Consider the following 288,358-nt stretch of genomic DNA (forward strand, 5'->3'; position numbering starts at 1 on the left):
GAACACTTTATTTCCTGCTAGGACATCCTTTTGCTATTGTGAAGATATAAACAATGTCTACTATTAAAAAGAAATATATATGCAGGCAAAATATGTATTTGAATTGAAGATATTATTTCTTATTAACAGACTTCATGAGACATTAATATTGATTATTAATGCTAGTAGAGAAATGTAAAGAGTATAATTTATCAAAAAATAGAAAATGCATTTGGAATAGTTTATTTTATTATATTAGTACATGAAATGATGAAGCCACATGGAAAACCTGATTCTGGAGAAACTGAAATTCTCATTTCTTTTCTGTGACTCACCGTATATCATGTTTCAAAACACTCAATACTTTTTACTGGGTTCAAACTTTATGTGGAGCAAAGAAAGGTAGTTGAAAACTTAAAGCTATTTGTTAAGGTGCTATTAAAAGTAAATAAAAACAAAGGACTTAAGTGAGCAAGAGAGGGATCACTTCAGGTAATGTGGAAGCTATATCTAGGGATAATTGAAGATTGACTTTCTGATAAAAGGCACAAAGAAGGGTTATTTGACTTATTCCTAACTGAGTCCACTTCTTTAGGAAGTATGCTTGAGAATATATTTGGCAATAAATTTAACAGCTAGCAAGGTTTCTTTACAGGTTGACTTTATCAGAGATTCTGGAAGGAGAAAACCATATTTGCCTTTATCTCGGAGTTCAAAGGCAAATGTGTGTTTGATGCCCACGTTGTAAGCCCAGTCTAAAGAAGAACCTGATGTCGGGTCTGTAAAACATAAGCAATAAATATTTAATTAGAAACAAATGCTAATGTTTTTCTTGAAATAGAAATTCACTGGTGTAAAATTAGCAGTAAAAAATAATTATGTGTACAGTTAATTGCAGTAATGAATGGCAATAGTGGTCTACATAGTATAGAGTGTAGAGTAAAACATAATCATGGTTTTGGGATCCACCACAGATTTTAAATATGTGCTGCATTTTCTTTTTTAAGATTTTATTTATTTATTAATGAAACACCCACACCCACACCCACCCACACACACACACACACAGAGGCAGAGACACAGGCAGAGGGAGAAGCACGCTCCATGTAGGGAGCCTGGCGTGGGACTCGATCCTGGGTCTCCAGGATCAGGCCCTGGGCTGAATGCAGCACTAAACTGCTAAGCCACCCAGGCTGCCCTGTGCTGCATTTTCAAAATAATATTTTGCTTGGGTCAGTACTCTAAATTGAGTTTATAGTATTGCATATAGTATTGGGCATATAGTATTGCAGATGGAGGTGGTCTAGGCAAGTGCAAGTAGCTGTAGAAACCAACTGAGGAGGGTCTCTGGGCACTGAAAACTCAACAAAGAATCATTCACACAAGCTAGGCAAAAGTAGATTTTTTAAAATAGTTCAGGTCTCTTTCTATTCATGTTGCTTGGATTAACTATTTTTATAGTTAAAAGACCAAGAAAGCTTAAATCAATTATTTTTAAGGATGTATTTAATCTCTTTATCCAACTTTTCAATGTCAGGTTTTTTTTTTAAGATTTTATTTCTTTATTCATAAGTCACACACACACATACACACACACAAAGAGGGAGAGACACAGGCAGAGGGATAAGCAGGCTCCATGTAGGGAGCCCGATGTGGGACTCGATCCTGGATCCCCAGGATCAGTCCCCGGGCTGAAGGCAGCGCTAAACCGCGGAGCCACCTGGGCTGCCCTCAATGTCAGTTTTTATGAGATTTTACTAAGAATATTATTATTTGAAAATCTAAAGAGATATCTATAATCTGTGTACATGTGAGGTTTGTACAAGTGCATATATATATATATACTACAAATGCATTTATGTATATTTTGTTTTGCATAATAAGAAAACTGCTTTCTTGTGCATAAAATTATTTATGTTCTAGGACAAGTAATGAGTTTAACTAATATTAATATTTTAGGTTTGGATGATGAAAATTCAAAGCTAAAGGCGATGAAAGAGAGAAGAAATATTTCGGTAGAAAGAGGATTAGATCTTAAACTATTCAAATATTGATTAAAGTTTTAATATTCACAGTGCACTTTACTTGGCACTATGGAGGACATCTGTGCAGGGTGCAAAGACAAAGATGATATTGGTGTCTTTGCAAACTTACTGTTTAGGGGAGAGAAGTCAAAGATGCAAATCAGTAGAGACAGGGAATAATATGTAAGTACCATAAGGAAGGTACAATGTCCAATGCCTACTAAATACCACCTTCTTGATGGAGAGCCTTGAAAGGTATTTTTCCAGATGGAAATGGAAGAAGGGCATTCTGGTCAGTGAGCTGCAAAGATGGAAAAGCATGGAGGCCGTTTTAGGGACCAATGAGATCCAGCTGGACTGGAACCAATGGAGTAGTGAGAGTTTGTGGGCAAAGCTCAGAAAACCTGATACATTAGGACATGGTGTTTTTTTTTTTTTTTTTGGGAGGCAATAGTAGTTATTTTAGTGTTGCACTGAGGATGGTTAACCTGGGCTGGAAAGAGTAGAGACCAGTCAGGAGGTATTGTGAAATGAAAACCTGAACTTATGTAGTCACCACATTAGGGATAGCATTGAGGGCTTTACGTCAGAAACACTGGAAACGAAGAGTCACAGAATCTGACAAAAATGATCGAGATTTCAGTCTGCATGGCTGAAAACAATCTACAAATTATTAACAGAAATAGGAACTCAGATAGTGATGGGGAAAAGAAAGGATAAAGGAGAGAAGACAAAATAATGTTTAGCATCAGCCACATTTAGGAAGGAGCTTGTGAAAATGAATTTTAAAGGTATTGGCAGAAACATGATAGGTGAAATCAGCTTGCACACATTCAGGATCATTATTTTTTTTTAGTGGATCGATCCTTTTGTCTTCATTAATGTCCCTCTTTGTTTCTAGCAAATTTCTTTGGTCTGAATTTACTTTATCTGATATTTAATATGGCCACTTCTCCTTTGATTAACATTTGCATGATATATATATATATATCTTTCTAGCCTCTCAGTTTCTGTTATATTTAAAGTGAGTTTATTGTAGATAGCATATTGTTCAATTGTAGTTTTTAAATCCACCCTGTCAATTTGTTTTTATTTAATATCTTTAGGTAAATTATTGATATGACTTAAATCTGCCATCTTATTGTTTGATTTTTATTTGTTCCCTTGTTTTTCATTCCTCTGTTTTTCTTTACTTTTTCTTAAATGAACATTTTAAGGATTCTATTTTTATTCTATTTCTATTCTATTTACTTATAATAACATTTTTGGATATATCACTTTGTATAGTTTTTTTCTTAGTCATTACTCTAGGTCTTAGAACATACACATATAATTTACCATCATCTGCTAATATCAGTGTTTTGCCATATCAAGTGACATGTAGAAATCTTACTTGCATTTAGGTTCTTTTCATCTTCCTTTTTTTAAATATAACCATCTTGAGTACTTTTGTACATGCATAGAGCACCACGTCAAATGGAGTTATATTTTGTGATTCCACTATCATGAAGAGAAAGATAGTCTTTCATTCACTGACTCATTCTTTATCTAATCTTTTGTTCTTGCTTCCTTTCTCTAGTTTTAAGGCTTCTCCTCTTATATTTCGTTCTTATTTGGACAGCCTCCTTTAGCCATTTTTAAAGGGTGGGTCTTTGGGTGATGAATTCTCTTAGTTTTCCTTTCTTTGAGAATGTCTTTATTTCCTTTTTACTTCTGAAGGATATTTTTTATTGAATATAGAATTTAGGGTTGGTAGTTCTTTACTTATAACACTTGAAAAATATTGTCATCTTGTTTTAGCTTTCCATGGTTTCAACGAGAAATCTTCTGTCATTTGAATTGCTTTCCCCTCTATATTGTTTCTGTCTAGTTGCTTTCAAGAGTTTTTTCTTTGTCTTTAGTTTTCAGAATTTTAATTATGATGTACTCAATGTGAGTTTCTTTGAGTTTATTTGTTTGGCATTCACTCAGCTTTTTGGTATGTTGGTTTATGTTTTTAGGAAATTTAATAAATTTCAGTCTTTATTTTTTCATAATTTTTTCCATTCTCACTTTACTTCTGTTCTTCTGAGACTTTGATAATATGAATATTGTCTTTTGTTACTGCATCTCAGCTCCCTAAAGCTTTGCTCATCTTTTTTTCAATTTGTTATATCTATTCAGACTGGCTGAATTCTTATTCTGTCTCCAAGTTCATTGATTCTTCTCTCTGTCATATTCATTATGCTATTGAACCCTTTCAGTTAGTTTGTAAGAATTTAAGTTATTTTCCAGTGCGGTGATTTCCATTTGGTTCCTTTTCATATCTTGCATTTTGGGGGTGAGATTTTCTGTATTTTCATTTGTTTCAAGGCTATCTAATTGCTTGTTGAAGCATTTTTATGATGGTGACTTTGAAATTCTTCTTAGATGATTCCAACATGTAAGTCATCTCAGTGTTGACATCTGTTGATTGTTTTATCTCATTCATGATGTGATTTTTCCTCATTTTTGCTGTGACAAGTGATTTTTTTCCTTGTATCCTGGACATTCTGACTATTATGTTAAATCTTAAATCTTATCTGAAATCTATTTTAGCGATCATTTACCCTCTTTAGACTTAGCATGCAGGCCCTGGTCTTCTTTTGTAACTTGTGGTTACAGTGACAATATGGTTTTTAGAATCTTTGCATTGCTATTTTGGTCTGGTTGGTTCCCCTGGTGCTGCTGCTGGTTTCCCATTGATGGCAGCAGATAACTACTACATGGGTGAAAGGTGATCCCCTTAGCTTGGCCACCTGGTGCCTCTAGGTGGTAAATGAGGATTCTAGCCTGTAGGATAGAGAGCACTTCCCTCATGAGGAAGAAGCAGAAAGAGGAGGAGAGAATTGAAGAGAGAACCCAGTGTAGTACGTGCATAGTGTACCTGTTTTCTTGAAAATGTCTACTTTTAGAGGCAGTCAGCGGAGACAGAGTAGAAAGAAGGAGGAGGAGGCAATCCATTGTAAAGAAGGCAAAGGAATGGCAAGAAGAAGGGATATCAACAGGGTCCAGTGTTGTAGGGAGTTTGTGAACTGAAATAACTATTGGCTTTAGTGATCAAGAAGTCTCTCATTTTTAGCTAGAGTTAGATTTAAGTTCATTAGAAAATGGCACGTTAAATTTGATAGCAATAGAGGTAGGTTGAGTAGGAATTGTATCTTGTATGGTGATTTAGAGTGTGCTAGGCATTTTAATAAAGTAGGCCAATTTCTAGCTGTACTAGTTCCCTGTTTGCAGTTAAATGGGGAACTGCAAATAGGGAATAGTGATTTAAGTGTTAAAGAGTATGGCTATTTCACTTTGACAGATTTATTTTATGTGAAATTTCTCATTAAGATTAATAGTGGTTATTGAGAATGTATATAATTTGTGATTCTTCATAATTGTGTGATGTTATTGAGTGTAACACATTTTCTTTTATGATACTACTTTTTGTATCTTCAAAACGTTAAATTTGCAAACAAAAACCACATAAGGCATAAAATAAATGCAACAATGAAAGCTTTCTACTTGTAAGAATACATTTTTATAGAACTTAATCTATTGAACACGATATTTAGCCTTTTATTTATCTACCTCTATATTTACCAAAATATGTATATATATTTATAAAATATAATAACCACTTGCTAAATATCAGGTACCCTTTATTGCTTTATATATGTAACTCATTTCATAAATTTCTATCACAACTTTAGGATTTAAGCGCCAACTGCTTTACAGAAGAGGAAATTTAGAAGAGACTGAACAATTTGCTCAAAGGTTGTGTCAGGAATCAAACCCAAGCTGCATGTCCTCAGAGTTTGTGCTATTAACCATTATATTGTCCTATCTACTATATGTCAATCTATAGTCCTCCCAATGAAAGCTCTTCTTTGAGTTCTACAAGATAATTTTTTTGTTAAGATTTTTTTAACGTCATTAAAAAAATTCTATGCCTTTCAAGGCATATTAGATGTACAGAACTTACTGTAATACCATCAAAGCAAGTCAGAATAGGGGATCCCTGGGTGGCTCAGTGGTTTAGTGCCTGCCTTCAGCCCACAGTGTGATCCTGGAGTCCTGGGATCGAGTCCTGCATCAGGCTCCCTGCATGGAGCCTGCTTCTCCCTCTGCCTGTGTCTCTGCCTCTCTCTCTCTCTCTCTCTCTGTCTCTCTCATGAATGAATAAATAAAATCTTTAAAAAAAACCAACCAAGTCAGAATAAAACTGAACCAAGCTAGGAATCTGGTTTCAGCCCACAGGAATCTACATAACAATGCTGGTGGCTTAACGTGTTTTTGAAGAAAGTATTATTGACCTGCATTAAACATAATAACCGGCACTTTTGTGTCAATACTAAGTGAAAGTTCTAATTGAAGCAAGAGCTAAGCTAGAGGAATGTGGGCATAAACTTTGCATTCTTGTTGCCCCTTAATATAACCTTAGCTTGAATATCTTAGTAGATAGAGATTGGGTGTTGTGAGCTACAAATTTGAGAACTTGATTTTCTCTTTTTCACACTGTAGAGTGGTACAGAGTGTGGAAAACAGTACTGGGTTGAGAGACTGGGTTGGAGCAGATCTAACAATTTGGTGTGTGAGGAAGGCAACAAGAAAGACACTTTGAAATTAACTTTTTAATTTATGATGTGATTCACAGATGATATTAATGATGCAAGCTATATGTTTCTATCAATTCAGTGAACTAGTCTTACTAACTAGGTACAATGTTCAGTTGTTCAGTTCAGTTATTTCTAAGATGATAAAGGATTGGATAGGTCACCAATATACAAATGTAAACATTTCACAATCTTTTACATCAGTTGTTGTTGTTGTTTTTTTTGTTTTGTTTTGTTTTTTTTTGTTTTTTTTTTTTTTTACATCAGTTTTTGTGCCATCTAAACATTGTTGCTTTGTGGCAAAGTAGGTAGTATATATACCATTTGACTCTGGTCTGGAATGCTAATCTTTGTTCCTATATTTCTCCAAATTGATAAAATTGTTCTGTATCTTATTTTTTTCTTAAAAAATTTTATTTATTTGTTCATTAGAGACACAGAGAGAGAGGCAGAGACACAGGCAGAGGGAGAAGCAGGCTCCATTCAGGGAGCCCGATGTGGGCCTGGATCCCGGGACTCCAGTATCCTGCCCTGGGCCGAAGGGAGGCATTCAACCACTGAGCCACCCAGGCATCCCTCTTTCTGTCTTATTTTTATAGTCTATAAATGAGGGTTTATGCTTAGACCAGTGGTTCTCAAACCTAGTTTCACTTTGGGTAGTTTAAAAAAATGCAAGTGACTGGCCCCCACCACAAACTAATGAAATCAGAATTTCTGGGGGAGGGGGTGGGGCCTATTCAGCCACATGTTTTAAATGCTCAGATGATTCCGATGGGAAGTCAGGCTTGAAAACCTTGAATTAGATAATCTCCTAGATTTCCTCCTGATTTCAGATTTTATTATTTTAATTTATTTGCTATATTTGTTTCTTAGGTTCAAATTGCAAACTTATTTTTTCTGGAGGTCAGAGGTCTCTCCATAATTTGGGGTTTAAAAATGTTCCCTCGGTCCTTTTTCTTTGGTCTCCATCAAATCAAAGAGGGAAAACCACCAGCAAATGCTATATAGATGCTTTTCCCACGTCCTGGGACTTGTTAAGTGACAACCAGGGTACTGGAATAACTAAACTTTAATTGTGGAGTGCTTTTCTTTCCTGTTCTTACCAAGTCAACAACATGTTGCTACCCCCTGCTTCTCATGAATGTTTGATTAACATTCAGTCAGATGTTTTATTAAAGCAGTCACTCCTAAAAAATTTTAAACATCTATCAAGCTGCTGCAGCCCTGTATGGAAGAGGCAATTCTTTTAAAATCTGCATTTAAAAAAAATCTTTTAATATAATTAAAAAAACTTAAATTTAAAATACTGCTATACAGTTGTACAGAATAGTAATTCCTCTTCCCCCTATCTTCTCATTTTGAAAGTGATACATGATGGCTTGGAGCCATGGTATTTTTGGCTATCTGTTTCTCCCAATTAGAATCTACCTCTTGAGAGCGGTTATTATGTCTTAATTCTTCTAACCTATCTCTCAAAACTCCAAAATTCTGGACTATGAGGGAGGCATTCCATAAATTCTTACCCTTAAATGACTGTGATACAATGCCATGCATAGCTTTAGTATGCTCATAATTTGCATATATATGTAAATCTACATAGCATATATATATACGTGGAAAGTGTGATAGTAGAAATCCTTTGGTGTTCTAGTTGCCTTTTGCAAAGTGTGCTCCTATTTGGACCACTTCGTTCTTTGCTGCCAAGAATATCTAGTTTGTCTGGTCCTGCAATTTCTCAGTATCCATTAAGAAGCCTGCCATTTTAAACTGGTGTTCTAGTCTGTCCTCTTGTTCTTAACTTTGCTCACTTTTGGTCCACTTACATAACTGAGTATATCATCTTTGAAATCTTATTCCCATCCACTTGTATGTGTAATGAATGTCTAGCATGGTTGTGTTGCAGCGAGAGATCTATTTGGATGTTAGTGATTGTGTCACTTTTTCTTCAGCCTTTTAGCAACTATTGGTTGATAGGTAATTGCTGATTAATGTTCTTTAGGAATGGGACTTATTTGTTTTTTTGGCCATTTTTCTAATTCCACCAAAGGAGCTTCCAGTAAGTTGACTCTAGAAGTTGTATGTGATGATTCTGGCATTTTAAATTTCTATAACAATTAGCAATTACCTAGGGTATAGATGTTAGTTCCAGGTTTATACTTGTATCTTGGGTTAGGGAAGTAGTTTATAAGGTGTGGCCAGCTAGAATTATTGCAAGGAATCCATGGATTCACATATGTATGTGTGTATATATATTTCTTTTTTTCAGTCCACAAATTTAAAAAGCATAATGGAAATAAGTATAGGTATTTGGTGGTGGGTTGTTCATGAAATGTTTAAAGGTTAAATAGCAGTCTTCATGCTAAAAATATTGGATGTCATGGCTCTAGAGAGTGATGCGGCTAAATTGAGTCTAGTCTTGTGGTTTCAACCCACGTTCACTCTTTTTGGATTAGTCAGGGTGTTTTTTTAATTGAGCAAGTTTATGGGTATTAATTTTGCTGTTGTTCCATGCCCTGCATTGTGCTAGATATTATGTGGTCTGATAAGAGACCTGAAGTGTAATCCTTCCTTTTAAGGAATTAAGTTTTGCTAAGAAGTTAATGTTTCATAAGCAGTTCATTGGGAATTTTCCATTCTTCAGTTCTGAGGATTGAAGCTGAGAAATTATTTGGAGACAAGGCATTTTTCTACTGAATATTTCCAAACTAAGATCAGTGGGATCTTGCCATAGGGGAAAAAACAATTTTACTTCCCATGATCTGAATTAATGGTCTTTGGTGAAAATGAATGGATTTCTTTTCATTGCTTAAAAATAGAAATACCTGGTTATGTTAGCTACAGAAACCAAATGAGAAACCATCATGCACCGTGGTCAAGATCATGGGTTTTGGTTTTGTTGAAACTTGGGACTAAATCCCAGTTTAGCCAGTTACAAGGATAGCCTACCTCATAGGATGTTGTGACAATTAATTGAGATTGTTAAATCAAGGGCCAGCCACAGTGACTGACTTGTCAGAGATCTGTCATTAATTAAAAAAACACACAAAGTCTGAAAATAGCGAAGAGTAAGAGGTGCTTAGACACTAAAACAAAAGCAACAGAACTAGAACCTTTCTTTATACCTCTTTCTTAATCTGCTACATAAATCTCAGTTTAACACACTAGGAAGGGGCTGGTGAGAAGGACAAGAATCTAGTTTCACCTGATCAAAGTGACTGAAATTTTGCCCTGCTTATTTTCCTACAGGAGCTAGGGAAGACTGTGCTTGCATAGGGTCAAGGCCGAAAAAGGAGAGTCCAATTAAACAGCAACAATAACAACAAAACTGTTGAGTTTGCCCCAACTAATTCTCTTCAGTTCCTGTGAGGATAAATGTTGTTGTTGGGGAACAGGAAGGTGGATAAATTAAACCATAACTTCATATTGATTTAACAATTTCTATTGACCTTGTAACCTCGTAAAAGTTCAATGTAATTTGCTTTTCAGAAAAATCTTATCCCCCACAAAGGGCAAAATGTATCCCCTGGATTCACATGTAATTCAGAATCACCTGTTAAAATTGAAGTATAATGAGCAATTCTAGATGTTCTAATCCTAACTTACAAATTCTAAAATTTCCTTTAATATTTATAAAAAGAATTAGGGAAAATAACAATAAGTAATAGGAAAAACTTACAGTAAGTTGATGCTATTGGGCCATAGATGTAGCGGGTTTCATATCGAGTTGCTAGAACATCTGTGCCGATCTTTGCAACTTTGTCCTGGAGAAAAAGGAAAGTTAGAATTGGATTGATAAGAAACCATGTAAGTGCTATTAATTTGTTGGGGATTTTAAAAAAGTAAATTTTACTGGTTATTTGGCAATTGAAGATCAAAATAAAATCCGTGGTTAAATGAGAAATTTATTTTTGGTAAGATATATTATCATTGTGAAGACTTCTAAATGTGAAATCAGTTACAAACAGTAATGCCATATCTCATTTTGGATTTCTACTCTTTCTTCTCTCTCTCTTGTTTCACCCTCTCTCATTCCTTCTTCTCCTCCCTTTCCCTACTTTCTTCCTTTTGTCGTTTCTTGTAAAAAACACATTCTTTGTACTCCCTTTCAGATACTTTTTGGTTGTAGATATTTGTCTCTTCCAAAGTCAGTTTCTCCCATGTTCCTACTTCCTTTGTTTTTATGGGTGCCACACTGCCAAAAGGACTTTTTCCACATTGGATTTTAGCATGTCGAAGGAAGAAATGTGGTTGACTCTTCTTTAAAATAGTTGTTAAATTAAAGTTTCTCTTCTAGGGTGAATGCATTTCATGACCTTTAATACACATTAGTTTTTCATGCTAGGAGAATGATTATTGGAATGAATTTTAATAGAATATAGTAACTAACATATTTGTACCCTCAATGAAGATTTATTTTTAGTTTGTATGTGTAATGTGTATGACCAAAAGATAAGTTTTTTCTTAATTTAGTTGCTGTGTAAAAACTCTTTACTCAAAATGGTTTGTTGCATATATTTGTATTTTTAATCCATAATACCATTTTCCTAAGGGCAGACCGAAATTACACTGCTATAGCTTTTCATGAACTAATCAAACTCATGGGTTCAGATTCTCAACTATATTGGCTAAATAAATGAGTATGGGCCACATATTGCTTGTATATTTTCTTTGTTGTATATATAAAGATGGTTTTAATGACTGGTAAATCTCTGCTGCAACTGAAATTGAATGCTGTTGTGTGGAATACAATGGATGGAAGTCAAAATGACAATTGTGACTTCTTTTTAAGAAAATTATTTTTAAAAATATGAGGCAGTATTGGAACCATAGCTTTTACTGAATGCATTATATTTATCAGCCCCACATGGGATCTACGACACTGAACTTTATCTGCTTTATTTCTTTTGTTTTACAGCAATTAAAAATATCCCTTTTATGGATATTCACATTGCTGGTGCTTGTGATGTACTGGAACCCATATGCAGAAGTTTTGTTTGTTTGTTTGTTTTAAACCATATATGATCAAATTAGTTTTCATACAAATGAAAAGGATGCATAGTGGACCTTTGTTCTTGAAAGACAGTGTATTCTCAGTGAGGAAGCTTCACAAACATTCATAACGTTCTTTCTTTAGATATAAAAGAATATTATTTCCAAGTTGATTAGGAGGATAAAAATACAATGAATTTTCATGAATATGGTGTTTTAGGGACAGAAGTAGATATCTTTGCTGTTCTGTTAGACTTTTGCTGCATGTGGTTTTACAGTATGGCTATGGTAAATGCTTAATTTAACAATCTGTATAGTAATGGAATTCTACTCTGGATGGCTTAGATAATTTTCCCTATTGACTTTATCGTAGAATCACATTGAAAGATTTATTTATATTTTTTTATCACATGAAAAAATAATCTAGGAATTAATGATTTTAACTCTAAGGTAAATTTTATTCTTTCCCTTGGTATTAAAATGTGAAACTCTTTCAACATAATGCAGTTGTTCATAAAAGTCAACGGTGGTGTCTGTCAGTGTATAACCATAGTTTTTTTTCTACATACCAGGTCCTCATGGTTAGATGGCAGTTTTGATGTATATCCATAGGGAAACAATAGCATCTGGGAATAAGAGTGGAAGGTGATATAGGCCTTGATTGATTTCAGATGGCTTCGTATGAAGTCAGTGACAGCTTTGGTCTCTTTCTCAGACTCTGGTTTTGGGCCCCGATATATATTTGCACATGGATTCTTGGTGTTCTGAAAAGCTGCAGTGGACATGGGTGGATGAGATCACAGTCTGTTCCCCATCAGAAAAACACCTGTCTCTTCTGATGTGGGCTCACAAAATGTTTTACATATTTTCATCTCCCAGGCTTACAGGGCTGCCTCAATGTCTCTGGTGTCCTAGTCATTGCAGACCAACTTTGTACACACAACTCAGTGTGTGACAGACCCAGCCCACTGGAATATTCTTAACCTTATTTGTTTTGCCTCTGTTTCCCAGGGTTATAGGAATAATATACCAGAAGAATCCCAGAGCCTGGAGCCGGATAGACCCCAGTTTCATTTCAACCTCAGTCTAACTTGCTGGGGACTGGTATGAATTACCTATTTTGAGTCTGAGTTTCTTCAACCCATTTCAGCAGGCAGCTTTTCCTTAGCGATAGCTGTTATTATCATATTTACTGGTAGAATAAAATTAAAAATTGAGGGTATTTTCAACCAATTTAGGTAAAGAAAAAAATGTATGAATTGACTCCTTGAATATATGCAATGATGAAGTCACATTTGTGTAGCAACTAGAGTGTCATCTGATGTAGCCGGCCTCTGCTTATCATTGTATTTCCATTAAACCTTTTCACTTTCTTTGCCCCAGCTGTTTCTTTTCACTAAACATCTGAAGAACTATCTGTATGCTGGTTTTAACCACTGATATTTCTCAGCTTTTATCAGACTAGGAAGAGGAGGGACCTGAGACCTCTCTTCAGATTATCTGAATTTTTGTACATCTGGATTATGCCTGATTTTTAGCAAGCTAGATGTATTAAGTAAGAGATGGTTTGATAAATAATCCCACCCTCCCACTTCCTCCCATATAACAAAACATTCATAGTATTTCTAAGGTAGGGATGATTATCTTTTATTATTTAGATTAGAAAATTTAATACTCAGGAGATATTTTTACTGAAATAAGTAGTGGTTTAACTGAATTTGGTATCTGAATGCTCTTTTATAGCTGTTTTCTTTGAGATCAAGTCTACTACTCACAGTTCCACGAAGCATTAAAGTTCCTGTTGAGGTCAGTGCCAATGCATTTGGAGTTTTGGTTCTTGGAACGATTTTTTCTCCACATGCGGTTCTGCGGGATTTTGAATGATAGAAGTGTTTACATCAGATCAGTTTGCATTTTTCAGTTTGATCATTTCAGATCCTCTCTGCGGGTGTCTATAGCTTTATTTGAAATCTACCTAGTTAACTTGAGGTTCCTTTCAATAAAGAAAAAAATATACTGTTTTCCTATAACTTGCAATATTTTCAGAAATGTTGTTTTTTTACATTAATATTCTAAGACCTTGATAAAATAATTTAGGTAGCTTTAAAAACTGTTGATTAGTTCTTGGTACTAGAAAATGATCAGCAATGTTCTGAAATTACCTGTAATTTAAATTATAACTTTATTGTATCTTTCACCATTTATAGATTTTATTTTATTTTTTAAATTTTTATTTATTTATGATAGTCACACACACAGAGAGAGATTTTTAAAATTTTTATTTATTTATGATAGTCACACACACACACACAGAAGCAGAGACACAGGCAGAGGGAGAAGCAGGCTCCATGCACTGGGAGCCCGACGTGGGATTCGATCCAGGGTCTCCCGGATCACGCCCTGGGCCAAAGGCAGGCGCCAAACTGCTGCGCCACCCAGGGATCCCCCATTTATAGATTTTAGATATAAAATAGGCTTGTGACTATTAGAACATAATTGTCACTATTAGAACATAATTTTCAGAAAAGAACTGAATGTGGTAGTATCTGTCTGAAAGTTCAGTATTAATCTTATTTTGCAACAGTGGGTAAATAAAGGATCCTGTTAAAGGACAGATATACATCTTTTATTTAATAAATAAATAAATTTATTTATTATTTAATAAATAAATAAAAGATTTATTTATTTTTGATACATTTATTTCACATCAAATTCTGTTTCAGATAGATTGGAATACAGTGCCTTTTGCCTTGAGAACTGTGTTCATAATGTCTGTAACTGACATATTTTTAGGTAGAATGTGCTTTTGCCATATCATATAACATACATTTCTTTTATAATTATTGCTTTATTTCATTTTTTTTCATTACTAGCTTCAGTAGCGAAAATTTTATATTTTTTCAAAGACACCTATGCAACCAGGAAATCATGCTTGCCTTAGCCTGAAATTGAAATTCTTAAAAATATGTTTGAGGTAGAATTAACTGGTTACTCAAACCTTAAACTTAATGCATAGCAGTCAATGTACATTAAAGTCAGTAAATACTATAATCATTCAAATGCAGACGAGACCATAGACCATTACCTGTGTCCATGACCAAATATATCCATCAACATTGAATACAGGAAGAACATAAAAATTCATTCGGTCCAGGAGTTTGGTCATAATTTTATTTTTTCCATAGGTTTTGGTTGCCTGTAGGAGTAGGAAAAAATTTAGCTATTGGTGTAAAGTTTATCACTATGTGGAGAGCTGTGGGTATAATAGTAATAACTACCACTCCTTTTGTCATTTGCCCAACATCACATGATTTTAAACATATTTCCCCTAAGTAGCATAAAAATAAGTGACCCATGTAAAAATCACTTATTCAGACTGGTGAAATTAATTGAACTGAATATTCTTTAAAGGGTCACTTAATTGTCAAGGCTGTAGCATACCGCCTTATAGCATGCAAGGTATGTTTTACAGGAAGAACAGAGACCAAGTGAAAAATTAGCAGCATACCTTGTTTTAAATGGATTCTTTCCCTCACATCCTTTAGGTAAATATAGAATGAGTTTGTAAGCATAGAAATATGTGAATTTTGGAGAGGATTCATAAATTAATTATAAATAGGATTAAAGAAAAAATATTCCATTAATAAAAAACTCAAGCATTTCATTTAATAAAAAACCTCAAGCATTTAGATTGTCCAGTCAACTCCTTTTTTTCCCACCAGATTTCCCATCCCAAGTTTCTATAATTATCTATACTTCCTATGGCTACCTAAAATCTTTCTCATTCCTGAAAAATCTCTTCCAGGTACATCTGTTCCAGAGCCAGGGGATTTCTTGTAGCCCTGTCACCTGTATATTCCTTTAAAGGTCAAGTAAGGGGAGCTCTTGGCTATCTGCTGGAAGAGATGAAACAACTGCAGGGATAAATCAGTTCTGGCAGATTCATTCCTAGTGGAAGTATCCATGCCCAGAAAGCCATTGTCATGTTGTATGCAAAAGCTGGTGTAAAAGAGAAAGTTAAAAGATGGGGCCAGAATAGACTAGAATGAGAGGAATAACAACTCATAAGCTGGATTTATCTTTAAAAAAATGTGAGTTATTTTTCACTTGGAAAGGAAATTAAGTATGAAAATTCCAAGTGCATGATTGGCCAATTAAATATCTAGAGGTCTGTGCTTTGAGCTCACTGAAGAAAGGCCAAGACCATAGGTTGTGATATGATTATCCATATTTCACTGTAGGATAAACCATATCAACCCCCCCCCATTCATTTAGTTTTAAAAACTGTCAGCTGGAATTCAATCCGTTTGAAGGAAGGTGTCAATTTTATAAAAACCCCAAAGATGAGTAAAATCCAGAGCATTTATTTCTTGACAGCACCAAATGTGGGCCCTTCTAGTTAAGTGGAACTGCATTCGTTTGGAAAGGGGTGTTGCCACTCAGTGAAGTGCTGGAGATTTGACAATCAAAGGAGAATTGTATGCGCGTTCCGATTCACTTACCTGATAGACAAACCACTGGCAAAATGCTGGGGAGATCCATTCTCGTGCATGAATGCCACAATCCATAAAAATAGCCTTTCTTCTTTCATCCCCTTTCCCAACCTATTTAAAAATGAACTTGAGATATTATTTTGCATGAGCTCACACATTGATCCTTTGTTGTCCAATAACTCATTCCTATGCTCAAAGCAATTCTTTCCCCTGTCTTCTGTTGAATAACTAAGTATGTATATACCGTTTTCAGGGAGGACCATGGCACATATCCTTAAATGTCCATACATAATTCATAACCTGTTACATAGTCTATTTTTCAAAAAATTTTCCTGGTGTCAGAGTTGCTTTTAGGATTTTTAAAAAAATCAAAGTATTTTGTTTTTATTATTTTATTGTTAACACCTTTTGGTCTGAGAAATAGATTATATGTTGTTTCTGTTTCTGCCATTTCGTTTTGTTTTTCTGGGTTCATAAATGGGATGTTTGGCTTCAATTGGAAAATATTTTGTAGTTGTGTTTGCAGTGGGGAGGAGGAACAGTGGCTGGATATTTGAAGGGCTGTCATTTTGAAGAGAATTTAGATTTGTTTTGGGTAGTTGGAGAGAATGACTGGATGGGAATTCAGGGTAAGGAAGGACTTCCCAGTTATTAAGGGCATGCTTCAGGGAACATTGGCTTGGGATGTAGAAAAATCCAGCAGCAGCTCAACGGTAATTGTCAGCTCCATTGTAGAAGGAAATTCCCTGTCAACATGGGGTTGAAATGCCTCATGTACTGTTCCAGGATCCTATGATTCTGTGATACTTAAATTTCTCTTTTCTTCATGACATTTAGTCATCAGCTTTACTGAATTTTAATGGATGGAAAACTGTGTTATGTACCAGAGATATCATAAACTCTTATAATGAAGATTTGGGATAAGATATTTGTCTGAGTTTGCCCTTTGTGTCCCACCTAAAACTACCTGTCACTTCTATTTTTGAATGGGTATTTAGAGGTTATATGTTCTTCAAAAAATTTTTTTTCATCTCAGAATTCATTAGTTGTGTGACAAATTAGCTTTTAAATTCATATTTTTCAACAATAATAAGAGTCAGTAGTTCTTGAGTTAGTTTTACCTTGAGAACATATAGTGGATTATCTTCAACAGTGGTTCCAATTTTAATACGAGAGACCATATCAGGATGCTTATGAACCATTTTTTCAGTCCAAGCAACAATCTTAAGAACAAAACCAATTTTGAGGAATTAGAATTAAAAAAAAAACTAAATGAGAACAAATGTTAAGGGTTATAGTTTTTTTGAAGTACAGGTACTTTATACTGTACCTTGTCCCAGTTATTATATTTTGCATAGCTGTGCCTGCCTGGGATATCTTCTTTAACATCAAACTGTTTCTCAATCTCTTCTTGTAGATCATGAATCAAGATTCTGTTTGACAGGGGAATGATAAAATGCACATTGAATGTAGAAAAAACCCCCACAGTTATCTTTCATTTACAGATATTTTCTCTTCCTTATTCTCTATCTTAGATCAAGTTTGCTCTGTTTCTTCATTATTCTTTAACCATCTCTTTTAGAAATGTCATGTGTCTGGCTTCAAATCTTCCCATTTACGTAGAGCTATGCTTTTCACTATGGTAGTCTAGCCACACAAAGCTATAGAGCATTTAAAATAGGGATTCTCCAAAAAAGAGGTTGCTGTTATGTCAAATATATACTACCTTAAGAAGACTTTGTATATAAAATTCTGTAAAACATTGCACTAATGAGTTTTAGATTCATTACATGTTAAAATAATAATATTTTGAAGTAATTATATTAGGTTAAATAAAGTATTTTGCTAAAATTAATTTTACCTATTGGTTTTTAACTTTTTTAATGTGGCTACTAGAATCTTTAAAATTGCACACATAGCTTGCATTATATTACTGTTAATTAGCATTGATCTATAGTAACTCTCTTTCTTCAAACACACACACATTCACATACACAGCAGACAGGCAACAGTGCATGTTCTTATGCACAAATTTGTTGACCATCCCTTATCACTTCATATTTGAGAGGTGGGAGAAACTTTCTTTTTAAAGGTTTTATTTATTTGGAAGAGAGAGAGAGAGAGCTGTGCGGGAGAGTGCACACACAAGCAGGGGGAGCGGCAGAGGAGAGGGGAAAGCAGACTCCTTGCTGAGCAAGGAGCCTACCATGGGGCTTGATTCTAGGACCCCGGGATCATGACTTGAGATGAAGGCGATGCTTGCTTAACCAGCTGAGCTACCCAGGCACCCCAGAGGTGGGAGAAACTTAAATAACAGTAATCGTAAGCATTTAGCACTTACAATGTGCCATTCATTGCTTTAACTACCTTATGTACGTTAACTCATTTAATCTTCACATGAAATTATTATCCTCATTTTACAGATGAGAAAACTGAGACACAAAGTGTTACTTGTCCATAGTCATAGAGCTAGAAAATTGTTAGGGTGATTTTGAGAGGGCGAAATTAGAGGCAGGAGGAATTGTTAGGAGCCTAATGATGGGGACCCAGAGAGAGGCTTTATACCTCAACCCTCTTTTCTATTTTCATCTCTATTCCTGAGTTTTCTCATCTTATCATCTCATTAAATTCCATGGCTGTAATGGTTGCCCATATTCGTACTTCCAGTTCTGGACTCTCCCCTGAAGCTACCACTACCCTGGCTCTTCTCCTACTTCTCCTGTGGCTTGTGCATCCAGCTGCCTACCTGATATTTTCACTTGAACATCCATTTGTTTAATATGGGACAGGTCCTGCTTTACATACATTATTTTGTTTTTATCATGTTAATATTATCATCATTTTAGACATGAGGACATTGTTGCTTAGAAAGCTTAAATACCCATAATTTGTGTGTGTTGGGTTTGGGAGTTTGAATACAACCTTGCTTGACTTTAAGATTTATGTTTCAAAAATACTGTTGTCATCTCATATGTACTCAAATATTTTTGTATATTTTGTCTATTTGAGGATTTTCTATTGTGCTCCACTGAAGTTATCCTCCTCTTGTGAAGGAAACAAACCATATTTAATTATAGTTGTAATATTGAATTTTATTATTTAATGGAGGGTATCCTTATTCTTGTTTCCAAGTTTTTGACTAATTTTACCTGTTCTTAGTAAATGTTTGGTCTAAATCATTTTAGAAGTTATTAGAATTATTAGAAAAATATAAGTTTTCATTAGAATTGTACTGTTAGAAATAAATTTGAGAAGAATCTTACTCATAATGGACCATAATAAAGCTATCTTTTTGATTCTTCAGTAAAATTTTGTATATTTTGTTTATTCATATATCTTTATTGGTCTTGTGAGTGGCTTTTTTCTCATTAACATTTGAACTGGTCATTCATACATTAAAAAACATCACTTTGGTTATACTTACCGATTAGCCACCTTATTAGTTAAAAAACGATCTTTTTACTTCTGATAATTTTTTATTTATACCGTTACGGCTTTAGGGTAGTTATTTCTTTTGTAAAAAATTTATACTTTCTGCTTTTTTCCCAATAACTATTTTTCCCTCTGCTTTATTTCACTGATTAAACTCTTTGAACAATGGAAAATAATAGTGGTAAAAGAGGGCATTCTATTTTTTTTTCTGCTTTTAACAAAAAACCCCTTTCACCACTACATATAATGTTGATTGCCACTTGAGATTAATATGGTGGTATCTATCTATATGATCAAATTATTATAGTCCATTGGTGTCTAGTTGCATTGAATTTTATTATTAAATTCATTAATATGTTAAATATAAGTTGCAGCCATCAGAGATTAACAAATGCCCTCACAAAAAGCTTCATTCATCTCATTTTAGATATTATTATAAAAGTCTTATTTAATCTAGAAGGAATCCATTGGACATAGGTAAAATGATTAATAGAAAGCAAGCATACTATCAGTAGGTGATGGTTAACAGCCAAAAAAAAAAAGGAAAATAAACTGCATAAACAGAAGGATTTAGCAAACACAGGGGTCAGTACTTTGGTGTAAATCCAAATGACCCAGCATATTTTAATAATGTAAATGGCCTTTATGGATATAATTCTTTTATTTTTTTATTTTTTGATATAATTCTTTTATAGCACAGTGTGGAAATTTGTGTTGGTAATGGTAATTCCTTAACCAAATTAAACTATAGTATTCACTATATTTTGCAGGGTAGAGATTGATGGCTTATAATAGAGATATTTCAATGAAATATTTAAAATCAAGAATTATTTGAAGTTGTACTTGAGCAGTTTCCTTATTTGGATTATATTTTCAATTGACTTCTATTAAAAAAAGGCATTATTATTATTATTGATGAAATGCCTATATATTTTCCTTCTGTTAGCAGTAAATCCTATGTAGGAAGATGCTATTTTTTAACATGTGTTCTAATTATTTAGGACAGTATCATATACTCTTTCACCTCCATGAACCTAATCATAAAAGGAAGTAGTGACCTGGTGGGAAGAGGCTCTGTGGTCATTCTTGAGTCCCAGCGCCATATTGGCTTAATACTTTATGTGATCTTGGATGGGTTAATTATTTCTCTGAGCCTCAGTTTACTCACTTTTACAATGGAAACAAACGTGTCAGCCAGGATTGTGGTGAGGATGAAAGGAATTGAAATGTGGGAAGTGATTGGCAAATCATAGGTGCCCCATGAAGCTCAATATGATACTGAAGTTTAGTCTCAAAATTGACAACCACTTCCCAGACTTAATATGTCTTTAAACCAGGCTTCGGTGATGTGTAGTTGTTTGACTCTGATATCTTCAATTTCTTATGATAATGAACTATGACACTGTAGCACCCACTCTACTTGTCGGTTTTTTCTTGCTGATTGACTGACTGATCTGAGTTTGGAGACAGAAGATAAATGAGGAATACTTCTAATTAGAGTTTATTTAGCACATGACACCAAGTACTACTCATGAATATTGATTCCCATTAACATTACTGACAAACACATTATTATGCACATTATATCTAATTCACTGTATGCTTGGCTTTTGACTTCTGGTGAATCTGGGATTTCTCAGAAGAAAAATTATGACTACAGATTAGGAATCAGGTGTGGTATGTTGCACTAAAACTCATAAAGCCGGAGAGAGTTAGAAATTATATTTTGGGTGGTCACTATAGATATAATGAATTTCTTTTAAGTTTTTGTTTTGATTGTTTTAAGTTCTAAAGAGGGTGTGAAGCTTTTGCTTTACCTGCATTTATAGACGTAGTGGAACCAAGCAAAAGAGAAATATTATGGTCCCAGAGGTTGATTTGTAACATAAGGTAGTATTAATTAGTCACAGGAAGCTCGTATCTAAGAATATTTTTAGACTTACACATATCAATTTAGCTCTTGTGATAACAGCAGCAAAAGAAAGTCGTGTGAGCTAAAATACGACCTTTCCATAAAGCAGCTGCATGAGGACATCAGAATGGTGCCAGATTGTTGCTGATAGGGACTAGAAATTAAGCCTAAGGCTGGAAATTAAGAACTAGGGCCAGATGTTATTTTCATGAGCCCTTCTACTAACCAGCAGCCAGGCTTAAACAGATGAAACCAAATTACTTTCTCCCAAATATTATTTTAACACTCCAAGATTTGCTTAATTTGTTAAAGAAATTTGTAAATGTAGATGAAAGGATAAATAATTATTATTGAGGATTTAATGATGTAAATGGCTAATGTTTATTGAACCTTTCTTATGTGCCAGGCATTCAGCTCAGCATGGTATTTACATTTTATCATTTCATCTTTATATCGTCACTATTAATTGGGTACCATTATCATCCCCAAAGGTTAGATAGGGGTTTCCAAAGTTGACACAACTCTTACAATGCAGAAGTGGGGATTTGAACATAGAGGTGTCTGACTTCAGTAATCCAGCTGTGAGCCATTATACAACAGTGCTTCCAGTCACAAGGAGTGAATAAAATCCCTGGGTATTGACCTTAGACCTGTAGTCTTCTTAGTCTACTGAGTATTGTGCAAAGTTCTCCCAGTTGACCAGCCCTCTTGGAAGGCTGTGTCCCAAGGTTAGGAAGTAGATAATTTCAGAGAAGAGGCAAAATAAATCCTATTTTGACAATTTCAATGTTCCCTCCATCTGTTGCTTTTAGAAAGTAACTAAGAAATGGAGAATGGTAAGCCAATGTATGTGACTGCCATAGGACCTAGGGTGTGTGTGTGTATGTGTGTGTGTGTGTGTGTGTGTGAGATGGCGAAGCATATTCCAGGAATGCAGAGTCATTGTTAAGATGTTTTATGAACTGGAGGTCTGGATTGCCTCTTTTCCTCCATGCCCACATTCCAGCATAAAGGCTACTCAAAAAGCATGACTTCAGATTTCTACAAGATCCCATTTGTCCCCAGTAACTCCCTAATTGGGTTAGCATGTATCCAACTTGGCATTTACTGACATGGATTTCCCAACATTTGAGGCACACCTCTGTGTTGGACAATAAACTTTAAGGCACTAATTTATTCACTAGGAGGGGAAGGGAACATCTAGTGATAGCCTCTAGTTATCCCCTGTTGTAGAGAGTGTTTATGTGTGCATTCAAGTAAACACATGTGAAGTGGTCTTCTCCTTACCTGTATTAGTGAAGTAAATAAAGGAAATAGGCAAAGGGCAATTTTTATGGTCCCGGTCAATCTTCATGAAACCTCTATGAAATACCACTTTAGAGATGAAGAAAATGAGGTAAAGAGAAGTTAAATTGTCAATGTTTAATTGTCGATGTTTAAATACCTAATGTGTAGTTTAAATGGGACTGGACCCAGACAGCCTCACTGAGAATCCACATTCTAAATTACCACACTTTATGCTTTCCATCATGACCAATCTCTCTTTGCCTTTTGTAGCAGGTATCAACCTAACCTGTTTTACTCTTGGACAATTACTGTATAAAAATGTAGAACAAAAGAAAAAATGAATGGGACAAGACATTAGAATGATTTATTTGATTGGAATACTTATCTGATAGTGGCATATATATACACTTGACATATGAATTTGTGTCTGACTGAACATTATTAGATAATTAGACATTAATATGAAGTGTCAAAGGTGAGTTTGATATAGATTGGTCAGTTTGATGCAGATTTCTTTTGCATTTCTCATATAATCTTATGTATATCTTACTAAGGTTTCACTTAATTGTATCATTTGTTTTACTATATTTGTGCTATACCATATATATTAGTAGTTTATTTCTGCTTTCCTTCATTAACATTTCTTTATTTTCTAATTTTGCCTTTTGATCAAAGAAAAGATAATCTAAAATGTATCAAATACAAATATCTAAAATGCAAAAAACTAGTAAAAACACTAGGGTTTTTAACTGCTGAATCTAAATATGGTTTCTTCTCCTGTAGACTCAGTCCAATAAATGTGCTGTTCTTTTTTTTTTTAAGATTTTATTTATTCATAAGAGACACATAGAGAGAGAAGCAGAAACATAGGCAGAAGAAGCAGGCTCTCTGTGGAGAGCCCGATGTGGGACTTGATCCCCGGGCCCAGGATTGCTACCTGAGCCGAAGGTAGACGCTCAACCACTGAGCCTTCCAAGTGCCCCTCTTAAGACATTTATTCACTAGGCTGTTCAGGTTTGTTGGTATGTAGGTATTATTTGTTTTTCAGACTTAGTCTTTTATGATTTTGTAAAAGTGTAAATAAAAACGGAGCAAATATGCTACTTTAAAATCAAATCTTAGTAATTTAATTTTCTAAAAATTGAAAAAAGTCACACACAGATACTTTAAACTAAACAGTGGTTTATATGCACTGTCTAATGAAGGGTGTCTAAGTAAATCATTGTGTCAAACCAGCCTCTAAATGTGGTTTTATTCAGACTGGTGCCTGGGTCCACCAGATGTTTCTGTTCTTAGAATACTGTTCTGTTATTGACTGACACCAAGTAACACATATAATTAATATGCAAATAAAATTATCTATATAATTAGTACTTGGAGACAAGATTTAAATAGTCCTTGTCTGCACAGATCACTTTACATATTTATATTTCTGAGGAAGGTAACTATCTAATTATGTGGCTTTCCCACAACTGTGGCTAATTTGGACCAATTTCTAGAAATCATGTCTTAATTAGATAAAACTAATTTTTATTGGTAGTTTTAACACTTTGGTTCTTGGGTGCCTGGGTGGCTTAGTTGGTTAAGTTTCTGCCTTCGGTTCAGGTCATGATCCCAGGGTCCTGGGATTGAGTCCTGCTTCCTGCACTGGGCTCCTTGCTCAGTGGAGAGTCTCTTCTCCCTGTACCCTTCCTCCTTGCTCATACTCTCTCTCTCTCTTTCACCCCCCCCCTAAAATAAATAAATTTTAAAAATCTAAAAAAAAACCCTTTGATTTTTTATGTAGATAGCAAGGAAGTATTTTGGCATAAAGACAAAGTGAAAAACACACTATATTTGTGAGGATCTGGATTTACACCTCTGTTTGAGTCAGAATTGTTTCAGCCTAAGAGAGACCTAGAGGTCTAAAGAGGAGGTAGAGGTGCATATAAACCACTATTTAGTTTAAAGTATCTGTGTGTGACTTTTTTAAAATTTAGAAAGTTAAATTACTAAAAAATTAAATTAATAAATTAATACTCAGCTACTAAATAAATCAGTGATTTATTCCATTGTCCACACTCATGTCAAGCAACTAGCTTTTTGTCTACATTACCAGGATATTAAGGAAAACCTAATACTTTATTCTTCTATTGCTGTTCAAATCAAATTAAACAAAATTGACCAGTTAAAATTTATTTTAGCTTAGACTGGATACTTTGTAAGAATTAGTTGATCACAGGAAATTGGGTCAGGTCTATACTAATGAAGTAAAATAAAGAGTATGATAATCAAGGCACATATTTAAGAAGACTAACTGTGAAGTGAATCAAGAGGCACAGGCACGCACCAGGGAGTATATGGAGTGGTGTTGGTGGTGGTGTTGGTGGTGATTTTTTTTAGATGAAAAATCAAGACCATCTGAACCTTAGTGTAAGTAGAGAGTCTCTAATGCATTACTAATTTCTGAGACCTTGGAGGTCCATTTATAAAGTGTCTTTCTAATTTTAATGGTGCAACTTATAAGAATACAGAAAAGCACATATTGATATATTAATTAGAAAGGATTAAATGCTGATATAAATCAATTTTGAATATGTGCTCCTCAATTATTAATTTCTACATTTGCTTTATAACCCTCTTGAAACAACAGCAAAAACAAAGACAGTCATCAGCAACAATCACAAATAACAGTGATTAAGCCATGAATAAGAATTTTTTTACTTGCCTTATATTTATTTCTCTTTCCTTGATTTCAATAGAGTTTATATTTATTAAGAGTATTGTAGCAGTAAAAACATAATCAAGTCAGGATAAGCAGGAGTAAATCCTGTCCTGCAATATTGACCTGATATGTTTCAGCCAGAGTAGAAGGATTCATATAGCTCTATGTTGGGTAGCAGAGGCATGAAACAGCAAGTCAAAAAGAAAGATCTAGCGCTTAGCAGTGTTTTATTTTTTTATTTTTTATTTTTTATTTTTATTTATTTATTTATTATTTTTTTTTTAGCAGTGTTTTAAATGGTGAGTGTCTCAGTAAAGGGAATTACTGGGATGACAAGGGCTGGTGGAGTTAAAACAGGACCCCTCAGTACATCAAACACATTTTGTTTTCTATGTTATGTGTAGATTTGTAATATTTATCACTGGGCTCCCTTATTCACTGCCTGCGGTCCAGACTGTGCATGGCTCATGTTTGGTTTTCAGTGAGTTCTAATTTTCCCTTATTTCTCTATGGGACCACAATGACTCATTTCTGCATCTTTGGCCATTTGAGAATTCTCTCCTGTTAGATTTAAGTTTTACTCTTATTGCATTGCTTTTGTTTTCTCTGGAGAAGAATTTCTTTCATAAAGAATTATTTATTATATGTCTTATTTCCCACATCTATGACTCAAAGATGAGCACAGTTTTTTGGGTCTCCTTTAATGTAGCAAGAGAATTCAAATTCTCAAGAAGGCGGTGCTGGTAGTCACTAGTAGTGCCTGAGCTCAGTGTTGATTACCTGTCAGAGGCGAGGAGTATGGCTAAACCATCCATGCCTGCGCAAGTGCACAATGTCCTTACTAATTTTTTATTTTTGGAGCTGATTTTTGAGAGGAGAGGGCAGACATAGGTAATTGTCCTTGAATATCAGAACAAAAAAAGATGGAAGTTGAATAGCTGAGTGATCTCATCACCTCTGTAAGCAGGCCTTAATAGTCTGTTTGGAAGTAATTGTAAATTTTTATCTCATAGAACTTTTTTTTTTTTAGCCCAATTAAAAAATAGTACTTCCTTCTTAATTTTAAGATACCCCAAACATTGAATTTGAATTTTGGAATATTTCATAGGACTTACTCATAGTGCATATTATTTTGGTCCAAGGCAGACTGGATGGACTGGGATTCCTTTTCACTAACTTGGAAATCTATCGTCATATTAGCGGTTACGTGGTGGGTGGCATCTGGATACCAGAAGTCAAGCTGTGAAGATGAATTCAATGTTAGTCACAGTTATTTGTTCATGCAACACATATTTCCTAAGAAACATATGTGTCATACACTACAAAAGGAATTTGGGGTTCAATGTGGCCAAGGCATGGATCCTGTTCTTAATAGGCTTATGAGAGTGTCCAAATATACTGTCGAATATTAGGGAGTGGGAGAGATCATTTGTACTGATCACTTTTTTAGGACATAGGTAATATCTATAAGTGCAAAAAAAGGGTAGTTTTAATTCATCTGTTTCCTTCTACCATCTTGATTTGGGTTGTTTCACAATTCATTTACATAGAATCTGTCTCTAATTGGGAATATAGATTAAAAATATGGCTCCCCCCACCCTGCCCCTGCATCAGGCCTCAAAACCAGTTGTCCCTGTGAAGTATGGAATTCCTGGAAAGTTTGTGTCCAACAGAAGGCATAATAATCTCCAGCCTTGTCATTTTTCTGGCAGTATGTCCTTGGGCAATACTAAAACTCCTTGAGTTTCAGTCCTTTTCTCTAAAATCTAGGATTAGGAGGACTCCATTGGGAATGTTGTAAATACTGTGAAATAAATATGAGCTCTGGGACCTGCAGGCATTTAATGGCTGCTGATTCCCTTCTCTTTTTCTTTCTCTAGCTGAGAATTTCAGAAATTTGGTGAATGTGTCCAAAAGGATAGCATTCAGGTTAAAATAACTTTTAGAAGATTCCAATTCTTGTTGTTCTTCGAAATCATACTCAATTGTGAAACCAAATGAAGTACAATTCCCCAACCTGGGAAATGTGAAGGAAATGCTCAATTCCCACCCAGAATTCCAGGCTTGTAGACATGTCTAAGTCCACCTGGGTATTTTGTAGTTGAATCTCACTCTACCTCTAGGGCAGTCTGTTATATGCTAATATGAGGTGCTGTGAATCAACCAATATGTATTGATTTATTTTGATCAGAAAGCCACAGCATAAACTGGACATATGAGAGATGTAGTGTGTTTTAAAGGCATTTTTGGTGTTCATGGAGCTTTAACAGTGAGAAAGAGGGTGGAGGAGCAGGAGACTGTAAAGATTGGCAGTTTGGCAGATCATGAAGGACTTCAAATATCACACCAATACCAACAGAAAATGCTTCTGCCATGCTTAATTATGAGCAGGCGCCCTTCTGAGCATCACCCAATTATTAGCTTACTTAGTCTTTATAACAACCTTAGGAAGTAGTTATGATTATTATCCTCACTTTACAGAGGAGGAAACTGAGATCCAGAGAGGCCAAGTAACTTGCCTAAGGCCACAGAACAAGTGTAGAGCTAATATACAAAACTTTGAAGATCATGCTCTTTCCATACTAGGCTGCCTCTCACTAGAAACCTTCAAATGGAAGAGTATAATCATTCAGTTTTAGAGCAGTCAGGCTGTAGTGCTGATGAGGCAGGACTATAACCTGAACCCTGGATAAGGGGCATTGAAATAGTCCTGGTGAAAGGTAGGACAGACATAAATTTGGCAGTGGCACGGGAATGAAGAGGAAAGTATGGATTTGAAAAACATTTGAGAAATTTGAACAGCTGAACTTTTTATTAGTTTGATGTGGTCGTGGTGGTGGTGGTACTAAATCTCAGATTTAGTACTGGATTTAAGTCTGCTGTGTGTCATCTTGGTCACTTAATTTACTGTCTTTGAACTTCGGTTCTTTTGTGTTAAGTAGGTTCAATTATACCACTGATACTGAAAATCTGTTTGAGAGTTTGAAATGATAGGTATAAGGTAGCTGGCACAGTGTGCCTTGTGTATGGGAACAGCTGAATAAATGATAAAATGATTGTTAGTTCATTGAATTTTAAAAGAATGATCAAACTTGAAGAGTTTCCTTTTAAAATGGACCTACTCTTGGGAATGGTCGCATCATGACATTATAAAACATTACTTTGATGTTACCATTTAACGAGTACCTTGATGCTATCATAATTTTAAGAGAAACTATGCCACTGGTGGAGATCAGGGTGGGAGAGAGGAGAGTGAAGCAGGCAAGGCGCTAGCAGGGAGGGGGAGAGGCTCCCAGAAAGATACCAAGAACACCCCCTCCTTCTTTCACAATTTCACCTAGAAAAAGCTGTTGTTTTGCAAAGCTTTTGGGAAGGAAAACAGGAGTGGCAATTTGGGGACAAAAGTAAAAACGAGGAAAGCACGATAGTGGTCACTGGCTGAATTCTCCAAGTAGCTCCAGCCGCTTCCCCCATGTTTGTCTTTGGGAGCTCTGTGTGCATTACAAATAAAATACAAAAGAGGCAGCTTTTAGAGAATGGAAAGAAAAGATAAAATAACCCTCTAAATGCTTTACCTGGTTGGTTTTGGCCAAGTCCTTTATGATATTTGCTTGTTTTTCATCCTGGGGCTTCACGCGGAATACCTTCTCCCTTTAAGAATGTAGAAAGATGAAACATGTGAACTGTAAAGCATTCCTTCATTCTCTTCTTATATAGAGACTGGAACGCAGGACAGTGAGATTTACCTGTCAAAGCGGACAGGAGCAATTGCAAGGGTGGTAGCGATCAGACCCACAGGCAGGATGAACCACATGGTTCTTCTTTGCCTGCCCAAGACCCTCTGCCAGTTTTATGCCTCAGCTCTTATCTGGAAGAGCAGCTGATTTCCTCTTAGGGTTCTGGTGGATGAAATGTTTTTCTCTTTGTGTTTTCTAGTTGGGGAGGGAGGGGTAAGATGGCAATACTAACACTAAAGTCCCTTTTGTGGCAGATGCAATGTCATGCTACCCTTATGCAGTTGGGAATACCCATTTTACAGAGGGCAGGCAAATTCATTTTTTAGGAAATAACTTGTCCAAAGTAGCAGAGCTAGGATGTTCACAGAATTGAGATTTAAACCCAGTTCTTTGTTCTAAAATACAGCTTTTCCATGTGCTGAATTGAATGATGGAAGAAATCACTTTAAATTTGTACTCACCTACAGAATCTTGGTGGGTGGTCTTTAATGACATAAAATATGTTTTTGAAGCTACATTGGTAACTTGTTAAATCACAAAATATTTTGAATATACTAAAAATACTATAATCTCAAAAATACTGATTTGTTCACTGTCTAGCTTTTATACTTTTGCCATATTTTCTCTGTACCTCTCTGTAAAGAAGTAAATGTTATAGGAAGACCTAAAGTAATCACATCCCCACTCCTTTCCCCTTCTCTTCCTCCGTCTCAGAGATAACCCTGATTCCTAAAGCAACTTGAGGACTCCTAGAAGGCACAATAATATGGTTGCTCAAGTGTTTGTTCATTGGCTGCTTTCTTCAGGGTTTGGATACAGGGTTCAATAAATGCTTTCAGAAAGTCAAGTTGATGAAAGCCATTTATAGACCATTTTAAGTAGAATTTCCTTTTTAAAATTTTTAAAGAGATTTTATTTATTTATTTGAGAGACAGTGAATAAGAGAGCACAAGCAGGGGGAGGGGCAGAGGAGAGGGAGAAGCAGACTCCCCCCTGAGGAGGAAGCCCAAGGAAGGGTTCAATCCCAGGACCCTGGGATCACGACCTGAGCCAAAGGCAGACACTTAACACACTGAGCCACCCAGGCACCCCTAGAATTTCCTCTTAAAAATGACTACTTCACGTTGAAAAATGTATATAGATCATTCTATAGGAAACTTCTCAGAGTCATGGTTATATATTTTTATTAGCAAAATAATACGATTTGGGAGATGCCCGTGTTACCCATAGAGCAGCTTCATTCTTCTCCCTTTGTTAGATGTGCACTAGGACATACCCTCCAGGGGGCTCCCCTTGCTCCAACCCTGTAGGTAAGGGAGAGGAGGGTTTTACAAATGCCTTCATGTTCCTGACACTGGACAAGCTTATCAGCACTAGAAACTTCCAAAATAAATGTTTGCTCCATTGCTTCTAAGGATATATTTGGTGGGGGTACAGAGTAAAAGAGCTTGACATTGCAATTAGACACATGTAAGCTTGGAGTGGCTCCTTCACCCTGCTTAGTCATTCTGGGCCTTGGTTTCCTCATCTGTACAATGGAGATGCAAATTGGACTCTGGCAAGTGCTGTGAGGGCTAAACCAGATAGCATATGTGAAAGACTTGGTGGATAGTAGGTGCTAAAAAATATGCTCGTGTCTTCTAAGCACTTGATAAAACTGCCAGGTTCTATAAACAGACTTAAAGTTGGCCATTGTCAACTGGAATATCAACATATATCATGCGGTAGATTAAAGTGGTGGCTGTGTCCCTTAAGGGGTGAAATATCTTTCTGTATTTGGTTTAATGTGGACTATTTCAGGAAACATTTTCTATGTTACAGCTTTTCTTTTTGGAGTTTTATTTTCGGATTCTTCAAGTAATATCTACTAAAAATAATTTAGCAAAATACAGAAAATTTGAAAGAAAAAATAGACATCACCCTTAATTCTAGCATTCTTCTATGTTTTCCTAAAGTCTCTTTCTGTGTGACTAGTTAAAATTGTGGAGAAGACTTGTATGTCTGTTTTTCGGGTCAAATAGGAAGGACATTTCTGTTTTATTTGGGGATCTAGGTAAATGTATGAAGGATCCTGGTATCTCTCAGGATAAGACTCTGATTATAAGTAATCTTAGACCTCTTGATATCTGTTATGTATTTCATTTCTCTGTCTCTGGAATAGGACATTGACATGTGATACTTTTAAGACTTTTCACTCCTCCCCAATTTATTTAGCATCTGAAGAACAGATACAGTAGATGGATTTCAAGAGTATTCTGGAGCTTTTTCTCAGAACAGGTGGGATTTCTTGGCAGGCATAGTTCTGGACAATCTTATATTATTGCATCAAAAATTATAAAAGATCTTGGCATATGTACAGAATAGATGAATAGTTGTTGGACAACATATCTTTTTAGGATTGACTTTGTAAGGTGGTGTGATGTTTCATAGGACAAATTAATCTCTTTAAAAAGATATTTAAAGTTGAATACCTCACACAACAATATTTTCCGTCTTTCTGTATCTTTGAATTCCTAGGAGTTTTATAGTAGTATATGTGTAGCCACAGTTTAAAATATTGCTTTATTTTTTAACCTATACTTTTATGCATATTTAAAAAAATTATCACTGTAAAAGAGATATCCTAGAAAATGAAAGTGAAGATTCTCTTGTGATTTTACTAGAATCTTTCAAATAATTCTCCATCTTCAAATCAAATCCAATAAACTGGAATACCTTTAGACATCTCATAAAGGATATGTTGAAAGAAAACTTTGTTGCCTTTAATTGTGGATATTGGCTTAACATTGAAATGAAGCTGCCCAGCAAAATGCTGCAGGAAACTTGTCTTCATTAGTTGAAGGAAATATGGCATTTCTGGACAAAGATGTGGGTGTGTGGCTCAGGCAATGTCAGACCTGGCTAGAGGGGGAGTGACTGTCTGCTCAAATGAGATGACCTAAGAGGATCATCAAGACCCCAGTTGGCCCCCAAATAACCTCATTTGCTGTCATGTTTCCTTCTGTTTTTTTTTTTTTTTCCCCTGTGCCTGAAAATTTTGTGAGCAATTCATATAGGTTAGCTGGCAAAAGCAAGTGAATCCATGGGATATTATTCTGGATATGGAGACCTCCCATATTCCACACTGGAAAAACCAGTCTTGCTATGTTGTAGCAATACCGTTTGAGATAGAAAAGATTCAGGGAGCCATTTCTGTGCTGTTGGTTAATTACTGCTTTGGAGCAATCAGAGCTTGGGACTGAGGAAGGGCACAGAGCATGTCCTGGAATCTCAGGGTGGGAATAATTTGAAGGAGGGGGGAAGAGAGATTCCCTTACAGTCAGAGGCCCCTGGGTGGGCAAGGCTGAGCAGGAACCCTTGGCAATCCCTGGTCTGCCTGGCAAGAGGTCAAATGTTACTATTGCACTGGGAAGGACTAAGGCAGATGTCTCTCTCTCTTTTTCTTCCCCTCAGTTTAGCTCAGGCAAGACACTCCTAGCCAGCTAGCTGTTGACTTTTAGTCAGCCAAAGATATAGCAAAAATGTTTCTGATGCAAGAAATCTTGGATATATGGGATTTTAAATGAGAATATTTGCATATTTACTTTCCTAGTCACTATTTTTCTTAAAAATTCCTTGGAATTTTTGAATATTCCTGATTTCTAATTTAAAGCACTCAATTTAGAGATTTTAAAGGGTTCTTTATGGTTTACACACATAACCCCTGAACTTTGGGTCACACATAGCATTTCTTAATTAGAGGTCAGTGATGGGGTGGGGTATGGGAGTGTCGTGTGGAACTGTCTATGGATTGAATAATATATGTCCAACAAGATGACTTCACTTAGGTAACTCTGGTTGAGTTAGCTTTCCAATTCCCAATATGGATATAATTTAAATAAAATGGGAAAAGATAATCTAGCTAAATTACATCTGTTTTTTTTATTACCATCAGTACTGCTTGAGAATTCATGGAAATTTCTTTTTTTTCACCTACGTGTCTATTTAAATGATGTATTACTAAATTATTTTGAAGATGATTGCTTGACAAATTGTAGCAGCTGCACTGCTACCATCTAGTGGACAATTAGTGCAATTAATCATTCTTTGGCTTGACAACTTCCAAACCATTGTGACTTCAGAGTATTCTTCTTTTGAATAGGACACTATCATAGATATTTTAACATGTTTTGCTAGATATGGAATCTTATTTTCCTTGGATCCACATAGAAAACAATGAACTTGTATTTTGAAGTAAATAGAGTAGTAGATTTTAAATTAAGAGATGCCCCCAAATTGTAACTAAATACCTATTATTATATTTTAAATTTCAAACTGCATAATACTCTCTGACATTAGCATGTTTGGTTTTAATTCTGGGAAACTTCAAGTCATGGAGTAATATTTGCCTTTTTTGTTTAAGGCCTAACACCCTTCTCTTTTATCTCCAATCTGCTTTGTAACACCCTCCTGTAACAATCTCCTTGTAACACCCTCCTGACACTCTCTTGTCCAGTCTGCTTTCCATACCTTTCTGGTATGGTATGGTATGGTATGGTATGGTATGGTATGGTATGCTTTCCATACCTTGAAACAGAGTTTAAAAACTCTGATCACCTCTTTTGCAACTGAAGCCATTTCCATGGCTCCCCATTGTTCTTAGACCAATTTTCCAAATCCTTAAGCCCTAAGCTCTGCCTGGTAGTCCCTCCCTCCCTCCTCAGCCCCTGTACAAGCCCGTTTGCCCTCAACTCTCTAGGTTCCTTGCTCTCTGGCTTTCTTCCTACTGGTCTGCATAATTACAAGGCTTGGAAGGGACACTCCTGAGCTAATTGTGACTTATTCTTCAGGTTCCAGCACTCCCTGGAAGAGAGCCATCTCTCCATCAGGGAGGTGGACCTCGTATGTGGCCTTTTTATGTCATTTGTCTAGAACTTACTTGCTTAATATAAATTAAGTGACGAATGATTAAATAATTAGTGGAAAAGCTAATTACTTTTTTCATGTTTGTCTTCCCAAATGTCCATTGAAGGCAGAACTTTCTTTTTCATTGCTCTGTCCCTAATTACTTAGCAAAGTGTTTGATACGTAGTACCTATTTCATAAAATAAATGAGCTCAGATGAAAGCTAAAGCAAGATGGGGTGTTTTTACCTATGCTATATTTTCCTGAATTTCCCCTTACTTGTCTTCTTCCTCATGAGCCCCCATTACAACCTGTACATCTCTGCACTCTGCTAGTATTGGCAAACACCCCGAAGACTTTATCTCCAGTAGAGCTGATCCACATCATTAACTGTATATGGATTGCCTAGTCATTGGTTTGCAACTTTTTTTTTCTTTCCCAAAGAAGTAGACAATTTATCAGGTCTCTAATTATAATGATTCATTTTTATTATGATCAGTATTAAAAGATCCAAGTAGTTTAACAGAGTAGAAGCTTATAAAAAGATTGGGATCTGGAAAATATCCAGGCAGACAAAAATAAGATTTCAGGATAGGAAAGAGAGTGAACACTTTGAAATAAGGTTGTCAGCATTCTCTACTAGTACAGATGTTGCAGGACGTATCTGGCAAGGTGCTTGATGGCCAACAGTGTCTCCTCACAGGTTGGCCGAATCTGGGATTCGGGGAGGGCAAAGCCGTATCTGCCTTTGTCCCGGAGTTCAAAGGTAAAGGAATATTTGATTCCTTGATCATAAGCCCAGTCATCAGAGCCCCCAGCAGCAGGATCTGAAAGGTGCAAACCGCAAGAAAACAAACAAACCAAAAAACTTTAAATCCAGGAAGGAAATTAAAAACAAACAAACAAAAACTAGCGATCTTTTATAATTACAACTGTTTTACTGGGCAAAATATTTTTAGTAGGCCAATATTGTAGAAAACTGGATTATAAAAGATATGGGAGCTGTTTTAAAAAAATAAGTCCAAGGACACCTGGGTGGCTCAGTGGTTGAGCATCTGCCTTCGGCTCAGGGCGTGATCCCCAGGGTCTGGGATCGAGTCCCGCATTGGGCTCCCCGCAAGGAGCCTGCTTCTCCCTCTGCCTGTCTCTGCCTCTCTCTTGCTGTGTCTCATGGATAAATAAATGAAGTCTTAAAAAAAATCAGTCCAATCTTACCTCTAAGCCTAATTCGTGGGAATGTTGTATTTAATACCCCAGGAAGTATGTAATTTATAATATAAGCTTCTCACTGTGCTTGTATGCTGTGGTAGGCAATATCATATATAATTGGTTTACAAAAGATGTATAATTTCTGGGAAGAGAATGTTTGTTTTCTAGGAAAATAGAGAAAGCTACATGATGACTGGTGATAGGAGAGAACTCCAAACCCCAATGAAACAGTGCTGAGTGATGAAATTGGAACCCCTCGAGGTCAGGGCTATGTCTTTGTTTGGTTTCCTCTGGGCCTAGCAGATGGTCTGGCATAGGTTAGGCATTTGTTTAGTTCTCCATTCAGTAACAGTTACGATGTCACTGCCTTGTGGATTTTGTATCTATTCAGTCACTAGTTCATTCGTTCGTTCATTCATTCATTCTTTCACCTGTGATTCAGTCAACAGTTGTACAGCCCTCACTGAGCAGCAGGCCATTGGCTCTACTCTGTAGATGCCAGAATAGAGGAAAGACGTGACTTCTGCCCTCCAACGGCTCACAGTGTAATAAAAAAAGAATCTTCACTGAACTAGTCTGAATAAAACATATAATGAGTTCCCAGTATATGAATAGGTGGGCTACTTCTGCTAGAACCCCCTTAGGAAAACAGTATACTCCCATATGATTAAGAACAGGTTGAAAAAAGGACCGGGATATAGAAAAACTGTATTCTATATAAAACTTAAAAAACAAAAATAAAAAACAAAACCCAGGATTTGAGCCTCTCCAACTGCATGGGAGGCTCTGTAATGACAGGATTGGGCCTTTTCCCTTGTATTTCTAGTCCTTTGAGATCTGGGGCAAAAAGAAATCATGCAAAGGCGAAGGAAAATGTAAGTAGAAATTTAAAAGAGGGCCTTCAGGATGTGTCTTCCCAGTAAATTTACACTCTGTAGCATCTAAGTGAAATCTGAACTTTGAGGTCTAGTCCCTACCTAACTCTCTTGCTATGTGTCTCTTGCCACTTGCTTGAACACACCGAGTCACTGGTCAAAGGGGTTGACATCTACCCCTGGAAAGTGACCTAAGCCTGAATTAGCCCTCGCACCTGCAGTCTGTTTAGTCAGGAAGACATGCCTTCTTATGCCTTTCCTCGGCAGTTGTCCTTCAGGTAAAGCTTCTGTGTCATTATCCTGGGGAGTCCTCCCTGATACTGTGGGATGGGCTGGTTGGTGCTGGAGTGTGTTCTTTCCTTGTGTATCCTGTTATAGCATCTAACACTTCCTATAGTTAGTTTTCCTGCTGCCCTAGTGTGTATTCTTTGAAGACTGTGCTGGTTCCCCTCCTTCCCTTTCTCCTTTTCCCCTCCTTCCCTTTCTCCTTTCCTCTTGCCTTCTCTCCATTCTTCCTCCCTTTCTTCCCTAGCACCTAGTGAGGACCTGGCACATAGTAGTGGATGCTCAATGGACGTTTACCGAGAGCACGTGTTTCTTGGGTTGAAAGGGATATTTTTTCTGAACAGAAAACTGATACATGCCGTATAAAAAATTCACTGTCAGGCAAAAGCCACATGCTTTAAATGATCTGAAAGGAAAGGCTCTGGGAACCATTTGTCGCCTTTTTAGGCATGTGGTCTCTTTGCACCATTCTGAAGCCAACACTCACAGATTGTTGTAGCTCCCGGGCCATATGTGTACTTGGTGCCATGCAGGGTGGCAAGTTCTTTTACAGTAGCTTTAGCCAGGGCATTCTGCAAAAGAAGCAGTAGTTCGTGAGTTAAATAAATAAAAGCACATGCTGACAACAAACAAACATCTGTACGTTATTTTTAAGACATCAAAGAGGTGTAAGACCCACTTTGGGTCAGTTTTATACCTGCTCAGTGCCCATTCTAATTTTTCTAGCTAACCTAGTCATGTGATCCAAGTGAGTGTTGTGAAAACATGTCTTCCCTAATGCCCTCTCCAGGCAGTCGCTCTGAGCTTCCCTCTGTAGCACACAGAATGTGTCAGATTGTGGCAACACCATGGGCTGGCCTCTGAGTTATCAGGGACTTTTTCTGTCTTTTATCTCATTCTTCAGGGTCTACACCAAGGCTTACCACTTAATGGTCGTCCAGGAACTATTTGTTGGAACTCTGAGGATAATTACCACTCTTCTTACCCTCTTATTTGAGAATTAGGTCTTTACATTCATTTTAAATAATCGTTGGAGTAAAGTATGGGTCACAGCAATAACTTCTATTTTAGTCAGAAGACAATCTTTTACTTTCTTTTCTTTTTTATTTGCATAGAACCTAGTATGTCTTTTTTCCTCCCAAATATTCTTACTTAGGCTTGTTAAACTTCTTTTTTTTTTTTTTAAACCTTAGTTCAGGCTCAAGAAATGAGGCTATTAGCAGTCTATAACTGTCCCAGATATCACATTCATTGATATAGTAAAATGTCACAGTGTATTAAGAATTAGGTTATGTCTAAGAATTAGTTTGGCAAATCCATATTGTCTCTGGAGCTTGTAAGAGAAAAGCAGGAGAAAAGGAGGTCTCTGTGGTTGTACAAAGAGGTTGTCAACCTAATACAGGTAAAGAAAAATCAAATACATGCAAAATACCCCCCCCCCCCAACAAAACAAAACAAAAACTACCTGGAAATGTGGCAGGTTATAAAGCCAGGATAAGATAGGATTATATGAAATGGGGGAGGAGTATTAAAAGCTACACATATGAATGATTGGATACTCAATACTGTGGTTACTGCCGGCAGGGGGATATTTGGGAATTGGCAGTTCCAGGGATGAGGGTGGTTTTAGCTTGGAAGATTTTACACTGAAGAATTAGACAACATCTATGCTATTTCAAAATGAAGAACACTCGATTTACAGAATTAAAAAAAAAACGGCAAATATTATGTGTATTTTTTTCTTTGAGAAGCAGCTTCATTTTCTCAAAAGATCCATTGCTTTTCTGTGCCCCTGCCCCCCAACTCTTCAGGGACAATGGCTCTGTACCTCCATCCCCCATGTGCTGCAGACTTCCTAACATCCACTGACATATACTGCATATTTAAATGAATCACTTGAAAAGTAAGGCCTGACTTGACTATCTTGGGAATACAGATTTGAAAATCTGATTGTTTACTACAGGAGAATCAGCCATAATTCATTCTGGTTATGAAACTAGCTATATTTCATACTTTGGCATCATGATTATGTCTTGTACATATGCTTGGAAAGCTATGAGGTTGGTGATGAAATCAAAATACTCCTCGTTTTACAAAGTAGCAGCTTCCTTTAGTCCTTGTTTTAATATCAAAATCAGTTTAGTAGTATCTTATGTCAAATTGACAAGGGCATATCTATAAAACTTCAGAGTTTCAGCTCCCAAATTGTTAATGCTTCCCCAGCCAAGTGGTAAATTAGAAAATTTAAAAAGAATTTTAAAATATAAGTCATGATGTTCTGGTCTGGTCCACTGAAATGGTGTAATCAGTTTCTTGGAACTAATTTATTATTCTCAGAGTTTTGGAACAGTAACTTGAAAATGTTAGGGTTTTACTTCCCCTTTTTCCCCATCTGGTAAATTAATATCTGCTTCCTCTTACTGCACTAAATCTTTACTGTTGTGATCTAAATGTATAGTTCCTATTATTTAATCTTATTCTAACCAATGCACTAGAGCTAGGTCTTCTCTCCACCTTTTAGTATAGGGTCTGTTGCAGATTGAAATGAAGATAATAAGTTAATAATTGCATAATGTCTAGAATATATTCAAAACCATCCTGTGGGGATGTGAAATATGGTGAGGTACTAATTTTTTTTAGTAAGTAAATAGTACATTTTTTTACTATTCCATAATTTCTTTGACTTGCCATTCATCTCGGGACATCCGTAGTTATTTTTCTGTAAGGCAGAAACTCTGATTATAAAGAACTTTTATTCCTTTCCTACTTTACCATTCTGAGGCTTTTCATCTGTTCTGGTTTCTCCCCTTCCCCTTGAAACTTTGAATTATTGCTTCTAGTTAGAAATACAATTCTACTAAGTTCTGGGGATCTAAGGTACAGCATTATGACTATGGTCAGCAGTACCGTACTGTGTACCTGAAGGTTGCTATGAGAGTAGAGCTTTAATGTTATCACCATAACAAAACAACATAACAGCAGCAACAACAAAATGGTAGTTGTGTGAGGTCAAGATTGTGTTAACTAATGTAGTGAACATTTCCCTGTGTATATGTGTATCAGATCATTACATTATACCCTTTAAACTTACACAATGTTATATGACAACTATATCTTAATAAAGCTGTAAAAAAAGAAGTATGATTCTTCAGGATTAGTTCCAAACAGTTATGAAGACTAGAGAAGATTTAAGACAAGAAGATCATCATCATCATCTATTAAACTCCTGTGTGTCTGTTGACCTTCACGTCTCAGTATGTTTCGTGGTGTAACGTAATATAGGAGTTATCTGACAAAACTGAAAGGGGCCTACTTGTGATCTGTTATCTCTTTTGACATATCAACTTATCATTTTAGTCATAACTACCATTAGGGCCACACAAAAATGTTCAGTTTGCCTTTCCTCAGACTGATAACCAAGTGCTTTCTGATACTGCACAGGCATCTTCTGGAAGCAATTGTTAATGCCTTTGGTGCTGACCATAATATATAAGATTGATGTTAGTTTACAAAGGATGTTAATATGTTCCTGTCACTGGTGCACATTGCAGGAACATTTAGTTTGTGTCAGCCTTTGCTCTCCTTGTCCTCAGTTGCTCTGTCGTCTTGCTGCCTACCTCATCACTCATCTTCTGAGTGTCATCTCATCACCACATCTTTCAGTGGCTTTCTCACCTTCAGTTGAAGTGCAGCTTCCTTTCAGGGCATAAAGAGCATGATCTAGCCCCTTCCTTCTCTTTCAGTCTGCATTATTGGCTGTGTATTCTGTGTTCCGTTTGAGCTAGGTTTCCCCAAACTTCTTCCTTATACACCTGTTCCTGCCTCTTACCTCCCTCACTTTGAATGTCCTTCTCCGTTTGTTGGAATCTTCTTCTCATCTTTGTTCATTTGGAGATTTACTGTTGTTCTTCTAGATTCAGTTTTAGTGTCACTTTCTTTTTGAAGCTGCCCCTAACTCTCTTATGGAGCATTGATTCTCCCTCCTCTAACATCACCGTGAAGCTAACATCACCGTCAGAGTTCCTGTCATCCTGTTCTATAATGAGTTGTTTTTGCATCTATTTGCCTCCCAGGCGAGTTCACTGTGGGAAGGGACTCTTGGCTATTTATTTTGTATTCTCAACAGATTTTGTATAGCATCTAGCACATGGTTGGTTGATAGAGTCTTATCCTAGGACTGAGGCATTATAGATGGCCTGATTTGGGTGGGTGTTCTTGATACTGAGTGCTGCAAAGGCTGTGATGAATATGAGTGGAGACTGGGGATGTTTTAGGGAGGGTGGTGATACCATGTAGTGATGGTTGTTGGGTTGCCACATTTACACAATGACTTCTGCTGTGCATTTTACTTATTTCCATTAAGTTTTTTTTTTTTTTTTTTTAATGAAGTCTGTGGACCCTTTCTCTCTGCCCCTCTGAGGTCAAGAGACAAAAAAAAAAAAAAAAAAAATCAGAACAGACATTAATTGACCAAAATATCATATTTTAAATTCCAATGATCTTAACAAAAATCCCTGGAATCAGTGTGGGTCTTTTCTTTTGAAGAGTTCAAATAGTTTCACAAATGTTACTCATTTATCTTTCCAACACTATCTGTCCACATTTCATCGGCATAGAATTTTCTCGCAGAATGGAATGCCACGTGGGGCAGCACGCTCAGTGGGAATGTTCCAACCAAGCTGGGTGACTGACCCCAGGCAGGAATGGTAAAAGAGAGATAATTCCTGCATTTGCTAAAATGTTAGAGTGGTAACTCCTTCCCCTTGTACATTTCTGTGAAAAGGGACTAAGACAGCTGACGAAAGACCCGCAGAAGCAATAGCACATCAGAAAGCGTTATCCACATCTTGAAACTCCAATTAAAGACACTTTCTATACAACCTGTCATTTGAGGGACATCTTACATCCTTGCTCAATGGGTTCAAAATAAGAACTAACATTTACATAAAACCTTAGACTTTACAAAGAGCTCTTGATAAGGGCTAGATATTTTTATCCCCATTTTACGGATAAAAGAACTGAAACTCAGAGAGGATAAAAGAACTTTCCCAAGGGCATGCAGCCCCATAAGTGGCTGACTTGAGCTAGGTTCTTCTTGCTTTAAATCCTGTGCTCTTTTTCACTTCTCCTTGTGGCCTTCGAATACTTCAAAAGAAGTGTTGCTGGAGCTGGTTTTACCAATTGTAAAGAACAGAAGGAAGCTAAATATAAATCAGCCTCAGAGAAAACTTTGCTTTCAGTCAAGGCCAAACATGGCCAGCCTTTATTAATCCTTAGATATGAGTTTCCTACCATGTCTTATGCATGTTCTCTTTTGTCACCTGTTTTCTTAAAAAGAGGCCTTGGTCATAGAGCAAAAGACAGAGAGAGTCTAAAATGTCACATCTAACTCAAAGCCCAAGAGACAAAAGACCAACTAGTGTAATGTTTCCCAGGCTCTGAGCTCCAGGGGGCTGGTAAGATGAATACGGTGAGGGTGTTCTTTTCCGCTGACCTGCCTTCCCAGGTAACATGTGATCAGGAAACCCCTGCCTCATGGCTGTGCTCATGGTCCTCGTTGCAAGCCAGTGTCATGGGAGGTGGGGGGCCGCCTCTTCTAATCTTCCACTGGTCCATTATTACAGTACAAGAAAACAAAAATTCCAAACTGACTATGGGTTATAAGCCAATTCGAAGGAAATTTTCTCCAGAACTTTGTTTCTAACTTGAAGTTCTGAGTTTAATTATTCCTCTGGGTGAATACATGTGATAATGGAAGCATCAAAATGATCTTTAACTGCGGTTTCCTTCCTTCTGTTCTGTGATAATGGGTAACTTACACCAAGGGACCAATGAGGAATTTAACTTTTATAATTTTGATGCAAGAGGAGAAGCCCGCAAGGCCTACAAGCAGGCACTGAGGAGAAAGCCTTTGGGATTTGAAAAAAACAAATACGTTTCTGAGAAAAACAGGAGGATAAACAAGCACAAGCTCTGGTTGCAAAGCCTGAGATTAGAGAAAGGCAAGGAGTTAGGGGAAAGGCTTGGCTTGGGAGAGCAGAGCCTGCCCATCTTGGCAGAGCCTCTGGGGAGTGTGGGAATGCTTTCACTGATGTAAAGCAATTTTTTTCTTTGGCTGGTCTGCATGCATATTCTTAAGCTCTTTAAAATTCAGGGAAAATGTGAAACGTGAGTCAGCTGAAGTTGCAAAGTCTAGAGAATTTTTGTGTGTGCATGTGTGTGGAGGTGATACTTCTTCCAAATAAATTATTAAAAAATAAATGCTGTATGATGGGAATGTACTAGATCTCTTGCACTTTCAGATTCATAGAACACTGTAAAGTATTTATGAGGAGGGTGAAAGCCAAGGGCCTTTAGCCAGGAATGTGACTCTGTTCTTATCTAAGCTTAAAGCAGGGTTTCTCAACCTTGGCACTCTTGACATGTGGGCTGGATAATTCTTTGTTGTGGGGGCTCTCCTGTGCATTGTAGAATGTTTTCGGCATCTTCTGGCCTCTACCCACTAGATGCCTGTGGTACTCCCATGGTTACGACAACCAAAAATGTCTCTCCAACATTGCCAAATGTTGGAGGTAGGGAAGGGGCTGGGAGGGGGGCAAAATTGGTTTAAAAGAAATCAGATAAAAGACATAATTATGGTAAACATGAGTGTATTTTAGAAAAAGAATTAAAAAGGAAGACAGCTGGTTTTGAAGGTGCTCTGAATGCCTATCTTCTTCGCTGATGATAGTACAAGTGCCTCTTAACCACTGCTATTAGGTCAACTCTGCTAAAATACACTTTACTAGCAGGATTGCCAGACTTAGCAAAAAATATCGCATACTCAGTTAAATTTAAATTTCAGATAAACAGTGCATACTTTTTCAGTATAAGTCTTCAATATTTAGAAGATATTTATACTAAAAATTACTTGTTCTTTATCTGAAATTGAAATCTAACTGGGAGTCTGGTATTTGACCTGGCAATCCTATTTACCAGGTTACTGGCTCCAGGGCCTGCTACAACACAGGACTCAGTGTGACATTTTAAGTCTCTCCATAATCTCATTACTTCACTTCCACTCTTTCACAAGAACACTAGAAAACAGGCTGATCCTTCTCTTTCCATACCCATTTTTCAACCCTCTTGTTGCACATTTGTTGGCTCTTTTCTCTGCCTAAAGTGTACTCTTCTGTTCTCTATCGCCCAAATCCTGCCCATCCTTCAGGGCGCAGAAGAAATGGTTTCTCCTTTCTATAACCTTCACCAAATAGCTTCATTACATATTAGCATTTATTTTCCTGCCCTAAATTCCTACTACTGTGCTTAGTTTGAAACTCCCAATTTTGTACTTCTCTTGTATGGTTTCCGGTATCTGAGTTTTACCATTTCAATAGGGCCCTGCATTCTTAATAGCAAAGACCGTGGTTTATGCTACTCAGTGAAATTTTTGGTAATTGTCTGATGAGCCGTGTACTGACCAGGCCCCTGTAGGAGAATTTTAACAGGCAAAGAAGTCACTTAAAAAGTATAGTGATAAAGCAACAACTGGTTTCTCTAACTAAATAAATTCTGCATTTTATTTTAGAATATTATAAGTGAAATTGAAAAATTCTGAAAAAAGTACCTGAAATGGATATTTTGTGCTGCAGGTCCTGTCTCCTAAGCTGCTGGTAGCCTGCTTGACAGTGTGACTATGGCCTTGTTATTATTGTTATTAGGCAGGGACATGGGGACAGCGGTGATTGGGTGTGCACATGGCCCTGCAATTATCCACCTTCTAATCACAACATTTCTTCCCTCTGATTTTTATGTTTGTCTCTAATCATGTCTTGCTTTATGCTCACATGCTTGGGTGGAGCAGTGGATTTCTATCTTGGTGGCTCATTAACTCAAATTTTAATTAAGAGATAGTGAGGTACCAGTTGTCTGGAAGGTGTTAGACTTTGGAAGCAGTTTCCTATCTTTTGGTTAAGTTTAAGAATTTTTCAGGACTGTCATCTTTCTCCTGGTTAATGAATATTTGCTCATGAAAGTATACGGCCAGAATCATAAAGACGGAGTCCTGAGAAGTTAGGCATTTCAGCTGACCACTGGAAATCCTTAGCAATGTCCAGGGACAGAGATAATAAGGTATTTGTGTGATGAAAGACTATTTGATGAATGTTCTGCAAAATGGCTACCAATATAGAACATGGTCACACAAGTGTGTATGGGTATCTGGACATTGGGGCAGTCTAGGAAATTCTTCAGGACCCAATAGCTCTGGGCCCAACAGTGCCTGTACTACTGGTGTTGGCTTAGCCAAACCTTCACTGTTTCACCTGGAAAGTGAGAAAGCGGAACCAAAGAAATTCCAGGATTTCTAGCTGTAAAATTTTGTGCTGCTTATGTAGAAATGTGGTGTGAGATGTATGCCCTGAGTCAGCACTGTGGTGTAGTGTGTAGTGCATATCAGCTTCTAATTTGGTCATTCTGAGGAATGGTTCAAAATATTAGGTTGGCCAGTTATTATTCTGCATTTCCTGCTTTTGGACTTAGAAATGGCATTATGGTAATAATTATAATTATTAAAAGTGCTACATACACCTCTTTTGGGGGAATGTAGACCAAGGATTTGGAGCTTCTTCCATGCTCAATAAATAAATGCAAAGATATGGATAGGTTGAGGAGCCTTTTCAATTAAGTCTCCTAGTTTTTATTTACTCTGGCAATAATGAGGTCATACAATTCAATATTTCATTATCCTTCAGAATTTTGAAAATGTAAGTATATTCTTTATGTGGGCCTTGCAGCTTCCTTTGAAGATAGTGATACCTCCATATTGAAGAAGTCAACACTGAGGAACTGGAAGGTGTATGAAGCCATTGGAAACTCACAGTAACTTTGTATTCTTTCTTTAAATAATATAGTATAAATAATATAAAAGCAGATAGCAAACTGAAAAGCATTATATATGTAAGGTATTTTTACGATTCTTCATACTTTTTACTGATCTGCTGCAGATATATTTTTTGGTAGCTTTCTTTGTAATCTTTATTACTTCTGTTCTTTTGCTTCATTGGTCTTTTGCATTTTTCTCTCTGCCTTTCTTCCCTCTGAAGATTGTCTTATGATATGAATAATTTTCGATGATGTACATGTAAGATTTTTCATAAATGAAGCCACATACATTTTTATCATGACTCAGATATCAAATATTGCTATATATGTCCTAACTTTGGGCTGACAATGTTAATATAAGTACAGAATAATTTCCTTCAATTTAGAGTCATGTTCTCCTTGAAGCATTTTTTTGAAGCATTTTTTTTTTTGCTACAAATATAAGCTGAAAATTTTTATAAGTGTAAAGATAAGTAAGAATCACATCTGTATCTATGCACAGAATTCTGGATAAGATAAAGCCCACTTTGCATTACTTTAAGAAATTCTGAGTTACCCATAATGTGATATACTAAGAATGTATCTTATTAGTCTTTTCCTACTGTTAGTTTTCTATAGTCGGGTCACATATTTCTAGCTGAAAATTCATACAGAAGCACTAGATTTGGATGGAACGTTTATTGTGCCTAGATAAAGGCTTTTACTTTGTTTTTCTTGATATCTTCATTAAAAATAAAAACCATGAAAAAGATAATATTTTTCTTTATGAGAGACTTATTCTCTTTTGGCTATATATATATATGTATATATATGTATGTATATATGTATATATACAAATATGTATATACATATATACACACACACACGCTCCTTAAACACTATGGTTATGAGTTGTTCTTGCAAAATGTGCTTAGGAAGGAAGTGAATTGGAATTATGCAAAATAAGAAAAATATGGAAAGCATCTCTAGTTATTCAAAAGTTTTAAGTTGCTTTGGGGTGCTGAACTAAATTCAGATTCCCAGTGAATCAACTAATCAGATTAACATTCACCTTAGATATTACTAGTGGGATTTAAATATTTCTTTTAAGATGCTAGGCAAAATCTTAATCATAGAAAAAAATTGTTGGAAATTAAAGTAACTTTTATTGTATTTTATTTATTTTTTATTTTTGGAAATTGAAGTAACTTTTAAATCAATTAGTGTGATATACATGCAATTAAATTTTGCAGTCTAGCCACCTATCTTATTTTGCTTGGAAACGATAAAGAGTAGCATGTACTTCTTGAATTTATTAATTTTGTGAATACAAAATTAAACATCCAAGATAGATTATTTTATATGGTTTGTGCTTTTGTTGAGAATAGATTATGAATATTTTATTGTGATATAATTGTTTATTCTACTCCTTTGCTAATTAGAATTAACTTATTCCTCAAATAAGAAAAGGTATTGAAATTTTGTAAAGCAGCTCATTTTCAGAGAACACTCTAAGTTTTTCTGTTAGCACTTGTTGTAGAATTTATGTTTGATACTAGTTATATTAAGCAATTTGGATATATTATTGTTACACTTAATGTGGTTTATAATTTTAGTTTTAATATTTTACTTCTTAACTCATTGGTGCTTAGTTATTATGGCTTTGTCTTTTTCTTTTCTGATGTGGTACAATTTAAACATATTCACATGAATAAAGCAAACAACATAGCTCCACCTTCCCTCCTCTGGGACTTAAATCTGGGATTGAAATGAGGAGCTGACCACACCCATCTCTGGGATAACAGGACTTTGAGCACCCACTGGGAACACTTAACAGATGGAGCATAATTGGAAAACTGAAATAGTTAAAGGTTCCAACTAATGATGTTTTCCTTTGTTTTTTTGGCTCTGGAGAGAGAAAATGTGAAGCTTTTTGAAAAATAGCATTTTTTTTTTTTAAATGAAAAGGACGTGGCCAACTATTAGCTATCAATTTTCTAAGAAGCTGAGTTATTTTTCCATTTTGCTCTTAACAAAATATTTATAGCATTACATGTTTTATTTGGTCTCTGAAAGACTGAAAGTACAAAACAACCATTTCCAGTTATTAAAGTTACCGGGTCTTCAAATTTATGCATTTAGGTAAGCCAAATATCTATGTCATTGTTTAAGTGCAACACTTTTTTTTGGCATAACTCAAATGCTTTAAATCTTACACTTGTTCTTTTAGATCACTAATCCCAACTTCTGGTAGCCAGATGTTTCATAAATTAGAAAAAAAATCGTTTGAAGGGTTCAAACCTGCTGATTAAAAAAAAATTATGCATTGATATGTGATATTTGTTAATGTGATTGCTATAAAACTCTTGTATTACTTAACTTTTCTTGTGGTTATATCATGATTCTCTAACAAGATTGGTAGTTTTTTGAATCATGGATACTTAAATTTTTTTTTGCATTATTTTCCATGTTTAGTAAGGACTCATTCATATCATTTGTTCATTGATTGTTTACTTCTTTGTCTCTCCTGATCAGCAGCAAACTAAGCAATTTTAGGATCTCATCGCTTAACACAGTATCAACCAAATGTGCCAAATTCCTAATGACATCTGCCATGCTCCGCCTATGTCAAATCCAGTTCAAGACAACTTGACAAAATTGACTTTCTGATTGCGTGTGATGAAGCAACTTTGTTGATTATCTCAGATGCATCTGAAATCATCATGTGAGTTAGTATTGTGGTAAAAGCAGGAATAAGTGTACCTATTGACATTTTGAAGATTAGTGCCTAAACTGGCTTAACATGTTGGGAACTGTTTCCTGTATCAAAAGCCTATCTCTTGTAGCTAATTTATCTAGCCAATTCTGGATTCCCTGTAAATCTGTAGTACGATTTTTGCTTCTGCTATTAAATGAATCATGGAACCTTCAGAAATTGTTCTTAAATTTTTTTCTCAGGAATAGGATTTTAAAAATCTTAACAGTGAAATACCATATTTACTACCACAACTACTTACCAACTCAACATTGTTCTCTGTGAGTTTATAATCATAGGAATAAGGGTAGAGCATCATTTGAGAGTATGAGTGGATTGTCAGATATGCTTTAATGGAAGAGAGGTTGCTGCGGATGAAATTAGCCAGGGCCTTGGTCTCTTTTTCAGACTCTGCAGCAGGTCCACAGTAAGTTTCATCACAGGGGTTCCGAGAAGCTCCAATTTCTAGAGAAACATGTTGTTAATAGAATGGTCACCTACTAAAGTTATCACAAGGCATGTTTCAAACTTTCAAATTGGAAAATTAAAAATAAGCTGTTTTTACAGGAGTCCTTATGATAATGTGGCATATATTATAAAGCATGCATGCACTTAGTCACAAGATTAGGTTGGTATGTTAGTTAAAAGCTAATAGGGGGATCCCTGGTGGCGCAGCGGTTTGGCGCCTGCCTTTGGCCCAGGGCGCGATCCTGGAGACCCGGGATCGAATCCCACATCAGACTCCCAGTGCATGGAGCCTGCTTCTCCCTCTGCCTCTCTCTCTCTCTGACTATCATAAAAAAATTTAAAAAGAAAAAAAAAAGCTAATAGGATAAAAGTTGCATGTAAAATCATCAGTGTGTTCTTGTGTAGTAATATACAATGAGATCAATAATATAGAAGAAAATTATAAGTAGGAGACAAGCTAATATCCATGAGAAATTTCCTTATTACTGTAATCATTTTCTGAGAGTTGAATCACAAAATTGGAATTATATCACAATTTCATTTAAATAATTTTTAAACGACTGTCTCCTCTAGATTATACATTTTGAAGTAGTAGGATTATGTCTGGATTGTTCAGTCTTGTGTTTCCAGCATCTAACACAGCTGGGAACACAATAGAGCACGTGACATTTTTTTTTTTTTTGAGTGAATAAATAAACTGTTTATTTTCTGTGCTTTTAGAAAGGTAGAATGCTAAAATATGAAACTTGATATTTTTTCTTGTTTTAGACACTGTTGTGTTTTCCTGTGTTATTTTTCCTCCTATGCTTTTCAACAGATTCTTGCAGAAAGGTCAATCAGATACTTACTGCACCAACCAGCATCAAAATTTCTGTTGGGGTCTGTGCCAACGCAGGTAGTTCCAGCCTGAGTGGAGCGGGTCTTTCTCCACATTCGGTTCTGAAAGTGGATGATGTGGTTAGGCCAAGTATAATTGAAAGTGGATTGGTTTTAATTTCATCAGCCCCTCTGAGTATTGGTTCATATACCTTGGTCCAGGTGTAGACGTAGCCATCAATATTGACCACAGGCAAGACATAAAAGTCTAACTTGTCGAGAAGTTCTGTCATGTGGATCTCTTGTCCATAGGTGCGAATAGCCTGTGTGTGAATTAGGAAGAGAATTTCATGGTAAAATGGAATGTGTGAGGCTACTAAAATTTACATAGACTGGATGAATGTTCACTTTGGTAATGGAAGCTATATCCCCTATTGAAGTGGACATTATTGATATTTAAGAGGCAGTTAGCAAAATATTACCCATAATTTTGGTTAAAATAGTTTCTTTTTAAGATTTTATTTATTTATTTGACAGAAAGGGAGAGAGAGAGAGTGAGAGAGCACACAAGCAGGGAGAATAGCAGGGAGAGAGGGAGAAGCAGGCTCTCCGCTGAGCAGAGAGCCTGACATGGGGCTGGATTCCAGGACCCTGGGATCATGACCTGAGCTGAAGACAGATGTTTAACCAACTGAGCCACCAAGGCCCCCCGAAATAGTTGTTTTTAATCCTTCTCTGTTTCCTGGATATTCTATCTATATATAACTCACATAATTATTTATTTAACTTTTTACTATAAAGATGGCCAAAGATTTAATAAAATTAAATACTTTTAAGAAACATATATTCACTTTGTAGTAGTAACTGCAATATTTTTTTTTTCAAAGTCAGTAGGATATGAGGGCAAGACTTATTTTTAGTAAGTAAAAAATGTCTATGGATGGCTGTGCATGTTTCTGATATCATCTAGAAATTATTTAACTTTTATGAAACCTCCTGTAGATAGTCTCACTAGAGAGAGTATCCAGAAAGGAAGAAGAATGAGAAAGCCTCCCATTATGAAGTGAGCTCACACTGATGGATTTTGGGTGGCTCTCACCAAGGCTCTAGGCTGCATAATCATGAGTCTCCTTCTTACTCTTCTATACTGAGTAAGGAACCCTGTTAAGAGACTAGTACTCTTTGCTAAGCAAGTGGACATTTCTCTATGAATGAAGGAACTCATGCTCATTCCATTTATTATGTTCTTTCACTCATAGTTCCTCAGCTCCAGGATCATATTAAACCTAAATTCAACTCTTTCCTGAATAGACTTAAAAATATTTAAGGCTTCCATATATTAATAGTTTTTATCTACTTTTCATGACTCTTTAAAATGCATGATCTTTAGGCTGGAAAAGCTATAGAACCATGTTCTTTTAGTGGTCTAATCTTGGTGATAACCAAAATAATGATAAAAGTTTTTTCCTTCTGTACAGCAGATGGTGAGATATCCATTGAAGTTAAATGGTTAGAATTGGATACAAAACATGTCTAGAAACCAAGATCATGACAAATAGATACAGAAGTGTTTCACACAAAAGACAGTATATTGTATATAATAATATTCTTATATTTTAGAAGTACTTCAGTATTTTAAACTTTTATTTTATTTTATTATTTTACTTATTTATGATAGTCACAGAGAGAGAGAGAGAGAGAGAGAGAGAGAGAGGCAGAGACATAGACAGAGGGAGAAGCAGGCTCCATGCAGGGAGCCCGACATGGGATTCGATCCTGGGTCTCCAGGATCACGCCCCCGGCCAAAGGCAGGCGCTAAACCGCTGCACCACCCAGGGATCCCAGTATTTTAAACTTTTAATTTTGAAGTGATTTTAGGCTTAGAGAAGAGTTGCAAATACAAGGAATTCCCATATACCCTTCACTCAGCCTCCCCTAATGTTATCATCTTACTTAACCATGGTACAATGATAAAAGGGAAGGAATTAACATTGGTACAATAATATAAATTAAACTATGGGTTTTATTTAAAGTTCACAGCTTTTCCACTGTTACCCTTTTTCTGTGCTAGGATACAATATACAGTCCCACATTGCACTGGTTGTCACGTCTCTGTAGTCTCCTCTTTTCTGTGAGAGTTCTTCAGTCTTTCCTTGTCTTTTATGATTTTGACCGTGTTCCGGAGTACTGGTCTGTTTGCTTTGCAGAAAGTCCCTTAATTTGAATTTGTCTCATTTTTTTTATGATTAGAAGAAGGCTTTATGAATTTTGAGGAATGATACCATACAGATGATGTGTCTTTTCAGTACATAATATCAGGGGGTTCGTGATACTGATTGTCTTTATGCTGGTGATGTTATTGGTGATGTTAATCTTGATCCCTTGGTTAAGTTTCTGCTAAGTTTCTCCACTGTAAAGTTTGCCTTTGTAATTTTGTACATATTTTTGGGGAGATACTTTGAGACTGCAAATATACCATTTGTCCTTGAACTTTCACTCATTAATTTTTGCAAACATACGTAGGTTTTCATGAAATGGTTATTGCCCTTGTGTTCTAATGATAATTTTCTGGCTTGTTCATTGTTTGTACATCCTTAGTTGTAATTGTTCTTTAAGAGAAAGTTGTTCCTTCTCTCCCTTTTATTTATTTATCGAATAATTTATCTGTATCAATATGGGCTCATGGATATTTTAAAAATTCAGCTAAAGGGCTTTTACATATATTTTATTATTAGAATTATAAGGAATGAAAAACAGTATCATTTGCAGTAGGGACTGCCATGTATCGTTTTCTTCTTTTTTTTCTGAAGTATACAATGATTATTATTCAGAAGATAATGATCAAGCTAGTGGTTTATCCACAATCATTAACTTTTAAATGATCTATGTAGTATACTGCTGGTTTCAGACGAGTCAAATCTAAATAAATACAATTTGATAACTGTCTTAAAATCTTACCTTACAACGGTCTCTTGTGAAAGTTGAAACTAATACCCAGAAATGGAAACTTGGAATTATGAGTTTTTTCTGTGTTATTATTCTCTCTTATTATAGCTATATTATAAGAAATTGACTTAAATAAAAAATATTTTCTACTTCCCTCGGCCAAAAATTGTTCTACATAGACTGACCTCTCTCACAAACCATTGGCAAAATGCAGGGGAAATCCATTCTCTGGCATGGAAACCACAGTCCATGAAAATGGCAGGCTTATTTTGTCCAGCTTTGCCAACCTATTGCAAACAAAAGGAAAAGGGAAATGGTGATTTATCACATTCAGAGGTTAACATTCACAGCCCTTCTGGGCTTTGGATTCAACAGGTGAAACTTGACAGCAGCAAGAGATATATCCCGTGATTAAATTAAAACATAATACTAGCACAGTATGTTCTTGCCTCTAGATACAATGTTTGAGCTGAAGGCTTACATGGCTGTTTATTATTTTTATTAAGCTTGACAAGCTCATATTTTCAGAAGATGCTGATTACCCTGCTTAATTGTACTCACGTGGAGGTTATTTTCAGCTGCTATTATTAGGTGACATGACCAAGACAACTGGATGAGTAATTAGAAGTAATCATGATTGTTGCTAATCTTGTAAGAATTTTTCCTTCTTTCCCACTTACTCCTTGTCTTTTTATTTTCTTCATTAGAATTACATGACAAAAATGGCATTAGAGGATGACAGAAACAAATCGTTGATACGCTTTGTAATGTTGTCTGATAGACGTGAAGTTTATGAACCTCTTTAGCAAATGGATTTGCAAACAACATCTGGGAGAGAAGAATTTCATCAAGGTAGGTGATCATTTACATTGCTTACAGGAATGTGGTTAAATTTATAGGACTTCTCTTATTTTATTGCATTTTCCTTTTGAATAAATCAAAATAATGATTTAAAAATCCACATATGATAAAAGAAGCTGGGGAATCTGTTTGATTCCCTGGGGCATATAGGCAGGGAAAGAGTTATAACAATGTTTGGGATGAGCATGTCTGGGAAACAGATGTTAATGTGTTAGAATTCATTGATTTAAAGCCTTGAGACATGGCAAGGTCATGGTTAAAATAATTACCTTGAGGAGGTATATAGTGCGTCCTTCAAATGTGGTTCCGATGGATCTGCGAGAGATAAGGTCTGGATTCTCACTGGTGACTTGTTGGGTCCAAGCCTCTATCTACCAATGCAACCATTTGTGGATTAATGTGCCATTCTTAGTTCAATTCCCAAAGAAATGTCTGTCTAAATAATATGCACGTCATACCGTTTCCCATCTGTTGTACTTCTCATAACTGTGTCCAGTTGCACGGACCTGGCTGTCAAACTGACCTTCCAGCACCAATCTCAGGTTGTTTATCAATACCCTGTAATAAACCAAAGGAGATGCTCCTTTGAACGTAAGAGTGTTTCACAGTGAACATATGCAACAAACCAGAGTCACTGCTTTAGTAAATGGTGCAAAAAACTCTCCACTGAGTCACACGTGTCCTCTTATTGTTCCTGATGCCCTTTAACCTGAGCTGCTCATCACAAAGAGTGAATATATCATTGGATAGTGCGAGCAAGGCAGGCCCTTTCTCAGCCTAAACTGGACATATTTAGGTGTCCTTAGATCCTAAATTCATAAAATGGTTTTCTCTGGTACATGGGGTATTTTGGATGGGGACCTTAGGTTGTCACACTAAAATATGCACCTGAGCCCTATCTGTGGTCTTTCTTCCTCAGGAATTTCCTGTTTTTAGCACTAAAAGTCCCATGTCCTTGGAACCAGTCAGTCCCAGGTAAACTGGGATAGTTGGTCACTTGAGGGCCTTTCTCCAGGTTTTGAGAAAAATATCTTGATGGATGGAAATACAGAAATATTAATAAACTAAACATTTATTAGGCAAAAAATGCTGGATTTAAAGAACTAGTTTCTGCTTGCTTGTCTTTTGGCTAGTTTAAAGTAACCAAAGAGTGATTCTGGAGCAACGTAATATGAAAATTGGTGACAGATCTTTGAGGCCTGCTTATTTCTTAGATTGTTCAGGTGAAAATTTCTGTTAAAAAAGACAGGCTGGAAGGTGTGGATATATGTGACTTCATTTGTCTTTGCTACTGTTGAGTGGAAAGTATGTTCTGAAGGAACAAAATTTTATGAACATTAATGTCCTTGATCACAGCATTGTGAATATTACGTACAGAAGCTAGTTTGCAGAAACTTCTATTATCCACAGTCAAGCCTTGAAATATTTTTATCTGACACACAGAAAATTGTAGCCACACATCAAAAGTCTACTTCTCCTGTGGCTGCCCCAAGGGCATTCTGATGAAGTATGTCAGGGACATCCTCTGAACCTCCCTCCTAGTCTCTCCTTCATTTGGTTAACTTGGGAATGAACTTGTCTGTTTATGGAAAAATACAATAAATTAATGCTAAATGATATTTGCTTCCTAGCAAAAGGCAAAATACTATTTTAAAGTCTTAACTGTATTAAGGTGGTATTAAAAAGAAAAGGGAAAGGAGGAGATTTAAAAATTTAGCTTGTAGAAAGAAAATTTCTCCTTGAGCAGCCATCAGCATTTTGTTAGTGTATTAATATCTATGGCTGCTGTAAATTACCACAGATGTGGTGTAAAACAACACGAATTGATTATTTTACAGTTCTGTAGGCTAGAAGTCCACCTGTCTCAATGGGCTAAAATCAGAATGGCAGTAGGGATGTACTTTCTAGAAGTTCTAGGGGAGATTCTGATTCCTTGTCCTTTCCAGCTGCAAGAGGCTGCCCATGTTCCTTGGCTTTTTGCCCTTTTCTTTTAACTTTGAAGTCAGCAACAGCAGCTCCAGTCCTTTGTCACATCACTCTGACCTCCTCTTTGCCGCCCTCTGCTCCTTGTGAAGACCCTGTTATCATGTTGGACCTATCTGGACAATCTGGGATAATCTATTTTAACTTTAACTGCTTAGCAAACTTAATTCCATCTACAACCCTAACTCCTCTTTACCATGTAATGTGACATATTCAGGTATTCTGGGGATTAGGATATAGACATTTGGGGGGTCCCATAATTCTGCCTGCTATAGTTAGGCATTGTCATAATACCAAAGATTGTAGTAAGTGCTATAATTATATTCAGCACCCAGATTGGATCGCTAGGGGATAGGACAGAAGTAGAAGGAATCCAGAATTGGGAATCAAAAGGTCAGGGGTAGTAGTTTTGCCTAACTTGTAAGTTGATTTCAGATAAATCATTTAATCTCTGGTCTTACTTTTATAATTTTTAGAATGGGGCATTTGATTAGCTGGTATTAAGTCTCCTTTACAGTTCTAAAATGCAGTGGCTTGACTCAAATCTATAGGCCTTGGTCATGGATGTCTTTTGAGGCTTATTAAAAATTTTTTTTAACTAAAATGCCGGTTACCATAAACTTCATAAAGTCCAGGAAAACACCTAGAATAGATAGTTCAGGAAAATGATTTTCAAATATGACATTTATAAAAATAAAAACAAACTAAAACCAAAGCAAAACAAGAAGAAGAGAAACCTTAAAAAAAAACAAAAAATGTCAACTGGCCAAAATCTTTTTTTTTTTTTTAAGATTTTGTTTATTTATTCATGAGAGACACACAGAGAGAGGTAGAGACATAGGCAGGGGGAGAAGCAGGTCCTCGGGGGAAGCCTGATGCAGGACTAGATCTCAGGACCCTGGGATCATGACCTGAGCTAAAGGCAGATGCACAACCACTGAGCCACCCAGGTGCCCCTCAACTGGCCAAAATCTTAATGAAAACTGATATATTCCCAAATCATCAGTTTGAAAGAACAAATCCTGCATAACAAAGATGAACTTCTCGGGCTGAATGACAGAATTTAAACTCCAAGAAGAAATGGTAAGTGTGGGATGCCTGGGTGGCTCAGTGGTTGAGCATCTGCCTTTGGCCCAGGGTGTGATCCTGGGAACTGGGATTGAGTCCCCCTTTCGGCCTGTGTCTCTGCCTTTCTCTCTGTGTCTCTCATGAAAAAATGAATAAAATCTTTAAAAAAAATAGAAATGGTAAGCGACATCTACTTTCACTTTAACAGGATTTTTCATTGTCAGTGAGCGAGTACAATATCATCTAGGTCACATGGCTTGTTAGTGGGTGCCCAGAGTAAAGAAATCATCACTTAATTGCTCCCAGGCATTTCACAGCCTCAAGACATTCAATAGACAACTGTATCCAAGACCATAACCATGGCCAGCTCTGATCTATCAGGAACCAGCTGAGTAGAGGGGGCAATTGACCTTCCACAGCATATTGCTATCCTTTCTCTGCACCTAATATTTAAATTCACATTCTTTAGGAGAATCAGTGACTATATAGGGATTAATCTTTTGTTTGGTAGTTAGATGAGACATTCTGTTAGAGTTATTACTGTTTAACTATTAGACCTTTACATAAATAATCAGGACGAAGAAGCATAAAACAAAACAAAACAAAACAAAACAAAACAAAACAACCTGTTAATTTAAGCTGACACCCAGGAGTAAAAGTACTCTCTAGAAAGTTGCAAAATAACATCAGATTGAGGCTAAAATGTGGTGCTAACTTTCGCCTGAAGCCAGGGGATTGACCTCAAATGATCCTTTCCAGCCTTGTGATTATTTGATTTTATTAGATTTAGGACAAAGCACTACTTTAGCTATATTACAAATATTATTACTAAATAATGAGCTTCTATTCTAGGAGATTAAAGCAATGCCTCTTAATGTAATAGGACTGTATTACAGCTCCAAAATACAGAGGCATGTATACTATTTTATACTTTTATATGTTCTTTTTATAGTGCTATTCAACCTCTTTTTTATAAACATGCAGGCAAATTAGATAACAGGAACTCCCAGCAAAACAAGGAACAGAATATCTGAGAAGGAGAGAAATGATTCACTTTTCTCCCCTTATAGATTCTTGAAAAAGGAGTATTTGGTTAGTTCCTCTACTACATTTCCATCGCTATTGAAGAACACTGTTATGTACCCATTGCTGTTCAAGGACATGTTCCTTAGTGTGAAATACACAGGAAAATAATGTTATAGAAAGTTACTAACAGTCTCTCCCTAGATTGGATAGGGCAAAGACAACCTTCCTGCAGTTTGTAGGAAGGCATTCTGTGAAAGCCTGTCCACCAAAAGGTCTGTCAGTGTGGCTTCAGAACAGTAAATTGGAGATTTGCACCATCCTGTTCCTAGTCTTTCTGTGCTTAAGGGTGAGACATAAGCATAAGAAGGCAGTTATTTTTCTTGGTGCAACACATTTTGAAATTTTTTTCCCATGGTAACTCAAACTGGTTAAAGCTGCCAAAGTGATACAAGTCTTGGTGAAGAGGGATGGAACCATGGAAAAATTTGCAAAGCTATTTTGGTGGAACTAGTGCAGTAGATGGTTCCTGTTGGAAATAAACACAACTACAAAAACTTGCCAGCAGGAAACTGTCTAAATACAAATTAGTTACCATATGAGGTAATAATGGAATACACAGGGACTACTTGCAGCCCCAGCAAGGATATTGCTGGTGTGTTTCTCTGGGGTTTCTAGGGACTTACTATTATTTAATATTTAGAAAATTGTGTGCTACAAGAGTGCTAAGCAGTGAACAGAGAAGCAAAAATTAACAAAAGCTTAGCTCTTGGGTAATAGCCTATGTTCTAGGTGAGACAACATTCACACCCAATTCCCAAAAAGTTTATCTACTAAAAGAGGATGTGAATTTTCCACCTGATAAAGGGAGATTGATATATGATTAGAAGCCATTTTTCTACTTTGTGATATAGGTAGAATTAGGACATCATTCAGGTAGCTAGGGTTAGCTTGTGGTCTCTGATATCCCTTTTGTTTTTCCTCAAAGAATTATAAGGAAACTGTCATTTAAAAACTATTACTGAAGGCTCCTACAGGCTAGGATTTTAGACGTTCTTCCTAGTGTTGTAAGAAGAGCAAAAAGTCACAGACATGAATCTTAATCAAATTTTGAAACTTAACTGTATTATATCTTTGTTTTAAAAAGACAGTCAATTCTTAAGGTCATATTTTGACACTTCCCTCAGGCAGAAGCAGATAGCTAAGCTATATGAAGCATGATAATGGGGTTAAACAAGGCAATTTCCTTTGACCTTTAAAAAATGTATTATCTCTCTCTGTACAGTAGGAAACCATAGCAGCATTCAGTAATGGTAATATCAGTTGCAATTTACTTATATATTGTTTTAGTTCATCTTCACGGTCCTTTGAGAGAAGCATTATATCTTTAAGGAAACTGAAGTTCAGAAAAATTAAGCAATTATCTAAGGTCACACATCCAGGAAGTTGCAGAGCTAGGATTTGAATCTGGTCTATTTTTCTCCAGGGCATTTACTTGTTGTGTGATGTTGCACAGACATTATAGATAATGATTCTGATGTATTCACTAGCATAAATACTATTCTATATTTTTAAGATATGAAAAACAAGACAAAATTTCTGTTAAAAAATTTTAAGTTACGTTTACTCAAAATAAAATGAAGACTTGAGGTTGTCTTGAGGTGTTGGGTAAACATTTGAATGTTCAGAACTGGAGCTTGACATTGCCTCTTTGCTTCTTACTGATCTACTTCCTGGAGGAAGAACTCTGTTTTAGATGAGAGATCTCATCTTTCTTCCCTCTAGTGCAAATGCTTCCAGGTTAGCATGGTCTCTCCCAGTTTTAAGCTTACCATAGTCTGTTTGCTGCCTAGAGTATGATTTTTTCTTTTCTTTGGCTAACTGGCTTATCTTTAGGTTCTCAGCTGAAGCCTCATTTCCTCTGGTGGCCTTCCCTGATTCTTTAGAGTTGGTCATTTCCCCTTATCTCCAGCTCTTTACTCTTCTTGACATGTATTACATTATTTTGCTACTTTTTGTATAAAGTTTGTTTTCTTCTGAAGGAAGTGGGGCCATATCTGTCCTTTTTGGTACTTGGTATATGTAGGCACTTCCTACCTATTTGTTGAATCAACAATGGACAACTGCTTGTACTTAGGAAGGCATTCTTATCTGAAAAGGCTTAGATGGACCAGTGTGGTATTTGGGGAGAGGAGACATGGGCTGGTCAGCTTAGCCAACTTTAGTCTAGGCCTTTAGGGAATCACTTTCCTTTATTTCAGTCCTTCTTTCCATAACTTCTACCATTAGAGATAGTGGGAGAGCTGTAGGGGGTTGAAGGACAGAAGAACCATCGAGTCTGACCCTATTATTGTCCTTAATCTCAAAGGAGTGTGAGGAAGAAAAACAAAGCTGGAGGTATCACAATTCCAGTTTTCAAGTTATATTACAAAGCAGTAGTAATTAAAACAGTATGGTAATTGCATAAAAATAGACACATAGATTATAACAGAAAACCTAGAAATAAACCCACAATTATATATGGTCAATTAATCTTTGACAAAAGAGGTATGGATATACAGTGGGAAAAAGACAGTCTCTTCAACAAATGGTATTGAGAAAACTGGACAGCTACATGCAAAAGAATGAAATTGGACCACTTTCTTTCACCATACACAAAAATCAACTCAAAATGGATTAAAAATCTAGTATGAGACCCAAAACCATAAAAATCCTTGAAGAGGGCATAGCCATTAATCTCTCTGACATTGGGTCTAGCAACATTTCTCTAACTATGTCTCCTGAGTCAAGGGAAATAAAAACAAAAATAAACTATAGGGGATGTATCAAAATAAAAAGTTTCTGCACACCGAAGGAAATAATTAACAAAACTAAAAGGTAACCTGGAGAATGGGATATTTGCAAATGACATATCCGATAAAAGGTTAGTATCCAATTTATATAAAGAACTGATACAACTGAATACTGAAAAAGCAAATAATCCAATTAAAAGTTGGGGAGAAGACATGGACAGACATTTCCCCAAAGAAGATATCTAGATAGACAACAGCCACATGAAAAGATGCTCAACCTCATTCATCATCAGAGAAATGCAATAAAAACTACAGTGAGAGACCATGTCACATTTATCAAAATGGCTAAAATAAAAAACGTAAGAAACCACAATTGTTGGCGAGAATATGAAGAAGAAGGAACCTACTTGCACTGTTGATGGAGATACAAATTAGTGCAACCATTGTGGAAAAACAGTATAGAGTTTCCTCAAAAAATTAAAAATAGAACTATTCTATGATCTAAAAATCACACTACTAGGTATTTACCCCCAAAATACAAAAATACTAGTTCAAAGGGATGCAAGAACTCTACATTTATTGTGATATTACTTAAAATAGCCAAATTATGGAAGCATCCCAAGTGTCCATTGATAGATGATGGATGAAGAAGATGTGGCATATATATCTATATATCTATATATAACATACACACATAAATACAAATATATATATATATATATGAATATTACTCAGCTATAAAAAAGAATGAAATCTTGCCACTTGCAACAACATGGATAGAGCTAGTGTATAATGCTAAGTGAAATAAGTCAGTCAGAGAAAGACAAATACCATGTGTGGAATTTAAGAAACAAAACAAACTAACAAAGGAAAAACAAGAGAGAGAGAGAGAAACAAACCAAAAAACAGACTCTTAACTATAAAGAACAAACTGATGGTTACCAGAGGGAAGGTAGGTGGGGGAATGGAGGAAATAGGGGATGGGATTAAAGAGTACACTTACCATGATGAAAAAAATCAAATGATAAAAAAATATGAATAATTGGTCAAGTTGAAATAAATATTTATTGAATCCACACACACAAAATTAGGAGCATGGGGAGTCCTTAGAGCTCATAATAGGTTTGGCTGCTCACTTGGAAAGAAGACTTGATATGATTTGGGACTGAAACTGTGTCTAGCTGATAATAGAGTGTTCACTGAGTTGCCCTATGGTCTATATATCATTTGTAAACCAGTAGTGGGTCAGATATCATGCTGAATTGGGGTTCAAGAGTCAAATCCATTTTTTTTTTATTAGAGCAAGAACTAAATACAAGATCTATCAGGCTTAAAGTCTTAAAATTGGAATCCCGGGCCAGTTTTGCCACAATCTATTTGTGGGCTCCAGGGGAGCCATGGTCTTGGTCTTCCTTTCACTTTCCCAGGATTATTCAGAGGCTCAGATGAGAGCATACATGGGAGAGAATTTTAATAGCTATAAAACACAAACTTACTCATAGTGTAGTTCATTCTGCTTCAGAAAATCCTCCACCGTCAAAATGTCTTCTGCTTTAACCCGGAAGTCAGCTGTACTGTGAGGTTTGATTTGTGTGACAGAATCTGGTTTCCAGAAGTCAATCTGAATAAGGAGTAAGATACATTGTATTTGACACCTCTAATTCAATGGGTGAATTATCATCAGCAAGCGCACTATTACTCTACTCCATTGAGTTCTTTTCAAACTCAAATTATCCATGAAATCTCTTAAAAATGTCTCCTTTGAGTGAACAAGAATTGGGACCAAGCAGTTAGATATCAATAAAAATGTTTATACATACATACATGGCCTTAATTGATTATCATCAAGCATGAAAAACATATAATTATTTCCCATAATGCTAGTTAATTTCAGTATTCTATAAATGATTCTTTTCTATTTATTGATTTTCTAGAGCAGTTACTTATTGTGATAGCAGTGTTTGTGGTAATGGATAAATGTGCTGAATGAATGATGATGAATTAACTGGAGCCACAAAATTTAATAGAAAGGAACTGATTTTTCCTTTTTTTTACTTTATTTGATTTATTTAATTAATTTGTACTTGGAACTCAGCACTGTGAGTGTCATAGTAATGTGCAGAACCAGGATCTGCATCTCTGACCTGTGGAGGAGATATTTTGGAAAGGAAAATGTATTCTCCCCAGTGGTCATCTTGGCATCATGACCAGAAACAAAATGCTCTCAAAGATCCAGACATTTTTATTTGTTCAATTATTCATCAGCTGTTGTTAAGGACCTACAATATGCTAGGCTCTGTGCCTGAGACTAGGAATACACTAGTGAGCAAATCAAATATAGCTTCTGTCCTTTTGGAGGAGATTTTAGAGAAAATTATGCACAAAAATAACCAAATAACATATTTGATAATTCTAGTGTTTTTCTTTGTTGGTGTGGGGTTTCATATATCCTTTTTCCATGGAAAAAAATTAACCAAGGATGTGTTGCCTCTCTCAGGTTTCTGTTTTCTTGTTTCTTCCTTGAGCAGGAGAAAGTCCTGCAAGCTTGGGGTGAGCTTAATGGTGGGTCTTTCTCTGCCCCTGTGTCTCACCCGATCCCTGTTTAGGTGTTTATAAGCTAGTCTCAGGTTGGAGATGTGACAGGTGATATTTAAGACCATTGTTTGGAGACTTAGAAGGGAGTTGGGAAAGACTTAGAGGTCATTTAGTAGAGACTAATCAGATACGATATTAAGATGACTCAATTTCAGATGCACTTGCCTGTGAAGAATCCAATAACCTATATCCTGTTCTGGTAATCTTTAGACCACTGTAGATGTCTAGTGGGTGCTGTATCATGAGTCGGGGCCATAGGGAATATCAGGGCAGTAGGAGGCAGAGACATTAGGACAATATCAGAAGGGATTCCAGAAGAAAAATGTGAGTGTGGTTGTCACTAATGTGTTGAAAGGAGACAGTATTGATGATTTGATATGGATTGGCTACACAATGTGATTTAGTGAGTCAAAGATGAGAGGATAAGGATGAAAAGTTAAAAAATAGTGGGGAAAGTATAAAGACATGCCATGATAATAACAGAGAAAGCAAGGGGCTGGTGATAAATTCTAGTTAGCCAACATTGTAAAGAGGAGAGCAATAAAGACAAGCATGTAATAGGAGAAAGCATGTTTTTAAAAGTTAACTCTGTGCTTCTAATAAATGCTTGTCATTCCAAGGTAGGATGGAACAAGGATGTGTATCTTTATTATAGACACAGAGGTTTAGAATTGGTAAAGTGCGTAATGTCCTCCAAACATTTGTAGGCAACTTGACAGTGCTCCACCCATACATAATGCTGGGACCTTTCCGTGTACTCAGGGGACTCCCCACTGCTAATATCTGCATCTCTGTGTTTTAAAACTCTTTCCCTTAGAACTGGAAAAAGCCAAGCTTAACAGCTTGCAGCAGGCAGGAGGTGGCAAATAACTCTTTCTAGGGAAGTGCTCAACCAGAGAGCCCGGAAAGTGGATGTCTAAATACTCCAATTCTTTCATTTCTCAGGTGTAATAATTCTAAGATGTATGATTTACACCCTTTCCTAGAGTTTCTCTGTAGGATTAAGCTCTAGTTGTACTCCGTGGTAGGTGTCTTAATAGTGTCAGCGTTGTTGGGTTGCCTTCTCTTCTCTACATTACTCCTCACTTTTCTACCAGTGTTCCATGTACTTCCCAAATAAAATCTTTGCCATCAAATCTTTGTCTAAGATTCTGCTTTGAAGAATCTATATTAAGATGCTAGCTTTTCACTTAGAGCAGCATATACCTGCACAGGATATTGGTGATGGTTGTAATACAATCTTGAGTACATCTCGTACACTTCAGAATAGCTTAATTGCTTTAAATGGGTTTTCTTTGCAATATTAAGTTGAAACTTGCCTTTCCTAATCTCTTACTTCTTGCTTATTGGTCTCGACTCTCCTAAATATTGGGAGGTCAATCTCTTTCTATATATTTATCTGCATTTCTACATACATATCTACACACAAAACATATATATGTATGTGTATATATATATATATATATATATATCTGTAGAGGGAGAGTGAGAGAGAAAGAGAGAGAAAGAGAGAGAGAGAGACTGAGAGAGAGACTTTTAAGATTATGCAGTGATTCTTTAAATAGGGTAGAGAAATCTCATGAAAATGTTTGACAGAAAACTTGCAGACCTAATCTGAGGTACCTTCAGGTTTCAGTTTGACACGGAGAAAATTGGTCAGGAAATATACCAACACCCAACACTATGAAGTTCTCCAGGTGTGATCACTATGATCTCCATTTAGTAACTAACTATACTGGAGTTAATTCCCAGTGCTTCTTAGGATAAATGGAGCCAAAAATCAGGAGCAACTCTAAAGGCTCATAGATGTTTACCAATGCATCAATTATGGAGACAAATAATAAACTCAAAGTATTATCATAAGGAGATAAATATATATTTCAGTAATTACCAAGACCTCTGATTGAGATCTATATCTGAAATGTGGAAATAGAGCAAAACATATATGAGATATGGGGAATTGAATTGTATGTTAATAAATTATAAAACTAAGGTTATAAAATTATAAATCCAGGAATCTGAGTTTAAAAAATCATAACATTTTTTGGAAGATAAAGGAATATCTTACGTGATAGCACTGTGGGAATGTCAACTTAATCAGCCATCTGGCTAATAACTGAAGAATCTTTCTTAAAATATATTAAAAACCAGCCCAAAAGCAAGACAAAGTAGTATATATACTATAAATTCTTTTGGGCTTAGAAGAGAGTAAATATTTGTATTGGGGATCTTTGGTTCTTTACAAATTTGTTTCTTCACATTTCTTGCACTTGACTATAAGTTGAACATCTGATAGACTCTTCATTTATCTTATGGAATTTTCTTTTCCTCTTGGAAAAAGTGAGTTCTAATTGAGGCTTAGTTCCAGACAGCAGAGAGGAACTCAGGAGTAAAGTTCAATGGGAGCGATGGGAACACTGGAAGACTATAGCCATGTTACTCTGGGCATAGATTAACATGCAATTTACCATAGAAAAATAGAGTTCAAGAAAGTACAGAGAAAAGAGAATAGGTTTTATGGTTAATGTATCTAATAAAGGAACAAGTGCAATTCTGACTGCAAGGAGATGACATAAAACTCTTACTATATAATTACAGATGAAAAGAGGAGGCTGCTAGAGTCCCATGTGGTCACAGCTCTCCATTACATTCAGCTTGTAAAAGGATATGTTCAAAAGCTGGGAGGAAGGACACATGGCCAAGGATGAATACAAAGACTAGATGCCCTTGTAATGATCTTATCAGGAAGGCTACAGTCCAGAATATGCTGCACTTGCAAGATTGCTAAGGAGAATAAAAATATTCTTTTCATTCATGTTGGAAATAAAATGAATGAAGAAGAAACATGCAGTCCCATTGTTGGAGCTAAAGCATGATGTTTGCAGCTGGAAGAGAGAAAGTCACCCTATTTAACAATTGTTTGGCTTTTGTCTTTTCCAAAGGGATATACTATTTCTTGTTTCTTCTACTCAGGAGAGATGAAATTACCATAAGTAAAGAATTTGTCACATGTTATGATTTTTAGCAGGAATACCATCTTTGGAAAGAGAACATTGAGGCCTAAGATAAATGAAGAGAGAGGAGATTATACTGGCCATGGAAATTGCATTCAAAATTCCAGTTCTAAAGATGGTAATAATAAATACTTACCTAGGTCTCACTATTTTTAAGCTCTTTCTAAGTGCTTTACTTATATTAGGTCTTTTAAATCTCACAATACTATAAGGTAAATATTATTCTTCCTCTCACTTGACAAATGATAAAGTTGAGACTCAGAGGGGTGTTCAAGGTCCAGCTTGCAAGTAGTAGAACCAGGAATTGAACCCAGGAATCTGAGTCCAGATTCTCTGCTCTAGCCTATTGTAAAACGCTGAACTTTAGGTAACTAAAAAAATAACTGCACGTCTGATTGCAGAACTTTTCTCAGCACTCTTGGAGGAATCAGAGCTTGAAGAAATCACTAAGGAGTAGAGGGGGTGAATCTTGGATTTCATAAATAGGAAGACAGGTGAATTCCAGAAGCAGGAGCTCCTGGGGCCTGGCATGGATTCTGGCAAAGCTGCAGAGGAAACTGGAAGCAGATGGATTGTGAATACTGAGAAAAGGAAGCTGTGATCCCTGGGAGCCAGCATGGTTTAAAGCAAGAGTAAGTCAGGCCTAATTAACTTCATCTTATTATTGAAAGAGACCACTAGCCTGATAGAATGCTGAATCTGGATCTTAGCAAAACATTTGACCAAGTCTCTGCATTTATAATCTTCTTTATGAGCTGGAAAGCACAGTTTTAGCTACAGCTAACAATAATGTGGGTAGTTGAGCAAACTTATTTGTGGATAGTTGGTTAATGCATGAGTTTCAATACTTAACACATTGAAACTCATGATAAATATGTACTGAATGAATGAACCATAAAGGAGGCTTCTACTTCTGTGCTAACCCCTGATTGACTTAATATTTTTCTTTCTCAGAGACAAAGATAAAAGTTGGGAAGACATGCTTGTCAAACTTGCTGGTGATGCAAAGTTAGGGGGAAGAATTATTTCCTTGGATGACTGAATTTGTTTTTGAAATGATCCCAACATGCTGAAAACAGGCTATAAAGATAAATTTTAACAGGATAAATCTAAAATCCTGCATTTAGGTTAAAAATAAATTAGGCAAGAAAAAATAATACCTTGTTTGAGGGTGATTTGTGTGAAAGAAGAATGACCTAATGGTTTCGATGGGACAATAGGTTTGTTATAAACTAAAATTATTCTATAATTTTCAAGATGTTGAAAAGAATCTCAAGCCCCTCTAATAAATGTGTGCTTTATAGATGAAGATAGGGAATGGTCCTGTAATATGTATTAATCAGGGCATACCTAGAAGTCTTTTGTCAATTCAGAAAGCCACATTTTAAAAAAGAGATATAGACAGAAAGATTGAACTATATCCAGAGGTGACCAGAATGATCAGGTGTATATATACCAGTGTTAAGAGAGATTATAGAAGGCCTGGAAAAAATAAATCTTAGAGGTGAGAACATACTTGGCTTAGCTAGGTCCAATGGACCAAAGTTAGAGAAGGTAGCTTTCAGCTTCATGTAACAATTAGAATGACTAATAAGGCAGATGTTCTACCCTGAAAAGCAGTATTCCTGCCATCCCTGGAGATACTCAAACAGGTTATATTAGGGCTAGCCACCAGAGATGGTATTTCTATGGAGTAAATTCCAGATTTGAGTGGAAAGCTAGAATAAATGACTTTATTTTCTTTCATTTCTAAACTTTCGGATGTTTCAGATTATGATACTGTACCTTCTTTTTTCTCCCATATCTTTTTTTAAATAAAGATTTTATTAATTTATTCATGAGAGACACAGAGAGAGGCAGAGACATAGGCAGAGGGAGAAGCAGGCTCCCGTGGGGAGCCTGATGCGGGAGTTGATCCCAGGATGCTGGGATCATGACCTGAACCAAAGGTAGATGTTCAACCACTGAGCCATACAGGTGCCCCATTTTCTCCCATATCTTAAAAGCAAAAAGAAAAAAATTCTATAAAAAGATAGAAAGGTAGATAGATAGATATAAATAGCTGGATATTTAGGGACTAGCAAATTATTTTGGTTTATATTTTATGAAGATACATGTTTGGCCCAAGTGAACTATTTGTGGTCAGCAATAGCTTCCAGCTAACTAGATATATAATTAAAAATATCATTTCTCATGCCATATACAGTGGGGTTTTTTTTAAGTAGCATAGAGATTTTGGTTTCTTGAAAGTAAAAGAAAAATATGGAAATCACTCATGGCTTTTTACCTCTTTTGCCCCCACCCTTCATGTCATATCATTAAGAGGGCCGAATCAAGGTCATGAAAATTCAAGCTGTTTGATTTGGAATGAAAGAAAATCAAAGGGAACAGATGATACATGGGATGTGGAAATGAATTTCAAGTTGGACAGAAGCCCAGTTTTTCATTAATATCCAAGTTGATCATTTTTCACTTTTGCCTTAGAAGGGAAATGACTGTACATTAGATGTTGTGTGACCTTTGCGACAGTTCCAACTCATCTAGTTGTCATGTCCTGTCAGCTCCTTAAAAAGTTGCCATGGATTTATAATCCTATAGGGCTATGGCAATCTAATTTAGGCAGAAAAAGAAGGTATTGTGGCATTGAATGTTTCTCAAGTTATTTCTTGCTATGGTTAGTATTTTAGTCATTCTTCCTTTGATGGAGTCACAGTGCACGCTAAGATTTTAAAGTAAGTGTGAAGCAAACCTATATTACAGGATTGTTATTTACCTGGGTGGTGCTGGCCAATGTATGGAGTAAGTTGATATGATTTTCATCTTCAACATTGACGCGGAACACCTTCTCACTGAATGGTGAGATAGTAGAAGAAGAGACAATTTATAGTTGGGTAATGCATTCAAATTTGGGGGACAGCAAGGAAGAGGACTTGCTCATTTAAAGAGTTTCTTACTTACCCTTCAAAGTGCTCACCAGAATAGTGAGCAGATGCTAGGGCCAAAGTCACAAGAATCAAGAACGCCAACATTGTGACTGACTGACTAGGTCCTTTGGATGTTTTTTACCTGCTTTTATAATCCAAAGTGTTCTTTGTTTTCTTCTTCTGATTGCAGATAGGCACTATCAAATCTTGATTAATGGTTTTCCTGGCATTGTTGCCTTGGTAGCTCTGTAAAGTCTGGGAGGATATCTCTCTCAACACCTGTGAATACAGAGCAAATAATCTCAACTTCAGCCTATCTAATGTGGGTGTCAGACCTTGAATAGTTTGGTGATAAATGAGTTTTAAATAAAATACATTTTGTAGTCTTTTTTTAGTAGTATTTTTTTTTCATTTTGAATTGAGAATTACATACTATAAATTATATAGATTTAAGTGTAACAATTGATGAGTTTCGACAAATGCATACACTCATGTAACAAAGATCCCAGTCAAGGTATAGAACATTTCTATCACTCTAAGAAGTTCTTTTGAGCACCTTTCCAGTCTCTTCCTGGATTCCCCTCAGGCAATCACCATTTGGATCTCTAGCTTCATACATTAATCTTGCTTATACCAAAACTTGTGTAAATAAGGTCATATCATAAATACTCCTGTCTGGCTTCTTTCATTCAAGATACTATTTTTGAGATATATTAATATTTTTATTTGCATTATTATAATATTCTTCATTAATAATAAGTAACATTTCATTTTATGAATATACCACAATCTGTTTATCCATATTCCTGTGGATGGCTATTTGTGTTGTATCCAATTTTGTGTTCTTATGAATAAAGCTGCAGTAAACATTTTTGTACAGAACTTTTTTTGACATATGTTTTCACTTTGCAGGAGGTAAAGATCTGAGTGGAATTGCTAAATATTATTGTAGGTGAGGGTTTAACATTACAAGATTCTGCCAAATATTTTGTACAGTAGTTGTCCCATATTAAGCTCTTACCAGTACACAGTGGCTCTCCGTTTTCTCCCAACATTTTGGTATTAATTAGTCTTTAATTTTGACAATTCTAGTGGATGTGCAGTGGTTTATAATTGTGATTTTATTTTGTATTCCCTGATATTAATATCTTTTATATATTTATAGACCATTTGTAAATCCTTTTTTGTGAAGCATCTATTGAAGTCACCTGCCTTTTTAAAGAAATTGGTTATTTGGCTTTATATTATTGCATTGTAGCAGTTCTTTATATACTCTGGATACAAGTGCTTTATTAGAAATATATATCACAAACATTTCTTCTCAGTATGTGGCTTTCATTTTCTCAATTCTATTGATGAGCAGAAGTTTTAAATTTTGATGAAGCTTCAGTTTGTCTATGTTCATGCCTTTTATATTCTTTCCAAGAAATCTTTCCTTATCCCAAGGTCTCAAACATATTTACCTACATTTTCTTATAAGAGCTTTGTCATTTAGGTCTTACGTATGGTGTAAGGCAGGGATCAACAAAATCTTCAACAATGGATATCTGGTAGATCCAGTACTATATCTAGAGAAGTCTTCTTTACCCATTTAATTACTTTGGTTTCTGTGCCAAAATTCATTTGGCCATATATGTGTGGTGTAACTTTGGACTTTATATTATGTTCCGTTGATGTATTTGTCTAGTTTTATACAACTATTATGATGTCTTGATTATTATCCTTTATAGTAAGTCTTAAGGCCAAATAGTATGTAAATCCCCCAACTTTGTTCTTTTCCCAGTTTGATTCCAAATACTTTACATTTACATTTATATTTTAGTATCAACCTATCAATTTCTATGAAATATCTTGCTGGAATTTTGATCAGGATTGCACTGAATCTATAGATCAATTTGTGAAGAACTGGTATAATTACAATATTTAGTCTTTCAACTCATACACATGCTGTCTCTGTACATTAATTTTGGTCTCTGTCAAAAAACGGAAGAGTCTGAAATTTTATCCTACCTACAAGATATAAAGTTATTCTGCCACAAAGTTATTCATAGATACTGGCAGAAGACATGAAACTTCTGGGCCAGAATCAAAAGGCTTTATTATGCATGACATAGGAGGTAGTGTAGACTTTTTTTTTCTTTTAAAAAGATTTTATGTATTTATTCATTAGAGACACAGAGAGAAGCAGAGACATAGGCAGAGGGAGAAGCAGGCTCCTCGTGGGGAGCCTGATGTGAGACTTGATCTTGGGACCCCAGGATCACACCCTGAGAGGAAGGCAGATGCTCAACCACTGAGCCACCCAAGTGTCCCAATAGTGAAGACTTTGTTTGTGTCACTCCTCTAATTTCCCAGTCCCATGGAGGATGATGTGACCGTATCTCAGCTGGATACTGGGTACAGAGGTTTGTGTCACAGTTGAGGGATATTGAGTTTAGGAAACTCTCAATCTCATGAGGGGGCTGCTAGCAAATCTGCTCAACCTTTACCCCTTAGAGGAGATATTAGCTTTATTGCCCTAGAGGGCTAACAGAACTTCCCTTTGCCCCAAAGGGAGATGTCATTTCTATCTTCCAAGCTGTTTGCTATATAAACATTTTTGAAAAGATAGTCCAGAATAAAAGCTGTCACAGGATGTGCAGAAACAGAGGGATCCATGGAGAATTCTCTCAACAATACCTACCCTTTTACACTCTTGACTTCTGGTGAATTTTCTCATGAGCATACTACTGTGTTGGTCGGTCTGATTAGTCTGACTGACAGTGGCTAGGACCAAATTCATTTTATCTAATGTGACGTTTAATTAAGGTTAGTATCAACAGGACTCTAAGCAGCATGATGAAACCATTCTGTAACATTGGCCTCAGCTATTCCTCTCCAGGGTATCAGACCCAACCAGCTGAACAGGTTCCATAAACCATCAGTGTTTGCTTTAGAAAGCCAGGTAGCTTTCTTCTTCAGTTTCAGTATTGACTATTTCACTTCCCCTGAGGCAATACTACAGTTACAACAGGATCTGTTAGCTACTGCACAAATTCTACCATGGCCTGCAAAGAGAGAGTCTAAGGCATTTCTACCACGCATAACAGTCCTGGTCTAAATGAAAGAAAAAACTCATTATTCATACAACTGAAGTGCTCAGCAGTACTGCAGGCTTCACAAGTTCAGTTGATGATATATATTATACCCAGATCTCTCTTTTTGGTGAATTCCACCATGTGATAACAAGATGGTCATTAATAGGTTCAGTTTTATATACTACTTAATTGACAGTTCTATTGGAAAGATAGTTTCTTATCAAAAATTCTAACCCAGATCTTCAGATTAAATCTTAGTGGACTGACTTGGCACATTCACTTCTGTATCCTTGAGGCAATTCTGTAGTCAGGATGATGGGATGGGCTGATTGGCCAGACCTAAGTCATTTGACTACCCTTAGAACCTTAACATACACCCCATGCAAAAAATCGCATATAGCTATTACTTCTGCTTTTGCCACGCTTCCCAGGATGAATCTTGAGCAGTCCTCACTTGTATTTGTCACCAGCTCCTAAGTCAAAGTCAAGATCTTATGTTAGTGCCCTAGCTTCAAGAGAGGCTGGGAAAGTAAGATTTCAAACTTTAACTTTCATAGTGGGAGCCTTGTATAGCTCTTTACCTAGAGCATTCTCCACACTTAGAGAAGGGGCTGAGATCTGGATGGTTAAAAGGAATGACAGATATACACTAAAAGGGGACATAATCATTTGTGGGTGATGTGTGGTCTTGTACTTGGAACTTTAAGCACACTAGACAGTTTATTTTAGTTGATGCTTTGTGAATGCAAGTGGAGGGCAATTAGGGTTTTCAGTTAATAATTAAAATTTGTTTTTGTTAATTGTAATAATTTTTTCATAGATACTGAAATTTCTGCTTCCAATCTCATGTTTATATATTTAAATTCTTTTTAATCCACAGCTTGGTGATTAATAAGCCCAGAGGCACCTTTGTGTCTCTTTGTGTTTCATGTAACAGCATGAGATTTTGGAGAGTCTGTAAACTGCCCCATAGTGTTATAATTCATCCTATATGATGTCTTACAGTTTCTGGAAAAGCATTTCTCCAAACACATTCCATGGTGTTAAATAGGAAAGGGTTCTGAGGTCAAATGTGTTTGCTTTATACTAAAACAAGCAAGCTCCTTTAGTGTAGGGCTTTTTAGAGTCTTTAATATGTATGGTAAATCATCAAAAAGGGACTCTGACAGCATTTCCCAAATGTATCTCACAATAGAGTGCCAGGTTTGTTAAGTCTAAGTAGAATTGGAAGACTTAGGACCATTGCTGCATTCAAGTATGTGGCTGTGAAACATCTTTCTTCAAACGCATCAGTTAGGACCAGTGATTTTGGGAACACATTTTGGGAAACTCTAGACTGAGTTCACAAATGGAATCACATTAACTTAAAAGTTTGGTTCTATGGATTCTTGGTGTGTTTTGTACAAGGCCAAAGAATTTATTGTGATTTCAACGTTAAGGTCACTAGGTTAAGTGCTATGGAGTATTTAGAGATGAAAAGGGCTTGATTTCTGCTCTTCAAACCCTGCTGTGCCAGACATGCAAGTGGTTAGGCACAAATATTAAAGGAATAGTTTTCTTAACATCTTCCTTCTTTGTTTTAGAGCATGGGTTTAACAATTGGGTCAGTTGATGATTCTGAGTAAATCATTCTCTCAGCTTGCATGCTGTATAGAACCAGTGGGTGAGAACTCTTCTTCACTGTTAACAGACTGAAAGATACATGGGAGAGAGATAAATTAGGGAATGTGTAATTTCTGTTAAGTGAGAGAAAACAATTTTAAAGACTTGGGGGAGTCCAAGTACTTTGTACATGTATTTGTGTCTGTTGATATTAAAGAGAAATTTTATATAAAACTTTTTTTTTTCAGAAATCTTCTATAATCATCATCAACATTATCGTATTCTATCATCATTGTTAGACAATTTACAATGAAAGGAGAACTTTGGTGTTTCCATTCTGATGTTACAATGGGATTTTAGGTGATAGAGGGGAAGCTCCTGAAAGCTCCAGAAAGAGTTAGCTTTTGCTTTTGTTTGCATCTAATTAAGACAACTGATTAGTTCAGTCAAGTTAGGGAAAATTCTGCTAAATCCTTATCTTAACTGAACTGCCTGGTTGGTTGTGAAGCAACTAGAATTTCCCTGTAACTTGATGGGTATAACTGATTGATGACCTGATATTTTGGTATTGCCCCAAGGAGGGCAAAAACAACCGGAAAATGCTATCCAGGTGCACCAATGGCCTGTTAGCTTTGTGTAATTATATTTAATATTCGAATAAACTGCTATTTTATGGATATGAAGAGGGAAGCTAGTAAACATTTTCTTGGCAGGTTTTCTCTCTGGCATCTACTGATGTTGATATATGTTTATATATATGTTTTTAAACATGATTATCATCATTAATGGGTATTGTCTACATATCTCTGGGGGAAATAGTGTTTGTTACTGAATTGCAGACCAGTATTTTTGAAAGCTGGAAGATAAACAGGACTATTTCATCCCATAAATCTTACCACCTGACTCATCAATTTGAGATTCCTTATTGAAACAAGGAAAACATCTTTAATCAAGCAAATATTTGGAAACTGCAAACATATTTCTATTTGGAATTTGGGAGATAATTAAAATGGACAGGTTATGATTGATTAACTCTTGAAGAATGGGTTAGTTCAAAGGTAGTTTGTTCTCTTTCTATCCTTATGTCAACACTCCATCAACAAGAATTAAGGAAACAGCATAACTAGGCTCCAGCTCCTTGCTGAGGGCAATTAATCAGGACAGAAGAGTGGGGAGGTAAATTGGAATGGTTCCAAATAAATCAACCTGTTTTTGTACCTACATTTATCTTTGTTAATTCTTATAGACCATCTTAATATTTTGATATTTGTGTATTAGATTATGGATTTTTAGGAAGAAATTCCAAGGTCTTTTAATTATTAAATGAATAAATTAAATATTGTATTTCTATATTAACATCTTTATGGAAACAAACTTGTAAGAAGATGTACATTTCTACCTTTAATTCAAATACAAGAAATGTTTGTTTTATGCTAGTTTGTAAGGTAGTGGGGAATTACCTTTTTCTTAAAATGCTGTGACACTTTAAAGTTCTTCAAAACTTTTTGAGGAAATGGCAAGATTTTAATAAATAAATGTTAATATAAAATACTGTATGGGTAGAGAAATAAAAGCATAAAATCATTTCAAAAAAGAAATATCGATATTTTCTGACAAGCTGTTTAATATTTACCTGATATGAATCTTCAAAAATGTCTGTGTTCTACTTTGCATGGCTCCAGTTCAATTTCAATTTATTCTTAAAATTAGTTTGGAAGGGCAGCCTCCAGAGACACAGATAATGCAGCTGATGCTGTCATTTGGCAGTCTGGTTCTAACTACCAGATTGTTTTTTTCTGTTCCCAGATTCTAACTCATTGAGAATCTTGTGTTTCTATTATATTACTATGAAGTCATTTGATAGGCTAACCGTATGACGACCAGTCTGGTTGACATTTGAGGGTAGGTTGACAGTAGATTCTCCTGGAGTCATTTGAAAAAGTTGGCATTTAAGTGCTTAGAAAGATAATCAGTACTTGGATTAGCACTTGGATTTTCACCCTTTAAGAGGGATATATATATATTTTAAGAGGGATACATTTTAATGTTGGAATGTTCTATAGTCCCTTTGAAGAACTAGATATCTTATCACCATACTTTAAAATAATAAAATCCTTCCAAATAATTTTGAGAATTAAATACCTAAATTGACACCTTGATTGAAATTTTAAAAAAGATTCAGAATCTTTGATTATTCAGTTTTCTTTTACCTTCGAAGTTTTGGTCTCCAAATGCAAGGAGGGTTGAGGTTGCTTCACAATTAATGACCTAATTTTGCAGCACTGCATGCTGTTCCCCAACATTGATCTGACTTGGAGGCAAGTCGGTTAAACATGATGTCAGCAGGAATTATTTTGACAGCTGCCAGAAGCAGTAACATAAGGCTCAAGAAGTTTTCATTTTAGAATGTGGTAGCCTAGAATATTGATCTGTATACATATTAATGGGCAATCAAGGATGGTAGTACAGTGTTCGAGAGAAGAAACTACAAAGAAAAGTCATCACATTAATCAAACAAAACACCAGTTTTCTCAGGAAAATATTGGAAGGTAAGACTGAAACACATGAAATGTCCCTGCTAACTTCAAATTAGACCAGCAGAATCAAAAGCACATTCTTCCTTTTGATGGTGTCTGGTATTGCTTTACTGCCCTGAGTAGTGATTCCAAACTATATGAAATGCCATTCCTGATACGTGGAGTATTGGCTGTTGACAGGTCCTCCTTAATTTGAGGAGAGTGCCTTTGTGGTTGGGCTATAGTTTTCATTTTCAGGATTGATGATCCAGCATCAGATTATATGATAAACTTGCTCAAAGTATGGTCTTGTGTTTTCGAACACTGTTAGAAACATTCAGTGTCTGCATTTCAGAATGGTAACACAAGGATAAATCAAATAGCAAATTAAATTTAGGTGTGCCATCTGCTGCCTTTGTTTTATGAATTCCAGCCCATAGGACATTGACTGGGCATGAATGTATAAGCCATTGTCTTTTACTGTTGGACTTACTACAAATATTGGACAAATGTTCATCCATGCTATCAATCTTCTTGGAAACAGTAAAATTCAGCAAAAGTGAATTTTTTTTTTAGTTGTTGTGAGTTTTTTGTTTTAATAAAAATGAACCACAACAGAAGAAAAAACAGCATGTATTCGTTTCTCCGAGTGCAACATCTCAGCAGGCTTTAGGAACTCATCCACAAGGGGTAAATTGTCTAATGCGTAATTGTAAGCAGAACTGTAAAAAGCCATATTAGGTTTCCATGATTTTATTCTCTTCTTCTGGTAAAAGGTCATTACTTCTCCCTGGGCCTCTAATGGTTAAGCCTTTTACAACTTTTTCATTGCCAAGAAAGTTCTTGATTTCTTCTGCTGGTGACTCTTATGACATGTCTTTACTGCATAGTGGTTTCTGTAAGACATTAAGGTTTTCCAATGTTTCTGAGGAAATTTTTTTAATATTCCTTTAACACTTAAGCTTTAAAAAGTATCCACTTTTGGAGGGAGTATACAGGTTTTTTGGGGGGAAGTTTAATATAAAGTATGAATTTATAGACATGAAATTACCTTTTGGTGCTATCATTTAGAAGCATTTTAAACTTTTGATATCTATTCCTACCTAGTCTGATTTTGATATCTATTCCGACCTAGTTTGATATCTATTCCTACCTGTTCTGCTGCAGTGGTTACCAGGACGAATAAGAGCTGCTTTTCAAGGACTTTTGTAGATTTTTAGCTAACACCATAAAATGAATTCTCTATTTCTGAGGCTAATAAAAGTCTTAATGATATGTGCATCCAACAGATGGGACTGAGGGCTATTTTGGCAGTGGGCAGTTGAAATCTGCCCTCAGTTGTTTGTGTAAGGCTCTCACTAAAGTCAATAAAAGGTAATTTTCACACACAATTTAATTCAGAGTATAAAATGTGGGGAAGAGTAGCTGGTTTAAGTCCAATGGGCATAAGGGTAGCATTTGGTAAAAGTTTTGTTTGATGGCAAATTTTAACTGACAGACAAGTTGATCAAGAGAAATACAGGAGCAGGTCACAAATTGTGGAAAATGGCAGGGCTTCAGAGGCAAAGCAAGGGCACAGTTGAAATAATTATCCTCAACATCTCTGGCATAAACCTTGATGATTAAAAAAAAAAAGCCAGACTCTTTCTCTCTCTCTTTTTTTGTTCCCAGTTTTCTTCCTTTTTTCACTCTCTCCCTTATACACATTTTTTAAACCATATATCTGCTCATGTTTCTACTTAGCATGTTATCCAACAAAGAAACTGTTCACATAAATCAATACCACCGTGTGGGAACATCATGATGGGCATTAGGCAGATCCAGAATATGTACTCCAGCCATGTAGGGTTAGGTGTGTGGCTCAGACCTCCTGATATGACAGAAGGACTCCTTATATTCTTCCTGGTTGGGTGAGGGGATATGATGTTTAATGCAAATAAAGCTTAAAGGAGCCGACAATCTAGAGACAGATTCATAGATGAAAATTATGCATAGAAACCATTAGTGACGGCTTTTTCATGCACTCTTTAAATGATTTTTTGTGATTTATTCATATTAATAGCTTACATGTATTTTGGGAATAATATTTAAAAAGTCAACAATGTTTTTAACATGCATTATTTTATCTGTTGGCTGATGAGCTCTGAATGTGGTTTAAATGTATGCATTGCATGGCATGCTTGGGTGGCTCATTGGGTTAAGCATCTGCCTTCAGCTCAGATCATAGTCCCAGGGTCCTGGGATTGAGCCCTGCATCAGGAACCTTGCTGAGCACGGAGCCTGCTTCTCCCTCTGCCTCTGCTTACTGCACCCTCTGCTTGTGCTTTGTCTCTTTCTCTCTCTCTCTCAAATAAATAAATAAAATCTTAAAAAAATAAATGTATGCATGGGAGGTATGCAGTACAGGTTTGTATTCTGGCTCATTTATTATTAAATCTTTGAAGGCAGGTACTGTATAACTCTATACACCAAGAATATATGTCAAATGAGAAATGACTTTATAGTCATGGAAGTAGTAAGATTTTGTTAGACTACTGCAGGTTTTCTCAGTCTTATCACTGTTGACATTTTGGGCTGGATAATTCTTGGTTGTTCAGGCTGTCCTGTGCATTGTAGGTGTTTAGTACTATCCTCTGAGAGTACTGATTAGGTGCCAGTAGTAATTTCACTTATTCCCTCTGAGTTGTGGCAACCAAAAATGTCTTTAGACGTTGCCTAATGTCTCCTCAGGGCTAAATTTCTCCTATTGAGAAGCATTGGCCCACTGATAGGATAAGCTTGTTTCCAAATCTAGCTAAGGCTTCCTTGAGCTTTAGTAAGATTGTAGACATAGATGGAGAAACAAATCAGGAAAAATTATATGTGTAGTATGTTTAGATTATAACATTGGTCATAACTTTTTGATGGCTCCACCAACATACCTAAGAACCTATTAAAGCATTAAATTACAAGACAGTATCAGCAACAATGAGGTACTTACATGCTAGCATGAAAACTATGCTTGCTCCAATAGATTATTCTTGGAGTTGTGCAGAACAGGGAGAGAGTTTGGCAGCCTTATAGGCAGCTGCAGTTTTGTGAGATGAAATGGAACAACTTTACCCAGGGTAGAAGAAATCCTGCAGCATGGCTTGAAGAGTGGAAGCTCAGATTGACAAGTTGGCTACAAAGAGGGCAGAAGTTATTGAGTGAGAGGCTTTTCTTGAATAGAGCTATTTAGATTTCTTCAATATGCCATGCATTCATTCCATCTAAACATCTGCAAGTGCTTCCTTCCAGTCCCTCAGGGAAATTGAGTTCCCTGCACAGTCCAGCTGAGCCTGGAGGCTGTGACCATAATAAATAGACTGTATGCCTCTTATTATTCCTCATCTTTCCTGGGCTCGATTCTTTCTACCCTTTCCAGGTGAAGATGAGCTGGGACAGGAACAACCAGGATCTGGGTACTAATGTCTCCTTCCTTTCTGTTAGTTATGATAAACTATCTCCCAAAAGTGAAGTGAGGAAGAGGGACTCATTTCTTGCTAATTATTGTCACTTTATGATCCAAGTAAATGACTTTTGTTATCCTTGACATTTTCCCATAGACTATGGAACATTCTGGACTTTGGCCTGTTTAATACTGTTTGTTAGTTAAAATCTATGCGAGCACTAGACATTTGTCCTTACTACGTTCTTTTATCCTTTCATCCTTAACACATATTTTAAAAAGAAAACTCCTTATTTAAAATTTTAAAGAACTAATACAATTTGCTAATTTCTGAGTTATGGAATTATTTTTTTTTTAAGATTTTATTTATTTATTCATGAGAAAGAGAGAGAGAGGGGCAGAGACAAGCAGGGGGAGAAGCAGGCTCCATGCAGGGAGCCCGGCGTGGGACTCGATCCCAGGTCTCCAGGATCAGGCTCCAGGCTGAAGGCAGCGCTAAACCGCTGAGCAACCTGGGCTGCCCTGAGTTATGGAATTCTTAAAAGTGTATAACTGCTCACTAGGTGATTTTAAAAGAGGGTACTTTCAAGACTGTAGTGAATGGTGCATTTTCATTTGAAATGAGACTCTGCTTTAGTGAGAGTTGGAATGTAGATGCTGAAATACATTTCAGAGGTAGATTATGGTTAATTGTCGAAAGCCTGCTTAAGTGTTCAGATATTTTTGATAATAGATCTATTTCAAGTTGTCTTTGGTCATTACAGATGCCATAGTTGTCCAAACAGACCAAATGTTTTCAAACATTCATCCCTTTGTTCAGTGCTTAAAATACTTTCCTTTCTGAAATCCAGCTGAGGGACTCTTTTACCTCCTTACTATAGTTCATTGAACTCAGGGCACAGTGTTTCGTGGAAACCTCCCCCCTGCCCACCCAATTTTAATATGTCTCAATTAACTGTGGTTCTTACAATGAATACCATGTCATAATTGAATTGGTGACTTTTTTCTTAATGATTTTCTAAATGGTGGTGATTTAGATTTGATGAAATACAGTATATGAATGTAAACTGCCAATGTGTTATCCAAGTGGAAATGTGCAGTAAGCCGTTGGAAGTGAATGGGGTCTTTGGAGAGGTAAAAGTACAAAATATATTCACCCATCTCAACGTCCCTCCAAATCTTAGTGCACTGTAGTATCAAGCATAGGGCCCAAACTACTGAGAGGTCATGTAAACTAAGAATTGATGAGGAAGTAAGTTTACAAAGTTGTGTAACTATCACTAAAACTCAAATTTAGGTAGAACCTTTCTATTTCCCCGGATAGAGCTCTCAGGCCCCTTTAAAGACAATCTCTGCTCCTGCCCTCAGGTCCAGGTAATCACTGATCTGTATTCTATCTCTCAAATTTTTATTTTCTAGGTATTTCGAATGGAATAATAGAAAATGGGTCTTTTGCACCTGGCTTCTTTGATTTAGCATAATGTTTTTGAGGTTCATTTATATTGTAGCATCTATCATCGATAGACAATGATACTTCGTTGTCTCAATGGGCCACATTTTGTTTATACATTCACTAGTTCATGGGCAGTTGGGTTTCTTATACTTTCTGGTTAATATGAGTAATGCCACTAAGAACATGCACATTTAAATCTTTGTGTGGATATATGTTTTCATTTCTCTTGGGTAGAGACAGAATAATTTCTTGATCAAACTATGGATTTTTGTCTCAAGAGCAGGATGTTGTTCTATAGACATCTTTGAAATTTTCTTTTTACGTGGGGTTATATTGAGACCTTGAGTTATATACCTAAAAATTAAAATACTAATGAGTATGTGAATATGAGAAGTGCTGCTAAAAGGCTGTTAAAATTTACTTGGCATCTGGTACAATTTACTGTCATTCACTGGTAACTACCTCCAGTCTTCCTGTCTGGAATAAAAATGACATATACATTATATTTACTACTCTGCTAATACCATCAAAAAGCCTAGCAATTGTCATTTCCAGACTGTCTGCTGTGAGGTGATGTAGCAATCTAATTCTTTAAAACTGTGTCCTTGACTGTATCATTTTATCCCCTCCCTTTTTGTCCTTTTATGGTTGAAGGGCATTTCACATTTGAAAAACTAGGATTTAAATTGATTCTTAAAGGGACCAAGAGGAAAAAAGTTAAAACATTTCTAAATCCAGAAAAACATGCAGGATATTTTATTAATTTACCAGGGAATTTAAGAGATTAGAAAAATTTCCCCTTGATCTGCTCTGTTTCGTTACCTCTTACACTGCAGAGCAAGGTAGAGCCTAACTCTACATTTGCACATTTTTGATAGTATGGAGAGGGAAACTGTTTTCTGATGAATGTTAAAATAATATTAGCAGCACTTCTCAGGACATTTCTGCTAAATTAGTAGCAATCGATTAAAATTCAGAATATGGTGTTCATTCAGTCATCACTAAACTAGCCTTTTATTATTTCCAAAGACATTTATGTAGAATCTTCAATGTGTAAGGCACTAAGCTAGGTACTTAGATGACAAACGTGAACAGCAGTCTAAATTGTACATGGTAAAGAAGCTATTTAGCAGACGATTTTGCCAACTAATTTAAAGAAACTTAATTTGCCTTAGGAGAAGAAATTTGCAACTTTTGGTTACTTGATTTAAAGATCTTAGGGGCTTCCCTTTGCTTCTTTGGTGGAATAACTTGGTGGGCATTTTTCCTGAATAACCTGTCGGTTTGGTATTTAGCAGCTTCTAAGACCAGGAAAAACGTGCTCAAGAACAAGAAGAATCATTCTCTAAGGTGAAAGTTCCAAAACCTCCAAGATGAGCTCTTTTGAACCTGGATGACAACTTTTTTTTTTTCTCTAAAGATTTTATTTATTCATGAGAGACACACACAGAGAGAGGCGGAGACATAGGGAGAGGGAGAAGCAGGCTCCCCGTGAGGAGCCTGATGCGGAACTTGATCCCAGGACCCTCCCGACCATGACCTGAGCTGAAGGCAGATGCTAAACCACTGTGCCACCCAGGTGTCCCTCTAAGGGACACCTTAGAGGGAAACCTAAGGAGAAAGATATAAATATTGCTCAAAAATAAAAATATGAGCTTAGTTACAAGCACTTCATACAGAATAAAAAATATTGCGCTGTGTCCTACACATTTAAAATTCTTGCACATTTTTAACATTGTTGATATTGTGTTAGATGTTTAGTGTTTGCTTCAGTTGAATGTGACATGATAGATCTTTAGTTAAAAATGGCTACTTGCTTGGCTACCAGATTCCCAGATAAAGCATATTTAATTGTTAAATTCAGACTTTCCCAAATCACAACAAGCACACTTCAGGTGACAACTATGGAGTGAAATTTCTTACAAATTAGAGAAAATGCTAGTCTCAGTGTTGAGAAGAAAGCCTAGAAACAAATGATGCTATCATCTAAGAGAAAAACCATTTTCAAAATAGGTGTATATCAAGTTACACTTCAGACTTACCGAATTCTGATTTAAAGGGGTATGGAGTTGTCCAGGGACCTTATAAAGACAATCTTACCATAGTACAGTATCTATATTTTCCAAAGTGTGGACATTTATAATCCTGGTTGAGCCACACCAAGATCACTCCTGTTTTTTCTGACTTTTCTTATATAATATTAGCAAATATTGAGTTCCATATTGTGGTACTGTGATTTATAATAAATATTATTTGGTTTTTGTCCCTGTTCCTGGCACAAAACTTCTAAACCCTTGGAATTTCCTAAGTGATAAGAGTGATAAAGATGTCTTGATAAAAAATGTCTTGATACCAGAACAAGCCCCTTTCAACCACACCTGTGTTTAGGCTAAATAGGTGTTTGGAATGCACCTAAAGATAGGGACTGGTTGCCCAGGGGCTTGATTAGGGGATTGGAACTTCCATTCCCACCTCCTTGACCTCCTTGGAGGGGAGAGGGGCTGGAGCTTGAATCAATCTCCAATGGCCAGTGATTTAATCAATCATGCCTATGTAATGAAACCTTTATAAAAACCCCAAAGGTTAGGGTTTGGAGAGCTTCCAGGTTGGTGTACAAGTGGAGATTCAGGGAGAATGGCCTGCCCAGAGAACATGGAAGCTCTGAGGCCCTTCCCACTTACCTTGCCCTATGCATCTCTTCCATCTGGTTGTGCCTGAGTTATATTCTTTTATAACAAACTAGTAATCCAATATGTACAAAGTTTCTCTACGTTCTGTGAGCCAGAACTAGCAAATTAATGGAACCCAAGGCAGGAGGCTATGGGAACCTTTGGTTTATAGCCAGTTGGCCAGAGCACAAGTGACAGCTTGGATTTAGAATTGGTGTAGGGGCAGTCTTGTGGGACTAAGCCCTTAACCTAGCCATTAGCACTAGAACCATATTGGGATCTGATGCTATCTCCAGGTAGATAGTCTCAGAATTGAGTTAAATTGTAGGACACCCAGATGGTGTCATAGAAAATCGCTTGATGGTGTTAACAACACACATCTACACTGCACACACATGCACATACAGACCCCCTAGAAACATCAATGAATGCCAAATTAGTAAGTGCACTTTAAAGATTCCTTGTCAGTTTAGCTTTTAAATAGAAAAACTGTATTTGGTACTGAAACATTAGAATGGAAATATAGCTATGTTCATCGTCTGCTGGGATTAGGATCAGAGAGATCTAAATTCCATAAATATACCTCTACAACTGCAGGCCCACTGGAGGAAGTGGGGCTTTTGAATACCAAAGGAAACAGGCCCTAAGGAACACTCAGCCTCCTGTTTTCTCCTGGTGCTATGCATATGCTGATGGTGGCCAGGTGGAGGATTTGGCTAGCCCAACTAATTGCTTCTATCTGGAGGAATAAGCAAATAGTGCCGTAATAGTGCACTACCCCTAGATACAAATTAAACAGCACTAAAGTGCACTTAGAAGAAATTAACAAAGATCCAGAATGGAAAGTGACTTTAAAAAATTCATTCTCTTTTTATTTCAATTTTACGATTAATGGGAAATGAATAAATGAAAAGAACAAGGAGAGAGAGGCAATAGTAAAGGATTATTATCACAACACAAAGCTTTTATAGATATTATGTTTGAATGGGATGAATAAAGGAGATGGAATTTTAATCATTTTCCTAGTTTTAAAGATTACTATTACTTTAAAAAATTATTATTTTGGAAATCCTCAGGCTAAGCCAATGTACTTTGTATTTCAAACTACAGAAATCACAAAATTTCATTTATTCTAACAGAAACAATGGTATAGCTGTTCTCTCTCCAGGTGGATGTGATTTTTCTTTATGTTACATCAAGGCAGATGATACAGTCCTAGGCACAATAAGAGCTGCTTGAAATTAAAATCATACTTCTGCCAACTTTGATGTGTGAAAAATGGCATAGCATTTGCATGCCATTGGTATATATTTCACCAAATATAAGGGGAACAAAATAGATTTCTATACAAGTAAAAGGCATTCCACATTACACTAAATTTAGCTCTGCTTCCTTTTCATAGTTTGAATATATTATGTCAGTTGAGTGGATCAGCTGAAGACTATCATATTATTATTATTTAAAAAATATATATTTATTTATTTGACACAGATAGAGAGGGAGTGAGCACAAGCAAGGGGAGAGGCAGGCCAGGGGCATGGGAGAAGCAGGCTCCCTGGTGAACAAAAAGCCCAATGTGGGACTATATTCCAGGACCCTGGGATCATGACCTGAGACGAGGGCAGATGCTTAACTAACTGAGCCCCCCAGGCGCACCCACCGTATTATTTATTGAGAACTTACTCTGTGCCAGGCTCAGAACTAACAATTTAATGTGGATTGCTTATACTGTTACTCATAATTGCTCTTTGAATTACTCCTATATTACATTTGAAGAAACTGGGACTTAGGAAAAAGTAACTGCTTAAGGTCACACAGTTGGTCAGGAGCCAAGATTTGAATCAGAGACATCATGTTTATTTGTACTTGAAACAACAAGCAGGGACACTTCTGTAGTCTGGGAAGGAATGAGTCATAAGAGAAGGAAGCATGCAAATTTAGTTGTGACTTTGACACAGATGCTTCTCCCTCCCTCCTGATTGGCTCTTCTTCATGAGGAATTACAAACAAAATAATGCAAAAAGCTTCATGTCAGAGCATTGAAGTAATTGGAATAGTTCTCATTTTCTTTGGCTAGACGACATGGTATTAAGTGCTTTTCACCAATTGGCATCCTTATGAATTATTGTTATTTTTTCAGTTTTCTACCCAGGTGGCTGTTTTTTTTTTTTTTTTTTTTTTTTTGATGCAAAATTAGTTCAGATGGTCTTACACAAAATTACATGAAATGCTATTACATGTGCTTTATTGAAATAAAATATTTAACATTTAATGAATTCCCCTGCCTCATTGGTAAGTCTAATCTATTCAGTACAATTTAAAAATAAATTTCATTAATGAGCCTCTTGTTTTCCTATTGTTTCCATATTTATTCAGTATTTTTTTTTTAACTACTTATTGGGTGACTTAATGGTTTTCTGGATTACTCAGCAGTGGTCCAGAATGCCAACCAGAAAATTCAGTGGCTTCTAAGAGAATAATCATATAAGATGCTTCTAGAATATTATTTGAGGAGGAGGGTGGTAATTGTGTGTGTGAAGTATGATTATATTTTTGAGTGCCAGTCTATGGTTGTGCATTTGAGTATGTGGATAATAATTTTAAGTGTTTGAGCTTCCTTACAGTCTTTTTGACTGTCCAGAAATATTTTTATTATTGCTAGTATTAATTTCTATTATGATATTGGAGTAACTAATGAAACCTTAATATCTATAGGAAGGATTTGATATTTAAGTGATGAAAATCATGCCTGTACATTTTCTACTTTGGAGATTAGATAACTTTATTGATTCTATATTGACTAAAGTGAACAAACAATTGCCCATTTTCATTCTGAGCTGTGGAAGTTGCTTTCTTTCTTTTACTTATGATGAAGAGGTCTGGCCTGGAGCAAGCTGCATCCATCTTATATTTTGGCTGCATGTCATGGTAGATTTCCCCTTTTGCCCAAACTTTATCTGTTTGCCATGAACAGACTAATTCAAGGGCCTGCTCCTGATGATCATGTACTGAGTATACTAAGAAGTGGATTATGAAAAGTGAGAGAAGAAAATGAAATGAAGGAAGAGAATAGGAGGAGGAAGTAAGGACAGATAAATATAGACAAGAAGTAGAAATTGCAGGAAAAGGGCACAGAGGAAGGGAATAAGAGATTGAGGACAAGTTGAGGGAAAGGAAGAGGAATGGAAAGAAACAGAGAAGGCTCTTCTTCCTGTACCTTTCTTCTCTTCTTTTTTTTTTTAGATTTTATTTATTTATTCTTGAGAGACACAGAGAGAGAGGCAGAGCCACAGAGGAGAAGCAGGCTCCATCCAGAAAGCCCGATGTGGGACTCGATCCTGGGACTCCAGGATCATGCCCTGGGCTGAAGGCAGGCACCAAACCGCTGAGCCACCCAGGGATCCCCCTTCCTTCTAAGGCAAGATTCTCACTCTGAGATCCATGGAGAAAACTCAATGGGACCATGCGTTAGGATTTGAAAAAATTACATCCTCATTTTCTCTTACTTCTAACAATTTGACATTTCCCTCTACTGTGAATATAGGCCATAAATCACTGTAGTATTAGCAACATCATTAATGGCATTGTCTTTCATAGAAATAAATATTTTCATATCATGATGGAATTATTATAGATATCTTAAAGTATTATATTCTTAACTACTTTGAAATTACAGTAGTTACTAGATTTGCCACTAGATCTTCTTTTGTACTGCTTTAATAAAAAAGCGCATATACTACATCATACATTTGTTTTTATTTTTATTTATTTATTTATTTTTTAAAAGATTTTATTTATTTATTCATGAAAGACCGAGAGAGAGAGACGCAGAGACACAGCAGAGAGAGAAGCAGGCTCCATGCAGGGAACCCGATGCGGGACTGGATCCCAGATCTCCAGGATTAGCCCCTGGGCTGAAGGCGGCGCTAAACCGCTGAGCCACCGGACTGCCCCATACATTTGTTTTTAGATATTTTATAACTGTAGTTCGATATAATCAGTTTCCTTTTCAATCCTATGAATTTTATGTATTTAGAGAATATTATTCTGAGAAAGGTTCTTTAGGCATCACTAGATACTGAGGGGATCTGTGGTACAAAAAAAGTTAAGAACCTCTGCTGGACAGCAGAGCTTCCCACAGGAATAATTTACAGTGTGCCCAAGGTATTTATTTATGCTCTCAGTCTCCATCCAGCGTGGCAGGACCTCAGACAGCCTTGTCTGTACAAACATTAACTTTAGTATACTGTGATATGAGAAAGGTTGGAAGGCACTGATCTAAATTACTAGTGATTTCACTCTTTCTTTTTGGTAAAGGTTTTATTTATTTATTCATGAGAGACACAGAGAGAGAGGCAGAGACACAGGCAGAGGAGAAGCAGGCTCCATGCAGGGAGCCCGATGTGGGACTCGATCCCAGGTCTCCAGGATCACGCCCTGGACTGAAGGCAGCGCTAAACCGCTGAGCCACCCGGCTGCCCTGATTTCAGTCTTTTAACTGGTTCTTCAAAGACATCTCACTTGTTCAAATTATATCATATATGGTGCTGGTGTGGGTGACTGTTGAGCACAGATGGCCAATTATCAATGTAATCGTGTATCTCATAGAGCATAATGCTAACAGTGTCTTGAAACATAGGTGGCTATAAAAGAAGTAATTTCTTATTGTTCAAAACTTTTTGTGAGAGGTTTGACTGGTGACTTTGTCTTCATGTAGTTATTTTCCCTCTTTTTATGTAATATGTAAGGTCAAGTTGTAAGAAATTCATATTCAGGCTCCAGATGTCATTTGGTTGTCTCTAGTCTAGAATATGTTTGCAGAAAATGCCTCCTCAGTTTTTGAATAATGAAATTATTAGAAGAAAAGGCATTGTAGTTGATTGGATTGTTGGGTCTTTTTATGCACTCCTGGAGTTTTCTCTGTATCACTTGGTGTCTAAGTCCCCAACTTTGCAGTAAAAGGCTTTAAAGAAAAGAGAATCTTTTCCTTTAACCAACAGTGATAGTCCAAGGACTCTACTGAAAGTGTCACACTCAGATGAGCAGTACTGAAGTATAGAACAAGATCACTAACTGGCCATCAATGACATATCTAGTTTCTCGGTATCTAGGAGACTGAAAATCATTTGGTTTTCTTTATCTAGGCCACAGCTGTCTTGGGCCTGATTCCAATCATTTTGATCTGGTGAGGATTCTTGTTGGCAACATAAATGCAGTTGAAGAGGGGCTGTAATGACATGGTAGTGACAGCTGAAATGCATTTCCTCATTTTGATCTACGTGAATGTTCTCAGTAGTATTGCTGGAGACCATATGCTTATTCCTCTCACACGTCTAGGAGAAGATTTTCTTTTAAAGGAACCAAAAGGTATTTTTTTCTTCATTAAACTCTGGACAAAGAGCAATTGTGAGCCAGTGTTGGTTAATCCATCATATTATAAAGTATGAAAACCAATAAATAGAAAAATGCAAAGTACCCCTTTGTGCCTCCCCTCCCCCACTTCCAAAGAATTCATTCATCAGGAGAGGCAGCATCACAGCAGATTTGTTAGCCTAATTATGATGTATTTTCTTTTAACCAGTTTGTATGCAATAATTGATCAAAAGTCTTCGTAACAGGCTTCCCAGAGCAATTCATTAGTTCAGTAAAACAATGTGAATAATAGTTGGAACACGCTTGCTTCATAATCATTTTGTTAGAGAAAAAAAAAAAACCGCAGCAGCTGTAGTTCAGTGTAGATGGCCATCAGAAACAGTTGATTTATCAAAATGAATTGATCTTGGCAGTTTCCATTCTGGGGTTTAGATAGAGCAACACAATTAGTGTTCAGTGCTGCTCACATAGCCAGAACAAAGTAATGTTGGCTCATTTTCCACTAACATTATGGGTTATACCATAGATAGAAAATTCAGAATTTACCCAGCTGTACAGATTAAGTCACAGAACTAACTGATCAATAAATGGAGTAAAAGCATTTCCTCTTCTCCCTCCATAGGAAAATGACAAGTCAATACCATCCTTTAAACCTGGACCTGCTATCTTATCCTAAAGCACAGAGCATCAGTAGTAATATAAGAAAGTCTTGTATATCAGGAAAACAATGAACCTAGAAAGTTAAAGCTGAACTTGCATAATTACTCCTCATAACATTCCTCCCACCCCATCCCCTGCCCTGGAAATAGATTATTGCTCTGACCCTCCATAGGATAGGGTTGTATTTTGGGAAACTCTCAATTAGTGCATATAATCCTGATTTTTAACCATAGATCATAACCCTGTACAGTGCATGCATCCATAGCTTCTATCCTTTTCCAATACACATCTCTCTTCTTAAAAACTATGGCTTGATTCATTTGGTTTAGCAGCTGCCTCCTTATAGCACTTGCCTCCCAGATACACAGATTACATTGATAACCGGCCATCTGTGCTCGACAGTCACCCACACCAGCTCCAAATCTTTTTGGCTTCTATTTCCAAGCTGTCAGTGGGATACTTGACCCTCAGGTACTGGGAAGCAGTCAGAGCTGCAAAGAGCTTTGGATTGCACACAAGGGATGCAGAGCTGAATGACTCCGCGCAAGTGGCCTCTTTGGGAGTGTGACACTCCTCCCCCCTTATTAAATGCAGATAGATTCAGCAAATAACGTCAAACTTATTTTCATATTACCTACATTGTCTTGCCTGAGAGAAAGCAGATTTTCCAGGCCAATGCTCATTTTTTGTTGCCACTAAGCTTTTAAGATCCAAATCAGGCTCTCACTCATACTGCCAGGAAGAATGCTCAGCTGAATATATTATCTGTTTCCAACATTTCCTTATTCTGGAGACTATGTGGTCTGCCTAACTATGTTGCCATGGGTGCCAAGTCGGTTCTGTGGGGACCAGCTGGGGAACTTAGCAGAGAGGCAGTGAACTTGCTCACATGCTAGGAAAGTCGTGATCACAGGGCTAAGGGAAACCAAATTCCCACATCCCATAAAGTAAAAAGTCTGTGGCTTATTGCTGAAGGCAGGAGTGAAAGGGCCATGCTTGGACTAAGAGGATGGTGTGACTGAAAAGAATTTCTTAAAGGTCCAAATCTGTTAAATCTGTTCAGTAGCCTGAGGCCCTGCCTTGACATCCATTCTATTCCAGGTTAAGCAGCATTAACTCCCAAGAGCTGCCAGGTTCTTATGATCAACTGTATTCATGGACCACAGTACAGTGGAGAGAAGTTAGTATCTGGGATAACAGAGTAAAGACTAGAGATTTGATTTGTACACTTTTACTTCGTTTTCTGTGAGAACTAGCCATTATTGTACCTTTCATTGTGCAAAAGGCAGACCGATTAAACAAATGATTATAAGGGCTAAGAACCTAGGATTGGGATCATAGCTTGCCTCCAGAGCTAATCAACCTCCTTTTTGTCCATGTTCTCAGGATGAAGGACGCAGGGAATGATGATTACTGAGCAAGGATGAGTTCCTTTCCTTAAAAGTCTTTAGATCATATGATTTCATGGTATTTTCAGCATTAACTGGTAGCTCTTGTTCCTGATTGATTTCCTCTACTCAAGCCCTTCCCCCAAATTAAAATGTCCTCATGGATCTTGTTTTCCATATATTTAAGGTCATCAGTAATATCCATCAGAGGAAGGCCAGAGGGGGACAGCATGGCTTGGGCACAGAGCATTGAGTTGGGGGCAAGGCACAGTGGGTAACTGTGTGATGTTGGACAAGGCACTTAACTTTTCTGAACACAGTGCATTACTCTGAAAAGTGAGAGGGTTCCTTTGACAATAAGATTCTATTGTGACCCTTAGACAGAAAAATCAAACGATGTCGGAAGCTTCCAAGCACATACAACAGGTCTACATTAGTATTTGTAAATAGAAACTACCATGTCAGCACCAACAAGGTATAAATAGAAAATTAGTTTATCTTGGCACATACTTACAAAGTCAGTTTACTTCCTTTCATCCCCTCTCCTGTTCTATTTCAGTTTATAGTTTTGCTGTTCCTCAGGGATTTTGAGGATGTTATTTAATATTAGCAAGAATAGGACATAGTTGGCCATTTTGTGGCATAGTTGTCTTTAGCGGTTTATGAGAAGCACATCGTCGCCAGTTTGTGCTTATATTGTTGCATTCTCACTGGTGCCCAGGGCTTCTCCTCACCTCTTCAGTTGCCTTCTCCCCAGAGCCTGATGTCAGAGGCAATACATGATTAAGTAGGCTCTGTCAGGAAAACTCGTGGTGACCCTGGAAACGCTATTTAACCTTTCCATGGATCAGCATCCAAATTGCACAGCAAAAATGACAGAAGCTGCCTCTTTCACAAGGTCTAGGAGTTATGACTTAGAAGAGGATTGTAAAACACTCTGAAAATCCAAAGTGCTATGGTAACGTCTGGTGATGTTAATAATTCACCAGCTCACGCCTGGCAGCCATCACCAGACCCTTAAAGCCAGTTGCTTTGTGGAAGTCCAGGTCATTTCCTACTGGAAATGGCAAAGACATGAATGACAAAACCTTTGATTAGTGTTAGATGATTGTTAACAGAAAACTGGATATTCTGAAGTTCCTGTGAGGTATATCAGCACTATAAGAAAGTGTTTCTCCTAGGCTTACAATGAGGTCACAAAGACTGTTAGTGTGTGTGTGTGTGTGTGTGTGTTTTCACCTACACTAATTTCACAAAAGTCTCTTTATAATAAGGTGTTTTTTTTTTTTTAAGAGAAGAAAACAGATTTTGCATAAGTCCTATGACAGCCACAATGAGGCTTTCTTATGTGTGAAAGACATTGACAATCAGCCCCACAGGGTTTATGTAATTTGAGAATATAGTTTTAAAAATCATATTACAGGTGACAGTACTCAAGATTAATATAGAGGCCATTTACCTTTTTATTACATGTTTTATTAGCACTTAGCTGGTTGATTTATGAAAGAAAAAATTGAATATAGTGTGTCAAAGGAGAAAGACTTGGCTGTAAAAATTAATATGAGAAGGTGACACTACATTTCTCAGTGTTAGGAGAGAAAATTGTGGAAAGTTCTCTGCAGAGCGTAGCTGATCATCTGGGAGGTGATCTTCCAGGAGAGGCTGCCTAAAGAAGAATTAAGAGGGTGCGGATTGTGGGAAGGCTGAAAGGAGCATTTATAATGGGATGTGGGGGAAAATGCCAGACCAGTTTAGGCAGAGGGAACAGCATATGCAAAGGCCTCAGACAAGAAAGAGGTTGTTATGTTCCAGGAGCTAGTTGAATAGTGTGGCTGGGGCATTATCGACAGGGTGGAGCATGGCAATGTGGAGTTTAAGAGATACACAGGTAAGAAATTTTTACAAAATAGTTTGTAAAGTAAAACTTTAGTTTACTTGTTCACAAATCAAGGTATTGCATCTATAATGAAATTGTCTTCATAAACTTTAGCACAGTTATTCCATTTCTAAGGATTCTAAGGACATGATTTTATATATATATATACAGACACACACACACACATACACACACACGTATGTAGCATTTTATATCCAAGGTTGTTTACTATGGTGTTGCTAACTTATTATTTTTTTTCAATAACGCTCAGTTTCTATGGCTTTATTCTTTATCCAGCTTTCTTTTTTTTTTTTTTAAATATTTTTATTTATTCAGACACAGACAGAGGGAGAAGCAGGCTCCTCAAAGGGAGAGCCCTTTCGTTCTTTTTCTACATTTTTACCTTTCAATATTTGTGTGTCTTTAAAAATTCTAAATAAGTCTAAAAAATTCTAAATAATTTTAAAAAATTCTAATAGTACATCTATCCTCCTCTGAGCCAATATCAATCCTTAACTCTGAAATCTCCCCCTTATTTTCTTTGTCTATATTGAAGTCCCCTTGTTTTAAAATAATTTCTGTTCTAGGTTCCAAACATTAATTCACTATAAGCTTTGCCTATTTTACTTTTTAACATTTCAGTTTTTAAAAAGACTTATTATATATATATTTTTGGAGGAGTGCATGCATTTGCACAAGCATGGGAGGGAAGAGCAGAGGGAGAAAGAGGGAGAGAGAATCCCAAGTGGACTCCACGCTGAGTGCCACATGGGGCCGGATCTCACCACCCTGAGATCATGACATGAGCTAAAACAAGAGTCAGATGCTTAACTGACTGTGCCACCCAGGCACCCCTAACATTTCAGTTTTTTAAGTAAGAAACAATTTCAAACCTAGATAAAACTTGTAAGCATAGGATAAAGAACTTTTTTTTTTCTGATACATTTAAGAGTAAGTGATGCCCTACACTTAACGATTATTTCAGTGTATAATTCTTGCAAACAATGAGATTCTTCTCCATAACCACAAGGAACATCAAGATCAGGAACATAGATCCATTACTACTATCTAATCAGACTCCATTTCAGTTTTGCCAGTTATCTCAGTAATGCCCTTTGTAGCAAAGGATGGACATGGAATCACGCACTGCATATAGTTTTCAGATCTCTTTAGTTTCCTTGAGTCTGAAACATTCCCCAGTCTTCTTGACTTTCATGTTGAAGCTTTTGAAGATTATAGCCCAGTTATTTTGCGTAATGTTCTTCAGTTTTTATCTTGGCTTGACTTAATTATCTATTTTGATAGGAGTAACACAGAAGTCATACCATATTCTTATTGCATCCTATCTGGTGGCACATGCTTTTGATTTGTCTCATTATTGGTGATCATAATCATGATTAAGGTGGCATTTATCAGGATTTTCTACTGTAAAGGTACCCTTTATCTGTTTGTAATTAATAAGGATTTAGTGGAAAAATACTTTGAAACTATATAAACATACTTTTGTTTATTAAACTTTCACCAAGTAGCTTTAACCACTGATGTTTCTTGAATTAATTATTATCTGATTGTTATGAAACTATGATTTGCTGATTTGTTTATTCTATGCCCATTTATTCATTGGAAGTCTACTGTAAGGAAGAGTTTTCTTTTTTCCACATTTACATATTCTCTTATTTATATCAGCATGGACTCATGAATTCTTATTTTATTCAATGGATTATAATCTCCTACAATAATGATTTATTTTGATATTCAAATTGTCCAAAGTTTAGCTAGGAGTTCCTTTCCACTGGTGTCTGTGTCTTTGATATTTCCTCATGACTCTTTGAGCATTTTCTTACTTTCTGTCCTGAAGATGTTCTAGGCTCACCTTATACTCTTGTAGCAGCTATTTTTCTAAGGAACCCTGGTTCCTTTTAGTGGAGAGTGGTTGTTTAAAAACTAAGATCTGAGTGTTAAGTGTAATCATTACCATTATTCCCAAGTTCTCTCTCATTCTCTCTCTCTCTCTCTCTCTTTCTTCCCATATACGTAAATGTATATATATATATATATATATATATATATATATATATATATTTCTATATTTACTTAACAAACTGTCTAAATTGACACAATGAGTTTCACTGATACCTTCATTTCCAATACATTTTGTTTTCCCTCTTTCCATATTTGCCACTACATTCTCCAACAGTGAGGAAACCGACTCCCGTTATCATCAATGTTCTTATTTATTGCACAGTCTTACCTTTATCGTAGACCATTTCACATTGCAGCTGTGCCTCCCACTCGGTGACCTTGCACAGGCATCCATTTTGCTCAGCTGAACTTAATGACTTTTGAACTGAAATATTAAAGTTTTATTTTAAGATTACATTGAGCATATATTTTAATTCCTAGAATCTCTTTAAAAAAATCTCTTTAAAAAATCTGTGTGTGTGCATGTGTATGTGCAGATAGTTTGTTTTTGAAGAAGTGGTTCTTAGGAAAGGGCACTGTGAGACTAACAGACAAGGCAGGCAGGTCGATCAGAATGCATGATTTTCTGTTCTTGACAGAGTTTCTGTTGTTTTCTCTATTTCTCTGATCATTTGAAACCTTTCATATTTATTTGCAAGTTGCCTTTGGACTGCTCTATTGTCTTCCATTCCTAGGGTTCAAATGATCCCATTAGTTGCATACACCTACTCTGCTTCAGTGTGGCTCATTTCTGTGTAGGGCTTATAATTTTTCCTGTCAGCAATTCTTCAGTAGCGGTTGTTTAACACCAAAGTTCCAGTGTCTTGGGTTGTGGACTTGTGCCTGTGGAGTCATTCCTTATGGAATGATCTTGTGTTTGTCGCTTCTAAGAATTTATGAGTTTAGGTTTGGACAAACTATCCTAATTATTTCTCATGTTGAGATTTCCATACCCAGAGAATATGACCCTTATACCCATAAGGGGCGCCTCTTTGGTGTTCTGCTTTCCTGTAAGTGATTCTTTTTCAACCTTATTGTACATGCATGACCTTGTAGTTTTCTGAGACTGGCAAACAGAACTTGTAGCATAGAAAGCACAGCATTTTAGGGATTCTGGTTTTATGCAAAGTTTAGTTTTGACTCTTAGGGGTATGACTTTTCTTTTTCCATCTCCTAACATGTTAAATCCCAGCCTCCAGCCCCTCTGGCCTGTATCTGATTCTAATACCCCTTGTGAATGGTTTAGTCTCCTCTTGATAACTTACAACTTTTAGTTTTCGCTTTGGTTCTGGCACCTAGGAATTTCCCTGTCTTGTGTACTAGGTTTTATATATTAAAATAGTTTTCATTTTGTTTTTGTTTTTTTTTTTTGTTATGTAATAGTGCACATTTTAATATTTTGACCAGGGAAGTCTGTATTGTTTCTAGAAATGAAAAGTTATAAATGGCTAAAATATTTAACAGTAGTGGAGTGCTGAAATAAATTATAATGTAAGATGGAATAATGTGTAACTATTACAAATAATGTAATTGAAATATAATAAAGTAGATAGGGAATGCTTATAGTATAATATTAGGAAGCATGATATGAAATTATAAGATGTTAATTATGTAAAACAATAAAAATAACATGTGAGAAAAATATCTATAAGAACATGCTAGAATGTTAAGAGTAATGCTCTAGTTTGTGGGATTATTATTGAATTAACTCTGTTTTCTCTAGGGTAACAGAAAAATAACCTTGACAAACATTCCTAAAAATTCCATAGAATTCCTCAAATAATAACAATTTAAATGGTATTTTATGACTCCAATATTAGCTAATTATCTGGATATTGGTTGAAATAAAGTACTTTGATGTTGAGGACTAGTGAAAACTAAGCAATTAAAATTGTGATTTGAGAACTAACTGATCTTATTCTTTCAGTTTTTATATTACTTTAAAAATAAATAATGGAAGAAATACAAAAATATTCAAGGGCTGTGAAGACATTATATCTTGACTGGCTATACCTTGAAGTAAAAATGGTTTTTAGGAGGTTTAATTGTATAGTTTTCCCTACATTTGGGATTGAATAAAGAGTTTTGAAAATGAAGAAAGTACTTTGGTTTCAGACCATTGTAACATTCACAGAGGAATTTTACCATTTGTATTTGAATTGAATATTCATAAGAAATGACCTCCATATGATTATCTAGATTAAGTTTAAATAAAATTCTATAAATTAGGCAATCTTTTGTTTTCCTTAGTGCCCCAAGGACTAAAATTTGAATGAATTTTTTACTCATTAAATTAAGAAGTACTACTACTTATCAGTTCATGGAATAGCATATATATTTGTATTCAAGTAGATTTTTATAGTTACTAATAAAAAATAATGCATTTTAAAATCTGGCTGTGTATATAATTAAAAGCTGAGTAACTGTGTCCTATGGGTGATTTCATCTTAGAGTACACTGAAGTAAATGCAGTTTTGAGTTGTACAGCTTTAAGAAAAATAACCAAACTGAACTAAACCAAAATATGCGTCTGCATGTATCTCCAATGCATACTTTATAATAAAGTAGTTGTTTTACACTTTACCATCATTAGAGTGTTTAATGTATTTATTTATCTGTAACTCTTTACCCTATTATTTTGCTTGGAAATGCTCACAACTGTTAAGTCATACTTCTAATTGTCGTGTTCTTTTGAATTGACTACATCTCCATAATCATTTGAGACTGGTTTTCCAATGATTTTTTTCTTCTTCTGTTTCAAATGATTATTCTCATCAACATTTCTTCCATTTTCATTGTTGTTGTTTCATAGTCTCTTTTGGTACTTTCCCATCCTTTTTCATACATGGAAAATGATAGTATTTTTATATACTTGGGGTAAACTAGCATGGCCACTTGATCCCCTGAGGCTGAGGGGCCACTATCTCAGATCACCTGTCCCCTGCTGGCACACTTGTATCCTTGGAGGTGGCATGCCAGTTGGGAAGTCTTGCAGGATCCTATCTTGTCTCTATTTCATTAGGATTTCATCTACAGGGGCTGAAATTCTCATATGCTTCAACTATTTCTGCTCTTATTAAAACTTTAAAACTTTTGAGTGAGTGAACCAACACTTAAAAATGTGTAGTTATTTAAGTACTGAAATCCTCAAATGCATATAGCTCTTAAGAATGGTCACCACTTTAGGCAGTCTGGGTGGCTCAGCGGTTTAGCGCCACCTTCAGCCCAGGGTGTGATCCTGGAAACCCGGGATTGAGTCCCACGTCAGGTTCCCTGCATGGAGCCTGCTTCTCCCTCTGCCTGTGTCTCTGCCTCTCTCTCTCTGTGTCTCTCATGAATAAATAAAATCTTTTTTTTGTTTGTTTTTTTAAAGAATGATCACCACCTCTATATCATTGGGCTTCATCCATGTTTATAAGTGAATGGGTATGGCTTTCTTGGGTGTTTGTGGGTGAGTTGTCTCAAGTATCTAGGGGAAAAGTGTTGTCAACTGAATCTTGAGATCTTCAGGAAATTTACAATAAACATACAAACATATTAGATGGTAGTTTTATATGATTACATCCTACCCTCCTCTTTTCTTACTCTCCTCCCTTCCCTGCTCTTCCCTTCCTTTCCTCTTTCTCTTCTTAAATCTAGTCCTTTGAGCAATTTAAGGTTATGAAGAATTTATCACTTATCTTTTGAATTTTATCTTACAGTATGGAAGTTAATTAATTAATCGATTTTATTTTTTTATTTTTTAAGAGTTAATTTATTTATTTTAAGGAAAGAATTGTATCCAGGAACAATTCCCTGGAGAAAATAGTCTCAAAACCGTATTATTCGAGAAAGGGATGCTATTCTCTAATTTCAAATTTGTGTGAAATAAAGAAAAAAGGTTCTTTCAAGGGGAGGCAGGAAAAAGTAAATACTTACTGAGCAACCCACTTTATGCTAAGCACTACCTTAGCCTTTCTTGGCTATTCACATTATTACATAATATAAATTGTTATATGCAAATTACACTTTCTATTTTTATTTTTGCTGCAAAAATGTAATTCATATCCAAGTACAATTATTATCTTTCTTTAGTTTCCTGGTGGAATGACCTCTTCCCTTCCTCTGTATGGTTCTTATTTATCTTTTTATCTTTAAATGCTCTAGATCACCTATCTTTTTTATATATTCTGCTAAATCTTTTTCTGAATAAACAATTATGGAAAAACAAAATGAGTATTGGGATAGAAGATTGTGAAAGTAACTTTGGACCAAGAATATTTTTACTTTCTAATGAGAGTATAAAAAGTTACCAAAAAATCCAAAATTTTCTCCTTTATCTTTCAAATCGAGAGTGATTTCTCCAGTTTCTTATATCTTAATCAAAATACCTACCAAATTTCCACTCCTATGAGGTAATTTCACTTCATTTAGAGTGAATGTCTATGTTAGGTTTTGGCACTTTGAGCGTTTCACAAACTCCAAGATCTGTGGGGGCATTTTCCTTTGAGAGAAAATATAGTAATTTATAAGAAATAATACTAGATACAATTTGATAAGGGAAAAAAAATCTTAGAGAAGATCTCTGTTCCTTGGAATGTTTTTGTTCCATCTTAAAAACACCTGGGCAAACCCTGGCTGAAATAAGATCTTGGATAACAAAGTTTTTCTTTTTGAGTAAAGGCAATAAATTATAAATAGTGGACAGAACAATAGACTGAGGCTCAAGAGAATAACCTGAGGTGTTTGGAAAGGTCATGAACGTTGGAGATAGAAAGAAATGGGTTCAAATCCCAAATTCCCAATTTACTGGCTACCTGGCTTCATGTAATTTCCATAACTATTGACTCTATTTTTCTTATCTATGAAAAGAAGAAATAATAGTCATTTGATTGGATCGTTCTGAGACATCAATACCTAATTACATGCCTGGCATCTGGTAGGCTACCCATAAATAGTAGCTGTTATTATTAATATCAACAAAGCCCTGGTTCAAGTTCTGGTCTTGGTGCTATGTGATATTGAACAAATCATTTCGTTTCTCTAATGAAGTTCAGAATTTTTGGCCATATCTTCCTGGAAAAAATGTTATGTGATAAATTTTGATAATCCTGGTTCTATCTGGTACATCCATCTTGAGTAATAGGACCACCTTGAAGGAAGGTTGACTGAATTTGAATCTGAGCCTCATTTGACCTTGGGCAAATTGCTGGTTCACTTCTTGGGTCTCAATTTTCATATCTGTGTAACGGGAATAACAGTAACACCTATCCCTTAAGATTGTTATAGAAATTATGTAAGTTAATGAATGAAAGTAGTTGGCACATTATAAATACTTTGTAAATATTAGGTATTAGTGATAGTTGGGTCACTTTCAGAATAATATTAATGCTAGTATTGAAATACATCACAAAGCAATGTGGTATAGAGGAGAGGGTATGAACTTTGGCATGAGACTGAGTAAGGTTCAAGTTTTTACTGTTTCCCAGCCTTTTAGAGTTTTAGTCTTTTAAGTGGAAATACTATTATTCACCTCTTACTGCAGTCGTGAGGGTTAAGTAACCTCTTGATTTCTTGTCACAATGGTGAGAAACTTAGTAGGGGGTAATTCCATTTTCCTGGTACTGGAAAAGTGCAATGGGGATAGTAAATCAACTAGGAACTCATAGTGACAGAGGCTGTTTGTAACCCGGGTTTCTTTAAGCTCCTTAAGGCCACCCAGGGGTGGGCATTTTATTTTACCATTTTCTCAAGTTGAGGAACCAGGAAGATGCTCTCTTTTGAATCTCCCTTTTGGCATTCTAGCTTGAAACAGACAGCTACCCTTGATATTACTAACATTTACTGAGGGCATGATACCTACCAAGTTCTTTACCACACATTACTTTGCTCTGCCTTTCCAATAACTCTGAGGTTGAGCCAGTATTTCTATTTGACAGATGATTAAATTGAAGCTTGGAGAGATGAAGTGACTTGCTATAAGAGTACCTGACTCATGGGCAATTGAACAAAGACTTAAATGGCCCATTCCACTGCACCCAGAGTCCTCCCCATGAACCAAACATGAACCTCCCACTGAACCTGCAGGAAGACTATGTCCATCAGTTGAGCCTGCCAGCATAGAAAAATGGAACTCTTGCAATCCACTCTAGCCTGAAGTAGACAAATTTGCCCTGTAAACTTGGAATCAAGACAGCAGGTTTGCAGAGGCAGACCTTTGATCTGATAACATTTTTACCTTGACCTACTTAAATTTGTTCTCATGTGGTTCTGGAATAGATAGAACCAATGGCAAAATTGATCACCATGGGGGCTGCATGCCTCCATGGTAACCAGTGGCTGATGAGATAGTGGAAGTAAATGTTATAAATTCCTGATTTATATAGTCAGATGCCTCGGGTGTCTCTCCAGAACAATTCTATTAAGTTCTTGGTACTGCTTTCACATGGAAAACTTACATTTTGTGCATGTGTATTGGGTAATTGAGTGTTTAGCTGCTTAATTTGGATACTGACATTTTTATGTGTAATAGATATGACTGTCATATTCAAGAAGACCGATGCAATTTCAGAAAATGGATTTATGATAATAACAAATGGTAGACTCTTTTGGCTGTCCGCAGAGTATTGCAGATAGTTTAGTGGCAAAGAAAAAGTGTGACTTTCGATGGCTTATTATTGGTTGAGACATATTCTACAGAAAAATTAGAGTAGAATAATTGGCGATATATCTTACGTTTTACGATCTGCAGGTTCTTGAATGCATATTTGTGATATTATTTCTTAATAAGAGTATAAGGTATAGTCATGTGTACTAAGGCTTAATGAAGAACACATTTATGATACAGATTTACCTTGTGTAAATAAGTAACAGAAAGATAACAAGCAAATATATACACCTGGAGCTGTATTTTTACTTATTTCTGCTCTTTATTATTTCCTACCTTTTATTTGCTTTGGGTTTGTTACTCTTTTTTTTTTTTCTAAATTTTTGAATTGGGAGCATAGATTGTTGATTTGGTAGCTTCATTTTTTTCTAATATATGCATTGAGTACTACAAATTTCCCTTTTGACACTACCTGTATCTACTTGTATTGTTACTGAGTGAATTTTTTGCCTTCCTTTGAGACTTCCTCTTTGACCTATGGATTGTTCAGAAGTATCTTGTTTATTTTTCGAGTTTATGGAGATTTATTTGCCTGTTATCTTTCTGTTACTGATTTCTAGTATGATTGCACTGTGGTCAGAGAATACACCATATTAGTTTGATGACCGTGCCATCACAGAATACCACAGTCTGGGTGGCTTAAACAACAGAAATGTATTCTGCAAGCTACAGGTCCAACATCAAGGTTTTGGCAGGCTTAGAGGGATCTGCCCTTGGATTGCAGATGCTTACCTTCTCACTGTGTCCTCATATGGCCTTTCCTCTGTGCACCACAACCCTGGCATCCCTTTTTCTTCTTATGAGGACACCAGTCATTTTGGATTAGGGTCCCACTCTTAATGACCTCATTTAAACTTAATTACCTCTTTAAAGTTCCTGTCTCCCGATACAGTCACAGTAGGGGTTAGGGAGACGCAATTCAATTCATAACATATACTATATATGATTTCAATTCTTTTAAATTTATTGAAGTTTATTTTCTGGCCTAGGATATGGTCTATCTTGATATATATTCCATGAGCACTTGAAAATAATGTGTGCTTTCTGCTCTCATTGGATGAAGTATTCTATAAATGTTTCTGAGTTCTATATCCTTACTGATTTTCTGCCTATTTTTTCTGTCAGTTGTTGAGGAAGAGGTGTTGGAGTCTCCAATTATAATTATGAACTTGCCTGTTTCTCCTTTCAGCTCTATAAGTTTTCACTTCATATATTTTGCAGTTCTGTTGTTTGGTGTATACACATTTAGGATTGCTACATCCTCTAGGTGGATTTCTTTTTTCTTTCTTTCTTTCTTTCTTTCTTTCTTTCTTTCTTTCTTTCTTTTTTCTTTCTTTCTTTCTGGGGAGAGAGAAAAGGGAGAGGGAGAGAGAATCTTAAGCAAGCTTCATGCTCAGTGCATGAAGCCCAGTGAGAGGTTGGATCTCATGATCCTGAGATTATGACCTGAGCCAAAACCAGGAGTTGAATGCTTAACTGTCACTCAGGCATCCCTGTTTCTGGTCATTTTCTCTGTTCTGAAGTCTACTTTATTTGATATCACATAGCCACCCTTGCTTTCTTTTGAGTAATGTTTGGATGATATATCTTTTCTATCCTTTTGGTTTCAACTTGGTTATATCATTATATTTGAAGTGAGTTTTTTGTAGACAGCATACAGTTAGGTCATATTTTGAAAAACCACTTTGCTACTCTCTGTCTTTTCACTGATTTATTTAGATCATTTACATTTGTATTAGGCAGAAAATGTTCTCACAAAGATGTCCACATCCTAGTTTCCAGAACTTATTTACCTTACATGGCAAATATATTACCTTACAGAGGGCAGCCCCGGTGGCGCAGCAGTTTAGCGCTGCCTGCAGCCCAGGGCGTGATCCTGGAGACCCTGGATGGAGTCCCACGGAGCCTGCTTCTCCCTCAGTCTGTGTCTCTGCCTCTCTCTCTCTCTGTCTCTATGAATAAATAAAAAAAATATCTTTAAAAAATTATATTACGTTACAGAGATAAGGGGAATTAGGGTAGCAGATAGAATTAAGGCTGTTAATAAGCTGACATTGACATGGAGATACCTGGATTATCTGGGTGGGCACAATGTAAGCATCTAGGTCTTTAAAAGTGGGAGAGAAAGAATAAGAGGTCAGAGTAAGGCAGTATGAGAAAGACTCTATCTGTCTTTACTGGTCTTGAAGATGGAGGAGGACTGGGGGCAAGACGGCGGAAGAGTGGGGTCCCCAAATCACCTGTCCCCACCAGATTGCCTAGATGACCTTCAAATTATCCTGAAAATCTACGAATTCGGCCTGAGATTTAAAGAGAGAACAGCTGGAATGCTACAGTGAGAAGAGTTCATGCTTCTATCAAGGTAGGAAGACGGGGAAAAAGAAATAAGGAAACAAAAGGCCTCCAAGGGGGAGGGGCCCGCGAGGAGCCGGGCTGAGGCCGGGGCGAGAGTCCCCAGGACAGGAGAGCCCCGTCCCGGAGACGCAGGAGCTGCACCGACCTTCCCGGGCGGAAAGGGGCCCGCAGGGAGGTGGAGCAGGACCCAGGAGGGTGGGGATGCCCTCGGGCTCCCGGGGACACTAACAGACACCTGCGGCGCGTGCAGGAGAGTGCGCCGAGCTCCCTAAGGGCTGCAGCGCGCACGGCGGGACCCAGAGCAGCTCGGAGGGGCTCGGGGGCGGCTCCGCGGAGGGGGCTGCGGGGCGGGAGCGCGAATCCAACAGCGCAGGCCCCGGAGCACCGGGCACCAGGACACAGCCCAGGATCCGGCCTCCCCTGGGACAGGCAGAGGCCGGGAGGGCCCAGGACAGCGAGGACGCTCCTGCCCCAGCTGAGCAGATCAGCGGCCCCGCCCCGGAGCCTCCAGGCCTTGCAGGCGGAGAGCTCTGGAGTTCCTGCGGGGGCTGAATCCAGGGCTGCAGAGCTGGCCCCGCCACTGTGGATGTTCCTCCTGGGGCCTCACGGGGTAAACAGCCCCCACTGAGCCCTGCACCAGGCAGGGGGCAGAGCAGCTCCCCCAAGTGCTCACACCTGAAAATCAGCACAACAGGCCCCTCCCCCAGAAGACCAGCCAGAGGGACAAGTTCCAGGGGAAGTCAAGGGGCTTAAAGTACACAGAATCAGAAGATGCTCCCCCGTGTTTTTTTTTTTTTTTTATTTCTGATTGCTTCCCCCACCCCTTTTTTTCCCTTTCTTTCTTTTTCTTTCTCTTTTTCTTCTCTTTTTTCCTTTTTTTCTAACTTTTTTCTTTTTTCTTTTTCTCTTTTCTTTCCTTCTTTCTCTCCTCTCTTTTTCTCATTTTCCCAATACAACTTGCTTTTTGGCCACTCTGCACTGAGCAAAATGACTAGAAGGAAAACGTCACCTCAAAAGAAAGAATCAGAAACAGTCCTCTCTCCCACAGAGTTACAAAATCTGGATTACAATTCAATGTCAGAAAGCCAATTCAGAAGCACTATTATACAGCTACTGGTGGCTCTAGAAAAAAGCATAAAGGACTCAAGAGACTTCATGACTGCAGAATTTAGATCCAATCAAGCAGAAATTAAAAATCAATTGAATGAGATGCAATCCAAACTAGAAGTCCTAACGACGAGGGTTAACGAGGTGGAAGAACGAGTGAGTGACCTAGAAGACAAGTTGATGGCAAAGAGGGAAACTGAGGAAAAAAGAGACAAACAATTAAAAGACCATGAGGTTAGATTAAGGGAAATAAATGACAGCCTGAGGAAGAAAAACCTACGTTTAATTGGGGTTCCCGAGGGCGCCGAAAGGGCCAGAGGGCCAGAATATGTATTTGAACAAATCATAGCTGAAAACTTTCCTAATCTGGGAAGGGAAACAGGCAGTCAGATCCAGGAAATAGAGAGATCCCCCCCCAAAATCAATAAAAACCGTTCAACACCTCGACATCTAATAGTGAAGCTTGCAAATTCCAAAGATAAAGAGAAGATCCTTAAAGCAGCAAGAGACAAGAAATCCCTGACTTTTATGGGGAGGAGTATTAGGGTAACAGCAGACCTCTCCACAGAGACCTGGCAGGCCAGAAAGGGCTGGTAGGATATATTCAGGGTCCTAAATGAGAAGAACATGCAACCAAGAATACTTTATCCAGCAAGGTTCTCATTCAAAATGGAAGGAGAGATAAAGAGCTTCCAAGACAGGCAGGAACTGAAAGAATATGTGACCTCCAAACCAGCTCTGCAAGAAATTTTAAGGGGGACTCTTAAAATTCCCCTTTAAGAAGAAGTTCAGTGGAACAATCCACAAAAGCAAGGACTGAATAGATATCATGATGACACTAAACTCATATCTTTCAATAGTAACTGAACGTGAACGGGCTTAATGACCCCATCAAAAGGCGCAGGGTTTCAGACTGGATAAAAAAGCAGGACCCATCCATTTGCTGTCTACAAGAGACTCATTTTAGACAGAAGGACACCTACAACCTGAAAATAAAAGGTTGGAGAACCATTTACCATTCAAATGGTCCTCAAAAGAAAGCAGGGGTAGCCATCCTTATATCAGATAAACTAAAATTTACCCCGAAGACTGTAGTGAGAGATGAAGAGGGACACTATCTCATACTTAACGGATCTATTCAACAAGAGGACTTAACAATCCTCAATATATACGCCCCGAATGTGGGAGCTGCCAAATATTTAAACCAATTAATAACCAAAGTGAAGAAATACTTAGATAATAATACACTTATACTTGGTGACTTCAATCTAGCTCTTTCTACCCTCGATAGGTCTTCTAAGCACAACATTTCCAAAGAAACGAGAGCTTTAAATGATACACTGGACCAGATGGATTTCACAGATATCTACAGAACTTTACATCCAAACTCAACTGAATACACATTCTTCTCAGGTGCACATGGAACTTTCTCCAGAATAGACCACATACTGGGTCACAAATCGGGTCTGAACCGATACCAAAAGATTGGGATCGTCCCCTGCATATTCTCAGACCATAATGCCTTGAAATTAGAACTAAATCACAACAAGAAGTTTGGAAGGACCTCAAACACGTGGAGGTTAAGGACCATCCTGCTAAAAGTTGAAAGGGTCAATCAGAAAATTAAGGAAGAATTAAAAAGATTCATGGAAACTAATGAGAATGAAGATACAACTGTTCAAAATCTTTGGGATACAGCAAAAGCAGTCCTAGGGGGGAAATACATCGCAATACAAGCATCCATTCAAAAACTGGAAAGAACTCAAATACAAAAGCTAACCTTACACATAAAGGAGCTAGAGAAAAAACATCAGATGGACCCCACGCCCAGCAGAAGAAAAGAATTAATTAAAATTTGAGCAGAACTCAATGAAATCGAGACCAGAAGAACTGTGGAACAGATCAACAGAACCAGGAGTTGGTTCTTTGAAAGAATTAATAAGATAGATAAACCATTAGCCAGCCTTATTAAAAAGAAGAGAGAGAAGACTCAAATTAATAAAATCATGAATGAGAAAGGAGAGATCACTACCAACACCAAGGAAATACAAACGATTTTAAAAACATATTATGAACAGCTATACGCCAATAAATTAGGCAATCTAGAAGAAATGGACGCATTCCTGGAAAGCCACAAACTACCAAAACTGGAACAGGAAGAAATAGAAAACCTGAACAGGCCAATAACCAGCGAGGAAATTGAAGCAGTCATCAAAAACCTCCCAAGACACAAGAGTCCAGGGCCAGATGGCTTCCCAGGGGAATTCTATCAAACGTTTAAAGAAGAAACCATACTTATTCTACTAAAGCTGTTTGGAAAGATAGAAAGAGATGGAGTACTTCCAAATTCGTTCTATGAGGCCAGCATCACCTTAATTCCAAAACCAGACAAAGACCCCGCCAAAAAGGAGAATTACAGACCAATATCCCTGATGAACATGGATGCAAAAATTCTCAACAAGATACTAGCCAATAGGATCCAACAGCACATTAAGAAAATTATTCACCATGACCAAGTAGGATTTATCCCCGGGACACAAGGCTGGTTCAACACTCATAAAACAATCAATGTGATTCATCATATCAACAAGAGATAAACCAAGAACCATATGATCCTCTTATTAGATGCAGAGAAAGCATTTGACAAAATACAGCATCCATTTCTGATCAAAACTCTTCAGAGTGTAGGAATAGAGGGAACTTTCCTCGACATCTTAAAAGCCATCTACGAAAAGCCCACAGCAAATGTCATTCTCAATGGGGAAGCACTGGGAGCCTTTCCCCTAAGATCAGGAACAAGACAGGGATGTCCACTCTCACTACTGCTATTCAACATAGTACTGGAAGTCCTAGCCTCAGCAATCAGGCAACAAAAAGACATTAAAGGCATTCAAATTGGCAAAGAAGAAGTCAAACTCTCCCTCTTCGCCGATGACATGATACTCTACGTAGAAAACCCAAAAGCCTCCACCCCAAGATTGCTAGAACTCATACAGCAATTTGGTAGCATGACAGGATACAAAATCAATGCCCAGAAATCAATGGCATTTCTATACACTAACAATGAGACTGAAGAAAGAGAAATTAAGGAGTCAATCCCATTTACAATTGCACTCAAAAGCATAAGATACCTAGGAATAAACCTAACCAAAGATGTAAAGGATCTATACCCTCAAAACTATAGAACACTTCTGAAAGAAATTGAGGAAGACACAAAGAGATGGAAAAATATTCCATGCTCATGGATTGGCAGAATTAATATTGTGAAAATGTCAATGTTACCCAGGGCAATGTACACGTTTAATGCAATCCCTATCAAAATACCATGGACTTTCTTCAGAGAGTTAGAACAAATTATTTTAAGATTTGTGTGGAATCAGAAAAGACCCCGAATAGCCAGGGGAATTTTAAGAAAGAAAACCATATCTGGGGGCATCACAATGCCAGATTTCAGGTTGTACTACAAAGCTGTGGTCATCAAGACAGTGTGGTACTGGCACAAAAACAGACACATAGATCAATGGAACAGAATAGAGAACCCAGAAGTGGACCCTCAACTTTATGGCCAACTAATATTCGATAAAGGAGGAAAGACTATCCATTGGAAGAAAGACAGTCTCTTCAATAGATGGTGCTGGGAACATTGGACATCCACATGCAGAAGAATGAAACTAGACCACTCTCTTGCACCATACACAAAGATAAATTCAAAATGGATGAAAGATCTAAATGTGAGACAAGATTCCATCAAAATCCTAGAGGAGAACACAGGCAACACCCTTTTTGAACTCGGCCACAGTAACTTCTTGCAAGATACATCCATGAAGGCAAAAGAAACAAAAGCAAAAATGAACTATTGGGACTTCGTCAAGAAGCTTTTGCACAGCAAAGGGTACAGTCAACAAAACTAAAAGACAACCTACAGAATGGGAGAAGATATTTGCAAATGACCTATCAGATAAAGGGCTAGTTTCCAAGATCTATAAAGAACTTCTTAAACTCAACAGCAAAGAAACAAACAATCCAATCATGAAATGGGCAAAAGACATGAAGAGAAATCTCACAGAGGAAGACATAGACATGGCCAACATGCACATGAGAAGATGTTCTGCATCACTTGCCATCAGGGAGATACAAATCAAAACCACGATGAGATACCACCTCACACCAGTGAGAAGGGGGAAAATTAACAAGGCAGGAAACCACAAACGTTGGAGAAGATGCGGAGAAAAGGGAACCGTCTTGCACTGTTGGTGGGAATGTGAACTGGTGCAGCCACTCTGGAAAACTGTGTGGAGGTTCCTCAAACAGTTAAAAATAGACCTGCCCTACGACCCAGCAATTGCACTGCTGGGGATTTACCCCAAAGATACAGATGCAATGAAACGCCGGGACACCTGCACCCCGATGTTTCTAGCAGCAATGTCCACAATAGCCAAACTGTGGAAGGAGCCTCGGTGTCCATCGAAAGATGAGTGGATAAAGAAGCTGTGGTCTATGTATACAATGGAATATTCCTCAGCCATTAGAAACGACAAATACTCACCATTTGCTTCAAAGTGGATGGAACTGGAGGGTATTATGCTGAGTGAAGTAAGTCAATCGGAGAAGGACAAACATTATATGGTCTCATTCATTTGGGGAATATAAAAAATAGTGAAAGGGAATAAAGGGGAAAGGAGAAAAAATAAGTGGGAAATATCAGAAAGGGAGACAGAACGTAAAGACTCCTAACTCTGGGAAACGAACTAAGGGTAGTGGAAGGGAAGGTGGGCGGGGGGTGGGGGTGACTGGGTGACGGGCACTGAGGGGGACACTTGACCGGATGAGCACTGGGTGTTTTTCTGTATGTTGGTAAATTGAACACCAATAAAAATTATTTTATTAAAAAAAAAAAAAGAAGATGGAGGAGGGAGCTACAAGCCAAGGAATGCAAAGACCCTCCAGAAGCTGAAAAAGGCAAGGAAACAGATCCTATACAGCCTTCATAAAAGAATGTGGATTTGCTGACCCCTAGATTTTAATTTAGGCCTAGTGAGACTTGGGTCAGATTTCTGACCTAGAGCTATAACACAATACATTTGTGTTATTAGAGAGCCCCCAAGTTTGTGGTAATTTGTTACAGCAGCAGCAGAAAACCAATAGAGCTTTTAATGTAATTATTGATAGGTTAGAGCTTGTTTTATTGATTTTTTTGTCTTCTATTTGTTCTGTTTTTTATTTCTCTGTTTTCCCTGACTTCTTGGGTTATTTGAACAGTTTTTAAGAGTTGTATTTTATTTATGTATAGTGTTTTTGAGTGCATCATATTATTTAGCTTTTTTAGTGGTTGCTCTAGGTATTATGTGTGCCTAACTGCTCACAGTCTACTGCTATTGTCATTTTATCCTCCTCCATTTATAATTGTCTTAATATTTCCTCTGCATACACTCAGGGCTGTATCAGACACTGTTCTACTTCATCTTTTAACAGTCAAATGTAGTTTAGAAAATGAAAGAGAAGGAGAAACTATTGTATTTACCATGTTTTTTTCTTACTGTGTTTTTTCTTTTTTCATGAGGTTCTGAGTTTGTTCCTTTTGTCATTAGCTTTCTGTTTAGAGAAACTTCTGTAGCTGTTCTTATAGAGATAGGTTTGCTGGTGTCTATAAGTTTATCACTCTTGACGAAATACAGAAAGTGTTAAGACATCATGTCTTTGACTACTTTTTCAGCCCAGCCCTCTTTCTCCTCTCTGTGGGGCTCTGGTGACATGAATGTGAAATTTTTTTAGCAGTCTCCCAAGCCCCCGAAGCTCTATTTATTTACCTTTTTTTTTTTTTTTTTTTTTTTTTACCATCTGTTTTCTCACTTTTTCATGTTGGGTAAGTTCTATTGTTCTTTCATTTCTCTGATTCTTTCCTATGCCCCCTCCATTTTGCTGTTGAGATTATCCACTGAGATTTTTATTTTGGTTATTTTCCACTTCTAAAATTTCCTTTTTTTTTTTTTTTTTTTTTGTGTATCATCTGTTCGTTTGCTGGGACTTTCTCCCCTTATTGAGGCTTTTACTTTTTAAAAAATTTGTTTTAAGAGTGTTCACAATTGCTCATTGAAACATTTCTATGCCAGATAATTCTAACATCTTTATCATCTCAATGTTGGCAGCTATTGATTTCCTTTTTCATTCAATTTCAAATTTCCTGGTTCTTGGTGTGATAAGTGATTTTTGCTGGAACCTGGACATTATATTGTGAGGCTGTGGATTTTACTTAAGCCTTCTGGTTTATCTGGCTTTCTCTGAGTCTGCTGTGTCCGGGGAAGTCACAGTGCTACTTCATTGCTGCCAGAGGGAGTTAGAAGTTCAAGTTTCCCACTTAGCCTCTTCTGACACCTGCCTGGGGCCGGGGGGCTCTAACCTTACTGCAGGGAGGGTGGAAGTTCTGGCTTACCATGTGGTCTCTACTGAGAGGAGAGGGTAGAAATCCAAGCTTCCCAGTGGTCTTTACTGACATTAGGGGAGGACCTGGTTTCTGGCCAGGGGAGGTGAAAGTCCCAGCTCACTACTTGACTCTCACTGAGTGCAGGGCTGTTGAGGTTCCTCATCAGGTGGAAGTCTAGGCTCTGTACTTAACCTTTGCCTGCTGTGGGTGGGAGTGAGGCCACATTTTTTCTGTGGTATTTATCTGGAGTAGAGCAGTTATTATCTAAAAGTGTTCTTCTTTCTAGGCTGCCGTTTTCCTAGTCCTCTGGTTAGAGCAAGTTTTGGATGGGGCTAATTTTTGTCTGTGCCTGTTGATGTTTCTGCATTGTCGTATCAGTCAACTTCAACTTCAGATAAAACCCCCAGGAACTCAGCATCATGTCTTTTGTAGAGTCCTGAAGCCCCTATCTAGTCTGCTGGCTTCTCTCCATCTTTCAGAGTCTTCTTGTTTTTATCTTCTATATAATGACCATGGTTTTAGTTGTACTCAGTGGGAGGAATAGGGAAAAGTACCTCTACTCCATCTTCCCAGAAGTGCAAATCCCCAGGGGCTGTATTTTTATTATTCCTGTGGTATTTCCAACTCTTCCAAATGTATATGCAAAGTGCCAGGCACTTTTTAGGAAACATATATACTAAGGAAATAATTTTAAAGAAATAATATTTGATGTCTTGTGAACCACTTATCTATGTTCATTTATTGACTTGAAAATATTTTCCGAGGTGTAGAGGACACCTCCGCAGCTTCCTAACTGGTCTCTCTGTGTGTACCTGTGCCCTCCCTAATGTTTATTCATCACATAGTTGCCAGAGTGAGCCTTTACAAAGGTAAAGCTGATCGTGAACGCTTCTTCCTAAAATGCTCCAATGATTTCCTGCCCTAATTCTGAAGGAATCCAGAGCCTTTACTATGTATGATTAATTCAAGTAAGAAAAGATTCCAGAGTGAGGAGCACTGGAGTTCTGACCTTGGCTCTGCCACCCAGATAAGGGTATGACATTGAGAAACCATTTGATCCCTCAGGGCCTCTCTTTCTCTGACTTAAAAATCAGCGAGTTTTAGATCAGACCCATCCCAAACTTGCCACTGTCCTTTAATATTCTATGAAGATAACAGACAAGTATACTTAAGTACTTATGTATATAGGATTTTTCATATTTGTGTAGAAGTGTATCTCTCCTTGTTTCAGAAGGAATCTAGAAAAATTCTAGAAATTCTACTGTGATGTTACTCAGAATAAAAACCTTATAATAACCTACATAATCACTGCAAAATTTGCATATCCTCCCCACTTTGCATTTGCCTTTCTTTCTGCCTAGAATGCTTTTCTCCGGGATATTACACTGGTTGACTTCTCATTATCTTTGTTCAAGGTCGCTATCACAATGAGGTCTTCCCTGATACTACCCAATTTGCAACAGAATCCCTGCCTCACCCCTAACACTGGCAATCGCTAACTTTTTGCCCACTTTTTTCCATAGTACTTACCACCTGTGTGTTCTATGTATCTTATTTATTTACTTATATTCTACTTATTTTACTTGTCTGTCCCATTCATTATCTTCTTACTTCTTGTAGAATGCTATTTCTGTTAAGCAGAGGTTGTTTATTTTAATGTTTAATTGTTGTATATCCAACAATTTAGGAGTGTTAGGTGCTCAAAAATATTTGTTTTTAATTAAAGATTTTATTTATTTATTCATGGGGGGCGGAGGGAGAGACAGAGACATAGGCAGAGAGAGAAGCAGGCTCCATGCAGGGAACCTGATGTGGGATTCGATCCTGGGATTCCAGGATCATGCCCTGGGCTGAAGGTGGTGCTAAACCACTGAGCCTCCCAGGTATCCCTCAAAAATATTTGTTGAATGAATGTTACATTCACGTCTTATTGTGAGTTTAACTTTACTTTGTCATTAAGAATGACAGAGAGAAGGAGTTGACATTCTTAGATCCTTCTTTTCATCAACCTTCAGTTTTGCTCATATTTATCAGTTGTCTAGCACATCGAACCAGGCTCATGAAGGTACATTTTATTTAAGTGCAATATCAAATTATCAAAAGGAATCAGATTCCAGCAGCACTTAGAACATGTGAAAACAATATTTAAACCAACGAAATGCACAGCATACTAGTGTTGTCTGCTGAACCTACCAAGATTTTGTATGTTGGAGTATGATCTCACACAAATGAAAGCTCTGATTCACACACTGCACAATATTGTTACCAAGACTGACTCATCTATGTGACTATTTCAGCTCTCAATTGCTTTGCTAAATGCAAATGCTGAGCCATGGCTCAAGATGTGGGTGGGCTTGCAGACTCTTTCTCCACTTGGGCACATCTGCATTTTTGTGTACCCAGATACCTTAGCTGGTGTCCTATCTACTCTTTTGCATCTCCCCTTAGAAATGGATTTCTTTTTTTTTTTTTTAAGATTTTATTTATTTATTCATGAGAGACAGAGAGAGGCAGAGACATAGGCAGAAGGAGAAGCAGCCTCTTTGCGGGGGGTCGGATGTGGAACTCCATCCCAGGACCCTGGGATCATGCCCTGAGCGGAAGGCAACACTAAACCACTGAGCCACCCACATGCCCTTAGAAATGGATTTCTGATCTGTGAGCCAAGAATGGCTCAAAGGAAAAGCTGGCACCATTATCTTCTTAATTTGCTTGGAGGTGAGAGCAATCTTACTGTTACTAATTCTAAACTGCTGAATAGAAAGGAGCATTTTGTTTAAAAGACTGAAGACATAAATGTTCCAGTCTGGCCACCAACTTTGAGTCTGGTGAACATTTAGCTTAAGAGTATAAGGAAAAAACCACTTTTAGAATAAGAAATCTTGATTTTTTGTAAGTGCCTTTTTTTTAATGGGCTCAACATTGTTACTTACCAGTGACTAGCCAAATCCTGGGTCTTACTATGGAGATTTGTAGAAAAAATAAACTGAAGCCTAAAGGAGAATCTTCAGTTTATTTGGTGCTTGCACCATTGGCTTCCTTCCAGTTATTCTGGGTCTGTGTAGGTTTCTGCTGAGTTTTCAGTAACAAGTGGGGCCTGACATTTCCTTAGCTTATCCATGAGGTCAGTTTTATTTCTTAGGCAGGCTATTTATCTTGTTCATAACAAACCATTGGGGTGAGAAACAAACTGGCCTGGGCAGAAGCAACTTTCTTAATTCATGTTAGTACATGAGACAACATCTCCACTCTTTACAAAAAACCCCAAAAAACAAAATAAAAAAGCCCCAACCAACCGACCAAGAAAACAAAAAGTCCTCTCCTATGGATTTTGCAGAATCTCTAAATTGTTTTATGCTCTTCTTCAGTCAGAATAATTTTGCTTGTTATGCACTGTAGATGGTGAAGCTGTTGGTAGGATTTAGCGTCTTGTTCTTTTATTTTATGAGAACCAGGGCCGGCACAAAATGTTATACATCATCTGAAAGAAGATAGATTGGAAATGGAAGCCATCACTAAGTCCTGAAACATGAAATCCTGAGCCTGAATGGTGGCTTAAAAATTCATCCCCTCTTAGATAAGCTGACTTGATAGAGCTAGATTGGTGAGAATCTCATGTACGATATGGTGTGTTTATAAAGTTACAGGTCATTTCCTTTACTTTCCTAAACATGTTTTTCAAATTGGTTTCAAGTTGATCCAGCTGCCTCTAGCAGAGTATCTCAAAAGCATAACTGCCCTAAATATGACAGATAGCTAGCAGCTGTTGTTGCAAAACTGACACTGCATTGGAACTGCCTCAACAATGAAGCTGTGCTTTGTAGAAGCCACACACTCTGAAATATTTGTCTTTGTGATAAGCTTTTGCAAGAAGTCTGTCCTGATGGTAACACTGAGAGGGTGCATCCTGCTATCTTTGGATTTTGTTATAAATCTTTCCAGGAGACCAAACTAAACTGAGAGATGTTATGTACATTTATCAATGCAGAGTCAGCATTTTCTACACTGATTTCACAGATATTTTGGTTCCTTATACCATATATCACAACTTGGACTTTCTCTCCATTAGCCTTCAACTATGTACATTTGGATTTACTTTATGATTTGGGGCCTGTTGAATGCATTATTTCCGTGTAGGTAGAGAATATGGCAATATACAATGTTAAGTGGGTCTTTAGGAAGGACATGGAATTTATAAAAATCATCTAATCCATGTGGATATTTTTCTGGCTCATCTTGGTGCTCTTTTAATTCAAGCTTTTTCTTAAATACTGTATTTGCAATTTAAGCACTGCCACATGCTGCCACTGCCGTTACAAAGATACATTAGATTGATAGAATGATGCTGCATTCTTTATGACTGAAGAAAATAATGACTTCCTCTGTTCTCTCTAATCATGTTTTTATGGTTTGTTTTCCAAAATACTGCATACTTGACCTTGAAAGGGGAAAAAGACTGCACATTTCATTTAACGAGTAATAAAAAGTTGGGTTCTCATTTTGCATTTAAACCTATGGGGAATACATTTTACTATAAGATATTTTCATCATGATCCCTAGGTCTCAGACAATTCTGGCTGACTCTGGCTGCTTGAGGACTGTATGTCTTAATAATTGAAAATAGATGCGATGAACTTTGACCCATTTAACTTTCTGTGTCTCGAGTTGAAAACTACTTTTCAGTCTTCCATGAGATTTTAGGAAGCCACTATTTTAAGTAAAAGGAAAGAACAAAATAAAACAAAACTCATATTTTATCCTCTCCCCTTCATTATGTTACATTTTAATGGTGCTCCCATTACAATTTCTAAAATAAATGGTGATAATGATCCTCTCTGTCGCACCTTATTTAAAAGGTAGAGCACTTTTAATGTGCTCTTCTGAGAGAAGTACGTTATTTGAATGCTTTTCTGATTTAAAGTATACATTTAAGAAACCTGGTCCTTTTTGACGCTTCAGATCTCCTATATCAGGCAATTTGTGTGTCCAACATCATTCATAAAAATGGGGAGAGCCCTAAAAGAACACTAAGCTCTTTCAAGCGTAATAAAAAGCATCACGACTGCATTCCTTGGAAAATGAAATAACATTGTAGAGAAGACAAAAAATTAATTTGGAACTTTCCCTTTAATTGGTTAAGAACCTAAAGTCCCCCAATTTTGGTTACATAGACCTTACTCCTAAGTTGTGAGGTTAAGGAATAGACTATGTCCTTTTGGCAGATTCACAAATTTTCTACCTGTCAATTTGGGCCAGAAACTTTTTTTTTTTTTTTTTTTTGATCTTTTTTTATTATTATTATTATTTTTTTTTATTTTTTTTTTTATTTTTGGTTGTGGTATTTTCTTCAAAAAGGCCAGAAACTTTAAATAAAAGTGCATTTCATTTGTGTAATGCAGTGTCTAAAATACTTTGGTCATGCTGGTTAATTTATCAAACTACAAAATTATGCATGGCTCTGATGAGTCATGTAGTTTAGAATGTTTACCTTAGTTATTGAAAATTATACTATATTCATCTTTAAGAAATCTTGAGAAATTTCAAGTAATATATTTTAGAGTATATTTCAGGGAATCTATAAGCTTTATTTCATTCTGACCAAAAATAAGTGAGTAGCAGTTTGTTAAATCTATTTGTTTTCTCTTGGACTAATTGTAGAAAGATGCTCAGAGGTTGTTATTCTTATTATGCTTTTCTTAGCTTCAGCAGAGTGTTGAATCCGTGTTCCGTAGCCGCTTTTCAGAATGAATTATTAGTTTTAATGAAACAAAAATATTCATAATCCATTTAATTCATTTACTGATCATTCAAGAATTTGGTGTTTCTTTTGCTTTCTAACACAGTATAGAGAACATGTTTCGCTTAGGATTTATTTGATGAATGTCGGCTTATTTTCAAAAGAAATGAATCGGTGTTAAAATTTAATCAGAAACTAGTGACTAAATTGTTACTCAGTCTATACATAATCCAGACAATGTGTTGCCATTTGCTAAGTAAGTTTTTAAGATTTGTTATTTTTAATCTTTTTAATTCACACTCACAATCACAGACACTCACTCCATATAGGGAGGCCAACAGCAAAACTTGTTTGGAGGTTTGCGTGTATATAAGAGGCGTAACAGTGGGGGGTCATTTTTGCTAAGTGTCCACTCTGCTCTGGGCATGCTAGGTAATTACACAGGTCTCATTTTTTTTTCAGGTCTCATTTTTGTAATGTGCAGTTGTATGTTTGGAAAGCGAATCACACCTTGACCATTGTGGCTTATGCATAATTTTAGTTTCTCAGCTCTGCCTGTCTGCTGGTTTCTTTGTTGTTGCTCATTGTAGAATCAGAGACTGGGAAGCCTTGGAGACTTTCTTATAGATCAGTGGAAGGATTTACCTATGGGATCTCAGAGCTGTTAGATACTTTATTATTATTATTTTTAAGGATTTTACTTATTTATGAGAGAGAGAGAATGAGCAGAGGGGATGGGTAGAGGGAGAAGATGACTCCCCACAGAGCAGGGAGCCCAACTTGGAATGTGGTCTCAGGACCCTGGAATCATGACCTGAGCTGAAGGCAGACATCCAACTGGCTGAGCCATCCAGGCACTCCTGTTAGTGACTTTAGAGCTCATCTAATTCAATCCCCTAATTTTGTGGAGGAAGAAACTGGAACTCCAGGAGATTAAACAGCTTTCTCAAGGTCCCACAGTCACTAAGTAGTGGGCTTTTTGTACTTCTGGACTATTTTCCTTGCATTCCAAGTCTATGGTGTGTGGATGAACTCTCTTCGGTCTGCAATCTCTGGATTAGATGGATTCCCTTATCTGTTTTTGTTGTTGTTGTTGTTGTTGTTGTTTTATTGTCTATTTATTTTATTTCGTTGTCTGCCTTTGCTCTCAGTGCCATCTTATTCCTCTCTTTTGGTGGCATCTGAATCTTTGCGAGTATTTTACTGTTGCTATGTTGGGCTTGGAGATTTTGAGAAATCAGACTAGAAGTTTGACATTATGGAGCTTGAATGAAAGTAAATTAGGATTCACCCAGATGTATACCAGGAAGCTCAGTCACAAAGTTGGTGGAAAGACTAAGCCTGAACATACAATCTTCCCATGTGTTACATGATGCATTCTTTGGTGCCTGCATTACCTATTAAAGTTTCAAAAGTGTTTTTTTATTCAAGCCAGTGTTAGAAGAATGAAGAGTTTATGAAAGGATCAAAGCATTTATTCCTCAATTTCCTTGAGCTGTAGTACGAATCCCTTGACATTGGTGAATCTATTCATAGAAACATGTGTTTGTCAGAGAAAAAGAAGTCACTCGGTATCCAGTCAGCGAAATACTCATTCATTGTGTGTGTGTGTGTGTGTGTGTGTGTGTATCAGGGTATGATAAATTATTATTTCCACAAACCCGTGTTTTCTTTGGGCTGGCGAGGGGATATTACTCAACAGGTTGCCTTGAATTCATTGTGAAAATAATAATTTTCCCTGAACCCTCTAACAACTTGTTTTGTCATTTTGTACTTCAATATCTTTAAATGTTGAAGATATCTTAAGATGGTTCCTGAAGATATTTGTTACAATAATTGAAAATAACCTTCCCGGCTTCTAGCTTTGATCTTCATGAAGTTCTCATCTCAGGCATGTTGGCACCACTGTGTGGAGGGCTGCCCTCTAAAGTGTGTATTGGTATACTTAGAGCTGGTTTTGGTTGACACAAATTAATTAGAATTGTAAATCATTATATGACTCTTCCATTCTTCATTGGGAGCAGTAGTTAAAATGCTGGCACCGGCTAATTAACAGGCTCGGTGCTGCCTTGTGTGTGAGGCTAGTCCATAAAGAATTTGATGCTTTCTTTCCTGAAACAAACAAAAACAGCTTTGGAACTGTCAGGAAATAACAGCAGCACTTGAAGGCTAATCATTACCAGCTTTTGTCATGTGGTTGTAATTGTTGCATGAATTCTGCTTCAATCAGGGAAAAATATGCCTAAGTGCCAGTAAAAGTTTTTATGCTGCTATGAAATTTTGCAATTTATGGCTTTGTACAGATCAGCCTGTGTTACTAGGCAACACTGTATGTGTCATTCACTCAAATTATTCCTTAATCCCCAGCATTGCTACAAACTCCGTTAAAAAAAAGCACACACAAAAAACCATAATAAACTATTGTAACATAGGGTTAAATCTGATGACAGAATTGAAATGGAAGTTATGATGCTGACAAAAGAAGCCGCATTTGAAAAAAATACACTGGACAGAAAACAATAAGAATATTTAGAGCTTAACCGTATTCACCTCAGGAAAAAAAAAATAGTAGTTCAAATGGATTTAATGATTATGTAGTTCTCTGATTGGCCATTAAGCTGGCCAGGTTTTTGGCACTTCAGCAATCATATTTGTGATTCTGGTTTTAATTAAGAAGTACACTGCAGGATATTCAATGACCAGGGAAGTGTGGTATTGCTGCTGGCTTGCTGTGCATCCATATGCATTTGAGAGAAGATAAAACCCTGAAAGAGATATAATGGCTCTTTCTCTCCATCTTTTAATAGACAGTCTGCCTGAGACATTGCTGCACAGACTGAGTCTTAGAATTTACATGAAGTCTAAGCACTGTCATTTTAACAGGCAAGAAATTCCAGCTTGTTCCTCAAAGCAATACCACATTACGTGGCAAAGACAGAGTGATAGACACTTCAGAGATGTTCGATGACTTGGAATGGGATTAGAGAAACCCTAGAATCAGGGTGGGAGCAGCTGCAGTAACCTTGGTTTGTGGTGTGAAGCGTTTTCTGGTTTGAATGCATTTAGTGTTTTGAGTTTCTGCTATTATAATTGTCAAGCAGCCTAAATGATACTTCATAGATAGTTATTATGTTGAAAGTAACAAAAGTCAAATTTTGAGCAGAAGCTCCCCAAGATTCATTTTAGTACAACTCTCTCATATGGGAAATACTTCCTAGGTGACAGCATTTCTCCTAGGAAATAGGAGATTTGAGCTCAAACTTTGGCTGTACTCAGACTTCCTGTACTAACTGGGTCCTCACTTTCCAGTGTGAGTAGATAACACTCCTGAAGCAGGGTTGGATTGTTCCTGCCACAGGTCCTTTGCTTTGCAGTTTCACTGTCTCAGGAACTGGGAATCACAACCCTTGGGGCATGTGGAAGTTGTCGCTATGAAGAAATAATGACGAACTGCTACTCGGCTGGGTTTGGCTTATTTGAGCAGCTTCTTCATGTAACTAGGTTTCTCCTTCCTAATGACTGGTAAAGCTAACTTCTCTTTTTCCCCTTCCCCAGATCCCCTGAGAGGTGACTTGTCATTTCCTCTAATTGCCTTTTCCTATTATCAGGGTTGACCTATGGAGTGATTTCAGGAGTCCTAGAAACATCTGCTCCAAATTTCTCTCCCTCTGTCCCATATTTAAGAGTTGGAATTCCATTTTCAAAATCCCATTTCTTGTAAGGCATTGTCCTGTGTTAAAGCCGAAAGCCTCCAAGAAGTCTAGGTTCACCTTTTAGGGCCATGGTGTCATTGCCTATGAAATGAAGGGGTTGCAGAAGATCATATCCAATGGCATTTCTTTTCCTAAAGTTGATAACATGTGCAGCTTTATTAGACCCTTTTTGATGGAACTAAAATCTGCCTTGATAAGGGACAGGGGAAGAAAAATTTATACAAGTGTAAGGTATTTGGTAAGTAAGAGATTAGCCCTGAAAGTTACTAAAAGAACATATAGTTAAAGGGAAGAAAAATTAATCTTTAACTTCAACAAAATTAATCACCTGCCCCCAGTATTTCTTAAAATGTGAGGTTATAATAACATGATTTTTATGCCCACCTATGGTAAATGGATATGATTACTTAGAAAGTGTACATTTAGGCATTAGCAACACAATGATTTATATTTTAAAATAAAGATGGTGTTTTAAATTTTTCAAATAACTGTGGAATATGAGAACTTGTTCGAAACTAAGCCTAGTGATATGCTAAATGGATATAAGGGGGGAAAAAGTTGAGAAGCTAGTTCCACCTAAAAATCCATTGGATGAACCCCATGAGTGTGCTTCATGAGTGAGTATATCCACACAGATCTTGAGGGCACATCCATACACAAAGCAGTAAGAGGTTCTGGAAAGTAGGAATACTAGGAAGTGACATATCAGATTGGCAGAAAAATAGGAAGATTGATGGGGCATGAATCCTGAATAAATAATATTATGAGATCCCTCTATTCCATGACGAGTTTTTCTGCTTTCCACTACTGGGAAAGTACTAATATTGAGTACCACTAGACTATCAGTAATGGGGTTGAACAATTCTCTATCTTACATGTGTGTGCTAGAATTTTTCTAAGGAAATATTCTGACAGTCTGCTTCGGGGAGAAACTGAGTCATTTCTGACAGTCTGCTTTGGGGAGAAACTGAGTCGCTTAGTCTGCTTCAGATATGGTTGATAATCAGCAGTGGGGAGATAGTGAGGTAAATGACTAGGCTGCTTTATATGAAAAAATAAGAGAAACTGGATTTGCTTTCCCAAGGGAGATGCTAATATTAGAGGAGAGTGTGGAGAAAGAAAGGGATGATGTATGAGATGGGGTGAAGGTGGGAACTTGTATGGGATATAGAGAGAGATGTCCAGAGGGCTTTTTGAATAAAAAGTATCCTTTAATGTCTATGAATGTGTGTGTGTGTGTGTGTGTGTGTGTGTGTGTAGTTGGAACTGTTTTACATCTGTATCACATGGAATGGGGGCATCCTACAGCCTGTATGGAATAGTGAGATGACCTCTAAACTGAACTGGGAGAAGCAGATGGCTCGAATGAGACCATGGAAATGTAAACTTCTCAGACTTCTGCAGAAAGTTTTGGAGATCTTGGGCTTTCTCAGGGAGTCTGAGTCAATCTTACTAAGATTTCAGTGGACCCAGAGGTCCCCGCTGACCTCACAAGTGCATTGCTATTCCTGCCAAGCACTGCTTTTGTACCACAGTAGTGGATACCCTCACATCACCACCTACTGGATTGGTGGTGTCATGCTCTTGGTCTTTATAGAATCATTACAAAAACAACACTATAAAAATCAGTCCTAAATGAAAAATGATCCATCATGTGACTGTTTATCTCCATCCACAATCCTATATGAGAAATTCTCTTAAGGAATCTAGTGTCAAGACGATTCTGCTCCTTGGGAACCTGGCCTGCTGTTGCTTTGATAGAAATAACTGGAAGTACTGTAATATTTTCTTCTTTTCATCCTGCCTGCAAGAGGTTCAGAACCTAATATCTTTTTCAGTCACAACTCTTCTGTTAGCCTGTATCGTCGGTCATTTTGCTTTTTCCTTTCTGTGGTCCTTATTTCTGATTTCTACAATATTGCCCTGTTTTAATGTGATCTTTATTGAAAGCTGCTAAAATCCTCTGTGGAAATATCTAGAGTAAAAATAAAATATACCTTTGATTTTGTTCAATAAAATTTTTCATTAGAATTGCATCAAATGCTAGAAATACTATAGGGTGTCCTGGTAGAGCTGCCAGCTGCACCATCATGCCCACGTATTTCATTTCTGCACTTAGTGCCTTCTCTGAGGATTAGCTGCTTAGTGGGACCCACACCTTTATTTGGTCTCCCGTGGAAGTGGAGGTGTAACCACTGGCTTTAAGTCATGCTACCAGCTGTCTTTGTTCCCAATATTCATGAGTGAATTTAAAATATACATTTTGTGCAAGCCTATTAGATTTGCCTATTTAGCCTCAGAAACTACACTGCATTTTTAAAAAGATTTACTTATTTATTTTAGATAGAGAGAGGGAGTCAACAGGGGGAGGGGTAGAGAGAGAGACTATCTCAAGCAGACTCCCCACTGAGTGGGGCTCAGTCCCACAACCCTGAGATCATGACGTGTGCTGAAACTGAGTTGGATGCTCAACCGACTGAGCCACCCAGGTGCCCTGACACTGTACTTTTTATTACAGTTTTTCCATGAAATAAGTTATTTGGATGAAGTCACATGCAGTGCAATTTGAGAAGGTGAGGGAGAACACATAAAAGAGAGAGGGGGAAGAGAGGGGAGAAGCATGTAAAAGAGAGGAGTCATAAAAATTGAAGACCAAATACTTTCTCATTTACTACCATGCATGATGCTAACACATGCTGCTTGCATAATGCTCTTCTTTTCCTTCTTTTCTTTAATTTTTTTTTTTTAGGATTTTAATTATTTGAGAGAGAGAGAGAGCACAAGTGAGTGAGAGAGAACACAAGCAGCAGGGAAGGCCAGAGGGAGAGGGAGAAGCAGGCTCCCTGCTGAGCAGGGAGTCCAATGCGGGCTCCATCCCAGGACCCTGAGATCATGACCTGAGCCAAAGGCAGATGCTTAACTGACTGAGCCACCCAGGCACCCTGCCCTTCCCTTCCTTCTTGATCCCAAGAGTTGTCAAACTTGGCCCTGATGACATTTTGGACTAGATGATTCCTTTGTTGTGGGACAGTTTTGTGCATTATAGCAGCATCTCTGATCTCTCCCCAGTGGGTGCCAGCCAGTAGTGCTTTCTTCACCCAAGTTGTGACAACCAAAAATGTTTCCACACATTGCCAAATATGCCCTGGAGCACAAAATCATCCCCAGTTGAGAATCACTCATCTACCTCTGTGTTCACTTTCCTATCATGATAGGTTTCATCACTACTTTCTGATTCATTTGGCTGCTGGAACTTTCATCATGTCATGGCCATTCTCTCAGCTTGTGGCTGAATTGCTTTAAAACGTTAAGAAATGTTTCATATGTAACCAGTACTTTCTATCTGTCCTGCAGCTGGAAGCAAAAAGTGAGGTGGTAAGCATGTTTTACCTCATCAGTTGCAACTCTCTTATCTCTCACTGTTTTGAGTACCATCTATTTTGAGGTGATTTTTTTTTTTTTTTTTTAAATAATGCTCCTAGAACTGTCCTCAGGACTCATGGCTGTGATTTTCACCTTCATCCTCCCATTTTCTAGGCATAGTTCAAATAAATAAAATCACACTTTTGTTTTCATTATTCGAGGTATATTCTTCATATAAATTTATTGCCAAATCTGAGCTGTATACCCAAAAAGGATATCTATCTCAGAATAGAGTTTCTCCACAATGTTTTTTCCAAAAGGACATTATTCCATTAGGTTGTAAGGAAGTAAAATTCGATATGAAAATTATTTTCGGAATTTCCTTCCCCCTTTCATTTAGGAAATGCTATCTAAAATCTTGGATGCAGAAAGGACCAGAGAGCACTGAACTAATTACTGTGATGGTTAGCAGTCATAGCCTGTTTATTTGCTAGAACCAGTATAAGCTCATCCAAAATCAAATTACAATAAATGTAAAATCCAGTGTTATGTTGTATAAGGTCAATTAGTACTTTCCATTAATGAGTCCAACTTTCAAGGATGAAGACTATTGTAATTATAGCTCGAAACCCAGTAAGTATGAGTTTAAGACAAAGTAAAATATTACACTGATTTTGAACAAGCAGATGTGGGCAATATTTTGGAAGGTACCTATATGATTCATATTTTGTGATGCCACCCCCCTTTATGGAGGGAGGCAGCATAGTTTAGTAAATAAGAGCACATATTCTGGAATTAAAATGCCTGGGTTTAAATTTCATCTCTAGCAGTTGCCAGTCATGTTATCTTGCACTGATTATACAAAATCTCTAAGCCTCTTTTTGTCTCATTGGATAATAATGGAATGATAAACTGGTTGTTGTGAGGATTAAATAATATAATGCATATAAACAGGAAACTCGGTGACTATCCTGTAAGAATTTGATAAATGGCAGCTGTAATTTAGATTTTGCTAAGGATTGGATTTTGGTTGACAGAAAACCTATTAACAGGCTTAAGAGAGAAGAGAAGTTTAGAGGGTAATGCTAGCTCCTGGCACAGAAAGTCAATTTTAAAATGATGTCATAAGGACTTGGTTTCTCTCCATTTCTTAGTCAAGCCTTTCATATCTTGATTTCATACATTGGCTTTATTCTTAGGCTTCCTGTGAAAACTCTAGGAAATTCTTGCCTCTCCCTTTTGAATGACCAAATGGTTGCAACTTCTCTTCATATCTACTTATGGTCTGTATGAGAAAGAGAAAGCTTTTTATCTGATAGCCTGTTTCAAAATCAAGAGATTCACCTTGATTGGTTTCAATTAGGTTATGTGCCCATTCTATTGCAATCAGATGGGCAGATTTGGTTAGGTCCTCTCACATTCCCCATTGGATGTTTTGGCAATAGGAGTAGAGCTCTACCAGACTCTGGACTAAATATGGGAAGTGGTGGGCACTGAATGGAAATAGGTGGCTGTTTCTGGAAGAAGGTGGAACAGATAGGGGGATTCAAAGAGCGGCCATAAAGATTATATAATTAGTGAAAAAGTCTGTCCTTCCTTCCTTCCTTCCTCTATCCTTCCCTCCCTCCCTCTTTCCTTTTCTTTTCTCTTCTTTTTCTCTTCTCTTCTCCTTCCTTCCTTCCTTCCTTCCTTCCTTCCTTCCTTCCTTCCTTCCACTTGTTATATGAATGAATGAAAATCACATTTACTTATTTGTAAGGGCATCAGATTATGTGTTTGGGGACTCTATTCTCTCTCTTTTTTGTTTTGGTGCATGTCTGCAATGATTGAAATTGAGGTACAGCTTTACATTCTCTGGCTAACATACCTTGCTTTGTGTCCATTCAGTACTCTTTAGAAACTTGGCTGTAACAATAGCTGCTAGGAGAATGCCAGATCAAAGCAAATCCAGATCTGGGGGCTTCTCCATCACACAGTGCTAGCTGATGCGTAGTATCTCTGCTCAGGAGTCTGCAGATATGATGTTTTTTTTCTCTGTGGTGAACTCTATGAAGGCTTCTTTCTGTTGGCTAACCCCAGCCTGCTTTCTCTCTGCCATTTAGCAGAATCAAAGCTTATTTTGTGAAAATTTTCATTTAGCAAATGTGTGTGCTGATCTGGCATAGTAGTACTTAATCTGGCTTGGAAAGAGGTTCTGTGAAATATGTCCCAACTCACTGAGAGGGTCAGCCAGGATTACTATTTTTCATCGTGTTCAATTTTTCAAAGGAAGCTTATTAAGACATGGAAAGAATGAAGAAATGGACTCAGAGACATATATGACTCATTACCATTTTGATATTTGAAGCAGAGTAATTATAATAGCAAACTGGCTTATAACAGTTTCAAAATTAAGGGCTCCTGGGTGGCTCAGTCAGTTAAGGGTCAGACTCTTGATTTCAGCTTAGGTCATGATCTCAGGGTTGTGAAATCATGAGATGGTGAGATCGAGCCATATGTCAGGCTCTAGGCTCAGCTAGGAATCTGCTTGAGATTCTCCCTCTCTCTCTCTCTGCCCTTCTCCCTATGCGTGCTCTCTCTCTCTCTAAAATAAGTAAACAAATCTTAAAAAATAGTTAAAAAATTAACATTTATTCATCAGATTTACATCTCTGTGCACATAGTATTTTCCTATAATACTGATTGAAGGGCAAATCTCAGGTATTTAAATTCTTAAAGGGTTATTCTACAAAGCTAATTTGTATAATGGGTGATTTAGATTAAATACCATTAAAGATAAATTCTCTCATTCTAACATTCTTTTGAAAGAAAAAAAAGACAGTAGGGCACCTGTCTGGTGGCTCAGTGGTTGAGTGTCTCGCCTTTGGCTCAACTTGCAATCCCAGGGTCCTGGGATCGAGTCCCACATCAGACTCCTCGCAGGAAGCCTGATTCTCCCTCTGCTTATGTTTCCGCCTCCCTCTCTTTGTCTCTCATGAATAAATAAATAAAATCTTTTAAAAAATGAAAAAAAGAGGCAGTAATTTAATTTTGGCTCACTCTGAAAATTTGTATTTTTGGACCTTATTTACTTCATTTCTCAAGTATGGAGGGTCAGCTTGTTGAATGAAGGTCTTATCCATTGGATTTGGGGAGGGTAGGATATGGTATTCATAGGGTTGAAGAGTTTAGAGAACATCCAGGTCATAGAGAGAGAGGGGAGCCTAGACAGCATGCAGATCATGTATTGGAACTCTCAGGTGATACGGGTGCTCATTTCCTCTCTATATTTACCATTTCATGGTCTAGATCATATTTATTATAATGCTGTAGGCAACACAAGAGTGTTTTATCAGTGTGAAAACTCAGGGGGAGAGTTCTATTTAAAATAATTTATGACAGTAGGTACTATGAGTACCCTTAGTCCCATCCAATTACAAATCCTTCCATATCACCATACCTCTTACCCTCTAACAGGCATACTACACTGGATGTCCTAGTCCTCACCCTCTTCTAAGGAGACATGAAAGAAGGACAGTTCATGTGACCCTTATTAAGTTAGGGACCAAGATATTTTGGGACCTAGACTGGTATCATTCCCACTAGATGGCCAGTGAGTGATGTGCTGGCCACTAATAAAAGGAAAATCTTTTTAAAATTTTATTTTATTTTATTTATTTATTAATTGAAGTATAGTTGACATACAATGTTACCTTGGTTTCAAGTGTACAACAAATGTAGTGATTCAACAGGTCCATATGTTATGCTATGCTCACAAGTGTATTTACCATTTTTTACCATACAACACTATTGCAGTGCCATTGACTATATTCCCTATGCTATACCTTTTATTCCTATGACTTATTCATTCCATAACTGGAAACCTGTATTCCCTTTCCCTTCACACATTTTGCCTATCCCCATACTTACTTCCCCTCTGGCCACCATCAGTTTGTTTTCTGTATTATGGTCTGTTTTTCCTTTTTGTTTGTTTGTTTGTTGTATTTTAGATTCTACCTATAAGTGAAATTATATAGTATTTGTCTTTCTCTATTTCTCTTAGCATAATACTCTTTAGGTTTATACATTTTGTTACAAATCGCAAGATTCATTTTTTTTTTTTTACGGCTGAGTATTCCAGTGTGTGTGTGTGTGTGTGTGTGTGTGTGCCCACACACACACGTATGTACACTGTGTGTGTATGTGTATGCATATCTTACATCTTTTTTATTTCTCCATTCATTTATCAGTAGACACTTGGGTTGCTTCCATAGTTTGGCTATTGTACATAACGCTGCAATAAACATAGGGATGCATATATCTTTTTGAATTCGTGTTTTTGTTTTCTTTGGGTAAATGTCCAGTATTTGAATTACTGGATCATATGGTATTTCTTTTTTTTTTTTTTCATATGGTATTTCTATTTTTAACTTTTGGAGGAGCCTCCCTACTGTTTTCGCTAGTGGCTACATCAATTTACATGCCCCCCAATATTACATGAGGATTTTTTTTTCAACATCCTTGTTTACACTTATTATTTCTTATTTTTTTGATTCTAGCCATTCTGATGGTGTAAGGTGATATGTCATTGGTTTGGATTTGCATTTCTTTCATGCTTAGTGATGTTGAATATCTTTTCATGTGCCTATTGGCCATCAGAGAGCAAGTTTTTATTGGTCAAGCAGGAAGGAACACATGTAGCTATCAGCTATAGATCATTATATTCTGTTCCTTGATTAGAGACATGGATGCTGGTTCTGAAGTATGACATAGGCATCAGATACAGGTAGAATCAAGGACTCAAGCGTCTCAGGGCTTTTTGTCTTTTCTTTTAACTTCACTCTCACTTGGGTCCTGGTTGCTAATAAATTCCAAGCTTACATTCACAACTTCCAGCATTGGGAAAGGGCCAAGTATCCATCAGTATCTGTTTGAAAGATCCTTAGGAAAAAAATCTGTGATTGGTTTACTTCAAGCCTGGATCAGTTAACTGTGGCCTGGGGATAGGATTAGGTAGGAAAATGGCTCATTCTGAGATGGTCCTGTCCTTGAGTGAGGTGGGGAAATTCCTATGAAGAGGCACTGCATAGATAGTTCCACAGGTGTTCACTACACAAATATATCAGATGATAGTGGATGTAGTTACAGATGTCATATTTTAACTATTCAATCAAATTTTTAAATTTGGAAAATCTGACTCTCTAACCATTAGCTCTGATATTCTATCTCTTCCATTTTCTTGTTCCTTTTACATTAATTTTTCAGTCTCTTCAAAGCCTCCAGGACCTTTTCTCTCCCAACGTGCAACCTGAAATATATAAAAATCATAAAGGGACAAATCTTGCCCCTTAACATTGTCTGCTCTTTATAACTTGCTTCCCTCCTTAATATTTAGGTCCCATCTTCCTCTGGTTAGTCTGGGTCCAGTGGATGCAACATGGCCCTGGGGACCTAAACATCCACATTTAGCTCTTTTGTGAGGATTGCACCCTGAGCATTGAGGCAGTATGTGGCTGCCTCCAGGCTTCTGTTTACTCCTCAGTCTCATCTGTTGCTGATTTACTTTCTTCTTTACCCTTGGGAAAATCATCTTACACACTAGTATCCAAAATTCCCTGGGACTCGTTTTCTTCACTCACTTCACTTTTGTGATTTATCTGAATCTGTTTTCTCTTCTCTGGTTACCCAGATTGGCATGTTCTGTTGGGGGAAAAATGGCCCAGTATACAGATTTATAAAACTGAGAATCTGTGGCATCCAATCTCTGTGAGCCTTTCCATGGCTTGCCAATCAAGCTACTGCTTACTTGGCTCTCTTTCATACTGCCCACATCAGCTGATTGAAATGTTTACTGTTGGAATGCATATTGGGATGATTTGGCACTTGTATCCTTATGGTAAATATTCCTTTCTGCATAAATTTTCAAAATATTCCAAAAAAATTCCGAAAAAATAAGGAGTTCACCAACCTCTGAATATGCCCATGAAGAGTAAATTATGGCATCTTGTCCTAACATTTTCGTAAGTAGAATCTGCACTTCAATATTAAGTTGGTCTTACTGAAAAAAGCAAGATTAATCATTGAAGTTACCAATGTCCATTTCACAAAATGGGACTGGGAAAAAAATCACAATATAATTTGATTAAATTTAAATGAAAATGAGGCTTGGAACATGTTATTCATGCCAGCTAATAAATGCATGACATAAAGGATATCTAAATGCAATTATCTGCCAGAAATCTTACCAACTGTAACTTACCAAATGGTTCTGCAAATTTGAAGTACTTGTAATAACTTAGATTAAGATGAGTATTGAATTAAAAAAATGAACAGTTATACGTTTGACTTGGAGGGAATTCAAATAGGATAAGTTTACACTATAATTTGGAGTGAGATAGAATTTATTTTTTAAGCATAATACTTTGTGAAAATAGCAACAGAACTTTGGAGTTAGTGAAATTAAAAATAATGTTAAAGGAAAATAATATGAGACATATGTAGCCACATTTATTCTCAAATAAATTCTCTATCCTTGGCAATGTGAATATAATAGGCTGTTTTGTGGAGATTCTGACCAGCCCACCAACGCCTCTCTGAATGCCCGCCCCCTTGCCCACAGCTTCCATTGACTGTTTCATACATCCCCCCTTCTTTTGGCTACTGTTTATTGAGTCAGATGATCACATGAGCCTGCTCCATGTGGGCTCCCAAGCCAGTGAGGCCTCTAGGGAGAAAAATGAGGCAGGAATGCTAGAGTACTTTCTCTAGGGCAGGTGCATCCCTGTTATAGGATGTAGTAACTGGATTCCAGTAAAATTTCCTTATTAAATTTAGTAAATATGGCATGCTTCGGGAACTGTGCTGAGATATATTCATACATAGTTGGTAGTATTATAAATTGTTATAAGTTTTCTGGAAAATATTTGGCAATATGTATTAAGAGTATTAAAAATGTTCATATCTATGTCCTTGGTTGTACTGCTTCTAGAACTGTACTGTGAGTAATTTATCAGATTAAATACTTGCACATTTGTCACAGTGCAATTTATGATCTTGAAAAATCAGAAAAAGCTAAATGTTCCAATTTTAGGACTAGCTAACTATATCAGAATGTGTCTGTATTTTGTAATGTTACTCAATTATTAAAATGTTTTAGAAAAAATATTTAAGGGTGTAGCAAGCTACCATGCTATGACATCAAGTGAAAAGTCTGTATACAAAGTACTATACATATTCTAACTCAATATACAATTCATATATGTATGTGTTTATAATGAATGCAAAAAAAGTAGAAGAAAATGCACCCAAATGTTAAAAATGGTAATTTTTAAGCAGGAAAACTAATTGTAACTTATTTTTTATGCTTTACTATATCTTCATTTCCTACAATGATCATGTATATAATTAGAAAAGTTCTATTAAAAAAATTGTGTGTAAAACAGTGTCTTATATTAGTGTCATAAGAAATGGGTTTTTTCTTTGTTGCATGAAAAATTTTGAAAAACTCAAAAGGATATATTTTTTCCATGCTGTGCAGTGGAATAAATTGTATTATTTATCTTTGCAATGGCAGGATATAAAATGTATAAGAAATAGTATTAAACTGTCTGTTGTATTAAAATTTAAATGGAAATGTGTTCATAGTTATATTTGTCTTGTTTTAAAAATAAATCAGCATCTATTTTAAGTAATGGAGATTAAATACATTACAATAAAATTATTTTATTTTAATGTAAATATGTTTACCAGATTTTAATCAAGTAACAACAGTTTAGAGATATAGATATACATATACAGATAAAACATATATTTTTTAAAACTGTAAGGCATACTTTATGATATATAATCTTTTTACCACAAAATATATATACTTCTCAGATTATGAAACACAACCGATATGACTAGGAAGACACTACTACCTAGGACCAGAGTAACACCTTTACAAGTAGTTTAGCTTTTATATATGACTTTGGTAATATCTGTATACAAATAAGCCAAATAGTTGGCATGTTTTGGCAGTGTGAATCTGTAAGACAGCTGAATTTCACAGAAGTTTCTGAAACTTGACAATTACTACTTAGCAAGTCTATGTACAGAATGTGCAGTAGCAGGTACAAGTGAGCCAGGGTTGCTAATAGCTAAATAGGAACAAAAGCTTACTGCCCTTTGGAAATTGGGCAGAGCAATCTTGAGCTCTGATCCCCTGTTACTCCTCTCGAGGTTTAACATATTCCACATACCTTTATGTGGAAATCAAACTTAACAGAACAAGAGCAGACTGGGGAGATGGAATTTCTGCCAGTAAAATTTTCCCAATCACATTCATCCAGTTTCTGACCTCATTCTTTGAGTGGCCATCATCTTTCTAATGTAAAATGTGGCAAAATGTGGTTTGCTTTGTTTTGTTGCACAGGGAAAGGAAAGCTTTTGTTCAGAGCTTTAGAAAGGTTCACTGAGACCAAATGACCTTCTTAAATTCTGAAAAGTAGCTGATGCTCATTTGATAGTGAAGGGGAATATACTATAGGGGAATGTTTTTCTTGCTTCTTCTTTTACAAGATTACTTCACCCACAGGTTTCAAGTGTGTCACTCAACTTCAACACATGAAGCAGACTTCTTGGTGGATGCGTTTCCATGATCTGAGGGGCGGTAGGAAAGTGTGCTCATTTTTGTTGATAGGCTTGAGTGGGATTTGGCCTTTGGAGGGATGTATTTCAGAAGCTGGAGAAAATATTTTTTAAATTTTTTCCCCAGAAAGCCATAAAAGAGAGGATTCAGGCAATTGTTAAAATAAGCTATGCAAATAGTGATGGGCATGGCGGTGTCAACAATATCTGCAATTTTACAGTCATGTATGATGCCCAGCTGAATCAGTACGTCCAGAAAAGTGAATATTTGGTGGGGAACCCAGGAAAAGAAAAAGAAAAGCACAATTGCCATAATTATCTTGAAAATATCATCATTTCTTGGCTTGTTCTTCTGAATCTCATAAGCCCTCTTTAGGGTCTTCCAAATAAGAGTATAACTTGTAAGAATGATCAGAAAAGGAAACAAGAAACCCAGTATGTTCTTGGTTAGGCCCAGTCCAATGGGGAGGGTTGAATTTTGGGATTCATAATGGAAAGCACAAACTGTGATATTGGTGTTCTCAATGAAAAACACATTTCGGTGGATTATAGTTGGCAAACTTGCCAAGCCAGCCAGCAGCCAAATAATGATGCAGGTGACTTTTGCCATAAGCATTGTGCGCCGAAGGCGGGACTTCATTGGATGAACAATAGCCACGTAACGATCGATGCTTAGACATGTAAGTAGAAACACACTGGCATAGAGGTTGAAACTAACACTGGCTGAAGCGATCTTACATAGGTAATTGCCAAAGGGCCAGCGGTATTCCATAGCAGTGTAGACAGCCCATAGTGGCAAAGTCAGTAAAAAGCACAAGTCAGCCAATGCTAAATTCAAAAGAAAAACACTGGCCACAGTCTTCAGTTTCATGTAAAAGTAAATGACAATCACTACCAAGCTGTTTCCAAATATTCCCACCACAAAGATGATACTGTATAAAGTAGGGATCATGACAAATATATAATTATGCCTTCCAGCTTTGGGACAGTCATCTTGGATTCTTTTAATACCATCTTCAGTGGAAGAGTTGAGGATCATTTTGATCTCCTGGGTTAATTAATCAGTCTCAGACACTATGCCAAATGCACCTGGAGAAAATAAAAATGAAAAGATTAAAAAAATTAACTTTGGGTTATAAACATGCAGTTTTATTTTTCAATAATAAATATAGTAACTCAACTTTAGTCTTAGGAAAAAATCAATAATATTTTCTGGAGAAAAACTGAACTGAGAGAGTCTAAGTTTACACATTTAAATTAATTTTTAGAACATATTGCTTTTCTAGGAAGTGATAAACACCCTCCGGACAAATGGAAGTGGGGATCCTATGTAAATAAACTTTATGTCCTTTACATTTTTTCTAGAAGTAAATCCTAGCTTCCAAATTGATTTTAAAAACATAAACTAAATCTCAGAAAATAACACTGAATTAAATTCATTATTCAGGAAGACTTGAGGTTTTTCAGAGGTAGGCAAGGCTAATTAATTAGTCTTTAACCTTAGAAGTATGACAATCTGTATCTTATTCTTCAAACCATATCTTACATTTCATAATCTTTACTTAAATATAAACATTATTAGCATCCTCCCTGAAGTGGTCAGAATAGCTGCCTCTGGGTTACTGAGGAATTGGTCATTGTGGGAACTGATTTAGGAAGGGATAAGGGAGAGGGCTCAAAACTTTGTGGACTAGCATTCTTGCCATGGTTTCCCAGGCCACTACAGTCAATACCCACTTTATTCTTTAACTTCCAGCTCAGTCTAGGAAAAGAGACTGAATCTCCTAACTTTTGTGCTTGCCAGAGATTTCTGGAGTGAACTCTGGGGTTAACCATTCATATAACAGGAATGTCAGATGAGCAGAATAGGTCAGGGTTATCAATAAAACATATCTTTTGTGGGGGCTTAAGATGGCAGCAGTTCTTTAGGATTTTTGGAAGAATCAGATGCTCAGTAATGGGCTCCATAAAGACTTTTGCAAATATTTGCTTCAATATTTTACATAATAAGTAATCAAGTTATTTATTTATGTGATTTAGAAAATCAACATCTTCTGCCCTAGCAGAGTCCATCAGAAAACCTTTGGGAGGGAGGCTGAGGACACTGCAAGTGTAACATCACAGGATGTGGCACAGGCACACTCTGAGGTAGAAGCTCAGCATCTGGCACAGGTGGGTAAGGGGTGCTGGGTGGGGGAGGGGGTCTGGGTAGGAAAGGGGTGCTGGGTAATGACCCTCCTGCTACACCAGGGGCAGGTCCATAGAAGGGCTTGGCCATCCATTTCTCTTGTAGCAAGGTGTCCTGGACAAGAAGAGGAACAGGAATAAGACACTGCTAGTCTGCCCAGGATAGCTGTGCTTGGCCTCCAGGAGAGCTGGATGAACACATACACCTAATGGTGGTGTCCATCTTGGGGTAGGTGGTGCTGTGAGAAGGATAAGACTCAGGTAGCCAGATCTTAAGAGAGAACACTAGGAAGAATGAGCTTCTTAAATGGCCTCTTTGCCTCCCCCGAGAGGTAGGTATTCTCCTTACCCAAGGTTTTGGCTTTTTATCCTCATTATCTTCTCCTTTTCTACTCAGCCTTATATAATTGGAACTTCTTCCCCCCTTCTCTCATTAGCATCCACAAACAAGCAAAGGTGACATCCTTTGTGGAGCCTTTCTTTGTCTAGGCAACTGGCTGTTCCGTTTGCTAAGCCACTCTGGATACAGACACTATAACGGTCTGTTGACCAGTGTTCTCCAGTGGTACTTCAGCTGCTTGAGGGCAGGGCCTGTTTCAAATAATGTAGGCCCCAGACTATTTCAGGGGACAGATGATAAATGTTTGATGAACAGTGTGCCGGAGGACAAAAGAATGAGTAAATAGCATATAACTTAAAAGCTATGAGTATAGCATATTGAGAGTAGTTTCTTTGGGACCAATGAAATAATTTATATTTTGTTCCTGAAAGGATCTTACAGAAAACACTCAGTGTTAACCTGGGCCTCGCCTTGCATAAAAAAATCAAAACCAACAACAAAATCATACCAAACCCAACAAACAGACAAAAAAAAACCTCCTTGGTACTTTTAGAAGTATTTGGTTTCTAAAATAGAAGAAGATGAAAAGAAGGAATAAATATAATGGAAACTAGGGCTAGGCTCTCAAGGAGATGTGACGTGTTTCTTCCTCATCCAGAAGGATTTCCCTACATTTTGCTGACTTTTCAGTTTATTTTATCATAGTTGCTGAAATTATACCAACTTAGAAGTATAAATTTCTTTAGGTAAATAACTATTCCCTATTAAAAATTAAAGGCTTCATGGAAGGTTTATGGGCTAGCAGTCATTTATGCCTTAATGTGTATTAATTTACATATTTGTTCTAACATCTGGTTGAGATCAGTTGGATTTTGCCTAGGAAAAAAGTGGAAATGTCAAGGTTAAAGAATCTCAAAGATTAAAAAGCAGCCAGGGTGAACTCTATAACTGAAAACTAGGGCAGAGGTAAATATTTGTTTCAGCTTGGATGCAAGGCCACTAACAGATAGGAAGGGATAAACTTAATGCTTTAGAATCCCTTGGGTGCTCTGAGCTTGGGTGCTGGAAAATAGGGAGGAAATTCTCCTCTTTTTCTTTTCTCTCTTGACCCTAACTCTAAGAGTACACGTCTCAGGCTGGTTCTATGAATACTATCTCTGAGTGGATAGAAGGTTATTGAATAGCCTGGAACCGTAACCATCATATATTAAAGAATTTCTATGGGAAAGAGTTTGCATTTGAAAGAACCGATTTATAAACATAGGTTTGGACTCCAATTCCTTCACAATCTGAGTTCAGTTTCTTCAGTCCCATCGATCCACGTTGACTAATACTCAATATATAAAAGGTTGCTCTGAGCAACTAGGGGAACATCCCTGGACATTTTAGTAAGGTATTTATTATTTAAGTGAGTATATCACTTGAGAAACTCTGGATATCACATTGAGTATACTAATTAGAAGAACATTTTACATAAATGTTTATATAAGTAACGACCAAGACTTCCTGCCAGGTAAGGAAACAACTTTTCTCATATTTGAGGGGAACGGAAAGGGAAGGGGAATTTTAGATGATAGAAACAGTGGGAGCAAGCATAGGGAAGCATAAATGCAAACAGTTCATTCAGTGGGCAGTCATCCATTTATCATATATCCGCTGAACACCTACTATGTGCTGGGGTTAAGGATGCAAAGTGAAAAAGTTCATATTCCTTCAGGCATTTGAGTCTAGCGGGGGCAAGGCGGGGAGAAGAGCTTTAAAGACAGAATTGTTCCAGTGTTGAATACTATACCATAACAGGGTCATGTGGAATATTCTGTATTTATCATTGATCCAGTTTGGTGGTGGGAGACTGGAGGAGTGCTCAGGGGCACTTCCCAGAGAAGTTGGCATTTGGACTTTGGAAGACGTATGGAAACAAAGTGGTTAGAACTTAAAGGCAACAGTGGGCCAGCTGAGGTAGAGTAGACATTGTCATCATTGAACTTTGCCCTCCCTACAGACATCTGCAGCCTCACTCATGGGAAACTGCTCTTGTAAATTTACAGATATCGTACAATCCCCTGGGCAGTGGTGTGGGGTCTGAATGTGCACTGGATGTGAGGGTGACATGGCCATACTGGTGTGCAAGAAATCTCATTCTCAGTCTGCACTGTTGCCACTGATAGGCTTTCTAGACAAAAACTGATTCTCAGGAAAGAGGTAAAATGGAACTCCTGTGATTAGTAGGCACCTATGATGATGATAAATGAGTGTGAAAAGTGTAGGGTTCTTTTCTCTTTGAAGCTGAAAGGACGCTGTTTTGATGAGGAACCAAAGGAAAGAGATGTGATGTTTAGGGACGGCAAACTTATGAGTCCTAGAAAGCAGCTACATTTTATCCTACTTTTTCTCCCAGTAGGGTTTTAGGCAGGCAGGTTATACTGATAAAAAAAAACAAAACCAAAAACACACAGGAGGATCCACCTCTCCCTATTTCTGGGTCTCACCATAGCTTTTACACAGTCTGTGTGGCTTATATAAATTCCATAGCACTATTTCTTCTTTAGGGGAAAAGAGATGGGATTTGGAGTCAAAATATTTATAATGGAATCTTCCCTTGCCACAAATCTGTATGGCTCTGGGTAAGTCACTTCGTTTCTCTGAACATAAGCCTCAGTTCCCTTATTTGTAGGAAATGGGAACAGTGATTCTTACTGCACCGGATTGTTATGGTAATTAAATGAAGTAACACAAAAGCACTGGGCATAGTTTTCAAACAGTTTGTTTTTAATAAATGTGTTTTTCTGAATCTTTATTATTATTATTTTTTTAATGCAAGGCAAACATGGACTTAGGCATGGCTCAAAAAGCCATGCAAGATTTTTTTTTTTTTAATTGTATCATTGGTAAGCTCTTTCTCTTGCCATAAAAGGCTAAAAATAGCAGGATGTTGTTCCTTCCGAGTATGAGTAAAAAAGTCACCTTAAACAGCTGAATACATTGGCCATGAGTCAGGTGGGAACTTTCAGTCTGCTGTAAACACAAAGCTGGCCCTTGGTGGTCACACTACATTTATCCATCGCTTGCTTTCATAGTAGATACCTTGTGTTCCTTGACAGCTTCCTTTATTCTTAAAAACAAGCCTAAGAAACATTCTTTCTCTCTCTCTCCCTTCCCTTCCCTTCCCTTCCCTTCCCTTCCCTTCCCTTCCCTTCCCTTCCCTTCCCTTCCCTTCCCTTCCCTTCCCTTCCCTTCCCTTCCCTTCCCCCTCCCTCTTCCTTCCTTCCTTCCTTCCTTCCTTCCTTCCTTCCTTCCTTCCTTCCTTCCTTCCTTCCTTCCTTCCTTCCTTCCTTCCTTCCTTCTTCTTTCTAATGCTAAGAATATTTCCCCAAGACTTTTGATTAGAATATTAATACCTCCTTAAGCTTTTAGGCAAGCCAAGACCAATCTAATTAAATTGTTCATTACAAGCTCCTTTTTTAATGAGTTTGTAATCTAAGGGAAAAAAATACCACATAGTTTCCTATGATAATAAAGAGAGAACTAACAGACAAAGTAATTATATTTTAGAATAATCTTCTATCAAAGTATCTTTCTCAGATATCTAAAAGAGTAGACTAGTGTTTGTAAGTCATTTGCTTACAGTGCTGGGCAGCTCAATAAACCATCCTGTTCAAAAGTCATTCTCTTTATTGCTCTTATTTTATAATTCAGACTTTAGAAAGCAACAGTTTCTGCTCCTGTGTGTTTTTTTTCCCCTCCGTAATGAATGAGGCATTCTATAGGGAACAACTGTTAGTCAGTATCCATTTGTGAATTCATTGAATCATAGAAATTGGCAGTAAAATTTTTAGAGTTTCTACTTGTTTCTTTTTCAAATCGACTTGTTCTTATTTCTTAACCTTCTGTTCTTATTTTATGGGGTCTATTTGTACCCTTCTCTCTTTAAACATTTCAAACATCTGTATGTTAAGAGTCCCTATCCAATTCTTTTACTATTTGTAGTTCGTAGTTCTTCTCATATAAATTCTGTTTGTTTCATCTGTGGACACTCTTTCTTGGCATTTGCCTTCATCTAAAATTTTATAATCTCTGACTGTGAGTTAATCTGTAGTGGGGATTAACTTCTTTAGGAGGCCTGGTGTCTGGATAGTGGTGGCCTGTGAAATTTCTGCTTGGACATAAAACACTCACTTGATCTGGATAAGTTTTTAATGCCAGTACTCAGCCTAGTTTCCAATGCCATACTTTTTCTTCAGATAATGCAAATTAGGCCTCTCGCCCATTCTCAGATTTTTGCTGGTCTGCAGAAGTTATCTAGTTTTGGTCACAATAGGCAGTAATTTTCCAGTTTCTGGCTTTACCTAGGAAAGCCTGTTTCATTTGCCTTTAGTGCACATGTCTAATGGTCTTGACTTCCATCCTGGTAAACTCATTAAAACTTTATCTTGATTGTGTAACCGGTATTGATTCTTCTCTGGCCCATGTGGTCTCAATTATTTTTTTCTTTTAAAAAATTATTTATTTTTGAGAGAGGTTATGCCAGAGAACACACGACCTAGGGGGTGGCAGAGAGAGGGAGAAGCAGGCTCCCTGCTGAGCAGAGAGCCTGACTACATGGGGCTTGATCCCAAGACCCTGAGATCATGACCTGAGCCCAAGACAGACCCTTAACTGGCTGAGCCACCCAGGAGCCCCATGTGGCCTCAATTCTTCTTCAGAGCTGTGATCTGATATTTTATGTGTTTGGAGAAAGAAGGGTAATGCCCATGATTGCTAAGTTCATTGTCTTCATCTTGACGGGAAGTTGCCCTACACATTATTTGGAGATAATGGTTAAGTTGCTTGGACCCAGTAAGCTTTTGATTATAGTCTTGCCCCATTCATGTTTACCCTCATGCCTTTTAGCGAAGCACCCAAGCCCTTCTGGTGGTACTCTCCTCCACAGTGGTAATCCTGGCAGCCACGAAGAAGGGAGCTTGGCAAAGAGCTTGGCACCATGGGGCAAGTGACCAGAATTGCTTTTATTTTTTTTATTTTTATTTTTATTTATTTTATTTTATTTTATTTTATTTTTTTTATTGGTGTTCAATTTACTAACATACAGAATAACACCCAGTGTCCGTCACCCATTCACTCCCACCCCCCGCCCTCCTCCCCTTCTACCACCCCTAGTTCGTTTCCCAGAGTTAGCAGTCTTTACGTTCTGTCTCCCTTTCTGATATTTCCCACACATTTCTTCCCCCTTCCCTTATATTCCCTTTCACTATTATTTATATTCCCCAAATGAATGAGAACATATAATGTTTGTCCTTCTCCGACTGACTTACTTCACTCAGCATAATACCCTCCAGTTCCATCCACGTTGAAGCAAATGGTGGGTATTTGTCATTTCTAATAGCTGAGTAATATTCCATTGTATACATAAACCACATCTTCTTTATCCATGGATTGGCAGAATTAATATTGTGAAAATGTCAATGTTACCCAGGGCAATATACACGTTTAATGCAATCCCTATCAAAATACCATGGACTTTCTTCAGAGAGTTAGAACAAATTATTTTAAGATTTGTGTGGAATCAGAAAAGACCCCGAATAGCCAGGGGAATTTTAAAAAAGAAAACCATATCTGGGGGCATCACAATGCCAGATTTCAGGTTGTACTACAAAGCTGTGGTCATCAAGACAGTGTGGTACTGGCACAAAAACAGACACATAGATCAGTGGAACAGAATAGAGAATCCAGAAGTGGACCCTGAACTTTATGGGCAACTAATATTCGATAAAGGAGGAAAGACTATCCATTGGAAGAAAGACAGTCTCTTCAATAAATGGTGCTGGGAAAATTGGACATACACATGCAGAAGAATGAAACTAGACCACTCTCTTTCACCATACACAAAGATAAACTCAAAATGGATGAAAGATCTAAATGTGAGACAAGATTCCATCAAAATCCTAGAGAAGAACACAGGCAACACCCTTTTTGAACTCGGCCATAGTAACTTCTTGCAAGATACATCCACGAAGGCAAAAGAAACAAAAGCAAAAATGAACTATTGGGACTTCATCAAGATAAGAAGCTTTTGCACAGCAAAGGATACAGTCAACAAAACTCAAAGACAACCTACAGAATGGGAGAAGATATTTGCAAATGACATATCAGATAAAGGGCTAGTTTCCAAGATCTATAAAGAACTTATTAAACTCAACACCAAAGAAACAAACAATCCAATCATGAAATGGGCAAAAGACATGAACAGAAATCTCACAGAGGAAGACATAGACATGGCCAACATGCATATGAGAAAATGCTCTGCATCACTTGCCATCAGGGAAATACAAATCAAAACTACAATGAGATACCACCTCACACCAGCGAGAATGGGGAAAATTAACAAGGCAGGAAACAACAAATGTTGGAGAGGATGCGGAGAAAAGGGAACCCTCCTACACTGTTGGTGGGAATGTGAACTGGTGCAGCCACTCTGGAAAACTGTGTGGAGGTTCCTCAAACAGTTAAAAATATACCTGCCCTACGACCCAGCAATTGCACTGTTGGGGATTTACCCCAAAGATACAAATGCAATGAAACGCCGGGACACCTGCACCCCGATGTTTCTAGCAGCAATGGCCACGATAGCCAAACTGTGGAAGGAGCCTCGGTGTCCAACGAAAGATGAATGGATACAGAATTGCTTTTAAATCAGATGCAGGAGAGAATGGCTGGCAGTCCAACTAACGTCTCTATGTTAAATACTTTTCTGGGAGATGATTTGGTTCACCTCTGCAATTCCTAGGTGAATATTTCTCTTAGGACACACAATATATTTTGTTAAAATTATTGCCATATTAAATAAGTACTCAAGATTCAGTGTCCTTAAATTTAATGATACGTCTAAGTGGTAAATAGTGGTTTCTGGCCCTTTTCCCAAGTCAGTTTCATCCACTATGGCCCGCCCTCACAAGAAATGAAAACAGAACTGCCTTCCTATTTCTGCACATACCAGTTGTAACCAGCTGTGGTGATGGTGGTTAAATGTCCTGCCATCTTCAACTAGCCTTCCCCTTTGCTTTGCAAAATAGCCTAAGAATAGAAAGAACTCCGCTTTCTGGAAGGAAAATCAGAAGTTCCTTTCAAGTTAGGTGTACACATCAAGGAAAGTAATCCTAAATTTTTGCTTGTTAGAAATGATTCAGTACTTTAATATATAAGAAAGTAACACCAAACTACTGTTCAGCTTCTCTCCACTTCAGATGCTTCTATTTATCATAATAGTTCAAACAACTCACTTGTGATGAATATTCCAAGCCCCCAAACAACTAACTCCCTTTATTCCTATGATATTTCTTCCCACTCTGTTCTAACTCTTGGCTGTTTTTTGTTGTATTTTTATTTTTATTTTTTATTTTCAAAAAGAAAAGAGAAACAGGTAGGGATGAAATATATGTACTAAGTCTAATCATGTGCTAGAAATCTTCCTTTGACATGTTGGTGATAGTCGAAAATATTCTTATGTTAAAAATAGAGGGTCATGGAAGGCTTCAGTGAGCCTTGAAAGAGTTGTGCTGCACAGACTAGGGGAAAAGGAAAATAAATCCAACTTGGAAGAAAGTTTGTATATAAATAAACTCCTGTCCTCTTATACTCCCAAATTCCTCAAACTTAGGGACTCACTGAATTTCCCCAAGGGAATCATAATCACATTTCAAAGGATCAGCATCTCGGCCATTCATCAAAAGGGAGGAAACATCATTTTTAATAATAAGGCTCCTGGAGACTGTTCACAAGCTTTTCTTTTTCAACAGATGAAAAAGGCAGCTCCTATACAGGTATCTCCATCAACAGCTGTTTTATCCAACTTGTGAGCAAACCCCCAAATTTTGTATGTTAAGCCACTGCATATTGCTTCTCTGAGACTTTATTTCTTTTTATTTATTTATTTTTCTACTTCTCTGAGACTAAATCAGCAGCAGAAGCTGCTTGTCTCATTTCACATTCCACTTTAAGGAGTATGAGGAAAGTTACTGGGAAAGAAAGGAAGCACTAATTAATTTGTACTCTTAAGAAATTATGGTATTACTGCAGAATTTATATGCTATATGAGTTTTATGTTAGAAATTATTGGCCACATGGCAATTCATTTCAGATTAAAGTTTTAAACATTTATAGAAATCACGTGATCATACATTTTAAATGAAGCTAGAAAGATCAAATAATACCTATATTGTACATGTTTCCCCAAATTGTCCTATGTTCTGATTGCAATAGGAATACTCTCTGAATGATAGTCTACAAATTGGTCCTACACAATGTATAAAGAGCCTAGGATTCTAATTTTGAGTTTCTCATTCACTAATTAGGTGACTTTGAACCAGTCATGGTTCATGCCCTAGTTAGAAAGTCTGGATTACATCATCCTATGAAAAAGGTGGCACGATGTGTTATTGTTAAAATAACTCATACGAAACAAACCTATTTTCAGGTTTCTTTGTGGGGAAAATACAACTTTTTAAAGTTTAGCAAATAGTTAATGGGATTCAGGTGGCCAGATAAAAACACAGAGGGTGAGGGCAGAGTATTATAAAAGAACCTCACAGTAATATATTATTTGGAAATACTATTTTGAAGTGTTGTATTAGTGTTTTGAAGGGCTAAATAGATTTTTTTGTCCTAAGAAAATGAATTCTGTAAGGTAATGTTTGATATTATCAGAGAGTTACTTTTTTTTTTGATATCATAGACTTACATTTATTTTTGAAACAGTTTTATGTGTTTTTTTTTTTTTTTAAGGCATTAAAAACTGAGACAACAGAATAGTCTCTTAGAGAAAGCACTGGACTAGAGTCCTGTCAAATAGTCTGCTCTGTCACTAACCACTGACACAATCTTATACAGGTACCCCTTAAATATCACAAAATGTTTAGAATGGAAATACACTTGTTCTCACCTCTCTATTTCATAGATTGTTAAAAGTAAACAGTGAAGTCTTCGGAAGACATAAAAACAATTTGAAAATATAAATCTTATAATTTCTCTAATGCAAGGATGAGTGAAATTTAATGAAGGAAAGCTCAGAACTTCAAAAACTAGTGGAGCTTTCTTCATTCAGAAATTCAGCAAAAATATTTTTCATTATTTTAATCTAATGCATTTATTTCAAGAATTATAATGAGGCATTTGATTAATGCTGAAAGAAAGCTCAAATGGCAGATACTGTATGGCTTCTACATTTAGTACTTGTAGCAGCAAATGTCTGGGTATAAAGTGGGGCCCTTAGATTAAATCTGACCAATAGATGTATCTTCTTTGGCCCCTGAAGCACTTATGGCTTTTGGGATTTGAATTTTCTGTGGTTTACTAATCTTCATTGCTCTCTATTTTCCAATTCTTTGGGTCACTGCTGTTCAAAAGAAATTTAATGTGAACCACATACGTAATTAAAAATTTCATAGTAGCCATACTAAAAAAGTAAAAAGAAAAAGATGAAATTAATTTTAATAATATATTATTTAATCCCATATAGCCAAAATATTATCATTTCAACATGTAATCAGTATACAAATGGAAATATTTTACTTTTTTTTTGGTACCAAGTCTTAAAAATTAAGAGCATAATTTATGTTTCCAACACATCTCAGTTGAAAGCAGCTGAACACTTCAAGAGTTCAGTCATCACTTGAGGCTGACTACCAAATTAGAAAATACAGTGTTAGATGCTTCCCTCACCTACAGAGCCCTTCTAGCAATGGTTCTGAAAATGTGGTCCCAGAAACAGCAGCATCAGCCTCACCTGGGAATTCCTCAGGAGTGCAAATCTCAGGCCCCACTCCAGACCTACAGAATCAGAAACTCTGTGGGTGGGGTCCAGCAGGCTATGTTTTAATGAGCCCTCCAGGTAGTTCTGATGCACACTAATGTTTTAAAATCATTGCCCTACTGTCACCTTAATTTGCAACTCTGGCTTGTATGCTGCTAATCATGATTAATAGGCAAAACCAAGTCCAAATGACAAAAGTGCCCTTGGCTGAAATGTTTTTCATTTGGCTCTTCTGAGGCATCAAAACCTAAAGTCAATATGACAGACTCCTAAAATATAGCTTGAGAATTATTCATTAGATTGTGTATTTCTTTCAGACACTTAGGACTAGTGTAGTTTAGGGGTGCCCAACAGGATGTTATCCAGTAAAATACCCCTTGCACTTATTCATAAATGTCTGGAATTTCTCTAAGGGGGAACTGGGTTGACAGTACCCACTTCTACACCTCCAAGATCTGCCGGAGGGAGGAAACAGATACACTGACTCAGGTAAAAGCCAGACTAACACAGTAGAAGAGCATGGTGATGGAAACTGAAAGATCTGAATCAGTAAATGAATTTATCTCTTATGAGCTGTGATGTCTTTAGCTTTCCTCTTAACCTGTGACTCATTTTCTTCATCTGGAGAATGATAATGACAACAAAGAAGTAAAAAAAAAAGAAAAAAATTCCTGTCAGTGTCACAACATTGTTGGGAACGTCATGAGATTGTGTATATGGAGCTGTCATAAGATCCTGAAAATTTGAGACTTTTGTTAGTGTTATTAAATGTATACGACGGTATAAATGACTAATTTCCCCCCTACAAGCAAATCTGGATAAGGAGAATTGGGAAGCTGCACTGGGTGCTGGAAGTGGAAGAAGCTAATGTACCAAAAAAGAGGCAGAGAGGCTCAGAGAGGGAGGCAGGTGGCACTGCTGACAAGCTGCTTGGACTGGACGGTTCTCCAGCTCTGACCATTCTCTCGAATACCTACATAATTTTTAAATATGAATTACAATGAAACCACACCACTGATTGTAACAAAAAGTTTAGACCCTTCTATCTTGCTATTATTTACCATTCCATTCGCTTCTATGTGGGACTACTTGTATTTTCTAACTAAACAGCCTGTGATAAGCGGCATGAATGCTGGGCCAATAAAAGGTAACAGCACTTTGCCAACTGAAAAATACAATGAGATCCTGGTGACTGCTGCTTCCTGTGAAAACTTCATTAGCAATAAATGGGTTACCAGATGTCACACGTCAGATTTGAAATTAAAATATATTCCCAGTATTTGTGTGCAGTCTGAGTGGCAGGGAAAAAAAAAAAAGAAGCCTTTCCAAGAGAGCTGCATAAGATGCTGCACCACTTTTGCCTTCGATTGTCTGTTTCTCCTCTAAATGTAAAATAAAATGCATCCCTTGGTTTGTAAAGTGGAAATACAGCATTTCTGCATAGAAGGGCTATGTAGTGAAGTGGCATATTACTCATGCAGCAGCAACTCTTTAAGAACAAGGAAATATTTTTGAACATTCTCTGCCACACCAAGACCACCATCTCCTCTTGTTTTTAACTTTGCCAAAGCAATTTCTCCTTTTCTTGCCTCCGCTTTCAGCAAGCAGTCTCTGCTTTTAATTTTTTTTTAAATTTTTATTTATTTATGATAGTCACAGAGAGAGAGAGAGAGAGGCAGAGACATAGACAGAGGGAGAAGCAGGCTCCATGCACCGGGAGCCCGATGTGGGATTTGATCCCAGGTCTCCAGGATCGCACCCTGGGCCAAAGGCAGGCGCCAAACCGCTGCGCCACCCAGGGATCCCCAGTCTCTGCTTTTATTACTGACAACAAAACTGCTCAAGTCAGCAACTGTCAACGTTGACTCCACTCTTCCCAAACCTGCTGTAACAACAGCACTTCCTTCTCTTCATGAGAGTAAAAGTCTTCTTGTTCTTCCAGCTAGCTAAGTCGACTCTGTTCTTGTCCTCAAAGTTACAAGCCTCCAATCAGAAATCAACTGTAGTTAGGGAGGGAATCCCAGTCCCAAATAAGACAGCACAGTTGCACTTGAGCCAGCAGAATTTTCAAATGCTAAGCCAGTGTGATAGAAATATCTAACATCCTCGAGTTTTTATAAGCAAATATTTTTGGCTAAAGAAGGCCCATGTTCCTTTGCAATTTCAAAATCTCGACAGTTACTTGGCTCTAGCTGAAGACCATGGATGTTTGCAACTATTCTTTTTCCTCCCCAATTTATTTTGGGCCTATCTTTTGTAAGACAGGTGAAGCTTATAAAACAAATTAGAGGGTGAAAGTGAATTATCACTCTTAAGCCTCCTCTTGGAGAAATATTTACAGTACTCCTCCCTTATTTATTGGGTTACATTCTAAGACCCCCAGAAGATGCCTGACACCATGGATAGTACCGAACCCTATATATAGTGTGTTTTTTTTCCCTCTGCATAAGTACCTTTGATAAAGTTTAATTTATAAATTAGGCATAATGAGAGATTAAGAACAATAGCTAATAATAAAACAGAACAATTATAACAACATACTGTAATAAAAGTTATGTGAATGTGGTTTCTCTCTCAAAATACGTTGTATTATACTGACCCTTCTATTATAGTGATGTGAGATGATCAAATATCTACGTGACGAGACGAAGTGAGGTGAATGATGTAGATTGTGACCTAGCATTAAGCTGTTATTGACCTTTTGACACTATGTCAGGAGGACAGACCTCTGCTTCCTGACTGCAGGTAACTGTAACTGTGGAAAGTGAAACCACACATTAGGTTGGGGACGGGGAACTACTGTGCATAGAATTTCTTACACATTGAAATCCACCAAAGTACTTACAAGTTTCTTTCTGGAACATTAACTACGCATCACACATTGGGGATGCAAGACCTACTGCCCTTTGAACTTCACATGGAGGCAGACAGAGCATCCTCAAAGTGATTAGCTATGTCAGTGGGGAAAATTCCAATGTAAACTTTTCAGTTAATAATTTCAGCATAATGTGACACACAAGAGTTCAAATAAACTTATTTAATGTACCATTGTTTCACACTCCTCTATGATTTTGCTGGTATCTGATTCACTAAGAGGACTTATAAAGGTGCCTTAGTATTAACATTAGTAATATTTATGAGTTATGATTAATTGAGTGTTTATTATGTGCCAAGAATCGTGATAATTGCTTTTGTATCTACAAGAGCCCTGTTTTGGACTGAATTGTGTCCTTTCAAAATCCATAGGTTGAAACTTTAATACCCAATGTGACTGTATTAGAGGTAGGGCCTTTTAAGAGGTAATTACCGGTAAATGAGTCATGAGGTTGGGGCTCTAATCCAATGTGACAAGTGTCCTCATAAGAGGAAGACCACATCAGGAATGTGCCTGCATGGAGGAAAAGCTATGTGAGAGGGTGGCCATCTGCAAGTGAGGGTTAGAGGTCTCACCAGAAACCAACCCTGTGCCATCAGAACTGTGAGTAAGTCAATTTCTGTAGTTGAAACCACCCAGGCTGTGGTATTTTGTTAAGGTAGCCCTAATAACAACAAAGGCCTATGAGGGTAAGTATCATCATTCCCATTCAGATGAGGAAACAGGCTGAAAAAGCAGGTCCTTATATTTTTGAGATTCTAAAATTTCAAGGCTCAGTTATTTTGGGGGCGTGGGTAAGGTCATCATTTCATTCTCGAGACGAGAATTCAGCGCTTCTTGATGGGGGGGTAATTTTGCCCTCTAGGGACATTTGGCAATGCCTGGAAACATTTTTTTTTTATTTTTTTATTTTTATTATTATTTTTTTAAATTTGTTTTTTTATTGGTGTTCAATTTGCCAATATATAGAATAACACCCAGTGCTCATCCCATCAAGTGCCCCCCCTCAGTGCCTGTCACCCAGTCACCCCATCCCCTGCTCACCTCCCCTTCCACCACGCCTAGTTCCTTTCCCAGAGTTAGGAGTCTCTCATGTTCTGTCTCCCTTTCTGATATTTCCCACTCATTTTTTTCTCCTTTCCCCTGTATTCCCTTTCACTATTTTTTATATTCCCCAAATGAATGAGACCATATAATGTTTCTCTGGAAAACTGTGTGGAGGTTCCTCAAAGAGTTAAAAATAGATCTGCCCTATGACCCAGCAATTGCACTGCTGGGGATTTACTCCAAAGATACAGATGCAGTGACATGCCGGGACACCTGCACCCCAATGTTTCTAGCAGCAATGTCCACAACAGCCAAACTGTGGAAGGAGCCTCGGTGTCCATCGAAAGATGAATGGATAAAGAAGATGTGGTCTATGTATACAATGAATATTCCTCAGCCATTAGAAACGACAAATACCCACCATTTGCTTTGACGTGGATGGAACTGGAAGGTATTATGCTGAGTGGAAACATTTTTAGTTCTTAAAATAGGGGGAGAGAGGGGAGGGGCAATGCTACTTGCATCTAGTGGGTAGAGACCAAGGATACTACTAATCATCTTGCAAGGCACAGGATGGGACCCCACAACAAAAAATTATCTAGCCTAAGATGTCAATTGTGCAGCTCTTAAGAAACCTTATTCTAGTACCCCTGTTTTTTTTCAATTCTTGGTTCTGTAGTTCTTGGGTTTTTTTATGGAATAAGTTAACTGTATACTATATTTTTATTAGTAGCTTGTGTTTCAAGTATTATATTCATATCATCCCAGGGAAACTACAGATCAAAGGTAAAATCCTGCTGAGTAACCTTCAAATGTCCAAGGGCATGTTGAATACTTAGTAGGGGCTCTGAAATTATGAGAGTTGACTAAATATCTGTTGTGCCAGATTATTCTAGAAAATACCCTCTCTAACCATTTTCCAAACTCCAGGATTCTGCATAAGTACAGCAGAAAAGAGATCTGAGCTTAGAATCATTATAAGATGTTTAAGAGGTTTGATGGCTGTTATAGCGGACCCTAAATTACCTCGGGAAGGAGGAAGCCACCATGTCCGGAAGTCAAACCCTGCCCTCTGGTGGCATCACTGCCATAGACACTGCTGAGAATCTGACAGGACCAGAGTCAATCTGCAGTGTTAGGGTCTGAACTGACTTTGCAATATTTAAATTTAAATTCAGCTTTACATTCACATGAGGGCTTTTTTTTACCCCCTGTGGAATATACATTAAATGTAGTCTGTCATGGAGGCTCTCACTAGAATAAAACAAAGTACAAAAAAGTGAGAGAGCGGATGAACATACCATTAGTTACAAACCATATTCTGCAAGTTTGGCAACCCAAGAGTTTCAGTTACTTAGTTTGAGTCTCTCATACTTGCTTCCTCTACCCAACTGCCATTCTGATCCATAAAGGCATTGAGTAATTGTTTTTGTAGCCAAAGAAGAACATTTCTGGAAAAAGGATTTCTAAAGGAGCAATAGTAATAGAGTCCCATGAGCAGAATATTAATTTTTGGTTCATGTGGTACTGTCCCTACAAATTCCTTATGGACTAGTTCTAGAAGACAAGACAAGCACTGTTGTGTTTGAAATACCAGCTAAATCTGAGGAAATTATATTGCCCCATTTTCTATTAAGAACTCTAGTCTCTCACTAGGAAAACACCACTGTACTTCTTATCACAGAGTGCAGCTTTTTCTGTATACTGATGCCAAACGGGTAACATTTTAGTGAGGCATTTGAAGTTGTGATATGCAACTCCATGGGAGACAAACAAGGTCATTTAGAAGGTCTTTTCATTGAGAACATCAGAGCTTTCAAAAGATGCAGGCAGCCTTTCCTGGATAATTGGGGTAAAAGAGAAATAAGGGGAAAAAAACCCCCATAAAGTACAAAAAAAGGGATCAAATGGAAATACTCAGAATTAAGAGTGAATAGATATAGTGAATGTTGATGTCAAATTTTAATGCTATATAAAACCAAAAGCAATGAGTAAGAAAGCAACATGATTTAAGAAATTGAAGAGTAGAAATCAGTTGATTGCAGGATTTAACAGGGGTAAAAAAGGATTAGTACAAACACTAGTCTAGAACTGGGGCTGGAGGTCCTGGGGGTTTTTTTCTTTGTCTCTCTGGAAATTGAAACCTTAGGCAAATCATTAAACCTTCATTAGACTTTGACCTGACAAATGGGAATGAGATTATAAAGCCTCTACCTTACCCTTGGAAGAATGATGTAAGAGTATATGTTTAACATAATTTACTTAAAAGACCGTATATTATACCCATTCAGTATCAATAGATACAATAAAAACAAGTTTAACACATGACTGAAGTGGAAAGCTAATGTATATATCAAGAGGTATATATATTCAGCACTTAGAATTTTAAAAGGAAACATTAGCTTTAGTAGAGTCTGTTGGCCATCAGGCATCATAGGAAATAATCCATAAGCTTTGCAGTCACAAAGGTCAGTTAAAATATTGGCTCCACCTTCGACTTAATCATGTAACTGGTTAATTTATTCAATCTCTTGGAGACTTAGTCTCCTCATCTTTTAAATGGGATAAAAACTATATACTGTTAATGTAAGGGTTAAATAAAACATGGGGGAAAAGATTTCCATATGTTAAACAGTAAATGTTACCTATTGTTATTATAATTACTTATATTCTTGATATATATTATATGTTCCCACAGAATACTAAGTAAATTACCCCCTAAAATTTTACTTTACATATGTGTAATTTGTCATGTTATCACACATAGCCAGAAAACAGGCTGGAATGATGTTAGGAGCCCTGTCCATACAATACAATCTAGTGATATAATTTGTTACTAATCCCATAAAGCAATGTAAAGGATCTGGGAAGAATCCATTTTTTTAAAAAGAAGTGAAAGTGTGAACATCTAAAGGGCAGATGGTCTTAAGATTACTTTAAGTTGGAGGGAGAAAAAATATCACACAATGGACCTTTGGATGGTGAATCATACCTCAACTAATTAAACGGCAAAAATTTCCTTCAAAATGCAGAACTCAGAGAAAAGAATTTCTTTGCCAACAACTCCCCTAGTATTCATATAAGTTTCTTCCTTGAATTAACTGACTTAACATGTGGTAATTGTTGTTCTTTAATATGATTTCATGAGATTCACTTTCTAATAATTATACAGCACTGTATTGTTTCTGGTAATAACATTTGTGTTACTACTTTATTACTATATAAAATAATGGGAAAACAAATTAGGCTAAATATTTTTGTGCTCAGAATAGAGCAAGGCAGATTTGTGAAGTTCATTAGAATTTTGTGAGAATAGCAAAATGTGCTAATAATTTTGGATATCTTGATATAAACAGGTCCTAATTCACAGAAAGTGTTTATAAATCAGTATTTCAGTAGGCATAGTTGTATACATGTCAATGATCAGTGTAAAGCCATTCTCTAGATAAATTACATGATTTACGTTACACCAACAAATTAAGATGTTCTCTTTACATAAAAAAGTCGAATGACTTTTGAATAGTCTTTCAGCTTACGTTTGGAGAGCAGTTTTATCTCAATGTGGATCAGGAAGTCACAGAAATTTCTGCTATAGAAGGAAATTTATAGGTCATATTTATTCCTTTTCTTCTTCATAGAATACATATTAGGGCAGTGTAGTGTATACATAGGCAGTGTGTGTGTATGTGTGTATATATATATATATATATATATATATATATATATTCATCCTTTGTCCCTGTAAAAATACATAATTACTTTATTCTAAATGGTATATTTGTTGTCAGGTTATCCAAGCAAAGTCTATTTTCACCTATAATGTAGTTGAACTATAGCTGAACTGTAGTTGAACACCTATAATGTAGTTGAACATTATTATCTACAGTCTTTTGCTTTTATTGAAACAAATCAGAGATTCATCACATTTTATTGCTGGAATTACATGCTCCAAGGTTCACATGTTCAGATGTTACAGGGGCTGGGAATAACAGTTGAGGGAAGCAGTCATGGTGGTGAATGGAGGACTCTCCTTTTTCTCAGAGGAGGTGGGGGGTGGGAGTCTCACCTGATTTATAGCCAATTGTGCCAGTCATGATGTGGGGAGGCACTGACTGATTTTTTTTTTTTAAAGATAAGCTAGAGATTTAAAGCTTTATTTGAAATCCCCTGTCTTGAAATGTATTCAGTTAATGCAAATAATTACAATAGCAATGCTGCCTAGCCCCGGTGGCGCAGTGGTTTAGCACCGCCTGCAACCCAGGGTGTGGTCCTAGAGACCCGGGATCGAGTCCCACATCAGGCTCCCTGCATGGAGCCTGCTTTTCCCTCTGCCTGTGTCTCTGCCTCTCTCTCTCTCTCTCTCTCTCTCTCTCTGAATAAATAAAATAAAAATATATCTAAAAAAATAGCAATGTTGCCTAGAACTAAACAGAACTCTTCTTCAGATCAAGTTTGGTCCAAGGCCTGACAATTTATAATCTAGGATCCAGGCCAACTGCCTAATTTTACAACTCAGAAAACAGACTCTAAGCCTCAGCAAGATGCTACAGACCCCCATATTTCAGTGTTTTTATTTTTTTATTTTATTTTTATTTTTTTAATTTTTATTTATTTATGATAGTCACACAGAGAGAGAGAGAGGCAGAGACACAGGAAGAAGGAGAGGCAGAGACACAGGCAGAGGGAGAAGCAGGCTCCATGCACCGGGAGCCTGACGTGGGATTTGATCCCGGGTCTCCAGGATCGCGCCCTGGGCCAAAGGCAGGCGCTAAACCGCTGCGCCACCCAGGGATCCCTATTTCAGTGTTTTTATATTACACTAAATACTTGAAGTGCATCTCTTAGAAATTCCCTTTCCATTTCCATATTCATATTCAACATATTCAACAACTCCTCTATGATAGAGGAGTTGGAGGTTGTTGGAGAACAGATATGAGATGGGCTGAGGTTATTGTTCAACCCTGCTCTCATCCAGCCAGTCTGCCTCATTTGGCTCTGCAGGAGGAGAGCCTAGCTCAGAGTATTAGAACTGTCCCAGAATGGCAGCCTAGATGTCACTCCCTGCTTCATTGTTCCTGATGGCAGCTTATTTTTCCCTTTTCATTGTTCCACACTGTTAAAGATACTATTAATCTTTTAGAGCCATTGCTTCATTTCATGGAAGTCTCCAAATGGGTGAATACAGCATAGAATCTGTGACATTTGGGTATACTTGCTGTTATTTTAACATTTATTCAAAAAATATCATCTAGTACCAAAAGGATGATCAATAATGAAAGAGACTGATGCTAATCATAGAGCTACACTGCCCTAATGGCCCTGGTTATATAACTGGCATTGAGGTTAGGTTTTAAAATATTTTTTAATAAGTGCTGAAAAATATTTATTTTTGAAAACTTCATTTAAGTAAAGTGTTTCTAAGGTGAACTGTTATGCGCCAAGCATGAAATTATTTACACATTTGTGCTTTTGATACAAATATATTTTCTAAATTAATTCACTGTAGGTTTAAGGACAAACCCAGATTATTTGTTCCACCTCTGTGAAAAAAGTTGATGGTATTTTGATAGGGATTGCATTGAATGTATAAATTGCTCTATTTGTATGGAACCAGAAAAGACCCCGAATAACCAAAGGAATGTTGAAAAAGAAAACCAAAACTGATAGCGTCACAATTCTGGACTTCAGGCTCTATTACAAAGCTGTAATCATCAAGACAGTACGGTACTGGCACAAAAACAGACATAAAGATCAGTGGAATAGAATAAGAGAATCCAGAAATGGACTCTCAAATCTATGGTCAATTAGTCTTCAACAGAGCGGAAAAGAATATCCAATGGAAAAAAGCCTCTTCAATAAATGGTGTTGGGAAAATTGTGGACAGCCACATGCAGACGAATGAAACTGAACCATTTTCTCATACCATACACAAAAATAGATTCAAAATGGAAGAAAGACCCAAATGTGAGACAGGAATCCATCATAATCTTAGAGGAGAACACAGGCAGCAAACTTTGTGGCCTTGGCTGCAGCAGCTTCTTGTTAGACATATCTCCAAAGACAAGAGAAACAAAGACAAAAATGAGCTACTGAGACTTCATCAATATAAAAAGCTGTTGCATAGCAAAGGAAAAATAGTCGACAAAACTAAAAGATAACTGAGTGGGAGAAGATATTTGCAAATGATGTGTCAGATAAAGAGCTAGTATCCAAAATCTATAAAGAATTCATCAAACTCAACACACAGGGAACAAATAATCCAATCAAGAAATGGGCAGAAGACATGAACAGACATTTCTCCAAAGGAGACATCCAAAATGGCCAACAAACATGAAAAAATGCTCCACATTACTCGGCATCAGGGAAATACAAATTAAAACCACAATGAGTTACCACTGCACACCAGTCAGAATGGCTAACATTAACAAGTCAGGACATGAGAGATATTGGAGAGGATGCAAAGGGGAGCCCTCTTATATTGCTGGTGGGAATGCAAGATGGAGTAGCCACTCTAGAAAACATTATGGAGGTTCCTCAAAAAGTTGAAAATAGAGCTTGCCTTCGACCCAGCAATTGCACTACTGTACCAGAAAGGTACAAATGTGGTGATCCGAATAGGCATCTGCACCCCAATAGCAGCAATGTCCAAAACAGCCAAACTATGGAAACAGCCCAGATGTCCATTGGCAGGTGAATGGGTAAAGAAGGTGTGGTATACACACACACACACACACACACACACACACACACACACAAATGGACTACTACTCAGCCATCAAAAAAATGAAATCTTGCCATTTGTAATGATGTAGGTGGAGCCAGAGGGTATTATGTAAAGCAAAATAAGTCAATTAGAAAAAGACAATTACCATATGTTTTCACTTATATATGGAACTTAAGAAACACAACAGAGAATCATAGGGGAAGAGAAGAAAAAATAAAACAAGATGAAATCAGAGAGTGAGACAAACCATAAGGACTCTTAATCATCAGAAACAAACTGAGGGTTGCTGGAGGGGAAAGAGGTGGGGGGACGGGATAACTGGGTGATGAACATTAAGGAGGTTATGTGATGTAATGAGCACTGGGATTATGTAAGACTGATAAATCACGGATTTTTACCTTTGAAACCAATAATACAGTATATGTTAATTACTTGAATCTAAATAAAAAGAAAAAACAAACACAGAAGTATGTAAAGAGAATTTATCTGATATTGATTAGGTGGATACACTGAAGGAATTATACAAGATTAAAAATGAATATGGAGTATTTCTGATGAATAGTAATACTTGGCTAGCAGATACATTTCTTTGGCCTCTAGCCCTGATAAAACTTCCTGGACATGTTGATTTTTCAGTTTTATTGGAAAAATAGTTTAGTTCTTGTGAGCATGTTTTGCATTTTGCAAAAGGACAGCATGTACATTTTGGTTAATTGCCTGGTTAGCTAGAAGAACACAGTTCATGATTTTACGCATAGTACCTTAGATGGGAAGAGTGGGGAGCATCAGGGAAATACAAATCAAAACCACAGTTAGTAAAAGTACTAACTTCTATTTAAAATTGTGTGAAAAGATCAAATTTCATGCTTTTTCAAACTACAGAGTTTTCAAGGTAAGACATAAAAGACAAAGATAAAAAAAATGTTTGTCTGATAATGTGAATTTCCTTTTAACTCAGGAGGTGCATGTTGAGGACCACTAGCAGCTAGTTTACTGAGGAGTCTGTATAGTAGAATGAAGGAGTAGCAGTTCATGGAAAGTAGTGGAATCTGCTCATTGGGGAGAGATAGGCAGTGGGGTGGAGGGATCAAAATGAGATGGGAAAGGGGCCACATGGCCCATGAGGGCTCCATGGCCTCAGGAATGCTATCGTCTTTAGCTGGTAACCACCTATTAAAGGCAATATTTGCCTGGGAATTGTAGTAATAAGCAAATATTAAGTATTAGGCTGCTGGGATCAAATTCAGGATACAGGAAAAAATACTGTGGGTATAGTACAGTAGAAGGAACGTCTTAGTATCTGAAGTCTACATGTGCATTTTCATCTGAGATACCATAGTTTCCATCTCCAGAAATTCAGTTTCAGTCTTTCTTATATATTCCATGTCTCTACCTCATGTGTTCAAACTTTCCTTTAGCTTCTTGAACACATTGGAACCCATAATAGCCACTTAATATCCTTCTGCATTAATTTTATCATCTGTATCATTATCAAGTCTGTTTCCATTAATTGATTTTTTTCTCTTTATAGATTGTACTTTCCTGCCTCTTTTATTTAATACCTGGTAATTTTTGAATGGATGTCAAATGCTATGGATTTTGCGCTCTTGGTTATAGGATGTTTTTGTGTTCTTAGGAAAATTCTCCAGCTTTGTTCTGGGAGGCAGTTAAGTTCCTTGCAAACAGTTCGATTCCCTCACATCTGCCTTTTATGCTTTGTTAGGTGGGACCAGAACAGCATTTAGTCTAGTGATGATTTTTTTTCTTCTTCTGGAAGCAAAAAAAAAAAATCCTTTTGAGTATAGTACCAGATGCCCCATGAATTACAAGGTTTTTTATTCAGGCTGGTGGGAACAGGAACTATTTTTTGGCTTTGGGTGTTCTCTGGGGATCGTCCCCTCTAATCCTTTTGGATGATTACTCATACACATGCACCGAAACACAAGGGGAATACTTTGCAGATTACTGGGCTCTTCCTTTGTAAAACTCTCTGGTACTCTGCCCTGTGAACTCTAGCTCCTTGCCTCTCTGGACTCCCAGCTTTATCTCCTCAACTCAGGGAGACCTGGGAGCTCCTTCTGGATTCTTCTTTGTGCCAAGGCTAGAAACTACCCCCAGGCAGTGAGCTGGGACAACCATAGGGTTCACTTCATTTGTTTTCCATTCCTCAGAGATTACTGCCCTTTATTGCCTGATGTATACTGTCTTGAAAACCATTGTTCCTCATATATTGTTTCATACAAATATAAATCATTGTTTCATATATCACACACACACATATATATGTAAACATACACACACACACGGAGAGAGAAAGAGACAGAGAGAGAGAGAGAGAGTTAATTGTTGTTTTAGGTGAGAAGGTAAATAAATCCCTGTTACTACATCTTGGCTGGACATAGAAGTCTCTGGGTTTGAGTTTTGACCCTACACCTTGTGTGCTATTTGATTTTGGAAGAATTACTCAGCCTCTTCCACTTCGTTGTTTATGAAATGGGGATAATAATACAATAATTAATTGATGGAATCATACAGGGGAGAACATGTTATAGTCCATGAGATTAGGCACAGGAGTATCCATACACTGAAAGTGAACTTTAAAAAAACAAAACAAAACACAGCACCTGAATGGGATGAACTTTCTCCCTAGCAGAAATCACCTGAACCTTTTTTTCTTGTCCAAAAAAGGGGCATTTGCCTTATATATTGCCCTTACTCTAAATAATGACCCTGCCATTTACCTGTGGACCTACTGGTAAAGGGGGCACAGGCCAAAAGGCAACTTGTCTCCTCCAAGAACCCATGGGGCAAAAAACAAGTTTACCTGAAACATTCTGTCAAAGCTATACCACCACAGGATTATAGTCCCATTAGCAGAGTCTGTGTAATTTGTGGTTAAAAAAATTGTTTTTTTTCTTTATTTCACCTTAATCAGTTTTACCAAATTCCTATGAAGCAAAATACATAATTATAAATTGAGAACATCTGCCTACAATTACAAATATATGGAATTCATTCAGTTTATGATCACTACTTTGACATTTTAAAAGAAAGTGATGTTTTTTAAAGAGAAGATATCTGTTTTCTGACATATTAAAATTCTAACTTAGTAATGTGAGAAAATACTAAAATTGTATGGCTTTTTTATTGCATGTTTATTTAGGCCAAACCAGTATGAGGCAGCTAGATTAATTACTTTTTTACTGTTAAGTACTGTACATAGTTAATTATTTCATCTAAGTCGTGTCTGAGCCAAACCTGTGAATTACTGTTCATGCAGGGCAATGATGATAATTTATGTACTCCCTCCATGCTACAGCTTAATATATTATTTTTGATTTGAAACTAGATGTTAAAAGTTGGCAAGAGGCTTTTAAAGACTACTCCGTGACATAAGTTCTAAAATTATGGATTTCAAAATTAAGGTTGACAACATGCTATAATAGGAAATTATTTAGATGATGGAATCATAATACATTTTGTCTGAAAAATATATTTTCCCATTTTCTACTCTGATCTATTGACTCTTAGGTTTCAGCTTGTGCTTTTTTATTCTGCTTGATTTTATGATGTGGATATTATTTTGGGACCATAAGCATGCACAAAACCTGATCTCACCTGCTGTCCAGGTATGGCTAATCAGATATTTAACTGTAGCTACAGGTGCCCAATGGCCACAAGTGCTTAGAGAGGTGCTCACAACCACCATGAACTCAAGATAACCAGATGACACTGAATCCCTTTTTAAAATGTAAGTTCATCTTTACAGAACTTGAGTAACAGGTTTCCAGTGTTACTTGTACATAGTCAAGTGAAAGGGAACTTAAAAAGTTTTATAAACTCAAAAATTAAATTTTAAGAGATGCCATTAAAAAATGAAGAAATCAGTAAAAACAAAAAGTCTTATTTAAAAAAATAAAGAGAGATGTTATAAGATCTCCTTGCTACTCCCAGCCTGGTCCTAGATGAGCCATATTAGTTAGCACCCTGGGGAGTTTACTAGTAAAGCAATCTCAGGTCCCATCTACACCTACTGAGCCAGAATCTGCATTTCAACAAGATTCTTCAGGTGATTTGTGGATTCACTTAAGTTTGAGAAACCTGGTCTAGTTAGACATTTAACAATCACTTAAGCTGTGATGGATCCAATGGATTGCCCATCCTGTAGACTGTGGAGAGCCCCAATCACTAAGCCCACTCCAGTGGAGTGAAGCTGCCCTTGGAGAGACTGGGGAACAGGACAGGTGAGCTTTGGCTGTGTGAGGGTCTCTTGCATTTTCTTGGGGAGCCCTTTTCTGGGAAATTTAGAAGAGTCCCAGTGAGGCAAAACTGTGTACCAAGGAACGGAAAGCTATTTCACGTAACACAGATATCTGTCAGGTTCATTCATATAATAAAAGAACTGGATGTTAATCTTTTGGATGAAAATTAACACAGATCCAGACTTCTTGCTGGGACTTTGGTGGGAGGGTCCTTGCTTATTTTAGGAGAATCAAGGAGCACTGAAAAGGAAGGCAAGTGCTTCACATTCCCATGAAGCACATGCTTACCTTTTGTGTGTGTGTGTGTGTGTGAAACGTGAATTTTGCAATGCGAGTAATTTTATCTAATAACTGTTTTGGGTTTTTTTTTCCTCCTTAAAATGCCTGCATTCCCCTCACAATTTCTTTTCCTTGCAGAGGCTTTCAAACTGTTCAACCACTAGAGGTCTGTATTACCTATTTAAAAAAAAAAAATCATACCCAACTGGCTGAGACTTTCAGTTCTTAATTTCAATATCATTTCTATTTTTTAAGATTTAAAATCTTTTTAAGACATAACACCTGGGAATAAAAAATCACCACACTTTAGGAAATGAAGGAGATAACCTGTTTCCCCTACTATTTCCACTAGACAGCTGAGCACAGCTTCATAGTCAAACTCAAAACTCAATGGCCAGTCACAAATCAGAGGAACAGAATTTATTTTCTGCAAAACAGTTGTTTCCCTGATTTATTTAAAGATGCCTATGTTTTTTTAACTTTAGATTTTAAAGCATTTATTTTTCTCTTTCAACAAAAGTTATTCTCAGTTTAAGACACCAATTTTACAACTTTTATGAGGGTTTTAAAATAAGATTTTCTTTAATTGGTCAACCAAGAATAAATTAAAAATTAATGTTCTTTCAGGCTTACTTTGTAAGACTCTGCTGTGATTGTATAAACTAACGAACGAGCCTGGGTTTGCATGGTAAAGCAGTGATTGAGGCGATGATTGTTAGTGGCACCTACTGCAGCCTGGGTCCCCCAAGTTTTCATTGTATTCCATGTTTGCCCAGGGATTTTTTTTACTAGAGTAGCGCATTTGGGTCTGCCCCCTGCCAGTAGCATTACAGGTTCTGAGCTTTCCAGAAATCTAAAAATGAGGTGTCCTGTTTATAGAATACCTGATTAATAATGGTAAAAACCTTTCCATAGGCTTATACAGCAAGGCTCCCTGAAACAGCACACTCATATATTCACATATTTAAATGGAACGGTTGAAAATATTACAGACATAAAAGCTGTAATTTACTGTGTATTGCACCAGGGGTTTGGGATTCTGATGCTAGATTTTCATAGATTCTAATTATGCCTGCATTTGGAGTAAGTGGCTACATTTGTTGCCAGGCAAGGTGTAATGCTAAGAGGCTCCCTTCTTTTAAAAAGCATTATTGCATAATGTTCCTGGCCTGTACTGCTTCCAGAAGCATAAGCAAGTCTAGTGTGGCTTTTCTCTCAGTCTGTCACTTTATTAAAACACAACAATTTGCAAGTGTTATTTAGCAGATCAGCTGGGTTCATTTCAAAGGCTAATATTTAACAGAGAGGGAAATAACCCATCCCTATCCTTTTAAAAAGTGTTTTCTCTGTATTCTCAGGCAAATTACCTAGTGTCTTCCATAGATCTCAAAGCTAGGATTCAAGGATAATTTTAGTAATATCTTACCCTGCTTGCCTACATAATCCAAATGATCAATTCTACAGCAGAAGGAAACTAATTCACAGTGCACTAATTGGTACTACAGGCCACATTATTTAAAGTTGTTATGTTTTTTTTTTCTTCATTTCCTGTTGCATTTTTGTGTCTGGCTGGTGGCATATGAATTAACAATTTTCTCACTGAAATGTGACAGAAAAATATCTGCTTTACTGTCTCTTCAACATTACTTTCAGAGCTCTGGACTCTCCTACTATTCAAAATGATGGTAGCTTAAACTTGCACCCAATAGCAGTATAAACAAATATTAACAAGGTGTTCACTTATATACATATATGTTAAAAAATGCTGATGGTGAAGCAGATAATTAAAAGCAACAGCAGGAAGATCTCAGGCTCTGGAGAATTTGATGGGTTATATCTGGAAAAGAAATGGTCAGAACCAGGGTGTTGGAGTCAGTCCCAAATTCCAATTCTGGTCCTGACACTGGTTAGCAAAGTGGGTCCCTTAGGCTCAGCATCCACACAAAATGAAGCCAATAAGAGAAACTAGCCTATAGGGTTGTTTGTTTGCTTTTTGGTAGATTAAGTAAGAAAATGCAGATGAAGTGATGGACTCAGTGCCTGACCCAGTAAGTGTCCAGTTAATGGATGTTATTTTCTCTGCTGCTTTGTGTCTATATTTATAAAATAGTAATACAATTCAATGGTAACAATCATAGTTACCTATTAAGTGTTGTGACAAGTTAAGATTATACGTATGTTGAAACAGTACCTGGCGTCGTTGCTTCTCGAACAGGTCTCCCAGAGTTTTCACCCATAAAACTAACTCACAGTTTGGGAGACTTTCAGGGATGATTCATTCCTGGATTTGAGATTTTTCGTTTTTAGTTTTTTGAGTGAGAAGATTTGCCATTTAGATGCTTTACATCTCACTTATTTTTTTTCTGATCTAGATGATGACTTAAATTTGTGAGTCTACCACATTAAGAAGATAAAATATTGCATTGAAATAGTAGGCAAGTAGAGACAAATTATTTTCGGGGAAGTTAAAAAACTGAAATTAGAATCTGTTCGACCTCAGGGAATGGAAAGAAAAAATGTGATCGTGCTTAAAATACTATTTTCAAACCTTTCATTACTCCAGCCCTAGCAATTGAGGAAAGTTTGTTTTCCCTAAAATGCTGTATAGTAAGTATCTCCTTTCAGGAGGGAAAACTGTGGGAGAGGGATTGGAAGGAAGCTGTGACTAACTAGCTTTTTATTAGGGACCGAATACTGATTAAATTACAGGCATTATTTTAACTCAACTTGTCTTCCCAATACTACTGGGAGTTAGAATTAGAATTGCTGTATTTTGCAATGAGCACTGAGGAGAACAAAGACCGGCTACTGACATACAACTAAAAAGGTTTTTCTCAGAGAAGGACTAGACTTGGCAGTTTGGCCTTTATGCAGCAATTTCCAAGGACACGTTGGAGTTACAAAAAGAGGTACATGCTTTCTGAAATCAGAGGCACTCACCTGGACAGAAGTCCACATCAGTTCAAACTGACTTTCATGTTTTTGTGTGAGAAAAGGAAAACCTCTCATTTAAAGTTATGTGTTGTATATTCTCAAAATGTCTAGTTCCTTGTCGGGCTGATTTTCTGGGATGTCATTGACATATGGGGTAATGGGAAACAAATTTCTGTATAGTTATCAATAAATAACTATTTGTACTATTAACTAGGCTTAGGACCTGGAATTATACCAGAAGAAGTTCTTTTGGGTCATATTTCAGTTTAGAGAGCCAGCCACACATTGGCAGTTAAGGACTGAACCCCTATGTCTGTCAACTCAGCACAACCCCATTTTCAGGAATCTCCCTATATCACGACCACTTTGGAAATCAAATCATCATATCCACTTCTGAGCACATACCCTAAAAACTCTCCACATGTGTGCAAGAAATGTACAAAAACATTTACTGTAGCATTGTTAGCCAGCCATTGAGTATTGCTTTTCTAGAATAAAGGAAGTTGCATTTTTTTTTTCTCATTCTGTTCATGATCACTTCTCATTTATTACTCTTAGGGAAGTCTCTAATGGAGGCCTGTAGGGCAGCTGGCCCATTTCGGGGGAAGCATGACATCACAGATGCTTGTCTCTTCCTTGGCCCCATCTGCTAGAAATAGTAACTAAGTCCTTTACCTATGCTGGTAGGAGAGGAGCTGTAGAAAATCAAATTAGCAGGAGAGAAACTATTAGTCTTCATTTTCTTGTTTCCAACCTGCAAATACAGATTGTTAAATACACTTGTTCCCCAATCCTCATTAGGAAATCTTGAAGAATAGCAGGACAGGAAAAAAGCATGGGGATTATGAGAAAACAACAGTACTAAAATATAATGCAAAGTCAGGACTGTTCCTTCTCTTCAGACTATCTTATATTTGTAGAGTTGGTTGAATTTGAAATTTTTCATTAAATAATTTCATTCCTAGTTGTATGTGGATGAATGCCACATTTACAATTCCAAATGTATCTTTTTATTTAGAATTTTCTTTTTGGGGATCCCTGGGTGGCTCAGCGGTTTGGCGCCTGCCTTTGGCCCAGGGTACGATCCTGGAGTTCTGGGATCGAGTCCCGCGTCGGGCTCCCGGCATGGAGCCTGCTTCTCCCTCTGCCTGTGTCTCTGCCTCTCTCTCTCTCTCTCTCTGTCTATCATAAATAAGTAAATAAATCTTTAAAAAAATAAAAAAAATAAAAAAATAATTTTCTTTTTGTTGGACTTGTAGATGAAATAATTGAAATGGGATAATCAATATATGAAATCATTTTACATATGGCGGTATCCCTGGGATGGTATCCCCTTGTTAAGTTCACTGGTGTTAAGTTCCTTGGTATATCTGTCTAAGGAGGCAAAGCTTTCACTAAAAATAATCCAATGGCAATGTCGTGTACCTGCAACTCTTTATTACTTGAGAAGTTTCACTTTCAGACCCAGAGACAAGGGATTAAGGCCAGTGATAGGCAAAGTGTTTTTAGAGTATACTGAAGGCCCCAAAGAAATCAGTTGGGTGTCCAGGAGGAACTGACATCAAACGTACGTTTTTAATATTTAGAGTTCAAATTATAGCCACAGAACCAACCATTGGGGATTGAATCATAGATCTGACTTCTTTTTGAAAAATTCAATTTTGGAAACATTTCACTACATTTTAAAGCAGTGTAAGTCTTTAAATCATTTAGGTTTAAAATACGTCTCTTCTAGCATCCATTCTTAATGCCCCCAGTTTCTTTTTTTTTTTTAATTTTTATTTATTTATGATAGTCACACACACACACACACACACACAGAGGCAGACACAGGCAGAGGGAGAAGCAGGCTCCATGCAGGGAGCCCGATGTGGGATTCGATCCCAGGTCTCCAGGATCGCACCCTGGGCCAAAGGCAGGCACTAAACCGCTGCACCACCCAGGGATCCCTAATGCCCCCAGTTTCTACCTATTAGTTCTGGTATCCTTCAGTAACTTGATCTCTCTTTTGTCATACATTCTTCTTTTTGTGGTTTCTAAGGATATTGGCCTATTTGCTGTGCCTTGAATTTGCTGGCTCAGTACCGCCTATGGTCTTTGCTTTTGCCTAGAGAAATCCTTCCCCAGATGTCCACAGAGTTTTTTCCTTCTTACGAAGGAGGCTTTCTGTAAACACCCTTTTATTTTTATTATTTTTTAAATAGATTTTATTTACTTATTCATGAGAGACATAGAGAGAGAGAGGCAGAGACACAGGCAGAAGGAGAAGCAGGCTCCACGCAGGGATCCCGGGTCTCCAGGATCACGCGCTGGGCTGAAGGTGGCCACCCTGGCTTCCTCTAAACACCCTTTTAAAACTGCACTGCCTCATCTCATTTCTATTTCCATTCTCCATGTCATGGAACATATTGTATCTTCTACTTGATGGTTTTTCTGTCTATACGCACTAGATTATAAGTTATATGCAGCCAGGGGTTTTTGTCTGCTGCTCATACTTTGTTTTCAGGACTGAGAATAGTGACTGGCATGTAGGTATCTGACAAAAATACTCATTAAATGAATTACAGCAGAATCTGTTGCAAACTACAACCCTTCATAGGAATAACTTGTATTTAATATAATTCTCATTCAGAAGGATTCTTACTGTCATGACATTTTATTTGATATTTTTATTTTAGAGTCTGAGGAAGAAACTTCAGAATTAACCAATACCCACTTAGTAATAAACTTCTAGATCACAATAGTTTTAAAACTGAAATATCATCAGGATTTGAGCAGTTAAATAAATATGTGAAACACCCTATGTAAAATGTAGGTAATGATGAGGTCTGTGATACATAGGGGAGTTTATATACTGCCCTATTATAAGGCATTTGGATTTGAAAAAGAAATTTAAAACATAGCACTGTCTGAAGAAAACGTGTCTACCTGTGGTTTCAAAGGCCCATTTCAGCACTCAGCATGTGGCTGACAGGACCATGAAGACATTTTGCAAATCACATTGTTTTTCTTTTTAACTATGTACTCAGGTCTGGATATGTGTCTGACTCCACGTCAGGACAGGAATACTCAACTGATCAAATCTAATTACATTTGCTTCCCAGCTAAATTGTATATCACCTTCCCCTCTTGTGAGAGATATGGCCCCTCTTGGGTCCTCAGCATCTGATTATTGCAAACCTAATTGATTTGCGACATTTCATTAATAAAGTTAACTAAAACTAATTATACATATTGAATAAAAGTTTCCTGTGAAATGAATTATTCTATTTAGCTTAAGGGTTCTTAATTGTTAGAATGAATTGCTGAGGAGGATTTCAGAATTACTTTCTCTTGGGATATATATATATATATATATATACACTCAACCAATATGGGTTGATGGATAGTGACACCATAGAAACTAAATGCAGAAAAAAATTGATTAAATATGAAAATTAAAGATGTCAAGCATCTTCCTAAGAAGATAAAAATCATAAAATAGGTTACATAGATCTCTTCATTTTAAGATATTAAATTAGGTCTGTTAAATCTGTCATATTAAGGTAGCTAAAATAGAAATTTTAATATATTGACATTTATTGTTTTATTCATAGTATGAATTTTCCTTTATTTAATTGGAACATATTCTATTTCTTACTCTTTAATTCAGATGGTATGTTCTACGTCATCCATCTAATTAAATCTAAATTCTAGCAGAAATCCAGGGGGAGCCTACTACTACTTCAATTGTCCCACCAAGCTGATGTGTTCTGGGCAAGAGTTCTCACAAATCAGGCCGTTTCCAAAGCTCCTTATTTGTTCCGTTGTGTATAAATAAACATGTTCTATATAAAACAAAGACTAGCATTTATTAGTGGCTTAGAGTTGAATAAAATATGGCTGACCTATTAGTATTACATATATCACTGTTGTCATTGGTGACTCAAATTTACATTGCTTTCACATTGTCAAAGCAGTTTGGACTTCTTGCTTTACACTGTTAAGGCAATTGTTTTCATCAGGCTCTGTACACCGACCATCCTAGAGGGACCAGAAGTAATGAAATACCTAATCTGTTCTTCCTCTTTGACTTGGGAACATCACTGAGGAGCCAAGTTTCAAGGTCTATGTTAAGAGACAGCCTTTACCCACTGCCTGGTTTTATCTACTGCAGCTCTGTTTGCTTTCTATGGTGACCTATGTTGTGTGTAGAAATATTTTGGCCTTGCCTGGATGAGAGGAGGAGGAAAGCTGCTCCTGACTGGATTTTGGACTCGCAGTATGACATTGTTTCTGTTGTCCCAGGGCTCCACAGCATTTGTTTAAGTTCTGGAAAGGTGCCCAAGACCTAGTTCCAGGTAATTGGTTACCTTCCACAAGGTCTGTGCTGTGTTATTACGTTTCTAAGCTATCCTACACCTTTCTGGAATTTAAAAAATGATTCCGATACATCTAAGTCTTCCTAAAAGTCTTAAAAGGAACGACTAGTTGGGATCCCTGGGTAGCTCAATGGTTTAGTGCCTGCCTTCGGCCCAAGGACATGATCCTGGAGACCCGGGATCGAGTCCCACATCAGGCTCCCTGCATGGAGCCTGCTTCTCCCTCTGCCTCTGCCTCTCTCTCTCTCTCTCTCTCTCTGTCTCATGAATAAATAAAATATTTTTAAAAAAGGAATGACTAGTTGAACGGGAAGGATGACAATATTTTTAGTACTAGTCAAAAGTTCTCCCTGCCAGCAAAACAGTCTCCACATTTTGATGCTAATTCTCTGAGCTCTTTTAATTATTAAAAATATTAACAGTAACCTAAATTTGAGTCTCCTATACAGTCAGTTATGAGCTAAGCATATCTAGCTCTATTTTCAAGCCTAGGAACAGTGTTTCTATAGATATACTGTGGATAATGGCTTAATTGAAGGTAAACTTGTTACTCTAAAAAGAAAGTTATAATATATATGTTAGTATTATACTATAATATTAGTATTATTAGTAATTATATATATAAAAAAATTGAAAGAACAACCACTCAAATGAGTACCCTTTACTTTGCTTTTTTTCCATTGGTAAGATTCAAGGATTTATACTTGATAATTCTAAACTGGGTACAAACTTCTATTATATATGCTTTTATCGAAAAATAACGCTATTACATGTGTAAGGGGAATATAGGCTAGATATGTATATGCTTTTCTCATAGTTAGTTATATAGCTGTTTCAAACCCTTGATGCTTCAATGACTCAAAGACAAGACTCATATGTATATGCTTTTCTCATAGTTAGTTATATAGCTGTTTCAAACCCTTGATGCTTCAATGACTTGTTTTTAATTTTTTGCCTGTGTAACACACAACCATTAGTCCAGGAACCAAATGGATTTGAACTACTAGGTATAAGTGACTAGAAAGTAATGGAGACTGACATTTTAATAATGGGATCATATTAGTAGAAAAATGATGACTAAGAACTTTAAGAATATACTATATAACAGGTAGTGATTACATTAATTAAAAATTGAAAAACTACTGTTCTCTGTGATACATATAATTTGGAAACAAAACCAGAGACTTCTAGCACCTTGTACATTTCTATAAAAACAGAAAAAAAAAAGAAATAAGTCATCTAATACTTATTTTGCTTGGCTCTCCAATTTCTGAAAAAACATTAAGTCATCTGTACTTACGTCAATACAACTGAGACCTATCTATCACTGCAGAAAAAAAAAAAAACCTCACGGAATATAAAGAATAAAAAAAAATGTAGGTTTTTAGAAATGACCTATATCTTTTCTAGTTTTGTTTACTTGGAGATAAACAAAACACTGCCCTTTCAGGTTCTGAGTATAACACCTAGCTTCATGACTCCATAGGGATTCATGCCTAGTAGAGGGCTAGACCATAGGGGGACTAAGAGGTGCCTTGTCTCCAAGATGTCAGTGGATTGGAGATGTCAGTGATGCAGGTAAAAAAAAACCCAACAGCTATATATTAGTTCAATATAATTGCATGTACCTCTTCTCACGATTTTTAAGAAAACGAGAACCTCTAACTTTAGAAGAGACATAAGATACTTAATTCCATGTATTTTTAATATGCAAATAAATAGGAAAAAGACAAAAGCACTGTGAGAACTATATACTAGATATCCTACAACTGAAAAAAATTGGAATTTAAAAAATACTTTAACATTTCCAAATAAGTTTAAAAGAGCAAAAAAAATTCCTTCCAAATAACAATGGAATTCCACTACAATTATTAGTAAGTTACTAATAGCAATAGTATCATAGAACTTTCTATGGTGATAGAAATGTTGTAAAGCTTTGCTGTCCAGCAGTGTAGCCACTAATTACATGTATCTATTGGAATACTTGAAATGTGGCTAGTATAACTGAGGAACTGAATTTTTAATTTCATTTAGAGTTAATTTATATTTACATTTGAATAGCCACACATGGCACATGACTACCACACCAGACAGTGCAAGGCTACAGATTTTAAGCCACTGAATATAGTCTTTATTTATTCTTCTAAATGTCCTGGTTTTCCTCATTTGTCATAAATAGATTCCACCTTAAATTCCTCTGGTCCTATAAAACAAGCTCTGAAATGCTGTTTACACATTACTGGTTTAAATCAATAAGAGATCAGAGTTCTTTAGTTGTTAAGTTGGTAAAATGGACTCTCTAATGTTCAGAAGGTCTGAACACACCTTTTGTATTTCAGTAAGTGCCCATGGTTTGGGATGGGGCCTTGGAGATTATTTTACAAGAGACCAAAAGCAAAGTTGCTAGTTAGTAGCAGAATTGGTATAGCATCAGTTCTTTACCAACCAAAAAATAACTTCTTCGAATTAAGCGTGTTTTGCGTATTCATCTGCAACTTAATGGTTTGAAAAGGCTTAAGATTTTATAGTATTCTTTTTTTCAGTTTTGTTATTTGTAAGCAAAACATACTATTTTGAAAGTCTTGCTACAAATGTGTGAATGTTAGAAATTGAGGGCTTCTAAAACAAGGAAGAGAGGATGTTCATAAAATTATTTCCATCAGGAACCTCCCTGGATTACTGCCTTGCTTCTTCTATTATAAGGGTGATGGGGTATTATGGACAAAGAGTTCCTTCTGTTCAGTTCTCTTAGGATGTAAAATAAAGCTTCCTATTGAGAACATATATTTCAATGTACTTTTTCTAGGGCTGGATTTTTGCTGAAAACATGTACAGCCCAGCTTTCTGAGCTTAACGACACCTCAAAAAAACAAGAACACCCCCCAACCTAAAGATTTCCAGTAACAAAACTCTGTAGAATGTTACTGTTTTTTGTCTCCAAGATTAAAGCAATCTTAAACGGTTTCCTAACACCACCATGGAGTGCCTTACAGCAACTATTTCCCATTTGCCAATGACTCAAAGAATAAAGTCACCTCTAACATTTGTCTACCCAGTTACCACCTATCCTATCTTTCTTTTGCTTTGATAAAATATAATCACAAAATATTCAGAAGGGGACAAGCTACTCTTTTTATTCTCCCTGGAGGGACCAGGGAGTGTCTCCCTTGTTAATTCAGGAGGTTAAGGGCTTGTTCCTTGAGCTGAGTTTTTGTCAGGATCAAAAAAAAAAAAAAAACCTTTTGATCTGGAAAACCCAGGAATTTTATGAAAAATATCAGGCAGGGCCATGTGATAGGAAATGGATGGACAGAGAAGTCCCTGATTACCAAACTGCCCTTTCAGGTTCTGAGTATAACACCTAGCTTCATGACTCCATAGGGATTCATGCCTAGTAGAGGACTAGACCATAGGGGGACTAAAATTGACCATGTCTCCAATTCCACATAGCCTTTTTACCTGTATCTTACTGTAGCAAGAGAAACTTTTATAAGAATGAGACTCAGAGACATCTGTATTTTCTGAAGGTGAACAGGTCAAGTTTCAAGGTTTATGGTCTTTGGACACATGTTTCTGGAAGTGATTGCTTCATAGAGCTCAAATCCCCCATTGGGTGGCTGAGGAGAGGACAGTCATTTCCTCCCTGGTTCTCTTAAAGCCCTAGTTTGAAGAACAATCCACCCATGGAAATCCTTGCCAAGGGGTTACAAATCTCTCACATGGTTTATATCAATACAGGAATATCATGATAATTCTAACATTGTTGACATTTAAAGTTACATAAGTAAATATGTTCTTAAGGTGCATATAAGGGATAAGACTGGATTACATTCTTTTCTGCTTCCTGTTTCTGTCACTAAAGAATAGTGTGTATATGGCTTCTTGTGCTACCTCCACTGTTGACACATTAGAGAAAAACCACTGACAGATACAGTGCTATAGGTGTAAGACATTTTACCTGGATGCAGAACTTGTGGGATGGCTTTTGCGTCTTATTCAGATGAGAACTCAGACATTTTCGACCAATTTATCATATATTAAATCTGGAAAGAAAAAGATTAATGTGATTCACTAAATAAGGTCAGATTTTCATTTTTAATTGACAAAGTAACTATTAACACTATATCTTAAATGTATTTTTAAAGGGAATGAAATCATCTGGTCCCTATCAAGGATATATTTGTCCTTATGTAGAGTTAGGCTGTGCTAAGTGGCAGTCTGTCATGGAATTTCATCCTCTTCCTGGTTATAGTCAGCATCTTTCCCCATTCCCTTGTAGATACGCACTAGAGGAGAAAAAACAATGTTTTCGGGTAAAATAGTGCAATGTTATTTAAGATACTTCTGTAGACGTAACTACTAATATAAGAAATAAAATAGATTAGATACTTGTGAATCTACAGTTAAACTTTGATAAATGATTCTTTTTAATACAAACCTATATAAGTGTTATTGCACCAGAATTGAAAAAAATCTTTTTTTTTTTTTAAAGATTTTATTGGGAAAAAGAAAAGATTTTATTGGGCAGCCTAGGTGGCTCAGCAGTTTAGAGCTGCCTTCAGCACAGGGCGTGATCCTGGAGACCCAGGATCGAGTCCCACATCAGGCTCCTTGAGTGAAGGAGCTTGCTTCTTTTCTCTCTGCCTGTGTTTCTGCCTCTCTCTCTCCCTCCCTCCCTCTCTCTGTGTGTGTCTCTCATGAATAAATAAAGAAAATCTTAAAAAAAAGGAATTTATTTATTTATTTATTTATTTATGACACACAGAGAGAGGCAGAGAGACAGAAAGAAGGAGAAGCAGGCTCCTTGCAAGGACCTCAGTGCAGGACTTGATCCCCGGATCGGGATCACACCCTGAGCAGAAGGTAAATAGATGCTTAACCACCCAGGCATCCTGAAAAAAAAATCTTTTTAAAAGATCTTTTTTTCTGTATTTCTGTTTTTATTTTTCATTGTAGTGATACATGCTTGCGATATCAATGTCAAGCTATAAAAGAGTATAAAAATAAAAGTACATGTCTCCTAGCTTTCTGTAATGGTCTTTCAGATCCACTTCCTAGAGGTACTTACTACTAACAGTTTCATATGTATCCTTTTACGACTTTTAAAAAGGATACACATGCATACAAATGTATATATCCACATTTTTTTCATTTTACACATCATACTATTCTGTTCTTTGCTTTTTTTGGTTAAATTTAATATGGTTAGAGCTATTTATACTGTATCCATATATCTGCCTCATTTATTTTGATGACTATATAGTATTCCTTTTTTTAAGGTTTTATTTATTTATTTATTTATGAGAGACACACAGAGAGAGGCAAAGACATAGGCAGAGGGAGAAGCAGGCTCCCTGCGGGGACCCCGATGCAGGACTTGATTTCAGAACCCTGGATCATAGTCTGAGCCAAAGGCAGACCTCTACCACTGAGCTACTCAGGTGCTCCACTAGACAGGATTTCATTCATTGCACTGACACATGATAATTTATTCAACTAGCCCCCTGTTAATGGGCTTTATGGTTTTATTTTTTCAGTTTCCCTTTTGGGCTGCTTAAGAATAGGCCTCAATGATCCTGTTTTTACATAGGCATTTCTAAACTATGTATCAGAAAAGTTTCAAAATGATTGTTGAAGTAAACTGTATAATCCACATTTTTGAGAGATACTTGAAAAATGTCCTCTATATAGGTTATACCAATTTATGATCCTAAAAATCTAGCTTATATCAAATCTCAAAATTTTTTTCAGTCTGATAAATGAAAAGTATATATTTGTCTTGATTTGCATTTCTTTAATTATGAATGAGGGTGAGCTTTTTTGTTGTTGTTTTCTTATTTTTTGTAGTTATTCTACTAGTTTGCCTAGTAATGACCCTTTGCTCATTTTTCAACTGAGTTGTTCACTGTTTCTCATTTTAAAGAGCTCATGTTATATTAAGGAAACTGGCATTTACAATATAGAATATGGCAAATAGCTTTCCCAAGTTCCTGTTTATCTTCTGACTTTGTTTATGGGTCTTTTTCCTTTATGATCATTTTGATTTTTTTATGTAGCCACATTAACCGATGTTTTTCATTATGGATTTGGGGGACATTTTTAAGAAAGAAATTTTGTAAAACTGAAGAGATTCAAGATGGCTATAGGTATAGTATAGGTTACTTTTTAAAACACAACGTATACCGACTTTACTATAACATTGTTATATGGAATGTTTTTGGCATTAGAAAAATCTCTTTTTATCCCAGTATTTCAGTGGTTTTGTTGTTATAGAAAAAGAAATTTCCCACAAGATTATTTCTCTTAGAAAAATACCACCATGGTATAAAACCTTGCAAACTCCTATAAAGCACTACTGTACCTTAGGGGGAAAAAACAAAAACAAAAACAGAGAAAAGGTTAGATTTGCCAGTATCATTCTCTACAGAGTGAGTAGCAGTTGTCTAAAGATCTGAAATCTAGAGTTAGTTGGAAGGAAAGTAATAGAAATTCTGAGACAAACTGAAAGTAAGGATTAAAAAAGTAATAGCGATTTTGAAAGCGCATACCAAAAAAGGGGGAAAGAAAAAAGTAACTTTTGATCTTAGCCTTGATCTTAATAACTCTCCAAAGCTTTTAAGATTGTTATATATTTTTCCTAGTCTTATCTGTTCTACAAAGATGCAGCTATTTAAAAAATATATCAGTGACTTTAATCACAAATCAGTACTAATATAACTATTTTCATTAGAACACCAATGACCCAAGTAAGGCCAAATGGCAACCTGACAAGAATCTATCAAACACACACACACACACACACACACACACACACTGGATCACAGTCATGATTTATGTTTTAGGTATTGCTCTACTCACTTATGATTATCTTTCCTTGCCATTAAATATTATTAACTATGTAAAAATGACTATATAATGTCCCATCATATGGTTTAATCTAATAGGAACTCAAAGAAATAGATTTGTGTTTCTCTCAAAAATTTATTCTATTAAACTAGAAGATTAAATGCCAGAACATACTCAAGAAATCATTACGTAGGGATCACATCAGATTCTTTTCCATTCCTGATAAAGTGGCAGCAATTAACTGTGTGAAGGTGAAGGGCTGGGATCCATCATGGTACAATGTGTTTCATGTGAAGTGACATCATTTGAACAGAAAGATTACTAAAGCTGGGTTAATGGAACATTCCTGTTCTAGTGGCATACTACACAGATTTAGAAGCATGTAGAATGCATTTGAATTGGATAATAAAAGGAGTTTGGGTCAAAAGTGATGATAAAAGTACAAATGTATGAAGTTTACCAGAAGAAATGCCTTGTTTTTCAATTTATTTCAGAAAAAAAACAGATGTAGATTCTTGTGCAGCCAGAGTCACAAATATTTGGGCTCAGTGAGACCGTCAGGACTGTAAAGGATCATAAGAGAATCACTGGCATTTTATCATTTATTAGCTCTAGGAAACTGCTGCTATGTGCAGTATATCTCCTGGGCACTACCGCCCTGCCAGGCCCCTACAACTTGGCATTATGGCAGCCCTGGGTTGACTGTGTCCTAAGCTGTAAGTTATAAATTAGATACTGTACTCTTAAGTGCTGCCCTAACTTCCAGATCTAAGCAGCTGGTGAAGTTCCATCTCCCAAGGATGTCCCTTTATCACTGGGAAAATTGTAGCTGCTAAGTCCTGTTGACACACCTCTCCTCTCAAACATCATCACAGGGAACCCAGACTCACCTCAGTCTTTTGACCAACATCAATGAGCCCTTGTCAGAACAACAGGCTTTTGGCCAGATCCAACTGACAGCTCTCAGAGAATCTACATGCACTAGAAGAAATTGTTCAGAGGTTCAGTCATTTGGAGAATCACTGGCTTTAAAATAAGCCACCATTTGCTTGCAGACTGGTTAGTAACTATGTTCATCTAGTTTTGTGAACCATGCTTGTAGATAAATGTTTATATTAAAGCTGAAAAGAGTGGTATATAATTTGAGTTGGAAGGTTGAATAGTTTATATAGGTAGGGAATTACTTAAAAGAAAAATTTTTCTTTATAGAATCAGAACACCAAAAGGTAAAAAGAGTAAATTTTAGTAAGTTATGAGAAAAAAAATAGAGATATAAAACCTTAAGTTTTAAATAATGAGCTGTCATAGTTTTAGTATTTATTTTCCAACTAAAGAAGGAATTTCTAGAATTCTTCATTATTGCACTTAAAGGTAAGGTGGCAGGCAAATGCAACAACTGAAATGGAATAGATCACGTTTTTTCTATGAGAGAAACAGAACTTGATTTCAAATTATAATATACAATAAATTCTCAAATAAAAAGCAGGCAGCCTAATGTAGAGCAGACGGTGTGGGGTGTCAGCTAAAGAGCACAGGAATCAAAATTCCTGTTTATATCTTAACTCTATCATTTACCACATTGGCGTGAGTTATTAATCTCATTATGTCTCAGTATCCCTTACTTCTCCCATTATTACTCAGTATCCTAATCTATAAAATGAGGATAAAGCAGTGCCTATTTCATAGGGAAGTTGTGAGGCTTAAATAAAAACAATATTGAAGGCTGAACATTGTGTCTGATATATTGTCTGTGCTCAATAAATGTTAGCGTTAGGTAAAAATGCTAGTCTATTAAAAAGCCAATAAAATAACCTCTAGGTAATCATTCTGAACAAGGCCTAGGTGCTGTACACTTGGACTCCTCTAACTTCATTGTGCATCTGAATCACTTGAGGATTTTGTTAAAATGAAAATTCTTATCCAGTGGGTCTGGGTGGAGTTAGAAAGTCTGCATTTCTAACAAGCTTCTACATGATGCCCACGATGCTGGTCTTTGCCTCGACACTTGAGGTAATTGTGGATGGCTGCTCCCAATTTACAACACAGCGATTCTCAGTAGGGGAAATGGGAATAAGGAAAGTATAGACAATATATACAGATTTAGCATGCCTCCCAGGTGATTGTAATATGCTTGCCTTACCTTTTCCCTAATACTTAAAGAACTATTGATTTGCTATTTCAACTTTTATTCTGTTTCTCCTTTTCTTACTCTTTCCTCCACTTTCCCCTTGTCTTTACAGCTTTAGACTAAAAAACAGTACTAATAGTTCCCCCAGTTAGTAAAACATCAATTTCAAGTCATTTTATTGTGTGCAATAGGATTCTATACCCAAATGAGGTTAGAAAAATGGTTTCTCTTTAGTGTATCTCTTCTAAAATATAGGTATCTGAAAAATGTATTTTTGATTTTAATTTTCATGGAAAAAAACATTTTCCATGGTTTTAGCTGAAAACAACTAACAAGCAAGAAAGTGATTTGTGGAACATTTAGTAATAGAATACAAGGATGCATTAGATGTGGCACATATAGTATCAAAGGAGGTATACTCCCATAAGGAAGGGAAAGTTGGGGTGGTTATTATGGAATCAAACAATGTGACCACATTAGACATTCCACTTGGTCTGAAAAATAGGACAGAAGGAGGCTTGGTTTAAAATGGCTTCCCACTCCAGTGGCACTGAGATGATTGGAGAGACTCATATCCAAATATGTATTCAGCTTGACCAACATCTCTCTAGGGCAAAGACCATTTTTATACTTTAGTGTGTCCTTAAGGAGCTAATATCACTCAAACACATAGTATTCCTTTGTAAGTATCTTCTATTATTGCTGATACATTTCATACATGTAATTCTTTGTTTTCCAAGGTGGATAGAGCAAACTTGATTAATATTAATTGGTAAATATCTAAAGACAAGTACACAATCATGTATGTATTCTTCAGTATTCTTACTCTGAAGTTAATCGTTCAAAGTACTTAAATCCACTGATCTAAATAAGTTTTAACATCATTTGGTGAAGAATAAAGCAGCTTATACGCGTATAAAATGAATAAGAAATCACGTAAGACTTGACCCAAATTCTATGATTTTAAATTTTAGGGACATTTAGACTTAGGACTTAGAATATGAAGGCACAATGTGATTAGGAAAAACAAAGCATATCCATTTCTTCACCCATTTTATAAACTATTAAATTTTAAAAAATTAATTAAATGTGAGCCTAGCAACCCAATTTAAAATATTCTTAGATATAGGAAGGAAAGTATAATAATCACTGCAAATCTAGACATTTATTTCTATTTAAGACGTTCGGATGATGCATCTACTTAGGAGCCAGACAAATACGACAAAAACTCTTCTAAACTGGTCTGTAAGAATAATGTAAAATATAGTGGTCATACAATATTTATAGCATATAGTGACCTATGTTAGTAAAATATTTGAAAGATGATTTTAACATTCAAGGGAATTTTTTTCCTTGTGACCATCTGCTACAGAGAATCAAAACTCAGATAGCAAAACTTTCAATGTTAATGCACCTACTATTAAAATTCACTTGTCATTTCTATGACAGTTCTAGATATATACTTTATTTTCTATTTCAAATTGTCAAATGTGTCATTAAAATGACCACTGAATAATAAAACATTTGGCAAATGTATAGTTCATGTATAGCTTTTTAGTTTGTGTGTGTGTGTGTGTGTGTGTGTGTGTGTGTGTGTGGTGTTTGCTGTGATTTATTTTGCATGTATTTAAGAGCTTTAAAATGATAATGGTCATCATATGCCAAATCAGTTGAATATTACCTTAAGTCCCTATAGACCTCCTTGATTTAAGATATATTTTATATATTAAGCTGCTGAAAAGTTGAATTTTGGTAGCTAAAGTTCATATAATGAATAAAATAGAAAAATATAAAATGACAGCTAAATTCAGGCTGGAAATGGAACAAAACTTACTTTCGCTCATGGGAACTTTGATATACTATTTTAATAAGTAACTACATGACAAGGAACACAAACCAGGGAATCCAACGACTGTAGGCAGTTTGGAAGGGAAGGCATAGAACTATTTTGAAGAAAAATAATAGCATTTTTCAGTGGTGATGAATTTAAAAGGTGATTTGTCCAGTTTACTAGACAGCATGGGAGAAGAGCATTCCCAACCTGGCCTTGACTGCTCTGTCACAGTTTGTTGATCTGGCTCTATATTTGTTATTTGCCACAGTGTGTCTTTAAGACAGCTTTCTAATCTTTGAAACATTTGGATTTACTTCAAATATCTAAATAAAATTCTTAATTGGCTAGCTTACTTGGGACACTGGCACAGCCCAGTTATGGCCAAGCAGTCAGAGCACTAGGTAAACTAATGAGTGTGAGGCTAATGGATGGGAGCCTGCATCAGGCAGCCAAAACATGCACGTGTTATAGGACTTGGTCTAGGTCCCTGTAACAAATCTGAAAACAAAATACAGCAAATCTGTTATTTGCTTGAAAAGGATGTAGTGGCACAGATCAAACTATAGAAAACGTGCGTCGTGCATTTAAACTATTGGTGTTAGGCTTCCCTCAGCTAAGTATTTTACCTGGGCTTTGGTTAAGTAGCAGATTAAATTTTCTTCCACTATTTTCCCTCCTGTGTAGGGTAAATAATCAGTGATAGTCACAACAAAAGTAATAAGCAGCAGCAACAAACCAAAAAATGTGTATACACGTGTGCCCGTGTGCGTGCGTGCACACACACACACACATTCTTACCTCAAACTAGGGGAAAAAAAAAGGAAACACAGTGTAAGAAACCTGAACAATCCATATTCTTTCCCTCTTGAACACTGAACTAGGGTTAAAGAGCGACAGGAAAGCTTTAAGCTCAGAACTCTTGGGACGGACAGCGTTGGCAAAGCAACGGTGACTCAAGACATTTTCTACATCTCAAGGAAGAGAAGTCTTCCTTTGGTGTCACTGGAGCCAGTGGAAGGAAACCAGTTTGCTTCTGAGTTGGACATTGGAGCATTTGATTCAGCTTATGGTCAAAGAAAGGAGATTTACCAGAAATGGAGGCTTCGTGATGGGCACAAAAAACAATGAAGTCAGAAATAAAAAGGGAGAGACAGAGTAGATGACAGACGTGACACTAATAATTGTGAAACTCTAACAAATGCTGAGAACTGGCACCGGGGGTACACTCCCTGAACCATGAAACCAGGTTTTGGGAACTGCCAGCTGTAATCTGGGTGTGTGTGTGTGTGGGGGGGGGGGGGGGTATGGACTTTTGGAACCAGCCTTGGAAACTTAATGATTTTCCAGAACAGATAATTTACCAGGGGGGTTATTTAGAGAGTGTTGAGGGTCCCACACATGGGCTAAAAGGGTAATTATTTTAGAGTACTATTTTTTAAGCAACTCACTAGGAAACAACAGGAATCAAGGGATTTCATCACTCACTGGAGGGAACCTGATGGCCTGGGGCCTGAGGTTCAGAGCTGTGAAATACTCTGCTGAGAGTACAGGGCCATTTAAGGGGGTCTCTCGGTCGGGCTCCTGTGCTCCCCCCTGCACTGTCTGCGTGGGACGGGTTAGAATGCAGAACAGCCTAAACAGAGATGATCCAGCGGGGCCTCTAGAGCTAGGGACGCTCCACAGCACACGGGGAAGCAGACGGTGCCGCAGAGAAAACGTACAAAACGGTCACAGCTTATGCTACAGGCAGTAAACGCCTGGGGACCCAGGCCACTCAGCCGGTATCTACCGAACGATGTTGGGGACAAGGCACCTTTAGGAGAAACGAGTCGCTCAACAAAGTCCTAAGACAGAGCAGTAGGGTCCCAGATTTCTCGCGTCCCTCCCTGTTACTTTCCTCTTGTCTGAATGACACTAGAAATAAATGTAGCCAAGTCCCAAATTTGATCCCGGGGGAACATGGGCACCCAGACTTCCACTGAGAAGAGGGGGCTCTGGGGCCAGTCGCAGCAGTCTGATGCCCCAGCAGGAAGCAGAGGAGGCAAAGCAGCCCCAGGTGGGTTCAAGAGCGGGGGTCTCTACTGGGTGCCCCAAAGCGGCGGGGCGGGAGAGGCCCTGGGAGAGACTTGCTGAGGTCTTGGGGAGAAGAAGGCTGGGGGGGGGGGTGGGGGTGGCCGGGGAATGGGGTTCTAGGTAGGCGGTGGGGGAGAGCAGCCAACAGGAGCTGCTCTTAAAACCCCGCCTCCGTTCCAGAGGTGCCGGCCAGGGCCGTGGGGGTCGGGCCGTGGGGGTCGGGCCGTGGGGACGCCCAGGCTTGTGCCCTTGCGGGTCTGAGGAACCAGAGGGCCCCCGGGGGCAGCTGAGGGCGGGGGAGTGAGCTCCAGGTGGGGACCCAGTGCCGTTCCGAGGGCCCCCAGTCGGCCTGCAGCGGGCTCGGGGGGACACGAGCTGCCGGGGCCGCGGGCGGGGGGGGGGCGGGGGCGCCGGGAACTTCACCTGAGAAGCAGCACAACTTTTAAACGGACGCCCCGCAGGACTCACGCCGGCTTCGCCCTGGAGATGCGGCTAAAAGCCTCGGGAAGAAAGTTTTCCTGGTTGCATCCCGGTCCCGCGGAGTCCGCGCTTGTGGCTCCGAAGGGTCTGGTCGATTCGGAACGAGATCCGGGGGCCGCGCGGCGAACAGCCCCCGGTGGTCCCCGCAGCCCTGCGCCCCTCGCCCGGTGTGCGGGGTGGGGGTGGGGGTGCGGGTGCGGGTGCGGGTGCGGGTGGGTGCGGGGGCGTCTCCGCGGTGCCCGCAGCCGCCCAGCGCCCGCCCGCCGTCGGGTCCCCGCCCCCGCCCTCCGGGGCGCTCCCGGGTCCTCGCGCTGCGCCCACCGGTACCGGCGGCCGCGGGCCCCGCTGCCAGGCGCTGCAGTCCTCGGCGACCCGGCAGCCCCGGGTTTATAGCGAGGGGCGGCGCCGCCCCGGAGGTGCCGCGGCCCAGGCCCCGCCGAGCATCCTCTCCCGGCCGCCCCGCCCCGCCCCCGGGACCCGGCCTCCCGCCTCCCGCCTCCCGCCTCCCGCCTCCAGACGCGGGCGCAGGCGGGGGATGCGCGCAGCATCCCCGGGCGCGGGGCGCGGGGCGCGGGGCTCCGGGGCTGCCCGCGGGGGTCGAGGCCCGGGCGGGGACCAGGGGCGGGGGCGGGGGCGGGGGCGGGGGCGGGGCGCGCTCACGGCCCGGGGCTGCCCCCGGCGCTCGCCCGCGCTCGACTGGGAGAACTTTTTAAGGAGGAATGAGCCGACGTCTCCTTCCTGGAACTCCGGCTTTGGCCATCCTGTCGTGGATCACTGCATAGATGGGTTTGAGGTTCAGGCGCTGAAAGGGTGGACATCTACGGCCTCCGCGTTGGGGCCGGCGCTCAGAGCTGCACGGCTAACCGGGAAACCAGCTAGGGGTGGAGGAAGGGGAGCGGGCGACTGCGGGGCACTTGGCGGGATGAGCACGGGGTGTTGTTCTGTATGTTGGCAAATGGAACACCGATAAAAAATAAATTTATTATTAAAAAAAATAAAAGTAGAAAAAAAAATAGTGGGCAGCCCCGGTGGCTCAGCGGTTTAGCGCCGCCTTCAGCCCGGGGCGCGATCCTGGGGACCTGGGGTCGAGTCCCGCGTCGGGCTCCCTGCAGGGAGCCTGCCTCTCCAGCTGCCTGGGTCTCTGCCTCTCTCTCTCTGTCACTCATGAATAAATGAATAAAATCTTAAAAAAAAAAATAGAAAAAGTTAACGAACAAAATATGACCACGTATTTAAGGAAGAATTAATAGAATTTCTTCATAAGCTATTCCAAAACGCAAAATTTGTCTTTTTTTTTAAATTTCTTTTTCTTATTTATTTATGATAGTCACACAGAGAGATAGAGAGAGACAGAGAAACAGGCAGAGAGAGAAGCAGGCTCCATGCACTGTGAGCCCGACGTGGGATCCGATCCCGGGTCTCCAGGATCGCGCCCTGGGCCAAATGCAGGCGCTAAACCGCTGCGCCACCCAGGGATCCCTCCAAAACGCAAAAGAGGATCACTTCCCTCATGCAGTGAGGCCACTATTGCCTGATACTAAAACCAGGTAAGACAGAACAAGAAAGGACAACTCAGATAAATATCTCTCAAGAATGTAGATAAAAATCCTTGACAGATATTAACAGGTTGAATCCAGTGACATATAAAAATGATTGTACACCATGATCGAGTGAGATTTATCACAGAAATGCAAGATTAGTTTACTCAAAATCAATGGATGCAACACATCCTATCAATATATTAAAGGACCAAAAAACCACAGGATCATCTCAACAAATCAGGAAAAGCATTTGACAAAACTCAACATCCTTTCATGATAAAAATACCCAACAAACTAGGACTAGAAAGGAACGTAGTCAGTAAAACCCATCTATGAAAAGCTAACATCATACTTCATGGTGAGAGGCCAAATGTTTTTGCATCTAAGATTAAAACGAAAATGTTGTCTCTCCTCACTTCTATTCAGAATCGTGCTATAGGTTCTAGCCAGGGCAGCTGGGCAAGAAAAAGAAATAAACGTCATCTAGGTTGGAAAGGAAATAAAAGTATTTTTATGTGCAAATGACATGATCTTATATTTAGAAAATCCTAAGGAATCAATTAAGGGCTATTAGAGCTAATAAGCAAGGTCAGCAAGAAACAATCCAAAAATGAAATGAGGAAAAAATGCATTCACCATAGGTCAAAAAAATAAATACTTAGGAATAAATTTTGAAAAGTGTAGAACTTGTATTCTAAAACCATAAAACATTGAAAGAAATTAAATTAGACCTAAATAAATGGAATGACATTCTATGTTCATGGATTGGAAAACTTAATATTATGAAAATGGCAGTAATCTCCATATAACACATGGATTAACACAGTCTCCATCAGAATCCCAATAGGCTGTTTTGGGGGAAATAAACAAGATGATCCTAGAATTCAGGTAGAAGTGCAAGGGACACAGAATATCCAGAACAATTCTGAAAAAAGAGCAAAGTTGGAGGACTCACATTCCTGATTTCAAAATTTACTGTGAAGCTGTAATAACTTCAACAGTGTTTTATTGGTGTAAAGATTGGTATACAGATCAATGGGATAGAATTGGGTCCAGAAATTCTAGCATATTATGCTCACTTGATTTTTGATAAAGGTACCAAGACAATTCCAATGGGGATAATGGAAAATAGTCTTTTCAACTAATGTGACAACCAAATGCCAGAGTCTGCGAATGAAATTTGGAAATGTTTCTGTAATTATTATATGAAGTTCAGGAGAGCCTCATATTTTAAAATTGACTTAGTGCTATAAATCACTAACCACCATCATGTCTGTACTAAATTCCTCCTTGTTTTTAGAAATGATGATAGTTTTGAGGACCAGTCTTAAGTAGAGAGTCAGCTGTTTTGGGTGAAACTTCTGGAAAGGGTAGGCTTTGCTCTTAGGGACATTGTATCATCAGAAACAAGCAGATGAGAAGGAAAAGTTTTCAAGAAATTAATGGCATCATTATTGTGGTGAATCGGCTGAGTAATGGTATGGTTTAAACACTTGGCTTTTCTGGATATAATAACACATTGATCCTGTGCAAAAGGGTGAGCTAAGGATTTACGACTAGAGACAGGGATTTGAAACCCAGCTTCAAATATACACACACCCATATGCATAGAAAAAAACGGATGTACTTTAACAGTGGTTATTTGAAGGGCATACTTATGGATACCTTTAGATTATATTTGCTTTTTATATTTGTTTATATTACCCGAATTTTGTATAACAGTTACATCGGCATAGCAGGGTGAACTAGAAGGTAGGGAACTTAGCTCAGAAACTGTTTGGAAAACCAGGAACAACTGTGTGGACACATTTTGCTGACACTAAACTTGAAAGTCTAATGGCTGCAACCACATGAGTGTGCCACCTTGTGCCACCTGTACTCTAGGGCATTCCTATGGTTTAGAATGTGCAGTTGGTTCTTTCATATTTATGACAAGTCAGTACTTGGCATTTATATGAGGAAAAAAGTGTTAATAAACATACATAAATATTCAGTGTTCAGGTTTGTTCCCAAATGGAGTCCATCCTAGTGACTGTAGAGTTGCTAAGAGAATATAGCCAGGCTTTTGAGATGGATACTATGGCAGACATTAATGTAATCTACTCCTGCATGTACTTTGGTTTATTGTCTCGAGAGAACATTGATTGGGTAAGACTGATCGCATCATGTACTCTTATCCTATGTATAGTACTTCCAAATGATTCATTGTATAGCTACTGGTGATTATAAATTGGAATTCATGCACAGGCCACTTACAGTACTCAAAATGGAAAGAAACACCTATGTTTTCTATATTTTTCTTGCTCTAAAATTTTTCTCAAAGAATATATCATTAAGCCTTGTCAAGTTTAAACTTACAGAAAGAATTTCATTTTGATTCCAATTTCTCTCTCTCCAACTTTTAAAATTTTTACCTTATACTTAGATTTTCTCAGATGTGCCTTTCATATCTCTTCAGGTTTTTTGCCCATATTGATCCATTTCTCGACTACCTTCCAACCTTTGCCATTTGAAAACTTGGCTGTCTTCAAAGACTCAGATCACATGCCAGTTTTTAATTTTCCCACTCACATCTGCCAGAGGTTATCACTTAATCCCTTGAACTTTATGTGACTGTTTTTGAAAATATAAAGTAGCATGATTTTATGGAAAGAGATGTTTAGAGACCTGGAGTCCATTTTCTGTTTTCTTAAGAGGCAACAGTAAAGGTTGGCCAAACCAGTGGACATCTAGATCTTTCCATAAAATAAGGTTTTCCAATTTTCAATATTCTGTTTATAAGTTATATGAACTTGAGCAAGTTTTTTAACCTTTTTGTACTTGAGTTTAATTATTATTAAAGTGTGAGTACGAATAGTACCTGATTCATTGTGAGTGAGGAGTAAACTAATTAATATATGTAAAGCAAATAGAACAGAGCCTGTTCTATAGTTAGTATTTTTTAAAAGTTAGCTTTTAGAAAAAGTTAACTCCAATAATTTAAGCATGCATGTTGTCCAATTATTCAAATATAGTCACTATTCTAAGAAATATTTTTGATAAGATATAGATCTGTCTTATACAATGTACTTTACCAAAATTGATATCCTTGCTTTAAATAGTTTTATAGGAATATAGAGAAAGATATGACTATGACAACAAAAGAGCATTGTTGAATATTCTTTTACAGATGTAACCTCTTAAAAAAACCAAGTTATAAACTTCATATATCATTAAGGAAACAGCCTTTCTACTATTTCTTACTATCTTCATTTATAAAGATAGAGAATGAACATTTGCAAGGTTCTATAACTCACCAGAGCATAAGAATAGTCCAATAAATGTTATCCAAGAAACTGGTAAATGTGACATAATTGTAGAGGCTTGGAAGATCTAAGAGTAGAATCTGTTACTCAAAGTTATATTTGACTTTAACTATGATTAAACATTTAATATTTATTTAAATGTTCATGAGGAATGAGGGAAAAACTAGTAGGAATAAAGCTATTCTTAACTTTAGAGATGAAATCAGATGTAGTAAGTGAAGATGGATTGATTTAGTATTGAATTAATTTCACTCTCTAAAAAAAAAAAGCAAAGTTAGTATATTGATACTATAAATAAAAATGTTGATAGATGATAGGAAAGAATTTAAAAAAAATCCTACACAAATAAAATTCCCAACAAGAGAGTTGTAATATATCAGTGTTTTAAATTTATAAACATCATTATTTTTTTGAAGATCTATTTATTTGAAAGAGAGAGAATCTCAAACAGACTTCCTGCTGAGAGCAGAGCCCAACACACAGCTAGATCTCAGGACCCTGAGAGTACGACCCGGGCCGAAACCAAGAGTTGGATGCTTAAGTGACTGAGCCACTTCGATGCCCCTATGAACCTCATTATTAATAATCATTTAATTGGGATAGAGGAAATGACATACAGAAGAGTTGTATAAATTCACTGAATATTTAATTTAAAAGGAGGAGGTTTTATATAATTGCTAAAACGGTGGAGGTGTTGAGAAATGAAGTATTTAGGAAGAATAAGGTAGGTATTTAGGGTGGCAAGCAGGATATATTTTGACCATATAAAGAATTCAACAGATTTTCAGATTAAAAATTCTAGAAAAATGAGTGATGTTTGTAAAATTGTGTTTGAATTTAAGTGGTTGAGGAAAGATAAGGAAATTAGGCTATCCCAATTTTAGTTAAATTCCTGTTGTTTTCAGAATAGTACAATCTAAATATTTTCCACCACATTATTTGTTTTGGTTCAGTTTTGGTGGGTGACCCTTTACTTACTGTCAGATTGTTCATTCACACAATCATCTTGGCTGTCCTTTAGTCACTACATAGGTCATGATATCAGGCTGCCCACTTGGCTAATGCTTCTTTGGCATCTGGCCATCTTGAGAACACCCATGCTGGCCTAGGATACACTCCTGCCCTGTGGATTGAGCTGCAGGATACCTGGTCCAAGCAGAAGGCTCCTCCCTAATCAGTGAAAGGCAAAGGGGAGATGTTTATAGCTGTTCTGAGCCTTGCTGGGTTAGAGACCATTCCTATTGAATGAAGCTTCCTCTGGCCCATTTACAATTTTTTTTTTCCCATTTACAATTTTTAACTTGACCATGCAGTCCCCAAATACTTCCCTACACATAAGCAAATTATCTTAAAAACAAAACAAAACAAAACAAAAAACAACAACAACACAAAACTTAATGTACTCACTTGCTGCCCCTGTGTTGCTAACAGAAGTCATCTAGTTAGGATTTCATCTACACTAGTTTTCATGTTAGAGGCATTCACAAAGACAACCCATATAAACAGTTTACATTTGGATGGCTTGAAAACTACTTATTAGCAAAGTTTGAGCAATTGTTTGTTGGGAGATGAAGTAAGAGTATTGAAGTAATACTAGCACCACTCCTATGTACCTCTTTGAATCTGCTGGTGGAGGTGTGGTTGGGTTGAAGGTTTCTTCTGACTAGCAAATTTTTAAAAATGAGGTCCTATCTTTTCTAGTATATCAGCCAAAAGTTAATTTTATATTTATCCTTATAGGATTATTTTAAGACACGTTTTCAATGGCTATTGTATAATTTTAAATAGACAAATTCAGGTTCCTTTGCCTGACTCTGCTTGTACTCACACTTTCTGTCTGGTTAATATTCCACGATCTTTCTACATGAACTCATGCTGCTAGTTGTTCATTAAGTTGTTCTTGCCTAAGTACTTCTTGATCAATTCTATTATTATTTGTTCTTATTCTTTCCTAGTATTGATGTTAACTGCTTGGTAATTTCCTGGATCTCCCCTTTGGCACATCTTAAAGATTAGAATAGTTATTATTATAATTATTTTCTTGAATCTTTCTGCAGCCCATCCATCATTCTCTATTTTCTGCATTGTTTATGACTTGAAGATCTACAGGATGTAAATATATTATTCGTAAAAGACAAATATCTTACTGTGAGGATAATATTTTCAAATATTTCTTAGCAAAGAGATTTATATTTTATGAAACTATACTTTGAACATATTAAAATAAGACATAAAATTACTGGATAAAAATTATGCATTAACAGATAAAATATACTTTTATTGGCAAATCATTTGGCCTTTCCTCAATGAACAAAATGTAAAAGTAAAAAATTGTAAATTAATTACTTAAAAATGCAAATAAAGTACTATTTTATTCACATCATTTATCGATGTACAACATATGCTGTCTCTTTAAATATTTTCTTACTATTTGATTGGTTTCAAATATTGCTTATTATTATAGTGTGGACATAAGCCAATTTTGGGCCTTTAGTCACAGAAGAGATACTATTAATTAATTAAAGCACCAATAATAACTACTGGATTAGGCATGAGGGCATCAATAAGACATAGCCTCTGAATATAAGATGCTCACAATTCAGGGAGATATTTGCAAATGAAAGAATGACTAAAACTAAAAAAGCACAAAATTAGCAGGGCTGTATAACACTATGTTTAAACATTAGAGATATATTCAGGGAATGCAAAGAAGTCCAGAATTAACTCTGATAGCCCAGCTGGAGAAAGTTACCATACCAGGGGGATGTTTGAGCTTTGCTTTGGCTATAGTATTCTAGACAGAGGTCACTACATGTACAGATGAGACCATGACAATGTATCTTTTCCAATATGGGGAGGAGGGTAATGGTTCTTTGTTTAATCTTGATCTCTTCTGCTGTGTTGGAATCCCCCAGCAAGCAAAGATCACGGTGGCCTTATTCACTTCTGTACCCATAGTCTGGCATAACAGTTGGCACATAGTACACAGTACACGCTCAATAAAAATTTGATGAAGGGATGAATGGATGAGGTGAGGGTAAGATTTTGAAAGGTCAGGTTCAAGTATCTGACTTATCCTGTGAGTAATGAGAGTCATGGAGGTCATTGAGTAGGGAGTCCTATAATATCATTTGTTATGTAAGAAGGAAATAAGTAATTCTGGTGGAAATGTAAAGGATATATCCTACTGGGACCAGATTGTGGTCCCAATGAGTGAGAAATTCCAGGAGACAAATTTAAAATATCAGAAGAAAAATGAAGAGGACTTCAACTAAAGTGCTGGCTCTGTGGATGGCGGAACAAGTTTCTTAAATGCAATGGAAAGGATTCATCAACTGACTAGTTGGATATGAAGGGTGAGAGAGAAACACAAAGGAAAAGATGAGATTTCTGGGTTGGGAGGTTGGGTGGATGGCAGTGCTATTAACTGAAATCAGGAATACCAAAGGGGAACATATTTTAAAGAAAGGATGAATATAAATTTGGCTGTGTTCAGCTTGGTTTCTTGAAGGACATCCAAGTAAAGCAGGATCTGGGCTGGGATATGTGGTTTTGGGACTCGTGAATGTAGAAATGATACTTGAGGTTATGGGAGAAAATGAGGTTTACAGAAGAGAGTGAAGAGAAAAGGGAGGAGAAAAATTAAGATGAAGTCTCGGGAAACACATATCTAAATGATAGACAGAGGGGGAAGAGTCAGCAGACAAGAGAGCTAACATTGTTTCGAACACAAACTGTGAGACAGATGCTGTCTTACTTATTTTGCATATGTTGTCTAGTTTAATTTTCACAACAGCCCTGGGAGATCTTATCAGAGAAGTAGGAGCTTTTCCAGGCATCCTGAAAACTTGGCTGGAGTAACTTTTAAGTAGGCACTGGCAAACTTTTTCTGCAAAGGGCCAGATAGTAAATATTTTAGGCTTTTTAGACAACCATACAACTCTGCCTATGAGGGGAGAAAACAGCCATAGATAAGCAAGTAGGTATGTCTGTGTTCCAATAAAACTTTATTTACGGACACTGATATTCAAATTTTATATAATTTTCATATGTTAAAATATTATTCTTCATTTAACTTTCTTTAAACCATTTTAAAATGTGAAAACTCTTCTAGGCTCATGGGCCCTATAAAAGCAGGGAGCAGGCTGTGCTTTGCTAAATCTTGGTTTAAAGAAAAAGAGAGTATTAAGTGTCAGATGCAAACATGTGAACCCAAAAAAATATCACTGAATCTCCTCCTCCTCAAATAGGAGGAGGTTCATGGCCAGCAAAAGTGGTTTCTGTAGAATGGAGGAGCAAAACCCCATTATAACAGGTTGGGAAATAACTAGGAGTTCGACAGAATAAGTATAGACTTTCTTAACAAGTTTGTTAGGGAAGGAAAAGACAGAATTAAGGTGCTACCTTAAGGGAAAGGTGATGACTAAAGAGTATTTTTTGTGGTGTTTTTTCATTTTAGGATTTGGTTTCCAGGGAAAGTTATTTAAAAGAAAAAAATGAAAAAAAAATAAAAGAAAAAATAAGCAAGTATGAAAACAAAATAAATGTCAAAACATTTCAGGTCATAAGAAAAATATGTTGGGAAAAGGAGTTTTATATAAGTAAAGAAACAGTAGAAGTTGGGATACATCAAAATACAAAGCTTCTGCACAGCAAAAGAAACAGTCAGTCAACAAAACTAAAAGGCTATCTACTGAATGGGAGAAGATATTTGCAAATGACATATGATAAAAGGTTGGTATCCAAAATATATAAAAATTGGATAAAACTCAGCACCCAGAAAACAAATGATCTGATTAAAAATGGGCAGAAGACATGAACAGGTATTTCTCCAGAGAAGACATCCAGATGGCCAAGAGACCCATGAAAAGATACTTAGCATCACTGATCATCAGGGAACTATAAATCAAAACTACAATGACATACCACCTCACACCTGTCAGAATGGCTAAAATCAAAAACACAAGAAACAACAAGTGTTGATGAGGAGGTGGAGAAAAAGGAACCCTCTTGCACTGTTGATAGGAACAAGGAACCCTCTTGCACTGGTGTAGGCACTGTGGAAAATAGTTTGGAGTTTCTTCAAAAGTTAAAAATAGGACTACCCTATGATCCAGTAATCATACTAGTGGGTATTTATTGCCTCCTCCAATACAAAAACACTAGTTCAAAGGGATATTAGCATCCTTATGTTTATTGCATCATTTTTTTTTACAGTAGCCAAATTATGGAAGCAGCGCAAAAGTTCATCAATAGATGAATGGATAAAAAAATGTGGTGTATATATACAATAGAATGTTATTCAGCCATAAAAAAGGAATGAAATCGTTCTATTTGCAACAATATGGATAGAGCTAGAGACTATAATGCTAAGCAAAATAAGTCATATGTTTATTTTTTTAAGATTTTATTTATTCACTAGAGACACACATAGAGAAGCAGAGACATAGGCAGAGGGAGACGCATTCTTCACACAGGGAGCTCGATTTGGGACTCAATCCCAGGACTCCAGGATCACATCCTCGGCAGATGCTCAACCACTGAGCCACCCAGACATCGTGTCATATATTTATTTCAGGTATTCTTCTATATGTATGTAACATTTTACATAAAAATGTTTTAAAAATTATTTCCTGTGTTTCTTCTACTTGACTATTTTGAGTTTTACATGAAGAGGTTTCTTGATAATTAGATAATTCCTTTCCAGGAAATTTTATGCTTTGAAATAATTTCCTTTGGTTCCTAATCCTTAATTATGACAGTCACCAGATATAATAAATTAGAAAAAAAATCCAAAACATTTTGTTTCTGCCACGTCTTTGGGAAAGGCATCATAGGTGTACCTCCTTTGATGATGAAGACTATTTGTTCCAGACACATGTGCTAAGCATCTGTTTTTCGAAAGAGATACAACATAGAAAATATAACTGCATTGTTTGATCTCAGAAGGGAAGAATTATAGTATGAAAACATCATAAATAATAATTAAAATAATACCGGTGTGCCAATAAAATATATAAAATTTTATTCTGGGTGACTTTGGACTGGGATTTATCACAGTAAGGGTCAAGCTTACTGATAAACGAGTGATGTCCTCAGGGACAGAAAAGTGGCAAGAAAGCAACTCTAGGGCAGGAGGAAAAAGGCCTTCTAAAATTAAATGTAACTTAAAATAGAGTCCTAATTAGAGCTGTGAAATAATTTATTCAAAGAGTAATCTAGCCTTAATATGACATATTTGATTTCTACTACTTGAAATTTAGAAAAGTCTGTTTCACCTTGACATTATTTTCCTTTCATAGGCAAGCATTTATAATAGGTAAGAAGAAATACTGAAGTGATAATTTAGGAGGCTTGAGTAACAACCTTTCCTACCAATTTTCTTTAATGTTTTAATATTTTTATTAAGTTTTTAATTTTAATTCCAGCATGCTTAACGTACAGCACAATATTAGTTTCAAGTGTACAATATAGTGATTCAACCCTTCCATACAACACCTGGTGTTCATCACAAGTACACACCTTAATCCCTATCACCTATTTCACCCACCCCACTCTCTTCTGGTAACCATCAGTTTGTTCTGTATAGTTAAAAATCTGTTTCTTGGTTTCTCTCTCTCTCTCTCTCTCCCCTTCTTTTCCTTTGCTCATTTGTTTTGTTTCTTAATTTCCACATATGAGTGATATCAAATGGCATTTGTCTTTCTCTGACTTATTTTGCTTAGCATTATACTCTCTAGCTCCATCCATATTATTGCAAATGGAAAGATTTCATTCCTTTTTTTGTGGCTGAATAACATTCTATTGCACATATACACCACATCTTATTTATCCATTCATCTATTGATGGACTTTTGGGCTGCCTCCATAATTTGGCTAATGTGAAAAATGATGCAATGAACATAGAGATGCAAACATCCATGTAAGGACCGTGTGTTATGCCACTGAATTTTGTCCTCCCAAAGTTCGTGCATTGAATCCCTTACTCCAGTATGACAGTATTTGGAGATAGACCAGATAATAAAAGTTAAGTGAGGTCATAAGGGTGGGGCCTTAATCCAGTAGGACTGGTGTCCTTACAGGAAGGAGGGAGGACACAAGAACACTCTCTCCCCCTACATAAGTACATGGAGAAAAGGCCACATGAGGATGCAGTGAGAAAGCAGCCTTGTAAAAGTCAGGGAGAGAGGCCTTAATCAACCCTAGCAGTACCTTGGTCTTGGACTTCCAGACTCCAGAATTATAAGAAAATAAATGTCTACTATTTAAGCCCCCAGTCTGTGATATTTTGTTAAGGCATCTCTAGCTAACCAATATACCGTGCAAGTAAAAAAATAGAACATTGCCAGAATGTGAGAAGCCCCTATTGTGTCTCTTTTCTATCACATTCCTTTTAGAGGTCACCAGTATGCTGACCTTTATGATAATTATTTCTTTGTTTTTCTTTGCACTTTTTCCACATATGAATATATCTTTAAACAGCATAGATTTTAAATGTCATGTAGACAGAACTATACTGTTAATGTATATTGCTCTACATCTAGTTGGTCCCAATTTTCTATGTTGTTATGAATAGTGTCTGCCTGCTAATTTTTATTATGACAGAGTATTTAAATGTATTGATATACCTACCACATGAATTCTTTTGTGGATAGCTATTTGGGTTGACATTTTGGCTAATATGAGTATTGTTGGGATGAACATGCCTGTATATGGTTTCACTTACATACACATTTCTCAAGGGTACATATGTAGAATGGAGTATCTGGCTCATAGAGTTTGTTAAAATAATATTTCAAGTATAAATTTATTTTAGAAATGTGACTTCTGTTCTTCACTCCAGAAGACAGGATCATACCGTTTTTCAGAGAAAAAGCCTAGGTTTAGGAGCATTGGTTTTAGATTTGCCATTTTGTGGTAGCTTTGTAATAACCACTGTCTTGGAGAATACATTTGAAAGCTTTTTATCTTCATGCTATTGTCACTTGGTGAACTCCAAAAAGGGACCCTGACCTGGATAGGTCAGTCAGTTGAACGTCTGACTCTTGGTTTTGCCTCAGGCTTTGATCTCTGGGTAGTGAGATAGAGCCCTAGGTAGGGCTCTGCGCTCTGTGGAACCTGCCTGTCCTTTTCCCTACCTCTTTGCCCCCCATTCCCCACCTCACTCACACCATCTCTCTCTCTCTCTTTCTCAAATAAATAAATAAAATCTTTAAAAAAAAATGAAGGGCACTTAGCCCTTCTGGTGTGATGATTAATCTCCATTTGCACCCCTACACTGCAAAAATCCATTCAGTATCTTCTATGTTTCTCTGTTCCTAGAGAGATTGACTACTACTGAAGACATCATCTGGTTGTCCTGCTGGTTGGCCTCTGGCTGAAATTGGTCAATGGAAGATTGGATTTAGCTTCTGGTTCTGGTATTTTGTTGGATTTGGTTAAAAAGGGGGCACAGGCAAAAGGTCGGAAGGGCGGGAGGTTGGGTTATTTCTTCTCAGCTCCCTCTCTGCTTTGGTATGGAGTCTCTGGCAGTAGTGTCACTCCTCCAAGTGTCTAGTTCATTCTGAGAAACTCATTCTGTATAGCTCCAGTTTTCACTTGGCTCTCTTCGTCCCGTTAGTCCTAGGGGTTGTAATGGTTTTCCACTATTGCTTGTCTCTAAGTATCTTATTGTACCTTATTTATTTTCTTACCCCTATCCACACTTCTATAAAGATTTTGAAAATTTCAATGATCCTGCTAGGGTAAATTCTGTTTCTTATTGGGACTCTACCTGACAGCTGGATTTTAAATTTCTGTTAAATAGAAATTGTGTTTCTTTAAACACAATGCCCATTCAAATTTCTTGAATAGTTGTCACATTTTATTTTAAGTTTAAGTAGAAAATGTTGCTAAAAGTGAAAACGCCCATCCCAGTATAAAAAGAGATATCAAAGACTGGCTAGTGTAATTAAGTACTAGGTGATTTGCCTAAAAATGATTTGAAATATGCCATATATGAATTAGCCTAGGATCATAAATGAGAACCCATATGCCTTGTCTGCAAGTTGATGATTAGTCAAATTATTCATGGTTTTCTAAATCTCTAATACTCAAGGGTTTATTATTTGCCTTACTTTAATAAGTGTGTTTAAGAGACTCTTCTTCAAGACCAACTAAATTGTTCCTCTGCATTTTGTCTAACTTCCTTTTATTCTGGTCTTTGCAGAGCATATCAATCATACCCACAAATGTGGTAACAAAATTGAATTACTGAAAGAATCAGAATTTTCAGCTTTTCACTGGTCGTAGATTCTACCTCTGTTTTTTAGTATTTCAGTTTAGAAGAGGAAAATATGTACAGCCTTTCCAGAATTCCTGCTCTATTGAACTCAGAATAGCATATAATTCTAGCTTTGCTTTCATAGGCATTGTTGGTGTTGATAACTCTAAGGTTGGTATGAATTCCTAAGTCTACACTGAGGAAACCCATATATTTGCTAATCTGTTTTTGTTTCGGGTATTCTGATTTTATTAAATTTTAGCTCAAATGATTAAAGGAGTTAATTTTTAAAAACCATTTATAGTTTAATTTGAACATAATATGAAAAACTGTCTTCTCCTAGCATTGTTGTACATCGAATGTACAAGCATATAAACATGAAATATTTAAGCACAAACACCCGAAGGCTTTAGGCCTATAGAGGAAGAAAAACCAAAAATAAGGGTCAACATATTCAATTTCCTTAGAGATACTTGGATAGATATAAGTAGTGACGGTTTTATTTGTTGAAATATTTAATCAACTCCCTTTGAATACGTAAGCTGAAATAATAGAAGAAATCTTGGTCTTCCTATGTTACTGCCAAGGAAAAGGCTGGTGTAATATTGCTCATGAAATTCCTGTTGTTCAGAACAATGACTGTCACATATTAGATGCTCAATAAAGACCATATGTTGCTGTTGAGAAAGCCAAATGTCATCCATTCATTGAAAAAATCCATTCTGATCCTTCATACCTGCCAAATATTTATTAACATACAAGCCTCATTTGCTATTCTAACAGTTCTGTTGCTTATAGCTTTGTGTTTTGCAGGCAGTATGAAACAGATTGTAAAGATGAACTCCTATGGAATATGCTGTGATTGAGGCTAATTCCCAACCACCAAGATGTTGTTTGTATTGTTAATAGCCTCTGAAATCAGTATGAGACTAATGTACAGTTAATAATTTTACAACTGTCCTCTCCTAACACAAAACATAAGGCTTTTAAATAAAGAGAACAAGTTTAAATATAATTTGCATCAACACATTACAGTAACATTTGTACCTAGGGAAAAGAAAAAAAAATGTAATGGATTTTAACACATACTGCAGTACAAGTAAACGCTCAGCATTATTTTGACATTACAGTGCCTTTACAGTTTTCAAAGTTAATTATTTTTCCTTTTCTATTAACTTTTAATTGCTTAAAGTTCATAAATAAGTGAAATTTCTGAGGATTTATAATGAATCTATTGTTTTATATGTGTGTGTGTGTATATATATATATATATATATATATATATATATATGGATATTTTTAATGCTGAATAATTACTGACTCTGGCTTCTGATCCTTGACTAAATTTTAATTGAATGTGTTCAGTACTCTGAAAAAATACAAGATGAAGCCAGTTAACATCATAGGAAAAATCAGTACTAAGGTAAGATGCCAAAACGAAAGTAGAGCGTAATTAACATTGGCAATAGAAAAAGCAGGTTTAGCAGTATCCAATCAACATTTTCAAGTGAATTGATTAAGGTTCTTGGGGTAATTTTGGATTGTGTAACAAGAGAGTATGCACATAAAAATATTTAGTACAGTATCTGAATAATAGAAAGAGCTCAGTGTAGTACAGTATCTGAATAATAGAAAGAGCTCAGTGTATTCTTTGAAACTTCCCTGTTGAATAAATTTTTACAGATTTCTCTATTTACTTGCCACAAACTTAGTAAAGCACATGGAAAGTGTCCTGTAAAGACATACTGATTTTTCATAATTCTTATTGCTGTAGAGAGCTGTAAGAACTTGGAGGGTCCTCTTATTGTATAGGTGAGGCAATTGAAGCCTGGAGTAGTTAAGTGACTCATCCAGTTTCACTTGTTACTGATAAAACCAGGACCAGAAATTTAATCTGCTAACTCCCTTACGCAGTGTTCTGTTGTTCAGCACATGTCAAATGATTACTTAAATTGATAAAGAATTATAATTAATTAGAAAAAACACTGATATAGGTCTTAATTCCCAAACTGATCTTCATGTTACATTATTAGAGTATGAATGTCTTTCACACGTAAAAAAAAAAAAAAAAAAAAAGAGAGAGCACTAAATATAATAAATCAATTCTGGATATTTTAAAGAAAACAGAATAATTTGACAAGAAAATAAGAATTTTTACTATTGAGATGCATTTCATAGGTTAATAATTTTAACTGCTTTTATAGGAAGCAGAGTATAGGAGAAGGGATACAGATTTGGAGAAAACTGGATTTCTTGCCCTGGATTTATCATATCTCAGCTGTTAGACTTTGGAAAGATTGCTTAACTTTTCTGAGTCTCAGCAACTTTGTTTTGAAAATGGGTATATTTACCTCTTGGCTTTGGCAAAAAGATGATGTGATAGCATTTTATAAACTGCAAAGCATCACATGATGCAAGGTGTTGTTACATAGTAGAACATAGTAGTTGAGAATGACTCTTCAGCTACACTGTCTGTGTTATTGTAGTGTTTTTGTTACTTATTGGCAAGTAACTTCCCTAGGCTCCAGTTTCCTCATCTGTAAAATGGATGTAATAATAACATTTTTTTCAGATTTTGTGAAGATTAAATTGGTTAATTTACATGAAACTAACATAGAACCACAATATTTTATTTTTTACCACAATTTTATGCATCAACTTTATGTGTAATAGCTAAAACCACTTGAAACAACCCAGATGTCTGTCAACAGGTACATAAATAAATTGTGGTATATCCATACAGTAGAATACTGCTCTGCAAAAAAAGGAAAAGAAACTGCTGATCATGATTTTATTGGTGATTGATCATGATTGAGAATGATAATGATCAATATTGATATTGAGATATATCTTTTGGGGCACTTAGGTGGCTCAGTTGGTTAAACATCCAACTCTTGATTTTGGCTCAGGTCATGATCTCAGGGTTGTGAAGTCAAGCTCTGTGTTGGACTCTGCACTGGGCATGGAGCCCGCTTAAGATTCTCTCCCTTTCTCTCTCTGCCCTTCCCTACATGTCTCTCTCTCTCTCCCTCTAAAAACAAAAAACAAAAATCTCCTTTTTCCCAGTTTATTGAGAAATAATTGACATATGTCACTGTATAAGCTTGAGTTGTACAGCACGAAATTTGATTTACACATATTATAATGATGACTGCAATAAGGTTAATTCTATCATTTCATATAGATATAATAAAAACAAAAAGTAAATTCTCCTTGTGATGAGAACTCTTCAGATCTACTCTTTTAAAAATTTTCTATTTACCATGTAGCAATGTTAACTATAGTCATTATGTACTTCATCTTATAACTGGAAGTTTGTATCTTTGACTATCCTCCTCCAATGCTCCCTCCTCCCACCCAATGCTAATATATTTTCAACATTATTGGTAATGACCTCAAGATGTTTTTATAATTATAAAATCAATATTTTAATTGATTAATAAATACTATGATATCATAAGGGTAGTTATTAATAAAGGAAAATATTAAATATTCTAAAATGCGTTATTTATTAAAATATGTGATATATTGGTAAATATCAAGGAAAGAGGATTTCCTTGAATAAATTCATGTGGAGGGACTTCATGATGAACACGGCTATTTAAAAACCAGACTAGTAACTCTCCTTACTTAGAATTCTTGTCATTTCCTGGCTTAAGTGACTGTCATAACCTTATTTGTCTTAATGATAAATCTTCATTTTATTCTTAGCTCTTCACTGTCCTAGAATTTAAAGGAAAGAAATTTAACAGATTTTGGCCTGAGTCCAGTGTTCAGAGAGAGCAATTATAAACATGTGAAGATTAGTAAAGTAGTTTCTACTTTGCAACTGAAAAAGAAGGAAATGAGAATCAATAAGCAACAGGTAAATAGGATTTTAAATAAACCAGTAAGATTTTTGCAGGGTAAATCCCTCTCCTAGAGCTTTCTGAGAGAGAAAGTGTATGTGGCTCTGACATCTTGATTTTAAACTTCTAGGCTCCAGAACAGTAAGAGAATACTTTCCTATTCTTTTTTTTTTTCTTTCACATATCTATTCTTTCAGGCCACCTAATTGGTCTTAATTTGCTATGACAGCCCTAGGAAATTAATACAGCTCCCAGACTACTCTTCTTCCCTCCAGTTTTACTCTTAGAGAAGGTGAGAATCTGCATTACCTAAAATGGAACTTTCTAAAATACAAATCTTTTCATGGAACTCTTCTACTTCAAAATTTGGTTGGAGACTTCAGAGAAACTATAATATCCTTAGCCTGGCATGGAAAGACCTTTATAAGTTAAGTCTTATGCAAACTTCTCCAGTTGCAACCCCTTCCACTCCCATGCAAACATCTCAAATCCTATCCATTCCTAAAGTTACTAGCAATTTATAACATACTCTCAACTCCTAATCAGTTTTAAGACTCAGCTCAGGAATCCCCTGTGGATTTGATCATTTAAGATTGACCAAGATCCTTATACCATTCTTGTGGAACATTTTATATTACACTTTAATTTTTCAATTAGTTCTTTGTCTCCTACACCAGAAACTAGGCTTTTGGGCATCTGATATTCTTGGATATAGTATGAGTTTAATAAGTAATTTTTGTTTGAAGGCACACAAATAGATGGATGGGATTACAATGGGAAATGGAGCCCAGGTTGGTTTGGCTGAAGAATCAAGAAGTCTTCCTTGGGACATATCTTTCCAGATTATCTCTTTATTTTCTTCTTTGAGATAAAATTAGTACATAAATCATGCCCCCTTACCCCCACCCGCCAGTTATTTGTGTCTAAGGGACTTCAACTTATTCCTGTTTCTTGCAAAAATTCCTTTCCCTCTTAAAACTTTTTAAAATGTTGGAACAAATGTTCTTTTCTAACAGGTTTGCAGCGATTTCTTCATAATGCTTAGGAGTTAACTAAATGGAGTGGTCATTCTCCTCCAACCAGAATACAAGCCCAATCGTGTTTTACTCATTCATTGATGTATGCCCAGCACATAGAACTGCATCTGGCATATGGTATACCCACAATAAGTATTTGTGGAATAACTTTGTTCATAAGATGTTTTGACTTTAATTAATTTAATTAATGATATGGACTTGTTAGACTTTTTTTTAAAAGAAATATGATTTTGGTGTAATAATTTAGGGTTCTTGCAGTCTATTTTTTCACGTCTAATAACTTTTGGGTTTTTTTTTTTTAAGCCTTGTTTAGGACTTTTTTTTTTAATTAAATAGAGACACACACCAGCATGCCATTTTGTAGACCATTGTCTGAAACAGATTTACTTTCTTTTTGTTGATAAAGTATTTTAGGGGATCGCCGGATGGCTCAGTGGTTTGGTGCCTGCCTTCGGCCCAGGACGTGACCCTGGAGTCCTGGGATCGAGTCCGATGTCGGACTCCTTGCATGGAGCCTGTTTCTCCCTCTGTCTATGTCCCTGCCTCTCTCTCTCTCTCTCTCTCTCTCTGTGTGTCTCTCATGAATAAATGAATAAAATCTTTAACAAAAAAAAAGTATTTTAAATCATATATTTTTAAAGATTTTTATTTATTTATTCATGAGAGACACAGAGAGAGGGAGGCAGAGACACAGGTAGAGGGAGAAGCAGGCTCCATGCAGGGAGCCTGATGCGGGACTCGATCCTGGGACTCCAGGATCACGTCCTGAGTTGAAGGCAGACACTAAACCGCTGAGCCACTCAGGGATCCCCAGTATTTTAAATTATAACAGATATATCATGTTACTTTAAAAAGTAGAGTTTGTTTTTCAATAATTTTTTTTGTTCCTCATGTATGAGTGTATGTTTATGTATATACATATTTTTCTGTGTGTATTTGTGTGCGTGTGTGTGTGTTAGGAAGGGAGAGACTAGTTAAAGGAGACATAAAAATCTAGCAGTAATTATTTCATAGTTAACACACATTTTTGTTATGTCATGCTGTCACCTTGCATTTGCTATATTTAAATTCAGGAACAATGCACCTGGCCAGCACCTAAAATTCAATGAATAAATGATTGTACAAGTTCTTCACAGAAACAAGTATGAATCATGGAGACTATCTCTCATTTTTTAATTACTTTATTCATTCACTTTTTATATGTTCTGCTTGAAACTAATTCATATTATTTTACTCACCCCATGTACTATGTATGTGCAAATTAGGTAAGTAACCTTTTCTTAGAAATAGAATGTCACTGTAAACAAGTTATCATTAAAACTGAGCACCTACAATGCTAGTAGTTCACTTAATTTGTTCATAAAATGCATAAAGTTTAAGTTTGGTGTAAAGTGTCAGAGACTTGAGAGATGGACAATTTCCTAGGCTATGGATTATTTCTCATCTTGCAGTAATAAAACCCTGCCTTGGCCAGACAAAATAAATGTCAGAAACTTCAGGAATAAAGTCACTTATCAAAAATTTCTCCCTTGTTACTTTCTTAGATTAGGATCCTCCAATATCATCACTTTAGTCATGTAGATCATATGTCTCTTAAAGGCAGAGTGACTGGAAGTAGCCAAAAACCATATTTTGCTTTATCCACCCATCCATCAATCTGTCTTGATTGCTTATTAGTTAACTGCAAATATTTATTAGGTACATGCTATATGCAGGCACTGTACTAGGGGCTTCACTACCTTTATCTCATTAAATCTTTATAAAAAGTTAGTGCTCATAAGACTGGTCAAGTAATTCATCTAAGGTCCTAGTCTATAAGTGCTTGAGCTGGGATGAAATTCATTTATGTCTGACTCCAGACACCACACATAAAGAAGGAGATCAGTAGTAGTTTTGCTGGATCAACTTGTCTTAAATGTTTTTGAGTTGCGGTTCAGCATTGGAGGACACGGGGAAAAAGTCATTTACATTATACCTTTGTATTGATTAGAAAAGGCACTTCTTCCTCCAAGCCAGAGCATAGAGGTCAGAGAGTAGGGCATGTGCGTTCAAGTCTAGCCCCTACTAACTTTCTTACTAGGTGCTCTTTTGCAGGGAGGAACCTATGAAACTATTTGTGGTGGTCCTTATTAGAAGCATGAACCATGGAGGGTTGACAGGGTTGCATATAGGGAGACATAGCAGACGACTTCCCTTGCAACTGACTCCCACCCAGTCCTGGCACTCTCACCTCCCAACTCTTGTGCTTCATTTATAGACAGAGATAAGTATAATATTATTAATATATGGTTAAAAATTATCTAATTTTCCCCATAAGGCAAGCAAGGGACCTGCATTGTTCAGAATTCTTGGCTAGGTTTGCAGTCAGGCTGCAAACCATCTTACTTATCTATGTTTTCAGCATGAATTCAGCTCTGTATGGCATTTTCAAATTCATCATATTTTACATCAAATTAATAAGAACATTCTAAGAAATGATAAATGAGAAAATCATCTAAAAATTACAATATAATAAGATCTAGAAGATTAAAAAATAGCATGTAAGGTAATATACCAAGTTGTATTCCAAGTTAAACAGTAGAATAAAACAGTAAAAATAAAGCTGATTTTTTTTTTTTTTTTTTTTTTTTGTCACATAGGGACAAAAGAGAGGTACTCTTTTGGAGACTATGGAGACTATGGAGAGATAATGTTCAAGGGAGTAGAGAATACTGGGAAGTAATTATTGAGGAACTGAAAATTGAGGATCACCTCGAGAGGAAAATGATGAAGTGAGGAGAGGATGGTTGTTTGGAATGAAGTGGAAGGGCAGTGGGATTGGAGGGCTCCGAAAGTTAAAGGAACAGGAGGAGTAACTGCAACCGATAGTCAGTAGGAATGAAGGTTGTGGTGCCAAAGCAGCATGAAGGTGGAAGTGCCTGTTTAGAGCCCAAGGAAGCTGTGAGTGAAGTGAATATGTGGGCCCCTACCAATGAGAAGACAAAGGAGAGGTCAAGGTGTTGGGTAGTTCAAGTGGCCATTAATATTCCCCAGAATTACATCAGATCTTGATGTGGGGAAATATAACAAGATAGATGCTAACATCTTCCAAGAGTGATGGTGATGTGGAGGGTATTGTCAGAGAGGGAAGGCCTCAAAGAGGCAACCATTTGCTACAAACATTGGAAAGAGGTATAGTGGCCTGGAGCTGGCACTGGGAAGCAAAGCGACACTGTCTCTCACTGTGAAGCCACAGGGAATGTGGTGTCTGATTAGAAAAGCCAGTTTCAATATGGGGAAGTGGGAGATGAAATGTTCAGTCGAAAAAACTGAGAAAAGAGGACACTCTGTTTATGATTCCATGGATCTGAGGAGAAGAATCTGGGTGTGGGAGCCCAGAGCATGACGGGGATTAGTGAGGGAAAGATGTGAGACATGAAGGTTTTACTGCTCCTAAGTTTCCCATCAAATGTTCCCAGCTGTCTCTAGTGTCTGATGAGAGGAGAGAAAGATCAGGTCTCTCTGGATGGTCAGCTGCTCCTGAGGTGAACCACTTGTCCTAGGAACTCTTGGTACAGATAATCAAGTTGGTCCCAGGATCTTTGCTGCTCTTATACCCAGTAATTAAACTGTTTTGAGTTTTGTGAAACTAAAGATTTGCACTTCTTACTGGACAGTACTGTGGGAGATAAAGCAAAATGCACGCAAGACAAAGTAGCTAATTCTAGGCCCCTTGACTTATAAGACTGAATTTCAACTATGTGTAGTATTTAGGAAGGAGAGTTAACTTTTAAAAAAGATTTTATTTATTTATTCATGAAAGACACACAGAGAGAGGCAGAGACATAGGCAGAGGGAGAAGCAGGCTCCCTGCAGGGACCCCGATGCAGGACTTGATCCCAGAATTCCCGGCACAACCCAAGCCAAAGGCAGATGCTCAACCACTGAGTCACCCAGATGCCCCAGGAGAGTTAACTTTTCAGGTTAATCTTGGACTAGAGATAAATCCCATAATTGGAAGATGACACATGGACATTCAGAGAGCAGTAATTCCCTTACATGGGCACTTCTATCCCCAGAGGTGGAGGATGATGATGATGAGAGGTGAGATGATGTGAGAGAGGGTTGGAGTGGAGAGCTGGATGGAATGAGGATGAGCACTGTGAGAGGAGTAAGTATAAGTGAATAAGTGCAAGTGTTTGCCTTGGAGTTTCTCTCTGAGTTGTCTGAATTGAGGATGACTTGGGGAGGGGTTGTGCAGCCAGTCCTGCTGATCAGATGTAGACTCAGTGGGAATAAATACTGTTGTAAAACACCGGTATCTTACCTACAAATAACTTTTATAGCTCTGAGACCATAGGACATGAAAGATGTGAGCATTCAGTCATGAATTTAGCAAGTGGGTCCTGATTCACCAAGTAGAGTAAGGGGGCACAGGCACTGCATTAGAAGGGTATGTATAGTACCATTCAGGAGTGAAATATCATGGGATGTCTGGGAATATTGAGAAAAAAACAGAAGTCACACTGGGAATATAAATCAAGTAAAATAGTTCATAGCCAGATATGAGGCTAGTCCAGGTTAGTCCAGCCTATGCTTTATAAAGAAGATCAGGTGACATAACAGGGTAGTTGCTTATATATGAATGGAATTGGCAGGACTCTGGGACTCTATAAACAGAAGCAGGGCCCAGAACACCTTCCCAACATTCTCAAGCAATGATTTAGCCACTTGTATGCCTAAAAAACCCAGAGAACTTCTTATAAATTGTCTATACTGATGAAATCCCTGGCCATCCCGATAGTCTCAAGCCAATTCTGCTATCAAGAGAAAGAACAGTGTTGTTATGGACATTTGAGAATCTTTCAAGGTTTTTTATGGGTAGTTTAGCAATCCAACAAGGAGGGGTAAATAAAACATTGCTATCTCAGGGAAAGAAAGAGATTATGGATAATAAACTTTTACAAAGCAGATTTGAAAAGAAAGATTATATCAACATAATTTTAACTCTTTACTAGGAAAAGCATGGAGCTAATTTTAAAAGAATGGAATGAGAACACTTTTGGAAGTTATGAAAGTGAACATTCTCCCTTGAAAATTTGAAAAAGGCCCAAATGTTCAGATAGTCTCCTTAACACTGATTACAAACTTTTTAAATAGATGGACTAGGTCTTAATGATTTCTGCAGCAACCAAGAGCAGTGACCATTAGTCAGTATTTGCTAGTTGAACCTAATTGAATTAAAAAAAAAAAGAGCGTAGTGGCAAATTCAGTTGGATAAAGGAGACCACATATTGTGCCCAGCATTATGAAGTTATTAAAACACATAAGACACATTCTGAAGGAAATTCATTATTCAGTTCTGATGCTAAAATTATGTTTCTCTGTTCTTACGTGTTTGTAATATTAGTACATACTCTTAGGGCTTGCCAAAAGAGAATAACTCAGGCTGAAATGCTTTTGGTGGCTTTGATACTGATTGTAAGGTTTTCACATTATTCATGGTAAGGGGTGGGGGTGGGGAATGGCCAGGGGAAGATGGGAGCCAAGCTGAGAGAAGAAAAGGTAGGACCCAGTTAAAGTAATAAATTCAGCACTATTTACAAATTTTCTATTTAGAATACTAGAAATAAGAATGGTCCCGACCCATAAAAACCAACTGGAATTTTACTTTCTTAATCTTTTCAAGTTGACTATTTGGAAGGTAAAAGGATACTCAGATAACAAATGTTAAGGAAAGAATAATTTGATCCCTGAATACACTTACATAGCATGAGGCAGGAATTTGCAGGGTGCCTGGTTGGCTCAGTTGGTTTAGCATCGGACTCTTGGAGTCAGCTCAGGTGAAACCATGACCTGTTGTGAGATGGAGTCCTATGTGGGGCTCTGTGCTCAGTGGGGAGTCCGCTTGAGATTCTCTTGCTCCCTCTCCCTTTGCCCTTTACCTCACTCATGTTCTCTCTCTCTCTCACACAGACACAAACAAATAAATCTTAAAAAGAAAAAAATTGCTTAAAAGAATTACCTAACTACCTGTCTATTTATTTTTGGATTTCAAGTGTACAGCACAGGGTAATCACAATCCTCAGTTCATATCATAGTATCTACATTGGTCTTGCGAATCCTCTCTTTCATTTTACTTATTTGTTCTCTTTTATGCCTATTCTGCACTGAGGCAATGTTTCTAATGTGTTTGATGTACTTCCTTTTATTTATGTGTGTTATTGCAAGTATGCATTGTTGTTGATGTGCATGTATGTTTAATTTATATAGTGTCTTTTAAAAAAATATTTTATTTACTCATGAGAGAGCGAGAGAGACAGAGACAGACAGAGAGGCAGAGACATAGGCAGAAGGAGAAGCAGGCTCCCTGCAAGGAGCCTGATGTGGGACTCAATCCTGGACCCCAGGATCATGCCCTGAGCTTATGGCAGACGCTCAACCACTGAGCCACCCAGGCGTCCCTATATACATAGTGTCTTTTACTAAATAGTGTGATTACATTGGTTTTTTTGGAAGGAGAGCCTGAGACAGGAATTTTTGTTCAAGTGATTTTACTGAAGAACAATCTCAGAAGAAGGGGAGCAAGGGAAGTGGGATGCGTCAGGGGAAAAAGCTAAGCAAGGATGTGGCCTCATTGAGTATCTTCAGTCAGATTCCACAAGGAAGCTCTGGAGCGCAAATTGCAGTACTGAAGTGATCCATCTTGAAGGGAGGTGGGTGGCCTTGCGTTCACTGCCAGTCATTCCCTGACTGAGGACCTCCCATTCCTGGCGATGTGGGGAAGTACTAGTTTCCAGGACCAGGAGGCTCCCAGAAGGGGGCAGCTGTGAGCTGTTAGCAGCCAACACTCAACCAATAGGAAAGGGGTGTACCAGCCAGAAAGGGAGTCTAGGCTAGGCATCAATAGTGTTCATTATAGTCTTGCCCTTGCACAACACAGAAAAACTTGCTTTTCACCTTAATTTTAGTCTATTCTGGGCACAGCTTCTGCAGGATTCTTGCTTGGTTATAATTTCTGAAGCTAATAATGGATTGCTACTGCTCTCCAAACTTTATGAATTTATTGGTTTGATAGAAAGCAGGCTGTATGGTCACTTGATGTCCAATGGTCATATGCTCAGTTTCTGTCAGGGCCCGGTTGCAAGCTGGAACTGGTGATATATTCTTAAATGATATATTTTCCTCTGCTACAGATGACCTGACCTTGCTCTAATACACTACAGGTCTTTACTACAGCTCTTGTAGCATGCCAAAGACTTCCTAAGATGTTTCCTTTGCCACTGCCTGGATATGTTGCAAAACTCTAATCTTGGGGAACCATTCAAATCAACCAACCAGTCTTCTGTATGACCCAATACAAGAGTCATTGTGTGTTTTTTTCTTAGTGATACTATGCAGTTTTTACCTTAAAAAAGATATTCCAGTATGCCTCAGACTACCAGATTCCTCTATTGAAGGTCTTTGATCATTACAGGATTTTTCTTCCACCCTCTAAAGCTTATGTGCCTTATGAAGGCATCCAGAGTGCTTGCCATTTCTTGCCTATCAGGTCTAATGTACATGATTCATCAATATAGTGGACCAAAGCTATATTCTGTATGATGATCAGGCCAATCAGTTTCCTTTGAACTGTATTATAATAGAGCACAGGAGAATTGACATAGGTCTAAGACAAAAATCATGAATATGAACTGCTGTACATTCCAAATGCACTCAAGCTGTTTCTGATCCTTTTTTTCTAACAGGTCTGGAGAAAACGCATTTGTCCTATCAGTAGCTGGATATAATGTACCTGAGGCAGTGTTAATATCTTCCAGTAAAGATACCATATTCAGCACAGTTGTGACTAGAGCTGTGATTTAAGTTTTTAGTAGTCCACTGTCATGTACCATGATATATGTAGTTTCTGTGAAGACCAGATTGGTGAATTAATTGGTGATATTTGAGAGACTGCCAACTCCTATATCTTTGAGATCCTTGAAGGTGGCATTAATCTCCTATTCCCCTGGGTTGCAACATTGTTTTTGACTTACTACCTTGATGGTATAGAAGAGTAGTCTCGGTGGCTTATATCTGGTGCTTCTTACTATAGTAACTCTTGATTCTGTAGGTCAAAGGATAAATCTGAGGATTCTACATGCTTAGTATATCCATTCCAAATATTTATTTGAGAAATGACCACAAGATGGACACTTGGCCTCTCTGTGAGATGGATCTGGGCCAGGACTCTAGTTATTACCTGATACCCATGTGTCCCTGCTTGAGCCATTGTAGTGCTTTAGATCCTGAGTCGTCATAACTTGGAACCTGTATCCAACAAGTATTCTCTTCCCTCAATATATCAATACCTGAGTTGTGCCTATTGCTTCCCTTGGGGAAGAACTTGAGGAATCACTTCTATGCTCATTTGCCCAGCGTTGCAGGGTCATTTATTATGGGATGTTACCTCTCCTTTAGTTGATAGGTTTTGTGTTTGAGAATTTGTCATCTAGTTCATACTAATGCTCCAAAGGTTAGTTTTCAAGTTGCAAAGTAATTGGAAACTCTTCAGAAAAACCAACAATCTGATTAGAAAGTAGGCCAAAGACCTTAGTAGATGCCTCACCAAAGAAGAAATATAGATGACAAATAGCATGAAAAAATGTTCCACAGTATATGTGTCATCAGGGAAATGTAAATCAAAACAACATTGAGATACTACTGTATACCTTTTAGAATGGCTGAAATCCAGACACTGGCAACACCAAATGCTGGGGAGCATGTGGAACAACAGGAACTCTCATTCACTGGTGGTGGATATGCAAAATGGTACAGTGACTTTAGAAGACACTTTGGTGGTTTCTTACAAACTAAGCATACCCTTACTGTAAGATCTAGCAATGATGTTAATTGGTATTTACCCCAAAGCGCTAAAAACTTACGTCTGCACAAAAACGTGTACATGGCTATCTGTAGCAGTTTTATTCATAATTGCTCAAAGTTGCAAGCAACCAAGATGTCCTTCAGTAGGTTAATGTATAAAGAAACTGTGGTACATCCAGACAATGGAATATTATTCAGTACTAAAAAAACAAATGTACTATCAAGCCATGAAAAGACATGGAGGAACTTTAAATGTGTCCTGGAAAGTAAAAGAAGCCAATTTTTAAAGGCTGTATACTGTATGATTCTAACTATATAACATTCTGTGAAAGGCTTTAAACTTATGGAGATAGTAAAAAATCAGTGGTTGCCAGTGTTTGGGGATGGGGAAGGGAACGATGAAGAGGTGGAACAGAGAGGATTTCTAGGGCAGTGAAACTACTCTGTGTTGTGATACCATGATGGTGGATACATGTCACTATACATTTGTCCAAACCTATACAATGTATAATACCAAGAGTGAACCCTACTGTAAAGTATGAACTTTGGGTGGTTATGATGTGTTAAGATAGGTTCACCAACCGTAATGTACCATTTCTAGTGGGGGGTGTTAGTAATAAGGGAGGCTGTGCATGTGTGGGGCAGGGAATATATGAAAAATCTCTTTGCCTTCTCAATATTGCTGAGAATCTTTACTCTAAAAAGATAAAGTCTCAAAAAAATTGGACAGTAATGGGCATTTGTTGAATAATATAAAAATTGGAAATATGGATTCTCCCAGAGGAAACGTCAGTTTCTGAGATGGTATGCAGCATAGTAATTCCTACTTTTAAGGAGTTCATAATCCAATTATGGAATCAATAACTATATATATGGAAAGGTTACTGAAATCTATTAACTAGAATCCCTATTATAGTTTATCTTAAAGGAATTTTCTAAATATTTTTGAGCCAAACCAACATTGTCGTGGTCAGCGAAATGAGATTTTCAAAATCTGCTTTTGCAAGATTAATGCTGGCCCTAGCACTATATTACACCTATAAAATGAGAATCCTCTGCAGACCCAACTTTTCTGACAAAATGTAAATTATTTTCTTCCTTAATTTAGGAAGCTTTAATTAGAAAAGCCACATATAATTGCTTGCTAGAAATTGGAATAAATTCAAATGCACATAACTCCTGAAATTGAGTGGATTAACAATGAGAAACTAAGAAATGAGCCTTTTCTGTAACAAGTAAATATTATACTATCAGCATGGAAAACCCGGTGGAAATACAGACTACATTTTCTTTCTAGTAGGGATATGCTTCCCCAATATTAGCCATATCTCTTTTGGTTCCCAGGAGATGCTGTTTCCAGGGAAATATCTAAAGGAATCTATAGGAGGTAATTTTCATTTGGCTCAAATGATGCACTAGGGATTTCTTAAATCTAAGCTTAAATAGATTAAATTTACTTTTATTTACAGTCTCTTCAAATAACTTTCTGTAAAGTCATCATTCTTTTAAGTAAAGATTCTTCACTCACCCCAAGCTCTCCCTTAATTACCAAAGCCATGTAAAATGTTTCTAAGTGAAAAAATTTTCTTCGTTTTGATGATTTTTTTTAAACCTTAGTGTTTTCAAGGTGCTTCTTTTTCTTTCCACAGCTTTCACAATTGATCAGATGCCTCAGTCATATGTATGCACACGTAGTAAATACAAATACAACAGGTATTAGATTTCCTTTTGTACGATGGACTTTAGAAAGAGTTTTCCGTGTTTCCATCTTCAACATCATGTGTGCTTAAAAACATGATTTAATTGCATAAACCTCCAGTGAAAGAACTAATAGTGAAAAAGATAATTCCTAGAAACAATGTCCTTAAATGCCATCAAGAAAAGGAACTAAAAACATGTTCTAGAAATATAGAAATAGTTGTCATCTCTCTTGCACATGTTGCCATGTCACACATGGCAAACTCGGTTCCTTTTTCTCCACCTCCCTCTTTGCCTGCTGCTTCCTGTATGTGTCCTCACATTCTTTAAATCCAGTTCCATTGTCACATCCTCCAAGAAAGGCCCCTTGAAATTCACACTAGGCTGATTTGCCCCCTTTTTGTAACCCTGGCACGTTCATGTGGTCTTTTCCATCAGACTATGAGCTCTGGACCCTCAGGGACTGTATATGTCTAGTGAGGTGCTCTTCACAGAGTTCTGGCAACAAGAACAGACTTTTTAAATTTGTTGCATATTGTTTAATGAAATTGTTTTAAGTAGTTCTTAAGGATTTTCTCAAAGGTAAGCAAATATTGTTTATCATATGGTAGAAGTAATTTGGAGTATAAATATGATGTAAAAATATACTAGGCAACAACCATAAAGGATATCATAGCTAAAGAAAACACCACTAGCTTTGCCATGATTTGTTTTTCCCCCTTGAGGATTATTCTCTGTGAATTTTAGCAAGCCAGGAAAACTGTTTGTTTTTCCCTAAGCTGTGTTTATGAAATGCTGTGTTTAACACAGATATTTTTCTGAGTTAGATAAATTCCATACAAGTTCATCCATTTAAGCACAAAACACTTGACCCTCATTTCATTTCAGTCTCCTTCTAATCAATTTACATGTACCACTGGCCTCACTCTCACATATTTCAAAATTCATTCCACTCTTTCAACCACCCCTTCCCCTCAAATAACCCTCAGAGGAAGAGCAATTATTTGAGAAAATGAAATCAAGTAAATACGCTCTATTAAAAGAGAAACCAAGTAGCCAGCCATATTAAAGATATGCTGGGTTTGTGTGTCTGGGTGAAACAACAATAAATATTTATTGTGATGCTTTTTTTATGAGCATTTCAGGGCCCATCTGTGGTATTAATGGCTTTTCAAGCAAACCTATGCATTAGAGAAACTGTTTTCATTTAGATAAATGAAAGCAGAGGCAAAGGAAAATGATGCAAGGTTCACCTTGTAAAAGTCACAAATTAGATACGAAGCACTGCCACAGGCAAATTTGAATTCAATAGAATAAAGCTGGCAGCCATGAACATAAGGTAATAGGCTTATCAAATGAGGTTTTTTATTTTTTTATAATGTACATTTTATTGGGACCAGTGTAAAACTAGTGACTAGAATAAAATATAATTTAAAAAGAAAAATTCAATGAGAGGCTCTCTTTCTAAATTGAAAAACAACCTGTCTCATATTTGCACCAAATGAAGGGCACAGAAAAGTTTCTAAATATGCTTCCTCACCTCCTAATACCTTATGACTATCCACAGTGTCTCACATTCTTCTTCTATGTATCATCTTCTAACCCTGCATCAACAAAGGATTAAGAGGACAAAAAATCTACGTTAACACTTGGGATGTAAAACCACATGGATTTGGCTTAAAAAATAGTTATTGTTTTGGTTATTGACATTATTCTATAAGTACATTTATCCAAGGTTTATTGAATATTCATTATATTCTAGGCCCTATTCTAGGTGTTTTTACGTTATGGTCTTATTTAATCCTTACAAAGATGCCAGCAAAAAAAAAATGGGATTATGTCTTTTAAAATAAAATCCATTTACATGAAAATACAAACACTGCATGTCATAAACATCTTATGTCAAACCACCTTGGCCTTAATCTAAAAATCAGGCCTTGTCCTATCAAGATTTGTGTTTCCATTGAACTTCTGCCAAATTTAGAAACCTATAGAAGTGTATGTATTGTCTGGTTTTTTGTTTTTGTTTTTGTTTTTCTTCCTTGCAAGCTCATATTGCTATTACCCGTTCAGGGAGGGTTTAGTTGCATACAATTGGATTCCTTTCTTTCATTGCTGCCCTCATATTCCAGTAGTTAATAGATTCTGTTTCTGATCCTCTATGGACCAGATTAATTTAATATAAACAAACAAAGTTCTAATTAGATAGGAAGCTAGCATACAGTCATAAATCTCTTATGTATCACCCCTCTGCTAGGAGCCTTAGAGTATGGAAACATGACAAATGTGTATGTTGTAAGGTTGACATATTTATAGACAGAGAATCCTAAAATATTGTGACATGTGCAAAAGTGGAATTATGTACAAACCAGAGGAGTACATGGCAGGAATGGAGCCCACTGGCAGAATAATTCTTCACAGAAGCTTAGGAGCTGGATTTTTAAGGATTAATACGAGTTGGTCAAAGACAAAGAGCCAGACAGATACAGAGCCGGAAAGAGAATAGGTAGAGAAAATTAGGGATTATGAGCAGAAGCATCAGCATGTACAAACACACGGGAGCATGAAACTGCAGGGTTGATCTGGGAAATTGTACATAGATTGTTCTTGGTGAAGCATAAAGTGCAAAAGATGAGGAATGTATTTATTATTATAATTCCTGCTGCTTTAATAAATGAATCTCGAAATTTCGGTGGCCTAATAGAACACAGATTTATTTCTTATTCGTGTAAGGGGCCAGTGAGGGCATTCCTGATTGGGAGTGCTTTTCTTCTATCCCCATACAGAGATTCAAGGGCCCAGGCTCCTTTCATATTGTGGTTTTGCCATCCCTCAAGACTTTATCTCTGTGTCCAGCTGGCCTAAGTGAAAAGAGGCAGTGAGAAGAAGGTACATCTACTTCTTCAAATGCTTTAGCACAGAAGTGAGACATTTCACTTCTGTGGACATCCCATTCACAAGAACTAGTCACATGGGTCCCAACTAGATGCAAGGAGAGCTGGGAAATGTAATCCTTGACCGGGCAGCCACTTCTCAACGGCAGCTTATGCTACGGATGGGACACCACGTATGGTGGACAGCTAGTCTTCTCAGCCATGAGGAACTACTTGTCCCTTTAGCCACATTAACTTCTCACTGATCAGTTTGATTAAGTCTAAATTAGAATTAAAGAGCTGTGGTAGCTCGTTAGAGGGAGCATAGATGGTAGAAGGATAGTTGTCTTTTCCACCCTTTCTGAAGCCCCTTGCTTTTTTCCAGAGCAGGTATGGATCCGCTGAAGGGAAGATCGATTTAGTTATTGAGGGAACAAGATTATAACCTTTAATTATATTTATTGAATTGTCATTGGAGATATCAAAGAATTAATACTCACTTTACTGATTCACTGATTAAGATTTGGGTAGTTTTTTCTTAGAAGCTGTGTTTATTGTGAAATCACCTGTCCTACAATGATTACAAGAATTTTAGACTGTAAATCAAATGGTAAAACTTTAGGTTTATTGAGAAGCTTGCATTTTATCCATAAATTGATTCACTCATTTATTTAACAACATTTTTTTATGTACTTATTATATATGAGGCATGGTGCTTGAAGAGGAAAAGAGCTGTAAGTATATTTCCGAGTGAGTGGTATTTAGAAGAGTAGTCCTCAACTTTTTCTTCACCAACACAGCTAAGGGATACCACATATTCATAATCAGCCACAGTAGCTCATTGTGGTATTGATTTTCAGCCTGTAGAATGTGCTGTTCTCTCCCATTCTCACCGGCCAGAAGAAGCTATGCCAAATCTCCAGTGACAGGTGTCTATAATATGCAGCTTGATAAAGTAGAATAGATGATTCTGATATGACACTCTTTGGCAGGTCATGACTCTTTCTTGTGTCCCACCAATAATTACTGATTCCGAAATTAGGTTACCATATCAATAAGAATAAATGGATTTCACACGAGTAAGCCAGAGATCTCCATAGTCAGAATCCAGTGTCTCTAGAGAGGAGAAAAGGCAATAGGAAACACAGTGTTTAACAGAGACAGCTCTATCCCAAGAAAGTATTGCTTTAAAAATATCACCAACTCTAGCTAAACCATCCAACTGTGCGATAGCTGCCTAATTACTAAAGACAGCTTTTTGACAGATATTATCTATGTGAGTATTTTTGCACCTGAAATCAAAAGAAAAAAACCCTAATATGCAAATTTAAGACAAAAAATACAAAGAGAAAGTTTCAGAACTTGATGTTCTTATGCAGTTTGACGATGCTAATGCACTTGAGCACTGCTGAATAAAAAGGCCCAATTACAATGGGTGTTGAAAATGTTCAATGAAATAAGTTCCTGGTGAGTCTTACGTCCTTTGAAAAGTGTGCATTATGCAATCACTAAGAACTGTTTGCACAAAATCAAGTAACTGGTCTACTTATACTTTGCTACATAAAACTTTCTTACATTATTTAGATGAATTAATCAACACTATGGTATCCAGCTTCATAAAAGGCAGAGACTCTATCTGGAATTTTTATAGAAGGAAACAATTTGCTGCTATTGTGGATAGATATCAGTTGTCAACTCCGGTTCTACAGGCCTGGAATAGTTTTTACCTTCTGTCACTTTGGGGTCAGTTTCTTATTATGAATGAGAAGCTGCCTTTGCCCTTCAAGAAAATGAAATAAAACTAGAATAACCTTCCTGCTTCCACTGCCTGCCTTCTCAGCCCAGTATTTCAGCATCTGAAGAGTTTATTTTTGGATGTCATTAAATACAGCTAGTGATCCTTTAAATGAAATGGATTAAATGGCAAATGGCTTACTATCTTCTACCCTTCAGTTTAGTCACCTGAAAAAATTCACAATTCAAAATATGATTTATAAAATAACCCTAGCTCATCTCTATTTCTCTTATTTCTTGGGGAAAAAAACTTTCATTGGTGATAATGCTGTGGTGTATGCTGATGTATCTTTTATCAATATCTTGTGGTAGAAAAGAGACTACTGTCAGTGGGCTCACTTGAGGTTTGGAAATTGCCATGGCTTCCAAGACTTTACTAGAAAAGGAGACATGCAATTTCTACCAAGATATGCTTTGCCAATGGAAAGTTTTCTGTCTTTAGAAATTTTCATAAATATCCAATATTTTGAGCTATTTGTGTTGATTCTGACAATTTCTTACAAATAGCCCTGCCTGCAAAACCTAAGATTATACTATAGCTGTGTCTATGATTTAAGTAATAGTATATATGTATGTGTATACCTACACACACACACACACACACACACACACACACATATAGTTGTATGTGTGTATAAGTCTATATAAAACTACAGGTGGATATATATAGGTGGTAAAATTATGTGAATATACTATAAGCTGTAAGGTCTTTTTATTTTATTTGTAAATTCTTATTGAATTTGAATAAATTTAAATTTATTGAATAAATTTGACATATAATGTGTAAATTTAAGGTGTACCACATATTTGATACGTTTATATATTGTAATATGATCCATGTTGTAGCGATATTCATCACATGACATAGTTATAGTGCAGTACTGTTGTCTGTGTTTATTATACTGTGCATTAGATCTCTATGGTTTATTTAGTACTCACTGCAAGTTCATATTCTTTTTTTTTTTTTTTTTTTTCAATTTTCACTTATTTATGATAGAGAGAGAGAGAGAGAGAGAGAGGCAGAGACATAGGCAGAGGGATAAGCAGGCTCCATGCACCGGGATGCCCGATGTGGGATTCGATCCCGGGTCTCCAGGATCGCGCCCTGGGCCAAAGGCAGGCGCCAAACCGCTGCGCCACCCAGGGATCCCCTCTTTTTTTTTTAATTTAAGTTTGTTTATTTACTCAAGTAATCTCTATAACCAATGTGGGGCTTGAATTCATAACCCCCAGATTAAGAGTCACATGTTCTTCCTACTGAGCCAGCCAGGCACCCCTGCAAGTTCCTACTCTTAAACAACTGAAGTCTTTTTTAAAACTAAAGAACATTATTTCACTTATTTTTTTTCTTTTGTTATTTCAAAACTGAAGTCTTTTCTTTAATAATGAGACAGAATTGATTGGACACATGAGGGAATATGGCCTAAAAGTCTTTAAGGGAAACTTGGGTATTTTATACCCAATTTTTATTTAAAAGTTTTCCTTTTAATAGAACTAATTAGTTTAATTGTGAAATTCATTTGATTTGATGACTATGTATTGAATATCATCTATGAGTCTAGGAGGCGGGTATGAGAAGGATATGTGTAAAGTGAAACACAAAATAAGTCTCCAGGTTCTCAGTCCCTGAGAAAATAACAATCTAGGACTGGGTTTAACTGTGGGGCTTCCCATAATTTGTACAAAAATATATCAGAATCTAATGGTTGCAGTCACTTTCTCTCATTGTTTTCTCTCCCATTGTCAGAACTATTTTAATGGCTTGCTTTGTATAACAATTGACATGACTCATGTAATTAGTAAACTCTTTCCTCAAAGGGCAACAACATGTAAACTGGATTTCTCATATAAAGTAAACCTACTATCTGGTTTAAATTAAAGGATTAAAAGGCAAAATAATCCTCAGGGCACCTGGGTAGCTCAGGTTATAATCCTGGGCTCCTAGGATCGAGTCCTGCATCAGGCTCCCTCTATCTCTCTCTCTCTCTCTCTCTCTCTGTGTCTCTCATGAATAAATACATAAAATCCATGATCACGCCCTGAGCCAAAGGCAGATGCTCAACTGCTGAACCACCCAGGCATCCCAGAAAATTCCATGCCTAACAATGTTTTAGAAACTGTCATCTTTTTTGTTTGTTTGTTTTTAAATTTCATTTAATGTATAGTGTTATACTAATTTCCAGTGTAGAATTTGGTGATTCATCACTTACATACAACACCCAGCACTCACCACAAGTACCGTCCTTAATACTCATCGCCCATTTAGTCCACACCCTGCTACCTCCCTTTTAGCATCCCTCATTTTGTTCTCTATAGTTAAGAGTATGTTTTATGGTTTGCCTCTCTTTTCTCCTACCCCCTCATGTTGATGTGTTTTGTTTCTTAAATTCCACATGTGAGTGAAATCATATGGTATTTGTCTTTCTCTTACTGACTGATTTCACTGAGCATTATCCTCTCTAGCTCCATTCGTGTTGTTGCGAATGGCAAGATTTCATTCCTTTTTAATAGCTGAGTAATAGTCCATTTATATGTGTATGTGTATGTGTATGTGTGTATACACCACATCTTCTTTATCCATTCATCAGTCAGTAGACATTTGGGCTCTTTCTATAACTTGGCTATTATTGATAATGCTGCTGTAAATATCAGGGTTCATGTGTCCCCTTGAATCAGTACTTTTGTATCCTTTGGGTAAATACCTAATATTGTAATTGCTAGAGTGTAAGGTAATTCTATTTTAATGTTTTCAGGAACATCCACACTGTTTTCCAGAGTTGGTGCATCAGTTTGCATTCCCACCAACAATATATGAGGATTCCCCTTTCTCCACATTCTCGCCAATACCTGGTGTTTCTTGTACTGTTAATTTTAGCCAATCTGACAGAGGTGATATCTCATTATAGTTTTGATTGGTATTTCCCTTATAATGAGTGATGTTGAGTGTATTTTCATGTATCTGTTAGCCATCTAGATGTCTTCTTTGGAAAAAATATCTATTCATGTCTTCTGTCCGTTTTTTAATTGGGTTATTTGTTTTTTGAGTGTTGAGTTTGGTAAGTTCTTTACAGATTTTGGATACTAACCCTTTATCAGATATGTCATTTGCAAATGTCTTCTCCGATTCCAAAGGTTGCCTTATAGTTTTGTTGATTGTTTCATTCTCTGTAGAGAAGCTTTTTATCTTGATGAAGTCCTGATTCATTTTTGTTTTTGTTTCTCTTGCCTCCAGAGACATATCTAGTAAGAAGTTACTACGGCCAATGTAAAAGAGGCTGCTGCCTGTGTATCTCCTCTAGGATTTTGATGGATTTCTGTCTTACATTTAGGCCTTTCATACATTTTGAATTTATCTTTCTGTATCTTCATTTATCAAATGAAAGTGGTCCAGTTTCATTTCTCTGCATGTTGCTGTCCAGTTTTCCCAGCATCTTTGTTTAAGAGACTGTCTTTTTTTCCAATGGATATTCTTTCCTGCTTTGTTGAAGATTAGTTGGCCATATAGTTGTGGGTCCATTTCTGGGTTTTCTATTCCATTCCATTGATCTAGGTGTCTGTTTTGTGCTAGTGCCATACTGTCTTGATCACTACAGATTTGTAACAGAACTAGAAGTTCGGAGTTGTGATGCCTCCAGCTTTGCTTTCCTTTTTCAAGATTGCTTTGGCTATCCAAGAACTTTGGTAATTCCATACAAATTTCAGGATCGTTTGTTCTGGTTCTGTGAGAAATGCTGTTGTTATCAGAAACTATTATCTAATAGGAGAGAAATAAGTGAATACTTACAATTTAGGCAAACTGTAAGAGAAATACTGAGTTATGCAAGCATGTGATAGCCCATTCTGTCTCACCCTTGCTATAATAATCACTTTGCTTATCCTTTCCAGATCAACAAAGCATAAGTAGACTATCATGGTCCACATGGACAGAAAAGAGGAGGGCTAGTGGGTCAAAACATTGCTCACAGTATCTGATGTTAGGTGTGTGCTACTGTAAAACCTTCTGAAGAGTATTTGGTGATGGGAATCAAGACTTCTGTAAGTCTTGATTAATATCCTTTGGCCCAGCAATTCCACTACTAGGAACTTACCTTAATGAAAAAAATCAGAAGACTTATGAAGATAAATGTATAAAAATGGTTATTCATCATAAGGCTATAGAATAATGAAAAATCCCTGCAAGCATAGAATAATTAAATCAGAGACACCAAGGCAAGTGAAAGCTAGTTCACTTGCTAGTTCACTGAAATTGGTGAACTAAGCTGGTTATGGGACTGTAGGAGGGAGTAGTGGCAGATCAGGAGTGCTTGTGGGCAGTTCTAGTGGATAGTTGCCATGTGTATGGGTGTTGGATCAGGGTTGCTAGAGCTTTTGATTTATATAGATAACTTGGTGAACTATATTTTTTGTAAGACATCTTCTAAGTTTTAAGATTATGTGCAGGGAAAACCAAATGTAGTTGTGGGCCCTAAGTCATGAGCTGCCACTATCCAACATTGTAATGACTACATTCATTGAGAACAAAGCAGAGAGCCTTGCAAAGTAAATTATATGAGAATCTATAGTAGAACAAAATGCCATTATTAAAAACAATGCTATGGTTGCATCTTTATCAACAAAGTAAGATACTCCAGATGTTGCAAAATAGCATATGTAATATGATCTTAAGTTTTGCAGATACATACAATATATATTTGTTGCATGTGATTTGCATTATATTCACTAAAATCATCATGGCTATCTCTGGGTCAGGAATTCAGGGACAGTTTGATTTTATATTTTCTATTTTTTCTGCTTTGAATATATATTGTATAATGAAATTTAGTTAAAAATAGCAAAATATATTTGATTCTACAATGGAATAGGTAATACAAAAGGCAGCAAGAGAACAGCATGAGAAGAACCTGAAGATGGCAAAGAATTTAATAGGAAATTAAGAATGCACTAAGGCTGTTGGAGTAAAAAATTAAGGCATTCAAAAGCCAATTTGACAAATATGTTTTATATTACTAGCAGGGTTATTTTCCAAAAGGGTACCAGAGTTACAAAGATAAATAAGATAGAGTCTCTTCCCTCTAGGAGTCCAGAGTCTAATGAGGATCTCCCAGTGTTACCTTTTAATTGTGTAACTTAGAAGTGTAATCACAGAATAAAATAAGGGCACAAGAACAAAGGAATTTAGAGATTGGAAAAACTAATTTTGTTTTTTGTGGCCTGATTTAGAATGTCAGGATGATAAAAGTCACAGAAATCAATATTATTATGGAATTATACTTGATTTTAACTGGGAAAATGTCATGATATAATTTAGAGGTATTTTAAAATACAGAGGAAAATTGAATCCTAATGATTTTATTAAAAAATTATACACAGAAAAGTTACAACTGATTTATGTAATTTGTTTTCTTGGGATTCTAAACATAATTAGGTAAATGCCATGTTCCTGATACAATGGTTGCTCCCTTTCTCTAGTGTCAAAATCTATATAAGGCAAGTGTATCTTGGAGACAAATACAAAAAAATTTAGTTGCTAGAAAGATTTGTCATCATGAAAAATTGTTAAAAAAAAGTCACATACCCTAAGGATGATACTTTTAGGACACTTTGATGTATTTTCTATTATATTGGGAAAACAAGGAAGAATTAAAACAATGAAAATTTCAGATAGTTAAAAGTTTAATTTGTGCTTTGTAAAAGCATCTTATAGAACTTCACAAGAAGCATTTAAGACAATTAAAATATATACATAGAGCAATCGCTTGCAAAATGAAACATGAATTGACACAATGAAATGTGCAAATGATGTAAAATGGTGGTAGGGGATGCTAAGCATAAAGGACACAATGAAACTGAGGGAATTGGCTGACTAGAAAGAGCATATGTAAATAAATGGTATCTGTAATTCAATATATAGAGATGTAAGGTAATGATCCTAGACACTAAATTCAAAAGGAATGTGCTGTCAGTAGCCATATGCTGCAAAACATTTAAGAGGAAAAGAATCTCTGGGTATTGGTAGAAATGCACAGTAAAAGTTCCTGCATAGGTTTTCAGAGCAATAACCCCCTGCACAGTTCTAAGAGGCACTAACAAACATCAGGTTTAAGTAGAGGGAATTATGAAAGGGTTTTTAAAAATGTTGCTGGGTCATGTGTAGAAAGCCACGTGCCTTTTCTTTTAGTGTGAAAGTAGGGAGATGATAAAGTTAAGAAAAACAACAACATAATACCAAAATGATAAAAATCTAAGATTTACTGAAAACAGAAAAAGAGATACATGAAAGAGCACCAGTCATAATCAAGTCTTGAAGAAAATGTTTAGTTCACAATTCTGTACTTTTCTAGGGATATGTCTTTTTACAAATCACATTTTCAAACTTGTGTTACTTTTATAAATACTCTTTCTTCAGTGTTTTTATTATATTAATTTGAACATTGCACTCCTTTCAAACAAAACTAGATTGGTACTGAATAAAGACATTCTTAAACCTTTATTCTTAAAGACTATACCTGGTGGCATTGAGCTTAATGTTTATCATTCTGATGCACACGTTTTCCATTAACTTCCTCATCGGGCTCAGGTTCCCAGGTGTGCTGGGCTTGTGGGAATGAGATTGTGGCCTCAGCTCCAGCCCACTCTAGGCAGAGGCCAGGATGAGAGCACTTGCTAAACCACATCAGGTTTCAGGGCCTAAATCCTTTTTCTTCTCTTTGACCTTTGCTATCACTTCCTCTTCCTCCTCCTCCTCCTCCTTCAGAACCAACTTTTTCTCCAGTGTGAAGTCTGATATGTAACAGTCATTTCCAGGCCATTCTGTGGGGAAGATCAGGGTACTTGCTCTATGAGGACTCCTGGAATTGATTAAATTTTATACAAATTTGATTTATGATCATTTGAAATATTATGACTTAAAATATTAATGAAATTTAATTGCCATATCATGCTGGAAATTAAATTAAAATCCTTCTTACAAGGATTTTTCAAAACCCAAAAGTTCAGGAGAAATCTTAGACTCTGCTTGCATATTCTGCATTTATGCTGAAACTCAAGATCAAGAAAGTTTGTCCCATGTTCCAAATTAAAAACAAAAACAAAAGCAGCAAAATCAAAACTTGCATACTTTCAATCACGGACAGGTCCAGTAATTTACAAACTAGTCTATTTCTAAGCTGGTAAATAGAAAGGACCCGTAACCATGTCACGGTCTTATAGGGACTGGCACTTTTTGGGGATAGGGGTTTGGTCAATGTATTACTCTTCTATTGACCTCCATGGTTATTATACTTTGAAATCGCAAAAACTCTCCTCTTACAATATCATGAACATTCACTAAATGGTGGAGATACTCACCTGAAATTTGGCAATTTTGGAAACAAAGCTAGATGTCAAAAAACATGGCTAAGAAGGCTAATTATTGCCATGCTAATTTAGGAGAGAATACTCTGCAAAATATCAGTGATAATATTGAGACAAAAAAAAAAAGAATCATTAAGCAAAACTACTTTCTAAAGATTATAGATATATGCAGGCAGGATATATACTCAGTACTTTCCATTTATTCTATTGGGAGAAATAATCTTGAATAATTCCAGTTTTGAAATATAGGAGGACCTTTAGGAGTGGATGCCTCCAATGCATAAAACTCAACTACCCTGTAACCCTGAGATTGCCTTAATAGGTAGCCTTAACTACAGTCCACCCCCCGCCCCTCCCCCACCACACCCTGACTCTTCCAAAGCCTGGGGCTTCAGCTTGCTTGAAATTTTTGAACTCTAATAATGGAGACAACACAAACTCCAGAAGACCAGCAGTACTGGGCTTCACTTGTCTCACTGCTGCATGGTGTCGTGCCAGCAAACTTAGTTCAGTTTCTATAGTAATAGAAGATAAACCAATGTACTTGATTGTATCCTTTTAAAGACTTATTTTGTCTTAGGCTGAATTATCTGTGTAGGGTTTTGTGTGTTGGGGGTGGGGGGCAGTGTTCATATAGAACACTGCTGAAAAGCCTAGATATATATTGCTGGTACAAATCCTGAGTTTCTTTTCTATTATATTAGCGTCCACAGTTTCTTAGATTGTACCTGATTGGTACTTGACAAACACATAACGAAATGATGGAAAGTATGAAATAAATTTTGTGGTCTTGCCTAGCTTCCTAAACAATATTCCTAATATTTCATCCACAGTAAAATACATTCTGAGCTCCCAATAACTAAGTTACAAGGGTGCCATCGGAACTTATTCTGCTGATTTAAATTAAGGCTGGTTTATAAACAATAAGTTGAGAACCACTGCTGCAGATGGATTATTTGTGTCCACAATTACGCTGCAGAAAGCAAATTATGCCATATCTCTTAGGCAGCAAAATCCTTTCTAGTCAACCTATGATGACTGTGTTTTAACTTCCCTATCTTCAGAAATGAATCCATTCTTTTCAGCTGTAATTATCTTGGCTCAGAAAACCTAGGCTTTTTTTTTTTTTTTTTTTTTCTGCAGAGTCTCAGTGATTCATCATAAGAAACAGAAACTGGCCAAAATAAATTGTGCCAAGATTCCTCAGGGAAAAGAGCTATATAACTGATTGTGGATTCAATTTTGCAGTCAGTATTCTTTCTGTAAGTTAATTGTGTCCATTTAAGGTCATGAAAAGAAAGAAAAAAAGAAAAAACTCAACAAGTAAACAAAATACATTTCACTTAGGACATTTTGTTCATGATAGTTTTGTATCTTTAATAAAGATGCGCATGTATTCCCATCAATACTGGGCTAATAATACTGAGAGAGTCTGAAATTGCAGCCTCTGAAAAGACATATGCATCACTGTCACACTGTTTCTTGGCCTCACATTGGTGCAGAAAGATAAATACATCTAATGATTATTGTACCACTAAATGGCCTACTAGATCCATAAGAGATTTCATAGATTAGTTTCAAAGAATTGGAAAAAGTAAAATTATGATTTGAATATGAAATCAAAATCTTCTGGTTTTAGTGAAAGAAGACTAAAGATGGAGGGCAGCTTGCAAACTGGTGAATGTTTGTGGCTTATGGCATGTTTCCTTTTTTTTCATAGAAAATCTAGATAGAACTTACAAAATTTACAAAAGGAACTCATATATAGCAAGAGTGTACGCTAACATGGAAGATGTTAATAGTGCTATTAGCCAGTGTGATTTCTATCATTATCAGCCATTATTCTAAGAATGGTAAGTGGCAGATAAAGAGCTCAGTTGAAATTTCCATCTTTTTTGTAGTCAGCATGTAAAATGCATATACTATCTCTAAATTGTCACCCTTTTGTCACAAATTGCTCATTATATTTGCTTAGACTTGTGAAATGGAAAATATTTTATTTAAAGGACATAAAGGCAGGAAACATTGAGTAAAAGACCTGTGACTGTTTTTAGAATGTGTATTTTAAAATCTTTAGTAGTAGTTCTAGACTATGAATGAGTCAATAGAAGCTAGCAAATCTCCTGGCAATTAAAAAAAAAAAAAAAAAAAGAAGAAGAAGAAGGAAAGAAAAGAAAGGAAATGGGGGGGAAAATGCTCAACTGTGGCTAATGTGACCTGGAGAGAAGCTCTAGATTTTTTTTTTTTTTTTATTAAAAGTAATTTTGAAAGCCTCATTTGATAGGGGCCTCAATGAAGCAGTTCAGGAAGCTCTTGAAATCATCTGTAAGTGACTTATTTTGATCAGGAGTTATGTGGGTTAATATTTAGTGGCTAAATGTGGATATATAAGTGAATATAATGCTATGTAGGAAAAGTTGTTAATACTTGTTAATACTTACATGTCACACTCAAAGATTAAAATGCAGATAGAATATACAAGAATTTTGATCTGATGTAATGACCAGAAGACAAAAAAGAAGACGTCAAAAAAAAAAAAAAAGGATAGTTTATATTGTTCTCTTTAGGAGAGAATGTGGCAATATTCATTTATTTCAGATTAACGTATTATAATCTTTGACATTGAGTTGCTATTCTGCTTGTGGAACAATTTCTTAGATGCTTAATGTTGAAATAGTGACTTGACATCCCAAAGCCAGGAGATACCATGTTACAGAATTTGAATTTATGTTAAACTTTTCTTTATGCAGAATTTAGTTTGTACTTCGTAAATGCCCAGTAGATAGAATTTAAATTCATGTTCTGTGCAATGAGAATGGCTATACATAGCAATAGCTCCCAGATTACTAGACTTTCAAGTGATTTTTGAACTATCATCATAGAAAAATTAAATTTTGTTCTTGAATAGCTTTAGTGCAAAACATATTTTGACTGGACTTGAATTCTGTAAGAATTTTAAATATGTATATAACACGTATGAAAGCTCTCAGCTTATTGAAAAAAACTGTTAACTATCTCCTGCCATTCTGAATGCATTAGAATTGACTGCATCATATTATGGTCTCTAAAAAAATGGTATTTCAAAGGAAAATATTTCATGAATGGGTAAGCCTTTATAATATATAGGGCATTATTATAAACATTAAAATATATTTATTAAAAATAAACATTTTATTTTTAGGGTATTTACTAGAAATACCCTAAAAGAATAACAGTTTGACATCCACCATTTTAAGCTAGTGCTCTAAACATTGCATCAATAGTGTGTGCAATTTCTAATATATGCTTTTTAATCATTCTCCTTGCTTCTTCAAGCAAAAACAACAACTTACACTCACTGGCATTAAATGACAGAAATCACAGTTAGTAATTCTGGTTGAAGCCTTTTGTTAATACCTCATATTTATCAAAAAATTCCCTGTTCTAGGTTATAATGTATACTGCAATTGAAAAACCACAAATGGTACCAGAGAGCATACGGTTTTTTAATTTCCTTAAAAATAAAAAGCTAGGGAATTAAATGCCTGCTAATGAAGTGTTACATTTCTTAGTTTTCTGCAACTCATTTTAATTGAAAAAATCCCTTAAAGTGTCTCCCATTTTCCAATTCTCAGAAGAAAAATAAGAATGATCTATAAAAGAACAAGCAGTTCAATGACTAAAAAACTGAAGCGAAAGGAGCTTTCTTTTAAAAATTTGCATTCTTTATATATACATGGGAAGAGGTACAGCGTTCAGATGTTCAGACTCATTTTTAATAGGTTTTTCAAACATTTGTATAGATATTTCTGTAGAATAATCTTAGTAGTTTAAGGGAGTGACAAATGAACATTTTAGGCTCACCTGACCCCTGGCAACACTGAACTAAATTACCTATTCTCCAAGCAGAGCCCTCTATACATCTTTTTCTCCCTTGAAATGCCGATTAAAACAGCAAGAGGCTGATGAAAAATATGTTGTGTTGACACAGACATAAAGCAATAAGGGAAATGTATGAAATTATAGTGTGATTCTGGGACCAGGTACAAGTTGAATTGCAAGGTATGAGTAGGCTTCCTGAGGCTCAGTTTCATCCACAAGGAAGGGCAATCGTTTGAGGGCTGGGGAAAGGTTGAAGTCTTGGTCCAAGGAAGACAGGGTGAGCTTGTGTCTGTAAGGGAGCTTGGATGACCCAGGACACCTAATTTCTCCTCTTTGTTCTACCTTTTACTCAGGGAAATAATTGTGCTGTTCATGAAGGCCTGTGTTCCAACATCATCTTTGGTTTTGAGAAACTTTGTTATTAGCCATGAAATGAATGTAAGACGCTCAGAGAAGCGTTCCCACATATTTCCACACATTCAAGACATTCTCTACATCTGAAGCTAAAGAGGGTGAAGGTGATGGGGGATATGAAAGAAAGTAGAGGAAGAGATATACCTGAAGGGAAAGCAGGGAGAGAGGAAGGAGAGGGAAAAGGAGGAAGTGGAAGAGAAGGTGTAGAAAGAAGGCTAATGTCTGTTTTTTCAAGTGAAGCATGCTCACCTAGAATCAAATACTATGTGTGTACCTATGTGTACATGAGAGTACTCTTGAGCCCCCGTGCAAGTGCACGTACAGTGTTTACTCAGGCATCCTACAAGAATGATGAGTGGGCACTTGGCCTCAGGGTGGCAGGGACCTCAGTGGTACAATGGATAGAGCTCTGTAGTCTCTGAGAACACTGTGGACTGGGCTGCCAGGCCTGTGAGGGCTTTGCCACATATCCACACTGAGAAAAAAATGTTTTTTCACACTTCTTCACTCTCCCCTGCTATTTTAATGTCCAGTCTCCAAAATCTGAGGATCCCTATAACTTCGTTATGAAGGAATTTCGGTACCTGAGATGTCTTGGTATCCAATCTTGCAGCAGAGCTGTTTTATTGATCTAGACCCTTTTTGTGGAAGGATGTTGTATCTCATAACCAGAACAGGGAAAATGATAGTATCTGTTTCCAAAACATGAAAAACAATGGGGGCTATATCTTAATGAACTTACCTTTTTGATAAGAATGTACTCTTCTAAAAAATATAAAACATTCATAGTGTGCAACTTTTACACATTTCCCCAGAGTACACATATTTCTTTTATTCATTTATATACCTATTTTTGCCACTTAGGATTCAGACCAGCAGTGAGGCTACCATTTTTAGAAAATGGATCATGAGAATAGTTGAATGGGAACAAATAAAGGAAGGGTGAATCATCCTATAATAAAGGAGGGGTGAATCATCCTCTAATAAAGTAATTAGTCCCTTTATAAATCAATTCTTTAGAGCCAAGCTGATTGCATGATTGATTTACTTGACACAGATGAAGGAAAGGATGACATTTAAAGTTAAAATTTAGGTACCATTAATGGATGAAGATCAATTACAATGAGGGTGAAGGAGGGAAGGAGATGATCAATTGCCAGAGTTTTTAGTTCACATAATTCTCCCCTTCTATCCTCTAGAACTAAATTCTGAGACTTTGGGGGGAATATACTACAAATTGATTAGACAAGTTCACCAGAGGCGTTTTACATGGGGGCTGGGGATTCTCCTAGGAAAGCACTTACCCTGAAGAAAAAGGCACCTGGACCAAGATATTGAATGAGCGAGAAAGTCTTTTGAAGTAGAACACAGTAGCTGACCCTCAGCTTTATCTTCTGGCTTAAGCATCCTTACCTCTGGCTCATGGGTGAGGCCAATGCAGATTAAAGCGGCCACAAGAGAGACTTGTTGACCTGAAAACTTTGCAAGTCACTGGAACACAAAGAACACAGCTTTAGAGATGCCTCTAGACATCATGAAGCAGGAAGGGGAACAGACACATTGTGAGCCCTCGAGGGACCATGCTTCCTTGAACGGTGGGAACATCATTTGGCAAGTTCGATTCCTGGGAGAAGATAGAAGAATAGTACTACATCTGTTGTTGGAATCCCCTTGGGAATCATCACAAATATTTGATGGGATTTTGTAGGGCGCTAAAGGTTTTAAAATTTCTGTGAAAGGCCAGAGCCAGTGAAATGTGAGGGACAATTTTTGCTGTGATCCTATTATTTCATAAAGTCTGGGAATATTGAATTTCAACAGACATGTATATTTTTTGGGTAAGATGAGCTGGAAGTTTTGGCATGGTTTGACATTTCAGTGGGCTTACAGCAATGTTATTGGCTTTGCAGGCATTTTGGATGACTCTTGTGGTGGGGAAGAGATTCCTGATTTTAGCCTCAAAAACTGTCAGAGTGATTTAGCACTTTAGGGGATCTGGATGGAGAGTTACGTTCTTGCCAATAGAAATTAGGAAATAAAACAACTCTAGGATCACAGCTAAAGAAGCTCAAACCATGGCCAGTATTCTAGGAGCTTTCCTAGAATGTGTCTGGAAGGTGTTTCTACCTGAGCCAGTTGCCACAACAGCTAACACTCACCTGGCAGTGTGGCAATGTGGCATTGTTGGTGAAACCCTTTGTTAGTAGATCTTTACAAAATTTATACACAGTAATGTCCTACTTGGCTAGAGGTCAGACTCCCAGCACCCTCTGTTCCCTGTAATGCAAACTTAGAAGTAAGCAAAAAGGTCCTTGTGTACTCAAAATAGACTATGTCCCCAGACTAAAGCCATGGACTTTCTTTCTTACAGGCTTACGTGCTGTCACTTAGAAATTGTTTATTCTGACTTAACTGAGGTCATAATAATTTGGGAGTTTTCTGGTTTCCCAGCTCAAAGTAGATTAGAAGTAACAAATTGGAAAGGGACAAAGGAATGTTCGAAGCAAACAAACTAGCTGTAATGAAGTGACATTTATTAGGTAAGGAAAGGGGAAGCAAAAAATTAAGAAACACAGAACCATGTGTGTTTTACAGAGTTATGCAGTGATAATGATTCATAATGATAGCACAGTTATCAAAAAGGCCACTTTATGTTCAGCACTTGCTATTTTTAAAAAGGCAGAGGGGAATTTAATACAGTTTTCAAAAATTTACATAAAGTGATATAAAAAATAGGTTTGAGCATCCAAAGGGGTAAGTTTGAGCTATCTAGATGAAATGCATGGTCTGCCTCCTTCCCAAAGATGATTACTATATTTGAATTCTCAGAGCACTCTATTTGTACCTTTCTAATGGCACTTGCTGTTTTCATCATTGTATTACAGTCATTTGAGTTCATGCTAAATGCCATTTAACTCACTTGGAGGCATGGAGGAAGCTGGATTTAGTCTCTATCATGCTATGATGTATGTGACTTTGATGAGTCAGTCTCCCTGCTTTAGCTTTTTTATTTATAAGACGTGGGATTTGGAACAAATGAACTTGAAGTCCTTCCAGTTTGTAAATTGTATTCCTTTATTTAGTAAATTATAAGAATTTTATAGTGATGTGCAGAAGTGTAGATGGGATCCCAGCTTTACACATTAAGGACATCTGTAGTCACAAGCAAACCAATTACATGACCCTATTGCCTAATAAATACTCATTCTTTGCAACATAAATAAAGGTTTTTTTTTTTTTTTTTTTTTTTCAGTTATATTTAGCTTCCGTTGTTCGTATTGCTTGGCAACCATTTTCTCTTCTGATACTACTTTGGAAAAAAAGCCTTTGCTATTATCTCAGTTTCTGTGGTCCTAGTGAAGTGACCTCATCTATTGGCTCTAGGATAGTCAAATGACCCAGACCTGACTAATCAGCATAAGCCATCCTTTAGGTCAGAGTGATTGGTTCAATGATGGACATGTACCCAAGCTGATACAGGAGAAATCACTTCCAGGACATTTTTTGGAGATATTCACACATTCAGGAAATGTGTAGATATTGTACCTTGTTAATGCTTTATATTTTCTAAAAGAGTACATCCCTATAAAATACAAGTACATCGAGTTATAGCTTCGTTGACCTATAAATCTACATATATCAGCAATATATTTCTTTCATTTTTTGAGTAAATTAAATTACTTATTGTAATTTGTAACACAAATTGGATAGTACGCAAATTAGTTGTAAATCATCCTAATGAGTTCCAAAATTTTGTGGATTTTAGATATTATTGATGTGATCTTTTATTTTTATTTTATTTTATTTTATTTTTTTTTGCATGCATCTGTCCCTTGCTAAGTAATCTTCCACCCAGGTGTTGATTTGAAATAGGCAATGACTTTAACCTCTTTCAATGACTTCTCCATCCTCACAATCTAATTTTAGAACATTTTCATCATCATCAAAAGAAACCCCATGTCTATTAGTTGTCTTGCCTCATTCCTCTACCATCCATCACCATTTACCCTCCCCAGCTTGCCCTGCAACCTATGGCTGTAAGCAACCACTAATTTACTTTCTGTGTCTATCAGTTTGCTTATTTTGGACATTTTATGTAGATGGAGTCATACAACATGAGGTCTTTTTGTATGACTTCTTTACTTAGCATAATGTTTTTAAAGATCACCAATGTAGTATCCATAAGCACTTCATACCGTGTTTTTTCAATAATAGTGCATTGTGAAGATATGCTATATTTTGTTTAACCATTCATCAGTGAATGGATATTTGTTTTTTTCCATTGTCAAAATACTATGAATAATAATACTATGCATAAGGTATGCACAAAGATTTGTGTGAACAAATGCTTTCATTTCTCTTGGGTGTATATCTAGGAATGGGATTGCTGGACCATATGGGCATAGAGATCTTAAACCCAGGTCTTGCTAACTGTGAACCCCGTTCTGTTTTCCAATTACTCAAGACTGCTTTTTCATCTTCTACATAATTTATTAGAAGGATGTACCACTGAGGTTTTAACTTCAACTTTGTTCTACAAGAAGTTGAATGAATAGTAGTAATTTTCTTCCCTCTGTCCCTGACTTTCCCTAACACACCACCTTCAGAAAATAGTCTTGCCAATTTGTTCTGGGATCTCTTGTCCCAAGGGAAATTAAAGCTATTTGTGTTTCAAAGGCAATAAACAGGCCTCTTGTAGGCCATTTGGGGAAAGGATGGAAGAGTGGAGGATTTGGGCTTTGTGAATTTCCAAGAGAGATTTAGGATGTGTTTTCTAAATGGAGGGTATAGTTGTGTGTATCTATTGGGAGAAATCTGGGGAGCAGTGTGTGAGATGCCCCTATGGCTATGGATAGCTATCAAAGGCACCTCTCTGACTTGTCTGGAGATACAGTGAAGGACCAGAAGGTAACAATAATAAATAGAATTATAGTAAAGGTGGTGACCACCGAAGTTTAGGCATGTTCCCTGATCTCCTGGAGCCATAAATTCCCAAGGTCTATTCATAATCTTGAAGGTGCCAGACTCAGTAATGACCAGAACTGGACTGATTCTGCGAAATCTGGTGGTTGCAGCCATATTGATCTAGGGAAAAAAAAATGTTGCTTAGGTGCTACAAAGGGACTGGCTATAACTGTTTTAAGTTTATAAAAGATCTAAGTTATATGCCCGTCTTTTAAGATATGTAAACTATCATGTTTTTAAATAGCATAAGTAACATTATTATTGGCCTCATAATTTCCTTTATTTCAAATAAACAATAACTGATAGGGTTTCACTGAACCATAGAGAAAACAATTACCAATATATTTTCATATCCATGATGTCCAGATGTGAAAATTGGCAGCCATAGTCATTACTTTTTCTTTCATGCCATTATAAAGCCATTTTTAAAACAAGAGATGGTTATGAAACCTGTTTATCAGGAGACATTTAACAAGTTATATTAAAATGAGCACAACTTTCAGTGACTTTTTTCCTCTTTAATAGTGTATTTTGGTTTCAGTGTTTTTCACATATTTGAATATAGGTACACATATATGTATATATCAATAAACACTTTGAGAAAATGATAGTAGTTGATCATTTATGGATTGTCTAGTAGTTCTTGATATTTCCTAGATGCTAGACATAAATTGTCTTTTCTAACTTTAACAATTAAAGTTTTTGGTGGGTGTGATTTTCATCTTTTTATTGATGAAAAACAGGGACTCAGAAGGTCAAGGAGGTTGCCCAAAATCATACATATAGTAATGTATATTGGTCGAGTTAGTTTTTGATCTTGTTCTTTCCACCATGTTTTGTTCTGAGAATTATTAATTATGGTAATTAATATTAATTATGATAATGATTCACATTATATTATTATATTCCTAGTATGTGCCAGGCACTTGGGTTAGAGTATCAGGGATGGAACATTTGTAGCTACATTCTCCCATATTGTCACTTAAATTTTAATTGTCATCAACATTTCCCTCTCACCTCCTCCTTAACTACTTGCCCTCTCATTGCCCTGTTTATATCCTGTAAGCACCATCACCTTTTTTAATGGTGTCCTGACCGGTACACTTCCTGCTCAAGATGTACTAGTAAAACAAGTTATATATGACATAAAGCAAGGAAAACATCAAAGAGGCATTGCATTCACTAGGCTTCCTGGGAACAGCTGAGTGCGAACATTGTCCACAGGCTTAGGTTTAAGGAGAAAAATAATTTACAATGTCAAGTACTATATGGATACATGTACATTTAATGCCACAATCAACCCAAACATATCAATAGGACCTTTGAAGCAAAGTCTTAATGTAATAACATGTAGTTTCAGAAATGCAGAGTAAGTGAAGATAGATGTAGCAATTTCAAAGTACCAGAATTGTTTAAGAAATTAGCCCCAAACTCAGTCTGCTCTAAATCAAATGGATTTATCCTCTTCTAAATATGGGAACCAGGAAGTAACATATTACTTGATTAGATTTTGACCACACACACATAAACAACCAGGAGGAATCAACCAAAAATATGATAGTAGGATACCAGTTCTCAGCAGACTAAACTTTCATTCTAAATTTTAGGTGTGTGTGTGTGTGTGTATATATATATATATATATATACACACACACACACCTAAAAAAATATATATATGTATATGACAAAACAAAAACCTCAAATGCCAAAAATAAACCAAAGTGAAATACCATGTAAAGCATTTCTTCCTCCAACCCAAGTATTTCTGTGGGGTAAATCAGCTTGAAGGAATTCAAATTCTGTTTTGATTATGTCACCACTTACATTGCCTGCCCCAGGGATTTATGCCTTGCCTGACTTAGCACCAAAATCCTGAAAATAGAGTGAGCGTTTGGCCTGTATACCCCCACTTGAAGAGTATTGGAAATATTAAACTCTGGACTGAGACCAAATGCTCTTACTGGGTCTGAAGATAAAGGATGACTGTCTGAACTTGTTTATTTTTGTAGTGGGGGGTATTAAATTGTATTTCATGTGTTATTGTATACCAAGAATGAATTAGTACTATTTAAAAGCAAATGCAAAAAAATAAAAAATAAAAAAAAATTAAAAAAAAATAAAAGCAAATGCCTAAAATGTTCATTTTTGAGTTGTTTTGTTTTCAGTAATCCCCCTAGTCTTGCCATTTTTTTCATATTCTTTTTTCATTAGTGGGTGCATTTTATGTAATAATAGAACTGTAAAAACACGACATTTTCATTTTGCTTTCGTTTAATTTCTTATCTAAATGTTTAACTGTTCTTCATGATTTTATTCTGTACACACATTTTCCTTCTTAACTGCTTCCTTAAATGAAAGAGGGATGCATTGAAATACTCCAAGTCAATCTATAGACTTTTTAATATCTGTGTTTCTCTGCCTGTGTAGAGAATGTCACATTCATTTATTTTTTATCAGGTTAATACAGAAAAGTGTTTTGGGGCTAATCAACCAGGGCTGAGGTCTACTATGTAAGTTTGTTATCACATTTACCAATACCTTAACATACTCTAGGTTTTATTTCTTTTCCACTGCTGGCTTGTTCTAACCATTCCAAGTTAACATTTAACATGTAACTAATATGCATACACGATATCTATCTATCTATCTATCTATCTATCTATATATATATATATCTTTAATCATGGTGACTTGAGAGAATATCGATGTTTCGGAACATTTATTAAAGATACCTAATTCAAGAAATAAAACACTGTCAATACCCTAGAAGCCATCATGTCTCTTCCCGGTAATATTCCCTCCCTCTTTCCAAAGGTGATACTATTCTGGCTGTAACACCAGAATAGTCTTGAACGTTTTAAAATTTACCTGCTAGCTTAATAACTTTTGGGTCTGGCCATGTTCACTCAACAAATGCTTATGGAATCATTCATGTTCTTTGTAGAATTTATTTGGATTTTTTTTATTATATTCTGTATTGTATGGCTCAGTGAATTATTTGATTTTTAAATCATTTTTACTATTGATAAGACTTTGAATTGTTTCTAGTTTTTAGCCATTATCATTATTGCTACTATGAATATTTTTTACATGCCTTCGCATGAACATATGTACCTTTTTCTGTTAGTATATATGTAGGGATGGAGTTGTTGTGTCAAGGGGTGTGCCTATATTCATTTCTCTTAAGTAAATTTTGTTAGTTTTTCAAAATAGCACCAGTTTACACTTCTACTAGCAGAGTGTTAGACTTCCAACTGTTCTGTATTCTCAGTATCACCTGATATTGTTAGTCTTTTTTCATTTCTTTAAAAGTTTTTCTTTTTTTTTTAAGATTTTATTTAATTATTTGAGACAGAGAGAGAGAGAAAGAAAGAAAGAACAGGGGGGAGAGGCAGAGGGAGAAGCAGACACTGTGAGAAGCAGGGAGCATGATACGGGGCTTAATCCCAGGCCCCTGGGATAATGACCTGAGCCAAAGGCAGATGCTTAACCAACTAAGCCACCCAGGAACACTTGACGGGTAGTCTTTTAAAAAATTTTTACCCATTTTGATGTGTGTAGAGTGATATCATATTTGGATTTAATTTGCATTTCTTTGGTAATTAATGAAGGCAAGCACCTTTTAATATCTTTATTATTCATTTGCTTATCCTCTTGTGAAGAGATGATTCCAGTCTTTTGCCCATTTTTCTATTTTCTTTTCTTTTTTATATAATTTGTAGGCATCTTTTACATATATGAAATATAAGCCCTTAGTCAATTATATATACTATTATCATCTTCTCTACCTTTGTGTTGTGATTGTTCACACACCTGAAAAGTTCTAAATTTTCATGTAATCCAACTAATCAACTTTTCTTTTATGGTTAATGTTCTTTATTTTTACTTAAGTAAACTTTGCTGCCCTAAGATCATTACTATATTCTCTGATATTATTTTGTTGAAACTCTATTGTTATCCTTTCATGTTTGGATCTGTGATCTGTTTAGAATTAATTTTTCTGTGTGGTATAGGAAGGGTTCTAGTTTCATCATTTTCCATATGGACCACTAATTCTTCCAGCACAGTCAAGTCTTTTTTTTTTTTTTTTTTTAAGATTTATTTGAGAGAGAGAGGCAGAGGCAGAGGCAGAGGGAGAGGGAGAGAGACACTCAAGCAGACTTCATGCCCAGGTGGAGCTAGACATGAGGCTCCATCTCACCACTCTGAGATCAGACCTGAGCTGAAACCAAGATTTGGAAGCTTAACTGGCTGTGCCACCCAGGTGCCGCTAAGAAATATTTAACCACTGTTCTACATGCCACATTCCCCAGATTGTGAGTCTGCTTCTGAAATATTATTCTGCTCCATTGGTTCATATTTGTCTATTTTTGCAGCAAGAGAAACTACCTTTATTATACTTTAATAGTAAGTTCTAATGTCCAGTAAAAGAATATAGAGTAGTATCCCAACTTGTTTCCTCCTAAAGACTGTTTTTGGCTATTCTTGGCCATTTAAATTCATATGTCTTTGATTACATCTCAGTTAAGGTATTTTTAATTTCGGCCTGATTAGATCTCAATTCTGCAGTAATGAAGTCTCTAGAATCCTTTATGCTTTTTGCAGAGCCACCAGTAACTTTATAATTGTACTTCTGAATTGAATTTTTAACATTATATTTTAAAAAAATATGGAATACTTCACGAATTTGTGTGTCATCCTTGCACAGAGGCCATGCTAATCTTCTCTATAGTGTTACAATCTTAGTGTATGTGCTGCTGAAGCAAGCACTCATATGCCTTTGAGAATCAGATTGACACACAAAAGTTCTGCTGGAATTGTCATTTGCATTGCATTGAATCTAAAAAGTAATTTGGGGAGCACTCATATTTTTAAAAATCTTAAGTCTTCCAGTCCAAGAATTTAGATTTATTATGTTTTTCTATATATTTACATATTCTTTATTTTTATATATGTATATATATATATATATATATATATATATATATATATTATTTTTTGGTAGAGAAGTCTGCTATACTTTTGTTGGCAGATCTTCACTTCTTAGGTACTAAAAACCTTTTATTTTATTTTATTTTTTTAAAATATTTTATTTATTTATTCATGAGAGACAGAGAGAGAGAGAGAGGCAGAGACCCAGGCAGAGGGAGAAGTAGGCTCCATGCAGGGAGCCTGATGTGGGACTCGATCCCAGGACTCCAGGATCACACCCTGGGCTGAAGGCAGTGCTAAACCGCTGAGCTACTGGGGCTGCCCCATAAGCCTTTTAAATCTAATATAAATTAATATTTAAAAAGTTTTATTTTCTAACTATTGTGTCTGATTTATGGAAATAAAATTGATTTTATAGTGATTTCATATCCAGTGCTCTTACTAAATTCACTTATTAATGCTAAAGTTATATACTCTTCTGAATTATTTGCATGGAGAACTATGTTAGTCATGTTCTCTTTTATTGTTTTTTGGAAAAGTCTGCATAAAATGGACATAATTTATGAAAAGTTTGAAGGAATTCACAGGTGAAGCATATCTGATCTTGATATTGTCTGTGTGTGTGCGTTTTAATATTTTATTTATTTATTCACGAGAGACACAGAGAGAGAGAGGCAGAGACATAGGCAGAGAGAGAAGCAGGCTCCCTGCAGGGAGCCTGATGTGGGACTCGATCCCTGGACCACGCCCTGGGCTGAAGGCAGGCACTAAACCGCTGAGCCATCCAGGGATCCCCTGTGTGTGGTTTTTTATAATGATTTTAATTTCTTTGTTAGATACAGAAATATCTGGATTTTCTGTTTCTTAAATCAATTTTGGCAAGTATGTTTTATTTTCAGTTTTTGTTTATTTTCAGAAATTTGTCTATTTTCTACTTACTTTGGGTTTAATTGCTTTCTTTTTCTAGCTCTTTGAGATGAAGCTTAGATTATTCATTTTAACCCTTTTCTTTTTTAATATGTATATTTAATGCTATCAGTTTCCTTTTTGCACAGTATCACTGCATCTTACACATTCAATTTAAAATATTTTTTAATATTCAGGGGGATCCATGTGGCTTTGTTGGTTAAACATCTGCCTTTGGCTAGGTCATGATCCCGTGGTTCTGGGATTGAGCCCTTCATTGAGCCCTGTATCATGCTCCATGACCATTGGGGTGCCTGCTTCTCCTCCCTCTCCATCTGTCCCTCTCCCCTTTCCCCACTTGTGCTCTCTCTTTCAAATAAATAAAATATTTTAAAAATATAAAATAAAATATTTTTAAATTTTCATTGTGATTTCTAATTTGACACAAGTATTATTTGGCAGCACATCACTTTGTTTCCAAACATAAGAGGATTTTTTTTATTGCTTTCTAACTTAATTCTTTTATAGTCAGAAAACATCTGTATGATATCAATTTGTGAAAATTTGTTAAAATTTGTTTTATGCACTAGTGTATGATTAATTTTGGTAAATGTTCTGTATACACTTGAAAATAATGTATATTCTGCATTTATTTGATGCAGTGTTCTCTACTTATTAAGTAGATAAGTTTGAGGTGGAAATTTTATTTTATTTTATTTATTTTATTTTTGAGGTGGAAATTTTAATTTACCTTTGGGACAGACCATTTTTGTATTTTGAGGTACAAAAAAAGAAACAAAAATTTTAAGTGTATTTAAAGCAAATATCCAAAAAAAAAAAAAAAATAAAGCAAATATTTAGTCATGGTACTTGGGAAAGCCCTTTATAGAAATGGTCTAAATGCAGATATTCACATGAGAAAGTTGTATTCTGTTGGATGCTATAAATTGGGATTATCTTTATCATATCTCTGTTTTGTGAATTATGATTCTTATAAAATTAATATTGAGGAAAAAAATTATAAGGCCTTTTGCAGAGTTGTATTTATTTTTCTTTGATCAGTTGACTGTAGAAGATGGGAGCTATGTGAATAGTCTAAGAAGGCTAGGCTTTTCCTGGACCTTGGTTTGTAGTCTAAAATGGAATAACCCAGGTTTTGAGAAATATAGTGATGTTGGACTACAGTGCTCTAACGTCTTGAGGGAGAGTGAGAAGCAAAGGGCAGGGCTATGAATGACACCAAGGATAAGGTCATAAACTTGATTTGCATTTTTCAGTGATTGGAAAGATGTTCCCTTGAAGGGAGTACTGTCTTTTTGTTAGTCTTGTAATTGAAAATGAGCTCTTGGAAAGTACTACCTCTCCCTCCTTGGGAGGCACCCAAAGGGATATCTTATCATCTTTCTTCCTTTTATCAGAACCTATTTTTAAATTGTTAATATTAAAGCCTTAATCCCTCCTTAGTTGGCTCTTGAGGAAATTCTTTCATTTTTTTCTCTTTACTCTTATATTCCTAGAACTTATGGGTTTCCTGTCAAAGGGGAACTTTTATATAATATGTATTAGTATAATGAATCCCATAAGTTTAATGCAATAAAATTTTGTTTTTTCATTCATGCAAAGAAGTGGGGGTTAGTGGGAAAAGGAAGGGAGATCTCCTGTATGTGCCTCCTCCAAGAGTTAAATCAGGGGATTATTTTTCTAACTCTCATGTGCCCCTTCAACCTCAACATTTTTCACATCTAACAATATAGAGAGTAAAGAGAGTGTGTGAAAGATTTCAGGGGCATTTAATGGGTATCTAATGGTAAGGACTAGATTTGGCATTCTTTATTGACTCAATCTAAGATACATGGTCCCACTTAGATAGAAGTGTGTGGGAGCTGGGAATGGGAGTTTTCTTGTATGCACAGGAGGAAAAAGAGATGGTTTGACAAACATTATTTCCATTACAGCATATGCTTCTTCCCAGTGTTGGGATAATTGCTTTCTCTTTTACTGGAGCAGTGATACTGCAATGGTTATGGGGAAAGAGACCATCTAATGAATAAGGCACAAATACACCAAAAGATATTTCAAAAATATTACTCCCATTACCTTTCTAAAGCCCATGTTGTGGTTCTCTGTTGTTCTTCTTGATCCTTAGCTACTGTAAGTCTGTATTTTGATTAATAAAGGCTGGTTTGTTTTTGTTCTCAGTCTCCTAATTTGTAGAATGGGACCCTTATAATAACTGATCTGATAGGTACGTAGTTAGGGGTAGTAAAGTGATTGCTAAGCCTTGAGAAAAGTAGTTCAAAGAAATTACTTTCTTAATATATTTGAGTTTCCAAATACAACACCTTTGTTGACCAAAGTTGAACAAATGTGAATGTTAATTCACAAAATGCTTTCCAAAGTAGGGTATGTTTAGCTGGAAACGTTTATATTATTTTGTATATATGTTAAGAGTTATACTTGTTGGGGTACCTAGGTGGCTCAGTTGGTTAAGCAGTTGGCTCTTGGTTTTGGCTCAGGTCATGATCTTGGGATCCTAAAATTGATCCCTGTACTGGGCTCCATGCTCAGTGAGTAGACTGCTTCAGGATTCTCTTTCTTTGTATCCTCCCCCTGCTTGCTCTCTCTCTAAAATAAATAAATAAATCTTAAAAACAGTAAATGAATTATATTTGTAAATGGATATTCTCCTTGGAGGATAGGATAATCCTACTATAGGCTTGAAACTTCAACTAACTACTAAATATCATCATGCTAAATATCAACATAACTACTAAATATCAACATGCAATAATTTGAAATATCAACATATAAGAACTATTAAATTAAAAAACCACTGCCACCGGGCAGCCCCGGTGGCCCAGCGGTTTAGCTCCGTCTTCATCCGGAGCGGGATCCTGGAGACCTGGGATCGAGTCCCATGTCGGGCTCCTTGCGAGGAGCCTGCTTCTCCCTCTGCCTGTGTCTCTGCCTCTCTCTCTGTGTCTCTCATGAATAAATAAATAAAATCTTAAAAAAAAAATTGGGAAAACGGTTTCAAATAGCGTAAACATGTCTAGGATTATTTTAGAATATAAAAATAACGTAAAATTATGATTCTGTATTATAATTATGCTACATAGTTATATTTTATAATTTAAAATTGTTTTCCTTATTATACATATTATAATTATACATATTATAATTATAATTATATAATTGTAATACCAGCTAATTTATCTTGAAACATTTTAAATTTATAGTTGATGTTTCTTCTTTTCTCCTCCAAAAATTATAGATTATTTTGCACCATTAAATTATTGGTCTTTAATTTTTCATTATTAGAATTTTATCAGAGGATTAATGTATACTTTTAAATGTTTTTGCATCTCATCATCACAAAAATATCAAGCAGAAGATGAATAATGGGAAAATTGATGTTAATGTATTCTGGCTCGGATATATGTTATTATTTGACAGCTATGTCCAAAGTAATGGAAACTGGTGCTCTCTTACATGGTGACTTAATTTTTATGCCTGATTTCATGTCACATAAAGTATTTCCTGTAAATATTTCCTAATTCAAGGTCATGCATTAAAAAAATTAACTGACTGGGAGCCATAACAATAAATGTGATTGAATATAAGTTTTAATGGCTTAAAAGCAATAGTTAGTGTTCTTAGTCCTTTCTTCTTCGGAAATGGCTAATTTTATTCATCTCACATGTTTTTCTGGAATATTTTAATGATTATTTCTTAGAATCCTGTTAATGCTTCATGAAAGGTTGAAATACATTAGCAATTATCATTGGTGACAGAGGTATTACAGTTCTAGAGAGCAACATATGGTTCTGTTATGTCAGAAATAGAAAAAAAATTAAGACAAGGATGAATTTTTTCCTATACAATAAACTTTTAATTTTATACATGGAAGTAATTTCTGCACATCTGCTATTTTTGGGACTAGGGAAAACATATACATTTAAAAGTTAGAGCCTCTTTGACATAATTTCATCATGTATATTTCATATACATTAGTTTTAATAGGTCTTACAATACAGAAAATTTTAGAATGGCCTTGAAAATAGGAAAACTATATAAATAATCTCAAAAGAAATGTTTGAGGTCATTGGAAAATGAAATGCTTTAAGGAAGCCAGTTCAAGATGGCAATGTAAGAAGACCCAACTCACCTCCTCCATGGAATACACCAAATTACACCTATTAATAGAACAATTCTTCCTGAAGAAGAACTGAGGGCTACTGAACAGCTCCTGAACAACCAAAGACAAAGGGAACCCCTACCCCTGATGCTGTGAAAGGCAGCAGAGAGGGAAAGCACTGAGGGAACAGGAACAGATCTCTTTGGTCCTTGGGCACAGAAAAAAAACATACAAACAAACCATGATTTAACTAGCATATAAAAGAGAGAACACTAGAACTCTGCCAAGTGGTGGAGGAGCTGTGGAAAAGCTCTCCGGGTCAAAGGGACTGGAGAACAACACAGTTTACAATTTTCCCCCACCCCACTCCACCCCACCCCCACCACCCCAACCTTAAAAGCCTTGACTGGAGCAGAGTGGGACACCATAGAAGGTGGATCCAGTTGTCTCAGTAAGCTTGTGACTTCAGTGAGTCTAGGGTCCATAGGCCCATACCAGCCCTAGCTGCACTGGGACACAGAAAAAAGAAAAAAGCCATAGTTCAAAGGGCTGAGGTACTGCAGGAACACACTTTCGCCCTCCACCTTAGAAGCCTAGACTGAACAGGACCTAGGTGGCATAAGGGGTAGGTTCAGACACCAAAATTGGAGGGTTGCCAGGTCTGGTCGTTAGAGAGAGCTTTCAATGTCAGAGTGCCCAGGGTCACCAAGCCTACACCAGCTGCCCTGTGGTATTGGGGCACAGAAACAGCTGCAGGTTTTCCTCTTGTTTTATTATTATTATTATTATTATTATTATTATTACTACTACTACTACTTTTTCCCCTTTATTTTCTCTGAAAAAAAGCTATGGTTTAAAAGAGTGACTAGCATCCAACCAGCAAAAATCACCAAGTACACAGATCCTGTATAAGGCTCACCATACAGAAGATAACTTCTTTGGCTTTAAGAGAAGTAGTCATTTGCCCAACCCATATAAACAAACACAGAAAGTCAAGCATATAGGAAGACAGAAGAATATGCTCCAAAAGAAAGAAAAAGAAAAAAAACTTTAGTAAAAGAATTAAATGAAACAGAGATAAGCAATATGCCTAATAAAGAATTCAAAGTAATGATTATTATAAAGAACCAATCAGAGCTGAAGAATATAATAACTGAAATTAAAAAAAAAAAAAACAAAAAACCAAACATGCTAGAGGAGTAGATTAGAGGATGCAGAAGACTGTATCAGTGGTCTGGAAGAGCAGGTAATGGAAAATACACGAGCTGAATAGCAAATAGGAAAAGAAATGAGAGTAGATTGAAACTGCTTAGACAATATCAAGTGAACAAACATTTGCATTTTAGGGGTCCCAGAAAAGAAGAGAGAGAGAAAGTTGTAGAAAATTTATTTGAAGAAATAATAACTGAAAACTTCCCTAAGAAGGGATGTGTCCAAGTCCAAGAATCCCAGAGTTCCAAACTATGTACTCAAGGAAGTACATAGCATGGCATATAATAATTAAAATGTCAAAAGATAAAGATAAAGAATCCTAAAAGCAGCAAGAGAGAAACAAAAAGTTACCTACAAGGGAAAACCTATAAGACTGTCCTCTGACTTTTCAGCAGAAATTTTGGAAGTCAGAAAAGAGTAGTGTGATGTATTCAAAGTGCTGAAATGGAAAAACCTACAACCAAGAATACTCCATCCTGCAAGGTTAACATTCAGATAAATAAAGAATTTCCCAGAAAAACAATAGATAAAGGATTTATCACCACTAAACCAGCCTTACAAGAAATGTTAAAGGGATTTTTTAAGTGGAAAAGAAATGGCTATAATAGGATATAAGAAAAATGTGAATACAATTATGCAGAATATGACAACATATAAATAAAATGTGGAGAACAGAGTAAAAAGGGAGAAGGGGAAAAAGCAAAAGAAAAAAGATTTTTTGTTATATTCTTTTTTCTTTCTTTTTATCTTTTTTAAGAATGTGTTTGAAGTTAAATGATCATCAATATCATTAATCAAAATCATTAATTATTAATCATCAATATCATTAAAATAGACTGCTATTTACTTAGGATTAGTTATATATGAATCTCATAATAACCACAAATCCAAAACCTGTGATAGATAGACAAAAAATAAAGAGAAAGAAAGAAAGTCAAATAGAACACAGATACTTACTGATCACAAAGGGAGCAAGAGAAGAAAGGAAAAAAGAACCATAAAACAACCAAAACCATATTTTAAAAATGGCAAAAAGTACATATGTATGAATAATTACTTTAACTGTAAATGGTCTAAATGCTGCAATTAAAAGACATAGAATGGTAGAATGAATAAAAAATAAGACCCAGCTACATGCTGCTTACAAGAGACTCATTTCAGACCTAAAGATCATACAGACTGAAAGTGAGGGGATGGAAAAACATTTATGCAAATGAAAGTGAAAAAAAGCCAATGTAACAATACTTACATCAGACAAAATATACTTAAAAACAAAGACTGTAACAAGAGACAAAAAAGTACATTACATAATGATAGATCAATCCAAGAAGAGGCTATAGCAGTTGTAAATATCTATGCACCCAACCCTAGAGCACCTAAATACATAAAGCAAATATTAACAGACATTAAGAGAGAAATTGGTGGTAATATAATAATAGTAGGGGACTTTAACACTCCATTTACATCAATGGATAGATCATCTAGAAGGAAAATCAATAAGGAAACAACGTCTTTGAATGGTACATTGGACTTAACAGATATATACAGAACATTTCATCCCAAAACAACAAAATACACATTCTTTTCAAGTGCATATGGAACATTCTTCAGAACAGATCACATATTAGGCCATTAAATAAACCTCAATAAATTTAAAAAGATTGAAATCAAACCATGAATCTTTTTTGACCACAATAGTATGAAACTAGAAATAAATCACAAAAACAAACTGGAAAAAACACAAACATGGGAGACTAAACAACACAATGCTAAACACCCAATGAGTCAATAAAGCAATTAAAGAAGAAATGAAAAAAATACATGGAGACAAATGTACCACACAGTGGTACCAAGTCTCTGGGACACAATGTAAACAGTTGTAAGATGGAATTATACACCAATACTGGCCTACAACAAGAAGTAAGAAAAATCTCAATCTAAATTTATACCTAAAGGAACTAGAGAAAGAAGAACAAAAAAAAGCCCAAGGTGAGTAGAAGAAAGGAAATCATAAAGATCAGAGCAGAAATAAACGATGTAGAGACTAAAAAATTTGCCAACTCACTAAGTTGTACACCTGAAACTAATGTAACATTGTGTGTCAACTACACTCAAATTAAAAAGAAATGATAAAATGCTTAATACTTTCCCTACTTTACACTTATTCAAGTTCTGCTAGTTATAAATTCTGCCCATTTTTCTCATTCTTGATGAGGATGGGATCCACTGATACAGCATTTCTTTTTTTTTTTTTTTTTTTTTTAATTTTTATTTATTTATGATAGTCACAGAGAGAGAGAGAGAGAGGCAGAGGGAGAAGCAGGCTCCATGCACCGGGAGCCCGACGTGGGATTCGATCCCGGGTCTCCAGGATCGCGCCCTGGGCCAAAGGCAGGCGCCAAACCGCTGCGCCACCCAGGGATCCCTGATACAGCATTTCTTAGGATGTGGCTGGTTCTTTACAGTAGAGAAGGAGTCCTAGGAATTTTTTCCTAAAAATTAAGTTTTGGGGTACACTGATTATAAACAATTGAAAACAAAATTTACCCATTAATAATTACCTAGTTTAAAAATAATTGCTACTCCAGTCTTTGCCCAGTAACTGCTGTAGATATTTTCATCAATCTGTTGACATGTTAGCAACTGAGTGTTCCTATCTTATCTAGAATGTCATCATTCTAATTTTTGAAGAGGAATGTCACCCAGCATATGGTTGGTCATTAAATAACTTGAGCATAATAATCAGTTCTGTTTTAACTGAATGGTGACCTACAGTGGGGCATTTAATCTCTTGAAAGCTTAAAGCTTAGTTTTCCTCATTTGTAAAAAAAAAAAGATTAAAGTACTTGTTTGGTCCTTCCACTTCTAAAATTCTATGAGTCTATGAAATTTTCTAGTATGGCATGCAGTTTCAGAGTTCTCATATTAGCTAGGAAGGAAATGGCTTGAATGGATGGTTGTTGAATGTCTCCCTGTCATCCATTCCTCCCTTCTGTTAGCTTAAATTGTTCTGATTTTGTTCTGTTATCTTCTCATCCTCCACACCACTATGCAGAAACACACACACACACACACACACACACACACACACACACCACATGCATCAGAGCAGTCAAGCCCCTTGGACTGTGAATGATTCAATAATAGACATGTAAAATGATTCGGGACAATGAGGTATCTCTCAATGAGAGATTTCTGGAAACTTTTTCCTTCCATCATCGAAGTGAAGGAAAGAACTTTTGAGGAAGATATTAAATTGGACGTGTAAGAGGAATGCTGTATCTCCCGTTCTATTTTTGGCGGTGGTCCTCTGAGGAAAGCAGTATGATTAAGTTGACTCTAGAAAGTAGAGCAGAGAATCAGGATTCTTGATGACATCATTAAGTTTCCGGAGTAGTTAACATTGGAAAATCTTTATATTTTTAGAAACTTCGGATCTTATTATTGTTTGGCCAGTTTGGATTAGGTTTTCTTACTAATGACAGTTGAAATATCTGTATACAATGCATTGTATTTCATTAGAAAATACATGTGAAAGTGCATCCAGGAAATAAGAAGTGTTATAGAGACTCAAGGGCTTAATTGTTTGATGGAACTACTTCTCTGCAACTAATGTACTTATGTAATTTATTTATGTAAATATATTTGTTCTCTAAATATTTATTGAGAGTTCGTGTGTTGCTGGGCATCACATCAAGAGGTTAGCATTAGGACACATCCCAAATGACTGAATTCCTCAAGGCCACTTGGGAGAATGAAGCAGAGATAGATAAAAGAGCAGGAATATTGGTTTTTAATATAACTAAAAGACTTTCTTACACGCCTTTTAGTACCTTGGTAAAAATTTTTGCTTCTTGGAAAGAGACATTTAAAGTTAGAATATGCTACTCCTAAGACAAATGTCTTAGGACATTTCCAGCTAAAAGTGAGCTATTTTACAATTCTCTGACACTGTTTCAGGTAACAGAATGAGTGAACTATTGCACATTCATCATTGCTGTAGGAAAATTCAGATCCTTGGGCAAATAGTGTCTGTTGCCTTTTAGTACATCCTGTCTGAAATGAACACATGCTTAATGACTATCTCATTTGTTATTACCATTTTCTCTAGTGTGGACCCTTTTAACCTAATGATTTGGTTAATGTCAAACTTTCTTCATTCATTCAACAAATACTGAGTTCCTACTATATGCTGGGCATTATACTACTGGGATCTGAAAGTCCTTCTTACTTAATATCACTCATACCTCCCAAGAATTTCTAATAAATTGGTAAAAATATTTACCTGTCTTTGAAGATGTTCATATTCTTCCTGTCTTTTGACCTTATCTTCTACTCCATTACTCCATTTTAGGAATTTTTTTTCTGATGTAAATAGATCTTTTTTTAGTCCTCAAATGCTGTTTGCAGTCAACCAATTAGTATTTTTACTTTCAGAACACTTTTATTCTTGCCTTTCTTGGCTAACATTTTTTAATTGTTCCAAATATAGCTTAAGTCTCATCTGTTTTGAGGAAAATTATTATAAACATAGGCTTTTACACCTAAAATATTAGGTGTGAGGGCAACATAAAAAAAATGGTTTTGGAAAACATGGACTCAGGAAATTCATCAACATACTCCTTTCCTAAAATCATTGCTTGAGGGTATAATTTAGTAGAACAAAGAAGGAATACATGAAATAGGACAATGTGAAAACAACAAAGTATATGTTAATAAATTCCCTTAATCCCAAGGGTACGCTGTAATTTAATTCTTCAGTTAGAATTGAATACTTAATTCAGTGTATTAACAGTGGTCAGGTTTTTTTGTGTGGTGAGATTAGGATGTGTGGTGAGATTATGATGTTTTAAATTTTTTCAAGAAATTTTTCTGCATTTTCTAAATTTTCTACTGTGAACAGGCATTATTTTGACTTTTAAAAGATAAAACGTTATATCATTTCAAAATATATTACTATTGCTTTATAATGGAAAGAAAGGAAGTTTTTATTTGAAAAAAGGTTTAAGGATACAATCAGAAGGATATTTGTTAGTAGTCAATTAAGATATTACTTTCACAAAATGTTTTAGTTCTATTGGAAATATCCAAAATATCCAACATAGGATCTTGCTGATATTAATATTGATATATCCATATAGTAAACCAAAGCACTAAAAACTGATGACATAAAAGTACAAGTATTGACATGGAAGAATGTTAGTGATATTTCATTCAATGAAAAGTGTGATTTTATTTTTATAAGAAAAATATGGGTAAAATACACATAAAAATGGTAGTAATTGAATTAAGAGTAAATCTTAATAGTAGTAATTGGTCAATTGAACTAAGAGTAATTCTTAATTTCTGGTCTCTACTTTTTATATTTTATGTAATGAATATGTATTTCTTATATAATAAAGTGCTTTTTACTATGTATTGGTCAGGTTCTTATAGTATGAGAGAAATTACTTGAGTTGATAAAAATCAACCGCAGTTAGACATGGTGTTAACAGAGCCAGGAACCCCTGGTATCCCTCTCACTGGGTCCCAGGCCCTCACAACAAAGGTGTAGAGTAAGCTTCAAAAGGTCAGTTACCCTAAAGACACCAGCCAAGTTTGAGGAACCAATCTTGCCTCTGTTGCCTTGCATCTTGACATCTAAATTACCAAAGACAGATTTTGAGTGGTAAAGCCTGCCATTACAGGATGTACTGTTATTTGGCAGTACTAGGCAAGATATCTTTAGAGGCACAAGCCAGCTTCATGGTGGCTTTCAAATGCATCCAACTATATCCAAATTAATTAATCAAATATGAGGACCCTAATTCTCAGAAAGCAAGAATTCCTTAAGGGAGTAATACTGACTGAGTTGTAATCATTCATAGAAGTGAGGTGTTTGCTACCTATATAGCTTCCCATTAAGACTTCAGGGTCCCAGTCAGCCCCTCTGTATGCCATTCAACAATACTTGATTCATAGAGCCAAGAGTATTGATTGAGCAACTTGTCTGTGCCAGGGACTGTGCTAGAGGCAGTGAAGAGTAAACACAAACAGGTTACCAGTCTTTACCTAGGAAAATTTCTTTCATTATTATAGTGTATATATTTCTGGTTTTTGACTCTATATTTGTATCTATACTTGCATCTCCATCCATATCTATATCTATAATTTCCTCTCAAAACGTTGAAGCCATTGTTCCATTTTATTTAAGTGCTTGGTACAGTTGATTAGAAGTCTGATTAGAACCTGATTCTCTCGCAGCCTGGGTGGCTCAGCGGTTTAGTGCCTGCCTTCAGCCCAGGGTGTGATCCTGGAGACCTGTGATCGAGTCCCATGTCGGGCTCCCTGGGAGGATCCTGCTTCTCCTTCTGCCTGTATCTCTGCCTCTCTCTCTCGGTCTCTCATGAATAAATAAATAAAATATATTTTTTTAAAGAACCTGATTCTCATTTCTTTGTTGATATCTAGTTTTAAAATTTTGGAAGCTTTCAGAGTTCTTTCTCTGGTCAGTGACTTTAGTAAATGTCTAAATGTGTATCTTTTTCTCATTGTTTTTTCCTTAGGTCTGAATAGGCCCTTCCAGTCTAAACACTTTTATCTTTCTTGAATTTGAAAAGTTTTCTTCTACTTTTTTCAATTATTATTTTCTTAGTTTTTTGAACCCTATTTTGTCTATCTGGAGTTCACTTTTTTCTTATATTTTCAATTTCTGTGTTGTTGTTTTTGTCCTAGAAGATTTATTCAGCCTTAACTTCCATGTCACAAACTCTGTCTTCAGTGATGTTCATTCTGTGATTCAGCCTGTCTGAAATTTTTATTAACAACTTTATGACCTACTTTCCAAGAACATTTTCTTTTTCTTTGATTGCTTCTTTTTTATAGAAGTATATTCTAGTTTTATGGATGCAGGTGTTGTCTAATTTCTCTGACAGTAATTTAGAATTATTTCAAATTTCTTTCCTGCCTCTCATTGTTTCCTCCAGGATTAGAGGTTGTGTTTATTTATGATGATGATTCTTTTTCATATTGTTCACTTTCCCCAGATGCTTGTTGATTCTAGGTTGTCCTTTGAAATTTATAAATAAGGACTAGTATGATAATTCTAGGCAACTAATATTGTTAAGTTAGGATTCCAGGGTTATATCAGGCTCTGTTATGTTTATCTCTGGCCCTCACACCCTGCTGGGACAGTTTGCCAGGATAGTCTTTCACTTTATTTAGAAATATCCATGCTGGTCTGGATTTGTGTGCTCAAATCATTCCTTGCCTTTGGTCTGTTCTGTATCTCAGGAAAGCTGACTTTGGAAGGTTGTGTTTCCTAGGTATCATCTAAAATGCTTTTGGATGGGTTTGTTCAATAGGACACAGAGGCAGCAGGTTAGGACATGGAGGAGGACAATGAAAAGGCCTCTTTCTCCCCTCCCTTTCTGTCTGTTTGTCTCAGGCAGTGCTTCCAGAAGTTTCTTATGCTTTCCCTGAATAGGCTGCCTCCAAATCTCTGTTAAGTGACCTGACCTTTTGCCTTCAGGAACACTATGTCCTGCTTCTATGTCCACCCTGCTTCCTACTTTTGCCCTCTATCCCCTGTGTGGCTTCTTAGCATTACCATCCCCTGTGTAATTGGTTCTCTGCATTAAATTCCCTCTGGTGTAATTACTTCCTGTTTCCTTGGTGGGACCCTGACTGATCGAGTAGCTTGCTTTAGAGTGTGGACAAATTCTTCAGCTTCACTGTGTTTTTTTTTTTTTTTTTTTTTGGGGGGGGGGGAGAGAGAATGGCTAATTAGTCTAGCTGTATTATAGACATTTCTCTTTTTTTTTATTATAGACATTTCTTAATTAAATATCCTGATGATGATTGTCCCATAGTCTGCCACTGTTTTTATGATTGTACTCCTTCCATCAATCGATTGTCTTCCAGAGATTTTTCAAAAATTTTGCTTACCAAAAGAACCATTTATTATTTTCATTACTTTTATTGATTTTTAAAATTTTTCCTCCTCCTCCTTACTCATCATCTTCTCTTTACTGGCACTTTAGCATCGGGGCCTCCTTCATGGGCTCTGATTTAAAATCTTGGCTTAAAAAATAAAATAAAATAAAATCTTGGCTTTAGCAAATGTTGATTTTGTGACTTGACACAGGTTTCTTAACTTTCTGATGCCTCTGTCTGTTCATCTGTAAAATGAGAGTTGCTAAGGATTACATGATACATGCAGAAGAGTGCCTGGCACATAACAGGTGCTAAATAGAAATTAGCTACTGCCATTTTAGCTGCTACTATCGATATTTTTTAAGTCTTAATCAGATTTTGGGATGGAAGTTTGATAAATTCCTGGGCTCTGTTCACAATTTGAACTGGAAGCATGCAGCCTGGTTTTGAACTACCAGGGTGTTAATTACACACGATGAAATAGCATATATGGAGGGAAAAGTGAAAAGGAACATGGATAAATTTACTTTTGATAAAGACAAGAAGACACTGATTACAAAAAGCCGAGTAATAGCACGCATTCACAAGTAACACCATATCAAATGGCATTTCAGGGTAGCATGGTCTCTTAAGATTTGCTTCTCCATCCCTCCCCTTTTTTACCAGCTGTGTTTCTGTACTGAAGCTTTTCACTTCTAGGGTGAAGTAAGTAAGGTTTCCTTTTCCAAATATAGTTTTAAATATTTGGAATAATTTATATTGGAACTATCCTTTTCTTATAATTTTCTTTGTAATCTACCAGAATAAGTCATCTTTTCAACAGGAGATCAATAACATAAAACAAAATGTTCTGTCTTTCACAAGCCCTAAAAAACCATTTTTTATATTTGTATAAAATAGCATTGTAAAACCCTACGATAACATAAGTTCAGCCAATTTCAATCCTTTGGGGTTTTCTTTCTTTTTTAACCCATAATTCAACTTGCTTTTGGTTTTAGTTTAATTTTAAGATTTAAGAGTGAAAATTTCTTGGAAGCAATCTGGATGCCAGATTGATTATATTACATTTCTTTCTAGAAAACTTGTCTTTCCATATATATAGGCCTCAAAATCCTGGCTGATACAGAGTCTCAAGTTTTTATTTAATTTATTAATGGCAAAGTCTTTTTTAAGGAAAAAGTGACAGACTTTGATAGTATTCAGATATGTTTAATGTCTTAATGACTTTATTATGAAATTTCTTTTATGCTAAAAAGTACTTTGTTATTCAGCAGTTCAACTACTACAAAAATTATATTTCTTTGATCCTTAAAATATTTGTGAATCTTAAGTTGAAAAACTAATTGAAGACCAAAAGTAAGTTGTGATAGATATATAAGGATAGATTGTATTTTAAAATGAATGTAAAGTTCAACATTGGATATCGTAAAAAAAAAAGAGGATTTAAAGAAATTTGTTCTTTAATGGAGACTATTTTAAGAAGCTATATTTTTAATATAATTTTAAAAAGTTATATTTTAGGGATGCCTGGGTGGCTCAGTGGTTGATCACCTGCCTTCCCTTGGCCCAGGGCATGATTCCAGGATCTAGTCCCACATCGGGCTTCCTGCGTGGAGCCTGCTTCCCCCTCTGCCTATGTCTCTGCCTCTCTTTCTCTCTGTGTTTCTCATTAATAAATAAATAAAATCTTTAAATAAAATAAAATAAAAGTTCTATCTTACACATGAACCATTTTCTAAATGATGTGCTTTTGCCAGATGCCAATTGTCCTGTAAGTTAAAAAAAATGTATATTTAGAGATAATATGCAAAAAGAATTCTCTTGAACTTTATGGTTTTGTTGATGCTGCTGTTGTTCTTGCTGAAAGTTTGTTTAAAAATATCTATATGATGGAGAACAAGTGATTCCTGGTCCCAGGATATCACAGCTGTGGGACTCCAAACAGATTCAATATCAAAGCAAATTTTTATTCTTAAAAAAAAAGTTTTACAAAATGCCCTTTGTACTAGAGAATCAAAGATTTGAGCATGGGAATAAACTTGACCAACTTTTTTTTTGTCTTTAAAAAATTCAGTACTTGCCAAAGTGTACATCTGTTTACTCTGCAGTGATTACTAATCTGTTTCTTAGAGCTTTTAGTATCCCTTTGGGTTTATGCACATTGGCAACAGTGTCTTTTTTTTTAAATGAGAATTAGTGAAATCTTAATCTCAGTAATCCAAAAACAATCCTAAAAATTGTCTATTTATTTATGTTCAAAAGCCATAGCACTCTCAGCTCCAATTCAAGAATTCAAAGAAGGAAAAGAACATGCTGTGCCTTAGGAAGTATCTGGGACACCTTAAGGTTTAGTGACCTATGGGGAGCATTTCCAGTGAAGTAGGTACTAATAATTGCTGGGAGACACAGTGGAATGGCAGAAAGTGAAAAATTGGCAAAGTTATAATCCTTAAATAATCACATTCTTCTATTACTGTTTTCAATACTGTAAAAGAAGTGTTTGACAATAGTGAAATGAAAAACAAATTATTCTAAATAGGTGTAAGCCCTTCATCTTCATCTGTTTACATACTTGTTTTGTGTGAAATTAACAAATAATAAAATTTGCATATGACAGCATGAGAAACATAAATAATTGCAACAAAATATAATTTTTAACCGTTAACCTCAATTGAATAAGACTAATGGAGTTTAATGAAAGCTTGTCTATTCCTGTACACAAAATGCCAATTACTTTCATTCTTTCTGAAGAATAAGATCTCCAAACACATTTACATCAATAAAATGAGTTTATTAAGTCTAGGTTCTAAATAGAAGATAATTCAAAGAGAAAGAGAAATACTCGAAGACATAATTTTCACTAAACAATGTATCAGACATTTAATTGAAGGAAATAACTGATATTTCAGAAGGAACTTTCAGGATTAAATACAATTGTAAAAAGTAAAAATGTGATGTACACATATATCAAGTTTTGAAAATATTATTATAGCAATATCAAGAGCCAATGCTGACACATATATGTATATTTAACAGAATATACATGTATATATTTAACACAGTGGAAATGTGACAATAATGTAGTCTTTTCATCATGTGGAAATGGGAAATAGAAGAAAGTTCAGAACCCCGACTGCCCTTCTATGCACACAGGCAGCCCAGACACAAACACCCACAAAGAATGAGTGAATCCTACCTTTAGGACTAAGTCTTGTCTTAAATAGTTATGATATTTTTCTTTTTCTCTTGCAGTGTTTTCAGAATTTCTTTCTTTTGTATTCCCATTCTGAGATTTCCATTATATGCATGTATGACCTGTACTGTTATTTACTTAACATATTTACTTAAAATAACTTATTTTAAAACTTGTCAATCAAGAGAAATCACACTATCACTACTATGAAGTTAGTATCATTTGTCATACATTGATGACAAAAGTGGAATAACGATTTTTTTGAATAATGATTCTAAGTTCTAGCTAGATGTTGTTGCCCACCAAATGTTCTGAGCATGATGTCTGCTTCCTCTGCATTGAAACATTAAGTGTGAAAGTCTAACCCCAAACTGAGAATTTTTTTTCCTCATAGAATTAAAGAGTTGAAGGAAACCGTGAAAGGAGATAGCTTTCTTATTATGATTTTTTCATATCATTTTCCTGGTTCAAGTACCCCCTGATACTGATAGTCTTGCATACTAACTAGAGTCATCATCTCAAATACAATTATATTCCAGTTTGGGGGGCATTGCTATTTTTCAGTCGCTATTACAATTTCAGTTTCTATTTTTCCTGTTTTAGATGGGAGAATGAGAAAGAGTAAAGTGCCTCAGTAATATGTGTTTTTCTACTTTCCTCAGTAAGTAGGAAATACAAATAATAGGAAGAGTGGGGTGACGAATCCTACAGAGATGGAAAGAGTTCATTAAACAGCCTCTACCATCCGTGTAAGATTGGTAACTCCATGTACAAGATGTCACCAGTAATACAGTGTCTCCTTTCTTTACTGCCCAATAATGCCCCAGAACTGAAAGACAAACATGAACTTGGGATTGGAAGCTAATAAATGGGACACTTTTTCTAGGAGGCTGAGGGTAGCAGGGTTAATGAATTACAGGTGTGATTGTTTACATGAGTGAGTGCTGTTTGCTTTTCCTGCCATCAGTTTTATCCCTTCCAGTAAGAAGAGTAAGTTCACTTACAATAGAAATGGGGGAGGGAAACTAACACAGCTCTAAAACAAAGTTTAATTTTTTTAAAAAAATGTACATCTAAAAGAATGTTTTCACTGCCTCTTTCTAATGCTGTAGAAAGGTTCATTTCTAGTTGACTATTAAGGCTTACAAGCCTTGGTGCCTTACAGAAAATGTTTCTGAAATGAGAAGCCCCATTTAGGGACAAAGCTGATGCGGGCTTATGTACGAGGGTGGTGGTGGTGTGTGTTCTTGTTATAAATCTGAGAGAACTTGTAGAGGTTATCTCATGCTCTGGATAGTTTGGGGCATAAATATTAGGAGAATTTTAGGAGAACAGGACTTTGCCTCATGCTATTAGAATTGGCATGAGCCAAAAAGGAGCAACTACTAAACTATGAAAAATAATGGTAGAAGGGAATCCCCCAAATGGGCAGGACTTCAAGCGATTCATGTGATTGAATACCTACCTATTCTGGAAGTAGAGATGGCTTGAGTACGTGTGTACTTGATTCATGAACAGTGGCTAATGAAATGATGGGATGGTCATGGATTTGAAATGAGCACATGTAGAAGATTGGTGACAAAAGAGGTCTAGGGAACAGTTATAAAGATGAGTCTTTTATACTGGGCGTTGTGTGATTTGTAACTGACATAAATGCTTATAGAAGGCTTCATCTGTGAAGGAGCCTCTTAATGATAACATAGACAACTTGATCCATCATGGATGTCAGTCAGCTTCTTATCCCAGACAAGCCTATTGCATGGGTTCACTGCAAAATGGTCGTGGCATCAAGAGTAGAGGTTATGCATAGGCTCAGTAACATGGATCTGCTCTCACCAAGGCTGATCTGGCTCCTAGATGCTCCTCTGGGTGTCCAACCTGACCATTGCATAGGACAACATCCCTTACGAGGGAACAGTTGGCAGCCAGCTCATCAAGGAGGAGGTAGTACTTGTCCATATAGGGACAGACTTATTTAGGAACACATTTGCCTTCTCTACCTTCAGGGTTTTTGCCAGCATCTTGGTTTGTAGATTACAGATTCCTGTATCCATAGCACATAAAACACCACCTCTGACCAGGGGACTTATTTTACGGCAAAAGAAGTGTGACTATGGACTTCCACCTATGGCATTCACTCTGATCTTACTTTGTGTCCCATCCTCTCAAAACCATTATCTTGATAGAACAGTGTAATGGCATTAGGAAGGCTAAGTTACAGTGACAGCTAGGAAAAAATACTTTATGAGGTTCAATGCTATTCGGTAGGATGCAGCTAATACCCCTTAAGCCAGCAGCTAATATTTAGTTCCATCTACATAGTCAGAAAATGTTTAAGAACCAAGGGACAGTGATGAGAATCGTTTCTTTCACTAATTTTCCTAATAACCATTCATAGGATTTTTATCTTATGTCCTTGTGACCCTGGGCTTTATGAATTTTAAGGTTCTAGAGAGGGAACCTTCTCCTAGGGAACGCAATTGAGGTTTTGATAAATTAAATGCTTCCTGACTGTTTTGAGTTCTAAATTCTTCTAAACCATTCATCTGTCTTTGGGTTTCTGGGCTTCCCTTTCTTATAGTTAGCAAATTGGGACCACTTAGTCTTTGCTTCTCATTTTCTATGTGAAAAACCTGAATTGAGAGGTGATATGATTTACCCAGAGGAATAATTTTAAAAGATTTTATTAGCTCAAACACCAGATAGAGTCTGGGTGGGCCAGAGCTTGTAAACTCAGATGACCTCCTCTGTCATCGGGTGTCCAACAGGTGGGAAGGTGACTTGGTAAGTAGGAGAATGAGTATTACCTGAGTTTTTGGGAACTGGAGAGGCCCTTATCCAGTGTCCAAATGCAGTGCCTTCTACTTAGCCTCAGCTAGTTGCCACAAAGTTGGGAATGCAGGGCCCAGTGCTGCCATGTTGTTTGAGTTTTTGAGAGAAGGTCAAAATCTCAAATTTGTGTAAAATCTCTAAACTTAAACAGCGGTTCATTTTAATTTTAACTATCAAAAGGGTTAGCAAAACAAACAGATCATCTGTGGGCCACATGAGCTACTATGGGAGAGTCAGAGGACAGTGTGGTTAGCTCTGTAGTGAGAGATACCATGCTGAGAGCCATGGGGAATAGATTGGGCAGTTGCTGGGGAAGGTAGACACAGAGAGAGCACTTAGATCTACTGTGATTCAGCAAATGAGGGATAATAAAAGCCTGAAGAGTAGTAGGACTTGGGAGGAGGGGTTGGATTATAGAGATAATAAGAAGGCAAAATTAAATGTGGGTGGTAAGAAACAAGGAGATAGCTAATGTAATTCTCAGGGTTATGGTTGGGTAAACATGCCACTGACCAAAGTGGGGAAAGCACGAAGGGGAGGAGCTATTTGTGGGGACAGACTGGGATGTCTAGAGAGAAAGCATATTAGATTAGAAATATAAACTTGGCTATGGGCAGGCAGCTGAAACAACTAGAAATTTAGTTGTGGCTTTTAGTAGTTATGTCAACTAGGAGCAGCAGTTGGGATTTGGGATCCTGATGATCAAGGAAGTGAGAAGTAAAGAGGCTGACGTGGAATTCCTAGCAAGTAGCAGCCTTTAAGGTGGCACTTATCAAACTCAGTAGCCCACAGAAAACTTTTATGATGATAACACATCCACAGAATGCACACAGGAGCTCATCACTTAAAGATGTGCTGAGGAGAATGTAGAAAGCAATATACGACTTTTCCAGTAAATTAATTGTTGCGTCATATGAAAAAATGGGTTCATATGCATGTTTTTACTTTGAACAAAACCAAAATTACCATAATAACAACTTAGAGAAATTATTTTATTTTAAGGAAATAAAATGTATTGAAGATTTTATAAAATATAACATATTGTATTTTTAAGAATATGGTAATGAGGGCAGCCCAGGTGGCTCAGCAGTTTAGTGCCACCTTCAGCCCAGGGCCTGATCCTGGAGAACTGGGATGAAGTCCTATATTGGGCTCCCTGCATGGAGCCTGCTTCTCCCTCTGCCTATGTCTCTGCCCCTCTCTCTCTGTCTTTAATAAATAAGTAAAATCTTAAAAAAAAAGAATATGGTAATGACATCTCAGTGTGTGTTCTATATTGTTTTATTGCTCGTTTAGGTCACATACTCCTCTTTCATTAGGGACCATGATGCTGTGTTTCATCCCTGTATTGAGTACCCCTTCAAGACTACTTCCACATTGGGCTTTCATGGTAGTGCATTATGAATATGCTGCTTTATGTAGATATGTTGTGGGAAAGACAAGAGCATATATATATTTTAAAGATCTTATGTATTTATTCATTCATGAGAGACACACAGAGAGAGGCAGAGACAGACAAGAGAGAGAAGCAGGCTGCCTGTGGGGAGCCTGATGTGGGACTCAATCCCAGGACTCTGGGATCACCTGAGCCAAAAGCAGACATTCAACCACTGAGCCACCCAGGTACCCCAAGAGCCTACATATTTTTGAAAATCCAACCACTCTTTAATTAGGTTGATCAAGAATTACTAATTGCTTCTTTTGAGAAAGTTCACTTCCCCACCTCCTTTTCCCCAAATCAAACAAAAGTTGTGATTGTTTATCTTCAAATTTACTTATTGAGAGACATTTAAAAAAATAAGATTTTGTGTGTGTGTGGTGGGAGGTGGGTATGTAAATACTCTAAATGGTGGTGTAAGAAAGCAGGTGGTGATAAGGCTAGGATTATAAATTGGAACAACAGTACTGGTATTTATAGATTAAGTGGAAAGGACATTCCTAGCATTTACACAAAACACTAGTTGAATAGACTTGAAGTTCGAGCAAGCCCTTTTCTTTGTTTGTTTGGACCATTGAGTCAATTCTAGAACACAGGGAGAGATGTCAGTTCCCGAAAACAGTTTTTCATTGCCTGTGCCATCCTCATCCCCAGGTCTGTTTTGCATTGGCAATGTCAAGCAGTAATAAACATGTCTTAAAATAACATCATGCCTTTCAATACAAAAGGTTCTTAATGTGCCCTTTGTCACACACTTAAATAAATCCTGTAGGAGCACTCACTCCATAATGTGCTGAAAGGCAGCCATTTCTGGGAAAGAGAAAGACCCATTAACTGTTTACAGACTCAAAGTAATAGGAATCAGTAGAAAATGTATCCTCTTGTGATCCTTCTTAGTTTCGGGATTTCCTTTCTTTATTAATGTCTATTGCTTATGGTCGCTCTCTTTCTCTCTCTCATACATATACACATACACACACACTCACACACAGACACACACACACATACAGATGGCTCTTGCCTAAGCCCAAACCTTTAGTAATTGGAACAGTAGGAGATAACATAAGCCTACCATGCCCACTCTCAATAAACTCCCCTCATTTCTACCCCTAGAAGAGAAGAAAAGCCCATTGTAATTAGTTCGAAAGTTTATCCTGTTTAGTATCTCTCCTCTGACAGAGATAGTACAGTTTGCTTTCTGACAGGTTAATATTACAACATATAAGGCAAATTTCCGAGCATCTCATAGTACTTGAATGACTTGCCATGAACTATCGACACTAAATTACTAAGTTTTTCCTACGTCTATTTTGTAATTAATTAACACGTTAATTTTCAAATAGATTATATTTATGTTGTAAAATCCAAAATGAATAAGATCATATGCCTTTCTCCCATAGGCACTCAGTTCTTTAGCCCTGGAAGCGATCCCTGCTCTAATTTTATGTGTAATTTTCCAGAGATTATAGATAGAAACCTATACATACACATTTGTGGAAAAATGAATATATATGTGTATATGTATGCTTTTTAATACAATACTCAAACTCTAGTAATAGAATTGTTTTAATAAACATACATATGATAGCATCTACGTAGTATATTTATGTGGATATATCTTAATTGATTTAGCAAGTCCATGATTTTTGAACTATAGTTTACCTCTTTAGCTGTTATAAATATCGATGCAATAAGTACTCAATGTACCAAAAATAAGTTTTGAAATGTGTGTGTATATAATACAAATACCTAAAAGTGTAATTACGGTTTCAAATGCACATATGCATTTTCAGTTATGATGGATATACCAAATTACCATCCATAGGTGTTGCATCAATTAATGTGTCCACCAAAAATGTATGAGTGCTTGTCTCTTCATGTCTTTGTAACACAGAATACATGCTTTTTGATCCTTGGCAATCAGGTGGACAAAACAGAAGCTTTCTCTGGTTTTAATTTACATGCAAATAATTATTTTACCTAAAGTTAAGCATATCTTGTTATGTTTAAGCTATTCAAATTTATGTTCTCGGAATAGTTTGTCCATTGTTCCTTTTCCTGTCAGGTTGCTGATTTATTTGTAGGATCTTCTAGTTTTGTAAACTACCTCTTTTCTGTAATGTGTGTTGCCAACATTTCCCCCATTTTTTCATATGTCTTTAACTACTGACAGTGGTGTTTTTGCCCTGCAGATATGTCTGACTTTAATAGTTGAAATGATCATTCTTTTGTTTTATGACTTTGGGGCTTTATATCATGCTTTAAAGGTGTTCAGTACTCCAAGTTTATGAGTAAATTCTCTCATGTTTTATACTTTTTATGGTTACAATTTCACATTTAAAATCTTAGTCTACTTGAACTTCATTTTGTTGTAAGAAATAAGTAGGGATCGAATGCTATGTTATTCCAGGTAAGCTACCAGTGTTCCAACACCATTTGTTTTTGACCAATCCTCTTTGATACAAAATGCAACTTTTAAATATACTTACATATAAATAAATTTATTTAGTATTTATTTAGTATTTAGATTTATTCCTGGTATCTCAATTCTGTTCCACTGACTTGGTCTTCTTTTATTTCACTTATTTTTTAGATTTTTAATTATTGTTTATCTTTCCATATGAATAGAGAATAAAGTTCTCATTCTAAAAATTAGAATTGATAGTATATGTATTGAGATCATTAAATCTGTACGTTAATAGAGGGAGAATTGGCATCTTTATGATGTTCAGAGGCAGAATGACCTCTGATGGGTATATAACACCTGACTACCAGACTACTTTTCTTAAGTTCAGACTTTACCACTTACTATCTTTGTGAACTTTAGTAAGTAACTTTCTAAATCCCTGCCTGGATGATAAAAAGAGGAAGAAGAAGAAGAAGAAGAAGTAGAAGGGGAAGGGGAAGAGGAAGAGGGAAGGGGAAGGAGGGGAAAGAGGAGAAGGAGGAGAGGGAGAGAGAGGAGGAGAGGGAGGGGAAGAGGAAGGCGAGGGGAGGGAGAAGGGGAGGGGAGGGGGGGAAGAAGAGGAAGGAGAGGGAGAGGGAGAAGGAAAGGGAAAAGGAGAGGGAGAAGGGGCAGGAGATTGAAGATTAAGAGTTAATATCCATAAAAGTCTTAGAACAGCACACCATGTTCACTGTATAATAAATTTTACCTATTAATGAATCTTTTCAAGAGGATGAGATCACTTTTCATATATTAAAGTCTCATTTTGTGTTCTTTATAACATTTTAAGCTCTTTTATTCATATATATCTTCTTTTTTTCATTAAGTCTCTCACACACTTGTATTTATCCTTGGTTATTTTTTTCTTTTTTGTGACTATTGTAAATGGACTTTTTTTGTTTTTAATTTTTTATTGAGATGTGTAATATTTGCAATTATCTTTTTGCATAAATTGAAAGGGTACAATTTGATGCATTATAGTGAATGCGTATTGTCATGTAACAGCTATCAAAGTCATAACATAGGTTATTTTTGTCACCCAAAAAGTTCTCCTATGTTTCTTTTTCAGGCTTTTTCCCTTCCCCTACCTCTTATATTTGGCAATGACTTATAACCTTCTGCCTTTACAATTTTGCCCTTTCTAGAATTCTATATAAATGGAATTATATAGTACATAATTTTTGGGTCTGACTTCTTTCATCTAGCGTATTGCTTTTAGATCATTTATGATGTACAGTAGTTATTTACTTTTTGCTGCTGAGTAGTATCCCATTCTATGGATAAATATACCACGTTTTGCTTATTTATTTATCAGTTGATGGATAATTGGGTTGCTTCAGTATTATGCTATTATGACTTAAACTGGTTTGCTGTGAACATTCAAGTAAAATTCTTTGTGTGGACATAGGGTTTTATTTTTTCTGGGTAAAAACCTAGAATTGATACTGTTGGCTTATATGATAAATGTACATTTAACTTTGAAAGAAATTGCTAAAATGTTTTCCAAATATGGTTGTATTATTTTGCATTTCTACCAGCAATATATGAGTGCTCCATTTTTTCTACATCCTCACCAGCACTTTTAAATTTCATTCAGTTTAGTAAGTGTGTAGTGATATTTCTTTGGGGTTCTAAATTGTATTTCCCTAATGACTAATGATGAACAGTTTTCATGTGTTTATTGCTTACTTCTTAATTTAGTTAGTTTATTATTATTGAGTTATAAGATTTACATATTCTGGATATAGCCATTTATCAGATATATTTTTCCCTTGTCTTTAGCATGCCTTTTTATTTTTTTCTAACAGTGTCTTTTGGAGAGCAAAAGTTTCTAATTTTGATGAATCCCAAACTAATATCCTAATATCACAGAGTTTTCTTATATGTTTACTTCTTGGAGTTTTTGTTTAAACTAAAATGTTTAACCTAATATCACAGAGTTTTCTTATATGTTTCCTTCTTGGAGTTTTTGTTTTAGCTTTTATGTTTATATTTCTTCTTCTTGATTTATATATTTTTTATTTTTATTTTATTTCTATTTTTTTAAAGATTTCATTTATTTATTCATGAGAGAGAGAGAGAGAGAGAGAGAGGCAGAGACACAGGCAGAGGGAGAAGCAGGCTTCATGCAGGGAGCCCGATGTGGGACTCGATCCTAGGTCCCCAGGTCTCCAGGATCACGCCCTGGGCTGAAGGCAGGCACTCAACCGCTGAGCCCCCCGGGCTGCCCATTTCTTCTTTTTCGGTTCATTTCTTTGCAGGTGATGTGAAGTAAGGATCAGATTTTGTTATGTTTCCTTTGGGGATAGGGATATCTAATTGTTCCAGCATTATTTTCGAAAAGACTATCTTTTCCTCATTGAATTACTTGGCACTTTTGCTTAAAATTAACGTGGGTTTATTTCTCAGCTCTTGATTATATACCATTGATCTTTTTTTCACCCTTACCTCCATATCAAATTATTTTGAGTTTTGTACTTAAAAAAGAAAAGATTTTATATATTTATTCATGAGAGACAGAGAGAGGCAGTGACACAGGCAGAGGTAGAAGCAGGCTCCCTGCAGGGAGCCTGAGGCAGGACTTGATCCCAGGACTCCAGGATCATGCCCTGGACTGAAGGCAGGCGCCAAACCGCTGAGCCACCCAGGCGTCCCAAGTATTGTACTTTTGTAATAATTTTTGAATAATAATAATCACTTAGTGTGGGTTCTCCAAATTTGTTTAGTTTTTTGACACTATTTTGGTTAATTCTAGTTCCTCTGCTTATAAATTTTAGAATCAGCTTATTAATGTTGCCCGGAAAACCTATCCGCGTTTTTGCTGGGGATGTATCTATGGATCAATTTGATTGGGAATGCATCAAGAGATCAATTTGGGAAGAATTGACATCTTAAAATATTGGGTCCCTTTATTTATAAACATGTAGTATCTCTATTTTTTGGTCTTCTTTAATTTCTCTTAGCAAGTTTTTGTAGTTTTCAGTATACAAGTCGTGCACATTTTATTAAATTTAATCTGAAATATTTCTTATTTGTAAGTGCTATTAAAATAAAATTAAAAAAAATTCCATCTAATATATCTCATTGCTGATATTAAGAAACATAACTGATATTTGTAAATTGTACTCATGTCTTGTGACTCTGCTAAACTCACTTTTTTGTTCTAGTAACTTTTTTTGTACATTCCTTATGCTTTTCTACATAGAAAGTTATGCCATTTGTGAATAGTATCACCTCTTCTTTTCCAGTAGATATGTCTTTGATTTTTGTGTGTCTATTGCACTTGGCTGGACCTAGAATACAGTGGTGCATAAAATGGGCCAGCAATGTGATTTCTTTTGGCCAATAGGGGTTAGAAGAGGGTCGAATATAATGTCCTCATTTCCACTTTTTGCCATTGGTATAAGAAAATGCTAAGCTAGCCTTATGGAGGATCAGAGACATGTGGAATAAGCCCACCTATAGAAGGTAAATAAGCCAAAGTAAGCCTAGTTAAGGCCAACCTAGAGCACCCGGTTAACATACTCAGCAAATCTCAGGTGAATAAGTGAGTGATACCTGTGATCAGCAGAGCTGCCTAATGACCACCTCCAATATATAAGCAATAAATACTTGCTTTATGTCACTGAGGTTTCTGTGTTGCTTGTTAAGTACTATTATTGTGGTGATAAGTAACTGATATGCCCATTAAATGAACAAATTTTGTTTGAATTCTTTCATTATTTCACAGACTTTCTGAATAGATAGAGGGAGCTTCAAGTCCCAAAGTCTGCTTCTTGATATATCTTATCCTGCCTTGACTTTCTTACTCCATGCCCTATGCTGGTGAATTTTCAGCCAAATCATCACTTTCATCTATCAGACTTTTAAATTTGTATATTTTAAACTTGTATTAAATTTTAATAGCTTCTGAAAGATTCTCTTTGGAGCTCTTGAATCAACACTGATACCTGTTATTGTATCTTTTTGAACCAATTGTTATCAATTAAAAAATGAAATTATATCTTCTTTAACATTTTAATCTATTTAGTCCACAAAAGGTGATAAATTGCTTTAAAATTATTTAAGTAAGTCACTTTATAACTGAAATAGATACAAAATAGATATATACACATACAAGCACAAACCACATGCATATTTATATAATTGACTATACTTTTTGCCTTCACAAAATTGTCACTTTTGCCACTTATATAGTATGAATCCTTCAACCAATAAGGAAAATCGACCTTTGCTAAGAGAATTTAACCTTGCATTTTCTCTTTCCCTCTTTAATTCCAAATATGCAGTCTCAACATTATATTAACATAGATTTTTTGCATTTAATATGTAATAAAGTGAGTTGGTAAACATTAAGTTGCAATAGTGATAAGCTTTTAATGTAGTTAAATATGGCAAAACAAATCAGTACTGGTTCTTAATTGATTTTGATTGTATTGTGTAGACAATCTCATTGGATTATGTGTTCATTATGAAAAAGAAAGCAAAATCCAAACAAGGAAACCAGCCCTCTAGCATTTTCAGCCCTTGTGTCTATCCACATGCACTCTCCAGTGTGAATATGAAAGGGAATTAATTTTAAATCACTGACACTAATAGATGTCATTTCCTTAAGAATCTGGTTAGTTACCCTGAAATGTAGAAATAATTTGAAAATATTCTGATGCAAATCAACTAATTGCAAAAGGAGATGCCCTGGTGTTTTCAAAATTATGATCAAAAGGCATAATTCAGTATACCAAGCCAATATTGAAACACATTTGAGTATTGAATAGTTTAATGTAAAGCCACATATATTTTTCCCTCTATGTATAATTGTATTATCTGAAAAACTAAGCATCAGGCAAGAAGGAATTCTAAGATATCAGTTCAAAATAACATAACTTTATTGGCTCTAAGGGGATTTAAAGAAGATATATTTTCATTCTAAATAAAAAGTTTTTTTTTTTTTCCTGAAAAACTGGGAATGACATCAATAAATACTATCTGATTTGGTATCAGTGATTTTCAAATGTACATAAGATAAAATTTTACTGGAGCAAAAGTTAAAGTGTAAAAAAAATTAGGAATTACCTTAGTCATTTCATAGTCCATGATTTTTTATGCTAAAATATCAACTTGATTGTTGTGAGGTCGGTTTCCTTAGACCAGAACCTAAGTTAGAAATTTCAGTGCAAATGATTTTTTTTTTTTTTTTTTTTGAGGGAGTGCTCTCAGAAAATACTGTAAGGAAGTGACAGAAGCCAAACAGAATAGATGAAGCTGAAGATGGATGGGCTTTTAGCAGAAGGCCAGGCTCAGCTGAATCCCACATGGAGCTCTGTGGTGCCGTGAGATATGAGTGGTGCCCTGAAGTTGTCCCATTGAGATAAATTGGATTTTGAACCCCTGTTATCAATTATTGTCTGTGGGCTAGGCTTCTCCCTGAGGTGGGTGGAAGCTTCTATAACCACAAAGACATTTCTGGAAGAAGTTATCTCCCCTTGCTCCTGGACAATTATTATTTGGTGAAAGAAGCAGCTGTGAGCCCTTATAATCAAAATTTACAGTAGCTGGGAGAGGGATACACTGCAAGTAAGGCAAGTTAGGAAGGGAATTAACAGTGTCTACTATAGTTGCAATGTAGGTTCAAACACTTTGTTGAATAAATTATTTTTACATTTCTGATGTTCTTTTAGCCCTCTATTTCTCGTATTTCTTACTGCTTAAGATATTTCCCTATTGAAGGGAGAAGAAATGTGTGGGAAATGTCAGAAAGGGAGACAGAACATAAAGACTCCTAACTCTGGGAAACGAACTAGGGGTGGTGGAAGGGGAGGAGGGCGGGGGGTGGGGGTGAATGGGTGACGGGCACTGAGGGGGGCACTTGACGGGATGAGCACTGGGTGTTATTCTGTATGTTGGTAAATTGAACACCAATAAAAAATAAGTTTATTATATAAAAAAAGGTATTTCCCTATTTGTTTATTATTTCAAGCTAATTGTAATCTCTTTTAAAAGAGGTCTGCATTTTGCGAAAACTATACCATGTTTTTGAATATTCAATTTAGCACAACTATAAATTTGTTAATTACCTACTATTGTTTAATGAAAAGTGAATTTCAAGTTTTACCAATTACATTTATTAATTCATTAAAAAATGTATGATGAAAAAAATCCTTAAATGTGTTTTTTTTAAAGACTTCATTTATTTATTTGAGAGAGAGAGAGCACACAAGAGAGCAGGAGCAGGAAGAGGGTGGAAGCAGAGCAGGGAGTCCAACTGGGGGCTGGACCCCAGGACTCTGGGATCATGTCCTGAGCTGACGGGCAGACACTTAACCAACTGAGCCACCCAGGTGCCTCTCCTTAAATATTTCTAAGAAAATGTTTCTAAATGTAGCTTTATCTGGGCAGAGGTGAGGTGAGGGTGAGGGCAGAGGTTTCCCTAAAATAGAACTTTGGAATAAGCACAGAAATAATCTTTTTCACAGAGGATGCACAATAGGCTATATTTGCTAGGAAAACTAGCATATTGTGTGACATATTCTATAAGATATTTCCTTTTATAGCAAACCAATCATTTAAAAACTACAGAGAACTAATGATCTCATTGAATTTTTATGGAAACAAGCATTCTGGTTTTTGCAAAAGCTTTTTTCTTCTTTTCATTTTGCAATTTATATTTATTCTAGAAGACTTAGGGGTAAAAATGTCTATTCTTTCCCCCCTATTTGCTCCTTATGCTCAGGGAATATCAGCAAAAGTGACCTTAATTTGGAGAATCTTATTGATCAGTTTCCTTTCTCTGAAGGCATTTGGAAACCCTGAAACTATCAAAGTGAAATTAAACCCTTTACACTTAAAGGGTTGCATGAAGTCAGTCATACATTGGTCTAAAGACTTCCAAATGCACATTGTCAACACTGGGAGTTAAGCCTAGTGAATGAACCTTTTCCTGACAAAAGTTCAGACTAAGATTATAAATACGCTATCTTTTTTTTTAATAGTTAGGTTTCTCCCTACCTTTTTCTCTTTATTTCTTTGTAAGAAAAAGAAAACTTAGCCAAAAGTGAGGGGAAAGTAATGCATCTTAATAGACTATAATACCATTCCTTGATGAATTCAAATTATAAAATAAGAATCCTGTATCTTATGAATAAATATATTATTCCATTACCAAACCAGATATTTCCTGGCTATTATGTATCATGATAACCCAAATCCTTCACATTGAATTATGCCATAATTCCAAAGGAAAGCCTCACTGTGCTGCTGCTGGTATGGCCAACATGCTCCAGACCTTACTCTGGGACCTTAGTCTCAGGTGTAGGCCCAGAGGACAGTGTTTCTACCCTACCTGGTTGATTAATGGAATGGGAGGAAGGGCCTCATTGAGGCTGTAAGGATGGAACTCTTGGCACTTAGATGCATTTCTTTTTCTCATGGAGAAGAATATCGTTGCTCTTGAAGGTAGTAGAGTGTCATTATCATTGCATACACATATTTTACTGCCAAGCAACCATTATGAATTTGAAGCCCATGTTCTGCTACATTTATTTTGCTCTTTGTGCATATGTTCTCCCTTCTAAGTATTATGGGGAAACTTTGTCTAATCACATTTCATTTATAGCGAAAGAGGTTTTGTGTTAGAAATGACAAAGGAAGGAAACCAGCATTGGAAGTGCAGCAATTTGCCATGTCAAGCTTTGATCATCTGGCAATTATAGATAGATATACTTTGTTGGCACATGATAACAGAATGCATGACGTTTCTGAGATGTAATCTTGATTTAATTTTATAAAGACTTGTGTATATTATCTTGAATGCAAACTAACTTTCAGTAAAATAAAAACAAATACTTTTTTTTCCTAATACTTATCTATTTGACAATCTGTACATTTGTTCTTTGGATAGCCATGACAATGAACTTGACATTACATTCATTCCAAGCTCTTCGGCAAAGCAGCAAACTATTTGTACCTCATTACTTAGGAGTTCCTTATTTTATACAGTCAGTTCGACAGCTATAAACATTTCAAGGTAGAAGCCTGGTCGTTTATTTCTATGTCTTCGCTCCAATATCCAGTCAGTTGTTAGCTATGTTTATACCAGTTTTTGGTAGAACTGAATTGATTTTGAGAGAAATGTCCTTTATTGCTCTATTATAGTGTTTGCATGGCCAGAATGCTGGAATAAGTTAGTTGACATGTATTGTCTTCAAAGTCAGAGCATAAAGGTTCAGAAAATCCAAACACTTTCATAAAGCTGATGGAAAGAAACCTTCTGATTTCAAATGCACCCTCTACCACAGTGGCTTTTGGTGGTGGACTGAGACAGTGGCAATGTGTAACAAGGGAGTTTTTATTAACATATCAATTAATATTAGCCACAGAGTGGCCTTTCTCAAGCTTGTAATTTATATTTATGTGTAAAGGTGGCATATTTTCTTTACCTGTACACCTGTGTAATGCGGAAATGTCTACTAAGTAAACAGCAACACCTAAACTTTCAATAGCATTGAATTAAAACTCTTCAGAGAAACTTCGTAAACTGATGTGGATTAGAATTAGTTCTGCTTTCAAAAGGAAAGCTTCTTTAAAATTGCAGAAGAGACTGAAAAATTCCATGATACCAGTCAAAGAATAAGACACAATAGATAATTTAGTTTTGTCCTCTTAAGATTAACACCATCATTTTGTTGAGCAGTTCCTGACATTCTGGCATTTCTATACCCCTCTGGTAGAAAGGAAAAGAAATAGCTATGGCTTAATTCATAAAATGTCACTATTTTAGACAAAACAGATCTTTAATGCATTTTTTTCCCCCAAAGGCATGCCCTAGCCAGTTACTTCTGAGAAGTGAGAGAATATATTCTCTCTCTGGAAATAATGCTGAAATTAGTGGTTTACCAATCTGCAAATTCAGGTTTATTAATGTAAACTAACTGGCCTGGGAATCATTTCAGAATTAATATTTGTTTTATTTAAATTAATTTAAAGTTGGTTTTCATCATTTCATCATTTTTATAGAATTAGTTTTTAATGACTTAAGTTATGATAGTAATGACCTATTTGATTGAGGAACTTTAAAGGATACCAGACCTTTTGATTTAAAAACATGTGAACTGGTGCAGCCACTCTGGAAAACTGTGTGGAGGTTCCTCAAACAGTTAAAAATAGACCTGCCCTACAACCCAGCAATTGCACTGTTGGGGATTTACCCCAAAGATACAAATGCAATGAAACGCCGGGACACCTGCACCCCGATGTTTCTAGCAGCAATGGCCACTATAGCCAAACTGTGGAAGGAGCCTCGGTGTCCAACGAAAGATGAATGGATAAAGAAGATGTGGTTTATGTATACAATGGAATATTACTCAGCTATTAGAAATGACAAATACCCACCATTTGCTTCAACGTGGATGGAACTGGAGGGTATTATGCTGAGTGAAGTAAGTCAGTCGGAGAAGGACAAACATTATATGTTCTCATTCATTTGGGGAATATAAATAATAGTGAAAGGGAAAATAAGGGAAGGGGGAAGAAATGTGTGGGAAATACCAGAAAGGGAGACAGAACGTAAAGACTGCTAACTCTGGGAAACGAACTAGGGGTGTTGGAAGGGGAGGAGGGCGGGGGGTGGGAGTGAATGGGTGACGGGCACTGGGGGTTATTCTGCATGTTAGTAAATTGAACACCAATAAAAAAAAATAAAAAAAAAATAAAAAAAAAAAACATTTGCTATTCTGATTATGTTAAGTGATGACATCAGAGTTTGACCTGGAAACTATGAATGCATAATTGTATGATCAGGTCAATACAAAATTGACCAGAGGTTTTTGAAGTTAGAGAAAATTGCCTTTAGTAGGCTTGGATGATAGCTGACAAAGGAACTGAACCAAGTAACTAATCACATGCTTATGTCCAGTTACGAGTTTATTCAGACACCCCATGTGGTGCTTTATATGTCAATGGTATTTTATCCTTGCCTTGTCCCACTGGGCTCAGTACCATGATGCATTTATCAACTATTCACACACTTACAGGGTTTTTTTTCTTTCAGATGTGTATTTATATAATCTTTACATTGAGGGCATGTATTAGGCTGAATTATATATTCTAACTTTCTACTTTGAAATAATTATAGACTCACAGGAAGTAGCAAAAATGTGTAAGGGGGTACCATATACCTTTCACCCAGTTTCCCCCAATGGATACATCATTTGTAACTATAGCATAATATCAACAACCAGGATATTAACATTGATAAAATCCACAGTGCTTATTCAAATTTCATCAGTTTGACACACTCTTGTGTGTGTGTGTGTGTGTGTGTGTGTGTGTGTGGTTCTATGCAGTTTTACAACTTCTGCAGATTTGCTAAACTGTCATGATAACCAAGATAGAAAAGTGTTCGGTCACCAAAAGGCTTGTTCATTTATGGGCACATCTATCCCTCTCCTTTCCATACCTAAATCTTGGCAGGCACTAATCCATTCTACCTGTCTATAATTATGCCATTTCAGGACTATAAATGGAATTACACAGTATATAACTTTCTGAAATGGGATTTTTTGTTCTGTGTAATTCCATTGAGATCAATCCATGTTGTTAGTGTTTCAATGATGAGTTCTTTTCTACTGTTGAGTAGCAATCCATGATATGGATGTTCCACAGTTTGTTTAGCCATTTACCCATTGAAAAACATCTGTGTCACCTCCCATTTTTGGCTGTTATGAATAAAGCTACTTCTAACACTCATGTACAGATTTTTGTGTGAACTTAAATTTCCATTTTTACAGGATAAATGTCCAAGAGCACAATTAATAGATTGAATAGTAAGTGCATATTTAGTTTGAGAAAAAACTTTCAAATTATTTTTCAAGTGTTGTACCATCATTTTTATTTTAGCCATTCTAATAGTCATTTTATGGTATCTCATTGTGGCTTAAATTTGCATTTCCCCAATGACTAATAGAACATTTTTATATGCTCTTTTGTCACCTATATATCCACTTTGTTGAAATGTGTCTTCGTGTCTTTTTCCCATTTTCTAATTGATTTGATTTTTTTACTGTTGCATTTTGGTAGTTATTTATATATTCTAGATACACATCTTTTGTCACATTGATTTTCTCCCAATCTGTAGCTTCTCTATGTACCTTCTTAACAGGGTCTTTTGAGCAGTTTTTAATTTTGAAGTCCAATATCTAAATTTTTCCTTTTACGATTGTCTTTTTGGTGTCAAGTCTAAGAACTCTTTGCATACCTCTAAACTCCAAAGATTTTCTCTTTTTTTGTTTTCTAAAAGTTTCATAGTTGTATTTTTTTACACTTAGATCCACGATCCATTTTTGATTAATTTTTGTGTAAGGTGTGAAATTTAGGACAAGGTTCATTTTTTGCCCCTGCCAATGGATGGTTAATTGGTTCAGCACCATTTGTTGAAAGGCTATATACTTCTTTCATTGAATTCGTTTTCCACCTTTGTTGAAATCATTTGGACATATTTATGTGGGACTACTTCTAGGTTCTCTATCGTATTCCATTGTTCTGTTCTGCCAATACCACATGATCCTGAGTACCAGAGCTTTACAGTCAGCCTAACATTGGGTAGAGTAATTCCTTTTACTTTATTCTTTTAAAAATTGTTTTAGCAATTACTTTGCTTTCTGAAATATTTTTTTAGAATAAGATTTTCTGTTTACAAGAGAAATTTGCTAGGATTTTGAAAAGAACTGAATTAAAACTGTAGATCAATTTCAGGAGAATTGACACTTTTACTGTGTTGCAGCTTGGAATTCATGAACACAGTATATGTCTCTATTATCTATTTAACCTCTTTCATCAACATTTTATATTAAGTACATAGGTCCTATACATATTTTGTTAGTTTCATACTAAAGTATTTCATTTTCTTTAGAGTAAATGTAATACTTGTATTTAATATTGTAAATATTGTAAGTGATACTATAGTTTAAATTTTGGTTTCTGTATGTGTATTGTTAGCATACAGAAATGTGAGTGATTTTTTTGTGTTGACCTTGTATTTTACAACCTTGTTGAATTAACTTCACAAGTCTACGAGTTTGTTGTACAGTTTGCAAGATGTCCAATGCAGAAAATTATGTCATCCTCAAATAGGACAGTCTTAATTTTGGAGCTTATATACCTGTACTATTAAAGTTACAGCAAATATTTGTGTTTTTAAAAAATTATTCTCCATTTTATGTTATTTTCTATAACTCTGAACATATCAATGAATTTCTGAAATGAACCTAGGAAAATGGTTCTTTTTTTTAAAAGAGAGATTTAATTATTTTAGAGAGAGAAACAGTACTCAAGCAAACAAGCAGGGGGGAGGGGCAGGGGAAGAGGTAGAGAAAGAATCCTGAAGCAGACTCCCTGCTGGGCATGGAGCCCTTCACAGAGCTTGATCCCAGAACCCTGAGATCATGATTTGAGCCAAAATCAAGAGCTGGCTGCTTAACCCATTGAGCCATCCAAGCACCCTTTGGGCTAATGGTTCTTAAAGCATGGTTAGGCACTCCCAGAAATCCTTTGAAACACTTTCATTGAGTCCACAGGGTCAAAACTTTGTTCAAAATTTGCTAAGATATTATTTGCCATTTTTGCTTTTATTCTCTCATGAGCATGCAGTGGAATTTTCTAGAAGCTATATAACACATGATATCACAGACTTAGGAATCTAGGAGTCCTCTATTACATCACATATTGAAGAGATTTGCAAAAGTGCAAAATAATGCCACTCACTAATTCTTTTGTTTTGAAAAATATATTTTTCATAAGATATTTTATGTTTGTTAACATGAGATGCATTTAGTACTTTAAAAATGAATTATTAAGGAAATATTTTAAAATTTCATAAAAAATTAAAACAATTCTTAATATAAAAACTATTGATCAATATAATCTCCATAAAGAAAAGCTCTTTCAAGTAAGTAGCCCAGTGTAGAGCCCAATGTGCAGCCCAAACCCACTATGCTGAGATCAAGACCTGAGCCAAAATCGAAAGTTGGATTCTCAACCAACTGAGCCACCCAGATGCCCCAAGCTCTTTAAGGTCTTTAAGAATTTTTAAAGGTTTACAAGGGTTCTGAAATTTAAAAATTTGAGTATTTCTAATTTAGGCCAATCCTATTTAACAGATTCTCTGAGTTACCAGTTTATCATCTAGCACATTGCCTGGTGTTAAATAAATAGAGGTTAATTTTAGGAAAATATCTTTTTATCTTACTAGTTCATGACAGAGATTTCTGTCCACTTTATAGGTCCTTTGAATGAAATCTTCTATGAAAGTCCAATATTTAAAAATGAGAATTATTGGGATAGGGTTGGAGTTTATGCTGTTTGAATTTCTGTTCTTATACCATGGGGTCACAATAGGACAAATCTTAGAGATCCTTTGAGTGTAATATGAAAATAGTGATTGCAGAGAATTAATTGCTTAGCTATATAAATAAAGCATGGTTGCTATGTGTTATCAACACTGGACATTTAAATCCAGAAACTTGTTTAGTGGCTGACGCAGGATATGGATGTAACTTCAGATCATTTTTAAAATAGCTGTTATTGACATGAACTTTATCAACTGAAAAGAAAACAAAAATAAGTTTCATTTACATGGGGCCATACTCAAAGTATTTCATAACTAAGTATATTCAAACAAATATCTGAGTTCCACATAATTGAAAAATGAACATATAAGAAAATTTAGTTAAGCAAAAAATCACCGACAATGCTGTGTTTCTAAGGAAAAGAATATATAAAAAAGGTAAGAGGAGGGCTGCTTTAATTGTAGAAAGTAAGGAAGGTGACCATTTAAGAGCAATTTTTAACAACATTCTTTTGATTGCTTGAATTATACCAAATTATTATCACTTAAAATTTTCTCACTCACATAAATAAGCACTTGCAAATATTTAGTGATGATGTTTGCAGAGTTAGGGAAGTGCTATATACATATAAGACTAATCCACCAGTCTAGATCATCACCGGAAGAAACAACATGTGTTTTTCCTGAGGCTATTCCAGAAATGAAAAAGAAAAAGATGATTATATTAACAAATGCATAACAAAAGCAACAACAACAAAACCACAACAACTTGATGGGATATTTTAAGCCAGTTGCTTATTAAGCCAAGAAGCCTTCTACATAGTCTGACTTGCCACATTGCATATTCTTGGGGGATTCCTTATGCCATGACTTTGGCCCTAGTTGGCTGCAGCAGGAGTGACTTCTAGCTTCTTTCCTTATCTCAAGACAAGGCAAAATGCAAACAAATGAAAGCCAGCATTTCACCTAGGGCCTTGTTTCTCACAGTCAGCAGGAAACACATTCTTCATAAGATTGCTATTTATATTTACAAAAAAATGTGGGGCTGTTTGTTGTATCATCATTAAAACCGTCAGAGGATAAGGAAAAGTTGATGGATAACTTCCTGATGTAATTGAGTATCTTTTTTTTTTTTTTTTAACTCCCCTAAGTGTAGAGGTCATTAAAACACTCTAGAATAGTAATACATATTTGAGTACTTATAAGAAGAAACCTGGACAATAATGTTCCAAAGTTGGTGAAGAACAAGGCAAAGCAAAGGAAGATGGATTAAGGAAAAGTGAGTAAAGTACTTTCATCCAGTGATGAGATACATGTTCTCATAAATATTTGTACCCTATCAGTAGAAGTGTTCTTTATGTTGGCAGTAATTCTAGAAGAGGTTTTCCTATGCCAGGACTTCTTAACCCCAGAGCAAGAGAGACCCCAATGGGCTATAGATTTCCATGCCTACTCGCCCTACCATGTATGTGGTATGTTATTAACTTTATTTTCCTTTTCCTGCAACCAGAAGTCAAGGTCAATGAAAGCAAAGATTTCTTTTTTTTTTCTTATTTTATTTATTCATGAGAGACAGAGAGAGAGAGAGAGAGAGAGAGAGAGAGAGAGAGGTCGGGGGGCAGAGACACAGGCAGAGGGAGAAGCAGGCTCCATGCAGGAAGCCTGATGTGGGACTTGATCCCAGGTCTCCAGGATCTCGCCCTGGGCTGAAGGCAGGCGCTAAACCACTGAACCACCTGGGCTGCCGGAAAGCAAAGATTTCTGTTTTCTTTACCACTATAAACCAGTGCACAAAATAGACATTCAATATTTATTGGATGTATGTGTAACTATGTAAAGTTTCCAAAAGTAAATTTTTATTTTTGGTTGTGTTGCTCTTTATTAGCTGAAAGAGAAGGTTACTAGTCAACAACACACTTTCAAGGAAAAGTCAGTAAGAAGCATACAAAAAATTCTCTGTGACAGACTTATACATATGCTTACAGAAACTGTGTCTCTAGTAACATTCTTAAATGCAGGACAAATACCAGAAATTAAACATTAACTCTACTAAAATTTAAAGACTTCTGTCAACCTATAGCAATAGTTCCCAAACTTTTTAGTTTCAGGACTACTTTGCATTTTTAACATTTATTGAGGACCCCCAAAGAGTTTCCACCTATATGTGGTATATCTATAGATATTTGCCATGTCAGATATTAATACTGATAAAATTTAAAACATTTATTAATTCATTTAAAAATAATATAGCAGGATTGCCTGGGTGGCTCAGCGGTTCAGCACCTGCCTTTGGCTCAGGGCATGATCCCGGGGTCTGGAATTGAGTCCCATATTGGGGTCCTGCATAAAGCCTACTTCTACTTCTCCCTCTGCCTCTCTCTCTCTCTCTCTCTCTCTCCCATGAATAAATAAATAAATCTTAAAAGAATAATATAGCATGTTTTTTTAATATTTTATTTTTTATTTATTCATGAGAGACATTGAGAGGGAGAGAGAGAGGCAGAGACACAGGCAGAGGGAGAAGCAGGCTCCATGTAGGGATCCCAACGTGGGACTCGATCCTGGGTCTCCAGGATCACACCCTGGGTTGAAGGCAGCTCTAAACCGCTGAGCCACCTGGGCTGCCCTATAGCATGTTTTTATAAGCAATTACTATAGTTTCCAAAACAAAAAGTTAACCCCTAAGATCAGGAACAAGGAAAACATATCCACTCACACCTTCTTTATTCAACATAGTATTGAAAGTGCTAGCCAGCAGTATAAAGAAAGAAAAAGTAATAAAATCTATATAATAAAATCATACAGATTGGAAAGCAAAAAATAAAACTGTTCATATTTTCAGTGACATAGTTGTCTACATATAAAATCCTAAGGTATCTATAAGCCAGAATCAAAACCAACCAAACAAACAAAATTTTCCAAAATTGCTAGACAAATAAGTGAGTTCAAAAGATCATAGTATGCAAGATTAACACTTTAAGACACTATATTTCTATGTTGTAGCAAAGAAATGTGGGCATAGAAATTAAAAGTATAGTATGATTTACAGTCAATAAATGAAATACTTGCGTATAAATCTAACAAATCTAACAAAACATATAATACAGAATATTAAAACATACAATGGGCTTAAAATTATGATGAAAGAAATAAAAATTACATAAATAAGTGTTCATGGATTGGGAGACTCAAGATAATAAAGATATCAATTCTTATCAAATTGATATAATTCCTATCAAGATACCAGCAAAATGTTTTTCCAGATATAGACAAAATTATTCTAAAATTCACGTGGAATTGAAAAGGACTTAAAATACCTAAAGATTTTGAAATAAAAGAAGGTGGGAGGAATCACTGCATAGGTTCGGTAATTAAGATTATGTGGTATTGACACAAGGAGAGATCATTGGAACAGAGTAGATGACCTAGAAATAGATCCACACAAATATGCCCAAGTGACATTGGGCAAAGGTGCAAAAGCAATTCAATGATGAGAGGATATCTTTTTTGACAAATGTGCTTAACAATTAGACATCCAAAGGCAAAAAAAATTGAATCTCAATCTGAACCTCACACCCTATACATCAATTGAGTTAAATTGAATCATGAAGTTAAATGTCAAATTATAAGATTTTTAGGGAAAAATGTAAGAGATGATCTTCAAGGTTTAGGGTTATGTCAATAGTTCTTAGACTATTTTTTTAAAGATTTTATTTATTTATTCATGAGAAACAGAGAGAGAGAGAAAGAGGCAAAGACACAGGCAGAGGGAGAAGCAGGCTCCACGCAGGGAACCTGACGTGGGACTTGATCCGGGGTCTCCAGGATCACACCCTGGGCTGCAGGCGGCACTAAACCGCTGAGCCACCAGGGCTGCCCTAGACTATTGATCAAAAAGACAACATAAAATAAATTATAATAAACTCAAGATCATTAAAATAAAAACTTTTGTTCTGTGAAAGAACCTGTTAAGAGGATGAAAAAACAAACTACATGGAGAAAATATTTGCAGGTGACATATCTGACAAAAGTAAAAAAAGAATTCATTTAGAAAATGGGCAAAAGACATGAGGAGACATTCGCTGAAGAGGATATATATTTGCCAAATAAACACATGAAAAGTTGGATTCGTGTGTTATCATGAAAAGTTGGATATCATGTGTTATCAAAGAGTTGGATAAATACCTTTAACTTATCAGAGAAATGCAAATTTAAGCCACAGTGAGCCATAACTAAACAGTTATTAAAGTGGCTAAATAAAAAAAATAGTGACACCACCAAATACCGGCAAAGACATGGAGAAACTGGTTCACTTACATATTGTTGGTAGGAATGCAAAATGGTCTGGCAACTCCGGTAGACAGTTTAACAGTTTCTTAAAAACTAAATATGCAGCTACCATATGAGCAAGTAATGGCACTCTTGGACATTTATCTGAGAGAAATGAAGACAGGTTCACACTAAAGCTTGTACACAAATGTCATAGTAACTTTGTTCATAATATCCAAAACTGGAATCAATCCAGATGTTCTTCAATAAATGAATGGCTATACATAGTGTGGTGCATCCATACCATGGAATGCCACGAAGAACCAATGATTTGTGTGGATATCTAAATACCAAAAGGTTACATATTGCATGATTCTATTTGTACAACACACTGTAAATGTCAAAATTATAGAAATAGAGAACTGATTATTGGTTGCCAGTTAAGGACAGCAGACAGAATGGAAGAGGGAAGTCTTTGCTGGTATTAAAGAGTAACAGGAAGAATTTTTGTCATGATAGAATTGCTCTGTATCCTTATTGTATCAGTGTCAGTATCCTTATGATATTGTACTACAGTTTTGAAGATGTTACTTTTGCATAAAGTGTACCTGAGATCTGTGTATTATTTCTTTCAAGTGCATTTGAAGCTATAAGTATCTCTCAAAATAAAATAAAAACCATATATATATATATGATTGCAAAACTATATATGGTTACACATATATTATATATATGTGTATATATATATACATACACACACACTTTGATTTGCAAATTGGAGGTAATTTCCTGGCTTTGGCATCTAACTATTTAAAGTTAATTTAACTTCTAAATTTTAATAATTTGAAGACAGTCCATTGTATTTTGATAGGGCTTGCCCTGAGAGCAATTTATACATTCAGTGCAATCCCTATCAAAATACCATCGACTTTCTTCACAGACTTGGAACAAATAATCCTAAGATCTGTATGGAACCAGAAAAAGCCCTGAATAGCAAGAGGAATGTTGAAAAAGAAAACTAAAGCTGGGGGCATCCCAATACCTGACTTCAAGCTGTACTACAAAGCTGTGATCATCAAGACAGTATAATACTGGCACAAAACTAGATACATAGATCAATTCAATGGAACAGAATAGAGAACCCAGAAATGGACCCTCAGTTCTATGCCCAACTAATCTTTGACAAAGCAGGAAAGAATATCCAATGAAAAAAAAAAACCAACAGTCTCTTCAATAAATGGTGTTGGGAAAATTGGGCAACCACATGCAGAAGAATGAAACTGGACCATTCTCTTACACCACACATAAAGATAAACTCAAAATGGTTGAAAGATCTAAATGTGAAACAGGAATTCATCAAAATCCTAGAGAACATGGGCAGCAACTTTTCTGACCTTGGCCACAGCAACTTTTTACAAGACACGTCTATAAAGGCAAGGGAAACAGAATGAACTATTGGGACTTCATCAGGATAAAAAGCTTCTGCACAGCAAAGAAAACAGTCAACAAAACTAAAAGGCAACGTATAGAATGGGAGAAGATGTTTGCAAATGACATATCAGATAAAGGGCTAGCATCCTAGATCTATAAAGAATTTTTCAAACTCAACACCCCAAAAACAAAGAATCTAGTTAAGAAATTGGCAGAAGACTTGAACAGATATTTCTCCAAAGAAGACATACACATGGCCAACAAGCACATGAAAAAATGCTCCACACTACTTGTCATCAGGGAAATACAAATCAAAACCCTGATAAGATACCACTTTACCCTGATGAGAATGGCTAAAATTAACGAGACAGGAAACAAATGTTGGTGAGGAAGTAGAGAAAGGGGAACCCTCTTGCATTGTTGGTGGAAATGCAAACTGGTGCAGCCACTCGAAAACAGTGTGGAGGTTCCTCAGAGTTAAAAACAGAGCTACCCTATAACTCAGCATTTGCACTTCTGGATATTTACCTCAAAGATGCAGATGAAGTGAAATGATGGGACACCTGCCCCCCAAGGTTCATAGCAGTAATGTCCACAATAGCCAAACTGGGGAAGGAGCCATGATGTCCTATGATAGATGAATGGATAAAAAAAATGTGGTCTGTATATACAATGGAATATTACTCAGCTGTCAGAAAGGATGAATACATACCATTTACGTTGACGTAAATGGAACTGGAGGGTATTATGCTGAATGAAATAAGTCAATCAGAGAAAGACAACAAATGGTTTCACTCATATGTGGAATATAAGAAATAGTGAAAGGGATTGTAAGGAAAGGGGGAAAAACTAAGTGAGGAAAAATTAGAGAAGACAAATCATGAGAGACTCTTGACTCTGGGAAAGAAAGTGTTGCCAAAGGGAAGGTGGGTGGGAGGAGGGTTAACTGGGTGATGGGCACATGATGAGATGAGCACTGGGTATTATACTATATATTGACAAATTGAATTTAAATAAAAAAATTAAAAGTTTAAAAAATCTGAAGACATTGTGATTAGTACTGTTTTAAGAGTTTAAATAAACACTTTCTGTAATGACAGGAGGAGTGCTTCCTGTGAGCTTTAAGAATTTTCTTCTAAATATAATTAAACTAGAATAATCTAAGAAGTGTATTTTTACTGTTCTACAGATATAACAGTAAACACTTTAAAACTTTGCATACCTCATGAACACTAAAAATTTGTTGCCAAGAGAAGCTACTCATTTTCAACTCTGTTTTCATTATTTTGAAAGACTTATTCAGGAGCTCTTATTTTCATTGATAGTGGAAGGGAATATAAAGGAATAAATAATCTAAATGAATGTACTGAGAAATGGTTATTTTGATATCTATACCCTAGTTGTCCTTCAAATGATCAAATTTTTGTATCTTAAAAGGGAGTTTTGTGCTCCCAACATCAAGGGAGTTTTGTGCTCATGTTCCTCCCCTACGCTCAAATTCTTATGTTGAAATCCTAACCTACAATGTATTGGTAATACCTTGTGAAGGTACTTAGGTCTTAAGGGTAGAGCTCTCATGAGTGGAATTAGTGTCCTTAGACCCAGAAAGATGATCTCTGCTCTTTGCCATGTGAGGATACAATGAAAAGATGGCAGTCTACAAATCCAGAAGAATGTTCTCACTGGACATAGAGATCCTGGCACCTTGATCTTGAATTTCCCAACCTTTAGAAGTGTAAAAAATAAATATTTTTTATTTAAGCCAACCAGTTTACAGTATTTTGTTTTACCAACCCAAGCTGACTAAATAGATGCTATTATACTACTTTAAGAGTTTATAAGGATACACATGTAAGAGGGTGAAAATTGGAATTTAGAAAACCATAGAAACCTGTCTTGCAGAGCCCAGGTCTAATTGGCATGTTGCTACACAGCAAGAACACACTGGGCTGAGAGGCCCTGGTCTACTGCCTTGGCTTCCCAAACACCATGGCATTCAGTAACATGATTACCTTTACCATCTCAGTATCTACTGTGGGAGTTTGGAAGGTAGTTAAGAGGGTAAAAGGACATTACTTTCCAAAGGGCCTTGAAGACATTGCGAGGAAGAAAGTATCATAGATTTTTCAGGTGGGTCCTTTAGTTAAGCTGTTGAATCTATAAACCTCTTGAGCATGGGAAAACATGATGCTTGCTCTTATCTGCTTCTGTGGACACCCCAATTAGAATTAATTGGAATGACATTGTTTTCACAAAAATACTAAGACCTTTTTATCAGTCAATCAAAAATAAAAAGTTATTTATGCCAAGAACAATAATATAGACATTAGCATATTATAAAAATAATACTTCCTCAGCAATCACTGGGTTTAATCTCCTCATTTTGTACATGGAGGAAATTATGTTTCTGTAAACTAAATGGATCTATTCAAGTCCAAAAACTAATTAGTGGCAGAGCAAGCTCTAGACTTCTAAGTCTTCAACTTGAGGTCTTTGACTTTAAGTTCATTGGTTGTTAATTTTGCTACTTTATTAACAAAGAGGATATGTTCTAGTTGCAAACCATTTTGGTCCCTCCCTTCTAAATACAGTCGAGAAATACAAGATTCACGGTTCACTATTTTATAGTGTTCATGGCAGAGATTTAGAATGGTCTAACTTCTGTATATCCCAGGTCCTCTCTAGTACTTCTGTTTTGAAGACGCTGGAAAGCAAAATATTTCATTTCCATGATTCCCTTGTGGGTAAATTTCTGGATGTGTTTAGGTTCTGCCAATCATATGTATTCTGGGAAACCTTGGACTTGGGTCTGAGTTGTGAAAGCAAGAAAGCCAGGGGCAAGGCGTCCATTTCTTGGCATGGTGGTGGTGGAGGCCGCTGGTTTCCACAGTTGTCGCTTTGTGCTATGCCAGGGCCTCTTTCTTATTCACAAGCAGCACGGCAAATTATACTTAATTAGAAATAAAAGTGTCAAAATGCAAATGCTGATTGAGTTGATGTGCAAAACTCATAGTAAAGGGTAATTGGTTCATTAAATTAGAGTTAATGATAATTTCAGGACCCTTATTGTTTCAGTGATGGAACTGATTAATATTTCTAGACGACCTACTATGAATCTGGAACAGGGCCTCATGTTTTACACACTCCTTTCATTTGGTGTCTCTACAACTCAATAGTTCCATATGGTAGCTTTATTCCCTTTTTCAAGGTATAGAGACTGAGATTCAGAGAGATTAAAACACTTGCCCTGAGTCATAAATACAAGGCCTGGGACAAGGGCTTCTTAAATTTCATAATTTTGAATTGAGTCTGGTATATTTGCTTTTATATGGTTAGGGATTAATTGAAACTGTTGTCAGATATAGTTTTCTCATGGGAAGGCAAGCAGGAAGTTTTATTTTCCGTGATTTATGGCTTTTTCCCTTTTGGATGGCTAACTTTTTTATAAAGGGTTTATTGGGCCCCAAGGATTCATTAATAATAACAACCAACAAATAACAACAAATGGCATCTGTATCAGTTTACAGTCGATTTTCTTGCAATGCATTTTCTTATATATTGTCTCGTTTTATCTTCATAACTACCCATCAGAGATAGGTACCATTCCTTTCCAATTTTAAGATCTAAATTCAGTCACAAAAGTTATTGCCTCAAATCATGCAGTAAGTCAAGATTCTGACCCCAAACGCTAAACTTCAGTCCCCAAATTTCACTTAGAATCTATTAGTGCTTATGAGAGAGAAGCACTGACCTGGAGATCTTCAGAGACATCCTGAGCCACACAGAAAATCAAGGTTACAGGAAAAAAAGGTCCGTTTAACACTTTATCCATTTCATTCCCATTAGCAACTTATATTATTGATTATAGTATGTATTAACTCGTGATGTTTGTCTTCTCAATATTCTGTACAAAGTAGACTATGAAGGCTAGCATTTTGCCTTATTCACTTTAATACTCCTAGCATCTATCAAAATGCCTTAGAGTAGGCAGTCAGTATATGCTGATGAATGAGTGTCTCAATAGATTAACTTTGAAAGCAGAATAAAAACAATGAATCTTTCACTCCAATATTTTACCTGATTTTTCCCCTTTATCACCATAGTAGATTTGGTGTATGCAGACCAGCCTGATATACAAGAAATAAGAAATATTACTACTAAAGTAATTAGTGTGTTTTAGAAATATGCCATTATTACTATCAGCTATATCTGGCCAAATATTTTACCAAATGTCTTACTACTAAATTAAAAAATCTTGATACAAAAGCACCATATCTAGAAGAGTACACTATTGTGATTTTCGCCCTTCATGCATCAAAATGAAACAAATCACATTGGATTAGTAATTTTTTTTTTTTTTTTGTAGCTGAAACCAAATGGCAGCTGGTACCTGCCTTTAGAATCATGATAAATGAAGTTTCCCCAAAGTGAAATTCAATCCAGGCCTTGAGTCATATTACCAAGTGCTGGTCAATGAAAACAACCACTAAGAGAAAGAATCTTGATGTATTTCTTCAATTTTCTCATCCAGACAGAGCATTTGTGGTCAGATGGCATTTAAATTGAATAAAAACATTCCGATTTTAAGTCTTTATTTTTCTGACCTTTGTATATGATGGAAGACTATTGCAAACCTGCTCTGGAAATCTCCCAGGTTTGAATGAATGTTTGCATTGCAGAATGTCCTAGCTTTCGTTGCATGCCCTTAAGGTGGTGGTTACTGTATGAAGCTTTTTTTTTTTTTTTAACTGCAGGAAATATCTAGTTCTATTGAAAATGTCCATCTAGTTTTCAGGTCATTTTGCAGCCCCCGGATACATAAATGCCTTAGAGTTGTTGACTCTGAGATACAGGTGTGGCCTATAGGATTTACAATGTGTGAAAAGCAGAAAGAAATAGAGCAGAAGTGTGATGACCCTGAACCATTCTAAATCACCTTGCTGACAGGAAATTTGTTTTTCCTGTCAACTGTTGCTCATACCAAATAATATTAGCCTCTGTTTGGAGATATTTATTTCAGTGAATTCTGAATTAATTTGCATACACTGGATTCATTTAGGAATCAATAACTAGTAGTTACAAAGATAAAGACCTCTGAAGGATCAGAATTACACAGGATAAGACTATGAAATGAAAATAGACTCAGAATTGGGTTATCAATGAACTTTCCATTTCATTTTAGCACTATTCACATTGTATTAGAGTTAACCATTTCTTTGTCTGATTTATCCACCAGATAACAATCTCATTAATGTTAGAGGATGAATTTTATTTACCTTTGTAAAATCAGAATGTTACCCATGTAATCTCACACCGTTATCAAGCCAGTGCATAATACATAATCGATATTCAGTAAATATTTGTTATCTCCTCAAATACTGTCTATATGTTATATAAATACTTCCCTTTAGTTGTATTCTATGATGAACACATATCATGTAGATTTCAGTTATTCATTTTAATTTGAAATAAATTCTATAATATAACATTTCAGATTATAAGGCTTACTTGAACTAGTTCTTTTGAGATTAATGCTACTGAAATTTTGAATGTTTTCTTGTCATGTTTAAAGAGTTAAAACTTCTTTGAGTAAATTATGCAAATAAGTCAATTTGGTGCATTATAATTTTTTTACAACTTGCACAGAAATGTAATATATGTTTTTTTGTTCCTTCAAACAACACTATGAAGTCGTAACATTAGGTATATTGTTATTGCTATTATTTTTTTAATTAACTACACTTTTTAGAAGAGACAGGCAAATTTCATGAAAGTCAAGTGATTTTCTTACTTTTATACCTAGTAGGTATTGAACAAAGGATTGGAACACAGATTTTTAAAATTTCAAATACTAATTTTTATCCCACTATGTGCTATTTTTTATTTTAACGTGTATCATTTGAAGTTAAAATGTGTTCACTTAAGGTGGTTGGTAGTTAAACTTAGACAATTGGGTCTTCTTTCTGGTTTATTCCATAAATTTCAAACTATATTTGAAAGAGATATGGTGAAAAGTAGCTGGGTCACACAATCTGAATCTCAGCTGGGTCACATGCATATGACTTTAATAACAAATCTCTATAGAATTCTTCAATAGAATACAAATAAAAAAATTAATAAGAAGGGACAAATCAGACCAGAAAAATCTGTGGCAATTTGAAATATTACTTAGCCATTTGATAACATAGTTTTCTCAACCATAAAATAGAAATTATTATATTTATAGCACATGGTTGGATAGAGGATAAGGTGAAAAGCACCCACCACTTGAATGTAAATACTATATTGACTGTAATAATACAACTCTGGTTAAATCCTGTGAGAAAGGCAGATGATTCATTTGGCCTCCTGTATTTTATCTGAATATACCTATGTTTAAAAACATACTATCATTTCAAAATAAATGATAAATTTTCTCATTTATATTGCCATCCTTTCTAAAAATATGTATTTGTAATCTCTGTGTTTTACTTTTGTAGTTCTTTTTTTAAATTTTTTTTTTAATTTTTATTTATTTATGATAGTCACAGAGAGAGAGAGAGAGACATAGGCAGAAGGAGAAGCAGGCTCCATGCACCGGGAGCCCGATGTGGGATTCGATCCCGGGTCTCCAGGATCACGCCCTGGGCCAAAGGCAAGCGCCAAACCGCTGTGCCACCCAGGGATCCCATTACTTTTGCAGTTCTTTATTTCAGATGCATTTTGGAATAATGTAGTATCAACTTTGTAAAATCTTAGGTCTATTGATTGAGATATTATATTGCCAAAAATAAATAAATTTTAAAAAGAAATATACTGCCATTATTGCTATTGGTATTTGGATAAGACTTTTAAAAATCTGTCACATTCAAAAAGTTTACGAAAAATATGACTAAAATGATACATCTCATTCTTCAAAGCCCATCAGTAGGTTCTTTCTGGTAATTCATAAATAAGACTGATATGTGTGGATAAGTTATCTTTCATTGAATCATGTATTTAGAGAAATTTTAGTATAAATAGCGATTTATTTTCTTACTCAGTGTTTGAACTTTGCTCTCTTTCTGGAGGTTGTAACTGAACATTTTTTAAAAAGAGTCTTTTATGTATAATATGGTTGACATTAATTTGTTTCCATTCTTGGACACTGGTATAAAGAACATAAATTCATTTCTTGGACTCAGGAGACCACACTTAATAAATGGATGAATATTTAGAAAACAAAAACAAAAACAGCATTGCATGTGGAATTCATCTAAGTAGGGGCCTATGATAACAGAAAAAGTGGAAAGCAGCATTTCCTATGTAATAGATATACAGAATAAAGGTTTAGACAATGTCAAATGATCTAATATTAATACATTCTTTCCACTTTTTGTCATTTTACTCCAATGTCTTTATCATATATATTTGAAATACTAATCACATATATTTAGGACCACATATGTAATCATCAGGAATCAATGACAACCATCCCTTAAAATTCACATTATTAACTAAAATGGAAAATGTTGGGCACCTGAGTGGCTCAGGTAAGTTCAACTCTTGATTTTTGGCTCAGATTATGATCTCAGGGTGGTAGAATCAAGCCCTGTGTCAGGCTCAGCAGTCAGTGTGGAGTCTGCTCCAGATATTCTCTCTCCCTTTTCCTGTGCTCCTCCCCTCGCACTCTCTCTCTCTCTCTCTCTCTCTCTATCTATCTATCTATCTCACTCTCTCTCAATCTAATAAATAAATCAAAATTTTTAAAAATAGAAAAATATATGTCTTCTGTAATATAGAAGATGCTTCACCTTTGGTAATGATGCTTAAAATAGTTCCATAAGCAGTTACTTCCTCTTCTTGTATAGAACATTTATTTTTAAGTTTTTTCAACATTCCTAAAAGATTTATCTTGCTTGTTGGCCCTCTCCCTCAACAGGATGCAGATATGACACTTCTTAAGAATTCCAATATCATGGCAACATGTAGAGAATAGTGTATAATAACATAGAGGCTGGGTCCAAGGGATTCAATTAGATGGCAGGTTAATGATCACACCACAGTTCTGGGAATCATTATGAGGCTAAAATAAAGATTTTGACATCCATGAGTGGAAAAAAAGGAAGAAAATATTGTCTTTTGTAAAAAAGATTATGCCATTCCCAATTCAGACAGTTTATAGCCAATAAGTTTAAACATTCTGGAGGTAGTAGGTGGCAGTTATTTTTTAAGGTGATTATTTGACAAAATAAGAATTACCCGTGATCCATCTATCTATCCAATTAAAAAAAAAACCTAAAAAAAAAAAAAAAAACTAGTTTGTGAAATCCTGAAGCCTAGAAACCTACTGTTAGGCTGTATTAAGAGGTTCAGCCATACACACTAGCCTCCCTAAGTGAATTGTTATATTTGTGGCTCAGAAAAAAAATTCAAAACAAAGCAAAACAAAACACTTGTCATGGCCCTTAAAGATTGCTTGCAATAGTCAAGAAATGTGTGGACCTAAAGTGTCTACTGTTTTTATGTAAAAACTGGTTGCTTTTTTCAGATTTGTCTATTAAAATGCTATCATGTTTTGGCTTTGTTTGGATTCTTTTCAAGGAAAGTTTTTTAGGTGATGTGCTGTCTTGCAGGAGATACACTTTACATTTAAAGACAGAAATAAGTTCAAAGTAAAATAATGAAAAGATATATATTATGTAAACGGTACCAATAAACAAATCTAGCAAGGCTATATTAAAATGAGATGAAATATACTTTGACACAAATATAACTAGATAATGAATGATGAAAGAGTTAATCCATCAGGAACATGTAGCATTTATAAACATATATGTACCTCACAACAGAACCCAAAATATTTGAAGCAAAACTGGCTGAATTGAAGGGAGAAATAGATGATTG

At 36.4% G+C, this 288,358-nt stretch overlaps 3 protein-coding genes, 1 long non-coding RNA gene and 1 other non-coding gene across 7 annotated transcripts; 1 reads left to right on the forward strand and 4 right to left on the reverse strand.

Annotated features, from left to right (window-relative positions):
- Positions 1-206: 206 nt before the first annotated feature.
- On the reverse strand, positions 207-29,325 carry CPA3 (carboxypeptidase A3). Its single transcript, XM_077866076.1, has 11 exons — positions 29,189-29,325; positions 29,018-29,093; positions 26,558-26,682; positions 17,438-17,540; positions 17,229-17,330; positions 16,117-16,218; positions 14,700-14,810; positions 13,390-13,480; positions 12,184-12,386; positions 10,302-10,386; positions 207-758 (listed from the first exon to the last, which is right to left on the reverse strand). Exons 1-11 carry the CDS (start codon positions 29,254-29,256, stop codon positions 571-573), a joined length of 1,254 nt encoding a protein of 417 aa, XP_077722202.1. The 5' UTR covers positions 29,257-29,325; the 3' UTR covers positions 207-570.
- A 5,203-nt stretch (positions 29,326-34,528) lies between these two features.
- Positions 34,529-68,711, reverse strand: CPB1 (carboxypeptidase B1). Its single transcript, XM_077864765.1, has 11 exons — positions 68,553-68,711; positions 68,368-68,443; positions 61,482-61,606; positions 53,578-53,677; positions 53,389-53,490; positions 52,444-52,545; positions 49,525-49,635; positions 49,345-49,435; positions 48,291-48,493; positions 36,920-37,004; positions 34,529-34,890 (listed from the first exon to the last, which is right to left on the reverse strand). The coding sequence occupies exons 1-11, from the start codon at positions 68,621-68,623 to the stop codon at positions 34,703-34,705; spliced, it is 1,254 nt and encodes a 417-aa protein (XP_077720891.1). The 5' UTR covers positions 68,624-68,711; the 3' UTR covers positions 34,529-34,702.
- LOC144293744 (uncharacterized) lies at positions 47,813-195,407 on the forward strand. The gene is made up of 3 exons (XR_013360979.1): positions 47,813-47,998; positions 52,966-53,110; positions 193,817-195,407. It is a non-coding gene; the product is annotated as an uncharacterized LOC144293744 (long non-coding RNA).
- Positions 131,548-180,883, reverse strand: AGTR1 (angiotensin II receptor type 1). Of its 3 annotated transcripts, XM_077864763.1 has the most exons (4): positions 180,592-180,882; positions 175,024-175,114; positions 171,246-171,330; positions 131,548-133,562 (listed from the first exon to the last, which is right to left on the reverse strand). In XM_077864763.1, exon 4 carries the CDS (start codon positions 133,510-133,512, stop codon positions 132,433-132,435), a length of 1,080 nt encoding a protein of 359 aa, XP_077720889.1. In that variant the 5' UTR covers positions 133,513-133,562; positions 171,246-171,330; positions 175,024-175,114; positions 180,592-180,882; the 3' UTR covers positions 131,548-132,432. The 3 variants fall into 3 exon arrangements, with proteins under 3 accessions (XP_077720889.1, XP_077720888.1, XP_077720890.1); XM_077864762.1 differs by lacking the exon at positions 175,024-175,114; XM_077864764.1 differs by lacking the exons at positions 171,246-171,330; positions 175,024-175,114 and having other exon boundaries at positions 180,592-180,883.
- A 40,699-nt stretch (positions 195,408-236,106) lies between the features above and the next one.
- LOC144294431 (U6 spliceosomal RNA) lies at positions 236,107-236,213 on the reverse strand. The gene has a single exon (XR_013361811.1). It is a non-coding gene; the product is annotated as a U6 spliceosomal RNA (small nuclear RNA).
- Between the last annotated feature and the right edge of the window lie 52,145 nt (positions 236,214-288,358).

Source organism: Canis aureus, chromosome 22 (assembly GCF_053574225.1).
Source record: "Canis aureus isolate CA01 chromosome 22, VMU_Caureus_v.1.0, whole genome shotgun sequence".
Taxonomy (NCBI): domain Eukaryota; kingdom Metazoa; phylum Chordata; class Mammalia; order Carnivora; family Canidae; genus Canis; species Canis aureus.

Bases quoted from the DNA above. Each gene is read 5' to 3' on its own strand.
- CPB1 (XM_077864765.1), bottom strand. From the start codon at position 68,623: ATGTTGGCGTTCTTGATTCTTGTGACTTTGGCCCTAGCATCTGCTCAC. The intron at 49,636-52,443 runs GTCAGTCTATGT...ATTCACACACAG, and splicing joins GCCAATGGTTTGTGAGAGAG to GCTATTCGCACCTATGGACA. The intron at 37,005-48,290 runs GTAAGTAGTTGT...CTTCTTTTGCAG, and splicing joins CAGAGAACAATGTTGAGTTG to AATGCCCTGGCTAAAGCTAC.
- AGTR1 (XM_077864764.1), bottom strand. From the start codon at position 133,512: ATGATCCTCAACTCTTCCACTGAAGATGGTATTAAAAGAATCCAAGAT.
- CPA3 (XM_077866076.1), bottom strand. From the start codon at position 29,256: ATGTGGTTCATCCTGCCTGTGGGTCTGATCGCTACCACCCTTGCAATT. The intron at 13,481-14,699 runs GTAATGGTCTAT...AAAATCCCGCAG, and splicing joins ATATTTGGTCATGGACACAG to AACCGCATGTGGAGAAAAAA. The intron at 759-10,301 runs GTAAGTTTTTCC...TATGTTTTACAG, and splicing joins CCCAATAGCATCAACTTACT to ACCCGACATCAGGTTCTTCT.